Source organism: Balaenoptera musculus, chromosome 15, assembly GCF_009873245.2.
Source record: "Balaenoptera musculus isolate JJ_BM4_2016_0621 chromosome 15, mBalMus1.pri.v3, whole genome shotgun sequence".
In the NCBI taxonomy this organism is placed as follows: Eukaryota; Metazoa; Chordata; class Mammalia; order Artiodactyla; family Balaenopteridae; genus Balaenoptera; species Balaenoptera musculus.
The window spans coordinates 21,840,064-22,128,421 of NC_045799.1; the positions used below are offsets into that span (position 1 = coordinate 21,840,064).

General features: G+C 43.9%; 1 protein-coding gene across 1 annotated transcript; it reads right to left on the minus strand.

Annotated features, from left to right (window-relative positions):
- Positions 1 to 11,123: 11,123 nt before the first annotated feature.
- On the minus strand, positions 11,124 to 174,584 carry CTNNBL1 (catenin beta like 1). Its single transcript, XM_036825769.1, has 16 exons — positions 174,428 to 174,584; positions 144,532 to 144,720; positions 140,332 to 140,438; positions 131,213 to 131,352; positions 121,253 to 121,350; positions 113,353 to 113,446; positions 109,615 to 109,706; positions 101,558 to 101,630; positions 101,260 to 101,318; positions 99,647 to 99,795; positions 67,174 to 67,355; positions 38,086 to 38,183; positions 36,585 to 36,665; positions 22,658 to 22,795; positions 22,354 to 22,426; positions 11,124 to 11,320 (listed from the first exon to the last, which is right to left on the minus strand). Exons 1-16 carry the CDS (start codon positions 174,455 to 174,457, stop codon positions 11,232 to 11,234), a joined length of 1,692 nt encoding a protein of 563 aa, XP_036681664.1. The 5' UTR covers positions 174,458 to 174,584; the 3' UTR covers positions 11,124 to 11,231.
- Positions 174,585 to 288,358: the final 113,774 nt, after the last annotated feature.

The following is a 288,358-nucleotide window of genomic DNA, read 5'->3' on the forward strand; positions in this document are numbered from 1 at the left end:
CCCCTCTGGGCCTTTGCCACGCTCTTCCCTCGGCAACCTCTCCCCTCCTGCCCCGCTCCCTCCTCTCCACCCAATTCTCCACCCTTCACAGTTGAATTCGGATGCCACCTCCTCCACGATGCCCTCCATGATGCCCCAGGGAGAATGAGCTACTCTGTTTGCCCACGAGTGTTTTTGTGGGTCTTTGACAGTATCCTCCCCTACTCCCCACTTGCTTTCCAGGTAGAACCCCCATTTCCCACAAGAATGTGGGGATGTATTTTATTAACCTTTCTTGGGCTTTGATTTCAAGTCTCAGCTCTCACCCGCAATAGCCTATGACCGTCCAGCCTCTTCCTCTTTCCGACACTTGATTTTCCCATCTATAAAATGGGGACAGCAGCTTGCCCCTCACAGGGCTGTGGTGACAACTAACTGGATTTGGGTCTGTAAGGCCCCTGGCTCAGAGCTGGACTCTTTCCTGCCTCCCCACCTCTGCCTGCTCATTTCTGTTCCTGGAAGCCCCTCCTGTCTTCTTACCTGCAGAAATTCCACTCTCCCTTTTATTCCTGGGCCAGAGCAGCCTCCTCCAGGAAGTGGCGGGGACCTTCCCAGACATAATTCAGTTCAGATGTTCCCACTGCTTCCCACCCTGACTCAAGACGCTTTTGTGGCTGTCGCTCTGACCACTGTGAGCCCAGGCTGGGCGCCGGCCCCTCCAGACAGTGGACCAGAGGGACACAGAGGACAGGAGGGGAACAGATCCTGTCCCACACGGTGGCGCTTCCTCCATGCAGGCGGCCAGAGTCTCAGTCTCCACCCTGCACTCCATCATTCATCCTCTCATCCTCCCTCCCCTCACCCATTCCCTCCCTCCCTCTTTGGCTCAGTCATTGTATTCCACACATTTCTCTTCTCTGCGTAAAATCCTCCGATGGCTTCCCATTGCATGTGGGAGACAATCCAAACCGCTTACTGTGGCTGACAAGGCCCTGTACGGTCTGGTCCCAGCCCCGCTCTGCAAACTCATCTCCTCCCGCTCTCCTCCTCATTCTCATGGCACATCTGGCCGTTCCTCAATAGGTAAACCACACTCCTGCCCCAGGGCCTTTGCACTCGCTATTTCCTCTGTCTAGGATCTTATTCCCAATTTCCCCTGGCAGCTGCTCTGTTCAGCAGTCCTGTCTCAACTCCAACATTACCTCCTCAGAAAGGCTGACCATCCAGACCAGAGTAGCCACCCTTCCTTCCAGTCTCTCTTTTATTTCCTTTATAGCTCCTAAGCGCCATCTCAGGCTGCCTTGCTGGTTTATCTCTTGCTTGTTTACTTCTATCTCCCCTGCTTGGAAGGCAGCAGGGCAAGGAGCATGTCTGCCTTGTTTGTTCTCTATTCCCACGGGGTCCGGCACAGAGTAAGTGCTCAGAACGTATTTGCTGAAGAAATGTTGCAGGAGCACCACCTGGGTGGCAGGCCCTGTGCTGGGCACAGCAGAGCAGAAATGGATGAAACGCGGCTCCCACCCTCAGTCAGCTCATAGGGCAGGTGGGGAGAAGTGGGCTCAGGGAAAGCTCACTGGGGGTCTGGGGAGGGCAGAGAGGGGGTGGAAGAGGCGCTGGGGGGGGGGGCCTCAGGGCTGAGGGCAGAGTGTGTGGGGTTCTCGGCACCTCTGCTTATCACGCTCTGGCTGATGGGGGTTATATCTGCCTCTGTCTCTCCCGTGAGGCTGGGAGTCCCCCGAGGGCAGGACTTGTGCTCCTGCTTCCCAGACAGGGAGCCAGTCTCAAGGAATGAGTAGGGTCAACAGGGGTTTGGGGAAGTGGGAAGTGGGGCAGGTTACAGAGAAGGAAGGGCGTGGACAAGGGCCTGGGGTGGGGGACATCCGTGCGGGCTGTAAGCAGTGGCTGGACAGTAGTTCAGGCCCACCCATGGCACTTCGGTTCAATTCCCCAACCCCTTAAAGAGCACTTGGGACTTCCCTGGTGGCGCAGTGGTTAAGAATCCGCCTGCCAACCTAGAAAAATGGTACAGATGAACCAGCTGGCAGGGCAGAAATAGAGACACAGATGTAGAGGACAAACATATGGACACCAAGGGGGTAAGCGGCGGGGGTGGGGTGGTGGTGGTGGGATGAATTGGGAGATTGGGATTGACATGTATACACTGATGTGTATAAAACTGATGACTAATAAGAACCTGCTGTATAAAAAATAAATAAAATAAAATACAAAAATTCCAAAAATATAAAAAATAAAAAGAATCCGCCTGCCAATTCAGGGGACACGGGTTCGAACCCTGGTTCAGGAAGATCCCACATGTCGCGGAGCAACTAAGCCCGTGCGCCACAACTACTGAGCCTGCACTCTAGAGCCCACGAGCCACAACTACTGAAGCCTATGCACCTAGAGCCCATGCTCCGCAACAAGAGAAGCCACCGCAAGGAGAAGCTCACGTACGGCAGTGAAGAGTAGCCCCCGCTCACAGCAACTAGAGAAAGCCTGCAAGCAGCAATGAGGATCCCCACCCCCCCAAAAAAAAGCACTTGTATAAAATACATTTCTCACTCTTTGTTCCTAAAGGACCTTGGCTTGGGTGTTCGCTGATGGATGGATTGATGCCCTCATGGGTTTTCTCCTTCATTCCGGAAGGTATAAACAAAGATGAGTCAGCTCCCAGTCCAGTGGGGAAGGTGAACAAGAACACCCAATAAGATAAGGATATCAGGGAGGATGATATGACCACTGATCGGCACATTATAGGTGCTCAAGCACTTCCTGTGTATCACCTTGTTGCTGGTCTAGACAGTGAGTAGTATGGTATAGTATGATCGCCCCATTTTATAGATGAGGAAACTGAGATAGGCAGGTGAAGTGACTCACCCAGGGTCACACAGCTGGGGAGAAGCAGGATTAGATTTGAACCCAGGTAGCCTGTCTCCAGTATCCATGCCCTGTGTTCACTGCCCATGTGGGTCCATGAGGCCTGCCTGGTGAAACTTGTTTGTGCATCTTTTAATCTTTCCCAATTACAGAGAGACTTTTGCTTGCAGCTGCTAAAAGCAAGAACCTGTCCTCAGGCCTTGCTCCCAAGAGGGTCGGAGCAAGGTTGGGGGTAGTGGGGAAGGCAGCTGGTACAGGCCATGTCCTGCCATGGCCACTTAATGAGCTTAACTGATAACCACGGGCCCAGGCAGGCTGCCGGCTGGGTCTGTTCATTTGGCCAGGCTTCCTGGCCTTACACCCACTGGCTGGGGGAGGGTGGCACTGGGGCCAAAGGAGGGGCCTGAGGATCTCCAGTTGTCTGAGTGCTGGCAGCCATGGCCAGCATCAGTGACACGGTTGTGTGACCTTGGGCAAATTCCTTGATCTCTCTGTACTTCCTTTTCTTATTTGTAAAATGGAGGTGAGCGTGGCACCTGGAGGATGCTACAGGGATGCAGCAAGGTGCTGGGAACAGTGGCCTTCAGTTCAGAGACTACCCGGCCTGTAGTAGGCACTCAGCAAAATTTCCACCCCAGTCCTTCAAAGCCCTCAAGAAAACAATCTCAGCCCTACCACGCTTGAATAAAGCAGAAAAATCCTGTGGTGAGGGGCTGGAGAACTGGACTCTCATCTGGCTGTCTCTAACTGAAGGGGTGACCCGGACCCTAGCTCTCTCTGGGCCTCAGTCTTCTCATCTGCAAAATGGTATAACGATAGTCTCCACGTCACACGAATGTAGGGAGGATTCGAGGAGCCAGGCATTTAGTTGGTGCTATAATGTAGCTGACACTAGGGTAGTTTTCGACGGCTGGATCTGCAGATCCTGTGTGATTTTAGGACAGTCACCTACTTTCTTGGGGCCTCTGTTCTCTCATTTGTAAAACATCTGACCCCAAGTTCTGCTCCCCACCCAGCTCTGTCGTTTCAGGGGTGTTGATTACTTCTTCCTCTGAAACCCACCTAATCTGCTTTAGATGAGGAGAGAGTAAAGTCCTCCTGTCCAGGGGAGGGGGGAAAAGTGGGGGCCGGAATTTTTGTGCCCATTTCCCAGCTAAGGAGAGTGAAGCCCCTGGATTTTAAGGGCAAGACACATGTCCCTGCCCACTGCTCCCTCTTGCCTGTTCAAGCTGTGGGGTTGGCGCAGGGGAGGACCAGACTCCCCTGGGCCCCAGGAAGGCCTGGGGACAGGGGTCTGGGTCTGGATTCTCCAGGGCGTGGGGCTGCGTCAGCTCAGAGTGGAGGCAGGGCCTGAGGGTGGGTGGGCACGTTGATTGCAGCCATTCCGCTCCCCCTGCAGCGCCTGCTTCTGATGAAATTTTACGGCAGGTGGAAATGCTGTGGCTCCGTCAGCCCTGAAAGCACTTCTATTTATTCATTAAAGATATTTATTACTGAGCAGCCCTCTGCCGGGCCCGTGAACTTGCTCCCAGTCCTCAGTGTTGGGGGAAGCCTCCACAGGGCAGGGGGCCCCTCCCTATAGAGTGACCGGCTGGCTCTGCCTCAGCCACATCCCTAACCCCCTGTCTCTAACCCACTACCTCCTCCCTGTCCTAAGCGCCAGTATCTCCTCTTCTTGGGTCTCCTGCTTCCATGCTGGGCTCTGCAGTGTGAGCTCCATCAAGCCGTCAAAGGGACCTTTTCAAAACCAGATCACATCCCTTCCATGCTCAAAACCCCTCCGTGGCCCTCCAGGCCCGGCAAAACCTGGTCCCTGCCCACCTCTCTGGCCTTATCCCCCATCAGCCCTGCCTCACGCATGGGTCCACAGTGGCTTCTTTCGGCTATTTTCTGGAGAATGACGGTGCTCTCTCTCTGCCTCAGGACCTTTGCACCTGTGCTTTTGCTTAGAACCCTCTTCCCTCAGCTCTTGGGCTGCCCAGCTCCTTGACATCATTCAGAGCTTAGCTCAAAGGCACCTCATTGAAGAGGACTTCCCAGACCACCCATCCTCAGGGTCCCCCATTAACTAGTCTCTATCACTTTGCACTGAGTTTGCTCCTTGACAGTAATCACTCTACGTATTTGTTTACTTGTTTATTGTCCTTCAGTCTGTCCCACGAGGATGTGAGCTCCTGGAGAGCAGGGACAATGTCTGTTTTGTTTCCAGTTCTGGTGGGTGTTCAGTAAATGGTGCGGGGGAGGTGGGTGATGAACTCCCTGGTACCATGAGCTGGTCACAGGTGTGGAGTTCCCCGGGCTGCGCCCTCAGAGACCCTCTCAGTCCCCAGATGAAGGAGAGCCGAGATTCCGAGAGGGTGAGGCTCATGCCTCACAGAGGGTGGGCTGGGGGCTCCTGCCCCTGGTCCCCTGCCCTCCTGCATCTGGGTGTTTCCTGGATGGGCGGGCTTGCTGAGGCCTCAGGGGCTGGAGCCGGGCTGGAACCTTCCTCAGCGGTGGCCAGACCACAGCCTGGTTTCTGAAGACCCACCTCTGGTGGCTCTTCCCCAGCTGCTCTCTAGGACTTCAGAGCAGAGCCTCTTCCCAGGGGCTGTGGGAAGCCTCCTGCAGCCTTCCCGCTGCCTTAGGGGTGGTGGCCTTGCTCCTTGCTCAGCTAATATCAGTGTATCTGGGTCCTGGGCACTTTCTGCATGACCTGCGAGGCCAGATCTTGCTTGAGGGGTCAGAATGGAGGCTTCACCAGCATCCAATGGAATCTGTTTCTCCATCACTCAGGGACTGTGGAGATTTAACTGGAACAAGCTGTGACTCTGGACAAACGTGACCTCTGAACTCCCAGGAAATCACCACATATGTGGTTCTGTCAGGTTCTGCCACAGCCAGAAGCTCATTCAACCCCGGCCTCGCTGACCTCAGGGTAGCCAGGGCATCCAGTGAAGTAACTGTGAAAACCCCCTCATCTCCAAAGGCCCCCTGCATTGTCATGGCCCCGTTCCTTTGCCTGCGCAGTTCCCTCTGCCTCGAATGACTTTCTATTGATATCTCTTGGGTGTTGAGACTCGCGGCCATCCTAAGGCCCCCATGAAAGTCACTCAAGACACAGTTACGGTGCCGGGTCCCGTCTCTCCCAATCTCTCCTGCTAGGTTTGTGGGCCCCTCTCTGCCCCTCACCTCTGTTGAAGCCCATCATCGCTCTCTCGTGACACCCTGTTTGGCTACCGTGGGGGGTGGTCCACACTGCCTTTCAATCTGGGGTGCACAGTTCCAGAGCCCAGCATGGGGCCTGGCACAGAGTGGGTGCTCAGCAAATGTTTCCCGGGAGACGACTGGAAGGAGGCAACGTGGGACGAGGAGCAGGGAGGTGCTGGGTGAGGGGTGGGAGCTGGTGGACGGGCAGAGCGGGGGATGACGGGAAAGGCAGGCAAGGAGCCTCGCTCCAAGCGTGCTTGAAAGTGGCTTCTCCTCCTCACTGCTGCGGTGGGAAAGCCTAACCTTCTTCCAGGGAAGAGCAGCCAGGGAGCCTGGCCCCGGGGCCCTCACGCAGGTGAGTGCTGCAGCCACTGCTCAGATGTGGCGTGAGAGACACAGGGAGAAAGCAGGGACCCGGCAGGGCCGCTGGGGGCTTCAGTCATGAGGCTGAGCGGGCTGCTTCTCTGGGGCTTCTGCTTCCAGTGCGATAGGGCGGAGCCCCTTCTCTGCCACGTAGTTGGGGGACAGTGTGGCTCTGGGGTCAAGAGTGTGGGCTTTGAAACCGCTTTGCTGTTCCCCTCCCAGCTCCGTCACTTTGTAAGCCACTGACCCTCTCGATCTGCTTTCCTCATCTGTGAAATGGATTGATAATAAAAGTACCTACACCTCATGAACGAGGGTTAAATGTGCTAATTTGACGAGCTCATAGCACAAGCTTCAACGAGTATCAGCTAATATGGCACACACTCAGTAACTCCATTCTTCCGAAACACTGAATGACTTCACTCATAAGAGAAATGCAAATTAAGACAGTAAACTCCATTCCCCGATCAGAGAGGCAGAGATGAAGACGGCTAACACGGCCACGGAGGGTGTGTGGCAGCCCTCACATACACCACTGACGGAAGGAGGGCAACGTGACAAAATGCATCCCAGTGAAAACTGCACATCCCCTCTGACTTAGCAATTCTGCTTGCGAATTTGAACTCACACATGTGTGAAATGACGTTCTATACAAGGATGTTCACTGCAGCATTGTAATAGCCAAAGATTGAAGACAACCTAAATGTCCATTAACGGGATTAACCGAATTATGGTACCGCTCTGCAGTGGAGCTCGGCTATTAAAGGAGTAGGGGGAGGGACTCTGTGCGTTGGGTAGATGTAGAGTGAAAAGCAAGGTGCAGACCAGAGACCGGGAGATGCCACCGTTTGTGTTGACTATATTTATTCACTTGAAGACACTGAAGACTGCCTCCGAAAGGATACTGCAGCTCATTAGCACTGGCTGCTTCTGGGGAGGGGCCTGGGTGGACCGGAGACGCATCTGGCAGGGAGACTTATGCACTGAATCTCCTTATGTACCTTCTGAAGTTTATGCCAAGGGCGTGTGTTACCTATCAAGGGAAAGGTGACTGGAGGAGCGCTTGCCATTTTCTCGGCACAGATAACGAAGGCCCGCCGCTGTGATACCAACCACTTTCCATGTGTACCAGGGAGCAAGACAGATTGAAAAATGTGGCTCCGCTTTTCTCTCTACTGTGGAGTAAGAAAATCTAATCAAGAAGTTTTTGCCTTTAGGAAAGCGAGTCTGGTCTCCCTGTGGACACTAAATTGACGCTCTTGGTAATGGCAGGAGATGCCACCTGGGCACTGGTGCTGCTGTGAGGGTGACTGAAGGTTGCCTTCCAGCTTCCCTGACGATGCATTTCCCCCAGATAAAGAAGGAATGCAGCCTGCATGCAAATCTCTCTAAATTAGACACGGCCCATCTTGACGCCGCTGAATTCAGGCTGACCACCATGAGCAGAGCAGCAAGCTGCAAAGGAAGAGGAAAATGAAATCCTCACTTCCCTCATGAAGAAATTCTGGCTAATAGTGCTGAAAGGCTATTTTATTGCCGTGTTTAGATAGGAAAAGGAATACCGCCTGGCTGGGGTGCCATGTCCTGGACTCAGCTATGGACCCAAGGATGGACATGAAGGGGCTTTGTTTGAAGGGGAGAGCTTGGGAAGCCCACGAGTGGCGGACGCAGAGGTCGTGTTCAGAACCACAGGGCAAGTGGGGCCTTTATTCGAGCCCAAGAAGTCCTCCTGGAGGGGTGGGGCTGCTTGGTGAGGCAGAATCTCAGCCATGAGCAGATGCAAAAGGTAGGCCCACACCCCTCGAGCCTAAGGGTGAGCAAGGTTAATGATGAGGATCTTTCCCTTGTTCTTAAAGCTTTTCTTAGCCTTGAGTGGTGGGTTGTTAAAGTTAGCCGAGTTTAGAGATTTCTCCTTATCCCGTCTCCTTGGTCTCCGAACCCCTGGAACCGTACACTCTTTCTGAATCCTAAGGGATTGCACCTCACATTCCCCCCAAACCCTCCCATCACAAAACTGATGGAAAAGGGGACCTCATCCTCATTTGAAAGTGAAGGTGTGAGTTCAAACTTGCTTTTAGTACAGGGACTTACTGGAAAAACAAACTCTCAGGAGGCAGTCTAACATAGGAAGCAGGGCAAAGCAGGGGGACTGTAGTTGAGGGGGTCAGTGGCCTGGAGCCCTACCTACCTTCTCTTCTATGTTGGCTTCTGATGCACTTGTGGGAAGCCTGGGGCTCAGGTAGAATACAGCTGGAAAACTGCTGGACAGAACTTCTCTGGATGGATAATCAGGTGACAGCAGTTGCTTCCAGGGATAGGGAGGCCTGGGGGCGGGTGGGAGATGGGAAGGGAGACGCCTCTCTGCATACCTATTGTTAAAATTTGAACTTCTATACCATGTACAAGCACTACCTGGGTAAAAACAAAATTTAAAAAGAAAATAAAGCTGAAGGACTAATGATCTAAGTACAAACCTTAGTTCAAAAAATTTAAGATTCTGAACTTATTTATGAAACAGAAACAGACTTATAGACATAGAGAACAGACTTGTGGTTGCCAAGGGGGAAGAGCGGTGGGGGAGGGATGGATTGGGAGTTGGGGATTAGCAGATGCAAACTGTTATATATAGGATGGATAAACAAGGTCCGACTGCACAGCACAGGGAACAATCATTTTGCTGTACACCAAAAACTAACACAACATTGTAAATCAACTATATTTCAATAAAAAATAAATTAAAAAAAATTTAAGATTCTATAGGTTACATTCGTTGTGAATTCATTAAATCCCATATGGACAGGGGAACAGATCGAAGTGGACTGTATCAGTCAGGGACCTGTGATTGTCTCCTGAACAAGGCAGCTCAAGGGAGGGCAGAGCACGGGCTGTGGAGTCAGACCTCGCTTTGAATGCCGGCTCCGTGCATACTGGTCCCAGGGCCTTGCACAAGTTACTTACCCTCTGGGACCTCAGTCTCGGCTTCAGTAAACCGGGGATAATGATGCCAGCAGGGCTGTTGTGCAGGTTAGAAAGAAGGGACGTAAAGTGAGTAGCACATAGCAGGTGTTTGATACATGGTCGCTATTATAATTACAGAAAAGTGAAATTAAAAAATAACTAAATCCAGGGGCTTCCCTGGTGGCACAGTGGTTGAGAATCTGCCTGCCAATGCAGCGGACACGGGTTCGAGCCCTGGTCTGGGAAGATCCCACATGCCGTGGGGCAACTAGGCCCGTGAGCCACAACTATTGAGCCTGCGCATCTGGAGCCTGTGCTCCGCAACAAGAGAGGTCGCGATAGTGAGAGGCCCGCGCATCGCGATGAAGAGTGACCCCCGCTCGCCGCAACTAGAGAAAGCCCTTGCACAGAAACGAAGACCCAACACAGCTAAAAATAAAAATAATAAATAAATAATAAAAAAATAAAAATTAAAAAAAACCCCAAAAAACTAAATCCACAATGTGACTGTAGGGCAACTCTGATTCTGTAACGGGCCCTGGAGCAGGCTCAAGATGCCTCTCTGGGGAGCGCTTACCTCATGGTAGTAAGAGGCACACCGTCCATCTTCCCGCCAGGCTGGACATGAGCACCGGGAGGGTAGGGCCTGCCTCACCCACCGCTCCGTCACCAGCCCAATCCGGGGTGATACAGGTGCCATCTGATTCCGAGTCCCCCTGGCGGGCTGCCTGGGATGGCGAACAGTTTCTCCCGGCATGTCAACTCTGGCCAGATGGTAGTGGCTGCCTGGAGCCCTGCCCCTGGGGGCTCACTGAGCAGCCAGAGCTGCTCTGACTGAATGGTGGCCACGGGCACAGCGCAGAGCATGCGGTGTCCCTCGTAGCGGACCTGCTGACCCTGGGCTAAACACTTCATTCTAAGTCGGTTGTCCTCCCACTCCTCACTCACGAGGACTCTATTCTCTGTGACAGAATAAAAACACGCTCAAGGACCGCTGACTTCTGTAGAGGAGGAGACCAGCTTTCTCACAGTCCCTGTAAAAGGGGTGAGACTGCAATTCTGAAGCCACAGACGTGTGAGGGAAGGACAAAAGAAATCACCAAATGGGTATTATTACCCCCGCTCTGCAGATGAAGGAAGTGAGATTCAAGAAGGTGAAGTCACTTATCCAAACTGCCACAGCTGGTAAACACTGCTGCTGGATGTGGACCCCCTGTCTACTCTGAAGTGGTAGCTCTCACCCTAACGCTAGGAACCACCTGGGGGCTTAGGACAGTACCAGCACCTGGGCCTCACTGGACATTCCGATTTCATCATTCTGGGGTGGGGCCCAACACTGATATGTACTTTTAAGCCCCCTTCCAACCAGAGCGACTCTGACGTGTGGCCGGGGTTCAGACCGCTGCTCTGAGGACTGTGTGCTCTGCAGGCGGTCTCGCAGTGCCAGGAAGCCCTCCCCAGGGTGCTTCTGCACGAGCCCCGTGCCCCGTGTTACACGCCCAGACTCTTTGTGTCAGGGCTGGAAGTCCCAGAGAGGCCCCCGGTCCATGCCTTCCCCTTTCCAGCTGCAGACGGGCAGCCTCACCGCAAGCCCCAGGGCAGCCACAGTGGCCACTTTATCACTCGTCTGCTCTCAGAGCCTCAGGTTCCTCACTGGAAGCGGGAGGCCAACCACTAAGCCTCCTCAGACGCGTTCCGTGAGCACTGCTGGGAAAGGTGTTGGGTAAAGGTTAGAAGGTACAGAGAACACGAGCCCAGGAATACCAAAACTAGCTTTTATTTGTCCAAAAGTCACATCGAGCTCCGTAAAAACTGTTTCTGGGGGAGGCCCAGAGAGAGTCCCTGCTGCCCAGGGCCAGGGGCCGCTAGAAGTTCTCCAGCAAGCCCAGGATGCGCTTCTGCTCGCTCTCCCGGAACTCCGGGCTCCGGCCGTCCCCGATGTTCTCCGCATACTCTGGGGAGACAGAGGCAGGGTTAGGCATGAATCTGAGGCGTGGGGTCCTTCGTGGCCGGGTCACATCATACCTCTCTCTGAACCCCAGCTCCCGTGGGGTGTGTGCTGTTCTAATGCCTCTAGTGGCACCCATGGTGGCAGTTGTGTGCAAACTCCTTGGTCTTGCATTCAAGGCCCACGGTGGAAAGGGCCCAACTCCCCTGTCCCTGCCTGCATTCCCCTCCTAGCTGCAGCCTTTCTTCACTTAACACACACAGTGGACGCTATTATGGGCAGGTGCTGCCCCAGACCCAGTGGTTCTCAGAGCGGCGACCCCAACCAACAGCAGCAACATCACGCAGGAACCTGTTAGAAATGCAGATCTGGGGACTTCCCTGGCGGTCCAGTGGTGAGGACTCGGTACTTTCACTGCCAGGGCCGGGGTTCAATCCCTGGTCGGGGAACTGAGATCCCACAAGCCGCGTGGTGCAGCCAAAATAAAAGAAATGTAGATTTGGGGGTCCAATTCAGACCTACTTATTAGGAAGTTCTGAGGATGGGGCCCAGCGGTCTGTGAGAACAAGTCCTCCAGGCAGTGCGGATGCTGCTCCCATTTGAGAACCACTATTTGAGGCAATGGGGATAAAGTCCTGATCAAAACAGGTGACAACCTCTGCACTTGTGGAGCCTACTTTCTAGTGGGGGAGACAAACCGAAAGGTAAGTAAAATATATAGGGTGGCTGTCAGAAGGCCTCACAGAGATGGGGGATTTGATTAAAGACCTGAAGCAGGTGTGTGGGGGAATACCTAGGAGCGAGTGGCAGAGCGGCCAGCAGAGCAGGGGCTGAGAGGGGAGCAAGCCTGGACCCTCTGAGGTGAGCACGGAGCTCAGAGCCGGGGAGGGGCGGGGCACAGGTCGTGTTGGGCCACTGTCAGGACTTTGGACTTTCCCCTGAGATGAGAAGTTATAAGAGAGTTTTAAGCAGAAGAATGACATGATTTGACTTTAACCAGCTCACTCTAGCTGCAGTGTGGAAGATACCCTGAAGGTGGCAAGGGCAGAAGGAAGGAGATGTGATTTGATTGGTGGTTTGGTCCAAGGAGGTCATGGTAGAGGTGAGAAGTCTTCAGATTTTAGATGTATTCTGAAGGTGGATCCAGCAGGATTTACTGAGAGACTGGAAATGGGGCGTGAGAGAAAGAGATGTGGATAGTGAAGTTGCTAAGAAATACGACAGGGTAGTGGAGAGGGTGACAGGGAGCTTGGAATTCCTCCAAGGAATAAGGGGAACAGGTGTCTGCACCACCAAGGAGGGGGGCTGGGGTACAGTCCACTGACATGAGATGGAAACAAATGGGTGTTTTTTGGAAAGAGGGAGGGAGAAAGAATGGTCTAGAGACGCCCAGGAGGAGCGTGGAAGGCCCCCTTCCCTGTCTCCAGTGGTAAAAGGCACGTGGGAAAAAGTAGGTACCACTTGAGAGGACCCATCCCTGGTAGAGACAGTTTTAGTTAGAGCAGGGAGATAAAGGAAATACGCCTAAAGAGGATGGGAATACAGGACATGATGTTGATGACAGGACATAATCAAAGAGTTGTAAGGTGGGTAAACATATGGTCCCGTTTCCCCTGTTATCCCAACAGAGTACTTAACACACCTCCATTTTATTCTCAAAAGTGTCCTGGCCCCCCCAGATTATGTGGTCAGCTGGTTTTAGGAGGCGGGAAGGGGTGCGATATGGCACAGAAATGATGTGTGGAGCTTAGGGACGAGAGTGCAGGGCCCGAGTGGCGAGTGGGGCCCCGGGCTTCCTGCGGTGACTCCCAGGAGCAGGTGCACAGAGCACAGTGGACGGGGAGGGGAGACGGAGATCCAACTCCTCTGTGTGCTGAGTGTGCCCTGCCCCGCCCTCAGACAGGAGATGGTGCAACATTGTGGGCTGTGTTTGTATCCTGACTCTGACTCACAATCCTAGGTGGCCTTGAGCGGTCTCCCCCTCCACAAATGCATGTAAAGAACCTATAATAACAGATGTTCAAGATACGCTAGTTCCCTCCCTGAGCCTGCTTCGCTCAGGCCAGCAACATCTCTGGGGGAAACACCACACATCCTTCAAGGACACCTTCTCCACGAAGCCCCGCCCGCTCACCTCTGACTCCTGTTCCTGTCCTCAGGCCTCTGTCTCCACCGCAGGCCTGACTTCTAGATCATCCTCTACTTGTCCCCTCTCTCCCTCTAGACTGACAGATTCATGAAGGTAGGGGCTTTCGCCTTACTTTCAGCTAAATTCCCAGCAGAGCCGGGCTGAGAGCCAACTACCAGTCCGGTGCTGTGAATAAGCTCTCAGGGCAGTGGATCAGGATGAGTGCCTGCGGGTCTGCCCCCAGCTCCCTGCCTGGGGTGGCCTGAGATGGAACAATAGAAAACTCTCTTGCAAGAGGCTTCTGCATAATAAAACATCTGCTCATCCAAATCAGACAAAGAGTGGGGAAAGGGAAGAAAGCCTGCAAACCCTCCCCTACCTCCCATCCCCCACCATGATGGAGAAATAACCTTGCCCCTGCCACTTCTTCATTTTTCCTCCGTCCTCTTTATTACTTTGGACATGTGCCGGAAAACGGGACTTGGGATTCAGACATGTGCCAGCTGTGTGTCTCCCCCTGGAAATCATCCTCTTCTGTTAGGCCTATCCATCACCTCCAACAGCAAACGGCTGTGATCCCTTCTATTAAGGCTCCTTAAAGGGAGGGCTGGGGTGATGGGAGAACAGAAACTGGGCTGCGGGAGAAGGCTAGGGGCTGTATGTAAGTGGTATCTCTTACTCACATGTGAATGATCTAGTTCCTGCCCCAGGAGAGAGAGGAATGACCATTATAGCATTTAATACCCTCAGAGGCATGGTCTGAAAGCAAGTCTTAATGGATTGAACTAACACTTTGTTCTCCTAATGTATTCTCAGACCCAGGAGAGAGGGAAGTGGAGAAACAGTCTGATTCTTTGGGGCAGTGATTTTTTTCCAAGTAAAGCCAACTTCCCTGGAGGGACCTAATCTCTTTCCAGGGATGCGCAGAGTACAGGACCAAAGTCTGTATCAATCCCCTGCTGAATCATCCCTACCAAGGACTTAGAAAAACACATGCCACCGCTGTACACAGAGCACCCACCCAATGGACAAGTCTCCTCTGTTGCTCCGCATGCGGGGAAGGAGGAAACAGTCAGATTACCTGCTCTCTGGAGATGGGCTGTGAAGGAAGTTAGTAGGATCTGGAAGAGGGGCTATCCTGTACAGAGTGGAATGGGACCTCACATGTGGTGAACACTGTTTACGTGCCAGGCATTTATCTATATTGTCTCATATAATCTTTGCAGCAATCCTATAAGGCAAAGAGCACCATCTCTGTTTACAGAGATGAGGAAACTGAGGCGTATTAGAGAACTGAAGCAACCTGCCCAAGTCTAGGATGGTAGAGGAGCTGATATTCAAACCAAGAACATGTGTCAGAAGTGAAAAAGGCACGTCAAAAGCCATGGGGGTGGGGCTGGGGAGCTGGTCCCCAAAGTGGCATCCTCTTACCTAGGCAGTATCTTACCCTGCCTGTTCCCCATCCTTTGGGGAAAAAATCTCCAAAGCACCCCAGCTGTGGCAGGGCTACAACGTCCTCATAAAAGGTAAGGCTCTTCAGTGCTTTGTGACCACCTAGAGGGGTGGGATGGGGGTGGGTGGGATAGGGAGGGTGGGAGGGAGACGCAAGAGGGAGGAGATATGGGGATATATGTATATGTATAGCTGATTCACTTTGTTATAAAGCAGAAACTAACACACCATTGTAAAGCAATTATACTCCAATAAAGATGTTTAAAAAAAAAAAAAAAAAGGTAAGGCTCTGGAGGGAATGTCCTGGAGTAAAGGGGCCTCAGCAGCCAGAACAGATGTGGAGTGGGTTGCTGGGGCCATGCTCCCTCATGCCAGGTCACTGAGTGTCAGGGCTGGCAGGCCTCTCAGAAATGTACTGCAACTGGATGGACAGGTGACCGGCCAGGGTCCCGCAGCGAGCCAGCCACAGGGCCAGGCCCAGCGGGTCTGACAAGCCCCGAGCGCTCTCCCACTGGCCGTGGCAGCTGGTACCAGCTGTGCACCTCACCTCTCACCCTCCACCCCTTACCCCAACTCATTCTTTGTTTCCAGAGTAGAATCCTGTTTGGAGCAAGCCTTGGTGGCGCCAGCTACCTCTGGTTATTAAAGCTGCTGCAGCAGTTTATAAATATTGAACGGATTCCTCCCAGAGGTCTTGGGAAAGAGTCCTCTTTGCTCTGTGCGCGCGCGCGCGTGTGTGTGTGTGTGTGTGTGTGTGTGTGTGTGTGTGTAAGAAAGGGAGAGAATGCAGGAAAAAGAGAGACACTAGATGAAGGGAGAACTTCAGGGTGGGGGAGAGGGAGAGGGGAGACAGGAAGAGCGTGAGTCGGGCCGGAGAGTGAGAAACACGGTGTACACATAGACTCCCTTCTCGACTTCTCCAGCATTTTCAAATGCTCTTACAATAAAGGCTTTGATGGAGCTCAAAAACAGGCAGCAGTGCTGAACGCATAAATATTAAAGCAAACTTTAGACAGCAGGTTTACTATTCAGACATGGAACACAAGCTGTTCTGTGTTTGGTAAGAGGAAGAGGGAGGGACACCTGGGCTGGCGGATGGGGAAGGACTGTCTTCGATGACAGAGACTGGGACCAGCGCTCACAAGCCTGGTTCAGATCCCTGGACCTTAAGCCTTAAACACTCACCCTTGAAAAAGTGCAGGAGGAAGGGTGAGTGGGGAGAAGCGGAACGCCAATATTTTTACACTGAAAATGCTTGAAGACATAGAAATAATCACAAAATAGAAACTGGGAAAGTAAAATCCTTTGAGGTCTAACAGAGAGTCCTTAACGACAAGGATGAGTGTGGAGGGACTAATGTTACTTCTCTAGGAGGAGGAAGTTGTGCTGGGGCTGCAAGTGGGGATATAAGCTTCATCAGGGATCTGATTAAAATGAAACCTACTTAAAGGAGGAGGAGAAGGAAACTTACCCTTTGCTTACGGTGCTAACAGGGTCACATCCCCATAGACCATTTTCCCACAGACCTTTCGGCTGCTTGAAAAAGCACCACCTACCCCTTCCACCCCCACCAGGCCCTGAGGAGTATGGCCTGGGTGCTGGTCCATGGGCTTTCCTGCCAGCACCGGTGAAAGGATTAAGCCAGGGAAGGGAAGGAAGGAACCTGCATTTACTGAGCAAGTATTCTGTCCCAGGCCCCCAACTGCATCTCAACCTCAGCCTTCCTTGGGGCAGTATTCACTTTCGGTTTGTTTCTTACAGAGGAGTAAAGGAAGGCTCAAACAGGTTATCTACTAACTTACCCCAAGTTACAGAGAGCCAGAATTCTTGCTGGTCTGTGCCTCTCAGTTCTGCTTATCCTGCGTGAGCTGGGATGCGAATCACAATGGTGACGACGGTAGCTACCATTATCAGGCACTTATTACGTGCCAACATGTAGGCACTTTACCTGCAGCACCTTATCTAATTCCCACAGCAACCTTTTGAGGCAGATTACCCTCATCTTATAGACACTGTGGCTTAGGGAGAGGGCAAGTAGCTGCCTAAGGTTAAACAGCCCCTCCGGGGTCCTTTCCTGCCTCCCAACCCTAGAGGCCACAGCAGCCATGGCCTGGTGCAAGTCACGCACATCAACGTGTCACCAGAAGAGAAACCCTATCAGCTTCTGCAGCTTTCAAATCACAGAAGCAAAGCTCAGGTTACCAAGAGCTGAAATCAATATGGAAATACATGTTTATGAGCTTCTGAGAGAAGACTTCAAGCCATAAAGAACACAAGCAAATCAAAGGGCCGGGAGCCAATCTCTGAAAGCATTCTGAAGTCTTTGGCTCAGTCTTTTCGCCACCAGTGACAGTTTTGAGTCAGTAATCCTCTAAGCTTTCCTCTGCCAAACAGCCCAGCACCACCTGACCTTCCAACAACTTTCACCAGTGACTAAAACATTCAGGAGACTCACCAGAGGCTTCCATGGTAACCCTTGGCACAAGTATTTATACTAAGAAGTATTCCCAGGTCACAGCTCCTACTCCATGTCCAAGGAGAGGACCACTCAATGTACATCTGCATCTGCCTATGGAGGTCCTTCACAGGCTTCAGGAAGCCATCTCCTTACTTACAGTCATCAACCTCACAGGAACGGAACACACAAGGGTGGCTGCCAGGGGCTGGGGGAGGAGGGAATGGGGAGTAAGTGTTTCATGGGTACAGAGTTTCAGTTTTGCAAGATGAAAATAAGTTCTATGGACAGGTGGTGGTGATAGCTGCAATGGTTAAAATGGTAACTCCCATGCATATTTTACCACAATTAAAAAAAAAACCCCAAGCACCTCCTCCTCTGTGCAGCCTCTCTGGATCTTCAAGCTCCTTTTTAATCTCCAGCAGAATTAACTGTGCTTTCTTGAGTCTCACTCCATATCTTAGCACTGACTTCAATCTGCTTTGTGTTGTGCTTATTTATTTCACATGTGATGGCACTGAATTGCCTTGGGGACAGGGCCTCCTAAGTGTCTCACTCATCTAAGGAGCCCACCTAGTGCCCTGTGATGCCAGTGGGTACTCTGTAAAGGTGGATGCCCTAAATTTTCTTTCTTAAAATGCAGTAGGAGTGTATCAGCCAATTGGTACAGTTAGAGCTCTCCTTTCTGCCAGATGGAAGACCGACTGAGTCTGGATCCAGTTTCCAGCATTAATAATGACTTGGGTAACATCCCTTAACCTCCACAAGTCTTAGTTACCTTAACTGCAAAATGGAGACTGTAATCCTGCTTTTAGGACCGTCGTGAGAACCAGAGAACATACATTAAAAGCCTGGCACAGAGGACATGCTCGGGAGTGACCACTCTACCTACAGTGGTCCCGGATTTCTGGAACAGCACAAAGAAGCCTGAAGCACCACCTCAGCCAGCACCCTCAATAAGCATTAGCTGAGCCCCTTCTCTGCACCAGGCGTGCTCCAGGCACCGGAAGATAAAAGCCAGGACGACTGTCACTGCCCTTTCAGAGCACGTGGTCCTTCTCTGGCACAGAGACCACCGTCCCCTAGGCGGGCAGCAGAGGCCTCAGGCCAGAGCTGCTGCAAGTTCAGGGAAAGCTGGACTTTGGGAGCACTGAGTAAGCAGTCTGCAAACCAAGGGACTTTAATGAGCCATCAATTATTCCCAGCTCTCTTGGCACCCCCAACAGAAAAGGAGGGAGGAAGATCGTGAGAAAGGGGACTGAAATATAATGGGAAGAGTCCCCTGCTGGGCTTGCCTCATCAGCGTTTTCCTGAGACCTCAAGGGATACATCAGCTGTCATCCTGCCAGCAAAAGTTAGGAAATATATAGGCCATAAAATCAAAGAAAAAAGCTTGCATCTAATTAGCATGTTTAAAAAAAAAAAAAAAAGGAAGCAACCCAAACTGAAAAACAAAATTAAAATCAAAGAGGACAGACTGATGCGCTGGTTTTCCTTCTGAGGCTCTGTTTTTTCGCGCACTGTGATGGAGTGAAGGGTGGAGGCAGGAGGGGGAGGGCGGGAAGGCTTTTAGGAGGTGGGCCTGAGCAGAGCCCGGACGCCACCCCTACCCAGCCCTGCGGTGGCCTCGCCCCTTTCCAACCTCAGCACTGCCCCGAGGGTGCTCACTGCACCACTTTCAGGGCCTGCTGAGAGGCAGCCTGTGGCACAGCTCCACCACCCCACACCGCGGGCAGATGGGCTTCCTGGGGCCAGCGTGAGCCCTTTATTATAACCTTAACCTTCTCTCTGGAGAGAACTCTTTCTTTCGTTTGTTTTCAGTGGTCAGCGTCCCGTGAGGACTTCTTTGACCTGGGCAACGACATCTAATTTCCTGGCTTTAAATACCACCTCCATACTACTGACTTCAAATTGTCCAAACAAGCACCTCTCCCTCCCCAATGAGAATGTCTACTCTCTGCTGGCCAACAAAGGGATGTAGGCGCTACCCGTACCCCAAACTCACCGTGTACCCAACAGAACTCGAGAGACTTGCCCAGCAATACTCCCAACCCCACCCAATGCTCCAGCCTCCCTCACCCCTGCTTGGCCTCCACTGATGTGGCAGAGTCCGTATGAAGGCCGCTGATGTCCTGTGTTGGACCTCTGCTCCTTCTGCCTGGGACGTGCCTTTCCCTCTGGGACACCATTCCCAGTCCTGGGAGGAGCCTTTCCTCCCCTGGGATTCCTTGGTATGGCCTGTGCCTCCATTACTGCCCCCTTATCACTCCCTTAATGCTGTTCACAACTTTAACGCAGCACCTAGCACATCATGGTTAGTTTCGAGTATCGCTTCCAGCTAGACCATGAACCCTCAAGGATAGGGATCTTGCTTATTTATTATTCCTTGTATCTCTAGTACTGGATACAGAGCTTGGCACCCAGCAATGCCAGCTGAGTAGTTGTTGGAGTGTGTATTTCACTTAGCTTGATTATGGTTGGCCATTTCTACATCTATGTTCCCCAGAAGACTATAAGCTCCATGAGGGCAGGTGCTGTGTGACACCTTAGTAGCACAGTATTAGCACTGTGCCGAGCCCTGAGGAGAGTCTCAGTAAACATTTGCCAATTTAAATTCACACAAGGGTAGAGTTTAATTCAACAATGTTTAAAATATTCACCGGGTGTCCATTATGTGCCTGGCATTGCTCTAGGTGCTGAGGAGACACGGGGAACGAGCCAATGTCCCTACGTCACGGAGCTTACATTTTAATGTATGAGACACACAAACCAAGGAAACAAAGACATAAATAAAAATAATTACAGATTGTGATAAGGGCTAGGAAGGAAATAAACTGGGTGCTAAGATGGGAAATAACACATGGAGAGAAGTGGATTGATTCAGGTTGGAGACTGGAGGCAGACATGGCAGCTTTACTAATGGATTGGCTGTGAAGGGTGATGGCGAGAGAGCTGAAGGGCCGGACCTGGGTCTGGAAGGATGGATCTGAGAGTCTGGACAGAGCGGGAAAAGAAAGCAACAGGGGAGAGGAACAAGAGTGGTGGGAATGAACACAGCATCTGTGCAGGCTGCTCACCTGCCCAGACAATCAACAAATGTCTATTCAGCACCCAGTATGCGCCCAGTGCTTTAACAGGCACTTGGGGAATAAACTGGGATCTGAGGGAGACAGAGGCTGGCTCACAGCAAATGAAAATCCTGAATAACCTCAGGTATATGTGTTAGGATCTCTGAAAGAAAAGCATCCACCTACTACGTGTCAGCACCTGTTAAAAACACTTTTCCTTTCTCAGATCACTGTTTTGATCACAGGAATGGAGGTGCAGGGAGAAGCCTAAATGCAGGAGAGTAGAGCTGAGAGTAATAAAAAGTTCTAATTGAACATGTGGGCGTTGAAAGTAAATGCCATTTAAAGGCTGGGGTTGCAAATCACCACAGCTGCACCTTAGGGAGGAGGTGGCATGACACTCTGAGCAGTAACTCATGTGAATGTGACACTGAGAAAGAGGAGGGAGCACCCATGATGCCACTGTGGAAGATGCTAGGCTAGGCTCATGAACAAGTTCCCCCTTTCCTCCTTCTGAGGGAGAAGACAATACATTCCAATGCCTCGAAGGCTCCATCTGCAAAATGGGCACGACGGATTTACCATCCCCACCCTCCTGGGAGGGCTGTGCTGATCATGTGATTTCCAGTCCTATGTTTTCACTCACAGTGTTCCTTTGTTTTGGAATGTCTAAGACCCAGCTCAATGTTACTATTCCCACAAGGCTTCCCATGGGGTTTTAGCCATGCCTCACTTATAATGCTGCTGATGATAATCATCATCATAATAGTTCGTAATACTCATAATAGCTAACATTTGCCAAGAACTTATTAACTTGAGATATTTTCCATATATCATCTCATTTAATCCTCTTACCTAATCTATGAGGTCCCAGGGCAATTAGATACCTTGCCCAAGGTATCACAGTAAACAGCAGAGCCAGGATTCTGTTTCAGAAGCCAGATCCCAGAACCCATGGCTCTTAACTTCTCTTCACTTTATTATATGTATCATTTATCTCCACATTTCATCTCCCACGTGTAACGGGAGTTATAAGCCACTTACAGGCAAACTCTTTGAGTAAATCTGGCCTAATCTCTCATCTTAGAAGTGGGCAGGACAAGGGTCAGAGAGAGAGAGACGATGTGCCTGCAGTTACGTCCATCACGACTCTCTCTCTGAACTCTGGCATTATCAGTACTGTAAAGGCCAATACGGGCTTCTAGCCGCCACGTGTGTTAGTCTGTGCTAAGTGGCCCGAGGGTGGAACCGCACCACAGAGCTGACTGAGAGCGTGCTCAACGACTGGAGGCCTCTTGGGAGCCGCTCCAGCTGAGTCAGGTCCAGCCAAAGATACAACAGCATTTGACAGACCCGTTGGGGTAGGTGAAGGACATTCACCCAAGCACTTTCTGTGTGCCAGGCACTACACTGGATGCTATCATGTAAGTATCTTGTGAACTTTTGCAAAATTTCTTCTAGATCATGCTCACACAGCTGGGGGAAGGCAGAGCTAGCACTGGAAAGCAGGCATGCTTTTTCTACTACACCACACTGCCTCAGATTCACTTCCTTCTGCCTTAATTCCAGGTAGTTCTTGTTACTTCCTTGTTTTTTTTCCCTAAGAAAGCAATTTCCTTCCACTACATGCAGTTTGGAACTGGATTTTTTTATTTCTTGTTTGGTGTTTTTCTGTTTTGTTTTTAAATTTCCAACCCCTAGTGCTTCTTGTTATGTGTTTTTAAAATTCTGGAACTAGAGGGTCAGAGGCAGAGAATAACTAGGTTAGTCTTCGGTATTCTGACAAGATGACCTGGACACACACTGAACTGGACAACACACTTAAGCCTTCAGTGCAGAGAATGCTATGCACCAAATTCCAGGGATATTGACAGAGATAGAAAGAAAGCATCGTCTAATTCCCTGGAGCCCCAGACACAAGCAACGTGCAACTCACCCTTGATGATGTGCCTGACAATTTTGATAGAGCTTCCACGCATATTTAGGATTTGGTGAACCCTCTGGCGAATCTAATAAGGAAGGGGAAGAGTGGAAAGAGAAAGAAAAAGCATCATTTGCCCTGGTAGACATCAGAATACGTCGTATTGAAAGTATTCACCTCACCCCCATCCCTAAAAAAGAGGGCCCACATAGAGTGAAGGAATTCAAGGAGAGTGTGATCCACTCCATTCTACCTAAGCAGGTGGCAAGCAAGGAGGCAGGGAAGGAAGGACCCATCCAGGAGGGCAGCCCCCTCCTACCTGGGGCACATTGGCATTGCAGATCTCTGCCATGATGTAGCAGATGTGCTGGAGAACAAAAAGCCCTGCGTCCAAGCGCCGGAGGTAGAACTCATCCTCAATGTCATTGTCTATGATTTCTCCACGCCGGACCATGTCCTAGAAATGAATGAACGTTTGGGAATAAAATCCACACAGTGAGTGAAGGAGGAAAGAATAGGTTTCTAGTCCACCCATAATACACAGAAGAATAGTAATTACAACTACAACAACAAAAGAAAACCACTCTGCCTCGATTTGCCTCCTGCTTCTCTCATTATTCTGAAGTATCTTATGTTCTCTTGTTGGCCCAGGGAGTCAAGATTAAAGTCCATTTTTCCTATACAGTGACTCAGGGCCAAAATGATCTCATCAACATATTCAACCTGAAAAAATAAGCTGATGGGGACACAAATCTATTCATCTGCTTCTACTCATTCTTTACTCTTTGGTTCCAGCCTCCATAAATAACCTCTCTACAGATATACTTAACTCTCTTTCCCTTCCAAATCAAGTTAACCTAGGGAAGAGAGGTCTGCTTTCTCTACGATTCTGTCTTGGTACCCTGGTGATGGCACAGGTACCCAATCTATGCGTCCCTTTTGGCTTACATTTTGTTAGATGCAAAATGCTGCCCATCTTTTCATTTTGTTCCACAAGTTCAATCCTCCCTCAAGGTCAAAGTCCTAATTAGTGATGGGAGTCTCTTTCCTAAACTTTTGTAACCCCAGACCTATCAGACTTGCTGTCCCCATATCTATTCCTCTCTAGCAGATTCTTTAGAAAAAACAAAAACAAAAACAGCTTTATTGAGATACAATTGACATACCATACAATCAGTATAGTCAGAGTTGTGTAACCACCATCACAATCATTGTAGAATATTTTCATTCCCCTCCACCTCCAAAGTCCCTCATCCAGTGGATTATCACCACCTCTGCCAAGAGGGCTCTTCTTCCCAACTCAGGGACTTTAGGGCCTTCCTTCCTAGGGATTCTGGGGTATCTCTCAAGCCAACACTGTTTTTAAGCTACCTCTCCTACAGAGCCTTCCCTGATTATTTAAAGCTAAAAACTCCTCCTTTCCAAAATTCCTGACAGCACCCTTGCAGGTCACTCCATGACACGACCTCTTCTGGCACGTCGTATTCACACTGATTTCAGCTATCATCAGCTCCCTGTTTCTATAGCTCCCTTTATGTCATGAGGGTGAACTGTGAGCTCTGTGAAAGTAGGGACTGAATTCTGTCTTTACATCCCCAGCTCAGTAAACATCCATGCAGTGAATGAAAGGAAAAAGACATCTCTGTTTTAGGCTCTCAGCTCTCAGGAGTCAGAACTGGATGAGGGACTCATTCTACACGACTAGCGACTGGTCTAAGAAGACAGGTGCTTGAATCCATGCTTTTGATGACAACAATCCATTTCTTAATTCCGTCAGTGGTTTTATGGCCACGGTTCCCTCTGACAACTCAGGCTCCTGTCACTGACAGAAGCCCTTGGGACCCTGCTTTCCACTCTCCCAAACTCGAAGGACTTACCACTGTGGTCATCAATCTCCAACCAGCATCCTTCAGAGACTATTTAGATGCAGATAACATGCTTCTTTATTTGCCCAGGGGGCCAGCCTGCAGCTACACAAGGCTACTTTTCATCTCACTCCCAAAGGCCTCTGTCTGTGAGGCAAAAGAGGGCTCTAGATTTGCCAGGCCTTGCACTGCCCAGTAAATCACCACCACTAATTCATAGCTTCGTTTAGTAGCAAATTCCTTGGTAATCTGGTTATAGTGCTAATGTTCATGAGGTAGTCATGGAGCACTGGACTGATGTCCAAGGAGTTTAAAAGTAGAAGGGCCTCTTTAGTTTCTCATTTGCTCATAATCGTAACTTCCTGCTCCAGAACTCCTAAGTGTTCAGCAGCTGGGGGCCCAGGAAGGAAAATTACTCTTGACTTTCACTCATGCAAAAAGCATTTGCTGCTAATACTTCACATTTCTATAATGCTGCAGAGTTTAAAGTGTTATTATGTATATGGTCCTTATTACCAAATTTAAAGAGAGCAGGGAAGGGATTATTAATCCCACTGTACAAATTAGAATCCAAGGCACACAGAGGTTAAGTAAGTTGCTCATAATTACCAGTTACTAGAATATGGACTCCCCGGGGACAGGAATCCTGTCTGATTCACCTCTGAGGTGGAAATGAATAACATGAAGCACAGGGTTCAGATCTGGACCCTGCTAAGTGCCTAGTGGCAAGAACACCTTTCTAAGCATTGAGTTAAGGCAGAAAAGGAATGAAAATGGAGGTAAGGGGATGCCCTGGTCTTAGTCACCAAGAAGCTGACTGTCTATACGGGAAGGTCACAGTAACACAGAAAATGACCAAAAAGTAAAGGGATACAGTGCGCCCACAAATTTAAAGTAATTACAAGTGGTGGGTGCTAATCAGGGCTGGTTAAGATGTTAGGGCATTGGGAAGAAGTGACTTTTAGATAAGGTTTCAAGACTCCTGACTGGCAGACGCAGCAGAATGAATGCCTTAAGAATGAAGGCCTTCCTGTGGTCCGAAGCCTTATGCAAAATGCCTTATGCAGTTCCTCCTTTCTGCTCACTAGCCCCCAACCCATACACACAGCACAAACAGGCCTGCCCTCCCTTTTCTGGCCCCTTCACTTTTGCTTGTAATGTGGGTACTCTCCCCAACCCCCAATCTCTATCATAATGTATTTAAAGTCTAAAACATGATACTCCTTACAAAACTTCTCCTGAGATCTTTAAAAACTTCTCAATGTTTTCCAACTTGCTATGATTTTCCAATCCTCAAAACCCCCAAGTTTTGGATTTGTACCTCTTTTATGGCACCTCCATGCCCTGTCCTGCAATAGTTAATCAGATGTGTGCCTCTTTCCCGTGTAGGTTCCTTGAAAGCAAGAGTTGTAGAGTTTTAAATCATCTTTGTACCCTAGAAAGCACCTTGCATGGTACTTTTTTGCATAGCAGACTCTTGAAAAGCCATTTGTGAAACACGATTGGAAAAATGCAGGTAGAAGTTCAGCGGTATTAACGAGCTGTGTGTGCTAAGACTTCTGTGGATGGGGTAGGAGGGGAAACATTAGGAAATGGCGAGGGACAGTGCCTCGGAGGGCTAGCTGGTGGGAGGCTTGAATGCTGGCCAGAGAAGTGAGATATGATGAGCTGCAGACTACACTGTGCAGGAAAGTGAATGAGGATGTGCCAACACCTCTACGACGGACACATCGGCTTAAAGTGTTGAGAGGCAGGCAGAGTGTACAGCTCGGAGGCCACAGTATCAGCCTATGTGAGAAGTATATCAGATGGGGAAGAGAAGAGGAGAGGGGAGGGGAGGGGAGCAGAGGAGAGGAGAGAGACCAAACCCTTAGAGGTTTGCAAACATGGGAAATTGGAGAGAAACATATTCATTCATCTACCTGGTAAAGATTTCCTAAACACCTAACTATGGGCCAGGTATTACATGATGTACCAGGGGCAGCAAAGATAAATAAGACAGTCTACATAATCAAGGAGATTAAAGTCTAATGAGGTTAACAAATATGAACAAACTTCTTTTTTAAATGTAGTAATGGCTATTATGAAGGACCTCTCAAACTGTACTGAGTGCCATGGGACTCCAGAAGAAGGACCGACTTAGTTTGTTTTGAGGAGTCAGCAGAGTTCAAGGGAAATGTAACATTTGAGCTGGATTTTGAAGGCATTTGGCAAGTTGGAAAGAACATTCTAAACAGAGGGAACAATAGCATGGGTCAACTCAGCTAGGGTGGAAGAGAACAAGAGTGGAATATCACTGTCATTAACAGAGAGAAAGAAGAGAAAGGAGTGTTTCTTTGCTTATTAGATCCTAGCTACCAGCAGATCATAGTTTTTGATTGATTACTACATACCAGGCGTTGTGTGAGGCAGTCTGAATAACAGCCATTGCTACCACCATCTACCCACCTTGGAGGAGCAGCTAATGTCTACTGGGGGCTTATTATAGTGCCAAGGGATTTACCTATACTTCCTTTACTTCTCACAAATATTACGCGGTAGGGATTGTTACCCCCATTTCAGATGAGGAAACTGACTCAGGCAGAGCAACCTGCCTAAGGCTAGTGGGTAGGAGAACTGGGATGCAAATCCAAGAATGGGCTCTTTTCATACTACCATGGTTGTGTAGGTATACGTTTTAGAGCTGTTTGGAGAACAAAGGAAGATACTGAATAACAGAAAGGCTTAAGAAATAGAGTTTAGCAAAATTAAATTTCTCCAATTACGTCAGAAGTGCCCCTGGTGATTTTTTCTTTTTCACACTCTTCCCCACAATCTGATCTTCTTTTAACCAGACATAATGTACCTTCCAACTTCTCTAAATACTGTCATGTGGAAAGGATGGACCCAAGAGAGCATTGCCAAATCCTAATTTTTCCTCTTTCCTCAGAACTTCAAGATTCTAACAACGTTCAATTCGACATTCTACTTTTAGACACAAGGCCACATGATTTGAAAGTGAAATTTTCGAATGTAGATCTGCGATATGATTACAGTTCATCTCCAAGAGAGGCATCGCCATCACCGCACTGAACAGGCACAAAGATGAAGCACAGATTGGCTTCTAAGATGGAGTTTTTGCCCTGACAGATTTAGAAGCATCATAGAAACCAGCACACAGAGAAGGTGACTGCTGTCAGGATAGTCCCTAATCTAGCCTGCTACAACTCTGTGGCATGGGATATTTACTGCTGAGTGGATTCACGGAAGCTGAGCACAAATGTGTACTCCATGTTTAAAGGGAAATTTAAAAAAGCAGGGTGATTATGTATTATTCTGATGGAAAATAAGGAAGTTTGGGTACAGTTCTTTTAGGCTCTCAAGTTCTGGTCTGTTTTAGAAAGAAGAAGGATGGTATGTCACCTTTATTATCCACCCCTGTCTTACAATGTGTGAACAGAGTCAACTTCTTATAAATGGATTAATGCATTTTTGGCTCCTTTTCTCCGTTTCTAAGACACTAGATAAAAATTTGATCTTGAGATAAGGACTTGATATGGTTCTTTGGATTTCTGTTCGTAAGGAAGACCTAGACATCTGAAAGAACTAAGCAAATGGGATCAGATCCCAACTCTAATACTAACTTACTAGTGTCCGTAGGCGAGTCATTTAACTTTTCTTGGCCTTGGCTTCTTTGCTTGGAAATTAGAAGCCTAAGCTGGATCAGGGAAGGGAAATAGGGTTCCTGAGTGCAACTCTAATTCACTGTAATGGCTGTAGATTACCATATTGGAAAAGCATTGTGCTGCCAAGTTGGAGCTTAGTAGGGGAAGAACACTGAAATCAGTCAGCACTGTTTACACCATCACAGGTTGGGGAGTGTAGGGGGCTGACCTCTGTCTTCCCTGATCTGGCCTTCTTGAAGGTTCCTTTTAGCTTTGATAACCTGTGGCAAATCTAGGACTGAAGCACCTTCATAACCAGGTGCAGTGAGTTTCTGCCTGCATATGGGTAAATGGACAGACGGGAGCTGCTGACTGACAGTGCTCCTAGACAGTCAGAAGAGTCACTGGGAGACATGCCTCAAGTAGAAGACACAAACTGTCACCTCAACAGGACATGGTTAGCACTGACAATTAGCTTGTCCTCTCATCAATAAATTAAACTTCCCTGTAAGAAAGAGACAACCCCTGGATCTGCTATTATATTAGACAGGCTATTTTAAAACAATTTGGGCAGGCAAATCAAGTGCTCTTAAAATGGGAATATGATTAATAGAGATTAAAGAGAAATTCCAAAAAAATCAGTAACCTTAAGTATTGTAAAGATATCGTACTTTACAAAATTTCAAAGTGAAAATCTATATATACATTGAATTGTATTTGAAATACGACAGGAGAGTTATGATTTAAAGGATGTCTTCCACAAATTAATTCATTCAACTCTCACCTTTGAGAAGAGTGAAGGTGACCGTCTTCTCTGTGAAGCAATGACAACTCAACAGCCACATACAGCATTTTTTACTTTTCAAAGCAGCGGATCTGCATTAACCTCACTTGTTGTATATGCCCGGTGTTGGGTATGTACAGCAAACACCATTTTCAGATTTCACAGATGGAAAAATTGAGATAGATGTCAAATGACAGTCACTGAGTTTCGGTTAGAGACTTGACTGGAACATGATTTCCTAGTCCAAAACCTTTTTCCGTTAGTCCTTTCACTCTGACAAGGGATGGGCAGCAAAAATGGAATAATAACAGCAAAATTTCCTGAGTCCTTACTGTCTGCCAGGCACTGTGCTAATAAGCACTTTCATGGATTTCTCATTTTTCCTTAAACCCCAAGAGGTAAGAATCATTACTATTTCCACTTTCAAATGAGAAACTGAGGCTTAGAAGAGTTGGAGAACTCTCCAAAGGTCACAAAGCTCAGAGCTGAGTTAAGTGCTGGAGACAGGATAAAAACCCACACAAGTCTGGCTCCAAGCGTGTGAGCACTTCCATAGTTCAAAGAAGGAAAAAGTCTGTTTTATAGACCTTTTCTGGTATTAGCATATGAGTTCTTTATGCCATATCTGGGAACTACTGCAAACCAGCAGCATTAAATGCAAGGTCATCTGGCTCCTTTGCCTGTCTTTTCCTTATAAATTGAAGACACTTTTAAAAAAAAGAGGGGGGTGGGAATCTACAGCTAGACCAGCAAATTCCACATGCAACTTGGGAGAGTTAAACCCCCAAAAAAAAAGACACTCTGAAAGGTTTTATTTTGTTCATTCCATAAGAGAGGGCTAGAATAAAAAACTTAGATGGTAATTCAGTGAATAGCTCATTAAGTAGAACAGATTGCAATTCACAGCAGCATAAGCCTGTTTGGGGGCTGCTAAAATAAACAGCTTCGTCTCTAAAGACACACAAGGAGGTGGCACGTGCGGCATCAAGGTGCCATTTCTGCAGGGCTGTGTGTGTGTGTTCTAACCCTCCTCCAGCCACATCCTCACTTTAAATGTTAATCTGTCTTCGGGAGCACTACCAAATCACTACCTTTCCAGGTGCCTCCATCGCTCTCCGCAGGCAAGTCGCAAGCCTCCAAATCAGCGTGTGGATGCTACTCCTAATCTGCCCGACAGGCAGCGAGCTGCCCCTCGCTGGTGGAAGGAGACAGTCATAACAGAAGCTGCTATGAAGCCAACAGGAATCCCTCTTTTCTTAATAAGAGAGGACATGACTCAGAAACCCAGCGGGGGTCACAGTTACTGTCTGTAGTCATGGGCAGGAATTGCCCCACCATTGAGAAAAGGCCAATTTCCTTTCTTCTTCCAAAGCAAAGGGAGAGATAGGTATGTGGAGATGGGGGAGGCACAAGCAACAGCAAAACGGAATCTTCCTCCAAGAGCTTCTGAAATAGGGCAGACTGTTAAGAGAAGGATCCTAGGACCGCAGGTCACTTTCAGCACGGGAAACAGAGGCTGGAGAATTAGTAAAAGGGATTTTTTTTGTTGTTGTTGAGAATATACAGCTGATAGCAGCTCTAATAAGAATCCAAGGATATCAGGCCAGAGTTTGCCCACAAAGGGAAAACTATGTGTTAGGCCAGCCTTAACACATGAGCATGTGCCAGGTTTTTACAAACAATCTCATTAATCTTCAAAATGACCCTCTAATAAAACTATCATGAAAACTAATACACATACACACACAGGGCAAGGCATTTCTCCAAAGAACAGAATTTATGTGTGGCAGAGCTGGGATTTAACCTTTGGCTGTATGACCCCTGGGTTCATGTTCCTTCTATGGTACCATGATACCTCCATCACAGGTAGGCCATCCATTTCTAAATTTGCTAAAAATAAACAAACAAACAACTAGACTACTAGAATATTCATCTGAATTTTCACAACATATAAGCCAGCCTTGAGAGAACCAGGGCTTCTGTGAAGTTGGGAGAGACTGTGGACTCCACTGAGAGAGGAGGACAGAGAGGATGAGAAAAGCAAAACGGAGTGCCCAAGGCTACACTGCAAGGTAAGAGTCAGAGGTGGGGGGCCAGAACTCAGGCCCCCCAACTTCTCCTCCAATGGTAGGAAGGATGACTGTGATCGGGAAGGGCGCGGGTAGGGAGGCAGGAGAGAGCGGGTGAAGGGGCATATGGATAAATCTGCATCTAGGAAAGAGGGAAGCAGGACAGGGAAAAGCACCATAGCATCCCCTGCTCCACCACCTCTGGCTTCTACTGACTGTAAGCTGTGTTCTGCCAAGTTCATAGACTGAGAAGTTTGGGAACCACTGTTTCAAGAACAGCTGAGAGGAACTCTCAGCAGGACTCCCTTTTTTTAGGCTTGCCCAGGAGCTTCCAGCAGTTAGCAGAAGACTTGACGGCAGTCTCACACTTCCACTGTCTACACACCTACCAGTGCTTTACGATCACCAATCCCACTCATTCGTTCCTGCGCTTTACCCCCTTTGTACAAATCCTTAAATGAGCTTCAAATGCTAAGGAAATAGTCAAAGTCTGTTTCAGACATCAGGGCCTGTGGATACTGTTTCATTACAAGGAGTCCCTCTTTCTCTTTCCAGGATAAAGCCTGGGATGATTTAACTGTGGCAAAATTAGCATGCAATTTGTAAGTCATTATGGTGCAAAGTATGTGGCGAGAACACTTTATTGAATAAACCTGCTGAGAATAATTTTCCTAGGAACTAAAAGAAGGAAAACCTCTCTTCAAGGCTCTCCTCCTCCTTTTAAAATCCCTGCCAGTATCTATATAATTATGTCTTACTTCTGACACTCAGAAGCCTGGCATCTCTGTACATTTAACCAACAGAAGCCAGAAGGAACCCATGAGAAGTCAGGATATCTTCCTAACAACAGGGGCCTTGGCATTTTCTGGGCTTCTTGTTGCTTGGGGAGTCAGGTGAAATCTGCTGAGACAAGCACCCTGGGTATTTATAGATCACAGAGAACTGCTGCTCACTAGAAGAGTCTTAAGAATTACATGCCCTTTAAAAGGTTAACCAGGAAGCCCAAGGGTATGTTCAGATACACTGTGGCCCTGAAGTCGCATGGACACTGAATATAACGTGAAAGCATTGGGCAACTGCCCAAGACGTGAAAGTCTTTCCTAGTCACAGATTATTGTAGGTAATGTGATTTGAACTGAGTATGTATACAATTATCAGTTTGTCCTATAGACTCTTCTAAATAGGAGCATCTTTGTGTGTTTAATATAGCTACAGGTATGCCACAGAATTTACACAGTTGTAAAAAATATTTTTTTGATGACGGGGCTATTCAGAGAAAACAAAAATTAGGGTTAAAATGAGAGTTTAGATGTAATGTAGAAAACTCAGGACCCTCTATCTTCCTTAATACCCACGGACAAATATTAATTTTATCTCATGAGTAGTTGTCCTTCATTTACTGCATGTTAACCACTATGTAGGTCCTAAGAATATGATGAACAAGAGATTAGAGTCGCAGAGACAGAGAGTAAACAAACATATAAAATAATTACAGGTTACGAAGAAGCACTGGCGATGGGGACACTACTTTACGTATGGGTGCCACTGAAAAGCTCTCTGAGGGGGTGACATTTAGGCTGAGACCTGAAGGTAGAAGGAGGCACCAGCGTGAGAAGAGGCAGGACGGGGAGAAGCAAATGCAAAGGCTATACAGCTGGAAGCTAATGCACAGCAGCAGGAGAGGAAGTGGGAGTAGAGGGGACTCAGAGCACACAAAATCTTGCAGTATTAGGGAAGGAAGAAAATCGTGTGTGCAGAGAGGTGGTGGTAGAAACAGTGCTCACAGAGAAAAAAAAAATAAAGGTTCTCTGACCACCTCTACAGGCCAGGACCTGTGGAAGCAGCTTTCACGTGTGTTATAGCTATGTCACCAAATTCCTAAATATGTAATTCCTCACAGACCCACAGGTTGGGATGTATACCTTAAAAACAAAACACCAGAAAGGAAGAAAATAAAGCTGGGGAAGTTAGGCTATTTGTCCGCAGTTGAAGAACCAGAAGAAGCCTGGCTCTAAAGCCCATGCTCCCCCCTCACACCTTCTGCCCTGGAATATAACTTATCACTCGCCCCAAAACTTAACTTGGCTTCCCACTGCCCCTCCTTTGCTCCTGTTCCTCTCTAGTCTGGAAATGCCTTCTATGTCTCCTCCTTTTAAGGTTCAGCTTGGATTCTGCCTCATCTACAAAACTGTTAGGGGTGACTCGAGGTGCAGATGGCTTCCCCCCTGTTCCTTGGCTTCTTCCAGGCCTCAGCAGCGGCAGCAGTACTCCTGGGGCCCATTCTTCTTTTGACACTTGCACCTGTGCTCACCCCCAGCCAGTGCCTAGCTTAATGCCTTGCACAGAGCAGGTGCCTGAGAAACATCTGCCAAAGGACTGGATTCTTTTCAGTGAATCTTGGTCAACTGCAAACCATGGACACTTGCACCGTGCCCATGGGAATCTGAAGTTTGCAGGGAAGATGGTGGCTCCGAGACACTAAAAATGTCAATACTTGATCCCCCTTCTCTTGGTTAATACCTGACCCTGTTATGTAAGGTGTTTTTTGTTGCAGACTTGGCAGAGTATGTGAGATATTTATTCATTATGGATCTGACAGTCAATGTTATCAAATGCCTGAGAAAAAAGTATTCAATTCAGGTCAACAAATATGTGCTGAATTCCCAGTAGGTGTAGGACATTCAAGTTTAACCGGGGTGGGGTGGGGTGAGGCAACAAATCGTTTAAGAGAGACTTAAGAGAGTAGACTGCATGAAGGAGAGACGAAAAGAGGTGGTTTGTTCCAGGTCACTGCATACCTGTGAGGCAGCTTCATCTGGCAGGATGAGCCTGAGCGCTGGCAGAGAGCGCTGCTCACAAGCACGTCCCTCACCCCCCACCCCGCCACGACTCTCCGAGCAACACTGAGGCTGCTGAGCACTAATAGCCTTGGAATGCTTGCCAGTGCCCAGCAAAACAGCCTTGGCATCAAGGAGACAGGTGTTTGTCAGGGAATGGCAGGGCCCGGCGCCTGTGGCACACAGAAGCACCGTGAGTGCTGGCGAGAGTGGCTGCAGCCATTACTCTCCGTCAGTGCTAATCAATTTCACACCCTCTTCAATGCTGATAATAGATAATCTTGTGGGAAGCAACCCAAGTTTCTAACAGCTACATGCAAGCTGCTCCCTGACGCCCAACAGCTTACTCTGGTCTTTCTCAAAAAACAAAACAAAAGAAAACAACACCCTCCCCCCCCCAAAAAAACAAACAAAAACCAAAGTCTATTGCAGCTTCACCTCAGATGAAGCATCTGATGGTGCCCATGCTCTGGTCTGCTAGGACAACTCCTTCTGGGTTATCTGGTAAGGAGGATGCTCTTAGGAAAAGGACTGCCTGGCATACTTAAAAGTTACACGGGAATTCCAAAGGAAGCTAGGAAAATCTAACAGCAGCAGTAGCTTTTACTTGTTGAACAAAGTAAATTCATAGTTTAGGCTTAGTCTTCATGATAGCACTGAAAGGGAGGTGTGATGGCCATTTTACAGATGAGGAAATCACAGCTCGGAGAGTTCAACTCATTTGTCCAAGGTCTCAGAGCTAGGGAGCAGCAGAGCTCAAATTCAAATCCAGGCTTATCTGACCCCCAGCTCACGTGCAGCTTTCTACTAGGCTGCTGCTGGCACTCCATGAAGAACACAGCCGCTGATCAACCTCTCATTGTGCTTTTAATCCATTTCATTTTCAAAAAATGGCAATTACCAAAGTATGCCTACCTGAATCTGAGGGAAAATGTTAAGTTGGAGGGGATTTGAGAGACCGCCTTTGCTGATGCCACGTTATGGCTAACAATCTGGGGCTACACAAGGCGCAGTGACAAGGTGTGGCGAGGCAGTGATTTTGAGGTGGGTGCCCGCACTAAAATCCTAGTCCTCGGACTCCCAGGTGCTCCTTCAACCAGCCCTGAAAATCTCCTTCAGCAGATAACTTGGGGAATTCTGTCAGAGCAGGAGTTCTAATTGTCCCATGGCTGTTTCCCTACAAAAGTCTAGGGAAAGTTCAATTTGTTTCTAATTATCATTCAGTCAGAGCCGAAGAATATATACTTTGGCACTTTAACAATCACTAAGTGTCGACCATGTACAAGTTACTGTGAATGGAAGAAAAGAGGGAAGAGGAAAGTTTAATCAAAGAATAAAATAAAGGGGGTGAGGTGTGTGGAATGAAAGGACTGTGTGTGGAACATGCTGGTATCTGAAGTCCAGCCTCAGAATTCAGAGTCTCTGCCATTTACCCTGTAATAGTATCACATTAAAGAAGAAAGTCCCAGTCAATCAATTCAATCAATCAACAAACATCTGAGAACTTACTAGGTTTAGAAAGCACAGGGAAATCACAAGAATGATACATATGGTTACCTATCTACTGGTATTCATAAATGAAGGTATAGTTTATGAAAGGGAATGGGTGGCTTACAAGGGCACAGACAACAAGGTCACTGTTTTCCCCAAGCTCTAGTCTCTCACCCTGGCCTGAGGCACAACTTGCGGGAAGATGCTAGTGTAATTCCCAATGCACACAGCTCTGCCTCATGGCTGGCCTGCCCCAACACAGATGGGAGGGGTGCTGAAACAGGCTCTCCCACCAGTGAGGCTCAAAAGCCTCCAGTGTGTCTTTAAGGCAAGAAGAGTGAAAAGAAAATAGAGTGATATAGCAAATCCAGATCACAAAGAAAATGGGCTCTACTACAGACTTTGAAAAAAGCAAAAAAAGGATCATTGTGCAACATGACCATAGACTGAGGGTACTTCCCTGGTGGTGCAGTGGTTAAGAATCTGCCTGCCAATGCTGGGGACACGGGTTCGATCCCTGGTCCGGGAAGATCCCATATGCCGTGGAGCAACTAAGCCCATGCACCACAACTACTGAGCCTGTGCTCTAGAGCCCACGAGCCACAACTACTGAGCCTGCGTGCCACAACTACTGAAGCCCGAGTGCCCTAGAGCCCGCATGCTGCAACTACTGAGCCCACGTGCTGCAACTACTGAAGCTCGTGCTCCACCACAAGAGAAGCCACCGCAATGAGAAGCCTGCGCACCACAACGAAGAGTAGCCCCTGCTCGCCGCAACTAGAGAAAGCCCACACGCAGCAACAAAGACCCAACACAGCCAAAAACAAAAAAGAGAGAGAATACAAATCAGACATTAACCAATATGAAAACCTGCCCCAATTAAAGGGACAGATGAGAAAGCTACAGAGGCCAGAGACAGCAGAGAACAAAATCAAAGCAGATGAAAAATACAGGAGGTAGGATAACACCCTAGGTAAGTATGGCCTGTCAAGAAAAAACATCTAGCAGGTTTCATCTCCCTCAGCAACCACCGCATCAGACAATGCGGCTCAGTCACTCTGACTCGGTGTGCAGGCCGTGCTGCAGAGCTTTGAGCTCCCTTCTCTAGGTCGCCAGGTTTCATCTGCAAATGCGGGAACTGGATTCAATGACCTCACAGTTTCCTTCCAGTGCCTCCCTATGACTACAGAAGCCAGCAAGTGTGTGTGCCAAGACACCCTCTGCCACTGTGGTACCAAGTCACAGCACTGTGCTCTGGTCAGATTTTCGAAGAGAAGCTCTTGTCAAGGGTACTTGTGCTACCACCCAGACTCCCAGGTCAGACCGGGATCAATTAATTGTACACATCCATCCTCTTCAGGGACTTCACTCCTGTTAGAAGAGCAGTTATAACCGCTGGCGGACTGTCATCTGCTCAGCTCTTACGACATGTTAGGTGGCACACGAAGGTAGATGGCACCTTTGCCCTTGCCTGTCCTGTGGGGAGATACGAGGTGCACAAGGGACCCAATGGAGTGGAAGTCAATAGATGGCAAAAGGCAGGCAGGGATACGTACGTGTTTTTCCCCTTCAATCTTCTTGTCGGCCACCTGCATTGCATCCAGATATTTAAAATGCAATTCCATCAGCCTGTCAACCTGAAAGAGAGATACTTCACAGACATGAGTGAGAAAGAGAATACCAAGGCAAGAGAACAGTAGAACTCCTATTCGTCTTACTGTCACTCCCAACAAAGGGAGAGCCACTCTACCACTTCTCACTCTGGATGTGAGCTTTGCTGCGGAACACATCAGGAATGGATCAAACGGCTCGGGCAGAACAAAGCAAACACTTAGCATGGATGCAGTTTGAACACAGGCCCATTCCCGAAGGACACTATGCATTCCCAGCCCTTCTAGGACTCCCCTGAATTCACCTTGTTAAAAACAAACAAATAAATAAAAATTCAAGTCCCTTCTTGCAAAGAGAAGAAGCATGAAGTTACATACTTGATATTCACTTAGAACTTTACAGAAATTTCTTTTTTCAAACTGAAACCTTTCATGTTCAGATTCTGCCCCAGAGCTGATCTTTTTTTTAAAAAGGTCTAAGTAAAATCTCTTTAGTTCCCTTTCAGTCAGAAGAGAGTGCAAGAAAAACTCCTTCACAACTTAAAAAAAGCCCCTGACTTTTGCTTAGCAATAACCTAAAAATCAGTTTCAAACTTAGCAAAAGTCATGCTTCAAACATGGCCTGAGGAATACTGAGTGGGTTTGAAAGTTTCATTTTTTCCCTAAGACTTCCAAAAGATTGAAGGAACACTGTGAAGCCAGCCTAAACTTCTAACCTCTCTTTTTACTGGGTTGGCACCACTGTGGTTCTTGGCAGCCCTGGTATTTACCCAGGAGCTGGTACTGATTAATAGCAGATGCTGCTCCAACACAGCATCAGACAGTCAGGAAGACTGTGCCCAAACCTTCCCTGGTTAACAATGATGACCCTAAGATCTTATATATTTCAGTTTACAAAGTATTCTCATATCCACTGTTTCCTTAAACATTAGAAAAACCTGATAAGGCAGGCAGGGAAGATAGAGAGCAACCCTAATTTAAAAGATGAGGAAGCTGACGCACAGACATTAGATGATGCCACCAGGGTGACATGATTGCTAAGATGTTCTGTGTCCTAACCCAATGGCCTCTTTTTCTTTTTTTTTTCTTGCAAACAACAATTGCATTTATTTGTATTACTTACATGGGAACAAATGGTTTCATTGCATATTAAGAATTTTTAAAGCACTGACCTGATCTTTTCCTCCTCATCTTAATGATCCATAACGGTACACTGTTGCGTACAGAAATGGTTTCAAAATATTTGGGGTCAAGGGTAATGCATTAGGAGATGAGAGGCAGAATAACCAGAAAAACCTTTGAGATCCAAACCAATGGGGCCCAGATGCTGGAGAAGATATTTTAGGGCAGGAACACTTAACCCAGCACTCCTCAGATCGCATCAGGGAGATAGTGATTCTGTTCCCGCTGGTCCCGGTCCCATCTTTACAGTCCAACAAGCACCCACCTTCTCACTGTCATTTTCAGTGAATTTATTCAGAAGCCGGGTCCGCTGCTGCCCTCTCAGGTTCCGCAGGAGGGAAGCCAGGATCGAACAGACATGCTCTGGGTTGGGAAAGAAAAAAGAGAACATGCTGTGATCAGAGCAGTAATTATTACCTCTCTTCAAGCCTGGTCTGGTTCTATTGAAGGAGGAATAAATAGGTCTTCCCTGATTGCTGCTATTGATTAATAAGACAAGAACCTAAATTGTGTCAATGGAAAACTGAACTGATTTTCACATACGGTGCAAGAAACATATTCCAAAGGGATTATGTCCCCAAGGACAACTTGAGCAAGTGAATCAAAACTAAGTTAGAATTTCTGTTCTGCCTATAATTACTTGAGTTTTATTGTCTGCAACAGAACCTCAAACTAATACCCCCCATTTATAAAAATAACCTGTAAATAGAGTATGAATACTAACCATGAGGTGAGCACATAATGAACAAATAAGACATGTTCTACCATATTCTCAAATTACCTTATAACTTTCCCAGGTAAACATCTGAGAATTAAATAAATATGATAGGGTCCCAGTGCTATCACTTACATTCTGGTGCACCTAAAATCCCTACCTCAAGTTTAAAGACAGCAGGACAGTAAGGACTTCAAAAGGATAACAATGTTTTTTCAGTCCACATAACCTATAGGCTTCTATTATGAGATACTATTCTTCTAGCCAGGGAAGAAGAGGGTATATTATAGGCTTCAGCTGTAAAGAGGTTCTTTTCTTTAAAAAGAATTTTTAAAAACCAAGGATAATGACGTTGAAAAGGAGATGGCAGAGTAAAGTTTGTTTTGAAATAAAATGCTCACAGTGTGGGCAACAAATATTCTGTTTGAAAACTGACTGAACATCTTCATATGCCAAAGTTTGAGTTCTCAAAAAGTCACTTTCCTCACTTATATCAGAGAAGCATTCCTCACCACTTCATTTCCCCAATCTCTTAATGCTAGAGTTATTCAGTCTTTAGACTTCTATTTTTACCTCCTACACCTTCTTCTATCTACTTTCACCTCCCTGGGGATCTCATCTAGTCCCACAGCTTTAAAGACCATTTACGTGCTGACAACTCCCACACTTGTGTCTATAGGCCAGTCCTGTTTTCTGAACACAGGCTCATGAATTCACCTGTCTATCTGCTCTCTCCACTTGGTTGTCTAACAGGTCCTTTAAACTGAACATGGTTTTGGAACCAAGCTCCTGACCTCCCTCCTCAGGCCTGTCCCCAGTTTGTTCCACTGAGTTAATGGCAACCAGGTTCTCCAGTTTCTCAAGCCAAAAACAGTGGCGATATCCTTGATTCTCTTCTTTCTCACACGTCCCACAGAAACCTTGTCAGCTGTAGTTTCAAATTACACCCAGGACGCCATGTCTTCTTCCTGCTACCCCCACTGCCATTACACTGGGCCACAGCACCATCACCTCTTGCTTGGAATACTCAGCAGCCTGCTTGTGGGGCTCTCTGCTTCCACCCTTGCCCGCTTTGGCCTGATCTCCATAGAGCAGTCAGAATGATCCTTTAGGTTAAAACCTAAGTCAGATCCTATCATTCTTCTGTGTAAAACCCTCTAATGGCTCCCAACTCACTCAGACTAAATGCTGTTTCTAACATCAGACAGGCTTCTGCCCTGGGGCCTCTGTACTTACTGTTATCCTTGCCTGAGATGCTCCTCACCAGACTATCTGCATGGCTCAATCTTCAAGTCTAGTTCTACTCAACTGTCATCTTCTCAATGAGGCTTTTCCTTGACCACCCTATTTAAAAATGCACTGCTCCAACACCACCGATTTCCAAGTCTTAACTGCTTTATTTTTCTCTTCAGCATGCATTATCTTCTAAAATACTGTATCATTAATTATTTGTTTTGTTCACTGCCACCCTTCAATTAGAATATAAGCTCCTTGAAGGAAGGGATTTTAGTCTGCTTTGTTCATTGGTATATCCCTGGTCCCACAACAATGTCTAGCACATAGTAGGTGCTTTAGAAATACCTGCTGAATAAATGGGAAGAAAGCAGGCTCTCAATACAAGTTTTTGGTGGTGGTGGTGGTGGTGGAACCAGACAAACAAATCACTCTTGAACTCTGGGTATTTTACAAATGCCTTTGAATAGCTTTCACCTTTTGTATATAGTGCCTATCCCAAGTTCAGAGTAATAGCACGCTTGCGTTGGTAATATGCTCTCAAACCATCAGTTACAAAACGGTCCTTAAAGATATTTTGCATTTGGGAGTAAGTGGATGACTTTCTCTTAGGGAGCCATCAGTTTGAATAAAATATCTCTTATCAGTACATTCACTTTTTTAAGTATAAATTTTTTCTTAAAATATGCTGTGGAGAGAGGTATTATACCTTCTCAAGACCCCAAGTTCACCCCAATATCTTTCTTCTAACTTCTGTTCTTCCCTGTTGTGAAGCTGGGATTGAGGTGGTATAAGCTCCACCTTGAACAAAAGGAAGGGGCAGGGAACAGGAGTAGGGTGAGATGAGGGTAGAAAGTGGCAAGTGGACAGAGCAGGACCTGTCTTCACAGGAAGGCAAAAACCATCATGAACCTAGGGTAAGGAACCAAGACAGCTCAGCTCAGGGTGACAAAGTAGAATAAGAAGGGACGTCTTTGGAGGCTCACATCAGGCAAAAACAACAAAGAAACAAACTTCTGTGTATGTCAAGGAGAGAAGATCAGAGGAAAGAAGAGTGGGGGACGTAATCAGTTCTGCAATCTTGGGCTAAGCAACTGGATGTGGCTCTGATCTCTTCAGTTGGTGAACAGATGTGGGACAGGCCATAAAAAATGCAGTGAATTTTAACAAGCTTAGTTCTGAAACTTTGAAATTACTCAGCATGACAACTGGTAACAACCTCCATGTATATATATGACAATCTGACAACCATAGAGGAAGAAAAAAAAAAAAATCAGCCAGAGAGTTCTCATAGATTATCTAGGCCAAATCTCTTATTGTACCGATAGAAAAATCGAGGCCTAGAGAGAAGTGACTTGTCCACACAGCTAATTGGTGAAAGAGGTAGAACCCAAATTTCAGATTACTCACTCAGCCATTCACTGATCACTTACCTCTGTGCCTGGCAAGCACTTGGTTATCAGGGCCTCCAAACAACATAGTATCCCTAACCTTAAGGAGCTCTGTATTTAGTGGGGAGAACAAAACAATAATTACAGTGCAGTGTGACAAGTTCCATCACTGAGGTAGGCAGAGGGGATCTGGGAGCACAGACAAGGTACAGCTGACCTACAGGAATTCCCACTGGAGGTAACAAACAACTGAAAATCTTAAAACTAAACAAAACTGAAAAGCCATGGCTGACAACTAGATAGAGAAGATAGAGCACTCCAGACAGAAGGAACAATATATGCAAAGGCCGGTTTGGATGGCTTATCACATACACATGGGGGAGGAGAGGCCAGTCAGGTGGGAAAAGGCTAGAGACAAAAGTGACAAGGATCCACCAATGAATTTTAAGCTGTAGACAGATAAGACGAGATATGAGTTTAGACCAATCCTTGGCTGCTAGATTCCTTTTAGAGATCAAGATAATGTTTCTCTTTCCTGATAAATTTTTTGTGCTTTTTAACCTGAGTTACATCTCTGCCTTGGCTATTAAGAAGCTCAAAGGTGAGTCCATGCTCAACCACAGGAGTCAATTTCTTTTACTACTTTATTATTGACTCTCTCCATCCTCCACCAATGAATTTTAAAATAAAAGCAATGGATGCATATGGTAAAAACCAAACTATACAAAAAGGTATGAATGTCCTCAACAAATATTTATTGAGCACGTACTAATATTTTTCTTTTCCCATACTCCTCTCACTACCCTGTTCATCTCTCCCAAAGGACAAAAAACTACTAGTATCTTGTGTACATTTACAGGAGGGGAAAAAATATATATATACATACATACACACATGTATGTATATATACATACATGTGTGTAAATATATACACACATATATTCTCTACTATATTTTTCCATATCAGCACATACTTTTTTTTAATGGCTGTCAGGAATTCCACTGAACTTATTTATCATAATTTAACTAGTGCCCCAGTCATGGATATTAGGTGGGTTCCAGTTTTGGTTGTTTGTTGTTTTTGCTATTAGAAACAATGCTGCAATGAACGTCCATGTACACATATTCTGGCACGTATACCTTTATTTCTGGCATGGATACACTTTTGCACATATATTCTTATGGCAAATTCCTAGAAGTGGAAGTGGTGAGTCAAAAGCTATTGACATATAAAATGTTGAAAGACACTGACAAATTATCTTCCAAGAAGGTTGTACCAATTAACTTCCACTCTCAGTATGTGTATGTGTGTGCATCTATGTGTTTTGTACATACAAAAAGCTTTGATGATTACCTTTTATATGTGGTAGGAAAAGCTTACATTTTGGAGTCAGACAACATAGGTTCAAATCTAAGCTCCTACCACTTGCTTAAGGGCATGACCTTAAGTTAATTAACCAGAATGTGCTGGGAAATACCTACATGCACATACACATATATCATACATACACACTGAGAGTGGAAGTATAATTTTACATACATAGTGTAAAAGAATATCTGTTTTCCATATCCTCACTCAGATTGGATATTATCCAACTTAGAAATTATGACAACCTTGTAGGTGAAAAATGGGATCTTCTTTCAATTAGTATGTTTTTATTTTTATTATGAATAAGGTCAAACACCTTTTCTGATGTTTACTGACCATTTGTATTGCTCTGTGTGAATTGCCCGACGTTATCCTTTGCCCATTTTGATTTCTATGAGCTCTTTGTAAATTAAGAGTATTACCCTTTTGTCTTCTACACTGCAAATATTTCCCCCAGTTTGACATCTGTCTTTTGACAAATTCTTACTCAAAGCTAAGATTTAGTATCACCATATTGTTTTGCTGTAAGTTGCTTCAAATTCCGGTATGAAAGTAAGCAGGGTACAATAATAACTGTCACCAATTTATTGTGTATCAATAACAGTAGGCTTGAGTCTGTACACAATTTTCTCATTGAATCTTCACTACTAAGCTATGCAAAAGGTACTATTCTCATTTCTGATTTATTATGCAGAATCCAAGTGTCAGAGAGGTTAATCAATTTACTTAGTAGGTCATGTCCTTGAGAGAGTGGTGGGAACTTAGATTTGAACCCATGTTGTCTGGCTCCAAAATGGAAGCTTTTCCTACTAGGTTACATGCTCCCACATATAAAAGGTAACCATCAAAGCTTTTAAAGAAGAAACTTTTATGATAAAAGAGATCAGAAACTAAACCATGCAAAGCCTGAAAATGTGCTTCATGGGGCGGGGGGCTCACTGTGTCCAAAAGACAAGCACTATGTAAATGTGGATTAACAAAAAAGTCAATAGTTTTAACGAGAGGAAAGTGAAGCGAAAGGCCATATGGAGGTAAGACATAAATAACACCCCTCTTTTCTCTTTTACTGAATTACTCTTTCCAGAAGCAATTTCTAGCAGAGTCCAAACAAAGAAGTGACTTTGAGTTCTGGGCAGTTCCACAAATACTAAACCAAAACTTCTCAATAGTTCTCCCATTTAATCTTCCTGATTAAGATGGATGAGGAGTTGCAAGAGAATGTTGTTTTTTGGGGGGGGGGCGGGGGCCACGCTGCGCAGCTTGCGCAATCTTAGTTCCCCGACCAGGGATTGAACCCAGGCCCTGGCAGTGAGAGCGCAGAGTCCTAACCACTGGACCGCCAGGGAATTCCCAAGAGAATGTTCTTCATATACCTCAACAAGATGGGATGTGGGGTGCTGGTAGCACAGAGAGGGTGTCAGGAGCTGTAATTTTCAAAGAGGAAAATATAATATAGAGGAGAATCATTTTTTCTGGAACTAGATCATATTAGCATGTATTTCCACAGCTCATCCCAGCCTGGAACAGGAGATACCTTGATCAATTGCAGTGGTATACTAAGAACAAATGACATATACCTATTAGTTTGGGATTTTAAGTAAAGGACAGGTTGTCATAGGCAGACCTGAATCTGCCTATGTTCTTTGCATCTCTCTCTCTGGGTGCTGTGGCTGGTCGTAGGTCACTGGCGCCTGCCAGATAGGAAAACACTTCATTCACCCAAAGTTTTGCGCATACACGTGAGTGCAAACACACACACACACACGCTTTCATTAGCCACTAATAAATGTAGCTTCCCTAGGAACAGATTTCAGCCCAAGGTGGTGTCAATTTCTCACGCACCAAGGAGATGGGGAGAGCTGCTGGCACGGAGAGCAGGGGAGATAACAGGTTTACCTGCTGGCCAACACCGCTCAGCTGCTCTGTCATTTCGACAGGATAAAATGGAGGTGAAGGATGGCTATGGAGCTGTCAATATAGACAGGGTGGATGTGGTGGCCCCACTGCAGAGAACAACCTCTAAGGCAGGACCCAGGAAGAGCAGAACACACGCACGCACGCGCGCACACATTAAAGGAATCCACAAGGCTCCAGAGAGGGGAAGGTCACACAAATCTGCACTTTGAAGTCACTAGGTAAGGAGGCAGGGGTCTCGGTGGAGAATTAGAGAGCCAGTATTGAAACTGTGTGCCAGTGTGAGTCCCTGCCTGCTGGGTGCCTTGCTCAACAGTCAGACAACTGGCTGCCTCAGACACTAATTAGTGAAACTGCCTAGAGGAGTCGTTCTGGCCCATTCTTCCCCCAGCTCAAATCCCTTCAGGGCCTCTCAAGAGTGATCAGCAATTGGTTAGACCCCCCCTGGATATATGCAAGGGGGGCTAAAAGTTTGATTCTCTAGGGTCAATTAGAATTCTGTAATTTTCAGAGCTGAAAGGAGAATTAGAAATCTTTGGTTCAACTCCTCTGGGATTTCGAGTATAGAAACAAGAGCCCTGATAAAGGATGTGATTTGCTGCCTCCAGTCAAAAGTACCTTTCTAGGCCACTGAAATCTAGATCTGCAATTTGTCCCCCCCCCCTTATTTTTTCCTTCTTAAAATCATGACAAACACTTTTGAGAATCTGATGAACCCTTATGCATGCTATTCCCTCCCGTATATATAGATACAAATGGCACATTTCCATGAAGTTTCAGAGTGTTCCCATCTCTTAAGGATGGCTCTTGGGTTAAGAACCCAAGATCTAGTATACCCAGATCAGAGGTCTTTCCAGAATGGCACAACCAGACTGTGGCAATCACTCTAACCAGCCTCCTACAGTATGTGCCACTTTTGTAAAGAATGAGATGGAAGTGCATTTCCCATCCTCATTGTTAAAAAAGTATGGCCCAAATCCCAATAGGCTAACGTCACCTCTCTCTGTGAGGAGAGTTATTCATCCAGACAGGCCTATAAACAACTAGGCCTATCAGTGTCCTACTGCTGAGAGGTACACTGAGAGGACTAACTCCAGGGACCTCCTCCAGAAACGCCAAGTGAATTAATTAATTAACTATGTGGGGCTTCAGGATCAGACAGACTTGGATTCAAATCTTGCCTCTGACACTCACTAGCTGGTTAAACTAAACCACTGGCATACTGTTTAATCTCTGAGCCTCAGCAATTCTCTTATTTGTAAAATGGGGCTGTCCCTTCTATTAAATCCATTGTATCAAATGAGATATGTTCACAGTAGGCACTCAAGAGACATTAGTTTGAAATCTGCTGCATTGAAAAAGAGCATCACAAGAGATTCTCTCACCGAGGCACCTGCCAGAGATCGTCACCTCACTCCTTCCATACTGCATCCTGACCACATGTTGGCCACTGAACATGTTTCAGTCGGCCTGGGCTATTCTAACTAGCCCCTGCTGAGAAAAATAGGAACTTAGATGGCTTGACTTTCTCAGCTGGTAGGGCTATTTTCTACAACTCGAGATTTGTTCTAACTCTAAAATGGAACAAAGCCAACTTCACTCAGACTCTTTAATCCCACAATAAATTAAAATAAAGACCTTATGTGTGGTTGCCTATAAAGCCAAATAATACAAGATTCTGGGAGACCTGCAAACAGCCCTGAGGTGGGCAGTGGCTATTTATCAGTAAGCTGAAGGACACAGCACATCTAAGCAGAGATGGTCCTTGCCTTTTGATCTTGCTGCAAGAACTGAAAACACAACACATGATCTACAGAGGAAATGAAAAAGACGCTCTCCTTTATGAGTTTTATAACCACAGGACAAGTAATTACAGGGCACAAAGTGGTACATACACCGGCCATTCCTTTACTCAAACTTCTGAGTACCTACTGTGTGCCAGGCAATGTACTAAGTACTGGGACTATAGAGATGAAAGAAGATAGTCCACTCTAGAGAAGCTCATTCTCATCATCTTATGAGCAAGGCTGGAGGTGTTACACTGGGAAGTAAATGTCTGTGAGCTCACAATCCCAAGTTTTCTATGGCAAAGCTGGTAGACAGAAGCTAGAATTTTGGGTTCTAGGCGCACATTTAATTCTTGAAGCACAAATTTGGACCACATTTTCGAATCCTGGGACAAATGGACTACTATTTATATTAGCAAGTCTCCCAAGGTGAGGACTGGGGTGGAGGTGAGGAACAGAGGGACGAAGGTGACAAGGTGCACAGTAATAATCCCTAAATGTGACTTCCTCATCCTTCTGTGCCTCTGGATTTCAGAGGTGTCCCGCTTGCATCTCTGTTGGAGTTTTGGTCCCATGAGGCAGGGGAAGATTATATTTACCAGAAAGGAAAAGGAGGCATTAACCAGCTGAGCTGGGCCACGGGACTATCTTTGGGACAGGAACTGACACTGATTTATTCATTTATTCATAAGATAGAATCCTACAACATATAAGATACAGTGTTTGGGGACTGAGACAATCAGACAATCCTGCCCTCTAGGTGACTGAGGTATACTATGTCTAAAATTACTTGACAGAAAATAATAGTGAATGGGAAAGGGGCAGAAACTACCAATGAGGCAAATACTCTTCCAGTGAGGATATCTGGGGAGACTGGTAGGCAAGATGGCACTTGAGCTGAGCCTTGAAGAAGAGAAGCAGGCAAGAGAAGAGCCTCGGCAGGAGAAGGGGCAATGGGAACAACACTATTCCAAACAGATGGACAAGCATGAAGCAAAGGCATTAAGTTGAAATGTACAGGGTACAGGCAAAGAACTGGGAGGAGATCAGTGTGGTGGGAGGGAAGGGGGACAAAAGGTGATTAGGTTGGAAAGGTGGGGGAGGGGTGCAGCTAATGGATAAACGTACATGCTGGACTATGGAAAGTGGACCCTAACCAACACCCCAATGGCCTGGCATTTAAATACTGGCCCAGCATGGCTCATTGGGGAATGAATTCAGGGCTGATCTGCCTACCCAGCTTCAGAGCCTGCACCTCCTTCCAGCAGCCTAAATGGTTAAGAAAGATATGGGTCAGCCAGAGTCCTATTCTTAGGATGGAAATGGTCCCTGTACTTCAACCAGCAGGCCCATGTCATGGCAAGCTCTTGGAGGGCCACTTTAAAATTCAAGGCCATGCTGAAGAGCTGCCTTTGTTTAAGGCCATTAGCTCTTTTGTTTTAATGAAATCATACAGAAGTGATCTTCCCTCATTTCTAAAATTAAAACCACCTCGGTTTTATTGCTGAACCTTGCTGCCCACCTCCCCCTGAGCTCCCCCAGATGGAGAGACACCCTGCTTTCTGGTAAGACTCTCGATGCAAACAGGATGTTTAAAATACCCTAATTAGATCGATCTTGACTTCAGCACTGGTGTGTTGGAATACAGATTAATCTGTTCCATGCCTGGCACTGGCAGCTGAAGTAGCAGGAGGCCCTGTCAAATCAAGCCACAACATCACACTGCTCTGCCTTTATTATTATTTTTTCCCTTTTTACATTTCATTATAGTGGACATGTGCCAAGCAGGGGATGTGGTAACCCAAGAAGAGTCATGCGTGTGCACTCAGCCACTCCAGTTGAATACTGATGCAAGTCAAATCAAACACTCTTTTCAAGACAGATGGATCTGTGTTAAGCATCTATATATAGTCCCTTTTAACACATACACAAAATACATATATTCCTGTTCTTCACAAACATTTACTGAATCCTGGCAGGCACTGGGCTAGAGACTGGGGACTTAAAGAGGCAAAATTTACTGTGAACCTATCATGTGCCTATGTGTGCTCTGCATGTATTACTTTATTTAATTCTCACAACAATCCTTTGAACCATGTTTATTATCCTCCCCATTTTACAGAGAAGAGACTAGAGACTCAGCTAGGAAAAGAAATTTGCCTCCCAGGGTTTCACAGCTAATTAGGAAGTAACCTCATTAGTTCCACTATAATAAAACTTGATTATTTTCCTCAAGAGTTAAAAAATACCCAATAAGCATATTAAAAAAGCATTCAGCCTCAATAGTAGTACAAATAAAATCATGAGATAGTTTCATTTGATAAAGTTTTCAAAATACCTGATGCCTGGAAGGCTGTGGGGAGCTCCCGTAAGCTCTCCTACACTGCTGGCCCTATGAGTACTGATGACGCAGTACTGAAACCGCTCTTGCTATGTGAATCTCCCCAACAGATGGTAAGCTCCTGCAAGGCAGGGTCCATCTTACTCACTGACACACCTCAGTGTCTAGCCTTGTGCCAGAGATTCAACTAATACTGAATTTGATATCCTAACTAAACAGCATGGTAAGAGTTAGCTATAAGAGATACATTTGTATAAAAAGGAATAACTGACTCCCTGAGAGGGTCTGGATGAGCCAAACTCTGAAGAATGAGAAGGAATTTATCAGAGAGACAAAGGGGGAATGGCATTCCAGACAACACACAAGAGGTTTAAGGGCATAGAGATATAAAGGAGCACAACACAGGACAGGCTGCTGTGGGTGGGTGAGGGGATGGCAGATGAGGAAAGAGAGGTGAGCAAGAACCTTGCACACTCAGCTAGAGTCTGGATTTTATCCCACAGGACCTACAGAAGAGTTGACAGAAAATAGGCAACATGATCAGATTTCTGTCCCAGAAAGATCATCCTGGAAGATTTATAGGAATGTACACTGGAGGAGAAGCAGGACCAGATCCAGAATATTACAGAAACGTACGTGACAAATACACACAATATATTGCGTTTGGGTATATCTAACAGGTGATTCTCCCTAACCAAAACCTGAAATAGTTAATGATCTTTCAGAAAGAAGCCAATTTCCTTGCCCCCTTTCTGGGGGAAGAAGGGAAGTACAACATAAAGATCACCAGAGTAAAGAGACATGGGTTTCTGGTCCAAACTCCGAGAAAAATCTTCTATGTGACTCTAAATAGGTCTCTTCTCCACCTACTCTCTGGGCCTCAACATCCTTGATTGTAAAAGGAAAGAAGTGGCTTGGACGATACATCAGGTCCTCCCTTAATTCAATGACAAGATTCTAGGTATCAAAAAAATGTGAACAATTACCAAATGACTCAGCAATTCCACTCCTTGGTATTAAAGACTTATACAAGAATGTTCATAGCAGCTCTATTCATAATGGCCCCAAATGTGAAACAGTTTGTCAACAGGAAGAACGGAAAAATACATCCACTCAATGGAATACTACTTCATGGATAAATCTCAAAAACAGTATGCTGAGTGAAAGCTTTACCCCCGAAGAGTATACATTGCCTGAGGCCACTGATATGAGGTTCCAGATGAGGTTAATCTATGGTGAAAAACTGAGAACAGTAGATACATTTGTGAGGTGGGAGGAGGGATCTGACTGGGAAAGGGCATGAGGGAACTTTCTGGAATGGTGGTAATGTTCTGTATCTTGACAGAGTATGTATTTGTTCAAATCCATCAAATGTTGCATTCAAGGATCTGTGCATTTCACTCTATGCAATTTTATTTTTTTAAAAACCCTGAACTCTAGGTTAATGACATTCAGGCTGAAGTGCTTAAGGGTGAACTGTTCTGATGTCTGCAACTTACTTCATGCATCAAAAAATAAAATGGATGGATGAGAGAGAGATGGATAGATACATGACAAAGCAAATATAGTAAAATGTTAACTGTAGAATCTAGGTGGTGGGGACATAAGCATTTGCTGTACAGTGCTTTCAACTTTTCTGTAGGTTTGAAAATTTTCTTTAGGAAATGTTGGGACATTTCCTAAAGAAAAAAAGAGAGATGTGAACTTGGAATATAAATGATGAGACTCCTGAAGGCCATTTTTCCAAAAAGTAGTTTTTAATATGTTTGTTGTTTGAAATTTTGAATGCATTTTCCATTGAAACAGGCCCACTGAAACCCATTTAACCTGAAATACAGCCAAAATTAATTCAGTATTCTAATTTTTCAGTTGCGGTGAGATTCTACAAAGTATCTAAGCATCTACTGGGTACAAAGCAATATGACAGGTGTTGCTTTTTAAAAATTTAGTTCCACTTTCCCACAGGATTTCTTTCCTTCCTTTCAGAGTTCCAGTAGCACTATGGATTTAAGAAAGTGTTTAAGTACTAGCTTAACTAATTTACGGACTTGAATCTGTGGGAAAATGGGCCTTACAGCAAGAAAGGGATATGTATGCCCAAGAAATGCTTCTTTCTGCTACACAATTATTCTCCAAGGACTCAGAGTGAAAATAAAAAACAAAAACAGAGGGATGTGGCATCTAATTCTCCCAACTCAGGGCTTGAGCTGAAAGCATGAAGTTCCCTAAAAGTCTAATGTTCATATATCAGGGAAGGCCCATATCTTAGATGGGCTGAAGGAGAGGTCCATGAAACTCTAAGTGTCTGCCACATGCGTACGCAACTGTCTCCTTGGAAAATGATTCCAATCTGTAGTTTTCTATGGCTCCTACAGGGTGCTTTGTCAGTGAAACCAACCCTATCACTCCAGCAGCGGCAGTGTGGATTGGGGACTGATGCTGGTTCTGGGGAGCACCACTCTGAGACGGCCTAGACAAGCTCTGCCCAAGAGAGGTGTTCTATACCACGTGGCAGCATCCTGACTGGTTGAGGCTGCCAGCTACCTACCCAATTTCTCCTCTTATTTCTTACTAATAGAACCTATATTTACTTGGTAATATGCCCAGCTTAAAAAAACAAACAACAACAAACAAACCACCACTTCCCTTATAGCTAGGTATGACTGTGTGACTAACTTTGGGTCAAGACTTAAGATGAACTGGTATTTGGGACTTCCAGGAACGGCCATGACCCCTTCTGCCCTGCTCCCTTCCCCTTTTGCTCTTCTGTGCTTTGGAATGTAGACATAGTAACTAAAACTCTAGGAACCATCTAAGACCATGAGGCAATCCTGAAAACGGAAGCCAGGCACTTTATAGGTGCCTGGGGCGCCTTAACAAGCAAGCAAACATCCCTGGCCCTGTGATAAGGAAGAGAATGACAGAAGGAAGCTGGGCTCAGGCTGACACTGTGAAAGTGCCAGTCCAGTCCTGCTGACCTGTGGGCTGACTTTACATGAGAGAGAAATAAACCTCGATGTGTTCTATTTTGTTTAAACCACTGTGATTTCGAGTCTCTGTTACTAGCAACCAACTGCAATTCCTAACTGATATACTAATTCAGTAAGTTCTTTTCCAGGAAGTCCAAAGACAGACTGCATCCTGAGAGTCAGATATTTACCCCAAGAAAGCTGAGTGTGCAGTCTCACTCATTTTTGGAACCAGCCACACATCCCAGTGGGGAAAATCCTAGAACCAGGAGTAACTGCTGGTGAAAGGTACATTTCCCTCTTTTCATCTGTCTTGAAGGATCTCCTCAGGACACTTTTCCGTTATATTCTGGAGAACCTGGCTGGAAGGACTGATACAACTTTTTTTTTTTTTTTTTTAATTAAAAAAATTAACCCTCATCCTTGTAATGGCAGAAATGCATGCCTGGAGTTTCAGCACCTTTGTTTTCTCTCTGCATTCCCACCAATACTCACATAAGCAGCACTCACACCCAGCAGTATTTTGAAGAACTGGTAAGAGACGGCCCAGATGCGCGGCTTCTGACTCACCGGCCTGAGTCCCTTAGGGAGCCCCCTTGATGAAGCCATCTGAATGTCAGCTGTGGCTGGTTAGAGTTTACTTTCCTTTAGCACATCACTTAGGAGTATTTCATCTAAATTAAACTGACTCTGTGGGGCCTAAAAGCTCTTTCAGGTTTAAAAAGGTAAATTATACAGTTACTACTCCTCTCCCCACCCACGCCCTACAAAAAACATTAAAAAATCTTTAGATCCTAAAATGAGACAATCACTATGAGTATTTGTAATGTGATTTTTTTTTTTTTAAAGAGTCCTTTTCAATGGTTAGCTTACTGTATTCTCAAATAAGCCTAAAAGGTTAGGAAAGCACAGCAGAACCCTGTCATAACATGGATTCGGATATACTCGAGGTTAAACCTAAGTGCCAGAATTCTCCCACATTCTCCCCTTCCTCAGTGATTTCTTCGCTATTCCAATTTCCCACTTTCCAAGTATCAACCTGCCTTGGCTCAGGAGAGCTGATCATCACAGCCCCAAAGCAAGGGAGGTATTTTCACACTCCTCTGAAAGCCATCCCTGGATGCCTGCTTTAGATCAGAAATTCAGTTTAGGGGGAAAAAAAAAGAAAGAAAGAAATACCTGTTTCCAGGGCCTTCAGGGAATGATCTAAACCTACCTCTGCACGACTTTCATCTTATTCACCAGTCCTGCCTTTGCACTCTTCTAACAGCCACCGCTCCTCCTCCTATTCTTCCCACATTAGCAGTAAAGTCCTCTTTTAAGCTGCTGCAGCCTCACCAACTGTTGGGCTCCACACACTCTTCCTCCAGACTTCCACAGAAACCAGAAAAACCTGCTCGCAGACCCAAGGCGGCCTTATGTTCATTTCCTTGAAGTCTGACTTCTTAACCCTTTTTCCATCAGCCAGTAATACAGCAGTGAAAGTACAGAAGGAATTTCAGTGCTGCACTAACACAGTTCTTTCATTTCCATTGTGAGACTAACGAACTAAACCATTCTATAATCTTGCACACACAAAAACTACCGGGAAAACATGCAGTCATCTCTGCGAAGTTGCTTCAGGATCATATTCTAACAGGTATTAGACTCATAATAGGGAGGAGATAAAGGCACCTGGCTAATCCTAAAAAACACACGGCATTTGGGAAGACAGAGTCCATATTCTGTTTTACGAACAAGATATAATCAACAATTGGCAGATATATGGAGTACTTTGCCATCATCATTTTCTCACAAGCTAATTTTTCCATATACTCAGTGCAACCATTTTACAGTTGTACAAATAAAGAACTAAGGTTCTGAGAGATTTACGTGCCTTTCCCGACGGATCTTCCTCCCTTCTTCCCTCCCTTCCTTCCTTCCTTCCTTTCTTCCTTCCTTCCCTCCCTTCCTTCCTTTCTCTCTCTTTCTTCTTTTTTTTCTTTTTTGCCTGCTCAGCTTGTGGGATCTCAGTTCCCCAACCAGGGACTGAACCCGGGCCATGGCAGTGAAACCCGAAGTCCTAACCACTAGGCCACCAGGGAACTCCCCAATGGGTCTTTCTTAAGAGGAAAAAAAACATTTATTAGTGTTACATGCCAGGTTACTGTGCTAGGTGTTTCACATACTCTTTCTCACTTTATGTTCATGACCACACTTGGAGTGAATTATTCTCCCCATTTTACAGATGAGAAAAAGTAAGACCCAGAGAGGTTATATGTTTTATCCAAGTTCTCAGAGCTAGTTAAGACCCAGAGACTGATCTGACCAGTTTTCTCTCCACTGCCCCAAATCTGCCTTTTTAGTGGTAAACTAAATTTACTAGCACCCAAATTTCTGGGGTACTTCTTAGAAAACTGAGCTGTAAAAAATAAGCAGGGAGCCCATTTTGAACATAGTTATAAATTGAATGCCAATGTCCCTTTGCTTTATACAAAGCAGATGGTTTCTGGAAAAAACTGACTTCGAAGTAATTTCTGTGAAACAAATCCTACTTGTTTACCACTATGGAACCCAAGATGCATTTCCAAGGAAAGAATTCCCCAGCCTGCTTCATCATAAATATTTGGTAAAGGGGAATGATAAGCAGACTTGGCAGATGTTGCGCACGGCTGCAGATTAGCAGCAGTGTGTCCCTGCTGGCAGTGGTATCCCAGAACTCCCCTCAGCCTGGCTTCGTGCTTTTCCCTGCTCAGTGAGACAGCCCCATGGGGACTACAGGAAGTCTTCCTGCTCCTGGGAAGCCTCTGACCTCACCCTGGTAGCTCCTGGAGACTGTGTGTAAGATAGTAGGACACATGTTGGCACAGGGATTGGAAAACAGAGATTTTACTCTCCAGCATGACACGAATAAGCACAGTAATAATCAGAAAGGCACTCTTCCTTTCTGGCACCATTAGGTATTCAACAAATAATGGCTGAAGAAAACTTTAGAGTGAATGAACTCATGGAAGAGGTCAGTCGAGGATTCCTTTGAAAGGCCACCTTACAAAGGTTTTCACAGACTTCCTAAATGACTCCTAGTTCTGGGCGAACACCTCAAGATGACCTCCTAAGTCATCAAGCTATGCTCAGATGTGGGCACCTCTCATTTTAAAGCTTAATCCTAAATTTATTACTTGCAAAATGTCTTCTGTAGCCTGGAACTTTGACAGAGATAAGACATGCTGGGAATACACATTTCCAGAAGTACTTCTTAAATAAAGGCCATGTTGGAAGGAGAAGGGAAGAGGGCTAACATTTGTTAAGCACCTACTATATGCCACAATGAATCTGAGAGACAGATAACTTACTGAGCTCACTGGGCAGGATGTGGGTCTCATTCCACCATTGTTTTATTGTTTTGGGGCATGTCTCATGTTTCTGTCGCACGGTTTTGTTGCTAAGCAAGCCTGCTTGGTTTTGTGGGTAAGCAAACCTGCTTTCTTGAGTGATCAAGGGGTCTCCCATACTTTTTCTCTACTTACAGTCCCCTAGTGCGATTAACTATTTAATCACCTCCTTTGTCCCTTTACCCTGTCCCTGTCAGTTTTATAGATCCCTGCTACTCAAAGTGTGGTCAGAGGACCAGCAGCAGCGGCACCACCTGGGAGCTGGTTATCAACATACAATTTCAGGCCTCACCCTAGACCTACTGGAGCAGACTGTGTTTTTAAAAGATCCCCAGGTAATCTGTCTGCAATATAAACACTGAGAAGCACTGTTGTAGATGCAGTATATCTGAGATCAACGAAGTTAATTAATGTGCCTAAAGCTACTGTGATATTGTGATTTATAATAAGAACTATTATATTTGGTCTTTGTCCCCATTTCTGGCAAAGAGCTCCTAAAACCCCTGGAATTTTCTAAGTGATGAAAGCTATAACGGTGTCTCTTGTTATGTTAATGTTATGTTGCTCGGAGAACCAACCAAGAGATTAGAGTGATTGGAGGATTGCAACTTTCAGTCCCAACCCCAGACCTGGGAGGGGAGAGGGGCTATAGATCGAATCAACCACTAATGGCCAATGATTTAATCAAGCACGCTTACTATGTAATGAAGGCTCCATAAAAACCCCAAAAGGATGGGGTGTGGAGAGCTATCGAGGTGCTGGGAGCCCGGCGTGCCTAGAGGGGAGGCACGGAGGTTCCGCGCCCTATCCCCATGCCTTGCCCTATTCACATCTTACATTTGGCTGTTCCTGAGTTATATCTTTTTATAATATACTGGTAAGTAAAATGTTTCTCTGAGTTCTGTGAGCTGCACAGAACCCAAGGAGCAGGTCTTGGAAACTTCTGGTTTATAACCAATTAATTGATCAGAAGTACTGATAACAACCTGGGCTTGCGAATGGTGTCCAAAAGGAGTGGGAGTGGGGCAGTTGTGGGACTGAGCCCTCAACCTGTGGAAAATGCTCCTATCTCCAGGTCTATAATGTCAGAATTGTATTGAATTCTAAGACAGCCTGCTGGTGTTCGAGAACTGTTTGTTGGTATGCGGAAACCACCCTCACCTTCACGTTGGAAACTGAGTCTCAGAACACCTAATTTAGTTACACAACTGGTATAAGCTGGGATTTGAACTCCAGTCTGCATGTTCTATAAGCTTTTCCCCCTACACTGCTATTAAGAACTATGCCAAGCTTACAGCTTAGAAAAACACATCTAACTTAATATAAAACATATAGAAAACACTTTATAACAAGATTCATTATTTCAAAAATTTAGGTTGATGTTATAAAAAATGTTCACATCCCAAATTACAAATATGCACCACCCCCAAATTCACATCCTACATAATACAAAAAAACTTGGTAATAGAGCTTTACTGCCCTGCCTTTCCAGTATTATAAATTTTCCTGTTTTATTTCTAGAAATAACTAAAGGTTGCTTTGGTGATGATTAAAAGTCATTGAACTCTGGTTTTCAGTTGTCTCTTTAAGAGACTAAAGCATAGGATCAAGAACATAGGCTTTAGGTTCTAGCAGACATTAATTTAAACTGCACGATTTGAGAAAGTGCTTAACTTCTTGGGGTCTGTTTCCTCAGTAATAAACCAGGCTAATGATACTCCACAAAGGGCTGATGTTAGGGATAATGACATCATGGATATACTGGAACACAGCAAATACTCAATAAATGTGAGACACCACCACAGCCATCACTGTCAACAGTAACCTCAGACTGGCTGGCACATCATCAGGAAAATCAGCCTGCTAACGAGGCAAGCAAACACTGTTATTCCACGAGTTTGCCAGCCAGCAGGCATACTTAACAGAGACATGACTTATTAGTAATCAATACTTTTAAGAAAGTTGTAGGCATATATTTAGTGATTATCAAAATGATACGCTTAATTTATTTTATGGTAACCCTGCAGCAAATATGGAACAAATTAACCATCATTTTCTTTCTACTTTGGAGCCAGAGACAAGGAAGAGAAGTGTTACAAGGAAAAAAATGTAAGGAATGTAGAAGAGACAAGGGAAAAACACTGAATGTAATACATACCACAACCATATTGTACATGTGCATAATCTTATAGTATATAAAAGCACTTCCCCATACACCATCTTACCCAATTCTCACACACTGTGAAATATTAGTATCTCCCTCTTTAAGGGTGGGGAAACGAGGTTCAGAGAGTAAATGACTTACCGAAGTCACAGAGCCTGGGTAGAAACACAAATCCAAACCTTCTGAACCCAGCCCAGGGCTCCTTTCTAATAGGCTACTTAAGGGATTTAAAGCTACTACTCGCAAACAGAGGTGCTCAGCTGCAGAAAATCACCCCATGATGGTTACAGCATCCCCAGGGTGACCTCCCCAGCTCAACACATAGATCCTTTAATACACCTGAATCTTAAAGAGAAAAGAGCTGCTTCACTTTAACCTGTTACCTGAGAATAATTTGTTTGGGGATCCTTTGTTTGGTTACCGGAAAAGAATAGTCAACATCTTTTCAACCTCCTTCTTATGCTTATTATATTTCATCAGCATCTGGACACCCATAAGCAAAATCAATCTGACTATAAAAGCAAGCCAAAGACATTTTCTTACCATAAGAGAAACAAACAAGTAAGACTGCAACATGATTAAATACACAGAGCATTTCACCAGCAACCTGCAAGCTGCTGTGTATAAAAATCACATCCAGTATCACAAAAGTCCAGGAAGGTGGACATTAACAAATATCTCACATATGTAACTGTATTCTTTATGAGCAGTGAAATGTATACAGGTTTATTTTCAGTTTATCTCCTTCTACCTTATATCTACTGTTAGATGCCAACATGTCTAACACATTAAAATATTCACACATTTTAAAAAAAAATTTGAAAGGCATCTTCACTTCCCTTATACTATAACCAAGTGAACTCAGACGTATTAGCCTTCAGTCCGTACCTCCTTTCCTTACCATCCTGAAGTCCCAGCACATTAACAATACTTGGAAGAGCCAACATCACCATCCAAGCACAGCTTACCTTTCCAAACTACTATCACCCCTACAACCTAATCATTTAACCTGAAATCTATCCTGCCTTCTAAAAATATACAGTCCAGTTTCCTAATTGTATTAAAAGACTCACCCCTGTCAAATATGCCCAAGACACACTGAGTAAAAACAGCATATACACCATGGATCCATTTATACAAAATTATATGCACATATATCCAACCCCCACCCGTAACACAGATGTTTGAATGGATAGTGTCCACGATGTTTCTAGTCATTAACTCTGGGTGGTGAGATTGGGGGTGATTTTAACTTTCCCACCCTTCTTTTCCACAATGCTTGACTTTTCTACATTAGGTTAATTATTCATACTCAGAAAAAGCAATAAAGATATTTTTAACAAGCCTTCCCCTAAGACCCACCATGTCAACAATCTTCTCTTGGCCCAGAGAGAAAGTAAAAAGTATGCTTACCAAGGCTTATCCTCTGAGCATTCGGGCTAGTGCGTCTCAGCACTAGCTGAGCAATAGGCTCTGGAGCTTTTAAAAAATACAGATGTTTGGCGTTCTGATGCTCAGACTTCCTGGAGGTGGGGCCCAGGCATGTGTATTCTGTCAAAGCTCTTCAAGTGATACTCATCAGTGAGGGTCGAAAACTGTGGATTCATGTCTCATTCTCAAGGGGGCCAACAGAGGGAGAAAATAGGCCAGAGTGCTGAGTGAAGTGTTTAAAGGCAGGCAACTGCAAAGTAAGCAGATGGGAATGTTTAGGAACAGAAATTGAAGGCTGAAGCAGTGCTGAGCTTCAGGCCTGAGAGGCCACCGAGAAGAGAGGAGACTACCAGTGGACAGATACACCCTAGAGTCGGAAGCCAAGAAGAGGTGAACAAAGTGTGGCAGGGCAAAATGTTTGGAATTGAGAGAGTTTATGCAGTACTGGGTGCAGGACTACTGATGACTTAAAAGAAATCAAATAGGAAAAGACACCAACCAGTTTAAATTAGGCCCACTACTACTAAGCAACACTGATTTATGATTAAGAGAAGAAGAATTAGAAGAGTACTGCAAATGATTTAATTTTCAGAAACCATGGAAAAATCTTAGCTTAAAATCCTAGTAAGGCCATGCACTAGCTGTGTCTTCGGAAAATGATAACTTCTTTATGCCTCAGTGTTCTCACCTGTAAAATGTAGGTAATAATCCATGGCTCACAGGGTTCTTGTGAGGATTAGGTGAAATGATATAATGAATGCTTTCAACTGATAGGTTTTTGCCTATTAGAGTACTCAACGAAAAAAGCTCCCAGTGGTAACATTAGGAAGCATATCATAGTAAAGATTACGTGTTGAATTTTAATAAACCAGGTTATTATAAACCAGGTTTAATAAACCAGTTAATTACTGTCTAGCCCCTAAATTATTTCCTCATTTTGGCACCACCTAATGCTAAAGAAATAACCTAAAAAGGTTTGGCTATTTCTCGACTGCTGCTTCAACATTCCTGGTATTTGTTTTACTTCTATAAAGGAGATACACTGCACACTAAACTATTTCTATAAAACTTAATCAAGATTATAAATGAAAATTAACAGAGTTATATTGACAAAATAATAAATGTACCAGTGGAAAACTTTATATCCAAAATAAGAATTCAGCTAATGCTACCACTATAAAACTAAGTTTCTACCTGGCAAAATGAAAAACGCAAAAGAAAAACGGTGATAGATGTTTCTCCTACACCCTTTCCACCCAGGCCTTCAATATCAAAATTGAGTTTGTGCTAAATTAGCTGAAATAGTCAAAATAATTAAAATTAGTACTCTACCTATGACCTATAAAAATTTGGGGGAGTCCTTTTTTACTATAACACAATAAAATAACTGTAAGAACAGCAATAACTATTAACATTAATGAATGCTTACCATGTGCCAGGTACTGCCCTAAGCACTGTACATATATTAACTCAGTCAATCCTCACAACAGCTCCGCAGGGTCCTTCAAGGTCTGGCTTCTGCTTAACTAATCTAATCTTCTGCTCCATGCTCTTTTTACCAAGGGCCGGTGCCAGACTGGTCTCAGAGGGTACTCACGGCAAGCTTAATAAAACTACATATCCACCAGCATTATGCAGACTGGTGGAACCAGAAACTCTGAGAACATGTCCCAGAAGGCTACATTTTAAACGAATTTCCGGATGATTCTGAAGGGCAGCTAGTTTAAGGCTCACTGTAGTCTGTGCCTCCCACCTTTTATTTTATACACGCTGCTTTTTTCACTTGATATTCCTTCACGTGGCTAACTCAGACTTAAGGTTTGGCTCAAGAGCCACATTTCTAAGGTGGAGCTGTTTCTAACCTCCACCTGTTCTCTCACCACCTAGGTTAGATTAGGAGCCCCTGCTCCGTGCTCTCTTCTACCACTTTACCTTGTAATATAAATACAGGTTTCCATGTCTCCCTAGCTGCACTGTGAGCTTGTTCACCTTCCATCTACAGCACCAAGCCTGGCACAAAGAAGGGGCTAGTGGTTTGTTTAATGAAAGAATGAATGAAGCCTCACTGACCTACCTTTAGGGCTCTTATCCATAGAAACAGACCCTCGGCAAGAGCATCAGACCGAAATAGAAGGGTATAGGGCCTCATTCAAGACGTGATGAATTTTGACAGGACCAGCACAATCAGGATTGTAACTGAGGGTCCAGATTAGTAGGCCATCATGATAAACTGGCTGTCCCATCTCTTGGTAGCTCCTGTTATGACCCAGCCTCTCCACATATGCAGTCCTGGTGCACAACTGGGCTTCATACCCACGAAAGCCAAGGATTTTTGCTCCCTACATGTAAACATGAAAACTGAGAGTGGTAAGGATGACTATTTTTGAAAGGAGGCTGACATGCAGCAACTATTTTACCATTTATTAAATGTCCACTTGCTAGAGACTATGTAGGATGCTCATGATCATTATTCTTCACACAACAATTTGAGAAAGGTTTTATCTGTCTTGTTGATTGAAGAGGAATTCAAGGTCCAGAAAGAATAACTTGTCTAAGGCCACCAGCTATTTTGGGGGTAGAGCTGGGATTTGAAGCCAGGTTTGTCTCCTACAAAGACAATCCTCCTCCCCCTACACTGTGCTGCTTCTGGATACCAACCAGAAGACCACTGGAGCCACCTTGGTGTTAGAAGAAGCTTTAGAAGCAAACCTAGGCTCAAATTCTGCTTTTGTCACTCACTTGCTAGAAGGTATTTGGTAATTAACAAACTCTTTGAGACTCATCTATAAAAAGACGATAGAAATGCCTAATTCATAAAGTATATACACCTGTAAAGCCCTCAGTATACTCGTAGATGCTCAATAAAATGTGAGTTGGCCACTAACCTCCTCCCACAAAAGAGAAGAGCAGTTTTCCAGGATGGTAAATACATCCTTTGTTTCACCGTCTTCCTCAGTGGCAAACAATTACGCTGTGCTCTACTTGGGAAAGGCCCGTGGGTTAATCCTTATATGACTGGAACCAGTTAGCAAACCAGATGTGTAACACTCAAAATCATCCCGTCAAGCCTGATGAGAGGAACCCTAAGTCCAAACACATTGCTTATTTCAGCATCCTTATATTTTGTCATCTGAGGTCAGGAATGAGACAAACAGCTGGAGGGAGAGAAAAGAAATTGATCCAGGAACTATTCAGTTATACGGTTTTCAGATAGTGACAAAAAACAACAGCCAGACATTTCCATCCTTGTTTAACATAAAGTCCCTGGTAGCAGATGGCTTAATGCTACTCTTAAAATTAAATACCATTTACTCTTCACTTGTTCATTATTCTGAGCACTACAACCAACTCTTTGGGATTTTTAAGCTTGGGGAATACAAAAGGAGGGGGCGAAATCTTTGAATTTCTGTTTACATGATGTGGAGAAGTGGGGACCTGGGGCTCCCTAGTACGTCCTCTACGGGAGAGGTTTTTGTCTTACATTCCACATAAGACTGGCATGTTTACGGTCTACCCCTATGAATGGCAGATCCAGGGAGAAAAAGCATTTTTTTCTGTGGGTGCTTCTAAAACTACCAATAAAGTAGAAGGAAGAGGAACACAAATGGGAAACCTATCCGCATCCCAGCCACTAATATCAATGAAGCAGGCACTATGCTAATCATTCGATCGGTATTATTTCATTTAATCCTCGCATAGCAGCCTTATGAGATAGATTCCAATATTATCCCAAATTTACAATTGAGGAAATACAGGCTCAGGGAGGTTAAGCTACTTTTCCAAAGTCGTAGAGCTAGTAAATGGCAGGACCAAGACACCAACCCAAGTCTTGTCCCGTGCATGTGGGGAATATTAGAGTTAAGCATGGTGTGTTGATTTCTGCCTTGGGTGCCATTTACCAGGACAGGAAAAGCAGAAGAGACTTGGGTGATGAAGGAATGAGTAAGGTTTTGAATGAGCTGAATTTGAGTATCTGGTGCAGTTGTCTTCTGGTTAATTAGTTGTGCTGATTAGAGCTTGTGAGAGAGACAAGGCTGAAGAGTTGGGAATCAGTGGCAAAGAGATAGAGGTTAAAGCTACAGGTAGTAGATGAGATCAAGGAGAGTATGGGGAAAAAAAAAAAAAAAAAAAAAGAACTGAGGGAAGACACCGCCAATCCAGACAAAAATGAATGCTTGAGGGACAGGCTGAGGCAAAGGATCTGGAGATTCGGAACACTGGGAAAGAGCAGCTCCCCCCAGGACAGGCATTCAGTTTTATTCCTGTCACATGTTAGGTCTGTTAAATTTTGAACATAGTAGGAGCCCCAGTAAAAGTTGGCCCCAAACGATGCCCTGTCATTACCACAGCCCACCATGGACACATTAAAAATATTTATTTTTTGCCTATGTTGGCTAAACTCCCTTCTTTTCTGACTGCAGGAAAGGTTTTGCTATTTCCCTCTCCTAAGCCTGGTAGGTGGTGGGAGCTCTGGTCTGCAATTCCTCACTGCAGGAGTCCAAGAAGCACCAGGCAACTGTATGCCTCCTGACTTGAGGAGTCCACAAGAATCACCTACAATTCTCTGCAGATGACAGAAAAGTATTCTTTAAAGCAGTGACCTGTTATCAACTGCTGTCATTGTTGATGAGGTAAAATGTGTGCATATGCCTAGCATGCACACACACACCTACACACTGCTTGGTAGCACACCCCCTTAAAGCTCATAATAGCCTCTAGGGGAACCATGTTGAAACAGTGCAATTAACTAGAACTGCTATAAACTCAATAACTCACCTACCTAATGAAGCAATACAAGGAAAATTGGACCTATTTTAATAAGAATTTTTAAAAGAGACAAGAAGTAAAGGTCAAATGCCATTTCTGGATCCCAGCTCTTTTCCTCCTCCCTCATACTCTGACGCAGTTAATGCCAAGGAGACAATATATACTGTGCTATTCTTTATAAAACCAAGGAGGCAGCCAATCATGCTATTGCACCCAAGGGCAAATTTTTTCCTTCCAACCCACCCCCCAACCTAAGTGCCTCCCCTGATCTATTTCAGAAGGTTTTATTATGCAAAACTGAATGGATTTCAAGTACAGTAATTCTTTTCCTTCTCCACCCCAACTCACAAAAGAAGAACTACATTACCCACAATTCTAGGTTATAAGGGTGGTTTCTGCTTCTTCCCTCCTCTCTAGAGTCAGCTTAATCTAGAGACTGTCCTCTCTCAAAGCTCTTTTGTTGGCTTTAGGAACACGTTGTTTTTATGCCGCCCCACTATTTAGCATATCATGACTCCTGACATTCCCGTCAAGAATGAGTTTGCCCATTCTCATGCAGCAATCATACAGCAATTAGACTGCAGGCCAATAAAACCCACACTCTCCCAATCCTCCCACACCCAAGGTGTAGGCAGTCTCTTTGCCTGGCTTCCCAGTGACCTCTTAGAAGAATGGGTATGTGTGACTAAGGTCAGGGTGGGCAGAAATGGAGACAGATTTAGTAGAGGAGAGAACTTACACTTCTTGAAGTGCCTACTCTATTCTAGCGTCTGTGCTAAGTTAATATCTGTCACCTCACCTGACCCTCACAACCACCCTATGTGGTAGATCTAGCATTTTACGTAAGGCTCAAGTAAGGCTCAGAGAGTTTAAGAATTAACCCAAGATCACGTGGTTGACAAGCAGTGGATCCTTCTGTACCACACCAGGCTATATTGCTACAATAGGAGTTTGGGGAAGATTCTAAGAGATGACAGGGGCTGAGACTGGACCAGGATGAACTTAACCCTGATATGTGACAAGCCCCTGAATCTGACAAGAAAGGGAAGCTTACAGGGCAGCCCTCCAGAGGTTCTGGACAGGCAAGCTGATTCCCAGCCCATAGTGCTTTATTAGGAGTTGCTGGATTACCAAAAGAAGCTTGTCATAGGGTGGCCTCACCTATAAGGAAGTTCCATCCATAACATGTCTCTTAAAGGCATAGCTCTAAAGGAGGGGGGAGGAGTTCTGCCATAATTTCTAAGCCCATGAGACAAAGAAAAGCTTAAGGCTAGGAACCCACTTGTTTTTGCTTCCAAACAAGCTGGTCACCCCAGGTGTATGACCAACAACTGTCAACTGTATTGACTCAACCTTGCAAGGTTCTGGGGAGAGCCCCAAATCCATGTCTGTCTTTAATGAGCAGTCTTTTAGGGAAGCAGTTATCCATTCAATAAATATACACTGTGTATCCGCCACATGCCAAGCATGGGACTAGGTCCTGGGACGCAGAGGTGACAAGGCTATTGGTTCCATAATCTTAAGGGCTAGAAGTCAAAGTCCTGGGTCCACGAGTCCACTTACTAGGAGGTTCTATTCAAGCCTAGGAGCTCATGTTATGTTTCCCTGAGAAAGTGACATCAAAACTAAGGACTTGAAGGATGACTATAAGGCAGGCAAGCAGACAGGTCAGAGAAAATTGTTACAGATGGAGGCAAGAGCATGGTAGAAACCTGGGGCTGGGCATGTCTGCAAATACTCCTGATGGTCTGAGCTACCGTGCTCTAGCTTACCACACAAACCTGGTCCACTTCCTTCAGAAAGGTCAGCACATGGAGAGCAACCCAGAAGACAGGACAAAGAAACCTTGCACAAGGTGCCCCTGCTTTGCCCTGCCTCCATTCTCACCCTACCATTCATGGCCAGGAGCAGGAGCAGTAGCAGGGGTGGGAGAAGGGCCAGGGCTGTGTTTTCTCCTTGGGGGTCACTCTTTGGGTGCCAGTGTATTCAGGATGCAGAGCTCATCCTCACCAGCCATTACAGTCCAAACATGCCTTCCAGGAGCTGTCTTCCCAATCCACTGCCCTCACTAATACAATGTTATCAAATTCCTAATGTGGGTACTCTAAAGCAAATGTACTGTTACCAGCACGCCACCAGGCACATTTTTCAGAAGGAAAACAGCTGCTCACTGAATCTGTCATTTCTCTTCTCAGCGCCACGCACACAGAGCAAGAGCCTGCTAAGGGCTGTTTTCCTTCACTTTCTTCAAGCATGCTCAAAATGTAGCATCAAGCCTCTCAATACAACCCAGCAGGTCAGCCACCCACAGTCCTCGAGGAGTTTCCTGGATTATAGGACAAAGCCTTGACAACTAGGGCCTGTGCCTCAGGATCTTAAGGTACAGATATCAGAGCTTCTAATTCACTAGTCTAGTTTCTGCATCTTACAGAGCAGGAAGGAAAACGCAGTTGAGAAAAGTTAAGCAAAGGGTCTAAAGTCACACAGCTATTTAGCTGTAGAACCACAGCTTGGTTCCTTTCTTAGCTGATTTCCTTATCTTAAAAAACAAGGATACCACCATCTACTTCATGGGTAAGGCCCAACTAAGATAGCATATAATGCAGCAGCACTAGGAATGTGGCAGGTTTTCAATGAATAGTGACTGTCTCCAAAATTTTATCTCCTCGATCTCCAATACCACCCATTCCCTCTCCCATGGCCTCATTTTGCTGAATTTCCATTGAGGAAAGAAAAAAGATCAGCAGTAGGCTTCACAGCTGGTGTTTGGTCAGTATCTGGTTTGAGGTGAACTGAACTCTCTACATGTTCTCACATCTCTAGTCCATAGTTCTTCCCCTGCCAGACTTCCTGCTGTCTCTGGAGAGATGCTTTCATCAGAGAAGATATCACTGGAGGTGACCACTGAAGGCATCACCTTCACCTTTAGCCACTCCAAGTTGGTACAGACTAAGTCAAGTCAATTTGAGAAGTGATAGACAGGAACTCCCTAACTTTTACCTAGGAGGGTAAGGAATGCAAAAGATCCTGCAGATACCTATGCCGTTCTACTAATCATGATGAAAAAAAATCAAACCATGGGACAGATGTTAACTTGTGACAAGACAACCAAATTAGCCAGCCAATCAGCCCAGGTCCTCGTCCTTCACACACACCACCTCCTCGTCCCCCTCTTAGCACCCTCCCCATACTTTAAAATAACCACCCAACCATGTAAATTCCCTGGTGCAAGTATCTGTTAGCCTCCAACAGAACCGTCAATGCTCATAAATTCAGGGCCTTCCAGATTGCACTGCGGCTATTTACTGGGGAGAGGGATGCAGCAGGCCACTAGACAACAGCAGGAAGAGACTGGCCTAGCAGTAACTACTCTGCTTACAGCACCGCAATTCATGGCATTTTGCTGGGAGTATGCACCATCAGGGAGGAGAAACATAAAAAGGGGAACCTGGGCTGTAAATAGTTTATTTCGGCAATTCCTGATGGTGGCTGAATCACACTTTAATACAGAAATACATGAAAGCACTACTCTGGCGGTGACATGTGTTGCCACCTCATTACTCTTTTCAAAAGGGTCTTCCATGAGAGAAACTCCTCGCTACAAATTATAGTGAAGAAAACAAAACCTTCACCCACAGACTTATTCACAGGTCAGAAGGGAACGGAACCACTAGGATTCAAACAAGCAGAGAACCAGTGCAACAAAGGCCATCAGTGATCAGGGGTCTCTGGGTTGCTTTTCCATGCATAGAAAATAAGCAGATAGAAAAGAAAAAGGTAGCACACTTCCGCCTAAGAGTCAACTCCTCAGCTGCATGACAGAGTTTTTCAAAGTAGCTCTCATTGCCCCCCATTTCTCCTAATGCATCTTCATTAGGCTGACTTCTCCAGTGAACCCTACCTTCATGCTCCTTCTCAGTGGTTCCCACTTTCTTGATCTTCCTGGGAGATTTCATAAAAAGGGGAAAGATGGTTCGTAAGCCAAGAATATCAACAAACTTATGGCAATTGTCTGTGCCCTCGGGTCCAATCATGGCATGGTCCAGCACTTTCAGGGCACTGCTCCGGGAGATCTTCTTTTCTCTGGGAACAAAAGAGGTTTTCATGAGTGTGTTCTAGTCTTAAAAAAAAAAAAGTGTGTTTACTGCAATACTCATTACAATGGAAAAAAGAAAAATAAAAACAAAACAATTAAAATGTCCACCAGTAAAAAAATTATCACATTATAGTATATCTACATGGAATATTACACACTTGTTAACAATTAGAGTATGTGGTAGAATGAACAAGTTCTTATGGTCAGAATGATAAGCACAAAAGATAATATTCAAAATTCTGTATGAAGCATTATCTCAATTATGTAAAACATATGCATTAAAAGAGACTGGAAAGAAATAGATCAAGATACGAACATGTTCAAGGTGGTAGGATTATGGATCACCTATTCTTCCTTTTTCTTTCTTTTTAACAGCTTTATCAAGATATAATTCACATACCATACAACTTACCCATTTAAAATGTACAATTCAATGGATTTTAGAATATTCACAGATATGTGCCACCATCACCATAGTCAATTATAGAACATTTTCATCACCCTGACAAGAGATCCTCTACCCTTAAGCTCCCATCCCTCTACCCTCCCCATTCCATCCTAGCCCTAAACAATCACTGGTCTACTTTCTGTCTCTATGGATTTGCCTACTCTGGACTTTTCAATTTAAGTGGTATCATACAATACATAGTCTTTTGTGACTGACTTCTTTCACCTAGTATAATGTTTTCAAGGTTCATCTATGTTGTAGCATGTATCAGTAGTTCATTCTTTTCTATGCTTGAATAATAGTCCACTGTATGGAAATGTCACCATTTATCTATCCATTCATCCATCATGGACATTTGGGGTGTTTTTACCTTTTGGCTATTATGAATAATGCTGCTATAAACATTCATGCACATGTTTTTGTATGGATATATGTTTTCATTTCTCTTGGGTATATGTATACCTAGGAGTGAAACTGCTAGGGAATATGGTACTCTATGTTTAAACCTGTTGAGGAACCATCAGACTTTTCCAAAGTGGGGCTACATCATTTAAAATTCCCATTAGCAGCATATAAGTGTTCTGATTTCTCCACATCTTTATCAACACTTACCATCTGACTTTTTGGTTCTAGCCACCCTAGTGGGTGTGAAATGGTATCTCACTCTAGTTTTAATTTGCATTTCCCTGATAACTAATGATGTCAAGCATCTTTTCATGTACTTATTGGCCATTTGTATATCCTCTTTGGAAAAATGCCTATTCAGATACTTTGCCCATTTTTTTTATTTTTTATTTTTTATTTATTTATGGCTGTGTTGGGTCTTCGTTTCTGTGCGAGGTCCTTCCCCAGTTGCGGCAAGTGGGGGCCACTCTTCATCGCGGTGCGCGGGCCTCTCACCATCGCGGCCTCTCTTGTTTCGGAGCACAGGCTCCAGACGCGCAGGCTCAGCAATTGTGGCTCACGGGCCCAGTTGCTCCGCGGCATGTAGGATCTTCCCAGACCAGGGCTCGAACCCGTGTCCCCTGCATCGGCAGGCAGACTCTCAACCACTGCGCCACCAGGGAAGCCCCTTGCCCATTTTTAAATTAGCTTAACTATCTTTATTATTGAGTTGTAAGAGTTCTTTATTCTGGATACAAGTCCCTTAACAGATAAATGATTTGTAAATACTTTCTTCCATTCTAGGCGATATCTTTTCACTTTCTTGACAGTGCCCTTTGAAGCACAAAACTTATTTTTTCTTCTGCTGTTTGCGCTTTTGGTGTCATAGCTAAGAAACCATTGCCAGGGAATTCCCTGGTGGTCCAGTGGTTAGGACTTGGTGCTTTCACTGCGGTGGCCTGGGTTCAATCCCTGGTCCAGGAACTAAGATCCTAGAAGCCATGTTGTGTGGCCAAAAAAAAGGAAACCACTGCCAAACCCAGTGTCGTGAAGATTTACACCTATGTTTTCTTCTAAGAGTTTACTAGTTTTAGTTCTTACATTTGGATCTTTATTTTGAGTTAATTTTTGTATGTACTATTAAAGTGTTAATGATGACAAAGCATGCTATCCTGGATCAGAATAGCCAGCCAGGATTGGGTCCCAGTGAGTGGAGGAAAGGAGAGTAGATAAAAAGCTTGCTGACAGTGCCTTTGGTGCTAGACCATGCTGGTATACCTGAGACTGTTCCATTTTTAGCACTGAAAAGAAAGTAAAACATCCTGGGAAACCCCTCAGTCCTGGGCAAACCGAGATAGTTGGCCATCCTACTTGGTGCCAACCTCAAAAGATCAAGGATGTATTGTGAATATTCCTACCTTTATTCCCCTTGCTATGGGGAATAAACAAATCAATCAAAACAATCCAAGATACTCACAAATGACATTCAACCCAACTACTGAGTTTAACAGAAAAAAAAAAAAAAAAGGCTTCTACTAAGCACTTGCCTCCATACAGCAGGCACTAACACTAGCTGCTAGGAATTATAAGCTCCCTGTCTTTAGCCAATTTAAGAACAGGTAAATAAAAATAATTTCAAAAGCCCAAAGCAATAGAAATTTAAGTCCAAGCAGGTGAGAGGTAGAGATAATTAACTTTATCAAGGAGAAATCTGTGAAGGTGTCAAATGAAAGGTGACATCTGAACTGAGTCTGAAATATGAGTGTTTGTCAGGCAGAGAAGGGAGAGCCATGACATTGGTGGCAGTGGTGGGTAAGCGACCCGGGCAAAGGTACAGGAGGCCTGTAAGAACAAGCCACTTGGGGGAACTGGAAGTAGCTCTGAATGACCAGGGGTTAAGAAGATGACTAAGGGGAGGTGGGCAGGAACAGGTCATGACAGGCCCTAGATGTGCTGCCAGGGAACCTGGGCTCCATGCTGTTGACATTGAGAAGCCATGAAATGTTCAAGAAAAGGAGGACTCTACACAGATAGATTTTAGAAAGCTTAACCTGGCAGTAGTGTGATGAAGGGACTGGAGCGACAGAGCTTGGGGTCAGGAAGCATATTTAAGAGAATATGACAAGAGTGTAAGTGAAAACGACAGAGTTCTGATCACTGCAGTGGTATGAGAAAGGCATATTTGTGAGACATGAAATCTTAAATATCTGGAGCAGGGTAAATAAATTTCTAAATTCAATAGGAAGCATTTTTTTGCACCAAGATGAAATTCTAAAAGGAGAGTAGGCAAATAATATATTTGTTTTCACTGCAGCTGGACTTGAGCATCCTACTCTACAAACTTAAATTTACAAAGGTTATGGCTAGGGCAGATAACCATGTGAGCAGAAATTAGGAAACTGAAATACAATATCCTTACTGTTTAGTCACTCAGAAAAAGTCCTCTTGAAATGAATTACAGTCATGTAACAGGGCACCTTCCGTTACCATGCAGCATACATTCAAACCATTTCACATATAACAGTATTGTATGAAATGCTAAAGGTAAATGACGCTGGTTTCGCCAAGTGTCTTTTTTTCCCTGCCTAAGCAAATTCAGCAAACAAAAGATCTTAAAAGTAAAACCCTTCTTCAGGTAGGCAGTGTACGACACATTTAAAGGCGGCAGTAATTGCATATTGATCAGGCAAGCTGCATGGAGGTGAACGCTGGAATACTCACTGGGCTCAAGTTCAGGCTTTTAGCAATCAATAGCTGTTTGGCCTTTCTTGGGTTGACTTTATTTGAAATATTTATTCTACTCGAGGACAAGCAGTTTATCTTAGTCTTGGCTGGGTTCATCGGGCTGTCGATCATGCCAGGACCAATGTGAACGCTGGCCTCTATAACATGAGTGGTTGTGGGAAATGCCTGAGAGTCACCTACTGCTCCCTCTTCTGCCCAGGTGAGCCTTCTGATGAGAAGGAAAGGTGAGGAGTGGGAAGTTTCCGTTGTTGCTTTAATTAGCTTATTCTTCTTTATTATACAGAAATACTTTTGTAATGAACATGCATTCTGAGTATAATTTTTTTGTTCTTTCATCAAATATAATATTTATGAGGCATCTAATAGGTGCCAGTTATTAAGCTGAGGATGTAGAGAGAGGCACAGCTCATGCTTCTGAGGAGCTCAGTTCACAGGGGAGACAGATGTGCAGACAATGAAGAGCCAAGTACTACAATGGAGGTGTATACAAAGTAGAACATGAATGCAGGAAGGAGGGCTGACTATGAGTCAGGGAGGCTTCACAAAGCAGATGATGCCTGAACCAAGCTTCACTGGATGTCTTTCCCAGACAGGCAAAAAAGATAAGGGTATTTCAAGCAGAAGGGAACAACAGCACACGCAAAGGCACGAGTAAGCATGGAACATTCAGGGAAGTGGTGCATGGTACTGCTAGAATATAAAGAGCACGAGGGGCAGCAGCAAAAAATGAAGCCTGCTGATTTTGTGTACTAGAAAGATCACACTTGCCACAGTGGGTTGGACAGTATAGGGGGAGGAGAGGGGAAGAAGCAGAAGAAAGAGGGGAAATGCATTAGAGGTAGAGACACTGATAAGAAAGGCAAAGTAACAGACTATGAGTGAAAAGAGTTGAGTTAGATTGAACCTGAGGTGCCTGTGAGACGTGGCAGTGATGTCCAGCTTAGACTTATGGGTCTGAAGTCCAGGAATGAGATTAAAAATAGAAGGAAATGTATAAGAATAATTATATCTATGGTTAGTAATTGAACCTATGATGTGAAGATTACCCTGAGAGGGGGCAGAAAATATGCAGAAAAGAGGGATTAAACCTTGGGGAAAACTTATTTGAAGGACAAGTAAAAGAGGTAAAGTCTACTCCCTCCCCGGCCAAAAGAGACTGAGGAATTAAGGAGGGAAAAAAAGTGATAGGCATTCTTTAAAAGATACTGTGAACCATAAACTTATTCTGGTAAAAAATTTGGATAATGACATATGAGATCATTTTTGTTTGCTTTACAATGTACGTGATTAAGTTCCTTTTAGCTCCCAAAATATAATATCACTATCCGGTTTCCAGGATTTCTATGAATTTGGCAGTAAGATCAATATGATTAAGTTCATAGCTGCTCTCAAACTACAGTGCCGAAGAACACTGGTGCTATGGCAATGCTAAGAGATATTCCACCACTAAAATAGAATAATGGTGGTCTTCTATATCGCTTGATACATTTTTTCAATTGCTATTCCCATCCATTTTTTATAAACTACTGGTACCAACCATTACTTGACTGCCTATGCTAGAAAATGAAACAAATATGTAGAAAACAGAGGTAAGATTTTTGTTTCTAGCACTATGGTGAGCTAGATATGCAGAGAAACCTCACACAGAATGGCTGAGCAGACAGTGAAGTAAGATAAATAATCAGTGACCAAAAAACCAAGACTCTAGAGAGCACAGGCTGGCAGGTTGGCAAATTTTATGTAAAGGGTCAGACAGAAAATATTTTAGGTTTCACGGGCCACGTATGGTCTCTGTGGCATCTTTGTGTTTGTGTGTGTGTTAAAATATTTATAACGCTTTTAAGGTATAAAAACCATTCTTAGGTTCTTAGCTTACTGGCCATAAAAAAACAGGTCTCAGCCAGATTTGGTCTACAGGTCTTTAGTTGCCAAACTCTAATAAAGAGGATCAACAAAGTCCAATCTGGTTCTTTAGAAAGACCAATAAAATTGACAAACCTCTAGCAAGAATGATCAAGAAAAAAAGAAAAGGCACAAAAAAGTAATAATGGTAATCAATAGAAAGGGAGAAAACTACAGATATAGCAGACATTAAGAACAACGGAACAAAGGAATAATTCTATGCCATAAACTTGGAAAACAGGTGAGATGGACAAATTCCTAGGAAAATATATTTTCCCCAACTCAAGAAAAACAAAAAAATCTGAATGGAGAGCTAGTTAAAAATCTCCTCCCAAAGAAAACTCAAGGTCCAGAAGGTATCACTATCAAGTTATACTAAGCATTCAAGAGCAAAATAGTTCCAATTTTACTTAAACTCATATAGAAAACAGAAAAATAAGGAACATTATTCAACTCATTTAATAAGGCTAAAACAAACAATTAACAACCTCTGACAGCAAAACTTTTCTGAGAGAGTAAAATTACAGGCCAAGCTCATTCATACATATAGGTATAATATTTATAAATAATATACAGAATCCTAGAAAACATAAAAAAAAGATGGGCTCATTCCAGGAATGCAAGGTTAGTTCAATATCAGAATATTCATTAATGCAATTTTCACTATATTAATATTAAAAGATCATCTCAATAGATGTAGGAAAAGCATTTGATAAAATTGATTGATCAATTATGTGAAATCCGTGACAATTAGAGAAGTTTCCTTAATCTGATAAATGCTATCTCCAAAAAACTTAGAGCAAATATTATACTCAATGGCAAAATGCATTTCCTTTACCACCAGGAACAAGACAAGTTTGCCCCCTTTATCACTACTCATACTCAATGCTACACTAGAGGTCATAGCTAGTAAAATTTAAACACACACACACACACACACACACACACACACACACAAGTTAACAAATTACTAAAAAGAAATATGATAGAAAATAATCTTGTTTCCAACTATTAACCGCTACTCTCTAAAAGAGACATATACCCAGTGGTTTGAAACTAAAAGTTCAGTTAGCTCTCCAGAAAAAAAGTGCTGATTTGTTGTGTTTGCCAATTTACATGGTGTAAATACTCCCATCATAGTATATTTCAAGTCACCAACATGATCACTAAACGCAGTGTTGGAAAGAGGGGTGTACAAGCAGCTTTCATGAGCCTATATGAGCCAGCTCTAACACATCACTGCTTATACATCCTCCTCCCACCACAGACATCAGGTTTGGCCATGTGACTTTTTATGGCCAATTAGATGTGAGTGTAAGTAATATATGTGTCTTTAGAGAAGTTTTAAGATTTATTGCATTATCCAGTCTTTTCCCTCTGCCATGAGAAAGTCATGTCCCATTAAACACTGCTCCTTCAGCCTGAATCTCCAAATAAAGATGAGAAGCAGAGCTTCAGATGGCCAGTGATAGATGTACCAGGAGTAAAAAATAAACATTTGCCATTGAGAGTCCCTGAGATTTGGGGATTGTTATTGCAACAAAAGCTGACCAATACATGACACAGAAAAGTTGTAAATAAAAGATCAAAACACAAAAGTTAACTGCCTTACTATCTACCAGCAATAAATGGTAAGAAAATATAGTTTAGAATGTATTTTTTTTTCAGTATATAATATACTGTGAGACTTCCACTTTGGGTCAAGATGGAGTAACAGGGACTGGATTTACATCCCCTCCCATGCCTAACACAAACAAATGAAAGGATAAAATATGCAAAACAATGGTTTTCAGATACTTTACATCAGGTAGCACAGGAAGTAATCCCTGAGAGAGGGAAACACATGCAATGAGCCCAGTTGGCTGGTAGGAGAGTTTCTGTGTCTCAGGGCAGGGAGGAGGCACAGTGAGGAGTCTGGGGAGACCACTGTGGCTGGAGTTCACAGAGCAGGGTACCAGAAACAAGAGCTGCACAGAGATCTGCAGAGGGTACCCGTTGAGTCTTCAGCTGAGTATTGATCAGAATATGCATGAGGAAACTAACCAAAGCTGTAGAAAAGAAGCACCTTAAAGAAGAAGGGGGAAACAATCTCTAGAGCTCACCAAGGGCCAGGAATAGTTTGTGTACCCACCAGTTGCAGTGGAAAAGCTTGGTGAATTCCCAGTGCAGCAGGTAAAGTACTCAGAAGGGTACTGCTTTAGTAATGAGTTAAATTTGCCATAGACTAAATGCTAGTCTGGTCCCACCTAATAGCAAGCTTAGGTCCCACCTAATAGCAAGCTTAAAAGTAAGCCTCAAAAGGAACAACTATTTCCAATTAATTTAACTAGAACCTAGAACAAAGTTCAAGAATATTTACTAACAACATTGTAAATCAACTATACTCCAATAAAATTTAAAAATAAAATAAAAATAAAGAAGCACACACATACACACACACACACAAGAATATCTGTAAGTATACCAAAAAACAAAATCCAAGTTAAATTCAAAAAATCTAAATTTCAGTAAAAAAAAAAATTAAGTGTTCAGACATTCAAAGAGACAGGAAAACATTAACCATAAAGAGAAAAAAAATCATTAGTAAAAATAATAGAAATGACAGAATTAGAAGACAAGGACGTTAGAACAGTTATTATAACTAAATATGATATGTTCAAGAAGATAGAGAAAAGCTTAAGCATGTTAACTAGAAACAGGGAAGATATAAAAAAGACCCAAGCTGAACATCTAGAGAAGAAAAATACAATGTCTGATGAAAAACACACTGGATGAGATTAACTGCAGATTACACACTGTAGAAGAAGAGTAAACTCAAATACATAACATTAGAAACTATCTAAAATAAAACAGAAAGAAAAAAAGACTGAAAAAATGAACAGATCACCAGTGAGCTGTACTTGGACAATTTCAAATAGCCTAATATACAGTTGACCCTTGAACAACGTGGGGATTGGGACACCAACCCTGTGCACAGTCAAAAATCTACGTATCTTATACTTGGACCCCCATATCCGTGGTTCCTCCACATACACAGTTCCTCTGTATCCACAGATTCAACTGACAGCGGATCATGTAGTACCGTAGTATTTACTATTGAAAAAAAATCTGTGTATAAGTGGATCCATGTAGTTCAAACGTGTGTTGTTCAAGGGCCAACTGTACATGTAACTGGAGTTCCTGAAAGGAGGATGGGGGCAAAAAAAAATATTTGAAAACATGATGATTGAAGATTTTCCATATTTGATGAAAACTACAAACTCACAGATCCAAGAAGCTCAATGAACACCAAACACAAGAGACATGAAGAAAACAACACCAAGGGACATCATAAATTATTCAAAATCAATGATAAAGAGAAAATCCTAAAAACATCCAGAAAAAAAGACACATTACATACAGAAAAACATATAAGAATGAAAGCAGACCTCTCATTGCAAACTAAGCAATCCAGAAGACAGTGGAGCAACACTCAGAGTATTGAAAGAAAAAAAAAAGCCTATTAACCTAGAATGCTCTATCTGGTGAAAATATCATTCAAAGGTGAAGGCAAGTAATTTTTCAGACATACACAAGTTGACAGAAATCATCACCAATAGACCAGCACTACAAGAGATGTTGAAGGAAATCATTTGGGAAGAAAAAAACTGATACAAGATGGAAATCTGGATCTACACAATGGAATAAAGAGCACTGGCAATGGCAAATATGTGGGTAAATATAAAAGACTTTCTTTCTTACTTTACAAAAAATCTCTTTAAAAGATAATTGACCACTTACGGACTTCCCTGGTGGTCCAGTGGTTAAGAATCCGCCTTCCAATGCAGGGGACATGGGTTCGATCTCTGGTTGGGGAACTAAGATCCCCCATGTCGCAGGGCAACTAAGCCCACACGCCACAACTATGGAGCCCGTGCACTCTGGAGCCTGCGCACCACAGTTAGAGAGAAGCCTGTGAGCCACAACGAAGAGCCCATGAGCCACAACGAAAGATCCCGTGTGCTGCAATGAAGATCCCGCATGCCGCAACTAAGACCCAATGCAGCCTAATTAATTAATTAATTAATTAATTAACTAACTAATTAAAAAAAAAACCCAGGGAACTTCCCTGGTGGCGCAGTGGTTAAGAATCCCCCTGCCAATGCAGGGGACACGGGTTCAAGCCCTGGTCCGGGAAGATCCCACATGCCGTGGGGCAACTAAGCCCATGCGTCACAACTACCGAGCCCATGCTCTAGAGCCTGCGAGTCACAACTACTGAGCCCACATACCGCAACTACCAAAGCCCACGTGCCTAGAGCCCATGATCCACCACAAGAGAAGCCACCGCAATGAGAAGCCCGTGCACCGCAACAAACAGTAGCCCCCGCTCGCCGCAACTAGAGAAAGCCCGTGCGTAGCAACGAAGACCCAATGCAGCCAAGAATAAATAAATTAATTAATTAATTAAAAAAAAAAACACCCAAAAGATAATTGATCACTTAAAGAAAAAGAGCAACAGTATATAATGGGGTTTATAACATATGTAGAAGTAAAACGTGTGACAACAGGAGCACAAAAATCAGGAGGGAGAAATGGAAGCTTAGAGTTGTAAGGTTCTTACACTATAGCTGAAATGATATAACACTACTTGAAGACAGACTGTGAAGAGTTAAAGATGTACCCTATAAACCTTAAAACAACCACTAAAAAGGCAAAGAGGAAGAGCTAATAAGCCACCTAAGAAAATAGTATGGAATAATAAAAAAATACCGTGAATCTAAAAGAAGGCAGACAAAGCAAAAATTGGAACCAGAAAAAGAGATGGGAAAAATAAAAACAACCCACAAGAGGGTAGATTTAAACTTAACTATAAACCACCATGTTAACAATCACGTTAAAAGATATACTATACTAACACTAATCAAAAGAAAGCTGTGGTGGCTATATTAATATCAAACAAAGTAAATGTCCACCCAAAGATTTGTACATGAATATTAATAGTAGCTTTGTTCTTAAAAGCAAAAAAACTGAAAATCTAAATGCCCGTCAACAAGTGAATAAACAAACTGTGATATATTCATAAAATGGAATACTACCCAACAAAGAAATAGGGACAAACTATTGATACACGTGGCAGAATCTCAAAATAATTATAGTGAGTTAAACAGGCCCTACTAAATAAAGAGTAAATACTATAATTCCATTTCCATAAAATTCTAGAAAATGCAAACTAACCTATAATGGACAGAAAGCAAATCAATAGTTGCCTGAAAACACTGAAATAGGAGAGAGGGGTTATGGATTACTAAGGGGCACAAGGAAACATTTGGATATGATAAATATGTTTGTTATCATGCTTGTGGTGATGGCAGGATGAGTCTAAGCTGATGGAAGGGCTCAAAGATAGGTCCTACACCATTTCCTGCCAGGTAATCTTGCTTCAGTTTCATCTGCCTTCTCCGCCATGGCACTTTCCCATTTATGAAGAGGTAACACCAGCCTGCAGGGCTGCTGGAAGCATTACTTTGTACTTTTGAAGCATCTTTCTGATTCCTAGAGATCAGGTGCAGACTCCTATTACTCATCTAAGTGAGAATGGCAATATTCAGTGAGTAGGGAAAGGGATGTTTGCTGGACAAACAACAGCAAGATCTGTGTGTGCAACTTGGAGCACAAACTGGATACGGCCCCATTAGGAAGCACAGCTGAATTCTAAAAGATCTGCATTATCATTTTGCTCTTGCAGTTGAATCTGGAGACTGAAGGTCAGAAGAAAAGGTTCTAGAATTTAAAGGCACCACCACCACCACCACAGCAACAACAAAACCTTTTGTAAAGGATCACAAGAATAAAACTGCGATAGAGTTTGGATCTTCACATGTTCATTAGGAACAAAACCAATAAAGAACAAAACCAAGGGAATAAAATTTCAAGGTTAAAAACAATTCCCCAGGCTGGCCTACCTACCTATACGCTTTGGTACAAACTTACAGCCCAGAATTGGGCCTGCAAAGACTTACTTTGCAAATGGTATACCATCACCATTTTATTTGTTTTCTTTGTCAGAGACAATTTTCTTTAGATTAAGGAAAATCTTACTAAAAAAAAAAACTCATAGGAAAAAAGAATGGATGGCTTCTGAAATGGATTTATCTATGTACCCTTCTCTTTCCTTTTTTTTTTTTTTGCCTATACAGTTAATAACCAGAATGGGTTCACTGTTATTTCTGTTACACAACCCCAAGCTGCAATTGTACACATCCCTTGGGATCACGGTGGTCTCTTCTTTTTCTAAATGGAACAGGGTTTTACAACAGAAGTAATAAGCTTCATGTCAACATTTCCAAGGAAACTGACAATGTAATTCTTCTGTCTCTCACTGGCTTTGTTGTTTCTTAAAGAACATTGAACCATTTGATACAAGGACATACTGTTAAAAAGTGGTTTGTGGAGGCAAGAAGCAAACATTTGGAGTACAGTCTATAATTAAGCCCAGTATACTGAAATCTTCTATTTGTAGCAAAATCTTACCAAAGATAGGCATCTGTAACCAAGTACAAAGAAACGGCAAACCAGTCCCCATCCAGGGGCAATGAGGGCATTTTTATAGCTCCACCCTCATTTCCTGCCAAATTCTAAAATGGCTATACCCCCATAGGTATAATTTAGTCTTATTAATACCACTTGGTTCGTGTTCATATCTTAACTCTCCTGCTGCTAGCTAAAGACCATCCAAATATCCTCTCTGTACCATAACTCTTGACTACCAAACGAAAAGAATGAGGCCAAGATGCCTGACACACACACAGGGACTCTGGTTCTCTCTTCCTTTCAGTACACAGTTCTCCACTGCCTAAGAGGCCCTGCAGGTCCCACCCTCACCTCATCTTTTCTCTTTCCTTATCAAAACGCTACAGCCAAATGAGAAATCTTTTTTTTTTTTTTGAGTTCCTATACTCTAGGATGGCTACCTGCTGCTTTTTCCACAGCATGAGTTCCATTTTAAAATATCACCTCAGCAATCTTTTCTTCTTTTCCAAAATGTCTTCATCTATCCTTTGGCAGAGACAGAGAAAAAAACAAACAAAAAAAATAGCCCTTTTTTCCTTATTGATTCTGTCAGGCACTGTGAAATCCAGGCACTCTTAACACAGGAATGAAAAGAAGTCACCTGACAACAAAACTAACACTGGGGTGGAAGGGTAAACCAGAGGGGAAAAGCTTGTGAGGTAAGGGCTAAGAGGTACTAAACCTCCGAACAGTCCCCCAAAACAAAAGTTGAAACTCAACTACAAACCTACATGAAGGACTTCTTTGAAACTTGAGTAGAAAGGTTATAAGAAATGAATAACTAAACCATAACCCTGAAACACCTAGGAGTATAATGGAAGAAGAGTTGAGAGGGTGAAGTATTCCAAAGGGGAATAAACTGAAGTGCGGGCACTTGAGTTGGCTTCTGCTCTGAAGCCCAGCATGGGCACAGGCCAAACAGGGCAGTGAGTCCAGGACTAGAGCTGATGCCTGGCTTCCCTGGAACCGTGAAGATCAGGTTCACAACCATCCTGTAGACTGTTTTATGTTCTTCACACACTAAAAAATTTCACATGGGAAAATAGGACTAAATATCTCTTGGCAGGAAATTGTGTTCTCAGCTACATGGCTTTTAATAAGTCACTCCTCATTCTTTGGGTCTATCTATGGGGTCTGCCAGCAATTCTATGACCCAATGACTCTAAACAGCAAAAATATTTCTCAGATTTTTCTTATTCATTTAGAAAATATTTACTGGGAGCCTAATGTATACTGTTGCTAGATTCTGGGGATATAAAATGGAAAACCTGGTCTCTGCTCTCAACAGTCTTATAGTGGGCTTCCCTGGTGGCACAGTGGTTAAGAATCCACCTGCCAATGCAGGGGACATGGGTTCGAGCCCTGGTCCAGGAAGATCCCACATGCTGGGGAGCAGCTAAGCCCGTGAGCCACAACTACTGAGCCTGCGTGCTACAACTACTGAAGTCCGTGCACCTAGAGCCTGTGCTCAGCAGCAAGAGAAGCCACCGCAATGAGAAGCCTGTGCACTGCAATGAAGAGTAGCCCCTGCTTGCCGCAACTAGAGAAAGCCCACGTGCAGCAGCGAAGACCCAATGCAGCCAAAAATAAATGAATAAAATAAATAAATTTATTAAAAAAAAAAAAGTCTTATAGTACAGCCAGAGACAAACAGATGCTCACCACACAGGGTGGTAAGTGCTCCCACAGAGGTATGCAAGGGATATCACAACCTAATCTCCACAATCTAGGGGGTGGGTGGGGGTGTAAGGACAGGCCTAGGAGAAGTGATACAGGGGCAGAAGCTTCTTAAAGTAGTTTAACCTAAACATCAAGGGTGAATCACCCAGAGAAAATACAGCAATGTGTTAAGGAATCTAAAGTAGTTTGGTTTAGACAGTAGAATGTAAATGTGTGGAAAAGGGAGAATGAGAAGACATGGTCACAGGAGAATTAGGCAGAGACCAGATCCTGAAAGGACTTGGTAGCATTTCGAACGTTCATAAACAAATAAATAAAGCTTCATTTTTTAAAAAGTATATTTCACTAATAGAAAAGAAACAGAATAATTTCCATATTTTCACAGAAGAAGGAAAAGGATGAAAGAACTAAAAGACAAGACAAAATAAAATAAAACCATGAAGGAAATCATCAGAAAAAAATAAACAGAAGAGGGACTTCCCTGGTGGCACAGTGGTTAAGAATCTGCCTGCCAATGCAGGGACACGGGTTTGATCCCACATGCCGCGGAGCAACTAAGCCCGTGCGCCACAACTACTGAGCCTGTGCTCTAGAGCCTGTCACAACTACTGAGCCTGCGCACAACAACTACTGAAGCCCGCATGCCCTAGAGCCTGCGAGCCACAACTACTGAGCCTGTGTGCCACAACTACTGAAGCCCATGTGCCTAGAGCTTGTGCTCTGCAACAAGAGAAGCCACCGCAATGAGAAGCCTGCGCACCGCAACAAAAGAGTAGCCCCCACTCGCAGCAACTAGAGAAAGCCCACGCGCAGCAATGAAGACCCAACACAGCCAAAAAAACCCCACTATGTTTAAAAATAAATAAATAAATAAATAAACACACAAACAGAAGAAAAGGGCCAAACATAATAGTCATTGTAATAGAAACAAGTACATCAAATTCATCTACTTAAAAACAAACTCCCGCATTGGACTAAAAAAACCAAGAAACAGCTATATGCTCTTTACAAGAATCACGTATAATATAAAATGACATAAAAAGTTAAAAAGGACCTTCTCACGCCTGTGGCCAGGGCTAAGGAAAGCTCCCTCCAGGGCTGACCTTCTGGTGCCAGCTGCCAGGCGCTAAGGCTGGATCTATCACTCCCGTGGCCTCTGGCTTTCCCATGCACCTGTCGCCACCAGGGCCCCTGTGACCCAGGCAGTCATGCCACCTCCGCACCCTGTCCTCACCAGGGCAGACCCAAGTGCTCCAGGGCAGCCTCAGGAGCAGACTCCTGTGGGTGGCTCACATGCAGAGGTGAGGCTAAAACCACAGCTGAGCCCCAGGGCAGGGCGACTAAGGAAGAGGAACAAAAGTCTTCCCGTGAAGCTGCACAAGCCTCAGATTAAGTCCTTGCGATCACCTTGGTAAACCCTGCATCTACAGAATACCTGGATAGACAATGAGTGTTCCCACAAATGAAACTGGTCTAGCTCTAGCAGCTGACTTTGAAGACTAGTACGTGCAGGAGGTAGGCCAGGTCAGAGCCTGAGCTGCCCCCACAGTGCCCACAGTGGGACCAGAGACCTAACCAGAGGTTGTGGAGGGCCTCCTGGGGAGGCAAGTGCTGGCTGTGACTCATGGTGGGGGCAAGGATGCTGAAAGCTGAGACCCAGAAAAATATAATGATTACTATTTTTTTAAATGTTTTGTTCTGTTGTTGTTTTATTATTATTGTTTTAATTTTTATTTTCATTTGAGTTTTTAAAAACTTCTAAAATATATTTTAATTTTTTTATATTTCTCTTTCTACATTACTTTTTTGTTCTGTGTTTCTTTTTTTAATTAATTAATTCATTTATTTATTTATTTTTGGCTGTGTTGGGCCTTCGTTTCTGTGCGAGGGCTTTCTCCAGTTGCGGCGAGCGGGGGCTACTCTTCATCGTGGTGCACGGGCCTCTCACTGTCACGGCCTCTCCCGTTGCGGAGCACAGGCTCCAGACGCGCAGGCTCAGTAGTTGTGTCTCGTGGGCCCAGTTGCTCCACGGCATGTGGGATCTTCCCAGACCAGGGCTCAAACCCGTGTCCCCTGCATTGGCAGGCAGATTCCCAACCACTGCGCCACCAGGGAAGCCCCTTGTTCTGTGTCTTTTCCTTTTCTTTCTTTTTTCTTTTTCTTTCCTTTGTTCTGTTTTGTTTAAATGTTTTTTGCTTTGTTCTATTTGTTCTTATCTTTATCTTTTAAAAATTATCTTTGTTTGTTTTGTTTTATTTGCTTTCTCCTTCAGTTTGCATTCTGCTTTTGTTTCGTTTTTTATTTTTTATTTTATTTTTTTGTCAATTTCGTTTTTAATTGTTTGATTTCATTTTGGGGTTCTTTTGTTTGTCTGCTTGTTCTCTTGTTTTCTGTTTTCCCTGTTTTTGTTTCTTTTTTTGTACGTTTTGTGTTTCTTTGTTTCTTTGTTTTTGCTTGGTTCTGCTTTTACCATCTGTTTGGGGCTTTGTCTGTTTCTTCATTTGTTTGTTTGTTCTTAGTTGTTGTTGTTGTTTGCTTGTTTTTATCTTGACTATCTGCCTTCAGTTTTTCTGTCTGTTTTCTTCCTGCCCTTTTTTTTTTTTCCATCCTTTTATTGCCAAGCCGTGTGGCTTGCGGGGTCTTGGTTCCCAGGCCGGGTTTTGGGCCTGAGCCTCCAGTGTTGGAGCGCTGAGTCCAGAACACTGGAACGCCAGATAATTCCCAGTCCCAGGGAATATTAAACAGCAAGAGGTCTCTTGGAGGTCTACATCTCAACTCCAAGACCCGGCTGCACCCAAATGCCTGCAGGCTCCAGTGCTGAATGCCCCACACCAAACAACAAGCAAGACAGGAACACAAACCCACGCATCAGCAGACAGGCTGCCTAAAGTCGTACTAAGCCCACAGACACCCCAAGAACGCACCACGTGATGTGGCCCTGCCCATCTGAGTGATGAGATCCAGCTCCACCCACCAGAACGCAGGCACCAGTCCCTCCCACAAGGAAGCCTACACAAACCACTGGACCAACCTCACCCACTGGGGGCAGACACCAGAAGCAAGAGGAACTACGACCCTGCAGTCTGTGGAAAGGAGACCCCAAACACAGTAAGTTAGACAAAATAAGAAGACAGAGAAATATATTGCAGATGAAGGAGCAAGATAAAAACCCCCAAGACGAAATAAATGAAGAGGAAATAGGCAAGCTACCTGAAAAAGAATTCAGAGTAGTGACAGTAAAGATAATCCAAAATCTAGGAAAGAGAATGGACAAAATACAAGAAACATTTAATAAGGACCTAGAAGAACTAAAGAACAAACAAACAGTGATGAACAACACAATAACTGAAATTAGAAATACACTAGAAGGAATCAATAGCAGAATAACTGAGGCAGAAGAATGGATAAGTGAGCTGGAAGAAAGAATGGTGGAAACAACTGCCACAGAGCAGAATAAAAAAGAGAATGAAAAGAATTGAAGACAGTCTCAGAGACCTCTGGGACAACATTAAACGCTCCAACATTCAAATTATAGGGGACTCAGAAGAAGGAGACAAAGAGAACGGGTCTGAGAAAATATTTGAAGAGACTGTAGTCAAAAACTTCCCTAATAAGGGAAAGGAAATAGTCAATCAAGTCCAGGAAGCTCAGAGAAATAGGAAATATGAATAGACGAATCACAAGTAATGAAATTGAAACTATGATTTAAAATCTTCCAACAAACAAAAGTCCAGGACCAGATGGCTTCACAGGAGAATTCTATCAAACACTTAGAGAAGAGCTAACACCGATCCTTCCCAAACTCTTCCAAAAAATTAGAGGGAAGAACACTCCCAAACTCATCTACGAGGCCACCATCACCCTGATACCAAACCAGACAATTTATCACAAAAAAAGAAAATTACAGGTCAATATCGCTGATGAACATAGAGGCAAAAAACTAGCAAACCGAATCCAACAACACATTAAAAAAATCATACACCATGATCAAGTGGGATTTTTCCCAGGGATGCAAGGATTCTTCAATATACGCAAATGAATCAATGTGATACACCATATTAACAAATTGAAGAATAAAAACCATATGATCATCTCAATAGATGCAGAAAAGGCTTTCAACAAAATTCAACACCCATTTATGATAAAAACTCTCCAGAAAGTGGGCATAGAGGGACCCTACCTCAACATAATAAAGGCCATATATGACAAACCCACAGGAAACGTTATTCTCAATGGTGAAAACGTGAAAGCATTTCCTCTAAAATCAGGAACAAGACAAGGGTGCCCACTCTCGCCACTATTATTTAACATAGTTTTGGAGTCTTAGCCACAGCAATCAGAGAAAAAAAGAAATAAAAGGAATCCAAATTGGCAAAGAAGAAAAAAAACTGTCACTGTTTGCAGATGACACGATACTATACATAGAAAATACTAAAGATGCCACAAGAAAACTACTAGAGATAATCAATGAATTTAGTAGTGTCGTAGGATACAAAATTAAGGCACAGAAATCTCTTCATTCCTATACACTAACAACGAAAGATCTGAAAGAGAAATTAAGGAAACAATTCCATTTACCACTGCAACAAAAAGAATAAAATACCTAGGAATAAACCTACCTAAGGAGGCAAAAGACATGTACACAGAAAACTACATGACACTGACAAGCCTCTTAGATAGCCTCATCCACCAGATGGCAGACAGCAGAAGCAAGAAGAACTACAATTCTGCAGCCTTGGGAAGGAAAACCACATTCACAGAAAGATAGACAAAATGAAAAGGCAGAGGACTTTGTACCAGATGAAGGAACAAGATAAAACCCCAGAAAAACAACTAAATGAAGTGGAGATAGGCAACCTTCCAGAAAAAGAATTCAGAATAATGATAGTGAAGATGATCCAGGACCTTGGAAAAAGAATGGAGGCAAAGATCGACAAGATGCAAGAAATGTTTAACAAAGATCTAGAAGAATTAAAGAACAAAGAAACAGAGGTGAACAACACAATAACTGAAATGAAAAATACACTAGAAGGAATCAGTAGCAGAAAAACTGAGGCAGAAGAACGGATAAGTGACTTGAAAGACACAATGGTGGAATTCACTGCTGTGGCACAGAATAAAGAAACAAGAATGAAAAGAAATGAAGACAGCCTAAGAGACCTCTGGGACAACATTAAACGCAACAACATTCACATTATAGGGATCCCAGAAGGAGAAGAGACAGGAAGGACCCGAGAAAATATTTGAAGAGATTATAGTCGAAAACTTCCCTAACATGGGAAAGGAGATAGCCACCCAAGTCCAGGAAGTGCAGAGAGTCCCATACAGGATAAACCCAAGGAGAAACATGCGGAGACACACAGTAATCAAACTGGCAAAAATTAAAGACAAAGAAAAATTATTGAAAGCAGCAAGGGAAAAACAACAAATAACATACAAGGAAACTCCCATAAGGTTAACAGCTGATTTCTCAGCAGAAACTCTACAAGCCAGAAGGGAGTGGCATGATATACTTCAAGTGATGAAAGGGAAGAACCTACAACCAAGAGTACTCTACCCAGCAAGGATCTCATTCAGATTTGATGGAGAAATCAAAAGCTTTACAGACAAGCAAAAGCTAAGAGAATTCAGCACCAGCAAACCAGCTCTACAACAAATGCTAAAGGAACTTCACTAAGTGGGAAACACAACTGAAGGAAAGGATCTACAAAAACAAACCCATAACAATTAAGAAAATGGTACTAGGAACATACATATCGATAATTACCTTAAACGTGAATGGATTAAATGTTCCAACCAAAAGACACAGGCTCACTGAATGGATACAAAAACAAGACCCATATATATGCTGTCTACAAGAGACCCATTTCAGACCTACGGACACATACAGACTGAAAGTGAGGGGATGGAAAAAGATATTCCATGCAAATGGAAATCAAAAGAAAGCTGGAGTAGCAATACTCATATGAGATAAAATAGACTTTAAAGTAAAGAATGTTACAAGAGACAAGGAAGGACACTACATAATGATCAAGGGATCAATCCAAGAAGGAGATATAACAATTATAAATATATATGCACCCAACATAGGAGCACTTCAATACATAAGGCAACTGCTAACCACTATAAAAGAGGAAATAGACAGTGACACAATAATAGTGGGGGACTTTAACACCTCACTGACACCAATGGACAGATCATCCAAACAGAAAATTGATAAGGAAACACAAGCTTTAAATGACACAGTAGACCAGATAGATTTAATTGACATTTATAGGATATTCCATCCAAAAACAGCAGATTACACTTTATTCTCAAGTGCACACGGAACATTCTCCAGAACAGATCACATCTTGGGTCACAAATCAAGCCTCAGTAAATTTAAGAAAATTGAAATCATATCAAGCATCTTTTCTGACCACAACAATATGAGATTAGAAATCAATTACAGGGAAAAAAACATAAAAAACACAAACACGTGGAGGCTAAACAATTCGTTACTGTATAACCAAGAGATCACTGAAGATATCAAAGAGGAAATCAAAAAATACCTAGAGATAAATTACAATGAAAACACGATGATCCAAAACCTATGGGATGCAGCAAAAGCAGTTGTAAGAGGGCAGTTTATAGCAATACAAGCCTACCTCAAGAAACAAGAAAAATCTCAAATAAACAATCTAACGTTACACCTAAAGGAACTTGAGAAAGAAGAACAAACAAAACCCAAAGTTAGCAGAAGGAAAGAAATCGTAAAGATCAGAGCAGAAATAAATGAAATAGAAACAAAGAAAACAACAGCAAAGATCAATAAAACTAAAAGCTGGTTCTTTGAGAAGATAAACAAAATTGATAAACCATTAGCCAGACTCATCAAGAAAAAGAGGGAGAGGACTCAAATCAATAAAATTAGAAATGAAAAAGGAGAAGTTACAACAGACACCACAGAAATACAAAGCATCCTAAGACACTACTAAAAGCAACTCTATGCCAATAAAATGGACAACCTGGAAGAAAAGGACACAGTCTTAGAAAGGGATAACCTTCCAAGACTGAACCAGGAAGAAATAGAAAATATGAACAGACCAATCACAAGTAATGAAATTGAAACTCTGATTAAAAATCTTCCAACAAACAAAAGTCCAGGACCAGATGGCTTCACAGGTGAATTCTATCAAACATTTAGAGAAGAGCTAACACCCATCCTTCTCAAACTCTTCCAAAAAATGGCAGAGAAAGGAACACTCCCAAACTCATTCTATGAGGCCACCATCACCCTGACACCAAAATCAGACAAACATACTACAAAAAAGAAAATTAGAGACCAATATCACTGATGAATAGAGATGCAAAAATCCTCAACAAAATACTAGCAAATAGAATCCAACAGCACATTAAAAGGATCATACACCATGATCAAGTGGGATTTATCCCAGGGATGCAAGATTTCTGCAGTATACGCAAATCAATCAATGTGATACACCATACTAACAAACTGAAGAAAAAAAACCATATGATCATCCCAATAGATGCAGAAAAAGCTTTTGACAAAATTCAACACCCATTTATGATAAAAACTCTCCAGAAAGTGGGCATAGAGGGACCCTACCTCAACATAATAAAGGCCATATATGACAAACCCACAACAAATATCATTCTCAATGGTGAAAAACTGAGAGCATTTCCTCTAAGATCAGGAACAAGACAAGGATGTCCACTTTCGCCACTATTATTCAACAGAGTTTTGGAAGTCCTAGCCACAGCGATTGGAGAAGAAAAAGGAATACAAATTGGAAAAGAAGTAAAACTGTCACTGTTTGCAGATGACATGATACTATACATAGAGAATCCTAAAGATGCCACCAGAAAACTACTAGAGCTAATCAATGAATTTGGTAAAGTTGCAGGATACAAAATTAATGCACAAAAATCTCTTGCATTCCTTACACTAATGATGAAAAGTCTGAAAGAGAAATTAAAGAAACACTCCCATTTACCATGACAACAAAAAGAATAAAATACCTAGGAATAAACCTACCTAGGGAGACAAAAGAACTGCATGCAGAAAACTATAAGACACTGATGAAAGAAATTAAAGATGATACCAACAGATGGAGAGATATACCATGTTCTTGGATTGGAAGAATCAATATTGTGAAAATGACTATATTACCCAAAGCAACCTACAGATTCAATGCAATCCCTACCAAATTAACAGTGGCATTTTTTACAGAACTAGAAAAAAAATCTTAAAATTTGTATGGAGACACAAAAGACCCCGAATAGCCAAAGCAGTCATGAGGGGAAAAAACGGAGCTGAAGGAATCAGACTTCCTGACTTCAGACTATACTACAAAGCTACAGTAATCAAGACAGTATGGTACTGACACAAAAACAGAAATATAGATCAATGGAACAGGATAGAAAGTCCAGAGATAAACCCAGACACCTATGGTCAACTAATCTATGACAAAGGAGGCAAGGATACATAATGGAGAAAAGACAGTCTCTTCAATAAGTGGTACTGGGAAAACTGGACAGCTACATGTAAAAGAATGAAATTAGAACACTCCTTAATACCATACACAAATATAAACTCAAAATGGATTAGAGGCCTAAATGTAAGACCGGACACTATAAAACTCTTAGAGGAAAACATAGGAAGAACACTCTTTGACATAAATCACAGCAAGATCTTTTTTGATCCACCTCCTAGAGTAATGGAAATAAAAAAAAAAAAAAACAAATGGGACCTACTGAAACTTAAAAGCTTTTGCAAAGCAAAGGAAACTACAAACAAGACGAAAAGACAACCCTGAGAATGGGAGAAAATATTTGCAAATGAATCAACGGACAAAGGATTAATCTCCAAATATATAAACAGCTCATGCAGCTCAATATTAAAAAAACAAACAACCCAATCCAAAAATGGGCAGAAGAGCTAAATAGACATTTCTCCAAAGAAGACATACAGATGGCCAAGAAGCACATGAAAAGCTGCTCAACATCACTAATTATTAGAGAAATGCAAATCAAAACTACAGTGAGGTATCACCTCACACCAGTTAGAATGGGCATCTGGGGATGGTGGTGTGCTGAATTGGGTGATTGGGATTTACATGTATACACTGATGTGTATAAAATTGATGACTAATAAGAACCTGCTGTATAAAAAAATAAATAAAATAAAATTCAAAAATTTTTAAAAAAGAAAGAAAGAATGGGCATCATCAGAAAATCTACAAACAACAAATGCTGGAGAGGGTGTGGAGAAAAGGGAACCCTCTTGCACTGTTGGTGGGAATGTAAATTGATACAGCCACTATGGAGAACAGCATGGAGGTTCCTCAAAAAACTAAAAATAGAATTACCATATGACCCAGCAATCCCACTACTGGGCATATACCCAGAGAAAACCATAATTCAAAAAGACACATGCACCCCAATGTTCACTGCAGCACTATTTACAATAGCCAGGTCATGGAAGCAACCTAAATGCCCATCGACAGGCGAATGGATAAAGAAGATGTGGTACATATATACAATGGAATATTACTCAGCCATAAAAACGAATGAAATTGGGTCATTTGTAGAGATGTGGATGAATCTAGAGACTGTCATACAGAGTGAAGTAAGTCAGACAGAGAAAAACAAATACTGCATATTAACGCATATATGTGGAACTTCGAAAAATGGTACAGATGAACTGGTTTACAGGGCATAAATTGAGACACAGATGTAGAGAACAAACGTATGGACACCGAGGGGGGAAAGCAGTGGCGGGTGGGGGTGGTGGTGTGATGAATTGGGAGATTGGGGTTGACATGTATACACTGATGTGTGTAAAATGGATGACTAATAAGAACCTGCTGTATAAAAAAATAAATAAAATAAAATTCAAAAAAAAAAAAAAAGAAAACTATAAGATACTGATGAATGAAATCAAAGATGACATAAACAGATGGAGAGATACCATGTTCTTGGATTGGAAGAATCAATATTGTGAAAATGACTATACTACCCAAAGCAATCTACAGATTCAATGCAATCCCTATCAAATTATCAATGGCATTTTTCACTGAACTAGAACAAAAAATTTTACAATTTGTATGGAAACACAAAAGACCTCGAATAGCCAAAGCAATCTTGAGAAACAAAAATGGAGCTGGAGGAATCAGGCTCCCTGACTTCAGACTATACTACAAAGCTATAGTAATCAAGACAGTATAGTACTGGCACAAAAAAAGAACTATACATCAATGGAACAGGATAGAAAGTCCAGAGATAAACCCACACACCTATGGTCACCTAATCTATGACAAAGAAGGCCAGAATATACAATGGAGCAAAGATAGCCTCTTCAATAAGCGGTGCTGGGAAAATTGGACAGCTACATGTAAAAGAATGAAATTAGAACACTCCCTAACACCATACACAAAAGTAAACTCAAAATGGATTAAAGACCTAAATGTAAGGCCAAACACTATAAAACTCTTAGGGGAAAATACAGGCAGAACACTCCTTGACATAAATTGCAGCAAGATCTTTTTTGACCCACCTCCTAGAGTAATGAGAATAAAAACAGAAATAAACAAATGGGACCTAATTAAACTTAAAAGCTTTTGTACAATAAAGGAAACCATAAACAAGACAAAAAGACAACCCTCAGAATGGGAGAAAATATTTGCAAATGAATCAACTGACAAAGGATTAATGTCCAAAATACACAAACAGCTCATTCAACTCAATATCAAAAAAATAAATAACCCAGTTAAAAAATGGGCAGAAGACCTAAAGAGACATTTCTCCAAAGAAGACATACAGATGGACAACAAACACATGAAAAGATGCTCAACATCAGTAATTATTAAGGAAATGCAAATCAAAACTACAATGAGGTATCCCTCACACCAGTCAGAACGGCCACCATCAAAAAAGCTACAAACAATAAATGCTGGAGAGGGTGTGGAGAAAAGGGAACCCTCATGCATTGTTGGTGGGAATGCAAATTGATACAGCCACTATGGAGGACAGTATGGAGATTCCTTAAAAAACTAAAAATAGAACTGCCACATGACCCAGCATATACCCAGAGAAAACCATAATTCAAAAAGACACATGCACCCCAATGTTCATTGCAGCACTATTTACAATAGCCAGGACATGGAAGCAACCTAAATGTCCATCAACAGAGAAATGGATAAAGAAGATGTGGTACATATATACAATAGAATATTACTCAGCCATAAAAAGGAACGAAATTGGGTCATTTGTAGAGACGTGGATGGATCTAGAGACTGTCATACAGAGTGAGGTAAGTCAGAAAGAGAAAAACAAATACTGTATATTAATGCATGCATGTGAAGCCTAGAAAAATGGTACAGATGAACTGGTTTGCAGGGCAGAAATAGAGACACAGGTGTAGAGAACAAACGTATGGACACCAAGGGGGGAAAGTGGTGGTGGGGGGGTGGTGGTGGGATGAATTGGGAGATTGGGATTGACATATATACACTAATATGTATAAAATGGATAACTAATAAGAACCTGCTGTATAAAAAAATAAATAAAATTCAAAAATTCAAAAAAACCAGGATTATAAAAGAGACATAAAGAGGTGAAAATGAAAAAGATGAAATGAAATGGAAGATATAGAAAAGAATGATACAAATACAAGGACAACATATTAATAAACTTGAAAGTCTATGAAATTGAAAATTTCTAGGAAAATATAAAGTATCAAATTGTCTTTAAAAATCAGAACATTGATGAAAGAAATCAAAGACCTAAATAAATGAAGAAATATACCATGTTCATGGATTGGAAGACTCATTATTGCAAAGATGTCCATCCTCCCCAGAAGAACCTATAGATTCAAGATGATACCAATCAAAACCCCAGCAGAGTTTTTCTAGAAATTAACAGGCTGATTCTAAAATTTATACAGAAAGACAAAGAAACTAAAGAACTAGAATAGCTAAAACAATCTTTAAAAAGACATTAAGTCAGAGGATTCACACCATGTAATTTCAAGACTTAACCATAAAGTCAAAATAGGGTTGTGTTGGCAAAAAGATAGATACACAGATCAATGGAGCAGAATAGAAAGCACAGAAATAGACCCACACATATATAATTGATTTCTGACAAAGTTGTAAAGGCAATTAAACGGAACGTGGACAGTCTTTGCAATAAATGGTGCCAGAACTGGACATCTATATGCAAAAATAATAAATAAAACCAAGAACCTCAATTCATATCTAACACTACATATAAAAATTAACTTAAAATGGATCACAGACCCATAAATGCCTAAAACTGAAAGTTGTAAAAGAAAATATGAAAGGAACACTTTGAGACCTTGGGTTAGACAAACACAGTTTATATACCATAGCAAAAGCACAATTTAAAAAATATTTTTTACAAATTAGACTTTATCAAAGTAAAACATTTGCTCTTTAAAAAGACACTGCTAAAAAATGAAAAGGCAAGCCACAGACTAGGAAAACAATATCTCTAAAACATGTATCTGACAAAGACTTCTATCTAGAGTAAAGAACACTTAAAACTCAATAAGACAACCCAAATAAAATTTAGACAAAAGGTCTGAACAAAGGTTTGACTTTAACTAAAGATATAAGAAAGGTCAATATGAACATGAAAAGATGCTCAACAACATGAGTAATCAGTTATATGCAGATTAAAGCCACAATGCACACTCACTCAAAGGGCTAAAACTAAAATCTGACAATACCAGGTATTAAGGAGGATACAGAGCAACTGGAGTTCTCATGCCTTGCTGGTAGGGATATAAAATGATACAATCATTTTGGGAAACAACTTGGTAGTTTCTAATAGTAAATTTTTATTTAATATATGACTCACTCATTCCACTCCCAGGTATCTACCCAAGAGAAATGAAAATATATGTTTATCCAAAGACTTTTAAGCAGCTTTATTCACAACAGCAAAACAATGGAGACAACCCAAATGTCTAGAACAGGTGAATAAATAAACAAACTGATATGCTGGAATGCAGAAATATAATGGAATACTACCAAGCATAAAAAAAGAATCACACTACTGATACATGCAAAATAAATGAACCTCAAAAACAACCTGTTGAGTTAAATAAGCTAAACAAAACACATCCTGTATGATCCTATTTATATGAAATTCTAGAATGACAATGTTTAACTGAGGTCAAAGGTGGATTGGTGGGAAGTGATTGCAAAAGGGATCAAGGAAATTTTGGAGGGTGATAAAAATGATCTACACATGCATTGTCTGATATCATAGCCACTAGCCACATGTAGCCATTGAGCATCTGAAATATAGCTAAATTTCAGATATAAATTGAGGAGCTAAAATCTAAATTTAATTTAAATAAATTTAAGTTAAAAAATTGATACTGATTCAGTTATTGGGAAACAGTTAAGTACGTTTAGAGAAACCTAAGTATGGGAATCTACTTTTTCAACTGTAAATTTTATGAAATCTAAATACAAATTAAGTAATGTAATGAAAATTTAGCATTGAGTTCAGATGTTAATGTAAAATACACACTGGATTTTAAAGACTTAGTAGGAAAATATAATGCAAAATGGCTTAATAATATTTTTTATTGATTACATGTTGAATTGATTTATAATATACGGCATTAAATAAAACCCATTATTTTGTTTCTTTTAAACTTTTTACTGTGGCTACTACAAAATATAAAACTATGTATTGCCAACTGAAAGTTGTCACTTGCCATCTGCCTCTACAAGGATTAGGTCACTAACCACAGCAGTCGCTGACCTTCAACACACCCTGAAAGGAGTTCAGGGTGGAGATATCAGGAATGAGGCACACTGTGCTCTGGCAAGAACTGGCAGAACAGGCCTCCAGAGAGTTAGGTATTTTCAGAAGATTTTTTGTTGTTGTTGAAGTATAGTTGATTTACAATGTCGTGTTAGTTGCAGGTGTACAGCAAAGTGATTCAGCTCCATTATAGATTCTTTTCCATTACAGGTCATTACAAAATATCAAATATAGTTCCTTGTGCTATACATTAGGTCCTTGTTGTTTATCTATTTTATATATAGTAGTGCGTATGTGTTAATCCCAAACTCCTAATTTATCTCTCCTCCCAATCCTTTCCCCTTTGGTAACCATAAGTTTGTTTTCTATGTCTGTGAGTCTATTTATGTTTTGTAAATAAGTTCATTTGTACCATTTTTTTAGATTCTACATATAAGTGACATCATATGATATTTGTCTTTCTCTGTCTGACTGACTTCACTTAGTATGATAATCTCTAGGTCCATCCATGTTGCTGCAAATGGCAATATTTTATTCTCTTTTATAGCTGAATAACATTTCATTGTATATATATATATATATATATATATATATATATATACAGCATCTTCTTTATCCATTCATCTGTTGATGGACACTTAAGTTACTTGCATGTCTTGGCTATTGTAAATAGTGCTGCTATGAACACTGGAGTGCATGTATCTTTTCAGATTACAGTTTTCCTCTTTTCTGGATATATGCCCAGGAGTGGGACTACTGGGTCATATGGTAACTCTATTTTTAGTTTTTTAAGGAACTTCCATACTGTTCTCCATAGTGGCTCCACCAATTTACATTCCTACTCACAGTGTAGGAGGGTTCCCTTTTCTCCACACCCTCTCTGCATTTATTATTTGTAGACTTCTTGATGATGGCCATGCTGACTGGTGTGAGCTGATGCCTCATTTTAGTTTTGACTTGCATTTCTCTAATAATAGCAATGTTGAACATCTTTTCATGTGCCTGTTGGCTATCTGTATGTCTTCTTTGGAATAATGTCTATTTAGGTCTTCTGTCCAATTTCTGATTGGGTTTTTTTTTGATATTGAGCAGTATGAGCCGTTTGTATATTTTGCGAATTAAGCCCTTGTCTGTCACATCGTTTCCAAATATTTTCTCCCATTCCGGAGGTTGTCTTTTCATTTTATTTATGGTTTCCTTTGCTGTGCAAAAGCTTATATGTTTGATTAGGCCCCATTTGTTTATTTTTGCTTTTATTTCTTTTGCCTTGGGAGACTGACCTAAGAAAACATTGTTATGATTTATGTCAGAAATGTTTTGCCTACGTTCTCTTCCAGGAGTTTTACGGTGTTGTGTCTTATATTTAATTCTTTAAGCCATATTGAGTTTATTTTTGTGTATGGTGGAAGGGCAGGAGAAGATTTTATGAGCCTAATTTCTTGCAACCTCTCATATCTAGAAAAACAGTAAAATCATTAATCTGCTCCTCGTGACTAGCAGCAACCCTCTGCCGAAATGTGTGCTTGATTGCACGTATTCCCCTTCACCAAAATCATATATGTACTGACCTCCCCCTTTACCTCTTCAGAGCAGTTCCTCAGAGCTCTCAGAGAGGCTGTCTCCCAGGCTACAGTCCTCATTTTGCCCCAAATAAAACTTAACTCACAACTCATGTTGTGCATTCTTTTCAGTCGGCAGTATCTTGCATCTTCATTATGGTGAAAACAAAGGTATATACATTTGTCAAAATTAAAATTAGTGTTTGACTGCATATAAATTATGCCTCAATAAAGGTGATAAAACTATTAAATTGGGTTGTATTGGGTTGGCCAAAAAGTTCGTTCGGGTTTTCTGTAAGCTGTTACAGAAAACCCGAACGAACTTTTTGGCCAACCCAATATATATGTATGTGTGATAATTTGTGCATATAAATGTATAAATGACTATCTTGTTGGTGACCTTTCCTTATCAATAATCAGAAACATAAAAAAAAATTCTGTGGACATGCAAAATTAACTGTTCCTCTCAATAGTTAACACATTAAATTATATTACGGTTATTTAATGTTGGCCTCCATCACTAGCAACTGAGTTTCTTGAAGGCAGGAATCCTGTCTTGTTCATGTCCGTATAAGCCTAGCACTTAACACAGTAAGTTAACATAGCACTTTACCAATGTTTTAAGAACTGCTGAACTGTCCTAGTCAATTTATATATATGGTCTAATACCCACAAAGATCCCTGCAAATTTGGATTACTCCCATTTTTCATATGAAAAAAGTGAGGGTCAGAGGACAGAAAGCTTAGAGTAACTCACCAAATATCCAGAACTAGTAAGTGAAAGAACTATGTTCCAAACCTACATTTGCCTCAACTCCAAAGCCCATTCTTCCACACTACACCATACTGCCACCTCTCCAGGTGGCCATTTCATAACTGTTTGATGAACGCCTAAATCAAAATAAAGATTAGTATTTAGGGGCAATGGAAGCACAGAAATTTTCCTGAACTTCTAGTGTTACAGCTTTATGGTCTTTGAATGGGTTCCCCTGAGACAGAGAGCAACTTGGCAGCTCTTGCTAGAAGATCAGGAAGGACGAATCTAGTAGGAAAAAAAAATTCCCTCCCAATTAAACTTTCCATTTGGGAGTCTGAAGAAGAAAAATAACACAGAACAAAGAGCATAGGAAAGAGAAAAAAAGAAATGCTGAATCTGCTAATATAGTTAATTAATGTGAAAGAATTAATCTAACAATAACTTCAGCATTCAAAAATGAAAAGTTAGGAGATCCTACAAAGGTACAGTTTCTAAGTCTTTTGGAGCTCCTTTTTAATTAGGCTCCCAGAATCTCAGCATTCCTGCTTGAATAATCCATATTTCTGGTTATTTATTCAGCTCCCCACTGCTGCACATTTACAAGCCATATGCTACAGGAATACATCACCTCATATTTGCACTCAAATATCCAAAGACACTGGCAGTTCAGACCTTTAAGAAGCTTAGAGAAAAGTCCCTGCAGAGTATAGTTTTAAGGTTAGAAGGTCCAGGAAGCCAAATGCATCTTCTTTATATGCTATTTGCTTGAGAGAAGGTGGGTCATTTCAACAAAAGGACAGGCAATTAGAAGGGTAAAGGAGATAAACAAACAAAAGACTCAAGAGAGTAAAGCTAGCAAAAATCAGCTGAACACTAAAGGCCTCTGAATAATTCCAATGCCCCTCTCTGCACTTCAAAATAAATTTTTAAAAACAGTTCCACAAAGGAAGATTCTTCAATCAATCTAAGGTCTGGTACACACTGGACAAACCAAGAGGTCTACTGTGCCACTGGGCCTACACAAGCCTTTAAAGAGGAGAGGTTTTAGTAACATATACCTTGATAATCTTACATACAAAAATAGTTTAAACACAAAAATTTGTAGAATTTGTCATTGGAGAATTTTTTATAACAACAAAACATTGGAAATACCCTCAATATCAATAACAAAGGAAGACTAAGTTATATTCCCTTCGAGTCCATTATTCAGTTATTGAAAACTCTCATGAAGGTTATGTCAAAACATGGGAAACAGCATGTTAAGTTCAAACAAACAAACAAACAAACAAAAAAAAGTATGGAAAATTACATGTGTGGTAGGCCTAAAAAGCTGTTAGAAAGAAAAAAATTATGGGAAAAAAGACTACAAGGAATATGCATCCAAAGTTGGGCTGTGTTCAAGTGACAGAGCTGTTTTTTAGCTTCTTGGAGGCAGGAATCCTGTCCTCCAATTCTGTATAAGCCAAGCACTTAACATAGTACCTTATCAGTCCTACTACTAACGGTAGTTTTGCATGTCTATATTCTAAGCTATCAAATTTATTAAAAATTTTTTTCCATGAAATAAATTAACAGAATTTTCAGTGTATCTGAATATGTTTCCAGACAGCAGACTCTGGCTCAATTTCATAAAGAATAATCCCATGATTAGAGTCTCTAGCATCTCTCAATTGAAAAAACTGACCATTGATACTACAACCCCTTCTCTGGTTACCCCTTCACACCATTTCTCTATTTCCCTTCCAAGCCAGATTTCTCAAAAGAGTTATCCATAACAAGCTATCTCCCAGTTACTTCCAACTTTAGGATTCTGTGAATTATACTAACATGATATTTACTATAAATATTTTAAGAAATTAAAGCATAAATAATAAGATATACAAGGAAAGTACTATAAAGAAAAGTTCTAGAACTGTCTTGCACATTTTCATATCTCCTATGCTAGCCACACAGCACATGCACAATGCATTATTGAAAATAACACATAATGAAAAATATGTATAAGTGAAAAATATGAATTGTATTCTGCTGTCAATAATAAAAATATGGACAAACATATGGCACAGACAAGTCTATGTGGAATATAAAGAAAACTGGGCTAAGTTTAGAAATTAACATAGGATATGCTGAGAAGTTAACGACTAGATTTCCCAAAACCAACACACTATAAGGAGGAGCAAAAAAAACATTTCCCTTTGATGGAGTGGTCCTATTACCAAATGACACACAAATGACATAGGGCACAGACTGAAATATACTTTTTATTCATCCAATCTAACTTTAGAAAAGACCATACACACACTTGAAGACTTTACTGTTTTATATATCTAGGAAACTCAATGGAATAAAAGACCATAGCTACATGTTCTTGAATCCAGGCTAACAGTGAAGAGTTGGGCAAAAAAAGATGGAGAGCTAGGAGATAACAGGAGATAAGAAGCATACCTTAGCATGAGATTCATCAGTTGAAGACCCTCACCCTTCAGGAAGCGCTCACGATTGGAACTGAGCATTAGGCAGGAACAGAGTGAATCAAACAGATTCTCCATCATCTCCTGCTCCTCGGCTGTGCTAGGATTGTGTCTTTTAAACACCTGTCAAGTAAAGATATCAGAAAGCACAGAACCATAAGAGAAATGCCTTTTCATCAACCAGCACTCAACAGTTTCCAAAGCCTATCTACTCCAAAAACCCTATAACTGAGGAAACAGAAGCTTACCAAACAAAATTCTCATCAGTTTCCATTATAGAGAAACTGGGCTTTCTGATGCACAGGTTAAATAAATGGCTATCAGTTCATGCAAAAAACCAGAACACTCAACTGACCACTGAGTCCATGAATAACTGATAGTTCCAAGGAGGCAATTTAACAAAAACCAACAAAACCTTTTCACTGTGAAATAAATTAACATGTAGAAAACTCTATAAAAGACAAGTATAGCTAAATGAATAAAGTGAACACCCCTGAAACCAGCATCCAGATCAAGAAACAACTTTGCCAGCTACCCCCCAAAGCCCTCCACTTGCCCTACCCAACCACATTTCTTTCCCTTCTAAAAGAAACCACAGTCCTGAAGGGCAAATCTTGGCTCAACATAAGGAACAGGGCTAACCATCAGGGCTACTGAACTGCCTCATAGACTAGTTGTGGCTCTAAGTCATGGGAACAGCGAAAAGCAGTTTTATCTTTGCCAGAAATATATGGCATGTTAAGAGGAAAGCCTTTTAACAGTGTATGCATACCCATACAGTCTACTACAAAATGATCAATAATCTTGCGGGAACAGGACTAAGCACTTTCCCAGAATTGGGAACAGATTCACGTTTCAAAGCTCTATTTTTTGGGGTGGAGGCCAAGCCACTCAGGCTGCTGGCACCAAGACGAAAGCTGTATGCAAACTGACATCTCAGACACTCCCAACACTCTTAAGATTTTATCCAAATGATCTATTTTCAGTCCTGGTTTTGGAATAGCACAGATGAGATCTGTTACAAAAAAAATCTTAACAGTATTTTCAGAATGCCAGCAGAACAACATTTCAACAGGATTTACATTTCTTACAACGAGCAAAATGGCAATTTCTATTTTCCAGCCTCCAGTGCCACATCCTTCCCTATCCTCCTCTCTGACCTCTATCCCATTGTATTGGAACTTGTACTCCTGAAGCTTATCTGGATCCTAAATGAATAGACTCCAATTTAGTGGCAGACTGACAGGAAAGCAAGTGAATAATCTTGGGAGTGGGTCAACTAAAAATACTTTGGCATTCTTGGCTCAAGAATATACACTAAAGCAGGAAGCACACCTCTTTTGTATTGATAAATATCAGAAGACTGAGAAAGTCCACACCAGATACACAGTGATATCTGGTCATAAAGAGCAAATGACTAAGAAAAGGAGGCAAACCATGTACCTCCAATGTGACCTCAAACCTGCCAACACACTCCATATGGCTTGCATCACATGGCTTATTCCTTCCAACAATTTCCAGCTCCACCTCCCATTTAAAGCAAGCCATGTATCTTCACGGCACACAGGAAGCATAAGAATTACTCACGGATAACTGCTGAAGAAGCACATCGATTCCATCCAGTTCCCCAAGCAATTCCCTGTTCTCTAAAAGGGGAAAAAAATAGAAGGAGAAAAAAAAAAAATGAAGCTAACTGTCAGATTTTACAGCCGTCTAACACTGATACATCAGCAAGCAAAATCAATACAGCTTGACAGAGTACAAAAGCTGCAGAGAGCGAGAGGGAGAGCAAGGGGATGCCAAAGGCAAGAGAGCTTGCTGTCATGAGCTGAAACAAGCCTGGCTCCTATCCTAACAGAATATCAATACCGAGAGGGAGCCTTACCATCATTGTCCTGGAGCAATATGGCCAGCACTTCACTACAATACAGTTTGTTGGCATCAAAAGGCATCTTTGCCTGTTGGGAAATAGGAGAAATGAGAAAAACATTAAGGGGCCTTGCTTCCTTCCCCAGGACAAATTTTTTCACAAGTACTAGGATCCGAGTTAGAGAGAAGTAGAAGTTAGAAAGGGAAAGGGCAGGTTAAGGGTAAAAAAAAGTCTGCCTCTGTTCTCAAGAGACCAGACTCAAGCACTGCATAGTAAAACCATAAACAGTAGATGTACACAACAGCTCTCACACTCCTAAAGCCCAGGTGCAAATGTCACCTCCTCTGTGAAGCCTTCCCAAATTCCCCATTTTGAGTCTAGGGACTATTGTCTAGCACATAATACATACTCAAATGTGAAGTAGATAAATGATTGAAAGTTTTGAACATTTAAGACTAAAATCCATCATGAAGCTTCATTCACAAGTTACAATCATAAAATTAGGCTGTAAATTAGCTGATAGATGATCAGAGAAGCTGAAAAGAAAGCAAGCTCTTGTTTTGATTAGTTGAATGTCTTTATAACAAAGTAGTTCCTTTCGGATTTTTTTTTTAAATGCTTAAAATTTAATTTGAAATCATAAACCTATCTGCTCGTGGGCCATAATCTGCCTACTATTTAAAAAGGAAACCACATTAAATATGCAGAAATGTGTTAATATTTTAATACCCAAATTACTACCCACAATTCTTTCCCTGCTGCATGCTCTGCTACTTGGAGTTGCAGAGGGGACACATCTACTGCAGATCCTATTTTTCATGGTCATCCACATTGTTGCCCCAGTAGTGAGACTCAAGTGCCTCATCATTTACGATGCCCCTTGGATAAAGGTACACAGAGAGGAGCGCAAGCCTCATCGATGTGTTTTTATTTACCGCACCCTTGATCCTTAAAATGCAGCCACGAAGACCACGACTGTTAATCAGCAGCAGCCTTGCTACCCATCCAGGTTTTTGAACTAACAAATAATTACTGTGCCTGGAAAGGACAGGAGAAGTGTTTATACTGAAGCTAATACCTCCATCCCCTTAGCGCCATTCACAGCTCTGTTTGGACACTGATTCTGCACTTAAGAAGGAAGAGTGGACCCTAATGAAGCAACACCCAGCATCTTTTCAGTTCTCTCTGCATGTCTTCCCCATCAAGCCTAAGTGCACCCCATAGGGTTTCAGAAGGCTGAACAGGTATGACCCATCTTAGGTTAAAAGATCTGTAAATACAAGGTCTTATGTGTGCTGACTGCAAGTTATGCTCCCTGGGCAAGCTTAAGGCCTTGTTTCAAGAAATTCAGTACAACAGCCAGGGTTTAAATGCAATCTGTGGCGTTTTTCACTTTAAGAAAAACAGTTTTATACAAATCAAAATACAAAAGTGAAAAGCCAAGGGGTGAGCATGTCTATCAGAATGAAGGATTCGCTAATAAAATCACTTACTCAAATGATTTAAATTCAAGTATTGCTAGTTTAAATTATTTAAGCCACACCAACTTATATGCAGCTTTTTAAGGGTCAGGATTCTTGTTGCAAACAAGATACACTCAACTGAAAGAAGCCAAAAGACATCAGGCCACTAGAGCAATAGCCTTTCTGTGGTTCCAATGCCTCTGGTCTTTCATTTGATTTTATAAACTCCTGTCTCTAAGGTAAGAGAGAGGTTTCCCCTTTTTTTCCAACAAATATTTATTGGGCACCTGCTATATGCAAGACACAAAATTGAACGTGATAGCAAACAGGCAAATTTGAAATGAAACTGGTCCATTGTTACGTCATTTAAAAAATTACACTGAATTAAAGTTAATTTTATCAAGTAATACATTTACGTTAAAAAAAAAAAAAAGGACATGAACCTGGGATGAGACATACCTAGATTTAACTCATAAGCATGTACTACCTATGTGACACTAAGTCTGCAGTTCCCAAACTGTGTGCCAAGGTACCTGGGACATCATATTGAATTCACAGGGGATTGCAAGGATTTACAGGATTTCCAAGGAAAGCACAGTGACATCTCACATCTGCTGATTAGTGAGCATGTTAACCACTAGCTTCAGGTACATTTCTTTCTTTTTTTTTTTTCTTAACATCTTTATTAGAGTATAATCGCTTTACAATGGTGTGTCAGTTTCTGCTTTATAACAAAGTGAATCAGTTATACATATATGTAGGTCCCCATATCTCTTCCCTCTTGCATCTCCCTCCCTCCCACCCTCCCTATCCCACCCCTCTAGGTGGTCACAAAGCACCGAGCTAATCTCCCTGTGCTATGCAGCTGCTTCCCATTAGCTATCTATTTTACATTTGGTAGTGTATATATGTCCATGCCACTCTCTCATTTTGTCCCAGCTTACCCTTCCCCCTCCCCATATCCTCAAGTCCATTCTCTAGTAGGTCTGTGTCTTTATTCCCGTCTAGCCCCTAGGTTCTTCTGACCATTTTCTTTTTTTTTTTCAGATTCCATATATATGTGTTAGCATATGGTATTTGTTTTTCTCTTTCTGACTTACTTCACTCTGTATGACAGTCTCTAGGTCCATCCACCTCACTACAAATAACTCAGTTTCGTTCCTTTTTATGGCTGAGTAATATTCCATTGTATATATATCCACATCTTTATCCATTCATCTGTTGATGGACACTTAGGTTGCTTCCATGTCCTGGCTATTGTAAATAGAGCTGCAATGAACATTTTGGTACATGTCTCCTTTTGAATTATGTACATTTCTTTTGATGACATCTTTTCTTTGTGAAGCTGGGTTTAGGTGGTTGCTGTGATAAAAGAGCTATGTGAAAATCAATGTGGAACAGGAATGAAGACGGTTGTGTTCCATCTGATTCCAAGGCTTTAGAAGTTGTGTAGTACAACTACACAAGAGGCACACACATCTACTGGTAAGTAATTGTGGTATTTAAGAATGAAATAAAAAATATATTTTATTTTAATTCATGCATATTATTTTTTTGAACGGCTACTAAAGTCTTAGGACATAAATATGTATTAAATTTGTTTGGACCTAACTACTTTAAATGGGACTGGTAGGTCCTTTTTGGCATAGAACCCTGTAAAAACAAAATTACTGAGATACTGATGGCACCATAAATTAAGAATGTTCACCTATGACTGAAGTAACATTTCCTGGTCTCAAGTTTCTTTATCTGTAAAATGGAAACAATAAAATAACATCTTCTTTGGAGAGTTACTCTGAGAATTAAATAATATGGAAGTACCTAATACATAATAGTTGCTGTAAGTTTTTCTGATGATTGGGATCAGAAATATCCAGGTTAGAATCTCAGTTCTAACAGTTACCAGCTATGTGATCTTGGCCAAACTACTCTGCCCCTCTAACCTGATTGATATCTCTTATGTTGAGTGAAACTGGGCTAGATGGGAAAGCAGGAGACTAATCTTTCATGCCTAGCCAAAAACAAAAGTCACCAAGGAAGTTTTATTTCTGTTTAAATCTCAGCCAGAGATGACAGCCTCCAAGCCTGCAAAATACCAAACTGCCAAATTACAAGGACATTTAGTCAAAATCAGGAGGAAGGAGAATTCATTTAGCAGGTATAGTCTCTTGGATTTTGCAAAGTTAGTCAATGGGAGTTGGAGCTTTGGGGGCTCTCTTCTATCCAGGAGCCTGGTGATCCTAAATCTTTCAGCTGTCAGAGTAATTACAGAGTCAAGCATAGGTTTGTACTCAGCGTGTACTGGCCTTGAATAAAATTAAACTTCACCTTTTTGGGAGCTGCTGCTTTTTTGGAAAGTACAAGACATTTATGCTACCACCCACAGCGAGAAGCTGCAGATTATTTCTGCAGCTCACCTCTGGTACCTGGAACACATGGGGCAGGTTCAGACACAGCTACAGCCCTGGACAATAGTCAAAGCAGATTGTGCCCTACAAAAATCCCATCTCCTGGTCATAAGAGGCTACAGACTTAGCATCAACCAGTTGTACATGTAGTATAACATAGCCAATTCTCAATTCATTAGCTCAAACGCCAAACATTGCAACTGTTTTTGAAGCAATGATTTAATTGGGAAACAAAAAGGAATCTCAATTTTGTTTCTTTGGAAAAGAAAAAAGTTTTGGTGTTATTTTCAATAGTACACGATATCCTAGTAAGTTTGTATTCCCCATTAAAAAGTGAACTATGGTGCAGTGTCTCTCATACTACTGTTATCTGCTTACCTGTTAAACCATTTAATGTAATCCTCCGCAATGGGTTTTATCCTTATTAGCAGCACAAATGAGTGAGGTTTCATTTAGTGAATGAAGAAATCCACGAGTATCTCTGTATACTGCTAGGCTACCAGTACATAAAGGAGACTCACCAATGTGCCACTCACTTAGTTACTCAAGGACTACTGAATAAACAGGGGATGATCAGTTAAATAGCAGGGTTTTATCAAGCAATGTAAACATAAGTACTCTAGGATGGGGGTTCTCAGACTTCAGCATGCATCAGAATCACCTGGAGGGCTTGTTAAAACACAGATTGCTGGCTCCACCCCAAGCTGGGCAGATTTAATGAGTCTGGGGTGGGTTCAAGAATTTGCATTTCCAACAAGTTGCCAGGTAATTTTGACGCTCCCCATTGGGAACCACACCCTGAGAACAATCGGGAGGAGATGCACATATGATGGAGTCCCAGTCCTTGCTCTTAAGGAGTTTAAGGACATTGGGAGAAAGACAAGGAGCACACATGAAAAGAGGAAAGTCTGCCAGGTGATGAAGAAAAGATGTTCCATGAGCGTAAGGGTCACACAGTTATAGGCGTATGTTACAACCCAGATCTGCTAACTCCCAGAAGAGAACCAGTAGAAAAAAAATAAAATGATTGATATTCAGAAAAGAAAGAGGGCAATATGGGCTGGGGGCAAAGTAGTGCTGTGGAAAGGGTGCATGAAGAAAGTCTGGAGGCTTGGGTTTTAATTCTAGCTCTATCTCTAACTAGCTGCATGAATTTGGGCAAGGCACTTAATCTCTACAGGTCTTGATTTTTAATTTTTTATCTGCAACAGAACTTATAAAATTCCTTTCAGTTCAAAAAATGATGGAGGCAATGTGGAAGAGTAGGGATTTAAGTTGGTTAATGAAGGTGGTGTATAATTTAGAATTACATAGGCAGGAGTCATTCCTGGGGGAGGGGGGGAACATGAACAAAGACAGACACAGAGGTCAACACTGTTGACCCTTGTTGACCTTTGCAAAGGGGGTAGGTACAAGAGATGTCTGAATAAGGAATGTGTTTCAGGATGTCAGAGATGTCAGGAATAAGGTCAGTGTTTCAAAACTGAGAAATGAAAGGAAAAAGGAAAGAAAAGAAAGATCAGGCCACGTTAAAGGGCCTTGAAAAGTAGGCAGAGATGGTGGGATCTGATGCAGAGGGCAGTAGCACCACTCTAGGAAGGTTCTTGACTAGGGAATGGCATAATGAAAAGGGAGTTTTAAATTAGTTTGGGAGCAGTGCGGAACAAAAATGCTCACATTTCTAGAGACCAGTGGATCTTAGTGAGGGTTGTACATTTATAACCACAGGTGGAACTTCTCTAAAATACACCAAAGACAGAGGCTTGAGACAGTAAGTCTGGGAATCTGTATTTTTAAAAGTTCCACTGGTGAAAGTAAGGATCTGGGTCCAGCACTCATTCTGATTCACCATGATATTTATGATGGTGAAGATTAAAATAAGCACTTTCCTAGATTATGAGAAATAAGAGAAAGGCATTGGTTTTAAAGACATGCCTTCTTACTGGCCTCGCCCTTAAGCAGAACCTTCTTTCATTAATGTTCTGGGCAGCACAGGATTTTTCTAAGGGCACTTGCTTACTAGTAAAATAACCAAATAGCATTTTAATGTTTAGATACCCCAAAACCTTGAAAAACTGTTTCAGAGTCAGCAACAAGGCTATTTATGCCTTGAGGATTGCATAAACACTATGCCTAAAAGGCAAGAGTCAAAAGCTTGCAAGACTACCAAATGGACCTCTTTATTACTCTCATAAGGGTAATGGAATCCAAGCCAAACACCCAAAGGTCTTGATTTCCCTTCCTGTTACTAATTCAAAAAAAGACTGGCAAGTTTAAACACCTTTCAAAAGGCAGAAGAGGCTTTACATTCTGGTTTAATGAAGAATCCCTGATTCAGTATCAAGTCTCAAGTAACTGGGAAAAATCGGTCCTGATTTCAAAAAGACAAAAACTATTGGATTATTTTGTATATTTTAAGGTTAAGGCCCCAACCTATGGCCACCCCATCAACAACTCAGGTCTCTGCCATCTATCCTACCCCCTTAACTCCGTGTTTTACTTTCCTCTCCCCTACTCCTCACCCCCAAAATGTCTCAAGGCTTTGGAGAATAAAGATTTGTTGAATATTGAGGAAAGAAGAAACTGAGGGAGATGTGAAGGTAATTACATGGGGAAACCAAAGGACATCAAAACTCATGAGAGGAGGTCAAAAGGAAGCTGCAAAAATGACAATGAATGAATTAACCAGACCTGATTTTTCCTGAAAGGAAAGGCGAGGGCGAGGGTGTGTGTGTGGGTAGGAAGTTGCAGTCTACTGAACTATGCATTAAGTTTATACTCTGCCAGCAAATGTGCCCATACCCACTGATGATAATATACAGCAGGCTAGCTGAATATCCTCAAGTCATGTTATATAAGTCTATGTTACAGATTTAATGGGAACAAAGGATTAAATAAGAAGGATTGGGGAAGACCTAGACTGTCAGAGAGGGAGGGAACCGTGGGGGCATATGATATCTTAGGCAGAATCTTCTTCCTTAGCCTTACCAAGACAGTGGGGGACAAATCGGACCTGATGCACCTCAGACTTTCTGCATCTCTATGACACTCCGAAGCACAGCAAGGCCAGGACTACTTAAAGAATCATACCAGCTACAAACACGTCTTCCTCTTTCTCATTGAAAAGCTGGGAACCCTTGCTTGCCGAGATTATTTCAGTAGCACATAGGCAGTTCCAAACTGCCTTCCATCATATCTCTTGTTAACACTATCCTGAGAGAAGCTCTTACCTCTCCCTTTCCTCATTTACTCTCTGTGACAGCACTAAATGTTAAAAAGATGGTCAAAAGGACTATGCTAAGAAGGAAAGAGAATGAATAATCCAACAGAAATATGAACAAAGGATATAAATAGGAAGCTAAAAGAGATGAATACAAATGGCTAATAAACAACTGAAAGCCAATACACTGTCCTCGATTTTAAAATTCCAAATTAAAATGAAATACCCGTTTTCAATTACCAGATTAACAAAATTTTAAGTTTGGTAATACCCAATGTAAGTAAGGGAAACAGACCCTCTCAACTATTAGATTTTGCAATATCTACCAAAAATGTTAATGTACATACCCTTTGACCTATCAATTCTATTTCTAGGAACTTATCCTACAAATAAACTAACACTAGCGTTCAAGGAAAAGAAAATGTGCATGTGTACATGGGGATATTCACTGCAGCATTGTTTTAACAGTGAAAAACTATTATAAACAGGGGAATGGTTAAATTGACTTTGGTACAACCGTAAAATGGAATACTAGGCAGCCATTAGTTCAGCGAAAAGATCAACTTGCAAAAGAAAATAATGTATAATTCTATTTGTGAAACACACACAAACACACACACACTCACATACTCCTATTTACACAGAAAATTTCTGGAAGGATAGATAAAATATTGTTAACAGAGGCTGTCTCAGAGAAGTGGAACTAGAAGGAATCAGCAGAGGAGAACTTTTATTTTCAGTATAAACCTTCTGTACCACATGAATTTCTGTTGACACCATGTTTATATTATTTTCAGGGGCATTAAAGGGTACTTTTAAAACAAACAAAAGAAGAGAAGCAAAGAAAGAGGCAAGAGTTGCCAAGAGATTCCTAAACTAGATCACATAGCCTAGGAATAACAATCTGTGCCGATGACCCAGCATGAGCTGTGCCCAGAGCAAAGAGAGGTTTGAGCTACAGTCCCACAAAGCCAAACTTACCTTCAGCCTCTTCAGCAGCCACTGCAGAAGACCCTGCTGGGCAGCCTCTGTGCACATCTCAGGCCGGAACTCGGCCATGTTCTCCACAATAGCTGAAGGGAGACAGACAACAGTAATTTGGGAGGGCAACTTTGTTTCCATCTTCAACAAGCTTGCTTCCCATGACAGACATTTTATTCCTCTTCCCACTTCCCTGTATTCCTCCCAGCCAGATGCTGTGTTGTCATTTTCAGATTAACCAGGGAGATGCTATGGTTTTTTTTTTCCTTCAAGTTATGTTACAAGTAAAACTCATAACTGAATGTGATGGAATTCACTAAAGGAATAGTGAAAGATTTTCTGTGTTAACAGGGAACAACACTACAGCAGAACACACAAAGGTGTGAATATCTGCCTAAGAAGGCCCTCTTAATCTCACTGTACTAGAGTCCCTGAGACCTGTGACTAAAGAAACAGGGGGCAAGGCAGAAGCCTTAAGGAAAAACCAGGGGATGAATTCAGTGACTCTTCCTCTCCTGATTCATCCATTTTCAGATCTCTTTCTCTGGATACTGCAAGGGAAGCAAGCATGATCTTAACTGAACAAAATAATGTGCACAGAGGGGAAAGACCACGCTGGCAGAGGTAACCGTCAGGTGCTCAGAAGCAAGTATAATTGGTCCTACTATCTCCTACAACAACCAAATTGCTGTTTAATGGAAAAATTTTAAATGAGGAGGCAAAAAAAAAGTGATTGTATGATTATGATGCTAAAAAAAGGACATTAAAAAAAAAACCCCAAACCTATAGTCTCATTCTATTGCATCCAGTGCTTTCCTTCCTTCAGGGGCTCATCTGCTCCCCATCCCAGGATATGTTATTATCTATCATAAAGCAGATCGGAGTTCTGTGCTCTTTAAGCACAGCGCCCAGCGGGTCTGAGTCTTGAAGAGAAAGGGCTGAAGAAAGCACTACACCTCCTATCTGCTTCCTCACTCACGCCAGCCTCGCCAATGGCAAGTTAAAGAATGACCAGGCAGCCCTTCAGGGAGTGGATACAAAGCTGTGGGAGCAGAGTAGCAACGAGACCCCTGAGAGATGAAGATCATTTTAATAGCTTAATTACTTTCTCACATTTTCTAAGATATCAGCTCATTCATTTTAATCTCCAATGCTTTTATCTTATTCTGCTTACAGTTTAGATGGCTTTCTATTGTCCACTAGGATAAAATCCAAACATCCTGCAAGGGTTTAGAATGTCTTCCATAATCTGGACAAACTTACTCCTCCGGTCCCATCTCCCACCATACCTACCTCGCACTGCCACAGTACATTTCTAGTCTTCCCCCAAAGCCCTTGCCCATTCATGGCTTTACAAATGATACTGCCTTGCCCATCTCACATTTCTCCGTCAAAATGCCCCTGTCAGGACTTCCCTGGTGGCGCAGTGGTTAAGAATCTGCCTGCTGGGCTTCCCTGGTGGCACAGTCGTTAAGAATCTGCCTGCCAATGCAGGGAACACAGGTTCAAGCCCTGGCCTGGGAAGATCCCACATGCCACGGAGCAACTAAGCATGTGCGACACAACTACTGAGCCCGCATGCCACAACTATTGAAGCCCGTGTGCCACAACTACTGAAGCCCGTGCACCTAGAGCCCGTGCTCCTCAACAAGAGAAGCCACCGCAATGAGAAGCCCGCGCACCACAATGAAGAGTAGCCCCCGCTCGCTGCAACTAGAGAAAGCCCACGCGCAGCAACAAAGACCCAACGCAGCCAAAAATAAATAAACTAAATAAATAAATTAAAAAAAAAAAAAAGAATCCGCCTGCAATGCAAGGGACACGGGTTCGATCCCTGGTCCAGGAAGATCCCACATGTTGCGGAGCAACTAAGGTCGTGCGCCACAACTACTGAGCCTGCGCACCTAGAGCCCGTGCTCCACAACAAGAGAAGCCACTGCAGTGAGAAGCCTGCGCATCGCAACGAAGAGTATCCCCCGCTCGCCGCAACTAGAGAAAGCCCGCGCGCAGCAATGAAGACTCAACGCAGCCAAAAATAAATAAATAAATGAATTTTAAAAAATGCACCTGTCTTCATATTCAGCCCTAATCAGCTACCTGCTCCTACCCAGCAATTTGGAGACCCTTCCTCTTCACTTCCATAGCGCTCCCCACTATTATACCATTTGTCACCCTGTATTACCTGTCCTTTCTGTTCAAGACTTTCCCATCAGCCTGCCTCTTAAGAAGAACTGTGCCTAATTCATCTTTAATTTACCCAGTGCCTAGAACAGTGCCTGACAAACATCGGATGCTTAATAAGGGAAAGAGGGATTAATCTCCTGAGCTGTTGGTAAGGGACCAAGTTGAAACTAGACAGATCTTCATAGCCTGCCAGGCCGGTGCTTTTTCCATTACATCAGGCTCTTTTTATTAACTGTCAGTTAAGACTTCTGATACTCTTTCTACTCAGCAAAATTCAGCATTAGGCTAACAGATGGCAATGCCAAATTCTGGCTCTATACTAGAGCCAACCCCCAAATCACAGATTGTTGTGTTCTCTCTTCTCTTACTCCCTAGGTGCCATGTCTTCCTCCTTCTTTATGATAATCTTCACAGTAGAGAGTATAAAGCTATAAGAGAAATCTGTGGTAGACACAAAGGAGCTGGGAGAAAATCTAATCTCATCAAAATTTCTACTTCTGCTGGGCCTTGTTCATTTCTCAAGCTCTGCTTACAGATATGTCACCTTTGGTTTTATAAGACAGTGACCAGTGATAAAGAGGACTACCCAAAAGCACAATTTTAAATAGGCTATTGGTTCAGCAACTTTGCAGGGGGAAAGACTAGAGAGACTCAAGGAGAAGGAGGAGGAGGGGAAATATTGCAGAGGAATCCACTTAAATGAACATATGATAAAGGGGCAGCCAAGTTAACAGCAATATTTCAACTCACAGTTTACACAGCAAAGTACACATAAGAAGCAAAAGAAATACTAACTCTTTTTCAAATAAAATGTCCTATAAAGGTACAAGCATACCTTGGAGGTATTGTGGGTTTGATTCCAGACCACTGCAATAAAGCGAATATCACAATAAAGCGAATCACATGAATATTTTGGTTTCCTATTGCATATAAAAGTTATGTTTACACTATACTGTATGTAGTCTATTAGGTATGCAATAGCATTATGTCTAAAAAAATGTACATACCTTAATTTAAAAATACTGTATTAGTATATAATGCTAACTATCATCTGACAATGCAGGGTTGCCATAAACTTTCAATTTGTAAAAATGTAATATCTGCAAAGCACGATAAAGTGCAATAAAATGAGGTATGCCTGTATACAGTTGTTCAAAAGTTTGTAGTTCCACTGAAGGGAAATGTGAAGAAGAACCAACAGAAGGGGATTCAAAAATTGTAAAATATACACTTTCCAAAGCAAAAAAAAAAAAAAAAAGAATTCATCCTGCATAGACTTCATCCTAACTTTTGGAGGCAAAGGCAAAGGCCTGCTCAAAGAAGCCAGCAGTTTTTGTCCAGGAAGGATTTCTGCTTTTATTACCACAAGCCAAACCAAAGCAGCAGTTATATGAAATTTACACAAGGGTCTTCATTTCTGAAAAGGCAGTTTGGGAGCAGAAAAAAGGAAAACCCTCCTGCTGTTGACTCTATAATGAAGGAGGAAGGAAATGAGTACCAAACCCCAAAACAAACACAAAGAAACTCAGAAAATGCTGGCACCCTTCACCTTACCCAGAGTGTTGTGGACGCCATCTGCCTCTTCTTTCACAGACTCATCCAGACGCTCCAGATTCTGCACAAGCAGTGCTACCACTTGCCCGTCCACCTTCAGCAACAGGGGAGCAAAAGGAGAATGGGATACATGTCACAAACAGTCTCCAAAATGTTGTCATTCCCATACTCCTCTACTGAATGAACAAAGTAAACAACCTGCCACTTATGGTTTACGGTATGCTCTCCCATCCCAATACCTCTTTTGAGGCTTGAAGTGACCCTGAGGCAAAGAAGGGGCAGGCATAATTATCCCTAACTTTATTTATTTATTTATTTATTTTTTAAGATTGATTGATTGATTGATTGATTGATTGCTATGTTGGGTCTTCGTTTCTGTGCTAGGGCTTTCTGTAGTTGCGGCAAGCGGGGGCCACTCTTCATCGTGGTGCACGGGCCTCTCACTACTGTGGCCTCTCTTGTTGCGGAGCACAGGCTCCAGACGCGCAGGCTCAGTAGTTGTGGCTCACGGGCCTAGCTGCTCCACGGCATGTGGGATCTTCCCAGACCAGGGCGCGAACCCGTGTCCCCTGCATTAGCAGGCAGATTCTCAACCACTGCGCCACCAGGGAAGCCCTATCCCTAACTTTAGATTGAAGCTTAAGGGGACAAGGTAAAATTCAAGGTTACATATTTAACTGAGTGACATACTAGCACTTGAACCTAGGCCTTCTGAAATCAAGTCCTGTGCTCTTTCTACTTCTATGTGGTATTTAAACACCTTACAAAAATGCCATCTTAAGTCAAGTCACAAGTTCATTCAAGTCAAAAGCACATTTCTAGACCACAGCACCAAGAGATATTCAGTTGGAAAGTTTACTTGCCATATTTACACTGACATCAAAATTTAGGGTTAAACTCAAAACATTCCTAAGTTTCTACATCAAGCTTTTATGAAACTATTACTTTCGATGAACTTCTGACTCCTTCTCGAAAAGAATATTAACAGAATAAAATACCTTATGTTTGTATTACACATAATGCATAAGAAAGCAATTACATTTCTCTTATTTAATTTGATTCACATAACACTTATAGGAAAATTTTAGTAGCCGCATCATATAGATGATATTCAAGAGATTAATGACTTAGCCAAGACCACACAGCTACTAAGCAGTGGCAGCAGAAGCAAAAACCAAGCTTCCTTCTTAGGTGAAATAATGCTTACACCGCTTCACACTACCTTCTGGCCACAATGTGTGCCCTTACAGAGACTGCCTTGGGGAACCCTGAGGCACACCAAGGAAGATAACTAAGGAAACACCTAATAACCAAGAAGTGATTATCTGTCTGGTAATACATTTCTAAGTCATAGCCAATAAGTAAACCTATACTGGAAGATAAGATCTGCTGCATAACCATGGTGTATCCTCTCTCTCACCACCTCAGTTTCTTCACTTAGGAAATGGGAATAAGTTGTAAAGATTAAATGAAATTATATGGCATACTTTACCCTGGGTCTGGTTCAAAAATTAAGTAGAGAGTTTGAATCTAGCCCTTTACTTCTTCTGATACCTGATTATGCACTGTTCGTATCTCCCACGGGCTAAGAAAAACTCAAATTCTTTGAAGGCAGGCACTGCACCCTCATTTATCTTGGTACACTCCTCAAAGTCAAGTGCAATACTATACATAGCAGACATTCAGTAATTTTGCTAAATTTAAATAAACTGACAAAACACTTTACTTTGTGTACTGTAGTCATATTTTTATATACATTGTTCCATTTACTCTCATGTAATCCTCACAACTTTTACAGGTGAGAAAAACAGAGGTCCAGAGAGGTTAATTAGCCTGGTCAAAGTCACAAAGCTTGTGGCAGAAGTGACCAACTCCGAGACTATTTTTTCCCATCATATCCTGTCACTTCAATGAGGGGAAAAGAAAGGAGAGGAAAGAAAGGAGAGAGAAGGGAATGATCTCATTCAACTGATGGCCTCCTGAACACTTGTGTATAACGCACTCTGTGGACAATTCAAACTGAGCCTGAGGATGGAACAATGGCAAGAGAGACAGATCTTCAAAGAAGGCCTCTTTACTCTTTCTGGGTGAGACTTAAGGGAAGCATCTGGATGGGGGAAAAGCTGAAGTTGTTGACTAATTTGGGATACCTGAATCACGAATGAAGCAGATTTTTCTAGGCTCTCCTTTATGCCCTGGTGTGAGAAGCAATGAAAGACACTAGTTGCAGATTGGAGGGGATACTGATGCCAGAATTGAGAACTCCTGTAAATAGGAGAAAGAGCTGTTTCCCTCTCTTATATCAAGGAGATATACAATCTTGCTCTCAAATCTCACAGCCAGCAAAAGCTTCACCAAAGAAATCCACTGCAATATTTTCCTTAATTAATTGGACAATTTGGGTATGTGAGAGAAAACAGAAAAACATCCGGGGGAAAAACATGAACCATGTCAGTTTGTTTTTCCCTAAATCACCCTGATTGACTTATAATCTCCCTGAATCCTAAAGCAGCAGACACTGCAACTCACACTGCTTGTCGGTTCTGCAAACTGCCTCACCGGTTTCAACTTCTTATTGATGCTTTATGTGCATTATCCCCCTGTCCCCTTTCCTTGATTCTTAGTTATGTTACCCATGGTCTGCTGTCTGGAGAGTGGTGGGGACAGTGGCAGTAAGCAACACATTCAAATCCCAGAACTGAATGGTTATTGGTAATGGGTGTCTGGCTGGAGGAAATCTTTTTTTCTTGCTACAAAAATCTAACTTCTAACAGACAGCCTTTTTAAGCTTGCAAAGTGTGAAACTTTATGTTTAGCTGGGTTAAATGCAATTTTATCTGACTGCAGGAGGGTCAAAGCAGTCAAAATACATTTAGCTGAGAAAACCCTCAGGAAAACATTTGTATTATGCATAGCTCCAGATATCATCTAGTAAGAAGCACAAATTAGCATTCTGTCCCTCTAAACTCTTGGGTCTACCACCTTCCTGCCTGTTTTGGACCTGTGACTAACTCTGAAACTAAAACCAAATCCTGCTTAGGGATTAAAGCATCAGCTAGAGCAACCCTGGCCTTGGAAATCATGACCGTCTTAAGCCTGATGTTTTCTCATAAGTCATTGGCTTTTTCCGCTTGTTACCAGGTCTCCCAAACAATACTCCACCAGGTCCTACTGAGACAGGGTTCAAGGGCATGATCAGTCATATTTTTCCAGTTGACCAGAGAGGGTAGATACAAGAGAAGATGAGGAATTAAAAAAGGGATAGATGAGGGGAGATGAGAGGGTTTGAAGGATTCCTTTTCTATCTTGCACAATCTGCCAACAAGGTTTCTCAAGAGCTTGACTGGAGTTTTTCTACCTACTATGAGTTCTGGAAATTTCATATTTAAAAAACAATAATAAACCCTCCCCCTGCCCTATACACACACCCACTGAATCTTGACCAAGCAATAAGTTTTGAAAATACACATAGTAATATGGTCATAATGTAAAACTTAGGCCTGCTGCAACCTAATATATTCTAGCTTCCACTCTTGCCCCTCCAATCCATTATCGACACAGCTCCCAGAGTGGTCTTTTTAAAATGTTAGGTCAGACTATGTTACTACTCCCTTGCACACTGGCAATCCCACCCGAACTTACTACAAGGCCTACAAAGCCCAGTGTGGTCTGGCCCTGACGGTGCTCTCTCCCTTCACCCCAGCTGTGCTCTAACAGTACCGGCCTTTTTTCTGTTCCTTGAGTATGTCAAACTCATTCCTTGCCCTTGGGCATTCTGAATGGCTGGCTTCTTCTCATCACCCAGAACTCAGGCCTTTCCTGACTATCTCATTTGATGTGATTCTCCAGTTGCTCTACAGGACATCATTCTATGTTAATTCTCTTTGTAACAGGGAGTCATTACCTGTTTTCTCGTTTACTTATTTACTGTTTCTCCCATCACTAGAATATGAGCTCCACAAAAACAGACTTTGTCAGTCTTGCTCACTGCTACACACGCAATTCTTAGAATCCAGAACACACTAAGCATTCAATAAACAATTAGTGAAATGAATGGCCAAGTGAATTCTGCTTGAGAACGAATACATATGAAGGTGAGGACATTAATAGAAATGGGAAGGGATAAAAGTGGTAGCATCCAGAAATTTACATAAGTAGCCTTAGAACAACCGAAAACCTGCCAACTTCAGCCTCACCTGAGCAGCACAAATGCATTGCCCACCAGCTCAAGCTTCAAAATTTAAGTAGGGTTAATTGAGGGCAAGAATGGGTATAGGGCAATCTCCTGGCTCTCCACATCAAAGCCACATTGTGAAACTATAGTAAGTGGTGGCTCCCAGCCACATTTCCACCTCCTCTGGCTGTGACACCTCCAAGCACCCTCAAATCGAAGCCTCCCTACAGGGGCCATGGCCAGTACCTACAGCTCTGCCGTCCCTCCTAGTTCTTCCGCAGCAGAAGGGATGGATCTCTCCTCCTCATTTCCAAAGAAACTTGCATCTCTCACAGTCATTCTTAATGCTCTGCCTTGTATTATCATTACTTATTTCATCCTCTTGTTTTTTTTTAAACTAAACATCTATCCCCCCATGTCTCATTTAGGTCCACACCCTTCAGATGTTTTTGGGTATTTGTTCAAAATGTTTTTTGAACATTTGCCGAAATGAAAAAAAATGTTTGTTGAAGTCAACAAACATTCACAAACATTTCACTGTGTGGCATGTGATATATATCATTTTAACTTGACATTTACTAAGTACTTAATATGTCCCAGACATTTATACCTTTATTAAGACAATGGCCAACATTTATTGGGTGTTTACTCCGTGCCAGACACTGTTCTAAAGACCTACTAAGTATCTCATTTATTCCTCACTTCAGTTCTATGCAATAGGCACTACTGTTATCCCCATTTTACAGAAGAATGAACTGAGTACAGAGAAGATAGGTAACTTTCTCAAGGTCACACAGGTGGTAAGTGACAAAGCCACCACTTTGGCCACTCCCCTGATCGGGATCACATCTCAGGGAAGACAAACTTATAAACAGTGCCAGGATATACACAGTGGTAGAGGAACACAAATTCTGCTGAAGTGATGAGTCTGAAAAAAACTCAGGAGAGATAAGGTTTAAGTGAGGCTTTAAAGAATGAGTAGGAGTATTCCAGATAGCAAGGGGAAGCAAGCCTTGCCAAGCTGAAGGCAGATGTGAGCAAAGGCATGGGATTGCCAAGCGCATGGCAAATTTTGGGACTGGTAAGTAGGGAAATGACTGTTATCTAATCATGACTCTCAAGGAGTCCAATGTCTTCTTTAGAGAGGCATGCCAGAGAACTGCCATCAAAGCAAATACCCTGTGTTCCCGCTCTTCAGAAAAGAGTCTGTTTTCCAGGCTACTAAGTCAACTTGTTACAAAGCACAAATATTTGCCTTTTGCATAAGTAATAGAGGTGGATATAAACCAAACTTTAAACCCCAAAGATCCCTGAGAATACCAGGACAACACTCTCTCCCCACAAATGTGCTATTCTATTGCTTAGGACTTCCAACTGAGAAAACGACCAAGGAAATAACTGCAAACTGAACATCACAATAAATTCTACTACATGTCCTCTAGCCTCTGCTCATGCAATTCCAGGCCTCCAATATTGGCCCCAAATTAAAACTACGAAGACAACTCAACCCTTGTAATATGAGAACTTATCAAACTTCTTCCTGAATGCAGCACAAGGGCAGAAAAAAAAACAGATGAAGACCACCTACCAGTTCTGCTCTCTGATATTTACTGATGTCTCCTGACTGGCTGCAGATAAGCAAATAATATATGGGAGTCTAGAAATGTTCAATTGTTTGTGATTCACACCAGCCCCATCAGTATAAAGCTGTAAGAGTCAAAATCTTAAAATAATATAATGAAAAAGAAACTAAACAAAACAAACAGAAAACCCTGTATAGCAGCTACCTAATGGCTCCCCAGACTGAGGATGAACTGTCTCTTCCCAAACAAACAATAAAATCTGCAAGATCCAGCTTTTGTTGGTGGGCTTGGCAACAGAGAAAACACAAAGGGGGCTTTTGTGTGAATTGCTGTTTCTGGGTGGGTTTTACAGGCAGCAGACCAGCTAGCTGTTCCTCTCTTGTTTCCTCTATTCACACAGGCAAAGGATGATAATTAAAATCAGCCCAGAGTCCAGGCAGGAAGGCTCATTCAGGGCCACTGTAATTAACCTCTGAAAGGTAAGACTACACAAATGACACTGTGGGGACATGGAGAAGGAGCAAGTGCCACAGCCTTCCTTCAGATGCTCCTCCAAACAAAAGGACACCCCGACATCACCCTTTTCTGTCTGCACAGTGGTTCAAAGGAAAAATAAAGGTCCTGAATTCTACAAGAGTGGCAGTTCGCTCTAGGAAGGAGCTTGAAAGAAAAATGGCCATAAAAATTTTCATCATACTCAGTCACAAATGGCCCTGCTGGACTCCAGCCTCGCTCTCTGTAAGAGACAGTCCTTCATATCCAGTGGGTTCACAGCCCCTTCTTTCACACCAAATGGTAGCTGTGAGCATGGCACATGGGAAATTTCTTGTGTCAAGAACCTCGAGAGAGAAAGGGTGAGGAGGGGGTGCGCAGTGTAGCAGTGGGGTCTCAGAATCATTTGGGGCCCTAGTCCCAGCCATTCTGATTCAGCAGGTCTTGGATGGCACCAGAAAGCAGCCTAACAAGCACCCCAGGTGCTTCTAATACAAGTGGCTACATGGACCTTTGATAAACTCTGCAAACTGCATCAAAACCACTACTTATTAACATTCTTAACCAGAGAGAAAAGACCAGACAGCAGAAGACAACAGAAAGGATGGAAAATCAACAGAAACTTGAGGAGGGAGATAGCTTGGTGGGTGGACAGAGCTCCACAGGCAGTATCAGGGTAAGAGGCTGGAGTAGAGTCACTCCTGCCACTGGCCAGCTGTGGGGCCCTGGGGCCCTCTCCCATGCCTGGTAAGAGGGAAACCGGTGCTGTGGGACAGGACTGCAGTGGGGATCACAACATGCAGAAGCTCATCTTTGCTGTTACAAGGACTGGCTGAGAGGGATGCAGTGGAAGGCTTCACTTCTGCATCTGGGCTTCCTCAAGGATAGAGTGAGTTGATGAGATTCCATCAGTTCACCTCACATATAAATTCTTTGGATTGGCTGATTCCTAGAACAATACCTGAAGAAGATTCTGAGGCCTTGCCTAGGCGCCACAAAAAGGAACACAGAAATCAGCTGACCCTGTCTTCTGCAGTCAGTGGCTGCTACTCGGACCCGTATGAGCTAGAAGGTTTGTTCTTGTTTTTAAACATTCTCCGATTCCCTATCTGTATAACAAATAATAATGATACCTGTCTTTACTAGCGCTTGGGATTATAAAGCCCAGAGAAGAAAAGAAACTCTTTTCTGCAAAAACTCTTTGTAAAAAGGTCAGAAGCAACACAGTGAGGGTGGGCGAGCAGGAACGTGGAGTCAAAGAGAACACAGGTTCAAATTCCAGCCATGTGACCACGGGCAGGTTGTTTTGCCTCTCTAAGCCTCAGCTTCATGGCTATAAATGGGAATAACAGCAGTAATACCCTTCTGAGAGGATACAGTGAGGATTAAATAAAGTGTAAAAAACAAGAAAACGCCTGCCTACAGCACATATTTAATAAATACTAGGACTCTACAACCCCTGCCCTAACACAGTTCCAAAGAATAAAGTACCCCACATGTTGCACTTTACTTTCTTACTCTCCTCATTCAATCCAGCCTTGCCACAGAGCTCTTCCTGACACCCAGCCCGTGCCACTCACAGAGACAATGGTGGGGAGGATGCCAACAGCGTACACACACCTGCAAAACCCCAGAGGGACGTGGAACTTACCAGAGCGTCAATGAGTACTTCTGCTCCTTCTTCACTCTCATGGAGGGTGTCTATATCTGTTAATTCCTGAAGCAAATCAACCACAGCTATGGACACATGTGAAAAATGTTAAGGGTAACGCATACATATGAAAACCCAACTGACATTTTATTAAAATATTTGGTTCCCTTCCATTTCCTGGTCAATCGCTTCATCACCATTTACCTTTAATACACTCTCGTTTTATTAACATCTCTTCAACAAGGTTCTACTCACAGTGGGTGTTCAATAAATGTTGGTAACTGCTTCACTTAGTTCCTTTCCTTATGCTGCCTTCCTGGCAACTTATTCCACAAGTTCAGTGCATTTTCATAAATTTCAAAACTTCAAATAGATCACTTGGGAGGTCACTTTTCCAGTGAGAAACAGGCCAACACCCTTAACCTTACCTCATAATTTAAATTCTTGGAACTCAGTATAATCTTAACTACCTTCTACACTTCATCTTCAAGGACAGTAATGATTTCTTCTGAGATAAGATGGCTGTTGTTCACCAAGGAGTCTTCAGAAATCAGGGCGTGACAAAATGGTTTAAAATGTAGAGGGAAGGATTTACGTTGGACTGTGCTAGACCCCACCAACCTCCCTTCCTCTTAAATACCATGTTGCTTTGGACATAAAAGGAAGGTGAAAAATGATGATTAAACACAAGGCAAAAAGAGAGAGACAGGGACATATAGGAGAAAGAAAACATGAAGGAGAGAAAAAAGGAGTTATGTTTGGAAACTGGAAGCCCAAACTAAACTAAGTTTCCCTTCCCTCACCTTGGACACATACATATATACACACACACACACACACACACACCACTTGCTCTGTCAACCAGCATTTACTGAATGCTTATGATGAGTAAAGCACTGTGATAGTGACAAAGGCAAATCTACTCACGCTGGGCCTCAGTTTCCTCATTGATAAAATGAGGAAGTTAAGGTAACTAAAGACATTTAAAAAAATTATATACCACAGGCAATTACCAACATGTAACAAATGAGGAATACAGACAACTTGAACTGCACACATCCTGAAAAAGGAGCAAACTGAACTGGGAAATAAGGAAAGATTTGCTAGAAGATGACTGGTCAGAAAACAGGCCACTAAATAGATGAGGGCAGGTAGGCTAGAAAGCAAAACATCAGGAATATAGACAGAGAGATTAGAATGTACAAAGGTATATGAAGAGAAGAAAGAGGATGAGGGAAGGGGGAGGGGAGAAAATTATAACTAGACTCATATGAAGAAAATAATATCTTGAAAGAATAATATAATACCTGTGTGCAGGATGCACTAAAGCACTGTGAGTGTTGGGTTTGGGGGTGGGTAGATGGGGGGTATGGGGAAAAGCCAGGCCTGAAGGAGGAAGACCTGTTCCAAAGCTACCACACACAAAAGAGTCCAGAAGTGAGACGACAAGGGTCAGAATCAGGGCAGTTTCAATGCAAACTGGAAAGAAAAAATAAAAAGAAAGATACAGGACATATTAACAAGAATGATAGGACTTGCTAACTGCCAACTGATGTTACAGGTATTTTATGAACATCTTTTGCTAAAAGAAAAATTATTCAAAGGTTTGTTTTATTTATCTATACCTGACCAGCTGACCATCATGAATAAGTAATTAAGCTTTCCGTGTCTTATTCTTTCACACTTTAAAGTAATATATACGCAAAACTTGGGTGTGCTATGAAACTCTATGTGTACAATGAGATTAAAGGTCTCTGGATAAAACTCCTTCATGCGTATAGTTCACAGTCTTTATTAACAAAGTAACCAGAAAGCTCTTGACACAAAAGACCATGTATCAAACATGATGTATAGTAAACTAAAATACTTAAATTGTTTGAATTAAAAAAAAACAGCCTAACCAAACTAACATCTAGAAATTCTGAGTAGTAGGAATTAGGAGTTCTCCCTCTCTAAACACTGCTGTAGATGCCATCATAATAACTACCATATTTAAAAAGTCATCATTATGCCAAGCACTCTGCTACTGAATTCTCACAGCAGCATTATAAGTGTGATCCCCATTTTACAGATAAGAAAGCGAAAGCTCAGAGTGGTTAAGTAACTTATCTAAAGGTCACTGCAATAGTAAGGGAGAATGTTAGGTCCACCTGATTCCAAAAACAATACCTTTGCCACTACTCTCCATATTAATGCACAGGGGAGTATAAACCAGGTTTAAAAACAGCTAGATTCATGTATATTCTAGCTATTGACCTTACTATAATAACAGAGAAAAGGACTGTCACTTACTTCCATCATAAATTATTAAAATCCCAGGAAAAAGAACAAAATGCTAACAACTCCTCATTCTCCTCATCTGAGAAGCTCCCATATTTATTCTCTTGAAAAGTTCTTACATATGACATGTAAAAATCTTATTATTTATCCACCTGCTTATTTAATATGCATGGTGACATTTCATCCATCTATCTATTTATCCATCCATCCACCATAGAGTCAGATGTCTATAGGACAAGGATGTGAATCGGGCATGCAATAAGTACTATCATTACATCCCCTGAATAACATCATGCCCCACTAAGTACTTACTAACTATGATTATTAATTAAACATTAGTCTCAAGAGACAGGTGGGGCATATATGAAAGAACAATAGATGAAGAGTCAGGGCAAACTTGAGGACAGGGGTCATATCATATTTATCTTTGCTTCCTATCTTTAGTGAACCAAACTGTCCCCAAATTGTAAATACTATGGAATCTTGCTCAAGCTCCTTTATTTCCTTACAGCTTAGTTTCCTCATCTGTAAAATGGTGGTAATGATCTCTGCCCAGCCTATCTCACCCAGTAGCTATAAGGAATAAATGACATCATGTATGTCAAAGGGCAAGTAAATCCAAGTACTGAGAAAATAAGAAAGCACTATAATAAAGATTGCTGTTAGTCAATTCTTCCCACAGAATGGCCAAACCCTCACTATTGCCTTCATTTTTTCTAAAACCTCTAAAATCTAAAATTTAAGCTAACAACAGCATGATCCTCCCTTTCTGGGTCACAATGGGTTGGAAGATCTAATTTTGTATTTCAGCTATGCCACAGAAATTCAGATTGATCAAGTCCTTTTTCAGCCTCTAAGGTCTTATGGGACAGATATCATATTTTTCTTTGATTATTCTTATACCATGCTCACAAATGGGTCACATTAAACCTGGGGGAAAAAAGGAAAAGAAAATTTGACAATGGTGATCGTTTTATATAGGAACAGAATAAATGTCTAACTTTTACCAAGAAAAGCCATTTCTTATAATGGTCCAGTGGATATCTCCTTGTCTACTACACTCCTGCCTCAGTTGAGAAGTCAAACAAGAAATCACTTACCAGCTACCAGGTCTGGTAAACAACTCATCAGTCCTACCACTAACTGATTTTACAAAAATTCTCAACTTTCACCAAATAGCATTTCAGCAAGGCAGTAATGAGTCCATAATTGTAATCATCAACTCCCGAGTAATATAATATGATCCAGAAGATAGAGGTCATTTGAAGACCAGAAAGAGGAATAAGAAGTGAAACTAAAGATAAACAGATGAACTCTCAGTCTTAATGAGAAAATTCAGCATGGTCTGCCACCCATCCAGCATTTCTTCACAAGCAGACTCTGGGCATGGGTGATAGGTTTTTCCACTGTAGTTACAATTTCATTTCACAAGGTAAAATGCTCTCCCATCCAAGTGCAATAGGAAAACAGAGAGCCTGTCTCTTTGCGAATTACTAAAAACACAGTTTCTGATAGCCTATTTTGTCATGTCAGGTAGAAAGGCCACCCCACTCACTCCCTCTGCACCTGTCCACTACTGGGGCAATAAGCCAGTATAATAAGAGGTGAAGTAGAAAAGACCAGCTGGGTACAAAATGGCCCACAACACAATGGCTTTTAGAAAAAGAGGGGTGTTTGCTTTTATTTTGGCTTTAGATATTTGTTTTTTTGGCCTGATCTCAGGTAGAGTCTTGGGACAGAAAGGGAGCATCAATTTCATTAATCTCCAGTGAGATGTGACCATAAGGAACAAAATTATTAAAAGAAAAACAAGATAAAGAGGAACAAAATATATTAAGCAGATGGCTTTTTTAAAAAGTCCTTTCAAAAATGCTTCTTTAAGAAAAATGACCAGTCTAGATTCACAGTATGTAACTGATTTAATGGAACAAATGTGGGGTTTTTTAGAAGTCTGTTTTTCTTTTATTCCTAGATTAGAAAAGTGATTAGATATAGCTCAATTAATGCAGATGAATTTCTAAACAGACAAAATGGTCTTTTTCTCCTTTTAAAATAATGGCACAGAACTACCTAGAATGAATCTAGATTCTTAATTTTACCCCAATCCTTAATCAAAGTAATGAAGGAAAAAAATATCCTCATTCAACATTTATTAAGTACCTACTAAATGTTAGTGGGCACTATTAGGCCACAGGGGAAATGTCCAAAGCAGGCTACAACCACCCTAGCCTTCCAAGGACATGGAATTCACCTAAAACTCATAAGCAAGATCAAAAGTTACATTAAGAGGTCCTTTTCCTAGATTGCCATTTTGGCACTTTTCTCCTAATCTGACTTACTTCAGAGCATACTTAAATGGCTCCAAAAAATGGGTGGTTTATCAGTACAGATTATCAGGGAAGTTAGACTACCAATGAGAAAAAGAATAAATTCTTTTCAGTGTAATTTTGATTCTAGAAATATCAAGACAAGAATAGCTCTTAGCAAAACAACAGCTTGACATATAAAGTCTTGTTAGACAGTGCTTGCAGGAAAGCACTGGAGCAATAGCCAACTCCCTCCCAGTCCAATTAGAAGAAAGCCCTTAGGAGGCGCAAACCCTTCCCAGCCCTATTCCTGCTCATTAGCACTGGGGCTCGAACACAAGGCACCCCCGACTGTTGTACACACCCTCTGGGATAATATGGTGTGTCGTATAGACTCAAACTGCTCAAGTGCAATTGATCCCTGCTGGTCTAAAAAAAACCTGTCTGCCCTTTATTTTCCAATTCCCACAATAATTCTTCACAAAATCCAACGGGACAACTTTGCAAGTTCTCCTGGCTTTCTAGAGTTTGAGAAAACTAAGCAGTAATTTAGAAAATAGCGCTAATGACTACTCCCTATTTCAGACAAAATAGAGCTGTCCCATCAGGACCAATGATCCACTCTGTAACTAACAAAACAAATCTCTCCCTTCCTGCATATTAGCATGCAACCAACTGTACTGATGCCCTAAGTTAACAGTACAATGAGACCTCATTTTTCTGAATCACAAATGGGTGGAGAGAAAGCAGATTTGAAAAAATTTGGTTTATATTATTCAATAGTTCTTATTAAATAGGGCACTTAGCTGGGAAGCAGTGGTCAGGATTTTAAAAATAAATAAAGCCATGGACCTGATATCCCTATAAGTTTGTAGTGACTACGTGAGCACATCAGCTTCCAGCACGTGAGGAATGGCAATTTCCATTGCCATGGTAGAAATCGTGAAAATAAACTTGAAATGCACACTAATCTCCACATCTATCAAAAGCTTACCCATCTCCAATGCCCAATTCCCTAAACACTGCCAAACCAGAGATGACCTACGTTTTCTCAGAACACCAATGGTACTTCCTGAGCATAACACTCCAAGGGCACTTACCACACAGAGTAATGTGAGTGTTTTTGCTATCAACTGGAGTTATTTATTTTTTAATTAATTAATTTATTTATTTTTGGCTGCATTGGGTCTTCGTTGCTACACCCAGGCTTTTCTCTAGTTGCGGCGAGCGGGGGCTACTCTTCGTTGCGGTGCGCGGGCTTATCATTGCGGTGGCTTCTCGTTGCAGAGCACGGGCTCTAGGCGCGTGGGCTTCAGTAGTTGTGGTGCACGGGCTTAGTTGCTCCACAGCATGTGGTATCTTCCCGGACCAGGGCTCGAACCCGTGTCCCCTGCATTGGCAGGCAGATTCTTAACCACTGCGCCACCAGGGAAGTCCTCAACTGGAGTTATTATTTGTTTCCCTGATAGCACCCAACAGGGCTTATCATACAAAAGAGGAACCCAGTAAATGCCATGATCTGCCATAAGGACTTTAGAAAGGATTCCACTGACTCTTCCCTCAAATTGAGAACACAGCAAATGACATATAAAAATAAGATATTTATGGATTTGCTGCCCTAATTTTTTATTTTTCTTTTGGTGATAGCAGAAGAGGTGATTAGCCACCAACTGGGGTTCTGTCTTCCTCTTGTTTTATTCCTCCTTGGTCCTTTAGGCAAACTGAGTAAATCTGGTTTAAACTGGGCCACAGAACTGATTGTTTAGCAATACCTTAAGAAAATATCTTTAGGGACTTCCCTGGTGGCGCAGTGGTTAAGAATCCGCCTGCCAATGCAGGGGACACGGGTTCGAGCCCTGGTCCGGGAAGATACCACGTGCCACGGAGCAACTAAGCCTGTGCGCCACAACTACTGAGCCTGCGCTCTAGAGTCCGCGAGCCACAGCTACTGAGTCCACGTGCCACAACTATTGAAGCCCGTGTGCCTAGAGCCCGTGCTCCACAACAAGAAAAGCCACTGCAATGAGGAGCCCGCACACTGCAACAAAGAGCAGCCCCCGCTCACTGCAACTAGAGAAAGCCCGCAAGCAGCAACGAAGACACAACACAGACAAAAATAAAAATAAATTAATTTATAAAAAATAAAAATAAATAAAATAATGAAATACCTTTAAATGTACCTTTGATTTTATTTTTCTGTAGAAACACTCCAAAAGGGTCACAAAAAAGAGCTCTAAACATGTTTAAATGATTTATTTTAAAGGAAAGATTGTTTTAAAAAGCAATATTTCTAAAGGCAGCAGCTGTTGAATCCCACCTTGTGTTCCCTCCTAATGCATTCAGAGTGACTCTTCAATCCATGTGCGGGGTGTGCCCCTCCCTCTCTGCCCCTCACCCCCAGAGGTGCTCTTCACGGACCAGAATTCCTCTCCACAGCCAACTGATGGCTGAGTTCCAGCCTCTCAAGGGGGGAGATGAGGCACAAACGCTGACAAGCCCTCACCAGCAGCAGTGATGCAGAGCGCCAGAATAAACTCTGAAGCTGCTTCTCACGGTTGAAAGGACGAGGCACAAGCTGTTTTCTCACATCCTCTGCCTCTTAAGGTTACAACAAACCAGCCTCTGATCCAATTAAAGTCCCTATAGTTTATGTTTTCTCAGAGAAGGACAAAGCAAAGATGACCTGTGCTTGCTGGGACCATAACCAGCCATGTATGGTCTTGGTTGATAAATGAAGAGTTAAAAAAGATTTAAAAATTTAAGTCCTGACTGCCACGAAATTGTTTATTCATGGTAAGGTGTTTCGGGCAGTTACAGCTGTACAACAGTAAATTGTTAACAACCGTTTCCCGAAGAAAAATTTCCATTATAGATCACAGATAAGACAAGAAGCAGAGTGCAATGCTACTGGGAGATCAACATTCCAACTGATAGAGGATATGTAAGATGCAAGTCAAGAGGGCCTACCCTTTCTTGAAACCACTTTCAAGAAAAACGGTACTTTGAGGAGGATGACATTTACCCTAATTGCTGCATCTAATTAAAATGAGGTAATTTTAAAAATTTCAAATGCACTTTAAACTTGATGTAGTGCATAATTAAAAAATTAGATTTAAAAAAATATCATTAGGGCAGCAGGGTGAAGGTTAGCAGACAAGAAGGGGAAAAAACAGTTTAGCTCTCAGAAAACAGGAGGGAAATGGCAGTCTGTCAAAGTTATTATAGGGGGACTTGTTTTTTTCCCTTCTTAAAGACCAGAACATAATAACTTGGAACATCTGTGCCGTTGTCTTTCCCAAACATCCCGATGTCGAGCACACTTCTTGTGTCAGTCTTCTCCCCAGCAGGAACCAGGCTGGTGAATCAGCAAAGTGTCAGCATCTTCAGAAAGCTGCCACTATTATTTTGAGTTAGCAAGAATAAAAAAAGAATAAGAGTTGTGTTTCCAGAAACAAAATAGGTGATTGCTGTATAAATACACAAGGTAATGAATGGGTGACTATACAACTCTGTCAGGGATGTAGTAAATCCTACAGGGAAAAGACTCAAGGTGCATTAGAAATGACACTGGACTGGAAATCAGGGGCCTGGAGCGCCAGCCTCAACCTCAACAGCTAGTGGTCCAACATCTAGACCTTAGACTTGTTACTAACTAAACAAATAAGGCCCTGGACTAAGTCATCTCTAAGGTCTGTTTGGATTCTGAAAATCTACCATTCTTAGGTGAATTGAAATGTGAAGTCACAATCAGAACTCTTGGTTACTAACTCTGTGAGGACCAGTTAGTACCCTGATTAGGGCTATTTGTATGCTAGATACTCAGTAAGTTTACTGACGGACGCTGCTTGAGCATCAGTGCAGCCTATGGTTCCTGGGGGTCTAGCACAGTGCCTGATAAGCACTCAAAGCCACGTCTACCAAATGAATTCATGAGACCCATACCAAACTCACCCAGAGACAAGCTAATTGACTAGGGTCCTCGTACAACCCAGAACCTCCCAGTGATGAGTATGGGGAATATACTCATCAATCTAGGGACTGACAGCAATTCTCAAAACTGTCTAACATTCCATGAAGTATCAGAAATGGCTTAAAAGATCACCCTTCAAGAAGCCTGCATTAAGATTATTCACTGATTTATTTCTATGAGAATTATCAGGCAGGAAAGAACCTAGTCAGACATGCTCTCAGGAGAGAGATTACCAGAAAGATGAAAATAACATGAAGCAGCAGCAGATTTCCCATGAATATCACTCAAGCAGACTAACTACATTTGTCTCTTACCTTCAGAAATCTGGATTCAAACAGAACAACTATTGGAAGAGAATTTGCTTTAATGACCGTAACCCCAACCACAGGTACATCAAAAACCTTTTCCACTAAAGCTGTTTCACATCTGATAGCAAAGACAAAGTATAAAAAGGTTTAAGTCATGATTCAGCTTCAGTTAAAAGTAACATTTACTAAATACCTACTATGTATCAGAAACTGCTTAGCACTTATATGAACTCCTTTGATCCTCTCAATAACACTGAAAGGCAAAAGTTTATATATATATACATATGAATGTTTATATTTTTTTCCAGTAAATGCCATCCACAAATATACACAGTATCATTCCCACAGAAGAGTCTATAGCATTTAAGTCTTGAAAACAAGGTGACAAATGAATTCACAATTTTTAGACCCTTCGGTAATTTAATGTTCTATGCCCTTAAGGCTGTTAGACCTTAAGGTATCCAGGTCTGGTTACGTCCCAGTGACATAACTCATCTACTTTTGCAGATGAGAATACTAAGGGCTGGAGGGGCACCAAATTTCATACAGGGAATCAAACTTAGACCGTCTGCTTAGGTCTAATGCTGTCAACAAATACTAAATGTTATTGCGCACCCAGCCTCTTTTAAGGAATTGGGAATATAGCAGTAGACAAAGTAGATAAAAATCCCTGTCTTCCTGGACATTCCAATGCGAGACTAGAGGAGGGTTCAACTCCACTGGACCATCTGTTAGCAAAATGATGTCTAGATCAACAGATAAAAATCCTGTCTGGTTTTGCCTATATAATGGGCCCCCAAATCAAGATCCTGAAAAATTAATGCTGTTAATGTATGAATAGGATACATCACGATGAATTCTAACACTAGTAAGAGCAAGTAGGACAATTAAGGGTTGCCCAAGATTTATTAATAGATAAAAACCAGACTTTCCAATGAGTAAAGAGCAGCGTGTGATTCAAGATGGGAGAAAATTAAAATGGAAATAGAAAACCAAACGTGACAGCAGACATCAGCAGAGACAGACAGGAGAAGAGAGTAAACAGCATTCCCCCACCACGTCTGCATTCCTACTGAGGACAGATCTGAAAGGATATCTGTATTATCATGTCCAAGCAACCCGAGGAGAGACTGAACAGCATTCAGCTCTACCAGAAGGTGGTACAGGTCTGGCATGGTGGCCACCACGTGCATCTCCTGAATGATGTCATTTAGGTCCAGCTCGGATTCCATAAACCTAGGAAGGGAAAACAAGATAGCATTATTGAAAGGGAAGGGGTACAATCAGTACTGAGGAGCAAACAGCAACATAATCCAGACAGAGAGACAATCTGTCAAAGTGTCTACAACCGACCAACCAAGAAGTATGCTCATCCAAAAATCATACTGTCACACAGTTTCCTTGGGAAATCGATTTCCTCATTACAAAAATCAATCTCAGATTCAGATCTCACTACAGGGTTCCCCTTACTCTTGCAGTCACAAGTTGCCTTTTAGAGGCTTCGAAAGCATTTTGCAGCACTGGATGATCTAGCTGCCCACCAGTCCTGTGGATTAGCTACCATTACCCCTTGGAATGGCAATTTACTCTGCTGCCCTGAACATAGTTATCCTACTGATCCAAAAAGGGCTTCTCTTACCTACCACTTCAGATCAAGAGCCAATTATTCCCCTTACCCAAAGGAAACTACAGAGATTCTGCTGCCATCCAGAAATACCTTCCCCTCCCCCACACCCCTTCCAATGAGCTGATTAAGAGACAGATCCCAAAGTAAAGTCTGGCATCCTGTAATCACCACCATACCTTAAGTAGCATGATACTTCACTCACATTTCCACACCTGAACCTTTCCGCAAACCTATGCCCGGGCACAAAGAACAGAACTGCTTTGCGTTCACCTCTGCATGCCCTCCCCCAGTGTTTGACACAGAAGAAATGCCCACTAAGCCTTTGATGAACAAGACAGGAAGGTTTGTTCTGAGAAGGAAATGAGCTAATCCAGGTAAAGCAACTGAAAAAATAACTGGCTGAGAGGAATCAGTGGTTAAACACACTCTGGAGCCAGACTGCCTGGCTCTGAACCTCACTTCGCCACTTAGCCTCTCTTTGCCTCAGTTTCTTCATCTGTATAATAAATGGGATAATAAAGTTACCTATCTCGTAGGCTACTGTAAAAAGTAAATGAACAAATACACATAAAGCACTTTAAAAATGTCTGACATGCAAAAAGCACTATATATTTGTTCTCATTTCTATTACTACTACTAACACATACAATATGTCTATCTTCCCTTCCAGAATGTAAGCTTCTTAAAGACAGGAATTATATCTTTTGTCTCTATGTATCCACAGATGCCTGCTTAACTGAACTGAGGCCACAAAGAAAAGGAACATAAGCAGGGACTCCTGAAGTCATAAAGGACTCATCAACTTCCAGATGCTGAGGAGCTGGGCAAATACCACCTCTTCAGAACTCTGGAGATTCTGTAAGAACAAAATCCGGAGACTGTAATTTTTTTAAAACATGTCCATAATTTAGACAATATCTTACTACTGTTTTTCTCCATTACTATTTTTAATCATAACATTTATGCATTTTTTTTCTGATTATAAAACACCACTTTTTGTAGAAAACTGGGAAAAGGAAAGATAAGCCCTCAAAAAGTAAACCGAAATCATCTATAATCTTATTAACCAGAAATAACCATTGATAATACTCTGGTATGTTTAAGTCATTTTTTCTCAACTCATAGCCTTCCCCCTGCCCAAAAGTAGCCTACACAGTACACAGTTCTATATATAATTTTTGCTGTTGTTGTTAACATAGTCCGAACAATTCCTCTTATCATTAAACATTCTTCTCCAGCAGGAAAAGCCAGTATCCAACAGGGCTGTCAGTCCTTCTGCTCCCTTGGCAAAATCCCTCACTGAGCACAGCATCTCCCCTGCTGAGCCCAGACATGGCTTCAGAATCCTTCTCAACATAGTGTTCCAAGAAAAGACTACCAATCAATCACGGAGAGGGAACAGATTAGGCCTATCTGAAAGTCCTATTCTAAATAATACATTTTAAAAAGCTACATGGTGTTCCCTTGTATAGATGTTCCATAATTTATTTTACCAATTCCCCTTTGTCAGACATTCAGATGGTTTCCAATTTTTTCCCTTATAACAAATGACACTAAGATGCATGTATTCATAACTATCGTGTTAGGATAATTCCCAGGAAGGAAAAGTACCAAGTCAAAGAGTATGCATAACTTAACAGGTTTTGATATATTCTGCCAGGAAGGCACCCATAGTGTATGAACTCCTTGTTTCCCCTCACCCCCTTCAAAAAAATGTATTATCTATTTAAAATCTCCTAATTGAGACAGGAAATGTAACTTTTTTAAATTTTGCATTTCTGATACCACCATGGTAAAAATTTTGTTAATGTTTACTAGCTATTTGTATTTCGTCTTTGCCCATTTTTATATCAGGGTGTTCATCTTATTATTGATTTATAAGCACTCTATATATTAATGAAATTAATCTCTGTCATATATTGCAAAAAAAAAAAACCCAGAGAAAAATATTTGTCCTTTAATTTGTACATTGTGCTTTTTGACATAAAGGTTTTTAATTACCTTTGCCTTATGAACTCTATTTTACCTGTATTCTGAGCAAGGTTTTTTCTATGCTAAGATCAGATATACGGTGTACTTTTATGTTTATACATTTTTAAATGTTTAGGAGTAATAAAGCTAAAATCTATTTCAGTGTATAATATAGGGCAAAGATCTAACATTATATTCTGCAAATGTCTGGCCAATTGCCCCAATACTATAATCTATCTCTTTTCCACAAATTTGAAGAAATGCCACCTCTATCATACACTAAATTTTAATGTGTACTCTAATCTGTTTATGGGCTTTTCACTCCATTTCATTGATTTGTCTGCAAATTCCTGAGCCAGGACCATACTTTCATAGTGTTACAATATATTTTATATCTGTTATTGCAAAACACTCCTATGTTAGCTTTTTTTTTGAATGCTTCCTTGTCTATTCTCACCTGCTTATTATTCCAAGTAAACTTCAAAATTATTTTTGTCAGACCCCCCCCATACCACTTTTTTTTTTTTAAGTCTCCTTCCACAGTGCTTACAAATAGATTACCTTTTAAATCACTAGTTCCCCATCACCTAAAGTGTGGAAACCAAATCAGAATCATGACGTGGAAGGGCTGGTGCAGACTTCAGATATTCCACGGGGCAGTACACCTATATAATCTTTGAATCTAATGGGCTCAGCAAACCTCTAAGGCTTATTTGCCTTACATGGGTAGTTTAAAACAAAACAAAAAATCTGATTTCTTGAGAGTAACTTGACAAAAGATTTTTGCAGCTCACTGGGAAGAATTAGCAAGGGAGACTGGGCACTAACTAGTAATAAACAAAATCATCTTGCACACAAGGAAGAGATTTGGGGAGTTGAGTGATAATTAGTGAATGAATGTCAGTCTGGAGAGAAGCTTCTGGTGGTATCCTGCAAGGCTCCATCCTTAGGTCTGTTTAGATCAACTATATTATTTTATTGTTATGTTTTGATTAACAACTTGGGTGAAGATATATAAAAGGCAAACTTAACAAACGTCATATAACACAAAGCGTATAGTGAACATAGCAGCTGACAGAATCAATTCAAAAAGTTTCTGACAGGCAATGATGATGGCCCAAATCTAACAGGAGAAAAATTACCTAGGGTCTACGTGGAGAACGCATTGAACCAAAAAGTCAAGTACAAATACATGGGGCAGGAAAGACACAGTGTAGTAAGAGGACATGTGTAGAAAGGACCTGATGGTTTTAGTCAACTGTAACCACAATACAAATCAGACCACGAAACAGTTCTGCCAGGACAGAGACTACTTCTCAGTCATCTCTGGACACCTAGCACTGGGCACACTCCCTGGTCCACTGCAGAAACTCAGCAGATGCCTTCCAAATGAAGGAGCAGAGGAGAGTAGCTGCCACAAATGCTGCTGTGATTTTAGGCTGCTTAAAAGAAGACAAGATAGTTATGCTGATTAGATGACCATAAAAGTCTGTGACATCTGTTATGGGAACCATACTTTAGGAGGGATATGGAAACTAATTTGGGGAAGCAACTGAGGTTATAAGGAGTCTAGATATCCTCTCACAGGAGGATTTGTTGAAATTCTTTTTCGTTCGGAGTTGAAATCTTAAGAGTCAGAGCTGCCAAATGATGAAATAGGTTTCTCTGGAAAGTTAGATCTTTGTCACTGGGGGTAATTAATAAAAGGTGATATAAAAAAATCAATGATGAGAAGGGAGAAACGGCCTGTACCTTTCAGTCCCTTCCAACTTTGAAATCCTTCTTCCAAATATGCAATCTTAACCAAATATCTTTAAGTTTAGAAAGTCAGAAAATTATCAAAACAAAACGAGCAGAAAGTCAACTGTGAGCAGGGAAACAGCATAAAAATACCACTGGGGTCCCATGTGACATGAGTAACAAGATATAGTGGGAAATGCCTGGAGGTAGGAATGATATTGACCTGGGTCACAGCCCAGCAACATTATTTACTGGCTGTGTAAACATTAGCAGTGTGTCAGTAAGTATTTATGGGCACATACTAGGTGCCAGTCACTGTGCTAGGTACTGAGGATATAACAGATAGCAAAGTAACCCCAGTTGCTGTCCTCACCGAGCTCCCAGCCTAGCACAAATACAAATAATCTATTACATACAATTCATTGTAAGGATATCCAGCGTTGCCCAAGCAAATTGCCATTGGAACACAGAGCACTTGGCTCCAACCTTGTCAAGGGAGACAGAATATTAACTAACCTATCTCTAAAACTCAACTTCCTTAATCTTCCTATCTGAATTATAGTGAGGATTAAAAGAGACAATAAAATGCCTAACAAGTGTTGGCACGTAGTAGGTAGTCAATGAATCTAGATACCCTCAAGTTTGCTACACTATAACAAGGAAAATTCTCTTTTTGCTGACAAAAGTACAAGCCTACTCATTTAAAAGCACACACTACAGTATTTGCAGACGGCTGCCTAGGGATTAGGTATACCTTCAGCAACAGATGACTCACAGCTGGGGGGAGAGGATCAAGCTAGAGGTCAATGGGAAAGCAATAGAGCAACATATTAAAACAGTAACCCAGGCTGAGATGGGGTCACTGATTCCATCTGGTAGGACGGAGAATATTCTGCTAGCTTGCCCATGTACATTTCCTTAAGACCAGCAGGATGTTCTCCCTCAACCACAAAAGTGAATTTTAGCAAATGATCAGCAATGTTCAAAAACACTATAAGAACAACAGAAACCAATAAGTCCTCCTGCAATCACAAAACCAGCTCTAAGTGCACAGAGAACACGATGCTTCCTTCACCTTGCTAAATCAGCAGTTCTCAAAGTGTGGTCCTGGGACTGCAGGTGGTGGCTGGAGATCCTTTCAGGGGTTTATAAGATCAAAACTATTTTTACAACAACTCCAAAACATTATTTGCCTTTTTCACTCTCATTCTCTCAGGAGTGTACGGTGGAGTTTCTCAGACAACTATACAATAATGTGATGATACCATTACCCTAATGGCTAATAAAATGTGTACTTGAATATTCTAGAATTTTCTTAGATAAGTACTTTGGGGTACTCAATAATTTAAGGGTGCAAAGGGATCCTGAGACGAAAAAATCTGAGGACCACTAAACTAAATAATTCTGCCCCTGCAAAAATGAAGAGAAAAACTACTAAAGGACTTACTAGGGAAACAGCACACTCTACTAGATGTGATGTCTGGGAGAAAGATCACACCGTGCAAAGTAGAGGTTGCATAAGAGAATTGTCAATTGAATCTGAAATGCAACCAAATGAAGAGAGGCATTTTTTGGTATGCAATCAAAATGACGATTGCATATATGGGAAAATAAATTTGAATGTTTCTGATCTCAACCGGAAAGTTTCATTCAAATATGCTCTAGCAATTTTCATCTTAATTGCACATTGCGGGTCCAGAGAATTATAAAAGACACTGCACCAGTAAGAATTCAAGAACTCAAGGTTAAAACACAATGTAGTTTCCTAACTGCTTTTGGACATAAAAAAAAAAAAAAAGTTCTTTATGCATAATTTCAATTTTCAAATGTTTAGATTTTAAAACTAAAATAGTATATAAATTTTGTGTGAATGGAAAACACTGTTGATATTTTTAAATAAAATAACATTTTCTTAAAACCAGTTCATGAATTGTAACAATATAGCATCTGTGGTACCTAAGATGTAGATGGTGAACATAAGCTGCAGAAACTCGTCGCTCTAAAATGACAAGTATAGGGCTTCCCTGGTGGCGCAGTGGTTGAGAATCTGCCTGCCAATGCAGGGGACACGGGTTCGAGCCCTGGTCTGGGAAGATCCCACATGCTGCAGAGCAACTGGGCCTGTGAGCCACAATTACTGAGCCTGCGCGTCTGGAGCCTGTGCTCCGCAACAAGAGAGGCCGTGATAGTGAGAGGCCCGCGCATCGCGATGAAGAGTGGCCCCCACTTGCCACAACTAGAGAAAGCCCTCGCACAGAAACGAAGACCCAACACAGCCATAAATAAAAACAAATAAATAAATTTAAAAAAACAAAACAAAAAAACAAATGACAAGTATACCTACCAAGTGGGCAAAGGTAATACTGCCATTCCAAGAAGTAAATTGGATTTCTTAAATTTCCAGTGTCATCAACCTGTGGCATAGCTGCCTCATAATGTATCCTTGGGTTCCAAGCAATAGGGATGTAGTAAATATGACATCAACTATATAAGATCTCTCTTGTTTACTGAGTGCCTACAGTATGGCAGGTACCGTGCTAGGTACTACAGAGACAAACAATACACACCAACTAAAAGGAACACAGAGTCTAATGCAGGAAGACCGCTGAGTAAAGAAATAACAATAAAACAAATGGCAAAGATGTTAAGAGAGATCAAATTCATTGTGGGCAAGAACGTAGGGAAAGAGACCTGCTGGTGACAGAACTAAAGGATATGGTGGGGAATTTGGCAGTAGCTATCAAAGTTTAAAATGCACATGCCCTTCAATCTGGGAATTCAACATTTAGATGTGTATCCTATAGAAATACATGTACACTAAGACACATGTACACAGAGGTTCACTACAGCATTGTTCATAAAAGCCAATATTTAAAATAACCAAATGTCCATCTATAGAAACATACTAAATAAATCATGGTAAATTAATAAATAAATCATGGTATCTCCAAACCATGAAATGCTATGCACCTGGCACAAAATATAAGGTAAATATGCATGCACCAACACTGAAAGATCTTCCGTTATGTGACCAAAAAAATCAAGGTGCAGAATATGTACAGTATGATTTAGGTAGGAGAAAAATATCTGCATATTTATATATATGTAAATAAGTGTACAGAAAACAATCAAAAAGGATACGCACAGAAGTGTTCACAGGTGCTATCTCTAAGTAGAGGAATGGAAAGGGGATCAGTGCAGTGAAGGACAGCTTTCATTTTTCATTCTACTATGCACTATTGGTATTTTTTACGATGACAATCTATTCGTGTATTACTTATATAATCAAACACACACACACACACACACACACACACACAAAGAGAGCAGTATGACAAGTGCAATTACTGTTGTACGGTAGAGGTCAGCACAAAAACTGATACGGCTCTGGTGCGGGGAAAGCTGAGCTCTGATCTAGCTACTCCTACTGTCAAAGGGGGCTGTGGCCCTAGGTCCAGTAACCAGGTTCTCCCCTCTCCACCTCCTTATCCACAGTACAGAGAGAACGTAGTGGACCACATTAGCCTTACCAAGTTGCCATGAGAACAGGATGCCCTCTGATACCTCTGTGCCTTTGTTCCTGCTAGTCACATTGCCTGGCATGCCTTTCCATGTTTTCTGCCTAACTAAAATCAAAATCATTCTTCAAGGCCCAGCTCGAATACCACCTCTTCTGTGAAGCCTTCACTAGCCCCCGACTTGGTATTCACTGCTTCTTCCTCTTTGCTCCCACAGTACTTTGCTTGTATTTCTTTTAAAGTATACTTCCTTCTACCATGCATTTATAGTCAGTCTCCCTAGTAACCTTTAAACTTGAGTGCAAAGACTATACTATTCAACTCCTAATTGCCTAGGGGCCTTAGGCATATGAAGACTCATTAAAAGTGTATGTCCTAGGAAGGAGGAAGGGAGGGAAAGAGAGATTTAGGACATTAAAATCTGTATAAATATGAAAATCCATTTACTTAGGATTCAAAACTGATGCAAAGTTATCAGATTCCTCATTATAGCACTTCACAGTGCACTGAGGAGCTGGTGTAGTAACAACCATATTAACTATCATTTCATGAGCACTTACTATGTGCCAGATACTGAGCTAAACACATGCCATTATTCTCATTTATTCTTCACAACCACCCTGTGAGGAAGGTACTATTTCTTTATACAGATGAGACACCTGAGGCTAAGAAAGGAGAAATGACTTACTCAAGGTCATTTGGGAGTCACACCCATATTTGTCTAACCCCAAAGCCTTAGACATTTCTCAACAGTAAAGCTATCACTAATGGCAGCCATGGTCAGTCTTCCTGGGGCCTTGAGAAGAGTAATGCAAAAAAGAGTTAACGTAACAGGTCTGATCCTTAGAAGGGCCTGGTCCTAGGCTGGCAGCTGGGAACCTGGCTTTTGAAACAATTCCTAAGTGATAAGGTTGATTTGACCATCTGGGGCACTGAACATCTGCTTTCCTTCTGTGAGTCTGGAATTTTGGTAGCTGTTGCTGGCAGAGAATGCTATGATCTGTCTTCAATAAATACCCTGGTCTCAGAGTCTCAAACGGGCTTTCCTAACAGAAACACTGCACATGTGATGATGTATTTCACTGCTGGAAAAAGGAGCATGTTGACCCCTCCCAGTGGAAGGGAGAAAACACAGGAAGCTGCACATGAATTTCTCCAAACTGCCTGATGTGTCTTTTCCCCTTGCTGATCCTATTGTGTATCCTTGAGTACCACTGACTCCGAGTCCTGTGAGTACTTCCAGTGATTTCCCAAACATGTGGGTCATCCTGGGAAGACAAAACACACAAAGAGCAAAACAAAATAGCAAACAAAACATCTCAGAGGAGAAAGGGCAAAAACAGCAAAACAGAGCCTTACTTCTCTGGATTGTCTGGAAACTTGATCCGCAACTCTTGGTTTTTGTATGATCTTTTTTCAAATGTAAGGATCATTTTCTTCACTGAGCTTTCATCCAATGGTTCTTCCTGGGGTAAAGAGACAAATGCAACAATTTCAGTCCAAAGGGATTTCTTATTCACTAATCACTACTTCTTTCCCGTGGCTCTTACATGCCATTCTGCCCCTCATCTTTCTGGATTAACTGTACAGTACATACTTTATCTCCCTCATTAGAATGAGAGTTAAGGGTGTACATCACATGCTACTTTGTATCATCACTCTGTGTGTCTCACATCCAGCACAGGAAGCTCAACTTAAGGCATTAAAGACTCACTCATTCAACAAATATTTCTTGAGCATACTGTATGGCATGGAGTAAGCAACGATATTAAATGAATATTGTTTAATATTTATTTCGTCCTTCTCTTCTGTTGTACAGGTAAGATAACATTTAGAGGTTTAAAGAACTTGCTCAAGGTCAAACCCTGAGTCAGTGACAGTGCCCCTCTATCTTTTCCCTACACCAGGGGTCAGCAAACTATGGTCCATACGTCAAATTCAACTTATAGCCTATTTTTGTACACCCATAAGAATGGTTGTTAATTAGCAATAGTCACTGCTTTGTGTTTCTTATATTATACATTACTGTATCTTGTCTTTACTAGCTACTGAGAAGGGTATCAGACAGGTACCTGGAATCCCGATACAGCAACAAGAATTTAGTAACCTCGCTCAGAGGAAGCATAAAAAAACTAGCAGACCATACAGAATATTCTTACTTCATACAGTGGAATAATACCTACAAAGGTAAATAAAGTGAATTTTTGAAAACAGAATCATTCGCCCCCCCCCCAAAAAATCTACACTAAAGTTTCAGAAATGTTTTTTCCTCAGTTTATTTCCCAGTTTAAAGTAATGTGCTGCAGTACACTCTGCCTCTCTAACACTCTCCGAACTCCTAGCTTCGTAACTTTGTAGTCATTGACCAAAACTCACACCTAAAAGCAATAAAGAAACTGCTATTAAGAGAACCAGAAATAGATCCTTCTGGAAAGCACTGAATCATCTCATAATTTTTTAAGTACCCCAAAATGTTAGCTATTATGTTATTAAATTTAGATTTTGGCATATTGAGTTTTTTTTTTTAATTTACTTATTTTATTTTTGGCTGTGTTGGGTCTTCATTGCTGCGTGTGGGTTTTCTCTAGCTGCGGTGAGCGGGGGCCACTCTTTGTTGCGGAGCACAGGCTGTAGGTGCACAGGCCCCAGTAGTTGTGGCTCATGGGTTCTAAAGCGCAGGCTCAGCAGTTGTGGAGCACAGGCCCAGTTGCTCCGCGGCATGTGGGATCTTCTCGGACCAGGGCTCGAACCCGTGTCCCCTGCATTGGCAGGTGGATTCTTAACCACTGCACCACCAGGGAAGCCCCAACATATTGAGTTTTAAGTGGGAGATACCTATACATTCATTTTGGGCATGACACCTTTCTTAGATTTTATCAATGACTCCTGGACCCTGAGGTACTCTGTTGGAACCCCACCCGCTCCCCAGTGTCTACAGCTTTAAGAAGAGGTACCCTGACTTGGTAAAAAAAACTGAAGTCATTGCCCTGGCTCAGTCAGGACTCAGAGCTTAGCTTCACTACTTACTACCCACGTGGCAACGTTACTTTGCTGAATATAATCTTCAAACCCTCACCAAGTCTAATTGATTCTACCTCATAAGTGAATTCATCCACTTGGCATTTAGAATAAAGTCCCAAATCCTTCACATGACCTATATAAGGAAGGCCTGGCAGGATTTGGCCCAGTAATCTCTCCAACCCCAAACCTCTATTAGTGGCCCATGTCTGCTTATTCACTGTTGACTCTCCAGTGCCCATGATAGGGCCTGGCACACAGGAGACATCCAATGAAGATCTGTTCAAGGAAGGAAGGAAGGCAGGCAGAAAGGGGAAAACTATTACCTGTATCTTTCAAGGTCATAGAGATGACCTAAAGACATGAGGTACATAAAACTGTTTTATAAACTATATGACACTCTATTAATATAAGCTGTTATTGTAACTATTAGCATGATTGTTAATGTACCCAACTTATCACTGGGATTTAACTAAAATAATTTAAGTTGCTAGGAAAGGGTTAAATCACTTTCAAGCAATCTCAGTACCTACGGCTTTTCTTTCCCTTAGCTAACATCCTGCCAACCCTGTAGGAAAAAAACTTTATTAGTGTTAATAACACAGCTCTCATAGGATTCCCAAAGTCTTAGCCTCTCCAGGGTTCGGCCTTCCCTCCTTTAATTTCTCTCCAACACTGAGGGAAAACCGAATTATCAGTCTTAGTCATCGGCCACAGCAGTGTCTCCAATAGCTCAACGTCAGAAACCAGAGGGAGATTTCAGAAAGATGAATGCTGGTGATGTAGCACAAAAAGGACAATAATATTTTACAAGTTCACGTGACTTTACAGGGGCAAACATCACTTGTTTTTCATCAAATGGGACTTTGGTGGCAGTGAGAAAATAACTCCTGGACTTGTAGCCTTCCATACGTCATTTTTACAAAGCGACCTCTTTTTTTCCCTGTCCCTTAACAGAAGGGCTGGTCCCACATCCCATTTCTGTCTCCCAGGCTAGAAACCATTTACCCATGACAGCTACAATCCTAATCCTCCAGTACCAGCCTTGCCCGACATGGGAATTATACCTGCCAATTAACTGCCGCTGCAGGGCTAACAGATTGATCAGAAGGTAGTAAGGAGGGAGGGAGAGAGGGAGGATGTGCTACACACACTGTTTGTCTAAGGCTGGAAGGGCTGCTGCCCTCAGAGAGGAAATCCAGGACTGTCTCCCACCACAGATTTCCAAAGTGTCACCATCTCTTAGGGGCAGACCCCCGAATTACCACTGGTAGAAATCCTAATGAGGAGAGAGTTACTGTCATAACACAATAAAGACCTTTTTGGAATATGAATCAATTTTTTTTCTTCTCAGATTCACACTCCAGCTTCATTTTTTAAATCCAAACTTAGCATCAAGTCTTTGAGGGAACCAAAAAACAGCTGGCTCTTAAGAATCTATTTCTATAATTCATACTGAACAAAATGCCAGAGTGAAATAACATACAAGTTAACACTTAAGGATTTAAAGAGACACAAAAGGTAAGGTCACATTATTTTTAATCACTGATATTTTACCTCTATTCTTTTCAGCTTCATTCATTTATTCATTCAATAAATATTTGTTAAGGGCCTACACCAAGTTCTAGGCATTGCTCTGAATGCTAGAGATACAGCTGTGAACAAAACAGAGCCAGTCCCTGTTTTCAACAGAGGTTGGGGAGAGGATAACAAATGAGTAAAATAACAAACAGGAATTTCAGATCATGATAAGCGCTGTGAAGACAGTATACAGAATAAAGTGATAAGAGAATAAGAGAACGACTTGCAGGGCTACCTCAGAGACAGGAACGACTTCCCTGAGGAGGAAACATCTGAACTGAGACCTGAATGAGAAGAAACCAGTCACGAGAAAGCATCAGGGGAAGAGGAGCATGCCAGCAGAGGACACAGAAGGAAAAAGGTTCAGAGGCAGGAGTCAGTGCAAAGGCCCTAAGGCACCTTGAGGAACAGCAAATAGCAAGGGCCTTGGGTATCTCTTTCCCTAAACCATATTTTTTCAGTCACATCTAAATACCTAATCCCCTGGCTGCGCCTTTAATTTCTTCAACTTTGTTGCTTTGCGAAGGCCATTTCAACTGCCTGAAAAGCCCTTCTTCCACTTATTTGACAGAATTCTACTCCTCTTTCAAAGACTATTGACTGTACTTAAAAATGAGTGCCCTCTATGTGTCCTCAGTACTGGCTAGGAAGCCTCTCTGACCCTCCTCAGTCCATACTAATTGCCCCACAGTTCAGTGCTTGGGCCTCGATTATAATATATAATCCAGAATAATTTAAAAACTCTATCTGTAATGTTCTTTACAGCTTGTAAAATGCTTTCCCAACTCCATTATTCCACTTAACCTTCATGTCAACACTGTGAAATAAGTATTCTTAGCCCCATTTTACAGATTAAGCTGGGAAGTTCAGGGAAATTAAGCATTTAGCACTGAATTACACTCTACAGATGCTGTGTCAGGGCCGAGCATCTGAGCTCCAAGCCCAACTCTGCCACCTTACCTCTTCCTCTTCTCCTCCACCCTCTCTGTCAATAATTTGAAGCAGCCGTTTTTTGTCATCATCTGCTTCTTCGACCACAGTCATTTCCTCCTCCCGAAAGCGGCCACGCTCTCGAGTACCAGCTTGTCTCCGACGCATCTTCAGCTCTTCCTCTTCATCATCCCGGGGACGTTTTGTGCCCCTGTTGGGCTAAGAAAGAGAAAAAAGAAACACAGGATTTTAGAGCTGGAAAATATGTAGAAGGGCATACATACCAAGCATTCTAAAAGTTTTTGAGAATTCCCTGACTGAAAAACACCACAGCATACAATTTCTCCCACAGAATGAAGTAAAGCTCTAAGTGGTTATTTTTCAGACCCGCAACGATTCTATAAATACATGATTACAGTCACCTACAAGGTAGCTGGCTTTTGTTACAGGTATTTTTCAATATGCAAAGTTTAGCACTTCACAAAAGTTCCTGTATATACAGAAATCACGGGGAACAAGGCTACTTTGAGAAGGGAACGCTGGGTTAAGCTCAATTTACTAGTTAGGATTCAGTCCCCAACACCAATCCCTTAGTACCTGGTTTTAATTCAGATTTTAAAAAGATTATATTCACTCACAAGTAATTCAAGCAGAGACTATTACATACTTAACTTCCAAGGGTCTACAACGTTCTAAATTCCTACTTTACAGCAGAGTAGAGTAAGGCCCAGAGGTCAAGTATTACCCAAGGTCACAAAACCAGGAGCAGCGCTGAAAATAGAATGGTACTTCCTGACTCCTAGTCCAGGGCTTTTCCCACCACACTGGTAGGGTCTCATTCTGCCTCTGACAGTGCAGTCCATGGAGGAGTTTTTACAATTGCTTGCCATTCAGCTGGAATAAAACAGGGCACTACTGAAATGGGCCTCAGAGCTGAGGAAAAAGAGCACCGCACTAGATATCAAACAGCCCAATATCTCCATTCAGCTCTAGTTACTACTGTGCAACTCTGGGCACATCATTTAACCTCTCTAAGCCTTACTTTCCTCATCTGCAAGTGGAGATTATCACCCTTTTCTCCCTGTGAACTTCAGAAAAGATGTTTTTGTGTGTATTTTTAAAATTTTTTTCAGCTTTATTGAGATATAACTGACATATAACATTGTGCAAGTTTAAGGTGTACAACATGATGATCTGATTCACATATATATTGTGAAATGATACCACAATAAGGTTAGTTAATACCTCTATCACCTCACATAATTACCTTTCCCCACCACCACCGATGGTGAGAACATTTAAGATCTCAGCAACTGTCAAGTATATGATACAGTATTATTAACTACAGTCACTCTGCTATACATTAGATCCCCAGAACTTATTTACCTTATAACTGGAAGTTTGAACCAAACGGTGGCAAACTGTAGTGAAAGAACACTAAACAAATACATAAAATTATTACTATGAGTTACTTAATCCAAATGATTCTGTCTTCCCCAACACAAAACATTTGTGTTAGGCGGCTCTTCAACGAGCTTTTCTTTATCGGTTACAATAACTGCACACACCAACAGTGTGCTAGGTGCAATGTGGTATGTTACTACCAAAGTGAAGAAAATGCTACATTCACTGCCAGCCTGCTAAGTTGCTTTTGGTGATAACAGACAAATTTCTATTATACGTGATACACATCTCACCCTGTGACTTATAACCCACACTGTTACTGAACTCTGCTACCCCAGTGGTACAAAGGCATTCCCCTCTATATTCATGTACCCTGCTGGTTCCACATACCAGGTACTTCAGTAAGTCTAAGCATATGACATTGCTTAGAAAACTCACATTAGACAATTTGGTTTGTGGGGTACCACCTGCTATTTTTTACTCTGTTCCTGAGTCTCCCTGGGATGGATTATAATTTCATAAGATCACACTCTATTTCCATAAATATAAAAATTACAAAAATCTGTTGTCATCGTTACTAGTCTACACGTTAAAAAAAGAAGAAAAAGAAAAAGAAAAAGGAAATCAACATGCCAGTAACCAAAGAGTACAAAAAAAGGAGGTGGTGGTTTTCATGTGAGAAGGAGAAGGAGGTAGCTTGCTCCTAAAGGAGGGCAGGCTTCAAACTAGGTAGCTCCACAGCAGGTAAGGAACTTCAGCCCCCTGGGAGCACTAATTCTTTCAGGCTCGTAAAACAAGCCCTGCTACAGTTCTGATTAGCGTGAGCCTATTGCAGCAGCCAAATCAAAGCATGAGCTCCATAGTCCTCCACGGAGAGGAGATTTCTGGATTGTTTATCTCAGCGCAGAGAGAAAAGGCAGTGGACCACAATTAAAAGGAGAAAGCTAAATACTGCCACAGTTAAGAAATGCAAAAAAAAAAAGAACACTGGCAATGTCTCTTTTGAACACATCTTCCAATCCACTTCTGTAAAACAAACATTTCAGAGGTCAGGGAGGAGTTTCATTTTTACCACTAATAATTTCCACTGAAATAGCACTTTCCTTCTGCAGAACTTAAAACACTCCTTTTAATCTTTATCCCATCTCTGGGGATGAGAAGTAGGTAACAGTTCTATCTTATAAGCAGAGAGACAGGATGCCTGAGATCCTTTAATAAACTCTTGCAAAGACAAGCTGGTGCCTTCTAAAAGTTGAAACTGATCTCTGGGAAGTTTGCCAATTTCCATGATTCCAGGACCCTAGCTGAGACAGGTCTGAGGGACTTTCAGGCAAGAACATATACCTATAAACATAAGTCATACAAGACGTTAGCCAAGTTAAAATAATATTTGTTAAACCATTCATTCAACAAATAATTTATTAAAGAATTCCAAGGCTTGAAGGATCCTCAAGTAATCAGCCTGGCCTAGTACCAGTCCCAGGCTTCCATTAGGGTAATGTCTAAATGGGGACACAGGGACAGACAGGGCTAGAACGGATTCTTGAGACAAGAATAGCTTTGCTAATCTTTATGAATAGTCTAAGCACATTCCTAAGAGGGCAACCTTTAGGTTTACCCACTGTATCTCCAATTTCCTTCCCCCTCATACAGGGTATTCGGCTTTAGCTCCCCTCATGGAGGACAACTCTGCAGCAGAGCACAGCAGAACCCATCCCACTGGGAGGCTTTGACATGGTTCCTTGACAAACATAACAGCTCCCACCTCCCTCTCCAACAGATGGATAAGCCTCCCAAAGGCCCTGATATATTTTATTTCAGCATTTTTCTCTCCCAAGGCAAAATTTTAAAAACTTCTGTTCTTTACTTCTCTTCTCAACTCTCAATTCTTTTTCAGATACTAACCCTCCAAATAGAGAAGTTCCTACTCATTTCTGAAATTTGACCATTCTGGGTAATAAAGGTTAAAATTCATTTCTGTAACAAATATATAATAAGTGCCAACTATATATAAGGCACTGTGCTGGGAACTGGAGACACATGGCATAAAGACAAACATTGCTTTGCTATCAAGGGGCTTAACAATCTAGGACATAGCAGTCCAATCAAAATATAATGCAAGCCACAGATATAATTTAAAATTGTTTTAGCAGCCAAATAAAAAAAGAAACAAATGAAATTAATTTCAATAATATATTTTATTTAATCCAATATATCTAAAATATTACCATTTCAACATGTAATCAATATAAAAAATTACTAATGAGGTATTTTATTTTTTGTTTTAAATACTAAGTCTTTGGAATACACTCGTGGTGTATCTCAGCACAGAACCAGCCATATTTCATGTGCCCAACAGCCATGTGCAGCTAGTGGCTACCATACTAGACATCCCAGGTTTAGGGAATTTTCATCTGAGGGGTTCCTGTTCCCTGATAATGTCAAAATGAAATTGGATTTCTGGCAACACTGAATGAAATTGGGACTCATATAAAGCTGAAGTCCTATTTGTAAAAGATCCCCATTAAAATCTGTGAAGCTAACAACACCCTGCCCCAGAAATAAACTTCTAGATTATATTTACCAGTATTCACCACTGAGAGAGTGGTCAGTTATACAAAACAAAGCAAGAACATGTAAGTGGGGAAGAACCTAGGAACTGCCAAACTGCTTTCACTACAGAAGAGACAAAGGACTCTGGATCCAGAAAGGGAGCACTCACAGCCTGTCAGAGAGGTCATCAGCTCAGGCCTGAGCTCTCCTTGTGTTTTTTTTTTTTTTTTTTTTATTCACACACACACACACTGTATTTTATTTTTACAAGACATAAATAGACTGACACCAAGCATTGTACATGGATGACCACAACAAAAGCAACAATGATTGCAATTACCAAACATGAAACACACTCATATCTCCTTGTGTTTTACAAAACCAATCCCAAGAGGATTAAGCCAGTCTTACCAGTCACCTTTGGAGATTAATTTGTTTTGGTATCTGAAAGGTGTTTGCAATCCCTCAAGATGAAGGAATGACAAAAGAAATTGTTCTTAATAAAGTCATTTCTCTGCTTCTGCTGCCCACAGCAGAAAAATGATTAACTCTTAACTTCTGATGTACTAGAACATCAGCCTTTAAGGATTTTTACAATCTTCTACATTCCCTGCCTTATTCCCAATAGGTGGTGAGCGGAATAAATGCTCACTAAGCATTTCCCACCATCCAACCGCACAGCTGGTACCCTTTCTAGGATACACAAAGGATTCCCACTTGCTCAAAGCTTATAGGAAGCTCCAAGAATATATATATATAATATGTCTTTACTTTCCAAAACTCTTGATGCCTTGTGTGTGTTTGTGTGTGTATGATGAATGATATATATACCCATCCCCCTAGAAATAGAAATCAAGACATCTCCATGAAAGCTTTGAAAGAATTAAAAAATTAAATAAGCAATCTGCCTAGACTAGTCCCTGCATACCCAGACAATATCCAACCTAAGCTTTAGGTTTCATTTCTCTCCCCCTCTCTCTCTCTTTTTAATTAAAAAGCAGTGAGAAGCTGTAGCTATAATGAGGGGCTGTGGGAAAATGCAGTTATATTGGGCTCAAAGTAATGTACCATAGGAAGAGGCTACATCACCAGAACGAATCCTAAATTAAAACTCCACTATGAAACCAACCCCATTTCCTCTGAGCATGCAATCTATATTATCGCATTTATGGTCTGTCTCGACCTCAATTAGACTTGGGGGTGGGGGAGAAGAAAGGGGACTTCTATAATAAGCAATAATGGTATCATTATGATAAATTATGAAAACACACAGTGCAATTATTAATGTGAAGAGCACATTTGTACCAGGCTATAACAATGTAGATGTATACTGCGGGGGAACATCTAAATATAGCTCAATATTCCAAGTTACCTGGCTAAGAAATGGAGTAATTTTCATAAAATGTACTTTCATGTTAATGGAAGAAAAATTTGTTCACTTTTATTAAGGAAATGGAAAAAATTCAAAGGAAATCTTCTATTAACTTTATAATAAACCAGGAATTCTTCACCTAGCATCAAGAAGGTCACATATCTTCAGAAAAGGGCCTTCCAAGTGGGGGCATAAAGTGCTGTTTCCTAAATATCAAACAATGGGAAAGACTCAAATGTGAACTGAAAGAGATAATCTAGTTTATCCCTCTTTTTACAGAAATAGGGAAACCTGAGCTCGGTGGGTTTAAGCACCTTGTCTGTGGTAGGCAATAATATAAGGCTTCTAATTCCCAATATAGTTCGTCTCCTCCTTCGCTATACTAACTAGTCATTCCTAACCTGTGTGCAATGGTGATATCCTGTCTGGAGAATGAATTTTGGAGTCAGATTTTCCTAAATTCAAATCCTGGTCCCTCTACTTAGCAGCCCTGGAAAGTAACTTACCCATTCCAGGCTTGAGTTTTCTCAATCTATAAACTAGGAACAACCCGCACTTTCACACAGACATATATATATACATACATACATACATAGACACATATACATACATAGACACATATACATACATAAAGGCCAATGTTTCTAAAGTGCTAATCACAGTTTAGCCCACAGAAGACAATACATGTATCTCTCCTGGACACACCTGACTCAGAATCAAAGAACCTCAAGGTTGGAGAGGGTGTTGACCATTAATAGGTGTTAAAACAAGGATCCCATTTTTAACATCAAAATATTTGACAGACCCCACCCCAGCTGCACTTTTTTAGTATCCAATGATTGACAAAATACACAATGACAACAAACAAATACATTTCTATGTATTTGGTAATACTTTTCATTGAATTTGTGTTTTTAACTCCCACATTTAAGAGAGAGAGAAGAGAAGAGCAGACAAAGAGAAACAGAAAAAGAGAGACTGATTAATTTTGAGAGAGATTTTGAGAGAGTGAGATTCATTCTACAGAAAATGCTTGTGTATATCTGGATTCAAAACCTCTTGCAATAATTCTGAGTCACTAGAGACAATCCAGACTTTAGGAATCCTTGATCTAACTCAATTATCTTTCTGAGGTTTGAAAACACTTTAAAACATTTCTGCTAGGCATAGGCTGGGGTTTCCTAATACTTCCGGTGACCAGAAACTTAACCTCCTCCTCAACTGCACCCCCTCCATCTCTGGATCACTCAGAGAATTCATTCAATTAAGGGGCAACCTTTCAACTTAATAATTTTCTTCCCTAGTCCATAATCTTTCTCCTTAAAGCAATATAAAATAGGTTTAGTCTCACTCTCACATTAAAAAAAAAAGCCACTTTATATTATTATTATTTTTTTTTTTAATTAATAGCCACTCTATTTATTTATTTATTTATTTATTTTCTTCGTTTCGTGTGAGGGCTTTCTCTAGTTGCGGCAAGCGGGGGCCACTCTTCATCGCGGTGCATGGGCCTCCCACCATCACGGCCCCTCCTGCTGCAGGGCACAGGCTCCAGACGCGCAGGCTCAGCAGTTGTGGCTCACGGGCCCAGTTGCTCCACGGCATGTGGGATCTTCCCAGACCAGGGCTCGAACCCGTGTCCCCTGCATTAGCAGGCAGATTCTCAACCACTGCGCCACCAGGGAAGCCCCACTTTATATTATTTTAAGAGAGTAATCCTATTTCATTCTTCCTCTCTCATTGCTTTTTCTTTTTCAGAATAAACACTTTCAATATGAGATGGGAAGAATGTATGCAACACAGTTAAGGGAGGTGTACACATAATTAAATTCTTTCCTACCTTTATTTGGGGATTTCATAATTTCAAAGCTTTCTGATACCTCTTCAGGTGATTAGACATATAGAATGTCACAAACCCAAGCTTGTGGACGGATTGCTCTAACCAATTCGAAGTGCTCAGAAATCATCTGCTGTTAACCTCACCTGATTACATTTTGTCAGAATAAAAAGGAGTTTTCAAACATTCATTTTTACCAGATGGTAGTGAGTGGCCTGACCCAGAAGTTACAGATGAGCTGCAGTAATGAGTTTTCCCTTGCCTTTGCTGGCTGCACATTCACTGGTGACATTTTACAACTAGGGCTTCTGGCTCAATCAATATTTGCAGGCATGAAACCTGCCAAAGTTAACATCAGGGCTCCCTTGAAAATTTGCTTAAGGCATCAGAACTGAAAAAGCTCACAATCTCTAATGCTGCGACTATCATCAGCCAAAGTTCATAATTAGGGATCAAAGTCATCAGAGACAGAAAATTCTACCCACTGAAAGGGTTGTTGTGATGGTTAAAACATCTTACAAAGGGGCTTTGTGTAAGCTATAAAGTGCTATGGCAATGTAAGGGAATATCATTATCATGCTTTTAAGAAATATCTGAGTGACTAGAACAAAAAATCTCACAATTTTTATGGAAACACAAAAGACCCCGAATAGCCAAAGCAATCTTGAGAAAGAAAAATGGAGCTGGAGGAATCAGGCTCCCTGACTTCAGACCATACTACAAAGCTACAGTAATCAGGACAGTATGGTACTGGCACAAAAACAGAAATATAGATCAATGGAACAGGACAGTAAGCCCAGAGATAAACCCACGCACATATGGTCACCTTATCTTTGATAAAGGAAGCAAGAATATACAGTGGAGAAAAGACAGCCTCTTCAATAAGTGGTGCTGGGAAAACTGGACAGCTACATGTAAAAGAATGAAATTAGAACACTCCCTAACACCATACACAAAAATAAACTCAAAATGGATTAAAGACCTAAATGTAAGGCCAGACACTATAAAACTTAGATGAAAACATAGGCAGAACACTCTATGACATAAATCACAGCAAGATCCTTTTTGACCCACCTCCTAGAGGAATGGAAATAAAAACAAAAATAAACAAATGGGACCTAATGAAACTTAAAAGCTTTTGCACAGCAAAGGAAACCATAAACAAGACAAAAAGACAACCCTCAGAATGGGAGAAAATATTTGCAAATGAAGCAACTGACAAAGGATTAATCTCCAAAATTTACAAGTAGCTCATGCAGCTCACTATCAAAAAAACAAACGACCCAATCCAAAACTGGGCAGAAGACCTAAATAGACATTTCTCCAAAGAAGATATACAGATTGCAACAAACACATGAAAGAATGCTCAACATCATTAATCATTAGAGAAATGCAAATCAAAACTACAATGAGATATCATCTCACACCGGTCAGAATGGCCATCATCAAAAAATCTACAAACAATAAATGCTGCAGAGGGTGTGGAGAAAAGGGAACCCTCTTGCACTGTTGGTGGGAATGTAAATTGATACAGCCACTGTGGAGAACAGTATGGAGGTTCCTTAAAAAACTAAAAATAGAACTACCATACGACCCAGCAATCCCACTACTGGGCATATACCTTGAGAAAACCATAATTCAAAAAGAGTCATGGGCTTCCCTGGTGGCGCAGTGGTGGAGAATCTGCCTGCCAATGCAGGGGACACGGGTTCGAGCCCTGGTCTGGGAGGATCCCACATGCCGCGGAGCAACTAGGCCCGTGAGCCACAACTACTGAGCCTGCGCGTCTGGAGCCTGTGCTCTGCAACAAGAGGCCGCGACAGTGAGAAGCGCGTGCACCGCGATGAAGAGTGGCCCCCGCTCGCCGCAAGCAGGGAAAGCCCTCGCACAGAAACAAAGACCCAACACAGCCATAAATAAATAAATAGATAGATAGATAGATAGATAGTCATGTACCACAGTGTTCATTGCAGTTCTATTGACAATAGCCAGGACATGGAAGCAACCTAAGTGTCCATCGACAGATGAATGGATAAAGATATGGCACATATATACAATGGAATATTACTCAGCCATAAAAAAACCGAAATTGAGTTATTTGTAGTGAGGTGGATGGACCCAGAGTCTGTCATACAGAGTGAAGTAAGTCAGAAAGAGAAAAACAAATACCGTATGCTAACACATATATATGGAATCTAAAAAAAAGAAAAGAAAAAAATGGTCATGAAGAACCTAGGGGCAAGACGGGAATAAAGACGCAGACCTACTAGAGAATGGACTTGAGGATATGGGGAGGGGGAAGGGTAAGCTGGGACAAAGTGAGAGAGTGGCATGGACATATATACACTACCAAGTGTAAAATAGATAGCTAGTGGGAAGCAGCCGCATAGCACAGGGAGATCAGCTTGGTGCTTTGTGACCACCTAGAGGGGTGGGATAGGGAGGGAGGGAGGGAGACGCAAGAGGGAAGAGATATGGGGATATATGTATATGTATAACTGATTCACTTTGTTATAAAGCAGAAACTAACACACCATTGTAAAGCAATTATACTCCAATAAAGATGTTAAAAAAAATAGATGCTAATATGTATAAAAAAAAAGAAATATCTGAGTGGCAATTCCAGATATTCATATATAATTATATATTATGCCTTTGCAAGAATCATGGCAATATGCCACCTTTTTTTTCTGGAAGAAAAACCAGGTACCAAAAACTCCTCAAAATCTCCAAGCAAAGTCATTGCAAATATTAAACAGAACCCTCATGTACTTATTAATTCCCAATTTAAAAAATTACAGGGACTAAGAGTACAGTAATTACTGGAGAATGTGGGTTTCACCAATGTCCACGGTGGCGGGGGGGTGGGGGGGGGAGGGGGGGTGGGGGAGGGGGAATCAATGTATCAAAAATTAACATTACCAAAGGTCTCACTTATGATCTGTAATCTGATTGGCTGACAAGTAACATGAATATGATTTATAATTTAAATCACTAGTCATGAAGACTCTACTTAATCAATTTTTCCTACCAAAAAAATTCTTACTCCTTGTTAAAGCCTGAATATATATCCATCTCGTTTCCAAAGGGTGTGTAGATTTCTTTTTTGGAAGTACAAACTATTCTTTAGCATTCATGATTTACTTTGACATTTTCTCTGATTAATTCTACAGCTGCATCAGTAAGCTGAATGTTGATTCTGTTTCTTTATCAAGCCTAACAAAGGCAGATACTTGTAAAATCATTGTAAGGTAAACTACCTCCATTTTAACAGACATTATGAATGTTTTGTCAGCTACATCAGAACCATGATCATTCACTCATTCACTCAGGAAGTGTTTACTGAGCTAACAGAACCTGAACATCACTCTACTAGGTGTTGGAGGGAATATTAGACATCAAACCAAGAACAACAACAACAGAACTGCACTGACCTAAAAAAAGCAACATAGTATACAATGCAAAGAGCAGTGGACCAATAATCATAAAAATCTGGGTGCTCGTGAATCACTTAAAAGTCACATGACCTTAGATAAGTCATTTGACTTACCAGCACTGCATTTAAAAAATGCTCTGCCCTTGCTCTGCTACCTCACAGGACTGTCTTTAGGAAGATAAGGGAGAATAAGATTAAATAAAATAAAGATACAGCACTTTAAAGAAAAAAGAGCCTAGGATTCAATTTCTTTTAATGACAGCTAACTGCAAAGTCCTATATATACAACAGACTTTTAGAATTACTTAAAATCAGCTTTTGACAAGGAATATAATCACAATTATGATTTCAAAAGAAAAAATACTGAGTAGCCCATAAGCATGTAAAAAGGGACCCAATCTCATTAGAAATCAGGGAATTGCATAAAAAAACCATGAAATATCATCCGGTTGGCAAAAATAAATTAAAATCTGGCAATATCATGTGTCGGTGAGGATACAGAGAAACAAATTAAAACTTGCTGATAGAAGAGTAAATGAGTACAGAGCTAATTGGTGATACCTAGTAACACTGAAGAAGCATATATTCTATGGCTATCCCAGCAATTCTACTCCTAGGTATACACATTAGAGAAATTCTCAGACGTATGCACAAGGACATATTTAAAGAATATTCACTGGAGCATATTTGTAATAAGAAAAAAGAAAATTTCAATGATCACCGGATGCATACATAAGCAGTAATCATTAAAAAAAAAAAATGACTGGGAATAATAATCACCAAATTCAGGATAGTGATCGCTTCTAAGAAGGGTAATAAAGAAACTGGAATAAGGACGGCTACACAATGAAATGGGACTAGGGAAGGGTACACAGGACACTTCAACTGTATTTATAATAGTTTATTTCTTAAAAAAAGATCTGAAATAAACTTGGCAAAATGGTATGGTTATGCACATACTTAGGGGGGGAAAAAAGGAGACCACTAGAAGCTAGCAGGGAATCATGCAGAACAAGTCACGCCCAACTGGTTGTAGTCCCTTGATATTGTTACTGCTGATTAAGGTTAAGGGTTTACAATACCTACAGAGCACCTTTATCTCAACAAGATCTTTCACAACGTCACTCAAGTGGGCAGATGGAGAAATGTGGGTGAATGGTAGTATAGAGAGGTAGATTCATAATAGGTTAAACCAAAAGAGTATGAGCAGTACAAAGTCCCTTGTTTAAATTCAAAATAGCAAATATATAAAGTCCCTGCCAGAGGAAATATGACTTAAAAATAATTCATTCAGGAAACAGCTGATGGTTTTAGTTAATGTCATTTTCAACAGGATGGCCAACTTTAATTTTTTAAAAATCTAATGCATATTAAGGGTGCACTATTAGAAGCATAACATCTAATTTGACTACAGTCCTGTAGCACTGAGTTAGCTACCACACTTGAAAAGAGGCATTACAATCTCAATATTGCATGAGCAGGATAGTACAGGGTCTGGAAACCTTGCCATAGAAAAAAACCAACAAGGGAATGAGAGAAGAATTAGGGAGGGACCCAAGAGTCACCTTCAGTTACTCAAATGATGCCTTGGAATGGAGTAAGCACGTATAGTGCTACCATGAAGAGCAGACCACCTTCCTTTCCCCTTTTGTTCCAGCTAGAAAAATCCAACTCAGCCTTAAACTCCAGCTCAAAGGCCACCTTCTCTAGGAGTCATCCAAATGCTCCAGTAAGACCTCTGAGCTTCCTCAGCAGTGTATCATATCAGCACACAACACATTATCAGCACACAACACGTGCATTAATAAATCTCCATCTCCTCTACTCCATATCCTCTACTAAATCATATGCTAGGTCCTCAAGGGTAGGTGCCCTGAGATCTGACCCTTACTGCTAACACCTCAGCACCCCACAGTGCCCAGCTCATAGCAGGTACTTAACCCACACTGCTAAATCAATGAGAGACAAGGGAAGAGGGCAGCTAACCAATGAACTACCCAAGAACCATAATTCACTATTAGCAAATGTATACAATGTATGCATATTCTCAGAATTTCTTGGATCATTAGATTACTGCAACCAGGAAGAATTCATCTGTTCTATGTGTTCTATCTACATATTTAATCATTTTATGCCACCCTGGGCTATATAGCTTAGTAAATTTTCTAATGATGGCACCAAATGATATTCAGAGGGTAAGAAGAGTAAAACTCAGATTCAGACAAAGTGTATCCATACAATCTCATAATTTACAGATGAATAAACTAAGACTCAAGGATGTGACAAGACTTGAGCCTGAAGCCATAGAGCTGGGTCTGGAATCTAACTCTCACTTTTACAGCAGCAGTATACACAACCCCCCAGTCAGCTTTCCTTAGTCACAACTTCAGAAACTATCATCTAAAGGCATAATTTGCATCATCTCTCCCTGCTGCCATCATCGTTCAACCAACACCAAAATCCCTCCTGCCACTTTTCTGCCCATGCCGTTAGCCAGGAAAGCTCTTTTCTGTAGTTGCTTCTTGCCTGTTTGGAAGTTCACTGACCAGAAGCGCTTACTGTTATCTGTCTATATGGAGATTATGGTAAAGCTCCCTCCGTCAGATCATCTGGGGAACCCACACTGAGCCCAGGGGTTACCCACCTTGAACACCAGTCCACTTTGAATCTTTAAACATTAAATAACAAATTAATATGGCAAAGCTATTTTAAATTATTTAAACTATTTCCAAAGGCTCAGACACAAGAAATTCACTTTATTATTTAAATATCTAACACAAAGGTTAGATATTTTATAAGTGTATGTCACAGAGGCTGGGGGAGGTGGAGTACGCATTCAGCAACCAGGAGACCCACACAATGGCTTTGCAAGTTACATGGCACACCTGTTACACGTAATCGTGATGACAGAGACGTCTCCAGCCAGTGGACTACTGCCTCTAGCAATGCACAATTCCATTAAGACTAAAGTGGGGAAGGAAATCTTTAACTACTCTTTTTATAAGTTGCCTCTAAGGTCATTGCCAAGACTCAAAACTGCATTCCTCTTTCAAACAGCAGGAGTGACTGTGGCGGGGAGGCGGGGTGGCGTATACTAGCAAGAAGACAGACAGGAAAGAAAAAAGTGGAGATGTTTTGAGAAAATGGGAAGGGGGGTAATATTCAGAGCGCTGAGACTAGATGAGTGAGAACCAGATCATAAGTGAGAAACGAGTCATGTTAGTTATTTACAAAATCTACGTCTTTCACAGTTGCTTATTAATTCCTTAAGGGTTCCAACATGGTTTTGATCTCTGGAGCCTAGGACATCAGCTATTACCATTACTTCTTTTAAAGCTTAAAACTTATCCACATAAGTCTGTTACACAATAGCTGCCACATTTATTTCAAGGAAGACAGAACTCACATGAAACTGTACCCTGAGTATCTTGTTAAAAAGAGTATTTTTCAACATTATGGGTAATACTTTAAAGTCTGAAAATGTAGCATGATTTTACAACACACTTTCCAGCCCTGGAGTGCCGATTTACCTATCTCTCTCAGCTTGAATGAAGTATCTAGTGTTATGGCATCTGTATATGCCTGTTGATGAGTCCATCAAAAACAATGAAAAGAGATGGCTTCATGTGTGTTTTCTTCTAAGATGCATTTTATTTTCCTCAACCCAAAGGTTTTACTATTTCTAGAAGCTTTACAAACCACTAGAGTTAGCAAAATACCTCTGTTCCCAATAAAGACAAGGATGGTAAATGAATTATTCTTAGAGTCAGAAATATCTCCTCCACCCAGAAAACAGAGGGCACCCTGACCACCTGGCCATGTGGAATATGATCAAAAGGAATTCTTTGGTAGCCTGGGTAGCCTCTTGCCCAGCTACAAATTCCCTCTACAAGCTCTATCTCCACCACAACTCTCTCAGGAAGGCTATAAAAATCACTTCAAAGTGAATTCAAACTAATAACTGCTCACTCCAAGAACATTTTAGGGTACTCAATTTCCTAGCAATAGCATCTAATAGATCAGATAAGCCAAAACACACACCTCGCTGGGCGGGAAGAAACTCTACCAAGGGTTAAGATAATTAAATAAGTGTCTTATACAGAAACAAATTAAATAAATAGTAGAATAAAATAATTGTTTTGAACCATCTCTTTCCTTTTTAAAGTTTTCTTTGAAGCCTGGTAGGCTTTTGGCATCAAAAAAACTTAAGAATTGACTGCCTTTAAAAAAAATTACCTTAGAACAGTGCAAAGACAACTGTTTGTTTGGTTTTTTTTTGGCATCATGCAAAGACATCATTACATTTTATAATACCTTTACTTTTTTATAAAGGAAAGCAAAGTGAATTTTCATAAGCATGTTTCCTCTGTGGGTGAATCTCTAGTTGGTTACAACCAACTCGAGAGAGCCATCAAGGCAAACTACCCATTAGCTGTCAATTTAGAATGACTCTAGAAAGCTAGCCCCAGAGCTCCACCAGTATCTTTTCAACAACCTCTTAATCTTGTTTATAACACCTGTGTTAAAGCAGCCTGACATCAGTCCTACTCACTTGTCTCAGACTGAAATTACTTAGAAACTTGAGAATTCAGGTAAACATATTAAATACCAGAGAGTCACTGGCTAAAAACCCTGTACACAAGGGAATTCGGCCACCTCTTTTAAACAAAGCTGCATAAGTAAGCCAGGATGGGTCTCAACAGGCAAAGTCAGATATAAATCTTACAAAGAGCTTCTTAGGAGGCACTGAGGTCAGAGAATCGCAGGATTTAAAGAAACCATGAAGAATTCTTCCTACAGCTTCCTCACCAAGCGATTATCCAAGCTTTATAACAATGACCATTAACTGTGTGCTTATTATATACCTGGAACTTGACATCTCATTATCTTTTCAATCCTCACACAACTCTGCCAGGTAGGTAATACCATTCCCTGTTTCTTCAAGTGAGGAAACCAAGGCTCAGGTAGTGGCTTGCTTAGCGAACTGCCTAAGGTCAAAGAGCTAGAAAATAGTGGAGACAGGACTCAAACGGTCAATCTAAGCCCAAAGCTCTTGCTCTTACCAGGACACCATACTACCTACGACCACGTGATTGGGAAATCACCCCACCTTAACTGGTTTCTGGGCTTACTACTAATCTGTTTCCCAAGGCTACTTAAACTTAAGTGTACTTTTAGCAGCTCTACCACTTTCTGTTTTAGAAACCCATGTGTGTCCCAGGCCTGTACAAAACATAATGTACATAGGAAATGATGGTAAAGTAGTCCCATTTATAGGGGAGCAAGGTGCAGGGAGAAGAAAATGGATTTTAGTGGTCAGACACTTAACTTTGTTGTTACCAGTGTGTGACCTTGGTCAAATCACCACACACTGAGATCATCCTTGGAAAAAGCTCTCACAGCGAGGAAGTGCCTAACCCAGAAAAAGTACTTACTAAATGTTTAAGAAAAAAAATCAAACAGAAATGCATGTGCCAGATATAACCAACATGAAATAAAAACTCACCTTGTTAGTTTTATCTTTTGCCTATAAGGTTGGGTAAAGAGAAAACAGCAATTATGGCCCACATTAGAGTTGGTATAAATCTGGCTAATAAATGATTAATCTCTTGTTTTGGAGTCAGAGACAGCTCTGGTCTTTAAAACAACTCCAGTCAACTCTCGGGTTATTAAAGTACTGGAATCGGACTTTTATCAAGATCATCAACTGCTATTTAAGACAAGTTTCACCCAACCCACTGTCTCCTATGACTAGGGCCACTGTCATTCACAAACACAGCTTAATCTCCTCTCCATCAAGATGTAAGAGACAAGAAAGAGAAGACAACTGTGGAGGTGCTAAGAGTTAACATAAAAAGATACCTGGAAGAAACCCAAATTCAGCCACCTAATCACTGATTCACTGCTTAAATCATTCATCCCTCGTTCTTTCCTTTCTTCAGTCAAGAGACATTCATTGAGTATTTACAGCAGGTACTGAGCTGGTCACTGCCCTAGAGGAACTCAAAGGCCAATGGGAAGAAAGATATGTAATCAAGTAATTCCAATACAGAATTGTTGGGAAAGGCAGTCTCATGCATGCAGTATTTCAAACCCCACTCAGTCACATAAAAATGGGCCTTGGGCCTGGAATACTTCCGTACAGGAGATAAGGAGCCCATACAGCCTGTGCCTGGCTTATCACTTTGTATAGGAATATCTTTCCCTGTTTCAGGCTCAGCAAGTGTTCCTTTGTTCTGCTTAAGCATGTATGTCAATGGCCCTTAGTCATGCCACTAGCTTTCAGGTCTGGGTCCTTCTGCTGCTGCAAGAAAGAGGGGTGCACATAGGCCAACTGTCCAGCATTGGAAGGGGGAGGGCCCTGCTAGCCACAAGGGACTGACGTACACTACTGGAGCTGATCTTGCTCTGTCTCTTCTCTATGTGAGTAAAGCATTGTTCCATCCAGTGCTTGACTGTGTTGTGTTTTCCTTGGCAACTCCAATACCAAGATGCAATGGACAGTGTTTGAAGTGCTCCCCTGGGATTGGTAACTGATGCATGGTGTTCTGCTTCCCTGGATTTGATAACCAAGGCATGGTGTTCTACTGGACAAGAATGATATATATGGTAGACTGGAGGCAAGTACAAGGTAGGGTGATGGTAGCATTCTGCTGCATTCTACTCTCTAGTGTGTTTCTTTTTTTAAGCTACCTTCATCCACTGGAGCCCTCTATTAGGAAAAAGATTTTACCACCTACTTCTTGGGTGTCTTTGGGCAAGTCACTAAACCTCTGTGAACTAACTTTCCTCACCTATACAATGGGAATAAGAATACTGACTTCCCAGGGTTGCCTTTAGGGTGAGACAGAATAACATATCAAATCAAATAGCACAATGTCTGGCTCTCAGTAGGCCTCAATACCTGGTAGTTCCCAGCCTTCTATTTTGTTCTTTTGGCTTGGTGACATAGGGAGGAGAAAACACATATTCTTTTATCTCATTAAAAGTATGACAATTCCTACAAGCTCCTCTATGAGGTGTTTTTCATTCACTGCAAATCAGGAACATACTAAACCTATAAGTAACCCCTTCTCCCGCAAACACAAAGATAATCTGTCAATTGAAGGCATATCTGCCATTAATGCAGAGGCAATACTTCAAGCCCAGCTGCACACCTACCTCCTGATATTATCCTGTTAGGCTTGGTGTCATGCTCCTGAAAAAAGCTATACTCACTGCACTCAGCAATCAAAGTGCCTCTGCCTCACACAAGATGAACCATGGCTAAAAACTGCTTTTTTTAATTAAAATAAGACTTCCTCAACCTCTTGCCAACAGCACAACTAGAATGTGGAGCCCAATATCAGACTGTCAACCAGTCTCCATCTTGCTCTAATGGTGGTCTGAAGCACACAGAAAAGGTAGAGGGAAAATTACTAATTTAAACAAAATGTTTAATCCTCTAATTATGGGACAGGCTCCAGGAATATGGAAAGTGATTTGCAATCTTCATTATGGAATCCCCACCAACCACTAGCACAAGTCATGTCAGCCAGAAGGCAAATGCCATCTCTTTTTCCCCCACTGGGCCTTCTGTGTCCTTATAAGTTCTGTGGGGATGGAAGAAGAAATCTTTGGAAAAAGGAAAAAATGAGGTACAAGAATCAGAATTTCTGTCTCCCCAAGTTCACTATGCTGAATGAGGTGTAAGGATCCCCCAGTGAGAAGCCAGGGAGATAATATTCAGTGACTACATTGGCAGGCTAAGCAGACTGAGGGCCTCTGAAACTCTCAAGTCTTGTAAAAACTGCCCAACTCAAGTGGTGCTTAAGTAATTCTTTTTATTTGCTGAGAAGTCCTGTCATCCTCCTGTCATCAGTGGTAAGAGATGCACAGAAAATTAGGTGGTGCCCACCAATGGCACCTCTGGTCAGAAGGAAATCTGTTCCTCTGCTTGTACCATTGCTAATTTGTGTTAATCTCTGCCCGTTCGGATCTCTATGTGCTAACTCAGGAAAAAAAGTCCCTACCAACTAACTCTGACAAGTCTGATGGCAGAACTCCCACTGGAGAATCAGCAGACAGAAAAGGCAGGCAATTATTCCCCTTCATTAGAGAGAGTTCTTTTTAATTTTTTTTTTTTTTTAATTTTGAAAACAAAAAGTAGCCATTCACAGGCACTGCTCACTGCAGTCACTTATACAACTGGCAGAAACTGAAATTTCCCCCAAGCCAACTGAAAAAGATGTCCTGGAAGTAACCAGAAATGACTGTGCCCCTTTAATTACCCACTGTAATGTAAAACCAGACATAGAGAGGATGGCCACAGCAGATCTGGGCAAAACAGTGGTGATATTTAATCATCAGTCCAGACCATCTGCAACTGTTTTGCAGAAGCACATAAAGTTTATGGATTCCAAAGCTTCCTACAAGTTACCAGGTGCTGAGGGTCAGCTGCATTGTCCTCAGGTCCACCAGAGGCTGCTTTCTTCATTCTCTCCAGGCCAGGGTGCTCAACAAAAGGCACCAAGCCCACATTCTCTGTGCCAAGCCTGGCACTAGGAGAGTGTTGCTTCTTGATTAAGCCAGAACCCAGATTAAATGTTTAGAACTGGGAGATTCTGAAAACAACCTAGGCGGGAAAGCAATTATTCTAGGGAGAGCACAGCTTCAGCTGCGGCCCTCCGCAGCACAAAGGTGAATTCTATCCCCTTTGAACGACTAAGCGGGCCAGATTGCTCCCCTACAATCTATTCTCCATTCCGCAGAGGCAGTGATCTTTTAAAACTTAACCAAGCTGTGTCAGTCCACAGCTTAAAACCCCTCACGGTTTCCCAATGTACCAACAATAACATCTAAACATTTTAGGGCTTCCCATCCTCCCCACAGCAGACCTCTCCGTCCTTATCTCTGTCCCTGCCTCACTCATCATGCTCTAGGCCATACTGCCTCAAACATGACAAGCTTCCTCCCACCTTCGGACTTTTGCAGTGGTTTTCCCCTTGGCTTACGTTGCTATTCCCACAGCTCTTCATGGCTGGATCCTTCTCATTATTCATTCTCAGCTTAAATGTTACCTCCTCAGAGAGGCCTTCTGGAACCTTCTGATGATCCCCAATCATTCAATTACATCAGCCCATTTTTCCCTTCATATCTCTATTTAAAATATCTTGTTTTTGTTTCTCTAGTACTATTTGTTTGCATGTTTAGGTGTTCTTATTTATTTGTATTTGTTTTTCTTGTATATTTTCTGTCTTGCCTCCCTGGGTATAAGTTCTATAAAGACAAGGGACAGCAACTGTCTTGTGTATCACTCTATTCCTGATGCCTAGTATAACACCCTGCATTTAGTGGGCGTTGAATAATTTAAAAATGAAAGGCTCGATATGGATTACTAATCTGAATGAAGTTTACTAGCCCTTGGAAATCTGGATTGGCTCACAGCCTGACGGTGAGCATGTGTCATAATGCCCTAGAAACATACAAAACACCAGCAGAGAACTGATGTACTATTAATGGTTAAGTCTATTAAAGATTCCAAAAGTAATTTTAAACTTAGTTGCTCTTAACTGGAGGGGGGGGTCAAATAAAAATGTAATTAATCCTCAATTTTATGTACTAACAGAATAAGCACATGAATAATGCCAAAGTGTTCAATAATTGATCATACCTGCCTTTGGAATATAGTCAGACACAGTCAGAGAGAAGCATCATAATACTCTGTGCTTGACTTCAAATCCTTCTCAGTTCAGTCACTGACTTCGGACACTGCTGGGTAGTTGAAGGGAAGTCTAAGGAGCCAAAGTAGACAATCTGCTTACAGGAAACTGATAATCTAAAATGAGTTAAGAGATGAAAATGCACTGTGGTAGTCTCACTAGATCTTTCACTGAACTCAGGATGAAGGTAATCTAGTTTCTGTTTACCAACCCACAATGGAGTTGGGGTTCCAAAGTTTAGGCCAACACACTTTCAGATCACTCACTCCTGGAACTCTGTGGAAAAGAAAATGTTCTTGAACTATTCAGCTGAAATACTAGAATCAAATGGCTGGCCTTGGAGAAGGTAAGAGTACTCCTGCTATACTTTCTCCTAATTCCATTTTCCCTACAGCTATACAAGACTCAGACCAAAACCAGTCACTTCCCTCAGGAACATTAAGGGAAAAAAAGAAAAAGAAAGGAGTAATTTGTAAATGAGATTCCTGGCACTAGAAAAGAGGAAAACTGAGCTATCTTAGTAATATTAAAGCGACCTGGGGAAAAGAATTACTGTGTTGATGACATAATCCTTGATATCAATGACTGCTAACTGTGGTAGAATAGGGTTACACTTTAATCTATTGAGAACAGTTCTATACTGTGGAATGTGTGCGTGACAAACTGTTCTCATTTCCTTTTATAGCATTCTAAACCTTAATCTCCAAGACACCAGTGACCTCGGGAATACTAAGGCAGCTTTGCGAAATTTGAGAAAAACATTTTCTTTTGCTATACCATATGTGTTGTTTATAATTATATCAATAATAAAAATTAACAGCTAGCATGTACTGGGCACTTACCATGTGTCAGGCACTATACTACTTAGCGCTACCCACACTGTCTCATTTAATCCTGTTATCTTTAAAAAAAGGATGGTAAAGTGGAGATTTTTTAAAAGATGGTGGGGCAGAGACAGACCCTATTATATAATCTGCATTTTAAAGATGAAGACCTGAGGCTTACAGAGGTTAATTAAGTGACCCAAGGTCACATAGCTACCAAGTAGCAGAGGTGGGATTCAAACACAGGCAGCAGTCTGCCTGACCCAGTTATTGTACATCCACTACACTAAACATTAAAAGACGTCTAAAATGGGCACACTCAGAAGGGCATGTATTTTGAATTATTTTCTCCAACAGTGCTGACAAGCTATCTTGAACCATCCACATTCTCCAATGTAGTCATTTATACATGTGAAAACTTCTCTATTGGGGTCTTATAAATGCACCACCCCCAATTTAAACAGTGACACCTAGTGAGAGACTGCAGAAAGGTATGGCTGTCTTCCTCAAATTCACCTCCAAAATTAGGCATCTCAATAAGACCTATCTCCAAGGAAGCTGAAATAGGTAGGACTGGAGTCTATGACCAGAGAAGGGTGTTCTGTTGGCACACAGAGGAAATAAACCCACATTCATCGTGCCAATATGAGATCCACAAAGAAAAAAATGAAGACAAACCAGAAGGCTAATTATTTGACAAAGTCCCAGGAGTCTAAACTAAGATGGTGGCAACTGAAATAGAAAAGAAGGGATAGGGAAAAGGCTCCTGAAGAAGCAACAACTCCCCTGCAAAGCCCTTCCAAGTTCCCAACGGCAGGGCTGCTCCTGCCTCTGTGCCACCACATCTTATTCATGCAATGGCACTGTGTACTGCATTATCAGTTCTCAAATCTGTGGGATGCTCCCCCTTAGACTGTAAGCTCCATGAGAGCAAGAACTGTGACTTATGCATTTTCAGATCCTAACACCCTCTTGACTCCTGAGAAAAGAGCTAGCCCTCTGCTCAAGAGTTTGTATTTTCCATGAGGAAAAGAACCTTGCCTTTCATCTTTAAGCCCCTTCATCTTTGAGAACTAGCTCCAGGGCTTTTTTCAAGTCTGCTGGACAGCTACACCCTTGACTAAAAGGCAGAACTGGGGGTAGGTGATAAGGGGGCGGGAGGAGAGATGCAGAGAATTATGTGATACCAGAGCATATGGTCAGAATGTTCAGTAGTCACATGAAACCTAAATCAGGACTAGTGAGCTAAGAGTTTACATAAAGATGCTGAAAGACAAAAGAATGTATGATTCCTCTAAGATGAGGAACCAGGTTATAGAATAAAATTCTAGTGAAGAGGCTCTAAACAAACACATGAAAGGATGCTCAACATCACTAATCATTAGAGAAATGCAAATCAAAACTACAATGAGGTATCACCTCACACCAGTCAGAACGGCCATCATCAAAAAATCTACAAACAATAAATGCTGGAGAGGGTGTGGAGAAAAGGGAACCCTCTTGCACTGTTGGTGGGAATGTAAGTTGATACAGCCACTATGGAGAACAGTATGGAGGTTCCTTAAAAAACTAAAAATAGAACTACCATATGACCCAGCAATCCCACTACTGAGCATATACCCTGAGAAAACCATAATTCAAAAAGAGTCATGTACCACAATGTTCATTGCAGCTCTATTTACAATAGCCAGGACATGGAAGCAACGTAAGTGTCCATCGACAGATGAATGGATAAAGAAAATGTGGCGCATATATACAATGGAATATTACTCAGCCATTAAAAGAAATGAAACTGAGTTATTTGTAGTGAGGTGGATGGACCTAGAGTCTGTCATATACACTGAAGTAAGTCAGAAAGAGAAAAACAAATACCATATGCTAACACATATATATGGAATCTTAAAAAAAAAATGGTTCTGAAGAACCTAGGGGCAGGACAGGAATAAAGACGCAGTCATAGAGAATGGATTTGAGGACACAGGGAGGGGGAAGGGTAAGCTGGGACGAAGTGAGAGAGTGGCATGGACATATATACACTACCAAATGTAAAACAGATAGATAGTGGAAAGCAGCTGCATAGCACAGGGAGATCAGCTCAGTGCTTTGTGACCACCTAGAGGGGTGGGATAGGGAGGATGGGAGGGAGACTCAAGAGGAGGAGATATGGGGATATATGTATTTGTATAGCTGATTCACTTTGTTATAAAGCAGAAACTAACACACCATTATAAAGCAATTATATTCCAAGAAAGATGTTAAAAAAAAATGAGGCTCTAGAGGTTATCATACTAAGTGAAGTAAATCAAAGACAATACCATATGATATCACTTATATGTAGAATATAAAATATGATACAAATGGACTTATCTACAAAACAGAAACAGACTCACAGACATAGAAAACAAATTTATGGTTACCAAAGGGGAAAGGGGGTGGGGAAGGGGTAAATTAGAAGTTTGGGATTAGCAGATACAAACTACTATATATAAAATAGATACACAACAACGTCCTCTGTACAGCACAGAGAAGGACAATTCAGTAACTGATGGATTTGAATCAAACTTTCTTGAAGTCTAACATGAAAGCAAAGAGATACAAGCCAGCAAGCAGACAAGATATTAGAACAAAAGCTTTCCAAAAGAGCATATTTGAAGGCACATACTGGTTCATTCACTCAGTCATTAAACAATCATTTATTAGGCATCAACTAGCAGAGAGACACTCTCTAGGTGCTGGTCCCTGCCTCTCAGTTCACTGCCTAGGGTGCAAGGGGGCACATAAATACAATGTATTTTGCGAGTATGAAAAGAACTCATCATGGGAAAAAGAGAAGATAAGGTTACAAAGGGAGGAAGTGAACTTAAGAAAAAACATCACTCAGAAGATGAAACAGAAAACACCCTGAAGTGGGAATATCAATAAGAATAGCAATTTATTTGTTACTTATAGTCCCACTAACAATAAGTAACTTCAAAAAGCACTAGTCTAAACTGTCATGCAAAAAGAGCCTATTTCATAATGCTGTAAAGTGACATGATTATGACAATATTTTCAGAGTTAGAGGTAAAATGGGGCTACCAAAGAATGAAAGATATATTTGAGCACAAGTGTCCAGGCTTCCAATAATGTTTCTTATACACACACCATCAACAAAAAAACAGAACAGAAAAGCTCGGTTATAAGCTACAACACAACCCTAAGAAATAAAAGCAGATAATAAGAAGTACAAACAATAAACACATGCAAGGCAAAAATGCTTATTAAAGCAAATGAACTAACACTTTATATACCTACTATATTAATGAGAAAAAAATAAATTATGACAACTAGTAGTATCGAGATTGCAGTAAAATTGGAACACACACTACCGTTAGCACTGTAAACTGCTAAAGGATTACTTCCACATGAGCACTGTGTATTGCTTGACATACCTGCAGCTGAGGCAACCTCATCATCTCCTGCCACTCCCCTCCATTCACTCAATGCTCTGAACATTTCACTCCCATGCTTTTGCTGTCACTAATCCTAGTCAAGAATGACTCTCCTCAGCCTCCTTCAGTACCCACAGAATTTCTATTCATTCATCAGGGCTGAGATTCCAATGTCATCTCCTTTTCCTCAATGACCAAACCAAATCCATTCCCAGCAATACATCCCCTCTCCAGGCACATCCAATTGTTCCTTCCATTGTGCTCCCATAATACTTTATTCATATAGTTAGTTGTTGAAAGGTCTGTCTCGCTCCTTAACTATGAATTCTTTAAGGTCCAAGACCATATCTTAATAATTTTAGCCCTTGCAATACTTCGCACAGGAGATGATGGCACATGATAATTACTAACGACAGATGTGAGGGGAAAAATGCCACATGAATAAAGAAGTTCACTGCAATATTATCTCCAAGAACAAAACCCGGAAACCACCTAAGTACTTGATTATAGAGGAGCAATTTAGGGAAAAATGGTTGGTCTATCACTTGAGCAAAAAGTATGTAAACATTAAAAACAACATGAAGACTATGTAGAAACACAAAATATTTCTGGCAATGTTAAATTAAAGCACAGAACACAAAACCGTATATATACAATGGTTATAGCCGTGCAAAATACATAAGGACTGTGGGAATATAAAAATATTTTATTGGATTAGGGTAGTAGTTTCCCTTTTCTTGAATACTTTAATACTATTCCTGTCAGATTATTGTCAGTAAAATTTTTTACTTCAAAAGAAAGAAATAAGAAGGGAAAAGGAGAAAGATTATAGATTCCAATAAACCCCTGCAATCCAAGGAAATGCTATATTACTGACTGATAGGTGACAAGAGGAGTGGGTGTCTGCAATATTGCCAAAACCAAGGGTCCCTGACCCCAATCTGCCTCAAAGAGAATACTTCTCATGTCACAAAATAAGTCATTCCCAATGAGCCAAACTGCACTAAATGTGAATTCTTTATTGCAAAACTTCAAAGGCAAGAACTTTTTCCAGACATCTGTGGAATCAGTATTAATGAGAATGCCCTGGAGTTCATATACGTGCCTATGCAGCAGAAACTTCTCAGCCAAGGAACTGCTGGGCACACTTCTTGATGAGATGTCTAAGCCTGAAGGCATCAAAAAAGTACATTTCCATATTGGGAACATAACTGGTTTCCTCTTTAAGACTTTTTCCACCACCACCTGTCCACATTGTAATTCTCCTGTCTTTTCAAATGAATAGTTAACATATGTCAAGGATATAAGGCATATACTGAGGCACTTGCTGCCTAACTCTATTAATAGAAGAACCAATCTCAGCAGAAAATTGGAATCTTCCCACCAAGTTGCCCCCAAAAGTGAAATTTAGTAGGCATCCAAAAAAACGTCAAATACTTTTAATAAACATTTTTGGCATTACATATTTTCTTTATTTACCTTAGTCTCTGAATTTTAGGAAAAGAAAGAACCAGAAGTCATACAGCTCAATCTCCTCATTTTACGGTGATTAAAAAAATGATGTACAGAGAAGGGAAGTGACTTATCCTGAATCACCCAGATAAGTAATGATAAAGGTAGGATTAAAACTCAAATCTCCCAGATTTTCAGCCCCAATTCATTCTTCTACATCAAGCTTTTCTTATCCCTTGAAATCTCTGGAGCTCTTCGCCTAAATAATCAGTATCACAGAATTTTAAAGCTAGAAGGACCTCAGAGAAACTTACCCAATCCCCTCATTAGGCATATAAGGAAACTGAGGCCCAGAAAGATTAAGTGATTTGCTCTCAATATCTGAGATGGCAGGGGTAAAGTATAACTTAAGCTCAAAATACTGCGAACTACTGGCCATGAGAAGGGAGGTGAATGTCTCAGAGAAGATTTTAAGAGGAATGTAGACCAGGGGTGGGTCTCAAAGTGTGGCCCCTGGACCAGCAGCTTAAGCATCACCTGGAATCTTGTAAGAAAGGCAAATTCTAAGGTCCCATGGGAGACTTACTGAATCAAACTCTGGGGGTGGGGATGTTCAAATCAGACCACTTTGTCCCTGAGAAATGAACTTTAGTGGTCATATTGAGTCTAATTTGTAAATGACAAGTATAATCAAAAGCACTTAAGATTTATGCATTCTTCTATACATGTACCATACTTCAACTTTAAAAGTTTTTAAAATTGGAAAACTAGATTTGGGTATTCGGTTGGTTCCAGTTCTGGCTCTGCTCCTTACTGGCTGTTTGATCTTGGGCCGGTAACTGACCTCTCTAGCTTGAGTTTCCTTTTATAAAATAGGCATGCCACCTACCTCAAAGGGCATGCTGAGAATTAATGTAAGAACATATCTGAAAGAACTTTAGTTCAGCACAGCACAGTGGTTAGGAACTCCAACTCTGAGGCAGGCACTTTTTTGTACCTCAGTTCCCCCATCTGTACAACAGGGATTTAAAACAGTACCTTCTTCATAGGGTTGTTATAAGGATTTAGAGAAATGATGCAGGCATGCAATACATCTTTCATGTCTATAAGAAGTTAGTTTTCAAAGAGCTTTTGCATCCATTAACTCAGGTAATCCTCATGACTTTCCACAAGAGGATGGGAGCATTTATTATGGACTAGATTCTAGACTGTACCATCTTTTAGGAACAGGAAAAGTGGACACTGATCTTACAGAAAGAAAAGTGCATGAGTAGTGCACGTGGGGAATGAACAGAGCTGGAAATAAGATCAGGATTCCGGTTTCAACTCTTGTCACTACCTTGGCCCACAACCTCAGGGAAGTCCCTTACCAAAATGGAGTTCACTTTTCATTTATAAATATGTGGGCTGAATGAGGTTATCTATAAGATTTCTCAAAATAAAATTCAAATTCCGTATCATGGCCCACAGGAAGGCCTACATAGACTGTCATCTGCCTACATCTCCAACCTTATCACTTATCATTCCCCTGCTCATTCACCAAGTTCCAGCTACATCAGTCCTCTTCCTGATCCTCTGACAGGCTGCACCAGCTTCTATTTTAATACCTCACAGCCTATGTACTTGCTATTCATTCCCTCTGCCTTGATTATTCTGCGTTTTTCATGATTGGTTCCTTCTCAACCATCGGTCCTTTAATGTCCATTCCTCAAAGTCCTTCCTAGACCATATTATCTAAAATAATAGGTCCTGTCTCTTGCTCCCAGCGGTTATTTTCTTTAGCAGCTCTGTCCAATAAAAATATATTGAGAGCCACAAACAAGCCACATATGTAACTTTAAATTTTCTAGTAGCCACATTTTAAAAGTTTTTAAGAAGATGCTATGAATTTTAATAATTTTCTTTAAGCCAACATATCCTAAGTATTATCATTTCAGCATGGAATCAATATAAAAGTTAATATATTTTACAGTCACTTTTTTCATACTAAATCTTGAAAATCCAGTGTGTATTTTACAGGTGTAGCGGATCTCAATTCTAACTAGCCACATTTCAAGCGTTCAAGAGTAACATGTGACCAGTGGCTACCACACCAAACAGCACAGCTCTGTAGTATACCCTGTGTATCCTTCAAAGCACTTATCACGATCTGAATTTCTCATTTGTTTACTTTCTTATCTTGTTACTTCCCCACCAGATTATAAGCTCCACAAAAGCAAGAACCTTGTCTGTTTTGTTCAATGTTGTATGCTCAGTAGATGCAGTACATATTCAATAGATATTTGTTGAGCAAATGAATGAATCTCTTCTAGCTTTAATATTCTATGAGTCAATGGGCTCATATGTAGGCCAAACAGGCATATAACCACTCATTGAACAACGCTCCTACTTCCTTTCTTCTTTCACATCCTATTACTGTCTTAAAAAGGAAATCACCTGGCTATATACCTCCCATTGCTTACAAGTTCTTTCCCATGATGTCTAGTTTCCAAGGTCAGTTCTATGTATACCGGCTGAGGGAACCGCATGAATATAATTGCTAACGTTTTTCAAACATTTACTCTTTGACAAGCATTGGGCTAAACACTTTACATTTCACAGCAGCTTCGAAACAGACTTATATGATAGCTACTTTCATTGCCCCCATTTACAAGATGAGGAAACTGAGGCATAGAGAGGGTAAGTATTCTGCTCAAGGTTACAGCAGCCAGTTGGCAGCAAAACAGAGATTCCAAGCCATAGGGCTTCAGACTCATGGCCCTTAATCCCCTATTCTCTACTGCAGAGCTGTCCAATGGAAATGTAAGGCCTGCTATACATGTAATTTTAGTAGTGACATAAAAAGGCCACTAGCTACATTAAAAAGTCAACAGAAATAGGTAAAACTTATTTTGAATATATTTTATTTCACCCATTACCCATATATGATTAATATATGGGTAATGGGTGAAATATATGATTAATCAGTATGATCAATAATCAAAGTAATCGACATGATCATGTAATCAATATACAAATTTTACTTTTTTAATACTGATTCTTCAAATTCCAGTGTGATTTGACACTTAGAGTACTTCTCAATTCAGATTAGTCCCATTTCAAGTGTTCGATAGCCATATGTGGCTAGTGGCTACCATACTGGACATTTAGGAAGTCAAAAGTGGGGGAAAAACGTTGAGCTGGGAGCCAAAAGATCTCATCTCTAATCCCAGCTCTTACTTGTTGAGTGACTTTGGACAAGTCCTTTCTACCCTCTGGGCCACTGTTTCCCCACAAGTACTCCGAGCAAGTGGGACAAGAAGAAGATTCCGAGGTACCCATCCCATGCTGGAATGTCAAACATCTGTCAACAACTGCAATTAACAGGGGTCCAGCTTTCTACACTTTAAAATCAGCTTTCACATCCATTGGTTGATACAGTCCTGAAACAAACCTAATAGGTAGTTATTACTGTCTCCACTTTATACATACAAAAGCTAGGCTCGAAGAGGGCGACAGGACTTGTCCCAAAGCCACAGAGCCGGTCCGTAGAGAAGCTGGGGCTCAAATGCAAGAAGGGCCAGTGCTCTCCCACCACGACCACCAACTCAATGACTGGAGAAGAGAGTTTAAGGGGAATGGTTGTGAAGATAGTCTGGGGCCTTCAGAATAGTTGAAGGGAGCCAGGCCCCAGGGCAGGGTGAGAAGGAGCCCAGCCTGAAGTTGAGAAGAAGGGGCCCGGGCCTTGGGAAGGAATAAACTGAAAGAGCCCAGGAGAAATTCGAGGGAGTTACGTGAAATGAGATGCTAGGACCCGGGTGACAGGAGACGTGAGGGGACCCGGGGCTGAGGTGGGAGAAAGTGAGAAGGGACTCTGGTCCTGCGACTCCTGCCCGGGTGAGAGGACGGTCCCCCCAGCCCTCCTCGTCCCTCATACCTGGTAGCTCAGAAGTTCGCCAACGTCCATGGTTCCAGGTTCAGTCAACACCGGCTACTCTGATTCACTCCACTCACGACCAAACAGCGGTCCCCACATAGGCGGCTCCAGCCACACTGCTGTAAAGCGCCTTGAGCAGGGGCCGCAGAGCCAATGAGGGTAAAAGTGCGCGCGTCGCGCGAGCCGGCCACACTGCGGTAAAAGTGTGGCTTTACGGCCGCACTACCGTAAAGCGCGCTGCATTTGACAGTACTACTTCCTCCCGGAGCCTGAAGGGGGCGGGGAAAGGGGGCGGAGACTTGAGGGAGGGCGGTACGGCGAGAGAAAAGACGAAAGGAACCAAGGTTTATCACGCGCCTCTGGCGTGCAGGGTGTTTCCCTTGAGCTCTCACAATCCATTCAGTGACCTAGGCAATTTTATCCCTCATTTTATCCTCAATTCGCAGATAAGGAAACTGAGGCATTGAACTGCACTCTACAGTACTATACCCTCTAACCACATGTGGCTACTGAGGGCTTGAAATATGGCTAGTCTGAATTAAAATGTGCTATAATTGTAAATAAAATACCCATCGGATTTCTAAGACTTCTGTTGATTACATGTTGAAATAATATTTGGCGTATATTGGGTCAAATAAAATATAAAATTAATTTCACCCATTTCTTTTTACTTTTTTAAATGTGGGTAGTAGAAAATGTAAATTACACGTGTAGCTCCCTTTGTAGCTTCCATTGTATTTCTGTTGGACGGTGCTGGCTCAGAAAGTGTATTGTCCAAGTCTATAACTATTACTGCCTTCAAAACTGTTGGTGATCACCCTTCCCTGTCTGGACTTCTATTTATTCATCTGTGCAAAGGCCAGAAACTGGATGATCTTGTTCCTACCCAAGAGATGTAAAAAGGTTTTCTGTAGGAGAAAGTTGCCCATCATCGAAGAGAACCATTCAAAGAGTGCATCTGAGCTGCTGGGATTTAAATAAGACTCTGTCTTCAACGGGGGCTAAGCCTCTGCCTTAGTCCCCTTGGCCATTAGCCCCCTGTTTTACACGTTCATGGTATTTGTCTTAGTCCGTTCAGGCTGCTATGAAAAAAATACACTGGCTGGCTTATAAAAAACAGAAATTTATTTCTCACAGCTCTAGAGGCTGAGAAGTCCTAGATCAAGGCGCTGGCATGTTCCTTGTCTGGTGAGGGCCTGCTTTACTGTTCACAGACAATGCCTTCTCACTGTGTCCTCATATGGCAGAAGGGGGTGAGGGAGTTTTCTCCCACCTCTTATATAAAACCATTCATGAAGACTCTACCCTTAGGACCTAATCACCTCCCCAAAGCCTCACTTCCTAATACCATCACCTTGGGAGTTAGGATTTCAGTTTATGAATTTGGGGGGGACACAAGCATTCAGACCATCGCAATATTTATAATCATCCTCCCCATCCCACCTCCACAGTCTCCAATGATAACAGAAATTATTTTTATTCCTCAAACTGCCAAATCCTCTCCTCTTCTGCCTAGCCACTAACCCCACACCTCGACCAACTCTTTCTCATCCTTCAGGTCTCAAATATCACTTTCTTAGAGTAATCTTCCTCTACTCACCTTCGGTCCAAATAAGGAAACTCTCCTCATTATTCTCTTTCCTAGCACCTCCTCTACTGAACATGTATCTCAATCTGTGCTTAATGGTGAATTACTTGTTTATTGACAGCCTCATTTACTGGACACAGGCTCCATGAGAGCAGGAACTGTGTATGTCATGTTCACCATTATATCCTACAACAAAAACCCTAATACAGTGCCTGGTACAGGCGGAGGTTCCACAAATGGGCCTCATGGGTCATGGTAAGGAGATTGGATTTTCTGCTAAGAGGAAGATATTGAAAGGTTTTAAGCTGGGGAGTTTTGTGATTGGGTTTATGGTTTTTAAGAATCACCCATGCAATCTGCTTTGAACCCAGTTATTTGAGTGTCTTTTCCCCTCCTACTGAGCTGTGAGTGTAGACTGTGCCTCATTCAGGGAGGCAGGCTAGAGTACCAATGATGGGAGTGTACCCTTTGGAACTGCGTACCCTTTAGAACTATGTCCTAGTTCTTGGTATCTGGAGCCAGCCTGTAAGACAGGCGTGCAACATCCTATGGTTAAACTTTCAGGAAATTTGCGAGCCAATTGACATCAGGTTGGTTGCTTGAAATCCGCTATGGAGGGGGTATTTACATCATGGAAATCAACATATGCTACAAATCAGGGTTATTGGTTTTTCAGAGAGCTGGTTGTTAAACATTTACCAACACACCACTGATTCTGGTTCTAGCCAAAGTTCCACCACAACTACCTGTGTGCCCTTGGGCAAGTTACTTTCTCTCTCTCCAAGTTGCAGTCTCCTCATATGTAAGGTGACTTATTCATTCATGCAACAAGTATTTACTGAGTGCCTACTCAATGCCAGACACAATTCTAGGCTCTGAGGATATCGAAGTTTATAAAAAGAAAAGTTCCTGCCCTCTTGGAAACCACACTCTAGTTGGGGAGAAAACCTTAATGAGGAAGATATTGTTATCATCTTCATTTTACAGATGTGGAAACAGAGGCAAGTGACCATGTGCCTGATTGCCTCCCCTGCAAAATGGAGATTCAACTGAATTTACATCATAAGATTATGGGGAATTTATATGAGATGCTGCATGCAAAGCGACTAGCTTGGTGCCTGGCACAGAAAAGTACTCAATCAATATTTGACCTTAATAATATGAGGAGTTGAGTGGGAATTGGGGGAGAGGGAGAGTGGAGAGGGGAAAAATGAGCTCATCCCTTATACCCTTTCCTTAGCAGGCATTCAATCATGTCTGTGTGTTTGTAGATGCCAGGCCTTAAAATATACAATCATAAGACAAAACCCTATGAGAACCAGGTTTGGGGAGCATCCTGCAATGAGGATAATGTACCTGCCAGGGAAGGTTTCCCAGAGGAGGTGTCATTTGGACTGGGGTTTAAAGGATGAGAAAAGTTTGCCAATAGGACATGGGGAAAGACGGGGCATCTGGGCAGAAGAAACAGCATGAGCAAAGACAAGGAGCTGGGCAGGGCATAGGGTGCGTGGAGGAAATGGTGGGAAGTAAGGCAGGAGAGGGTGGCTGGGGAAGATCATAGACTTGCCACACTTAGCACATAAAAATATGACACCCAGTTATGTCTGAATTTCAGTTAACGAAAATTTTTAGTATAAATATGTTCCATGCAATATTTAGTAACATACTGAAAGCTTTTGGTTGCTTATCTGAAATCCAAATTTAGCTGGGCATCCTGTATTTTATCTAGCAATCCTCATCATGGAGGATCTTGAATACCACATTAAGATATTTCGATTTTATCTTGATGGGAAAGGTCTATTAATAATTCCTTGGGGACCTCCTTGGGGATGAAGCTTGGGGCCCTCACCCTTCAGGTCTCAGCTTAATGTCACCACATCACAGGCATCTTCTCATCTTCTGTGAGATCTATGACGGTCCCTCCCTCCCCACAAGGTTCTCCATCAGCATTCCTGACCATTATCTTCAGAACACTTGTGACTTGTGTTTCTCTATTTATTTTCTTTTCACTCAGTGAGGGTCTGTTTTCCCTTTCATATTCCAAGCTCCAGAAAGCCAATATTGCTGCATTGCTCACCATGGTAACCTGAGAACCTAACACAACACCTAGCGCTCAACTGGCACTCCCTAAAGTTGTTGATTTAATAGATGAGCCAGGGAATCCCTGGCAGTCCAGTGGTTAGGACTCCGCGCTTCCACTGACGGGTGCCCGGTTTCGATCCTTGGTCAGGGAACTAAGATCCCGCAAGCTGCATGGTGCAGCCAAAACAAACAAACAAACAAACAAACAAAAAATCAGAGGCTGAGAAGGAAAACTGTTCCCTTCCGATGACTAAACAGCTAATCTACATAATGGGCATTAATTTTAAAATTAGATAAGCCAATCAATCTACTAACTGATTGATACATTCCTGGCAATAATATTATCAAATACCTTTAAATTCTCACCCCAAATCCTAACAAAATGCTATTCCAATTTTAAAGATGAGGAAATGAAATTTCAGAAGAGTTTTGTTTATGCTAAGTGAGCTAAGTCAGACAGAAAAAAAATAAATACCATGGGATTTCACTTATATGTGGAATCTAAAACAAAACAAAACAATGGAAATAGAGAACAGATTGATGGTTGCCTGAGGCAGAGGGTGGGGAGTGGGCAAAATGGGTGAAAGGGATCAAAAGGTATACATTTCCAGTTATAAAATGAATTAGTCATGGGATAGTAATGTATAGCATGATGGCTATAATTAATAATACTGTATGCATATTTGAAAGTATAAGAGTGGATCTTGAAAGCTGTCATCACAAGAATAAATAATTTTTGTAACAAAGTATGATGATGGATGTTACCTGGACTCATTGTGGTGATCATTTTGCAACATATACAGATAACGAATCATTACATTGAACACTAACATAATGTGATGTAAATTATGCCTGAAAAAAACTAAGGGAAAAAAAAAAAAGAAGAGCTATGTGCTATGCACCACGCAGTCCAAAAACATGTGATAATGATGATGATTTGAGAGTGGCATCCACGAGAGAGATGGGAGAAGGGCACCACCCTAGAGACCAACTGCTGGGCTGTAACCTTTAAAAAGAAATCTTACGTGGAAGAATTATCCCTTCTAGAAAATTTTAAATAGCTGTGGGCTGCCTAGTTTCCTTAAACTTCAAGCTTTAGATGCTCCAAGATGTAATCAGAGTCTCTTCCTCCATCTTTCATTGCCCCAGTAAATTATTTGTGGGAACAGCCTTTAAGAAAATATCCTCAGAAAAACACTCATAAAGTATATTTATCACCAATATTGAGCTCCTACGTTGCCACCATGGAACTGATTGGAAACATATGACAGTGCCAAAGAAATCCAGACTCCTCCATTTAGGCACTGATTGAGGCGGGGGGAAAGTTGCAGGGTAGGCAGTGGAAAGGGAGATATATTTTTCTGGAGAGCAGAATGCAATTATGCAATTTCTGGGGTTCAAGAGGAGTCCCTGTTCCCTCTGCCTCTCACTCCCCAAATCCAGGTCTCCAGATCCTCTCTAATATTTTTAAATAGTGAAAACTGAAATGTAGAGTGTTTAGTTACTTGCCCACAGTCGTAGTATAAGTAATTGGCAATATTCCAATCCAAGCCTGTCTGACTATGTACTGCACAGTAGGGATTTGGGCTCAGTTAACCTTTCAAACAGTACTGACACTTGTGATCCAGGCACAGCTGATTATTGAATGCTGAAGAGTAATTATCTCTCCCAGCAGGCACTGGTCTCAATTAGACACAAGGAGAATTTACGTTCTTAGATACACTGTGAGTCAAGTAAGAACTCAATAGTCCGGGATATGCAATGAAAAGGAATTATTTGGGTTTTTTTATTTTTGATGTATGATAATAGAATTGAACTACACTGTCCTAATCTTTTAAAGATACATACTGAAATCCATGTATGAAATAATATTATGACTGGAATTTGCTTCAAAATTATCCAAGGTGGGGTAGGTGTGGGTGTGGGTAGAAGCATGGATGAGAGGGTTATTGGTGAGTTGAAAATTGTTGAAGCTGGATGATGGATGTATGGGAGCTCATTTTATTACTCTCCTGGCAACAGAATGTTTGCAGCATTTCCAGGCACAATAACATCAAAAAGAATAAAAAGGATGATCTTTTCCTGAGGCTTTCTCTTAGGAGGGAAGGAGAAGGAAGAAAGGATGCCAGTAGGGACCAACTTCGTCTATTGCACAAAAAAGGAATCTCCAGTCAAGTATGTAGGGCTGGAAAAGCATGAATGCCAGTAGTCACAATGGTTCGTAAGAATGTAATGAGTCTCATAAACACTTAATTCTGAGGGGATCCCCTCATCAATGCCCCACACCAATGAGCCTCATGAGTCACACCTACCATAGAGGCTTTCATAACAAAGGCTGGAGGGAATTCTTTCTGCGGTCACTATTTGGGGTCAGTGAAAGGACATTGGTCAAGACCACTTCTAGCTTAGGAAGTAAGCAAACTCTTTGCCAGCGAGCTGAAGCAGCTGTTTATTACCCAGCCTTAGCACTAAGGACGTGGATTAGTTATCTATTGCTGTGTAACACGTTACCTAAAAATGTCATGGCTTAAAACAACAACGAACATTTATTATCTCACACAGTTTGTGCGGATCAGGAATTTTGGAAGCAGCTTAGCAGGATAGTCAAGGTCTCTCTTGAGATTAAAGTCAAGATGTCAGTCACTTCCGAGATGGGTCAGTCACATGCCCAGCAGGTTGATGCTCCCTGATGGCCAGAGACCTCCATTCCTTACCACGTGTACCACGTGGATCTATTTGGCCACCCAAGTGTTCTCATAACATGATGGCTGGTGTACCCCAGAGCAAGTGATCCAAGAGAGATCAAGGTGGAAGCCACAATGTTTTTTGTGACCTAGTCTCAGAAGTCATAGTCCAACATTTCTGCAATATCCTGTGGGTTGCACGAGTCAGAACTATTCTTCGTGGGAGGGGACTACACAGGGCATGGATGCCAGGAAGCGAGACTCATTGGGTCCATTTTGGAAGTGGAGCCTCCAATGCCAGTCAAGCTTTCAGATGATGCATCTCACATCTTCACTGCAACCTCATGAGACGTGGAGCGCCAGAACTGTCCACCTAATCTGGTCGTAACTTCCTCACCAACAGAAACAGTGAGATAATAAATGCTTTGGTATTTTAACCTCCTGAGTTTTCCAGTAATTTGCTATGCAGAAATAGATACACAAAACTGAAGCAGGTTAGGTGCCAAAGAGTGACATTCCCATCATTGACTGCCACTGTGACCTATTGATAAACTGAGCATCTGATTAATACCCATTAGATTCCCCAAACCATTCCTGGCAGATATCAATGAAGGCAGAGAATGGCCCCACACCCCAGGTCGACTGGAGGGGCAGCTGCTAAGTTTACATCTTCTCTTAGAGGATCACAATGCACGTTAGTATATTAAAAGCTCCAAGCAAGTCTTGTAGGGGAAAACCTGTTTAACTGTTTTACTCAATGTTTTCCAAGCCTATTTGACTACAGAAGCCATTTTTCATGGAACATCTGTGGAAACACACCTTAAGAAAAACTGTTCTATGTCAACCTCCTCAGAAGTTTCAGAAAATCCTCTACTCAGAGTGAAATCTCACATTTTTACTTTGAAAAATATCTAAGCATATCCATATATATATTTAGTCCCTCAGACTCTAAGCCCTATTAGATCTGCTGGGACACCCCCCTTCCTTGAATCTTACATGAAAAAGATGCAAAGGCTTTGTGATGTTAGGAATGATGCTCTCTGAGTAGTAGGCTATGAGTGGCTTTAATTTTCTTCTTTTGGTTTATTTGTATTTTCTCAATTTCTATCCCGAACAAGTATTACAGGAGTAAATAATAAAGTAAATATATAAAATATATAAGTATCTATAAAGGTAATAAAATAAAACCATTTTTAATCTCCATGCTATTTATTAAAGTTATTTGTAATGCCACACCTTGGGCTTTGTAAAATTACATAGATCTGTTCCTTTTGGATGCACACTGTTCCCCTCCCCCAACACACCTCTAATCATCCTGTTTCTCTCCATGATAAATAACCACTGTTGGTATTTTAGGAATAGGTTTTTAGAGAGCTTGTTACATTTTCTATTTACATTTAAGTTATATGTTTTTGTTTACACCACCACCTTATTCCAGAAAGGATTTAAGGTGGCTTAAGAAGATACATAAAACACAGCAAGGTAACATAACTTAAAAGAAGGTGTAAGAAAAAAGGAAAACATGGAGAAGAGCATACCATGGACATAGAAAGGAAGCTAATACAAAACCACACAGAGTCCTGTTGGCTTGCTCCAGGGAGGTCACTAGCTGGTTTTAAGTAGCTAACTAGTAAATATGGAAACAGAAACTTGTTCATTAATTAACTGGTCACTCCTACTCCAACCAGCTCATCTAGCAGTTTGAAAATTATGCTCCTGCGGAATACTTCCGTGAACTGGACCCAGCTGTTCTAAAATCCAGTTGTGGAGAACTGCTGGTTGTAGGTTGATTCATGGAGGGAAGGGTTAATAGGTAGAATTGCCTTCACTGGTAATTTTCCTCCAGTGCATGTCCTCCGACTTTAGCACCTGCTTCTACTTTTTATGGCAGAGCCCAGTACAAGATGGTATTTGATTTTAACACAAAATTATTGGACTTCCCTGGTGGTCCAGTGGTTAAGAATCCACCTGCCAATGCAGGGGACACGGGTTCAATCCCTGGTCTGGGAAGATCCCACATGCCGCGGAGCAACTAAGCCTGTGAGTCACAACTACTGAGCCCACGTGCCACAACTACTGAAGCCTGCACGCGTAGAACCCGTGCTGCGCGACAAGAGAAGCCACCGCAATGAGAAGCCCGTGCGCCGCAACTAGAGAAAGGCCGCACGCAGCAGTGAAGACCCAGGGCAGCCAATAAATAAATAAATAAAGTAACATCCAAGCTGTCCTTTAAAAAAAAAAAAAAAACACAAAATTATATATTTACTCATTTAAAACATTAATTTGTCACTATTTCATGATATTTTGCAAGAAGGACAATGATTTCAAGGTATTTCTCCACCATCTGAAAAAGTTGGGGAAGGCCAGGTTTGGGGAAGGTGCTATCTACAAGAATTCAATTGAGTGGCCTTGCTCTGACCACTGGAACAAGCTTCACACCTCTGTGGAGCAGGTGCCAGAGGTGCCAGAGAATTAACAGCCCACCCCATCCTCCCACTCCAGAAGAGCCCTCAGCCTGCTAGGACTTAGTAGATAAATGCCCAGCTCCCTCACTCCTCAGCTGGGATAACTCTGAGGTACGTGTTTTTCACTGGCTCCCAGAGGTCCTGCCAGCGGTTCCTGGGGTCACTCCCCTAATAAACTCTGTATATCTGAATTCTTATCTCAGGCTTTTGGGAGATCCCCAATAAGATAGTGTATCATAAAGACATTGAGCACAGCAGGGCAGGATGGGTACACCAGTTGTACAGGCAGGAGATGCTTGGGGCTTGGACTGAATGACACTGGGCATGGAGAAAAGTGAAGGGAAAATCAGCAGGACCAAGATATACACTGGATGTGCAAGAAAAGGAAGAGGGCGATAGGGAGGCTGCCTCCTGGGCTTTGTCCTCCCTCGAAGGGAGGGCAAGGGGAAAGGTCGAGAATACATATGTTAATAATTTTGTGCGTGTCACAGAACAGCTTGAAACCATCAGATTTTCTGGAACTCTCTGCTGTCTTCTTGCCCTGCCTTGACTCATCAGACTCTAGAACAACCTAGCTGCCATCGTCGGGGGAAGCCTGTGTTTTCTCCTCCAGGGCAGGATCCACTAACAGTGCTCTCATCCAATAAAGGAGGCTGGCGCACAGGGACAAAATATTGAATTAAAAACAATACCAGAGCCGCTGAACTCGCGCCACCCCTGAACTGCCTGTGCGTGCCTTTGCTCTGCAAATTGGTAACGGGAGCCCCAGGGAAATACTGTCCAAGAGAGCAAGGAGGAGGGAACGTGGGGGAAGTAGAGTCAACTCTTAGCGAGAGTTGGCTGAGCCAGCACCCAGGAGCAAGGAGTCAGCTGCCAGAAACCCAGCCCTGAGCTGCAGGCTCTGGCCTTGGGCCTGTCTCCATGAAGCTACCTTCAGGGAGGAACTCAGATCCTCTGAGATCAGGCATGCCTGCCTCCACCATACTGCTTGACTCTGTGACCTTGGGTAAGTCCTTAGATACTCTGAACTTCAATTTGTTGGTGGTGTTGTTTCAAGGCCCAGCACATGCCAGCACTGTGCTTAGCACTTATTTAATCCTAACAACGACTCTATTCCCATTTTACAGTTGATAGAACCAAGGCACAGAGGAGTTAAGTAACTTGCCCAGGGTCACACAGCCAGGTGTAGCCAGAATTCAGATAAAGCAATGTGAACCTTGCACATGCCCTGTTAACCATTACATGTTACTCTCCTTCAGATAAGAAATCTCCTATTTTCAAGGTGTTGGGGGGTCCCCATGCCACTGGAGGGAGGGGGCTCTCTCTGTCCTTGATATAGCATCTAGTTTCACACATTGTTATGTTCTCTCTCTCTCCCTCCCCACCCCCAAACTCTTCATTTCTTTCCTCCAACCTTTCACTAGCCCAAATTACAAATTCCTCCCCTTGGCCCTTAGCCAGCAGTTTCCCATAACCATATCATCACCTTCTAGCCACCTCACTTGACATCTTAGTGCTTGCTCACATCCATGCCCTAAGGGGGCTCACCTGTCTCCAAGGAAGCTTATCAAGGTATCTCCCCAACCCAAATAGTTGTTTTCAGGAAGAATTCTGATGCCCACTGTTTCAGTGAACAATGTGTCTCCACCATGTTTCAAACCCTGAAGCTCAGATGGAGCTAGGGGTTTGGACATTATAAGTGTACTGGGGCTGTCGAGGCTGTGCTGTAGAAGTGAATGGGGCCTCCCAGGGAGAGTGAGCGGCGTAAGAGGACAGAAGCCCTGCCAGGGCCTCAGGGACAAGGTTGGAAATGAAAAGAGGGAGGTGGTTGCACAAATCCATCGTCAGGGCAGAGACCCTGAAATGTGAAGGGCAAGCCAGGCCTTGGGCAGCACAGGGGCTTGGGAAGGTGTCAGGCAGCAGTCTTGTCATTGGGACAGAAATTCAACTTGAACTAATCAAGGCAGAAAGGAGAATGTGCTGGTTCCTGGTATCTAAGAAAGATTGGCTACTCTAGGTTGAGGCCAGGCAGTGGTGCCCTTGGGCCTCAGCAAATCAGGCACATGGGCTCAGAGGCTGCCAGGACCGTCTCTCCGTCATTCATTTCCGCTTTCCTTGTTCTCTCACATTGCATCCTGACTCCTTCCATATAATGGGAAGCATGGCTACCTGTAGCCTCCAGATCTAAATCCCACAACTTGTACCTTGGAAAGAGATTGGCTCTGCCTCTAGGTTTAAAAATCCAATGGAAGTTTTCTGATTGGTTTAGCTCTAGTCCAGTGTCCACCTATGATCCAATCAACTATGGCCAGAGGGGTGGAGCCAAGTTAAAATATGCCAACTCCTTTGGGAACCACATGGATAGAGGAAGGAGGGAAGTGGGGCTGGGAGGTGGGGAAGGGGAGCAGGTATGGCAGGATGAAAGTAGGCCCAATATAGCAATGGATATCCTTGACGTCAGGAACTAGCGACTTCAGCATTAAGTCCAAGGGGTGCCACTCAGCAGTGAAAACCACAACGGTGGGGAGCCAGAGAGTCAAACAGATCAAGGAGGCAAAGCAAAGGCTCAAGCCAAGCCAAAGAGAACCAAACACTGTGGGGCAGGCCAAGGGCTTAGCTTTATTGTCTGCTGGCTATGTGCTGGGTAAGACTCAGGCTGGGATGGAGATGCTGTCCATCTGGGGCTGACCTATGGCCGCAGAACCTCAATCCCACCCATGATAACTCCTGCCAGAGAGTGTCTTGATCCAGCAAGTGCTATGACCTGACCCCAGTACCTACCTTCTCCTCCTCCAGATTCAGGAATGCAATTCTAAGACCTCAAAACCTACATAACCACCAGTGTTATGGGAACTGGATTTGGGCGAATAGAGATCAGATGAGTCTAGTCTTAGGATGAGTATGGGGAGAGTGCAGAGGCTTCAATAGTGGCAAAAAATTCAGTAATGACCATAGCAATAGCCAGGGCCAGTATGAAATATCGAATAGTTATTACATACCCTGCACTTGTGCTATGCAGCCCTTTTCGTGCATTACTTTATTTTACCATCAAAGTCCTAAGATGTGAGTTTTCTCCTCCCCAGGAACTGAATCTCACGGACATTAACTGATTGGTCCAAGGTCACACAGCTAGGTAGCAGCCAAGCTGGGACTCGAATTGTCTCCATCTGACTGCAAAGCCTGTACCTTAAGCTCCCCCAAGCCTGAGCAGTGAAAACAACCACTTGGCTTGGCATCCTTTTTACTCCTCGTGTCAGTCAGAATGCTTTGGGCTGCAAAAATGAAACCACCAACTTAGCTGATTAACAATGAGAAAAATGCATCAACTCAAAGATTAAGTCCAAAATTTTGATGGCTGTAGGAGTCATTAATTCAGCAGCTCAGTGATGTCCCTTCCATCTTCCCATGGTGTCATCATTAGTGTGTTGGTTCATCCACCTGGTCACAAGATGGCTGCTACACCTCCAGGCATCACGTACAGACATGACCACATCCTGCAAAAGAAGAAGTACTTTCTCTTTCTGAGCAAGAAAACCTTTCCCAGAAGCCCTTGAGAAAACATTCCTTATACCTTATTGGCCAGAATTGTTCCCACTCCTGTTTCCAAACCAATCATTCACAGGGGAAATGGAAACTTCATGAATAGTTTGATAGAGCCCATGGCTATTTGTAGGAGGATGGATTACCCCAAAAAATCAAGGCTCTGTTAGAAAGGAGAATGAGGGCAGTGACCAGTTTGGGGTAAACAAACAAAAATGTATGCTACTCCTCTCTTTTTTCTTCCCAATCTCCAAAATTCTCTTTCTCTACCGGTTAACATTTTATTCACCCCTCAAGAATCAACTCAAATATTTCTTCTAGGCAGTCTTCCCTGACTCCTCCCCATCAGATTAATCGCTCTCTTTACTGTGCTTTCAAGGAACTTGGCACATGCTACTTACGTGGTCTTTACTACATCCTTATGCAGAGAGGTCAGGCTTTGGAGCAACTGGACCCAAGTTCATATCCCAGGTCTGCCACTTCCTTCACAGGGAACTTTGGGTACATTGCTTCCTCTCTTCAAGCCTCAGCTTCCTTGTCTGTAAAGTACACATTCCTTTTTAGGCAGTTTTGAGGATTAAGGCAGGTAATGTGTCTGGGATTATTCAGTAATCTCCTTGGAAGGAAGAAAGGGAGGAAGAAAAGAAACTATCAGGCCGGACTAGGCAAAACTCAACTCTCAGCAAGAAAAGCAAAAATCATTCCAAGTTGCCAACCACACGGCCCCTTTCCCCTGAAGTTCCCCTCCCCCTCGTCCTCCCAAGAAAGTCATTTTTCATCCCCAAAGTCATTTGGTTTAGAGAGAAGGGGGAGATGCAGTGGCAGGGTCTGTATTGTGCCTGCCCTGTCACCATCCATCACCTGGCCGACAGGAACTCACCTCCCACAAATAAAATTATGACAAGCGTCCCCGACCCATCTTTCAGCCGTCGCCTCCCTGTTTCCATCATCTCTGACATTATAAGCCATCAGCCAAGCTGTTTGTCACGCCTCTGACAGGGCCTTGGCATCGCAGGCAGGAGGGCTGTGCTAAGGTACGGCTGGACTCAAGGGTGGGTGTCCCACCCGCACCTGCCATTGGTGATCTCGAGCTATTTCACACGTGCTCTCAGAAAGCGTTTCTCCCCTGAGGGAGAGAGGCAGGGGTCCAGAGGTGGAGCAGAACTGGAGGGGAACATTCATTCATTTATCCAAATTATTTAGCAAACATTAATGAATATCTCTACTGTCCTGACCCTGTGTTAGGCACAGCTGCAGCCACAGAGAGAAATTATGCACAGGCCTTGCTCTTGAGCAGTGCCCAGTGCAGTGGGGGAGTGGAGAACAAGCCGTTTCAACAGACAGTGCCCGCACAACTGTGGCAAAGGCAGTCTAAGGATTATGGGAGCACAGAGAAGGGTAGGAACATAGGGAAGGCTTCCTGGAGGAGGTGGCATTTGAGCTGAGACCAGCAGGATAAGAAAAGACATGTGAGGGTACAGTGTGAGCAACTCCTTAAAAGGTTCCCTTTCTTTCTCCTCTGCAGGTTTGTCTACTTATACCCCAAAGGGCAGAGTGGAGTGGAGATCTGGGGAAGAGAATCATATTCCAGGCAAATGGAATGGTATGTACAAAGTTCTGTAGTAGTTTCTTAGGGCTGTCGTAATAAATTACCACACACTTGGTGACCCAAAATGACCAAAGTTTATTCTTTCACAGTTCCAGAGGCCAGAAGTCTAAAATGAAGGGATGGGCAGGGCGGGGACTTTCTGGAGGCTCTGAGAGAATATTTGTTTTATGTCTCTTTCTTAGCTGATGGCTGTTTCAGGCAAGCCTTGCTGTTCCTTGGCTTACAGATGTATCATTCCAATCTCTGTCTTCACATGGCTTCCCCTCTGTGTCTCTGTCTCAAATCTCCTTCTCCTTTCTCTTATAAGAACATGTCACTGGATTTAGAGCCCACTCCAAATCCAGGATGATCTCATCTTGAGATTCTTAAGTTAATTATATCTACAAAGACTCTATTTCCAAATAAGTTCACATTTGCAGGTACCTGGGGTTAGGACTTGAACATATCTATTTTAGGGGGACACCATTCAACCCGGTACAGCCCCAGAGGCCAGAGAGTATTCAGGAGACAGAGAGTGGCTAAATGTGGCTGGAACATTTGAGACTGGGCCAAGTTCAGATCCCATCTCTTCCACTAATGAGCCAGATGACCTAGACCAAAGTCCCTTAACCTCTTTGAGCCTCGGTTTGCTCACCTGCAATGTGAATTGCCCCCCAGACCTCTCAGGATGCTGGTGAGGGTGAAATGTAGTCATTCCATTAAAGGGCCAGCTCCTCAATGGGAGTATATCAATAAGGGACCTTCTGGTTGTAAAAGACAGAAGCCAACCCACAGTGGCCTAAGCAAAAGAGAGCTTATTCGCTTATGTAGCTAAAGAGCCCAGGAATGTGCCTGCTTCAGGCTCTGCTGGATTCAGGGGCCCGGAAGACATATGCAGGATCCAGTTTCTTTCCACCTAACCTCGCTGTCTTGTGCTGTCCTGTTTCATTTTCAGGTTTCCAAAGGCCAGTCCTTCGTGCTGGCTATCTTCCTTGGGCCCTGCAGATCTGCCCTCTACCCTGGTCCACTCTGCTGTGTGGCGTGGAGGCCGACTACATCAGCAAGGTCCCTTGCCCTCTGGCTTCCGGTAGGGTTCGGCCAATGGGAAGCAATGGTAGGCAATCAGAGGAAGGGAGAAGAAAAAGGCAGACTGTTTCTCTTTCCTGGGTTCCTCCCTGTCAGCTCCCTCTACCAAAGGCCCCAGCTCCTGCCAGGCAGAAGCCTCTTGGAGCCACAGCTACTCTCCCTGCATTCCCGTAACCACACACTGTTCTTGCCCTTCAGACCTAGGGGTGCCAAAGGCTCCCCACTGTCTAGCCCAGAGAAACTGCCACCACCATTTGTTGGATTCCCTAAACACTGCTGTGATTCCCTAAATACCTTTGTAAATAGCCCCTTTATTACACTCTCCTGAAATTACAGCTTGAGTGCCTCTGTTTCCTTCAAGGACCCTGCCTGATACACCCCGGCAGCTCACGATTCTGCGTGATCCTCCTCTCCTGGCGGTAAGTAAGCCCCATGTGGTAGACTGTAACATGGGTGGCCCTTGGTGAACCGTGCCTCCCAGTATTTGTGCCCTTCTGAGTCCCCTCCTACAGTGAACACTGGACTTGGCCACGTGACTGGCTTTGACCAATGGAATGTTAGCGTAGGTGAGGCAAGAAGAGGCTTCAGAAGCACTTGTGCATTTGTGCTTGACGTCTTGGAATGCTCCCTTTTGGAATCCTGATGCCATGCTGTAAGGAATACTACGGTATCTTGCTGAAGGGGAGACACCATGCAGAAAGATCCAGGAAGATGACCTGTCACATGGGGAAAAAGGCGACACAGGGGAGAACTGAGGTACCACAACTAATAGTCGCCACAAAGTTTCCAGATCCTAAGAGAGATGCCTTTGTAATAAGGGGGGAACGGTGATTTGCCCTAGAGGTGTGAGCTATTTAACTCTAACATCATTTAGAATTGCCAACATCCGGTGATAAAAAGCAGACTGACTTTTAGTTAGTGTTATTATCATTTTTAAGCTTTCTGAAAAAAATGCTTCTCCTTATTGCCAGCACCTGGAGTGGACCACGCCCCTCCCCACCCCCCACGCCCCCACACTCAACTCTATTGCTCCCTGGCCCTTGCAGTCCAGCCACAGCTGAATGCAGCCACTTGACTGACCCCAGCCAACATCATGCGGAGCAGAAGCACCGCTGTCAACCTACAGAATCTTGGGAAATAATAAATCATTGTTGCTTTAAGCCACTAAGTTTCGGGGTGGTTTGTTACACACCAATGAATAACTGAAACATACCAGCAGCTCCAGATCTACATTGTTGCAGGTTCAAGGGCAACTAGAAAGAGCCCTTTCTGGCAGCCCCTGCATAAGTCCTGGAATCACTCTGATTGGTTTCCCCTGGGTCATGTGCCAGCTATGAAATAATTGCCTGGCCAGGGGAACATAATACACTGACTGGCTCAGTCTGGGTCACATGCTTTATCCCGGAGCAGGAGGTGAAGCCACACTTGGACCACTGGACTGAGAGTGGGGGATGGAGGGGTTCCTAAAGGAAGATGAGGGAACAGGAGGCTGGCTGCTAAGGACATTTTCTGGGGGTAAAACTCGGGGAAGATTATCCTTGGTGCTCCCCATCCAGCTACCATTTGTGCCTATAAGAAACGGATAGGGGAATTCCCTGGCAGTCCAGTAGTTAGGACTCTGCGCTTTTACTGCTGTGGGCCCAGGTTCGATCCCTGGTTGGAGAACTGAGGTCTCGCAAGCTGCGCTGCACAACCAAAAAAAAAAAAGGATAAAAATGGATCCCCAGTGTAAAAGTGTAAAAGATCCCCTATGATGCGATGCGATAAGAAGACCATAAAACTTTGGCCATGGACAGACCTGGCTTCTCTCACTTTCTTTTTGGAAGCTGCTTTGGGCAAGCTGCTCAAACTCTGTGAACTCATCTGAAAAATAGGTTAGTTAATTCCTGCACAGATGCGTGGTGGGGGTAAGGGCGGGGTTCAATTAGATCATGGCTGGTGTGGTGGACAAAGAGAGGGGCTGCCCATACACCCCTTCAAGAAAGGGCTTGCTGCCCAGCGGGGGACGGGGGGTGGGGGGCGGCAGCAAACAGCTGTCAGCCCTTCCAGGTCTGCCTCAGCCGCAGACAGCCACCTGGCCTGAGGTCACACCCTTCCCAGGACAGCCTGTGTTTGATCAGTGGGGGAGCCAGGGTTTAAAGGCTCGATGCAGAACCGCTCTGCCAAAGGAAACCATAAACTAGATGAAAAGACAACCCTCAGAATGGGAGAAAATATTTGCAAATGAAGCAACGGACAAAGGATTAATCTCCAAAATTTACAAGCAGCTTATGCAGCTCACTATCAAAAAAGCAAACAACCCAATCCAAAAATGGGCAGAAGACCTAAATAGACATTTCTCCAAAGAAGATATACAGATTGCCAACAAACACATGAAAGGATGCTCAACATCACTCATCATTAGAGAAATGCAAATCAAAACTACAATGAGGTATCACCTCACACCAGCCAGAATGGCCATCATCAAAAAATCTACAAACAATAAATGCTGGAAAGGGTGTGGAGAAAAGGGAACCCTCTTGCACTGTTGGTGGGAATGTAAATTGATACAGCCACTATGGAGAACAGTATGGAGGTTCCTTAAAAAACTAAAGATAGAACTACCATATGACCCAGGAATCCCACTACTGGGCATATACCCTGAGAAAACCATAATTCAAAAAGAGTCATGTACCACAATGTTTACTGCAGCATTATTTACAATAGCCAGGACATGGAAGCAACCTAAGTGTCCATCGACAGATGAATGGATAAAGAAGATGTGGCACATATATACAATGGAATATTATTCAGCCATAAAAAGAAATGTAATTGAGTTATTTGTAGTGAGGTGGACGGACCTAGAGACTGTCATGCAGAGTGAAGTAAGTCAGAAAGAGAAAAATAAATACCGTATGCTAACACATAAATATGGAACCTAAAAAAAAAATGTTTCTGAAGAACCTAGGGGCAGGACAGGAATAAAGACGCAGACGTAGAGAATGGACTTGAGGACACGGGGAAGGGGAAGGGGAAGCTGGGACGAAGGGAGAGAGTGCCATGGACATATATACACTACCAAATGTAAAATAGATAGCTAGTGGGAAGCAGCCGCATAGCACAGGGAGATCAGCTCAGTGCTTTGTGACCACCTAGAGGGGTGGGATAGGGAGGATGGGAGGGAGATGCAAGAGGGAGGAGATATGGGGATATATGTATGTGTATAGCTGATTCACTTTGTTATACAACAGAAACTAACACAACATTGTAAAGCAATTATACTCCAATAAAATGTTAAAAAAAAAAAAAAAAAAAGAACCACTCTGCCAGGCAGTGTTCATTCCAGAGCCACCTGCTGGGCTGGCTGAGGCTTTGTAGAACCTGCATCAGTTGATTTCCCCCCTTCCCCGCACCATCCAATCCTGCTTTCTCCCCTTCCTTTCACAGGTGTTGATCCCTAATAAATACCTTGCATCCCAAACTCTGCTTATGGAAATCCCAATCTGTGATCGATGTTTCAAATGCTTAAACCCAGCACTCGGCGCTTAGTAGTCTGTTGATAACAGGTCTACGGAGTGAAAACTGGCTCCTTGCTCAGGAGAGTGAGAAACGGGAAACAGTTGGGGCAGGCGACAGAGGCTGGTGTGGGGACTGCCAAGCGTTAAGCAGCTGTTGTGGAGGAAGGGGCCTGCGGCTGGCAGAGGCAGCTGCTTCCTCGGAGAGGAGAGGAGGGTCTCTCCAGGGGCACCTGCTCCACCCCCATGCACCTGCAGCCCCCTGCTCGCCAAGCAACTGGATCAATTATGAATGAGGCCTAACACGTGCTGGCAGGCCTGAAGACAGGCAAGTCAGGGCTCTCCTCCAGGCTGGGCCCAGCCCCAGCCTGTGGCCTGTCTGGGGTCCTGAGCCCTGGTGGCCCTTGGAGAGGTGGCAGAGACCGCTCAAGTCCTAAAGTAGAAGCCCCCTCCTCTTTTTGTAGAATCTTAAGAGTTCTGGAATCTTGGAAGGGGTGATTCAGCATTCTAGGACCATCACAGAACTGGAAACAATGCTATAGAGTCTTGAAAACAAGAAAATTAAAGGATCCTGGTATTTTGAGGCCAAAGGGGCCAGGAAGGCTCTTCATTCAAGCGTTTCTCTCTCTGAGAACTCTGAGTGCAGACCCTAATCGTGTGGCCTGGAGGCACTTACCACCTTCCTCTAGGTGCACAGGAGAAAAAAACAGACACTACAGGAAGCGGGGAACTTAGACAAGAGGGAGGGTATCGTAGCTGGAAAGAATGGTGTGTAGGGGTGGCATGAGGAGCACCAGTTGTGTGGGAGGACTGTCTTTATGAAAGTGAGGGCTTCAGATGCAACAACACAAGTAAATCATCTGACCAGCACATTGTAGGTAATAAATGTTACCTCACTTTCCTTTCACTTTTGCTCACAATTCTCTGTTTTCTACATTTCCAAATTATCCACATTCACACTGAGGAGTTTTGGGAAAATACAAGGTTATCTAGAAGGGAGACTCTGAACTGATTCTACCCTCCCCACCCCCGCCCCGAAAGAAACACCTATCACAATGTATGGGGACCTATGCTCAGCACAGGCCAGGACACGCTTCTGTGGGAGCAGGAGGATGGATGACTGATCACAGAAAGAAACCCAGGAGGGGGATATCTGAACAGGGTTTTGAGAGTAAAAGAGGAGTTCAACAGGCAGAGGGGGTGGTGGTGGGAGGAGGGGAATTCCACACACTTTCTGTGCCTGTTAAATGAATTGGTAAGGTCTCCCCTTTCTAATCCATACCTTAGGTTTGAATTCAAGCAGCTACCCACTCTGACTTTACAAATGGAAAAACTGATGGACATGGGCATATCCAAGCAATCTTCACATCTATTTCCTGTTTCTAAAATCCCCAAGCCAAGAATACAGAGGGAATAACAATGTGTCCTGAGCCCAAGTTAGACCTTGAAATGGAGAGATGTTTTCAAGGGTCGGGGCCAAAATGAGGGCATTTTTGATAAAGCTAAATTTATTTCACTTAAAGGTCTGTCTTTATTCCAAGATCATGTCCTTCCTACTTTGGGGGTGTTGAAAATGGCCTTTCATTTATGAAATTAGGTGACAGTAAATGATCATCGCAGGTTGGATTTTTTTAGTGTTTTCACTTGGCAAAATAAAAAGTTAATAACCCTACACTGGTTCTCAAAACAAAATTTTCTTACATCATACCACTCCCCAAAACCTCAGACTTTCAGAACTGCCGAGTCAGAAGCCATTGGTGGTAGAAGGTTCCATCTCATCATTTGGGCTCTTCCTTCTGTCACCTCCCCAGAGTGACCCTTCCCGGCAATCCTGCCTAAAATGGCTCCTCTCCCTCTCCCCATGTTTTCTCTCTGCTCCATCTCCTTGTTTCTTCCATTCAGAACACTTAACTCTTTGCAAGCATCTTGTTAATGTGCACACACACTTACTTATAGTGTTTTCTCTATTTGAATGTAAGCAGCACATTCTGTCAGGTCAGGGGCCAGGTCTGTCTTTTCCACACACTCTCCCCAGCACCTAGCACAGTTTTTAGTGTATAGTGGGTGCTGGGGAAGTGTTTGTGGAAGGAAAGAAGAGAGGAAGGAGGAAGGGAGAAAGGAAAGGCCAGGGAGCTTGGGCACTCAGGCTGGAGAACATCAGGGGCAGTGGAGGGTGGGAGATGCTGTGGGTACCCTGTGCCAGAGCCTTTCACCCTACCTTCCAGCCTCAGCCATGGTGCACAGCACCCAGGCACACTGGCAGCATCCTCCCTCAAGTGCCCGCTTAGTCTCTTAGCTTTTCCACCTCAAGGCTTTCTTGGGAGCCCTGATCCCTTGCTCAGCCCACCCATAGGCACAGCCCAGAAGTACAGGGGAGTTCATGCCCCCTGTGGCGATGCTTAACACCTAGAGGAAATGGGAGTTGGTGTATAAGTGCCCCAGCCTCCCATCCTTGGGGTGAATGATTCTACATAATACTCAGAGGGTCTTCCCAGGACTGAGCCCCAGTTGTCCACAGGAGCGACCACATCCTTCCCTGTCTCCCCACTCCCTCACTCCTTGCTGTGCTCACCTCCCAAGTAAATTACATGTACCAAGTCCTTGTCTCAGGCTCTGCTTTGGGGGAATCCAGTCTAAGACAGGCTGGGTCACTCCCTTGCATCTCAAAACTTCCCTTTTGCTCATTCTCCTCTCTGAACCCCAAATTCCACCTGCCCTGCTGTTCCCAGGTGACTTCTAGAGAATCACCGCCCCCCCTTCCCCCATCCAGCAGACAAGCTGGCAGGTCTTGACCATCTTCCAACCTGGCCCTCATTCTGAGAAGTTTCAATGAAGGGGCTTGGCACGGCACTTGGGGTTCCACATGCTTTGGAGACAGGCAGGGAGGAAAAGGCCTCTCTAAACAAGTCTGTAATGACTAAATCATCTGCTGTCCCTGTGCTCCTCCCCTCCTTTTGTGCTTTGGCTGAGATGTTACCTCCAATCCATTATCTTCCCTTTCTTCTGTCAGCCTCCCCAGCCCTCAGCCACCTCAGCAGGAAGACTGAGCTGGGCTGAAACAGGACAGCCCAGTGTGACTACAGAACTTTATAGTTTACCAAGAACTTTACAGGCTTAGAGCTCTTTATAAAGCCTTTTCTATTTACAAGATAATTCATTAGTACTATTATTGATGTTGTTTTAATACAAACATTTATTAACCTCAGGGAGAAATTCCCTTCATCTTGCCAAGGAAGAGTAGAGCCTGGCTAGAAAAGTCATGTAATCGAAATTCATTTCTTTCATTGATTCATTCTCCTTTTTCTAAAAAATAATTAATTAATTTATTTATTTATTCATGGCTGTGTTGGGTCTTCGTTGCTGTGCGAGGGCTCTCTCTAGTTGTGGCAAGCGGGGGCCACTCCTCATCGCGGTGCACAGGCCTCTCACTATCGCGGCCTCTCTTGTTGCGGAGCACAGGCTCCAGACGCGCAGGCTCAGTAGTTGTGGCTCACGGGCCTAGTTGCTCCGCGGCATGTGGGATCTTCCAAGACCAGGGCTCGAACCTGTGTCCCCTGCACTGGCAGGCAGACTCTCAACCACTGCGCCACCAGGGAAGCCCCTCATCCTCCTTTTGATTGCTTCTTTGTGTCCAGGCCCTGGGGATACAAGATGGAGACCTTCCCACCAGGAGCTTGCAGCCTGGTAGGGAAGTATTTGAGTCTGAGTCTAACCAGGAAACACTTGAGTATTTACAAAAGAAGAACTTTAGGAAATGGAAGGCGATGGAAGAGCTGAGAAGCCAACTGGACATAGTGAAGGAGCCCAAAGACAAGTAACAGCCAGTGGCTGCCACCACCCCCAGACCTGAGGGACGGAAGGCAGATGTAGTGCCAACAAGTATTGGTGGAGCATATCCTCTGCGCTGGCCATTGCTAGATGCTGGGGATAAAAGGATCACGAGGACAGCCATGGCACTTGCCCCCATGGAGCTGGCAGTCTACTGGGAGAAACAGACCCTAAAACACTTATTAGAAATGATTGTGTGAACACCCGTAATGGGCAAGGTGCTGTGACCAAGCCCATACTGGTTGTAAAAGGAGGTATGTAATAAGAGAACCTAACCTAGTCTGGGGGGCAGGGAAGGCTTCCTGGAGGAGGTGATGGTTAAGCTGAGGGTGAATGATGAACAGGCATTATTTAGAGTCCATATCACAAACTCTCACCTCTACGGGGGCCTGTGATCAAGTGCTTGGCCATGTTGCATGTCCAGCTTGGGCCAACCTCCCAGCATCCCCCGGAGACCCCACCTCTGGCCATCCCCGCATGGACACACTCTTGGCTGAAATGATGGCCTGGCCCACCACTGGGCCTGACGATACCTCCTAGGCCACCGTTGATAAGAGATTCCTGCCTGGGCTAGAGCACCTGGAATGCATTCAAGCCCAGCACAAGCCAGTCCCTTCAGGAACAGCCTGACCAGCACTGAAGCTTGTTCTCCAGGCCCTGCCGGCCGCCTGGAGCCTTGGCAGACAGTCAGGAGGCGGCGGCTGGGAGGAAAAGACAAAAAGAATTTGATTTCCATTTTGCTCCTGGTTCCCTGTTTTCAGTCCAGATGCCTCCAGATCTAATTCCAAATAAATAATTGTACCGAGTAACCCAGGTCCCTTGGTGATTAAGTAAACACTCCAAGGCGGTAGAAATTGAATTAGTGCAGTGTGCTCAGCCATTATTACCCGCCCCTTCTCATGAATATTAATGAGGGTTTATTAAGAAATGTAAATGCTGCCTCAGGGGGTGGGAAGATGGGGGGTGGTCAGGGCAAGAGGACAGACCGTTCAGAAGGCAGCGTGATTGAAGGCATTTTAAAAATTATGTCAGATCTTTCTCTTCCGCACTGTGGCCATGTTTCCGGATGCTTCATTTTTATTAAAACGAGGATAAAGGAACAAATTTTAATTCGAAGATAAAATTAGCATTTTCCAAGCAGTGTTGGCAGCAGCAAGAATATATTTTGCCAGGAAATGGACATTCGGGCGGGGTGGTGCGGGGTTGGAGGAGCTGTGGCTGATGGACGATTAGTTCTCTCAGTTCATCTCCAGGCAAGGGAGTAAACAAATTAATCTCTGAATGGGGAGCCGCCTGGAAGATGATGGAAGCCTGGAGGATCCAGCAGTGTCTTTGCTGGGAAACCAGAAGGTGTCATCCAGGCCTAGGATCTCCTTTACTGCTGGTTCAGAGAGGTTAGGCACTTGTGTGAGGTCACACAGCGAGGTAGGGCGCTCCGCCTGGGTTCTATGGGCACGTTGGGAACGGGGCTGTGTTTCTGAGACAAGCTTTGAGCAGAGAGGCAGACTCTCCTCCCACCCTTATCGCTTGACCTCCAGGACCCTCTGGTTGTCTCACCTCTGTGGCTCCAGCTTCTGCCCTCACCATTCCTTCCCAGTCTGTGCTGTCAGGTTCATCTCCCCACTTTCACTACATTCTGTTTCTGCTCTGCAGTCTTCAGTGGCTCACTATTGCCCTTTGGCTGAAGATTAAACTCCTTCTTCTGACATTTAAGTCCCTCCAGGATCTGACTACAAATCCACTCTTCCAATTTAAGTACCACTACCCCTCACAGCTGCAATCAGATGCATCTAGGAAGGTGAGAAGGTGAAAAGGAAGGAGAAGAAAGGAAGGTGGGAAGACAGGAAAGAGGGGAGAAAGGAAGAGAGGGAAAGAGGAAGGAAGAGAAAACTAGTGTTAAGTACCAAAATGTTCTGGATTTGCTAAATATTTTACCTATAATAATGGTGATGATGACGATGATTGTAGTAATTGCTATCATCTACTGAGTGCTCCCTCTATGCCAGCCCCCGGCTTAACACCACTAATCCTCCCACTGTCACTGTGAGGTAGGTATTGTTATCTACATTTTACAGAGGAGGAAATAGACATCACACACACTGTAAATGACAGAACCAGCCTATTGGACATTGAAATCTGAATTCTTAACTATTGCACCTCCCACCTCACCTGGCAGTCAATATTATCCCCATTTTACAGTTGAAGACAAGGAGGCTCAGTGAAGTGATTTGTCCTACAAATACCCGAAAGAAGCAAACAAGCAGAAACGAGAGGAATCGAAATTCTTCAAGCCAGCCTTGCTCCATTGTCATGAGCACCATTCCTGGAGAATCCAGGTAAAATGCACTGAACAGCCTGGTCCCTGCTTCCCACAGCCAGTGGCATCAGGCACTCCAGAGGAAACTCAAAAGCTCTCAGAGACACAGCCGAGCTGTGCCCTCAACAATGTCCACCAGATGAAGCCTGCAGGTTGGTCCTCTTGGTTCCCAAAGGTGTCCTCACCCAGGGCCATGAACCCCAGGCCTGTGGAACGAAGCCCAGATGTGGGGTCCAAACACTCAGCTCCCAATGCTCTGCTCTGCACAGGAAAGAGTGAATCTGATCAAACTCATGCATTTTAACGACTTCAGCATGCCTCGCTCCATGCGATCGCAGGAATAAAGGCTGACAGGTGCAGCTGAGTTAATCAGAGTGGATAATAGAGGAAAAGACAGGAATCACTGGCCAAATTGCAGCAGAGAAAAATGGGGCAAAATCATGAGACGTAAGTCAAAGGTATCCAATTAAAGTGTGATAATGTCTAAAGGGCAAGAACCGCATTCTCACTCTCTTGGAAGTTCTAGTGCAACACTTACCATGAGGATGTGTGGAACAGTGGTACATGAGATAATTTCTGGCAGTACACAGATGAACAATTTTTTAATTTGAATTAGGGATGTTTCATGTGTGTTAGAAAAGATATAACTAGCACATAAAACCTATAACTAGCACATAAAATTTGGTGTCTAGAATGAGTCTGAACCTCACCCAAAGAAGCCATTTAATTGCCAGTCAATTAAAAGAAAAAATATTTTAAAAAATAGTATAGATGGAAGAAGAATATGCAAAAAAAATATGAAGTTGGCACTTATGTGACTGAAGTTTGGGAAACAATATTCTAGTTCTTTATTCCTCCAAGTGGGGTCCATGTATTAGCAACAGCGGCATCACCTAAGAGTTTGTGAGAAATACAGAATCTCAAGACCCTCCCTAGACCTACAGAAGCAGCATCTGCATTTTAACAAGATTCTCTGGTGATGTATATACCTGTTCATGTATACTTTGTTTTAAAAGCACTGATCTATCCTATTTATCACTAGGAGCAATGAAAACCTTTTAAGACTTGGTCCCAGGGAAAGAGCACTGGACTGGGATTCCATTCCAGACATGAGACTCTTTGTCTCTGAAGAGTTTAAAATCTTATAATTACAGAAGAGGAGATTGAGGTCCAGAAAAGGCAATTTCAAGATTGCAATGTGTGATTTTTCTCAACTTTGGGACCAGTCCAGGTCTCCAAACATATTGGCTGGTTCAGGAGGAGATTGTTGACAACAAAACTGCTGTCAACAATGTGATGTGACTTTTTAAAAATTGTTTGTTACAGACATCACAAGGAAAGAAAACTGTAGAACAATATATTTTATAAATACAGATGTAAAAATTCTCAATAAAATACTAGCAAAGCAAATCTAGCAATAGATAAAAAAGATTATACACTATGACCAAGTGGGATTTATCCCAGGAGTACAAGATTGGGTTAATACATGAAAATCAATTAATATAATACACCATAGCAATAGAATAAAGGAAAAAAACCACGTGATCATCTCAATAGATGCAGGAAAAGCATTTGACAAAATCCAACACCCTTTCATTATAAAAAAAAACACTCAACAAATTAGGAATAGAAGAGAACTTCCTCAATCTGATAAAGGCCATCGACAAAAAAAATACACCTAATGTATTCAATGTGGCCAAGTGCATTTTCTTCCTAAGATCAGGAGCAAGCAAGGATGCCTGCTCTCACCACTTCTATTCAAGATTATACTGGAGGTTCTAGCCATGGCAATTAGGCAAGAAAAAGAAACAAAAGCATCCAGACTGGAAAGGAAAAGTGAAACCATTTCTAATTGTAGAATACATAATCTTATATATAGAAAATCCTAGGAAATCCATATTTTTAAAAAACTTTTAGAACTAATAAGTGAATTCAGCAAGGTCACAGGATACAAGATCGATTTTCAAAACTTTCAAAACTTAATTGTATTTCTATACACTGGCAATGAACAATCCAAAAATGAAATTAATAAAACAATTCCATTTACAATAGCAGCAAAAAGAATAAAATGCTTAGGAATAACTTTAACAAAAGAAGTGCAAAGCTTGTAGTCTGAAAATTACAAAATATTGTTGAAATAAATTAAAGAAGATCTAAATAAATGGAAACACATCGCATGTTCATGGATCAGAAGACAATATTTTTAAGATGGCAGTACTCCCCAAACTGAAATATAGATTCAATGCAATTTCTACCAGAATTCCAGCTTTCTTTCTTTCTTTTGCAGAAAATGGAAAGGTGATTCTAAAAATCATATGGTATTTCAGGGAGCTTCAAATAGCCAAAACAATCTTAAAAAAGAGCAACAAAATTAGAGGAGTCACACTTTCTGATTTCAAAACTTATTATAAAGCTAAAGTAATCAAGACAGCATGGTAGTGGATAGACATAGATCAATGGAACAGAACTGAGAGTCCAGAAAGAAACCCTTACATTTATGTAAATTGATTTTCAACAACGGTGCCAATGGAAAGGAATTGTCTTTCCAACAAATGGTGCTGGTACAACTGGATATCCACAACCCAAAGAGTGTAGTTGGACCCCTACCTCACACCATATGCAAAAATTAACTCAAAATGGATTATAGCCCTAAGTATAAGAGCAAAAACTATAAAACTTTAAGAATAAGTCAACCATAGGAGCAAATCTTCATTACTTTGTCTTGATCTCTTAGAGCACCAAAAGCACAAGTGACAAAAGAAAAACTAGATAAATTTCATCAAAACCAAAAACATTTGTGCTGTAAATGATACCATCAAGAAAGTGAAAAGACAGCCCATAGAATGGGAGAAAATATTTGCAAATCATATGTCTGATAAGGGACTTGGATCCAGAACATATAAAGAACTCTTACAACTCAATAATAAAATGATAACTAACTCAATTTTTTAAATGGGCAAAGAATCTGAATAAGCATTTCTCCAAAGAAGATATATAAATGGTTAAAAGCACATGAAAAGATGCCCAACATCACTAGCCACTACAGAAATGCAAATGAAAACCGAGAGATACAACTTTATACCTACTAGATAGTTACAAAAAAAAAAAAAAGAAGAAAGAAAAAAAAGACTGATAATAACAAGTGTTGGTGAGGATGTGGAGAAATTAGAACTCTCATTCACTGCTAGCGGGAACGTAAAATGGTGCAGCTGCTTTGGAAAACAGTCTGGAGGTTCCTCAAATGTTAAATACAGAGTTACCATATGACCCATTAATTCCAACTCTATGTATACATCTAAGAGAAATGTAAACATACGTTCACACAAAAAAGTGTTCACGAATGTTTATAGCAGCATTATCCATAACAGTCAAAAAGTGGAAACAACCCATATGTCCATCAAGTGATGAATGGATAAATAAAATGTGATATATGCATACAATGGACTATCATTTGGCAATAAAAAGGAATAAAATACTGATATACGTACAATATTATGCTAAGTGAAAGAAACCAAAGTACTGCATATTGTATGATTCCATTTATGTGAAATGTTTCGAATTGGCAAATCTATCGAGGCAGAAAGTAGACTAATGGTTGTCTCTGGCAGGGTCAGGGGAGGGTTTGTGTGGAATTGGGAGGAAATGAGGGTGACTGCTAATAGGTACAGTATTTCTTTTGGGGGTGATGAAAGTGTTCTAAAATTGAAGTGGTGACGGTTTCCAATCACTCTGCGACTATACTAAAAACCAGTAAGTTGTACTCCTTAAATGGTGAACTGCATGGTGTGGTAACCCCTCAAAGATGTCTGTGTCCTAATCCCTGGAACCTGTGAAAGTTAGGTTACATGGCAAACAAGAATTAAGAATGCAGGTGGGATTAAGGTTGTTGATCAGCTGACTTTAAAATAGAATAGAATAAAATACAAATAAACCAGGGAGATTATCCTGGATTATTCAGTGGGCCCAATGTAATCTCAAGGGACCTTAAACATTGGAAGAGGGAATCTGAGGAGAGAACCAGAGAGATGGCATTGTGAGAAGGACTCATCCCAAAGTTGCTGACTTTGAAGATGGAAGAAGGGAACCACGATTCATCGTGGAATGCAGGCAAGCTCCAGAAGCTGGAAAATGTAAGGAAACAGATTCTCCTAGAGCCTTCAGAAACACAGCCCTGCTGACACCTTAATCTTAGCCCAGTGAGATTTGTATCAGACTTCTGATCTACAGAAGCGTAAGAAAGATAATACATTTTTGTTAAGTCACTGAATTTGTGGTAATGTGTTGCAGCAACAGTAGAAAACTAATACATATGGTATGTCAGTTATATCTCAGTAAAACTGTTTTTAGAATGATTATTATCTTAGGCTACATAAATAGAAGCATGGTGTCTAGAAGGAGGAAGGTGATGGTCTGCTTGCAATCTAAGTGAGGCAGACTCCATCTGGAGCTCAGCTCTCAATGCCACACTAGAAGAGGAACGTGGGAAAACCAGGGTGGGTCCAGAGAAAGGTCACTGCGATGGTGAAAAGACTCAACATGATGTTGGGATGTTGGGTGAGCTATCATCCCCTGAAGTGGGATGAATTTAGTGGGGATGAGAAGACAGATCCTGGGACAATGGGGTGTGTTACCTACAGGCAGGGTTCAGCTTGAGATGAAGATGAAGTTTCTTCTTCTTTGTTTTAAAAAAATATTTTGTTTCACCCAAATACATGTTTACTTAGAAAAATTAGAAAACACAGTTAAGCAAGAAGAAGGAAAAAACCCACATAACACAAACTCAGAAGGAAAATATTCACATAACATATTGTTGCAAGTTATTAAGGCTTCTAGATGACCTGCCTGGGAAGGTAAACCGTGTCTGTCTTTTATCGTCATGTTCCCAGAGTAGGTAGATGATCATGGAATGCTTATTGAGTGAATCCATAATTCACACACACAAACACACACACACGTTTTTAACTTACAGAAATGGGACCCGACTGTACATATTGGTTTATAATCTTCTCTTCCCCCATTACCAATATATTATGAGCTTCCTTCCAGTTCAATAAATATACATTTACATTAGGGATGTAATAGATACTGCCAGACTGCAAATACAATTCAGGAGGTCTCTGAATTTGAATGGGAAAAAAATTATATCCTTATTTCCACTAACCTCTAACTGAAGTTTCTCATTTCTTTCAACTTGAATGTAGGCAACAAGACACAGTAGCATTAGCAGTGTCCTTGCCATCGGTAGTGATCATAGATGTTTTCATAGCAAATTACCATTGTTGCTTGAAATACTGTTTATTCTCATCACTCTTTGGAAATGCCAATGGTTATTACACCTGCCACTAGATCTTGCTAGTGAATGTAATAAAGAAACATGAATACTACTATATCAGAAATTTAAAAATATTTAAATAACTGTATTTAAATATAATTGGTCTTCTTAGAAAGCTTAAACATCTTATTTTGCATGTTTAAAGCCATTATTCTTGAGAAAGGGTCCATCGGCCTCACCTAAAAGGTCCATGGCACAGCAAAGGTTAAGAAACTTTGATCTACACTGTCACATTTTTTCTTTTTTTTTTTTTTTTTTTTCTCACACACACACACTGTATTTTATTTTTACAAGAGATAAATAGACTGTCACATTTTTTCTTAATTTTTATTCTGAAATAATTTTAACTTTACAGAAAAGTTGCAAAAATAGTACATGTACTCCCCACCCAGCTTCTCCTAATGTCAACATGTTACATAATCATAAAATAATTATTGAAAGCAGGAAATTAACATTGGTATAATGTTATTAAGAAATCTTTAAATTGAATTCGAATTTCACCTGTTTTTCCACTAATGTCCTTTTTCTGTTCCAGGACCTAATCCAAGATCCTACATTGTATATAGTTGTCGCGTCTCCTTGGTCTCCTCTAATCTGTCATAATTTCTCAGTCTTTCCTTGTCTCTCATGATCTTGACACTTTTTAAAAAGTGTTGGCCAGTTAATTTGTAGACTGTCCACCAATTTGGATTTGTCTGATATCTTCTCACAATTAGATGCAGAGTTTGCATTTTTGGTAAGAATAGCACAAGAGTAACACTGCGACCTTCTCCAGGCATCACATCAGGGGTACATGATGTAGACATGTCTTACTCCTGTACATAATGGCTGCAGCGTATCCATTATATATTTAATTGGATGTAACATATAACTTACTTAATTGGTCCCCTTCCAATGGACTTTTTAGCTTATTTTCAATTTAGGGCAGTTACAAATAGCACTACAATGAAAAAAGAAGTACAGGGCAGGGCAGCCTGAAGGAGCAACCAGCAGTCAGGGGTGGTGATGAGTATTCTGTCCCTGGAGGCATGCAACAGCAGAGTGGCACCAGATGCCATTTCCATTTCCCCAGCAAAGAGCATCTGGTGTCCCAGAAGACTGACAAAATGCACAGGGGCAATAACAAAGGATGCTCCCCTCCCTTGCATCTCCACTCCGGCGCCCCATCAGCAAGGCGAGGCCTCAGCCCAGGTGGAGGGTAAAAAATGCTCCTCAGAATAGCCCAGGTCTAGTTAGTATTCTGAGCTCTCTGCTCTACTGAAGGCTAATTGCCCCGAAGAGCTGAGATCAGTGGAGGGGGAAATGGAAGGCAGCCTAACCTTTGCTGGGCTCAGGGAGCCAGCCAGCCTCCCAGCAGAAAGGTCTGCACTGCCACTCAGCTCGACCCTCCTTTCTCTGCTGTGATTGCTAATGGAGCAGGGTGGCTCAGAGGCCCAGCATCCAGCAGAGGAGTAGCTTTGTGACACCCAATCTCAGGAAGTTTGGGGGCTGCAGGGGAGACAGTGCTGAACCTTCTAGTTGCTGGGTTCCTAAAATGTACAAGGTACAACCATTTTGGAAAACTGACAGTATCTGGGAAAGCTAACTGCATACCTAGTCTGCTCCTAGGTACATACCCAACAGAGTAAGTGCTCACGTCTACCAAAGGATGTTCATATAAGATTTATTCACAATCACTAAAACCTGGAAACAACTCAAATGCCTGCCAGCAGAATGGATAAACAAATCATGATATATTCATACAATGGAATCCTACACAGCAATAAAATAAAATAACAAGCTACTGCTACAAGCAGCAGCATGGATGAATTCCCAGATGTTGTGTTGACTGAGACACAAGAGGTCATACTGAATGAGTCCGTTTACGTGAAGTTCAAAAACAGGCAAACTATGGTGATAGAAATGAGAATAATGGTTCCCCTTGGAAGGGGGTGGTATTGACTGGGAAGGGGTCCATTGTGAGGGGGCTTCTAAGATGCTGTTCTACATCTCAGTCTGGGCGGGGGTTCTGTGAGTATATACCTAAGTAAAAACTCATCAAATGTATGCTTAAGCTTTTATGGCACATAAGTTATGTTTTAACAACAACATCAACAAAAAGATGGGTGAGGGCCAGGGGCAGGCTCTGCTGGCCCAGGGAGGTGGGAGAGGGAGTGACAGGTCCCAGCTTTGTCAGGACTTGCTATGTGAACTGGGCCACCAGATCAAGTGCTTCAGGTTCTTCCACTGGGGAGGGGCTGATGCCGCCCGCTGCCCTTGCCACGTAATTGGGAGGAGAATTTGGGGAGATGTGTCAGAAACCAACTTCTAAATCAAAAACTGATGCGTGTATTGACTCCTCCAATACGTATTAATCACCTCGGACATGCAGGCAGATTAGACCCAGTCCTGGCCCTGGCAGGAAGTCTTAGACTAAGCAGGGATAAAGGCAACCAACCCCCAAACAAACAATTACAACCCACGATGAGGGTTATAGAGAGGCCATCGGGCCTCGAGATGGTAAATAATCAAGAGGTGGGATGGGGATGGCGGGTCAGAAGAGATGACTTAGCAGCAGGGAATTAAAGGACAGAAAGGAGCCAGGCCTGCAGGAGAACATTTCAGGCAGAGGAATCCTTGATAGCAGAGACCTCGCAGCTGGAAACAGCCGCGTGGGCTCACAGGGAGGCCTGTGTGGCCAGAGAGGGCAAGCCAGGGAGTGGGGTTCATGGCAGGGGCAGACCGTGCACGGGGTGGGCAGGGTGAGGGTTTGGGGTTTTACTGGAAGCTTACCGGAAAGACACTGGAGGACTTTTAATCAAGAAATGACATGATCTGATTTGTGATTTTAAAAGATGACTTCAGTAACTAGCTAGGAGCCAAACACAAAAGATTACATACATGATAATTCTATTTATGTGAAATCCAGAGATCTCCCCAAACTAACCAGTAGTGATGGAAATCAAAATACTGGTCAACTTTGAGGGTTGTGGTCTTGGAGCTGAAGGGTTGGAAACGTCCCATATCTTGATGTAGATGGGAAGTACGAAAATACAAAAAGTTGTCACAATATATACGTAAGATTGGTGCACTACATGGAGTACAATATTACCTGTATGCTATACCTCAATAAAAAATCAAAATAAAATTTAAAATTGCTAACATTTTTATTGGCTAACATTATATTTTAAAGTAAGGTTTATTGAGATATAATTTCCATGCAATAAAATCCCCTCTTTTAAAGTATGCAGTTGTATGAGTTTTGACAGATGTGTACACCAGCACAACCACCACCACAATCAAGATATAGAACATTTCCATCCCCCCCCCAAAGCTGCCTTGTGCCCCTTTGCAGTTGCTTCCCACCCTCCTCACCCCCACCCCCAGCCCTAGCTCCTGGCAACCACTGGTTTCATTTCTGTGCTTATAGGTTGGCCTTCTCCAGATTGTCATTAAATGGAATCATTCAGCATTTAACCTTTTGAGACTGCTTCTTTCACGTAGCAGAATACTTTTGAGATTCATCCATGTTGCTGTGGATATCAGTAGTTTGTTTCTTTTTATTGCCAAGCCATCTGCCATGTATGGATGTACCACAATTTATTTATCCATTCACCAATTGATGAGCCTTTGAATTGTTTCCAGTTTGGGTCAGTTATGAATAGAGCTGTTATAAACACTTGCAGGTAGGTCTTTGGTGGACCTAGGTTTTCATTTCTCTCGAAGAAATATGTTAGGATTGGGATTGTTGGGATAGATGATAAGCGCACGTTTAATGTTGTAAGACACTGCCACAGTGTTTTTTGAAGTGATTTCCAGGTACTAAATACATTATCTCATTTTCTCCTCAGAATAGGTGAGGAATGTGAGGCCCAGAGAGGCTAAGCAATTTGCCCAAGGCCCCACAGTAAGTAGGTGATAGTGCTGGGCCCCCAGATCCCGCACAGGTAAACCCTGCTCTCAAGCTCCTCCAGAGGGGCTGCTCTCATGAGCAGGGCCAGTGGGTGAGGGCTGGTTTGCCCAGAGCAAAACTCAGACAAGTTCCAGACTAAAAATTAGGACCGTGACAGAGGAGATGGCAGTGGACCATGTAACCCCTCCAAGTAAGAAAATAGTGAAAGAAGAAGAAGAAAGTAGAGCCAGGCGACATGAAAGCGGAGAAAATTGCCAGCTACAAGCCAAGTATCAATTCATTTGAAGTCAGCCTTTTCCCTCTGCTCCCAATGTCCCTTGGTCCCCTGGCAAGTTTTCAAATTAAAGTGCTGAACACTCCCCTGTCTCCCCTGACCCCGAGATGATGAGGACTGGCAGGGCTGGGGGTTATGGCCAGAATATTGTCTGGAACCAGCAAACCAGAACGCCCACCATACTCCCAACCTCAGACAAAACCTGGACCCTGGCTTGCTGGGAGGTGGCTTCCCCCAGCCCAAGACAGGTCTGACCCCCACAGGGGCACAGGGGGAATGGAGGTTAATGAGGTTTTGATGAACCTGCAGTTTTCATTTTGCGAGGGAAAAGGCTCAGACCCTCGCTAATTAAAGGGAACTGACCTGTAAAATGAGTCTGGGGATGAATGGCAGGGCAGGAGGGCCAGCAAGGGAGGAAGGGAGGAGAAGTGGGACCCCAACAGCCTGGTCAACACAATCTAGTCTGATGGGGGAGCAGGCCCAGAGACTGGAAGGGATTTGCCCAAGGACACACAGCAAATCAGACTAGACTTGGGTCCTGAAAAGAGGTGGGGAGAATGGGGGGAAAAACTGAGAAATAGGAAGATGAACAAAGGGATAGATTGAAAGAAACAAAGAGAGAATTCCATTGACTGCATATTCAATAATAACATCTAACTTTCACTGCAGGCTATGCTAAGTACCTGTCATCCCATTATCTCATTTAATCCCCACAACTCTAGGAGGTAGGTATTATTACGTCCATATGTGGAAACTGAGGTTCAGAGAAGTTAAGTGACTTGCCCAAGGGCACTCAGCTAGCTAGTTCTACCCAACCCCATGCTTTTAGTCACCTTCCCCTACACCTGGGGAGACCCTGGATTCCAATTTACACATGCTGTCCCAGTTTAAGTATTAAAATGCCTCCTCTCATTGTCCAAAGTGACTCAGTTTAAGCCAAATATTATATAACTACCCTACCTAGGCTGCATCTTATAAATTGCTTCCTGTGTGACATGTGTAGCCCAGGATCCAACACACAAATAGTCAAACCTAGACACAGATTCTATTTTGTCATGTCTCAGAAATGAGGCAGAGAGCACAGTGGTAAGAAACTTTAGCTCTGGAGTTAGCCAAACTGAGGCTCAAACCCAGCGATATGACTTTAGTCACTTGACCTCTCGGGGCCTCAGTTTGCTCATCTGGAAAGTGGGGATAACCATGGCTACTGCACTAAGTTATGGAGATGATATAAAGAAAGGGGTATAAAGTGCCAGTGCATGTTTGCTATAATTACATGGCTGATGTAATTACAGGATTTTAATGTAAATTACATAGGATTTTAGCCTACGCCCTTTCTGCTGCACCCTGTGGATTTCCATACTGTGTACTTGGTTTGTGTTTGCTGAGCTTGTTTATAGACCTTCCTCCCATGACTCACTTTGCAGTTCCCTGCCCCAGAGCCTTTGCACAAAATGGGGCTTTTTGTTTGCTTGTTTAGCTAAAACTCGTGTGCCAGGCATCATTCTAAGCATATTACATATGCTAACTTATTTAATCCTCACCATAAGCCTATGTTTACAAATGAGGAAACTGAGGCGAGGAGAGGTTGGTCAACTTGTCCAAGATCATACAGCTGGTTAGTGGCAGAGCTGGGATTTGAACCCAATCAGCCTGGCTTGGGGGTCAACCCTATATAGTACTTCCTTCTGTCCTGAAGGTGCTACCCCACTCCTACTACTGACCCCTCCTCTGCCTTTGCTGAAATATCACCTCCTGCAGGAGACCCTCTGTGACTGCTCAGCCTAAATTACATTTCCCACCCCTGCCAGAGGAATAATCACTCACCCTACTCTTTACTGTCTTTCAGAGCTGAATCCAGTTTGTTATTCTCTATTTATTTGCTCATTTGTCTTCCCCACTGGACAGTGCATTCCAGGAGGGCAAGGACCATTTTTCTATCCCAAGCATCTAGCAACAGACACATGGTAGGTCTTCAATAAATATTTGTTGAAGGACAGAATAAAGGAAAGGAGGAAAGGGGGGGGGGATTAGAAGCCCCCTAAGGACAGGAGCTGCCCCTGACAGTGTTTTATTGTCCCAAGAGCCTGGCCCAGGGTCTCCAGGCATACAAGAGGGCTCTCAGTAATTGTTGACTGACTACATCAGCAGCGTGGCCAACCTACACCAGTGGGCCCAGGGCTGTGGACAGCCAGATGGAGCAGGGCTGGGACCCAGCTTTCTACAGCCACCAGCCTTTCCTCTCCCCCCACACCTGACCCCTCCCTTCTCCCTTCTTCTTCTCCTTTCTGAGATGTAGCAGTGAAATGATTTTTCTACTTGAGCAGTTTTCAATTTAGATTAAGAAAAATGTGGTTTGCAGTCACTCGGCAAAAGGCCCTGGCAGCCCCATCCCTTCAGGGACTGGGGGTTTCTCAGCCATTGACAGCAGAGCTGGTTCTGGAGTGGGGGAAATGTGGAGGGGACTTCCCAGTCCCTCTGTGTCTCCCACTGACATTCATCCTCACAACTTGGCCTCCTCCTGCCTTCTTGGGTAAGGGACCAGGATCTGGAATCAGACAGAACTGAGTGGGTTCAGGCTCTAACCCATGTATACTGTGTGACCTTAGGCAGGTTCTGTACCTCTCTGAGTCTTCTTGTTTCATCCATAAAGTGGGTCAACGGTAAGCCCTCTAATTTGGTCCCTGCCTCCCACCCAGATCAAAAGGCTCCCTCTTAACCTTCCAGACTGTAAAGAATAAATAGAAGGACAACACAAGGACATTTAGCTGGGATATGCCAAGGTGGGCAGATCCTCAGAAACCCCAGGGCCAGAGCAGAAAGCAGGAGAGACAGGCTGATGGTAAGGGAGGCTTGACCAGCCCAAGAATAGATGGAAGTTTCCAAAGAGACCCTCAAGGAGCCAGAGGTTAACTAGGGCCAAAGACAAGGGCATCCATGTGGGGCAGGGGGCAGAGGAGGAAGGAGGCAGAACTTTGGGACCACTTAACTCCTTCCTAATTCTGAAATTTTTATACCTGGGATAGATTTCGTCCTGTTTGTTAATGTTGCCTTTCAAGATGGAAGTGCTTTTGTTCATGTGGGTAAATAAAGGGCGTGTATTAACCCTAGTTAATGGTACCATTTCTGGAGTCAGGCATACCTGGGTCTCATTTCCTGCTCCTCTCCTCGGTAGCTGTGTGATTTTAGGCAAGTTACTGAACTTCTCTGAACCCCTCCAAAATATTCAATACATAATTTTCACACTGCTCTGTTTCTTAGGTTTTGGGTTTTTTTTGTAAATCAACTTTACTGAGGTGTAACTTACAAATGATAAAATGTACCCATTTTAAGTGTACATTTCCATGAGTTTTGACAAATGTATACAGCCGTGTAACCACACTATGATCAAGAAACTGAACATCTTTATTACCCTAAAAAGTCCTTTTGTGTCCCTTCTCAGTCCTTCTATTGTTTTTTTTTTAATTAATTTATTTTATTTATATTTTTGGCTTTGTTGGCTCTTCGTTTCTGTGCGAGGGCTTTCTCTAGTTGCGGCAAGCGGGGGCCACTCTTCATCGCGGTGCACGGGCCTCTCACCATCGCGGCCTCTCCCGTTGCGGAGCACAGGCTCCAGACGTGCAGGCTCAGCAGTTGTGGCTCACGGGCCCAGCTGCTCCGCAGCATGTGGGATCTTCCCAGACCGGGGCTCAAACCCGTGTCCCCTGCATTGGCAGGCAGATTCTCAACCACTGCACCACCAGGGAAGCCCCTTCTGTTGTTTTTAATGTAAAAATAATAGGTTCTCCAGGCCCCATGATGACAAATCTTGGCATCAAAATAAACACCCCAGGATGGTGTGCGGTGTTTGCACTGTGACTCTGCCTACCTGCTCCTCACCGCCACCCTAATACACACACTGTCAGGTAGACCCAGGGCGGCGTGATTCAAGCCCAGCACCACAGGATTCTAGGTGGATTCCCCCCACCGACTGTCAGTGATGAGCCACGAGACAGCCCATCCTCCCTCCACAGACAACCAGCTGGCAGCTGGCCTCCCCGGGGCCACTCGCATGTGTCTTTCCAGCTGACACCTCCAGGAGTCGTGAGCTGCTCCAGGGAGGGCACGTGGCTGCCACCTGTCACCCACCACTGCGTCTTCAGTGCCCTGGAAGGGACTGGCGCACAGTAGGTGCTCAATAACTAGGTGTAGAATGAATGAATGAGAAGGGGGGCTGCCAGCCGGAGGACCCCCTGACAAGTGAGGGTCACCGTTCACCTAACCAAGCACTGCCCAAACATCTTCAAGTCCGACTTTCGCAAATACCAGGCACTATTATTTAATATTCGTTAAATTGGCTCAATTAGTTTTTATTCCCTCTGTGTTTGCTTTGCCTTAAGCTACCATGAAATCATGGTTTGATTTGATATGTATATATAACTTTTAATTTTTTTTTTTTTTTAATTAATTTATTTATTTATTTTTGGCTGTGTTGGGTCTTCGTTTCTGTGCGAGGGCTTTCTCTATTTGCGGCAAGTGGGGGCCACTCTTCATCACGGTGCGCAGGCCTCTCACTATCGCGGCCTCTCTTGTTGCGGAGCACAAGCTCCAGACGCGCAGGCTCAGTTATTGTGGCTCACGGGCCTAGTTGCTCCGCGGCATGTGGGATCCTCCCAGACCAGGGCTCGAACCCGTGTTCCCTGCATTAGCAGGCAGACTCTCAACCACTGCGCCACCAGGGAAGCCCCTAACTTTTAATTTTAATACAATTTTTTTATTTTTTGGCTGTGCCGTGCGGCTTGTGGGATCTTATTTCCCTGACCGGGGATTGAACCCAGGCCCTCAGAAGTGACAGTGCAGAGTCCTAAGCACTGGGCCGCCCGGGAATTCCCTAATATGATTTTAAACTTTACGGAAAAGTTGCAAAGAACATCCATACAGATTTTTTTCACCCAGATTCACCAGTAATATACATTTTGCCCCATTTAATTTATCATTCTCTCTCTCTTTCTCATATAGAGCTATGCATACATAAGTATATATACATATATATGCATAGTTCTGTATTTTTCTAATACACCTTAATGTAAACACTATACTACATTGTATCAAAAGAAAGATACTTGTTGCCCTCGTTACCACGTGCCTCCCTGCAAAGGGTTGTTCCTCCTATCTCATTGCCATCAGGTTTGGCCACATGGCTTGCTTTGCCTAATGAAATGTAAGCAGAGCTGTGTGAGTCTTCTCTGAATGGAAGCTTTAAAGCTCTCATGTGGTTCTGCCATTGTTCTTTTCCTGCTGCCATGTAACCAGCAGCATTGTAGGCAGGGGTTGCCCCTTTAGCCCGGTCCTCAGAATGATGATACAGAGTAGAATCAAATCAGACCCATGGCCGACACGCAGTGTGAACAAAAAATAAAACCTTATTGTTGAAAGCCATTGAGATTTGGGGGAGGGTCATTTGTCACCACAGCACGACATTATTTAAGCTGACTGATATAAATGCATCACTATTAAAATGAAAAATGTTTCTGTACCACCTACAAATACACAGCAAATTCAAAAAATGTGGCGTTGGCCATGGTGACCCCAAATAGCCCATGTAATAAAGAAGGAAACTGAGGCTCATGATGGCTAAGTCGTTTGCCTAAAGTCTCTCAGCTAGGGAAGGTGGAAGAGAAGATTCTGGGTACTGCTGTCTGGGGCTCAGTTAAGGGAGAGGCAATGGAATTGTCCTTTGGCCAAACAGCTCTGTCAGGGATATCTCTCCTGGACAATCTTCTCTCCTTTCAGAACCCCTTTCTTCTGCTCCTTGTGCCCCAAGACCACCAGGAGCCCCTCCTGGCCCCATTCCTGGCCCCATTCTTCTCACAGCTGAATGCCAGGTGATTCCCTTTAAGGAGTTAGCTGCTAACTAAAGGTGTTAACTGCTAATGAAAGTGCCAGCACTAACTAAGGTATTAGCTAGTAAGCATTAACACCTCTCGAGGTGTTGGCATATTAATAAGGAACTTCAGGAAGACCCAAATGATTTCAAGAATCAGAGGAACAGAGCTCAAAAGGTGGCAGAATAATTTGGTTCTACAGTTCTTCCTGCCCCTGTTACAAGCTGGGTCCTGAGCTAAGAGCTGCAGCTAACACGTTGCATATACACAAGGCTTTACACTATACACAACACTCGACAGTCTGCAAAGCACTTAACAGTTTACAAAGCACTTCCTTATCCATCATCTCCCTTGCTCTTCACGTCAGCCCAGTGAGGTAAGCTTTGCTATCCCCAATTTGCCAATGAGGGAGCTGAGGTTCAGAGAGGGGGAGTGACTTATTCAAGGTCACAGGCTGGTGAGTAAGGGGACTGGGCTTGCCTCCAGGACTGTCAGGCTCCCAGCATGGTGATCCTCCCATGGACCCCAAACCCCTAACACAGGTGAAGCAGTAACAAATGGGAGCCAAAGCATTTCAGTTCACATCTGCCTTCCTCCTGGGCCTATGGTTGACTGTGACCCTAAGGAGTCAGGGCCAAGGCCAGGCTAGTTCTTGGAATACTCATGCTTATAGGGGCCCTCTTTTCTGCTAACTTCTATTCACCTTTCAACTCCTTTCTCAAGCATCACCTCCTCCTGGAAGCCTTCCCAGATGGTCATGGGCAGTCTCTCTTCAAACTCCCAATATATAAGGCATATCTTGATCCTACACATTGCATTAGAATGATCTCTTTACAGATTGGAGAAATCTCTGTATCCCTGTGCCAGGCATGCAGTACAGAATGGAGGAAGATGACATAAATGGATGTTTTTTTGGTTTGGTTTGGTTTTTTAGTATGTATGTACGTATTTTGGCTGTGCCGGGTCTTAGTTATGACGTGCAGACTCTTAGTGGCGGCATGCGGGATATAGTTCCCCAACCAGGGATCGAACCAGGGCCCCCTGAATTAGGAAGCGCAGAGTCTTACCCACTGAACCACCAGGAAAGTCCCCATAAATGGTTGTTGAATGAATGAATGACTCCCATGGTTGGTAGAGAGAACTGACAAAAGTGAACACCATTGCCCACCCTCCTAGGAACAGATTTACACAAAATGTGGTCATTTTAAAGTAAAACAAGAGATGAGCTATTCTCAATTCCTTAAAGCCTGATTAATATTTTACTATCCAGCAGTAGTAGTTATTTGTATCTTTGTGTGTCTCTGTGTGTGTGAGCATGTGTACAGGCTATAGGGGAAAAAAGGGAGGGAGGTTTCAAGGCCAAATAAATTTGGAAAGCCCTGGGTTTAAGAGGGGTCTACTGCCAGACTTTTCAGAGCCTTTAAGGGTAACATTTACTGAGCATTTACTATATGCCAGGCACTATGCTAAGTGCTTTACATACATTACCCTATTCCTTTATAGTCCAATCAGTCTGTTAGCTTATATTCTACTAGACTGTAAGCTCCTTGAGGACAGAAGTTCGTTTGTTGATTAATTAATTAATTAATTAATTAATTAATTACTATGCCCATTTGATAGATGAAGGAACTGTCTGACTACAGCTCCTGGGCTCTTAACCACTGACTTGTTACTAGTCTTCAGTGTGGTAACTAACGAGCCTGGCAGATCTGCAGGACAGAGTGCTTGCACTTAGCATTTCTATTCTTGATTTGACTCTGAACATTTTTCAAGAAGCGTCTGGAAGGACAGTATCTTGAGGAACATACTCTATGAAGTAATACTCTAGGCTCTGTAGGCTTTAAGGGCAGGGGCTATCTTCTTTGACTTGTCGCCCCAGACCATAGCACATAGAGATTGGAGGGCAGGAGGGAGGGAGAAGTCAGGGTATTCTTTCTGCTCTTTGTATTTTTTTCAGGAAGGAAGGAAGGAGGGTGCTGAGAGAGAGAGAGAGAAAGGAAGAAAGGAAGGAAGGAAGGAAGGAGGGAAGGAAGGAAGGGAGAAAATAAATGGATGGGAGGGAGCAGGGATGGGCATATGGATGGATGGATGGATGGATGGATGATGAGAGTATGGATGAACCCGTGGATCAGAAGATGGATAGATAGAAGGATGGAAGCATGGGAGGATGGGTGGGTAAATGAATGAGGGGCTGGATGAATGGATGGGTGGATAGATGGAGTATACAGGGACCACAAGGTGCTGTGCAGTGGATGCCCAATAATTTTATGTGGGTGCAACAAACTGGTTGGAAGAGGGGCTTGACGCTATATTTAAAGAACACATTACATAAGATTGAGAAACTATCAGCTGTCCATGTGAAAGAAAGGAGAAAGGGCTAATGGAAATTAGAGAGTTAAAGCCCCACTAAGCCACCCCTTAGCACTCTCACTGCAGGTGTGACTGTAATAGTCTATAATAGCGAGGTTCTGAAAATCCATGTCCCTAAGAAGATTCAAAGGTTTTAAGGTTCTGTGTCTCTAAGACCGAGAATTTAAGACACTGTGTCTTTAAGAGCTCTTTATCTCTGCTAACATAGTGAGAGATGTACTATGTGCCAGGCAATGTTCTAAGCACTTTACAAAGAGTAGCTCCTTTAATCTGCCACCCGTGGTGTAGACATTATTATCATCCTCATAATGAGGCACAGAGATAGGAAGTAATTTGCCTTAGATCACACAGCTAGTAAGTGGCAGGACTGGGATTTGAACCCAAGAAGGCTAGGCAGCATCCAGAGTCCATGCTTTCAACCACCACATGATCTTGCCTCTAGGAACTGAGGATTCTATGCATCTAATTTTCAAAGATTCAGTGCTCAAGGCTTGAAGAGTCTGCAGTTCTGTGGCTCTGAGTGTCTCTACAACCAGGAGGCTGAGCCTTCCTCCTGGGGAAGGCAGGAAGGAGTCTTCAAAGGCTGAGGGAGAAAGGCGGGGCCTGGCTAGCTCCTGCAAGAATCAGCCCTGCTGATGTCAGGTGTCTTGCTGTCACTCTTCCTGTTAACTTTGGGGGAAAAACACATTTGTGGCAGATACCAGGCACGAGGGTGTACCGGCCCTCCGCCCGCTCCTGGGCCTGATGGATGGGCTACATGGGGTTCCCCTGACCTGTGTGTGTACTGTTATCTGTTCGGCCAAGGGAGGCTGTTCATCATGCCGACAGTTTGGCAAGGCACACCTGCTGGGCCTGCATCAGCCAGAGCTGCCAGCATCCCAGGAGGAGAGAGGAAGGGTTATGGGAGGGGTGGGGCAGGACAGACACAGAGAGGAGGACCCCATGACAGCAACATCCCTAGGCCCAGGATTGGCCCAGAGGGTGGCACTGACTGTCGGGTGTGATGCTGTTTCTGGTGGTACCATGGATATGCTGTGTGACTGTGGGCTAGTCACTTAACCTCTCTGGGATGCAAAATGAGATTAAGATTTGCCAGAACCCTGAGGCTCCTCTTTTTTTCTCCTTCTCCTCATGCTCCATATCCAATCACTAGGTTCTGTTGGTTTTACCTCTGAGTCTGTCATGATCCTGTCCATTTTTCATCATCATCTCCACTGGGACCACCCTGGTTCAGGTCACCACCATCTCTTGCCTGGGCTCCCTTCTTCCTTTCCTGCCCCTATACTCCACTGTCCACACAGGAGCCAGAAGGATCTTTATTACAGAATCAGATCATATCATCACTCCCCTACTTCAAACCCACCAATGACTTCATTCACACTTAGAAATAAATCGAAACTCCTTGCCAGGGCTCTGCAAATTCTGGTCTCCCCTCCTGTCCATCATCACATCGTACCTTCTTGCCCACTTGCTCACCAAGTTCCAGCTACACTGCCAAGTCCTTTCCCATCTCTTGCTCTTTGCATGTGCTGTTCCCCCTGATGGGGAAGCTCTCTCCCCAGTTCCTTGCATGCCCAGCCAGCTGCTTCTCAACCACGGATCTCAGCTCAGTTAACACCTCCTTAAAGAGGTCTTCCTAGCCTGAAATAATGTCCCAGCCTCTAAGTTCACTCTATCACAGCACCAATGTATGCCCTTCCCAGCACTTATTACAACCGTAAATTATGTTGTTTATTTATTTATTGTCTGTGTTCCGCACTAGACGGTAAGCTCCAAAAGGCCATGGATTTTTGTCTCATTCACCACTGTGATCCTGAATGTTTCCTCAGTGCCAGGACAGATAGTGTCCTCCACCCCAGGGTCTTTGTACTAACTATCCCTCTTCTTAGAAACTCTTCTCTCTCTTCTTCCCCTATTTAACTCCTACTCATCCTTTAAATCTATCGAAGAGTGTATTTTCCAAAGATGGTCACATCCTACATGTTGTTCATAAAATATAACCTTGACACACTCTCCCCCTTCATTTGGGGTGGGCTTACGACTTGATTATAACCAATAGTATGCAGCGGAAGTGACACTAGAACACTTCTGAATAGAGGTTGAGGACACCGACTCTGGAGCCCTGAGCTACCAAGTAAGCAGCATGACTGTCTGGAGGACACCATGCTATGAGGAAGCTCAAGCTAGCCTATGCAGAGAGACCACATGGAGAAGCCCTGAGATTACATGCAGAGAGAGAAAGGGATACCCAGCAGCCCCCAGGTGCTCCAGCCCCAGCACCATCTGACTGAAACTCCTTGAGAGGCCCTGAGCCAGAACTGCTCAGTAGAGCCCTTTCCAAATCCCTGAGCCACAGAAACCAGGAGCAACAACAAAATCATTGCTGTTGTTTTAGCCACTAGGTTCAGTTGTCATGCAGCATCAATAACCAGGACAAGATCTCAGCTCAGGCGTCACCTCCTCAGGGAAGCCCTCCCTAACTAAAGGCACTAGGTCAGATCCTCCTAGTTCCATTTTATTTTTCCTCATGACACATATCACAGTTGGTAATTATGCAGTTATTTATGTGATGGTTGATTTTTGTCTCTCTTTCTTCCACTAAAATATGAGCTTTGCGAAGGGGGAAGGGATCACTGTCTTGATCACTGCTGTGTCCCCAGCACCTTGAATAGCACCTGACACATAATAAGTGCTCAGTAAATACCACTGAATTGATGATTTCGCTAAAATATCACATTGGCCCTGAAAAGTGGGCTTTATTCTCTCCATTTCACAGCTAAAGGAACTGAGACTCAGAGATGATAAGTCCCTGCCCAAGGCCACACAGCAGAGCAGGATCCTAGCCTGATTCTCTCTGACCCCGAAGCCAGAGCCCATCTCCAGATAGGAAGAGGAATGAGGTACTGGTTTGGGACCCTGGAAGTGGGAGTCAACAAGGGCCACAAATGTCCTTTTGTTTTACACTTGGAGGAAGAGAAGCCCAGAGAGGGGAAGGGACTTTCCCAAAGTCACACAGCTCATGGATGTTCAAGTTCGGACAAGACCCAGAGCCCACATTCCTAGCCTAGAGCTCTTCTAGCTACATCCTCAATGCTGCCCTGAAGACCTACCATGCAAGGCCAAGTCTAGACTCCAGGAGGTGACAGAGACAGGAAAATAAGTTGTCCCTTTAAGGAAAAGAGAACCCAAATTCCTATGTACAAAACAAAGGGGACAAGAAGAGCAATTATATATGAAAATCTACTGTGTGTCAGACAAGCCTAAAAGATATTTCTCTCAACACGCCTATAAGGTACTCTTATTACTGCCTTTCATAAGAGGAAACTGAGGCTCAGAGAGGTTAGAGGATTTACCCAAGTCACCAAGCTTGCCAAGTGGCAGGGTCAGGATTTGAATCCAGATCTGTCTGTCACCAGGACTCCTTCCAGGATGCCATCCTTCCTTGGCAAGAGCTAAGGGAGCCTTGAGGTCCCATAAGAACAGGGAATCAAGGAAGGCTGCATGGGGGAGGGAGTTGGGTCTTGAAGGAAGCAGTGTGATTTCTTTTTTAAAAAATATTTATTTTATTTATTTATTTATTTTGGCTGCGCCGGGTCTTAGTTGCAGCATGCGGACTCTTAGTTGCAGCATGTGGGATCTAGTTCCCTGACCAGGGATGGAACCTGGGCCCCCTGCATTGGGAGCACAGAGTCTTACCCACTGGACCACCAGGGAAGTCCTGCAGTGTGATTTCTAAAGACTGAGCTGGGGAGAGCATTCCAGGTGGAGAAGGGGAGTATGGGAAAGGGTAGGGGTGGGACAGGCAGGCAGGTGTGCTGGCTGAGGTTGGAGGATCCTGCTGTCCCTGCCCCTCATCGCCTCTGCAGCCCCCAGTCACCTTCCCCAGCACCCGCCCCCCAGCCCCCAACCTCAGCAAGAGTGAGGGCTGGAAAATAAATGAATCTGTTTATGAAGCCCATAATGTTGCCAGCAAAACAAGGCGCTCAGCAGAGCAGCTCAGCGCCTCTAATGGGATATTATTTATGTCATTTTCCCCCTGGCGCTGGAACCATTACCGCACGGGATGGTGTTCTGTCACCCTCCACTCCCCCAGCGATGTTCCAGTGTCACACTGAAGGATGTGCGCTGCAGTCGTCACAGCTGGACCTGGGGGAGGGGGCGCTGAGTGGGCGATGGGGCAGCCCCCGACTCCCCGCCAATGGGATCTAGCTTGTCCTGAGCTGCTCTTGGTGCCAGCCATCCAGCCAGGCATTCAGGATGCTCCCATGTCTCCCCACTGCCCTGCAGATCAAGTTCCATTTCTCCAGTCAACCCATAAGGCTTCTGGGCTTTGGGCCCTGCCCACCTCTGCAAACTCAGCTCTGGCCACTTGTGCATAAATTCCAGAATCAGGCAGACCTGGTGCCCCAGACCCAGTTTATGCCTCTTCTCTGACTGACTCATTCCCACCTGAGCCCTCTTGTTCAACGGCGAGCCCTGCCTCTGCCTTCGCCTCATCGTCTAACCCAGCCGCCTGAGTCTCCTCTGGGTGAGGACCAGCCTTCCCTTCAGCATGGGCTCCATCAGGCTTGCCAGGCTGCAGCAGCTGACACTTGGGTCCAACCCAGTCTGAGGGAAGCTCGGCCTCTTTCACATTCAGATAAAGAACCAGAACCACGTGCAGGGCATGGGATCTGGCTTCCCCAGTGGCTTCCCAGAGATGCCAAATAACAGCACCCCATGGAGTAAACTGGGAATACTAACAGTCGGGAGAGAGGATGGAGCCACAGATGAATGGACTCTTCCAAAGAATGGAGGCTCACATGGCTTGTGGATGTGCCACCCCACATGACCTAGCGTCCAGCTGCATTGACTCCAATCTGGGGCCAGCTTGGAAACATATCAGTGTGTGTTTCCCTCCTTCTCTACCTCACTTCCCCTTCACCCTCATTCTTGCTGCCCCAGAATCACACCCTCATGAAGTATGTAAGCTTTGCCTCAGCCTTTGTGTTCAACCCCTACTTCATCACTTCTTGCTGAAGTATCTGAGGAAAGTTAAGGAACCTCTCTGAGCCTCAATCCCCTCAACTACAAATGGAGATAATAATAGTCCCTACCTCACAGGGTTGTTGTAAGTACTCAGTGAATGTCAGGAATGCTTGTTTTTCCTTCTGGGGCATAACTTGTCCTGCATCAGACACTGCTACTTGCTGTTTTCACTGCCAGAAACACTCTTATGACAACCCCATTTATCCTTTGTTCTTACCTTAGATATCAGCTCCGGGGAGAACACTTCCTGCTCCCTCTGGACTCCTCCAGCCCCCTTTGCTTCCTCTCTGATTTCACTAGACATCGTACGTGTACTGCTTTTGCCTCTCTCATTAGACTGAAAACTCCCTGAGGGCAGGGCTGTGTGCTTTGCTTCCCTTTGTCCCCCTAGTACTTAACACAGTGCCTGGAATACAGGATGTGCTGGACAAAACAGTGTGTGCCACGCACTTTTCTTGAGTGAATGAATGATCCTATTTCATTCACGCCACAGCTCTACTTTGTAAGGGTTATCATCTCCATCTCATTTTCTGATTTGTCCATTTCTTCTTTGATCTTTTAAAATTCCTTCCTTCCATTTTTTATGGATTTATTTTCTACTACCTTGAATGGAAGATTTAATTAATTTAATTTTTCAATCTTGCTTTCTAACAAATGCATTAAAAGCTATGAATCTCCCTCTGAATATTTTCTTGTCTGCATGCCACCAGTGGGGATATGACACACTCTCATTGCCTTTCAGTTCTAAATGGCTTGTATTTTATTTCCATTTTAGATAAGGAAACTGAGAGTCAAAGGGGTAAAAAGACTTACCTGAGGCCACAAAATGAGAAAGGGGCAGAGCTGGGATTTGGACCTAAGACACTCTAGACCCCATTCTGTGTGTGTGTGTCTGTCTGTCTGTCTGTCTGTCTGTCTGTCTGTCTTTGTCCCTCAGTTTTCAATTAAACCTTTATTTTGAGATAATTGTACATTCAAATGAAGTTGGAAGACACAGTACAGAGAGATAACATGCACCCTTTACCAGTTTTCCCCAATGATAACATCTTGCAAAACTATCATACAATAGCCCAACCGGGATATGAACATACAATCCACTGACCTTATTCAGATTTCCCCAGTTTTACTTGTATTCGCGTGTGTGTGTGTGTGTGTGTGTGTGTGTGTTTCATACAATTTGATCACATGTACCAATGCTCTTTGTATTGCAAGATGGCACCTCCTAATACATCAGGTTCCTGAGCGTCATTTCTGCCAAGCTAAGGCTTTCACACTCTGTTCCCGGGAACAAAGCCACATTCTGTAAACTGTGTCCTTTCCTTTTCCCCTGGGTCTGAGCCTCAGCTGAGCTTCCCTTCAGGGGCCCAAGCCCTCTACAGTTGACTGTACTTGGAGCCCAGCCCTACGCTTGGAGCTCTGATGGCTGACAGTCAATGTCTCTAAAATCCTCTCCTCACTCACCTGTCCGCCTCTCATCCTCCCCTCCTGCAGACCACCCCTAAGCCAACCCCTCCCTTTGCAGGTCACTTGTTTGTGGAAGGATGAAACTGGGAGCCTGCCCAGGGTGGTCTGGGGACACCTGAACAGCCCTGCCCACGTCAACAGTTCTCATGGGAGCTGAGGGTTGGACTTGACCCTCCAGTGAGAGATCTTCTGGTGCAACCTTCTTGTTTTACAGATGGAGGAACAGTAGCTGGAGCTACCCTGCAGCTCATCTACTATATACCTGGCACTTTCACACTCATTACCATTTATTCTCATTGTTTTGCAATGATGCACAATTTATGGGTGAGGAACTAAGGTTCAGAGAGGGAAGGTGACTTGCCCCGGACCACAAAACGAATATATTGTGAAGCTGAGATGAAAGCACAAGGTTAGTGTAATTCCGCAGGCAATGAGGTTTCTACTACACTTAATTTTAAGATAGAAGTCAAGAGCATCTCAGACCCTGGAACCAGACTGCCTGTTTCCATCACTTCACGTCTCTTCTCTGAGCCTCAGTGTCCCAATCTGCAAAATGGGAATAAGATTCCCTCAGCAAGGATTAGACCCATATAAAGCTAAATAGAAAATGAGGCCTCCAAGAGGTAAAGTGGCTTCTCCAAAGGTTCTCAGGAAGGGGGTGGCAAGGGTGGGACTTGAACTTCAATCTGCCTGAATCGGGGGCTGAGTAATTTGACCTCCCTGACCCCTTGGCCCTTTGAGGAGTCATTGGGGCCAAGTCTGTAGCCCAGGGAGGTTTAAGTCGGGACTGAGGGAAGCCCTGGCTGGACCTGTGGCTGCTGGACAGGGCCTGGCTCCTGATGAGACTTTGCCCCCAAGCCATACTCCAGGTTCCTGGGAAGGTCTTCAAAGTGTACAGCAGGTACCTGTTGGCTGCCCAGAGGGTCCTCCTGTGCTTGAAGAAGCCAAAGGAAGGCCAGCAAGGAAGTTCGTTGGAGAGGGGGCTCCAGGGACAGAGAGGAGAAGCCAGCTGGGCTGTGACCCAAGGACACTTGGCTGGGCCCAGCCCTGTGGCATCCCTGTTACCTGGACCACCAGCCTCCTGCCCATGGAGGGACACTTTGGCGCAAGGATTCATGCAGCTGTGGGGCTTGAATCTCACCTCTTCCTCCCCACCCCTGACCCCGGAGCTGGCACATCTCTGAGCCTTGGTCTCTGCATCTGTAATTGGAGAGAACAAGTCCCAGCTCACAGAATCCATCATAAAGATGAGAGAGAAGGAATGTAAGGAACGTGGCCCGTAGCAGGTTTCAAGGAATCCAGGAGCATCCCGTGACACCTTCTGCCTGTTTACACACACGCTTAGAGGGAGATACTTTGGAGGATGGAGCCACAGCAGATGGGCCCTGCCTTCAGGAAATCCACATGCTGGGGAGGAGGCAAGGTTTAAGGGAAAACACTTTGGGTTTGGACCAAACAGTCCTGGGTTTGAATCCTGTGCGACCTTAGGAGAGTTGCTTAACTTCTCTGGACCTGTTTCCTCATCCATACAATGGAGCTCAAAATTCCTCTGATATGGGGTATCCGGTGAGCTAACGGAGCTGAAGATGCTGTGTAAACTATGCTCTCATGGGCCAGATATTCCAGACCAGAGAACTGAAAACAGAAGACCTCTTTGGAGTGCTAAGGAAATAAGAAAAGGGGGTGGGGGAGGAAGGGAGGATGCTGACTGAGCCCCCACTGAGTACCAGGCTCCTTCTGGAGGCTTCACGTGGAATTCTTATAACTACCCAAGAGAAGAGGCATTTCCCCTGAGAATGGTGGGCCTGATATAGAGTAGGGACTCATGGGTTATTCCCTTCTCAGCCTTCCTCCCTGTTTCAGGTAAAGGAGCAGACCCAGAAGGGAGAAGTGACTTGCCCAAGGTCATGCCGCTGGTAGGTGGAGGAGCTGGGATTTCTACCCACCAAACTGGGTGGATGACTTGGGTATCTGAGGGTTATAGATATTTCAGGAGGGGAAAGGGGACGTAAACATTAGGTTTTTCTCCTCTTTCCTTCCCTGGTACCCTCTTGGGGATTGGGGTGGGCATCAGGGTGGGCATCCCAGATGGCAATGCCCATCAGCAGGGAGCCTGGGTCTGGGTACCCCTGCCAGCCCCCAGCTGCTCCCCTGACATTCTGTTTAAGCTTTAGCATCTCCCACCCAGAATACCAGCCCTCTTGTGGAAGCCCTCTCTGCCTCCTGTCCCCCTAACCCCATCCAGGCCACTTCAGACAGATGTTTTAAATCCCAGTGGCCACACCTCACCCTGCTCAACCCCCTTCAGTTACTCTCACATCCCTGGGACAGGATCCAAACTCCCCACCTCAGCATTCGAGGATTCCCTTGATCTCACCCCCTCCACCTCGCTCCCTCCTCATCTCCCACCCCCCACACACACACACACACACACACACACACACACACACACTCACACACACACACACTCACCAGGAGCCTGCAGCTCCTCCCACACCTCTGTGCCTTTGCTCCTTCTGTGTCCTCCACCAGGAATGCTGGGCTCCTGGATGCCCTGATCACATGCTGCTTCCTTGGAGACTGTACCCTTGACCTTCCATGTCAGGATCACTTGCTCCTTCCCAGCAGACCTTCAGCACGTGGTTTCTTCCTCTATTAGAGCTCACATAGTAGGAATCATAGATCAATGGCCATTGTTCTCTGAGCACTCCTAGTACCTGACGCTACGCTAAAGCACATTTCAATGCATGCCCTCACTGACTTCTTACAACGCCTTTGACCATCCCCATTTTACAGATAAGGAAACTGAGGCTCAGAGGTATAGGAAATTCTCCCGAGGTCACACAGGCCAGGCATTCTGACTCCAGAGTCAGTAGTCATAACTCCTCTGTTGTGCCACCTTGCTGTGAGTCCCCCCAATTCAAGGGCACAGATGGGGGCTGTGTGGTTCATTTAGATGCCACCAGCGCTTCACCTGGTACCTGGAACTGATAGGTTCATTTATTAGCATCAATATGCTTTGAATGAAGTATGAGATAACAAAGAGTGGCCGAGTGCATACGTATGTTCCGCACTTTATTGAGCACCGACTAAGTGCTGGGCGCTGTTCTAGGTGCTAGGAATAGAGCAGTAAGCAAAACACAAAACCTCTGCCCTCAGGGAGTCTGGTGAGAGGACACAGTCTGCTGGGGAGAAACAGGCAACAAAAAAATAAGTAAATAGAGGATCACTATGTCACATGGTGAAAAGGGCTATAGAGACAAATAAAGTCGTGGGGGGTGGGGTGACAGCATGAACATGTGTGCGTCTGTAGTGGAGGACAAGGGTCCCTCTTCTGAGGTCCACTGGGAGAAGTTGATGTAAGAGGAGACAGATCTCCATTTGGGGGGTGAAGGGCAGCATGGAGGGGTAGGGTGGGAGAGCCCCTGCAGCCTCACTGTGATGGTGGCGGCACTAAAAGTAGCAGCGTGACGGGAAATGGCCACCCAGTTACTGCCTCCTCGTTGGCCTTATTTATGGCCCTCACTGTCTTCACTCCTGCCCTCTAGTGTGGGGCTGGAGGGAGGGAGGGGGCGCTGGTCTCTGCCTGCCTGGTACTAGATGACCTTGGGGACAGTGTCCCTCAGGGTCCCTAGAGGAGGGGTGGGTTTTGGAACCTGGGTCACTGCCTTTCATGTGGCAGCCCCAATGCTAGGGTCACATCCTCTCGGAAGCCTCAGACATCTCAGCTTTACTCAAGACGGGGCATGAGAGGAGTCTGACCTTTACTGAGACCTCTGTGCCAGGCATTTCATGCACACAATTTCCCTCAACCCTCACGATCATCCTATTCCTCCATCTTAGGAGAGGAAATTGAGGCTCAGGGAGGTTAATTAATGGGCCCAAGGTCACACAGCAAGTACAAGGCAGATCAGGATTTGAACTCAGGTTGGTCTGATTCAAAGACCTTCATTTAGAACTCTGGTCCTCAAGGTCACTTTTTATTTCTCTTGCAACTCCTGGCAAAGTCCACCGCAAAGCATTAGCAGCCTGCAGACAGAGTAGAGCAGGGTCTCACAGCAGCGTGGACTATGAGACCAGAGAAGATTTGATTTCTAGTCCTGACTGCGCCACATCGTAACTCTGAGACTTCAGGCAAGTCTTTTTCCTTCTCTGGGCCTCAGTTTCCCCATCTATAAAGTGGACATAATAATAACCTTCCTCTTGACCTGTTGTTTAAGGGTGGATGAGATGTCAGGCAAGATAGTCTTTGGAGAAGGCACTGTTTAGAGATAGTTCAGTTATGGTGCGATCAAAATCCAGGAGAGGGTTAAGGAGAAAGGAGCTTTTATTGTTCCAGCAGTGGTGGCAGCATCTTTGCAGCAAACTTCACCTGTTTACAGTCCATTAGAAGGCATTATTGCTGTGTCTGGGGCAAATGCACACCCCTGACCTAGATGCGTGTCTGATAGCCGCAGGCAGCAATCTGGGGAGCAGGAGTCATTTCGCAGCACTTAAAGGGCCACAAGAGGCCGAAGGCCTCTTCCAGTGCCCTCCTCCCTCCCAACTCCTGGGCCACAACCTCTGAGAGCCAGAAGGCTGAGAAAGGGGCCCAGCCTGGGTTCCAGGTGCTCAGGCATCTCCCCCAGCCCTCTAGGCAGTCCCCAGATCACCACCTTGAGTTTGCAATCTTAGTAGGGCAATAGTGAGTGAGGAAGAAATAAACAGACAGCTAGGGCTGCAGAGACCTCAGAGAAATTGAGTCCAGGCCTTCCCTTGTGTGTAAGAAAGGAAAGGACATGCCCAATGTCAGAAGAAGAGAGCCAGAATGAGAACCAAGCTCCTGGCACTAGCCTAGGCTTTGAGATGCGAATGGTGGGAATTTCAGGCAGTGACCAGTGGCAAGTTGGCAGCAAGATTGGGCAGAGAGGAGGATTTTATATCATGTTGCATAGACGGCTGCCACCTCTGGCTTCAAGCAAAGCAGACCCTGGGCATGGGTGGCTCCAGGCCAAGCTTCTTCCCCCCAGCTTCTAAAACTTGCATGAGAGAGGGAGAGAAGCTATAAGAGAAGGTGGGGCAGCTGCACGATGCAAAATCAAGCTTTTCTCAAAGCTCTTGCTTTCCTTTTCTGCCCAACTCCCCTTTTCTGTTTTTTTTAAAATAACTTTTCTCCAAAGTATTTATTGCCCCCAGACTTTCTCTTCATTCCTCTTCAGGAAACTCTTTTCTCAGAAAAGAATTAAAATCTCATCCATACTCAAGTGTAAATGATTGACAACAGCTTTAAGGCAGTGGCGATCTCTCCAATTTTAGTAGGACTGTAAGAAAGAAGTAGGAAGAGAGCCACACATCCCCCCTTCCCCACCTAATTACAACCCCATCCTTCACTGGTAAACTCATCCTTCGGACCTGTACTCAAAAGTCTCTCCTCCAGGAAGCCTTCCTTCACCTCCAGGTTGACCTGGGTCCCTCTGTTATACATCCTCACAAAACTGAGTTCCTTCTCTTCAGAGACCTTTGTCTTTTGGTGTGATTATTTGATGACCATCTGTCACATGCCCTTGACTATGAGGTCCCTATGGGCACCTTTTGCTCTCCAGGGTTTTCTCCAGAGCCTAGTAACATCTCTGGAACATAGAAGATGCTCAATAAATACCTTCAGAGTGAATACATGAATTATTGAGTGAACGAAACTTGAGGCAGCTATAAAGTCTGGACTTCGCCTTCATTCCGTGAACAACCTCTCAGTCCCCTGAAAGCAGTGACTCTCTCCTAAGACGCTGTAGTGGGTCTTTTTGGTACCCCATCCAGACCCCCTTTCCCAGGCAGGCATACCCATCCCCCTGCTGCTCTAGGGTTGGATGCCCCTTCAACAGCTGCTCCCTTCTCTGCAAAATTGCCCTCACTGACCAGGCCACCTCTTCTGGGAGGTTATACCCTCCATCTCCCTCCCAGAGGCAGCTCACAGCTGATGATGGGTGACAATGGGGTGTATGCTCCAGAGCCCCCCGTGGATAACCTGAGATGACATCTGTGCTTGTCCTCTTTCCTTTCCCTCTCCTGCTTCCTTCCCTCCTTTACTGGTTTTTCTTAAGAGCACTTCCTCAGTAAATCCTGTGTACTGAATCTTTCTCACGCTCTGTTTCTAGGACTCTGACCTGAGACAGGCACTTGCCATCTTCCCTGGGCTCTAGCTTAACAACATCTCCCTACCGGGCAATTAATATTTATTAAACATCTACTGTGTGCCAAAGTCCATGCTAGATAAATTACATCTAGCATCTAATCCTCAAAACCACCTGATGAGATGGGTCCTATTATTATCCCCATGTTATAGAGGAAAAAACTGAGGGTCAGAGAGAGTACACAACTTGCTCAGGATCATACAGTTGATAAATGGTGGAACAGAGATTTGAACCTAGTTCTAGCAAGTGAGGTGATGACGGCTACCTATCACTGTACTACGGGGTGACTATAGTTATAATGGCACGGAAAAAAGAGAAATCAACATTGTCAGGAGTTGTGGAGGATCGTAAAGAAAGCTTTCTCTAAGTAGAAAACATTATAGAGTCTTGAAGAAGATGAAGAGGAGGGAGGGCCCGCAAGGCAAAGGGAACAGTACATGCAGAGGCAAGGAGGCAGAGATCCACATGTGTTTCATGTATTGATAGTTCCAGCAAAGAGTGTGAGGTACATTGAGGGGTGTGCTGCAGATACAGGCTGGGACCAGATCTTAAAAGGCTTGGGTGCTAAGATAAGGAAACTGGACTTTGTCCTAGAGGAAGTTAGATGCCACCGTTGGGTTTTAAGCAGAGGAGGAACATGTATGTTTCTGTTTAGGAAAATTACTCATGTTCAAGATGGAAGATGGATTGGAGAGAAAAACTGGATCCCCAGAGGCTATTTAGGGGAAAGAGGGCGAGACTGTATTTCAAGGCCATGGGGATACAGAAAAGTAGGTGAATTCAAGAGAGAGTGATTCGGGAGAAAAAAATAGCAAGATTGGGGTCTGGACATGGGAGATGAGGAAGAAGGAGGAGTCCGGGATAATGCCCAGGTGTCTGTCGTGGGTAGCACCACTTGCTGAAGTGAGAAAAAAAAGGGCAGATTTGGGTAGAAGGATGATGAGCTCTGTTTTGGACATGCCGAATCTGAGGCTTCTCCAGGGGCACTGTTCAGGAGGTAGCAGATAAATGGCCCATCTCTCCTGTAGCTCAGGGGAGAGGTGGGAGGTAAAGTTCTGTATCAGAAACTCTGATTGGCTCTTTGTGACATCATAGAAATGGGGAGTGAGTAGCAAAAGAAGCCCTTGACCATGAAAATATTGAGAGTAACTGGTCTAACCCAGTCTTCCGTGTTAAAATTACTGTCCCAGGTGAGCTTGCCAGAATTGAATTCTTTCAACTTAAGATCTTTGGACTTTTTCAAATTCTTTAGGATCATGAGCTTCCTGCTGTCAAGCATCCCCCCACTTTACCCACTCCTCCCCCACATTGCCTTTCCAAAGAACGAAAAAAAAAACAAACGGTGGAATGGATGATTTGGGAGCTGAAAACCTCCAAATGGGGAGGTTATATCCTCTAGACAGCAGCATCAATCACCACATTTTCATTATTAAGTAACATCGAGGTATGCAGGACTGATTCTGCACCTTATCTGAACCTAGCAGCTGTGCCCTAAATTCCAGCCGTGGCGCCTGTCTGCAGGAATTCAGTTGCCTGTGTTTAAAATGAGTGTTAGCATCTATCATTTCCCCACACCAAATGGTTTTGTGTCGGTGGTTGGCAGCACTAATCCGTCACCGGGATACACTGCCCGGCTCAATACCCTCTTCGTCACTGTTGGGAGGAGAGGAACGGGAGGCCCCCAGGATGGGGGAAATGTCACTGTGAGGACAATTGCAACATTTGGGACTCTTTCACAAAAACAGGAGGGAGAGGAAAAACCATTTGTATCTATTACAAGCTCTGACTTCTTATCTCACCGATTCTGGGTAGTCAGGGGTCTTCCATTATCCATTCTTTGGGTCAGTATGAAAGTTGGTGGGACCTTGCCACAGAAGACAGCGGCCTGTGGCTCTGTCCGTGGTGCTGAATAGCTTTGGGGCTATGATCTTTCAGCTCTCAAGGGTGCAGAATTGCAGCACATGTGAGCTGAAGAGGACCTTAGACCATCCAGTCTGGTATGTCTCAACCTCTTTGGGGATTCAAAAACCTTTTAGGACCCTCTACCCAGAAATATATACAAGTCCAAAATTTTGCTCATATATACCAAACTTAGCCTATTATTTCATGGGGTTTGTGGACTCCTGGTTAAGAATCGCAGATTAGCTTAAACCCCTCATTTTGTAGATGGAGAGGCTGAGCCCCATGGAGAGGAGGCCATCTGTCAAAGGCTTCAAAGTGAACAGGTAGAATTTTGGGTGGGGTGAATGAATCTCAAGCCAGTGAGATGTAGTTGAAAAAGGAAGGGGTTAAGAGCCAAAAAGACCTGGGTTTGAATTAGCTCCACCACTAATAGTTACTAGTTGTGTGGCTTGGGAAAAACCTAGTAGATACATTCTCCAAAACTCAGTTTTCTCATCTGTGAAACTAGGTAATAATATCTATTTTGTAGGATTGCAATAAGGATTAGTGTTAATGGAAGTAAGTAGCAAGCTACATTGGATGCTGTGAGGCACACCCAGGTCCCCCTTCAGAAATGAAGGATTTTTCCCACCAATGGGGGTGCCATCATCAGAAAGTCACCAGCTGTCAGTACCCTACACGATTGCCTCAGCTGAAGAGAGCTGCTTCACTCAACATAACACATTTTCCTGGGGCAGGCTACATCAGTAACTGATTTATATGGCAGTGTAAAGGCCCGTCCCAACTCTGGACAACTGAAATGTCATCCTAGCTTCAGAATCATCCATAGGGTTGGCTGAGACCTCTGTGGAGGCTGTATTACAGCTCTACTTTCCCTCTGCTCAATCCCAATCCTTTCCCTTCTCATGACAGGTGTTAACCCTAAGAGCACTCCCTAATAAGCACCCTGCATACTGAGCTCCATCTCTGAGTCTGCCTCCTAGGAAACCCAGTCTGTGATATAGGACTATATCAGATCCTATTTGGTAGCAGGCTCTTGGGTGTTTTCCTGATGTTCTTGTTGAGATTTGAGTTTAGAAGCCAGGACTCCTGACTCCCAGTCGAGTGCTTTACTGGGTCAAAAAGCTATCAGTTCCAGTGTTTCCATTGTCGCATCCCTCTTCTCTCAGTCTACTGGTTTGGTGCCCCTTGGAAGGAGATGATACTTGGGCTACTGTCATTCTTTCAATCCAGCCCTCTGCCTCCCATTATCAAAATGTCTCAAGTTGACCAGGTAGAGATGCCTGGGTTACTCAGGTGCCCCCACTTCCTGCTCCACCCTGGAGATGTCCCCCTTCCCCTCTCATATGCACTTGGTCCTCAAGAGATACCTGGGCAGTAGCAGCAAATCTGCAACCAGAAAACTCACATATTCAATATTCAGCCAATGGTTGACGAGCACATGCTGTGCTCTGGGGAAAATCGTGTCTAGTCTTTATCTTAGGGGGCTCCAGGAATAGATATACTCATTCATTAGGTTGGTTGTTCAACAAATATTTATGAAGTCAAGCCCTCTGCCGTGCCCTGGGGAGATACAGTGAACAAGAAAGATGTGATCCTTTCCCTAAAGAGATCACAGCCTAGTGCCTCCCATTCCAATAGGGTTTTCCCAGGGTTTTGTTCTCCCTTAGTTGTCAAGGACATTTCCTTCTGCTAATCACAATCCTCTGACTTTAATTTAAATTTGTCATGTGGTTATTTTCCCATTCACTGTGTCTTTTATCTCACCTTTGAGGAATCTCCTCCTCACTAGGCCTTGCCTTTCTCTCAGCTTCTCCTTTTTTAAAAACCAGAATCATCTTAGGATAATTCTAGGCTGAATCAGACTGACAGTAAAAAGGCCAAGGTCAGAAGACCATTCACCACAGTGGTTCACTGGCATCACTTGGTGACCAGATGGTGCTTGCTCCTAATCTTTGCCCACCTTCCAGGCCCAAACCCAGAGGGTGGGTGAAACTGCCCATCACTGATTGGAAGCATCGTTTTCCTTTACGAAGGGCTGTCTTGCTATGCTTAGTGTCCCTCTGCAAGGAATAATTATACTTCCTTTTATGAAGATTGGAAAGCTGAAGCACAAAGCTGAAAAATGACTTCACCAAGGTCATACTACTCTCCTGAGGTTGAAATTCTGCACTGAATTAAAAGTGAGAAACTGACACATGCAAACACACAGTCAGGAAGAGCAAGCGACTGGTAAGAGGAGAGGCGAAGACAGGGACTAAAAAGAAATGTAGACGGGCAACAGAATGAAGGGGAGGCAGAGGAAATGAGAGAAAGAGAGAGAATTCAGCCCAAATGATGACTTCTTTGCTTTCCAGAGGCATTTATCTTTCATTTGACCTTATAAGAGTCTATTTGTGCTGAGATTTTAAATTGAGGATTTTTTTCTGTTTAAAAAGCATCGCTGCACAGTTAGCACGATTCTACATTAATTTTTATTCGTGCCAGTGGCTTCGGTATTTATTCTCCTCCAAAATCACTGAGTTGGAAGGGACAAAGTGAAAGTCATTTGGCTTCATGTTTGTTTGGATTCAGAGCCTGAGGCCCAAGGGGTAGGGATGAGGTGGGGCGGGAGCTCGGTGTCGGTACATCAGGCTGGAAACTAGAGGGGGGGGTGCCTGGCAGTGTTATCAGGTACCCTACTTCAGTCCAAACCACACTGTATCCTGCATTGTCAGCTGTGAAGCCCCTGGGTGAGGGGGCTGATGGAGAGGCCAAAGCCATGAAGCCCCTGGGATTCCACTATTCAACATTCTGGAGATGGTGTCTGAGCTGGATCTTGAAGCTTATGGCAAATTGAGAGTCAGTGTGTCCAAGAGGTCAACTTTGGGCCTGGGCATCTGACTGTCTGGGTATGTGTCCCAACTTCACCACTTACTGGCTGCATGACCTTCACTTCACCTTTCTGGACCTCAGTTGTCCTCATCTGCAAAATGGGATCAGTAAAAATGGTGACTGCCTAGGGCAAGTGTGAGGATTAAGGAAGTGACTGCTCCTGAAGAGCTTGGCTTAGTGCTTGGCACCAAGCAGGTGCTCAAAAAATGTTTGTAGGTTGAAAGAATATAGTTCATGCACTTGCATAGGAATTCTGCAGGCAGAGGAGGCATGGAAAAGTGACTAAATACATACGTCCTGGAAACAGAGAGACCTGGGTTCAAATCTGTTGTCTATTTTCCTGTTGACTAGGAGTCAGACTGCCTGGATTTGTGTCCTGGCTTCACCACTTTATAGCTGTATAACCTTGAACCAGTCAAGTTACTTCTCTGAGCCTCTGTTTATTCATAATTAAAATGGAGTTGATAATAATACCTACTTCATCAGGCTGCTGGGAAGACTAAATTGGAACACACATATAAAGGATTTAGCATGGTACCTGGCGTATAGTAAGAGCTTGACGAATGTTAGTTAAAAACAAAACACACTCTATAGATGGGAATTCACAAAGCAGAGAAATGCAGTGGCGGACTTTGAAAACAGATGGAACCGCAGGTGCAAAGACCCAGAGGCATGAACAAGCACAGGGTGATAAGGAAGCTGACTGAGAACCATAAGTCATGCCTGGAGCAAAGAGTGAGTAGGTGGAGGCAAGCTGTAGATGGGGGCAGGGGTAGTAGCGCAGGGTCTTGAATGCCAGTTTAGGGAGCTTTGACTTCTCTAAGGTCACAGGGAGCCACTGAGGGTTTTAAGTAGGGGAGGGACATGGCTATATCTGGACAGACTAAGCTCTTATTCCTTGTGGCTATAATCTATGAGGGGCTTCACTATCAGGGGGAGATGTCTCACTCTATGGATGGGAAAACCAAGACCCCACATGGGGAAGGGTTTGCCCAGTGCCCAGGATGAGGGTTTGGCAGATTCAAGGCCAGAATCCTGGGCTTCAGCCCAATCATCTTTCTTCCCACCCTCCTGGGCTTGGGTGAAGGCAGGAAAGGCCCAGCATCCAGGGACAGCACTGCAGCAAGGATCTGGGTGTTGCATAATAAACAGCGGGGGGGCAAAATCTCAGTGGTAAACAACAACAAGCATTTAATTAGCTTGCAAATCTATGGCTCAGCTGGGGTGGCTCTCCTCTGCCCCCACCTCCTCCCAGGACCAGCAGGCCAAGCTGGGCATGTTCTTGTGGCAATGGCAGGAGAACAACCGCACAAGTGCTTTTCAAGCCTCTGCTCGTTGCACCTCTGCTGACATCCCACTGGCCAAAGCAAGTCACACAGCTGAGCAATGTCAAGTCAGAAGTGGGAAGTCATTGCAAAGTAATATGGCAAAGAGCAGGGACCTATAACTGGGGAAGTACTGAGGGATGTAAAGATTTGGAACCATAATCCAGGCTACTGCAGGTGCTTTTGGAGGCTGTCCGGGGATCAGGCTCCCTTCCTGCCCTCAGATGTCCATTTGTCCCTCCAGCCATCTCCCCAAAAAGAGATGGGGGGAAAGCCACAGCATTTCCTGAGCACACATGCCAAGTGTCCTGCCACGTGCTCTGCAAGCCCATGGTTCATCATGTACCCCTTCCTCCCCAGCCTCTCGTGTCATGCCCCACTCCCCCACCTGACCCTCCCCAACTTCACTGTTACTCAAATACACCAAGCACTCTAGGTGCTTCTCCACCTCAGGACCTTAGCCCATGCTGTTCCCTCTCCCACATTCCTCTCTCTCCCCACCGCCATGCCTTCAGATGTCTGAGATACCATCCCCAACCACTGGACCTGAGTCTCTGGTGATTCTCCATCACCAAAGCTTGTTTATTTTCTTTCTAACCCATCATTGTTTGCAACTGTGTTATAGTTTATTGGTCTGAGGCATGTCTGTCTCTCTCAAGACTGTAAGCACCTTGAGGGACCTTATCACCAGTACCTGTACAGGACCTTCTACACAGTAAACATTCAATAAATATCCGTTGAAAGAAAGGAAGGAAGGAAGGAGGGAGGGAGGGGGGAGGAAAGAGAGAGACCATGAGGTAAGAGTTCATTATGCCCATTTTACAGCTCTCAAGAGGCTCAAATAAGTGAAGTCCCTTGCCCATAGGCCCATAGCCACACCTCTAGGAAGCTGTGATATAAACCCAGCCCCAGCAGACTCCCAAGTCTGCTCCTCCCTCTAGACCACTGATGACCAAAGATTATCTTGACCTACAAAATAGTCAATTATGTAGCAAATGCCCCCTGTGCCCAGCAAGTAGCTTAAACAATAGAACACCATGGAGACCTTTGAGGTTCCCTAAGTTTTCCACCGGAACTCCATCCCTCCCTCCCTGCCTCTCCAGAGGTAACCATCATGCAAAATTGACTGTTTAGCATTTGTATCCATGTTTTTAATACTTTTACTCTGGTGCGTATGTTTAAACAGTACCGTTTTATACACTTTTAGATTTTATATAAAGGGCATCATCCTCTGTGTATCTTTCTGCAATCTACTTTTTTTTCACTTGATATTATGTTGTGAGCTTCATCCTAACAGCTCTATTTCATTCATTTTTGCTGCTGCGTATCAGTCCCCTGTATGAATAATCCATGGTTTATTTATCTATTCTCCATATTGATGGACATTTAGGTTGTTCCCAGCTTTCCGCAATGTGTAAACCTTTCTTCAAAAGAAATATTTTGTGGAAGCTCAGCATAAAAAGCAGATAAAAGCAGAACTGCTTCGTTTGAGTTGAGGAAGGGGCTGTGCTGAGGGCCTAGGATGGGGTTCTGCTGCCAGGAGGTCTGCAAATATTCCTGGGGCGTCCCCCCCGCAGGCAGTAGGCAGGCGAGGAGGCAAAAGAAGGCAGGACAGTGAGAAAGAGGTTGACTTTGCCTCTGATTTACGTCTGCAGATTCAGAGGCGGGCCAGACATCCTTGCTGAGTCTTTTCTGGGTCAATTCAACCTTCTCCCCAGATGAACACACATGCGCACACACAGCTTTCCACAATCCTACGCGTGCACCATGTTTGTTCCCACCTCTGTGTCTTGCTCACACCTCCTGCTGTGCCCTCCCTCCCCTCCTCAAATCCTATCATTCAGGTCCCGGCTCCAGTCTCACCTCCTCTATAAAACCTTCCCTGATCGTCCCAGCCTAGGTCATCTCTCCTGGACAGCTCATTACCATCTGTGAGTTGAAACAAGTAAAATTTAGGCCTGTTTGGATATTTGTTCCGGATAAGTTGAGGCAGATGAATTCCAAGCTGTACACCCAACAGCTTACTACACTGCTCCAAGTTCAAAACCAAATACCCCAACGTCCCTCCAAAACTGCTGCTCTTCCCCGCCTTCTGAGATCTCAGGGCCCAGCCCACTACCTGCCCCGTTCCCAAGCCCCACACCTGTCCCCTCCCTATGCCCCATAGGCAAGGCACCCCGCCTCCTGGAAGCTTTGCCTCCTATTTCCCGTTGCTCCCCCCCCACCATGTCCAAAACCCTAGTCCAGCCACTGCCCTCTCTCTCAGGCTACTATAAACACCTCCTTTTTGGTCACTTTGCTTCCATGCTTGCAGCCCCATAATCCACTTTCCAGACCTCAACCAAAGAGATCTTTGCAGAGTACAAATCAGTGCTGTTGCTTCTCTGTTAAACCCCTACAATGGCTCCCCGTTGCTCCTGGGACGGAACCAAACTCCTCCTCGTCACCTGCAAGTCCTGCGTGCTCTGGGCTCTGCTCATCTCTCCAGCTTCACCGTGCTCCCCACTCCTCCTCTCTATCCTGCAACCGCACAAGCCTTCTCGCCCTGCCTCACCTGTGCCTGGTCCCTCCACCCCCATCCCCAGCAGACCTTGGCCATGCTGTGTCCTCAGCCTGGACCACTCCTCTCTGGCTCTCTGCCCAGTTAACTCCTACATCCATCAAGACTCCACTCAAAGTTACCTTCTTGGGTCAAAGTGAGACAGGACGGAAGGAGGCAGGGCACACCCTTAAAGAATGACAGAGTCGTTGTGGATACAACATAAACTGGTTAGAACCAACTAGGTCCAAGATGGCAGAAGATTCGACTTCCAGTAGACCTTGAGTCTCATTATACACTCATTGTATCACATTAGCATATGCTAAATGACACGCCCACAGGTGCCAGGACAGTTACGAGGCTAACCATAAAAGACCAAAGAGTGGGCAGTGGTCCAATTCCTGGAAATTCCCACCCCTTCTCCAAAATAGTTGGAATAATCCTCCCACTCATTAGCCTACGAAATTACCCAGCCCATAAAAACTAACCACCCCATATTTTGGGGCCTCTTGCCTTCTGAGATGGCCCGCACTCTGTCTGTGGAGGGTGTTTCTCCCTGGGCCACGTGCCTTTCAAGATGGACCGCATTCTGTCTCCGGAATGTGTATCTCTCTAAATAAATCCACTTCTTACCTATCACCTTGCCTCTTGCTGAATTCCTTCCACGTTGAGACATAAAGAAGCTGAGCTTCATTAAGTCCTGAGACCAGGTGTGTGATCTCAATTAAAAGAGAGTGGGTTCAAGGGATTTCCCTGGTGGTGCAGTGGTTGGGAGTCCGCCTGCCAATGCAGGGGACACGGGTTCGAGCCCTGGTCCAGGAAGATCCCACATGCTGTGGAGCAACTAGGCCCATGTGCCACAGCTACTGAAGCCCGTGCGCCTAGAGCCTGTGCTCCGCAACAAGAGAAGCCACCGCAACGAGAGGCCCGCGCACCGCAACGAAGAGTAGCCCCCACTTGTTGCAACTAGAGAAAGCCGGCACACAGCAACGAAGACCCAACGTAGCCAAAAATTAATTAATTAATTAATTAAAAAAAAAAAAAGTGGGTTCGAGTCCCATCCCATGGGTTCAAGTCTCAATCTGGGTTTTGGATGGGTTCGAGTCCCATCCGAGTTGTGCGGTTCCAAAAGCAAGTCCAACTCCTATGACTGTGTGCTAAGCACCCGTGGACCTCTCCTGCATGGCACCTGTCATCATTGTAATTGAACATTTCTTTGTGTGATTCTTGGAATAATGCCTGTCTTCCCCTCTAGGATGTGAGCTCCACGAGGGCAGAGGTTACACCTTGTTCACAGATTTCTCCTTAGAGTTCAGTTCAGCATCAGGCTCAAAAATACCTGTTGAACAAATGAGTGATGAGAGCTGTAGTAACTATTTGTGCAGAGGCATGCCTCACAAAGCTCACAGAGATTGTGGAGGAAGAATTGGCAGGACTGGGATACTGGTTGGATGGGGAGGGAGGAGGGAAGGAGCAAGGCAGAGGAAGGCAAAGGCATGAACTCGAGCATCATGGAAAACCTTATGCTTTCAGTAGGACCAGAGTTTGAATCCCAGCCTTGCTACTTGCTGGGCCATCCTGGGGCAGTAACTCTATTTTTCCGAGCTTTAAAACAAAACTCTTAGTTGTCTGTGCCAGTGCTTCCCAAACTATCTGCGGTGAAGAATCAGATTGTCTTTTTCCAGACTGTCGTGGACATTCTTTTGGTCTGTGCTCTGATCACACAGTTGGATGTTGCAACAGCACCGAATTGCTGTCAGTATTTCTAGACACCTACTCTCGCTGTCTGTCTGCTCATCTCATATCGGATCAAGAACAAATGGTTCTCAGATCAGCACTGGTCTACAGACCACAGTTTGAGTAGCACTGGTCTATACTTGCCGTCTCCAATTGCCCTCACCCCCAATTCCCTCGCTCACTTTTTAAAATAATTTATTTAGAAATCATTTCAAAATTACGAGAAGAGTACAAAGAATTGCATATCCCCTTGATCAAAATTCCCCAATTGTCAACAGTTTACCACATTGCTCCACTTCTACACACACACATACACATACCATTTTTTTTTTCCGAATTGTTTGAGAGCAGGTTGAAGAAATCACCTCTAAATATCCTAGTGTATGTATCCCCAAACACAAGAACACTTTCTTATGGGACCTCATAACAACCATCTAAATGTGGATGTCAAAGTTAATTCAGTATCATCGTCCAATCCACAGACCACTTTCTGATTTTGTCAGTGGTCCCAACAATATCTCATTTTCTTTTCTGGTCTAAGACCCCACATAGAATCATCCATTCCATTTAGTTGTTGTGATGGTGAATTTTATGTGTCAGCTTGACTGGGCTAAGGGATGCACAGATAGCTGGTAAAACTTTACCTCCCAGTGTGTCTGTGAGGGTGTTTCTGGAAGAGATTAGCATTTGAATCAGTAGAGGAAGTAAGCAAGATCACCCTCCCTGGGCCTCATCCAATCCACTGAGGGCCCAAACAGAACAAAAAGGTGGAGGAAGGGTGAATTTGCTCCCTCTGCCTCGGCTAGGACATCCATCTTCTCCTTTTGGACATCAGCGCTCCTGGTTCTCAGGCCTTCAGACTCAAATTGGGACTTACACCACTGACTCCCCTGATTCTCAGTTGTTGGGCTTGGACCAGAACTACACCACCAGCTTTCCTGGGCCTCCAGTTTGCTTGCAAATGACAGATTCAGGACTTCTCAGTCTCCATAATCATGTAAGCCAATCCTTCATAATAAATCTCTGTCTATCTATCTATCTATTTATTCTGTTGGTCTGCTTCTCTGGAGACCCCTGACTAATGCGGTCGTCATGTCTCTTTAGTCTCCTTCAATCTGGAGCAGTCCCTCCGTCCTTTCCTAACTCCCATGACCTCTGGAAGAGGAACAGGCTTTTAGCTTCCACTGTGACATCCACCTGACCAGCCACCACCATGAAGGTTGCCAAATGGAGATCTTCTATTTCCATCATTTCTTCTACACTGATGAGTTATCATTCTACCATAAGGGAGAGCTTTCCCTTCTAATCCTATTTGTTTATTTGTTTTGTTTGCTGGGTTTGGGTTTGTTTGTTTTACTATTTACTTATTTGTTTGTAACAGTATGGACTCATGGATTCCTATTTTATTGGATGGATTGTCATTTGTTACCATTTGTTATTCATTTTGAGGCTCAAGTTGCCCCAGTTGTCAATGGGAGGCCCTTCAAGTTGGATCCTGTGTTTCTTTAGTGTAAGATGGTATTTAAAAAACAAAATGAGGGACTTCCCTGGTGGTGCAGTGGTTGGGAATCCGCCTGCCAATACAGGGGACACGGGGTCGAGCCCTGGTCCGGGAAGATCCCATATGCTGCGGAGCAACTAAGCCCGTGCGCCACAACTACTGAGCCTGAGCTCTAGAGCCTGACAGCCACAACTAGAGAAAGCCCACGCACAGCAACAAAGACCCAACGCAGCCAAAAATAAATTAATTAAATAAATAATTTTTTTTTTTAAATGGGGAATTCCCTGGCAGTCCAGTGGTTAGGTCTCTGCGCTTTCACTGCCGAGGGCCCAGGTTCCATCCCTGGTCAAGGAACTAAGATCCCGCAAGCCGTGGGGTGCAGCCAAACAAACAAACAAACAAATAAACAAAAAACCCAAAATGACTGCGTGTCATTGCTTACAGGCCCTCTCAACAGAGCTAGGAAATACTATGCCACATACACACACACACCACATGTAACTATACATGAATACCTATATCCACATCTATAACTATCTGTAACCATCAGTTCTTGTCAACACCTCCAATTCCAGTCTAATGTCTCAAGTTTCTTTCTAGCTTGGGACACCTCGTTCCCATCATCCTCAATATATTTACTTGTTTGCTCAGTCCCCCTGTACGTAAACCATGCCCCACCATGCCAACCCTGTCCTTGGCCCTGCTGCCTCTTTGGTCCCGCTGTCATCTTATAGCCCCTGGCAATGCTGTCCCCTCCAAGAGAAGGGAAGGAAAGAGAAGGGGGGAAAGGAGAGGGAGGGAGAGGAGAGAAAGAAGAGGAAGAATCTTCCATTCTCTCTTGAGCTGCTCCAAACAAGCTAAATCTCCCATTATTCCTCCAAAACTGTTTTGGTCAAAGTCACCAATGACCCCCAGACTGCTAAATCCAATGGTTAAGTCTCAGTTCTCATCTTCCTTGCTCCAAAAATCACGATAGATACAACTGATTATGATCTCCTTCTGGAAACACTTTCTTCACTTGGCTTTGCCTGGTTTTCCTTCCACATCACCGGCTGCTACTTCTTTGTACCTTTTGCCAGCCCCTCCTCAAATCCCCATCTATTCAGTTTGGGAACCCCAGGGCTCAGGCTTTGGTCCTCTTCTTTCTTCATCTACCTTCACTGCCTTGGTGATCTCATCCAGTCTCATGACTTTAAATATCATCTATGCCCTGATGTCTCCCAAGTCATATCTCTATGCAGAACCTCTCTTCCAGACCTTTATAGCTATATTCATTTCCTGGGGCTGTCATAACAAATTACCACCAACTTGTTATTCTCCTACAATTCTGGAGGCTAGAAGTCCAGGATCAAAGTGTTAGTAGGGTCGGTTTCTTCTGGGGGCTCTGAAGGAGAATATGTTTCCTACCTCACTCCTAGCTTCTGGTGGTGGCCAGCACCTTGGCATGCCTTGGCTTCTGATGTATCACTCTGATCTCTGCCTCCATCTTTACATGGTTTCTCCCTATATGTCTTCACATCATCTTCACTCTATGTGTTTCTCTGTATCCAAATTTCTCTCTTCTTATAACATACCAGTCATCGAATTAAGGGCCTGCTCCAATCTAGTATGACCTCATCTTAACTTGATTACACTTGCAAAGACCCTATTTCCAAATAAGGTCACATTCACAGGTTCCAGGTAAACATGAATTTGTGGGAGGGGGACACTATTCAACCCTGTACAATACACCACTCAACATCTTGCTAGGGGATGCCTCAATACATTTCAAACTTAAGATGTCCAACCTGAAACCCAATCTTCCCTTTCTGCCCCCAAACCTGCTTCTTCCTCAGCCTCCTCCATCTCAGTAAGTGGCTACTTCGTCCTTTCAGTCATGCTGGCCAAAACGCACTGAGTCACCTTTGATTCCTCTTTCTTTCATCCCCCACATTTAATCCAACAGGAAACCCTCCTTGCTCTACCTGTAACATGTGCCTAGAACCTGACCCCTTCTTCACCACCTGCCCCGCTACCACCCTGGTCCAAGCCTCCATCATCTCGCACCTGGATCATCTGTAACAACCTCTTTATCAGGCTCCCAGCTTTCACCATTACTCCCTTTGGTCCACGTTCCCCACACTAGCCAGAGCGATCCACGTGAAACACAAGTCAGACCATGTCACCCTTCTGTATGACACTCTCCCATGTTAGGTTGCCAGATAAAATATGGGCTGCCCAGTTAAATCTGAACTCCAGGTAAATGGCAAGTAACTTTTATTGTAAGTATGTCCCATGCACTATATGGGACAAACTTACACTAAAAAAATAGCTGTTCATTACCTGAAGTTCACGTTTAACCGGGCATCCTGTATTTTTATTTGGTAAATTAAACGGTCATATTCCCACGGCTCCCATCTCATTCAGAGAAATACTCAGAGTCCTTACACTGGCCTGAAGGGCCCTGCATATTCTGTTCCCGCCCCTCACTTCCCATCTTTCTACTTTCTTGCTTTCTCACCCTGCTGCAGCCACACTGGCCTCTTTACCAAACCTGAGAGACACCAACCTTACCCCCACCTCAGGATCTTTGCCTGGTACGCACTTCCTCTGAATATTCACACGGCTTGCTCTTCGCTTCCCTCAAATCTTTGCTCAAATGCCGCTCAGTAGGGCCTTTTCTGACTACTCAGTTTATTCAGCCTTTCCTGCTTTATTTTCCCCCATAGCCCTTGTCATCAGCTGATATATTTCACTTATTTCTCTTGTTTATTATCTATCCCCTTGATTAGAATGGCAGCACCATGAGGGCAGAGGCGTTTGTCTGTCTTGCTCATGGCTCTATATACAGAGCCTGGAACAGGACCTGGCCCACGGGGGAGCTCAATAAATATTTGTTTAATGAATGGCTCTCAGTTTCTTCCTCTGTAAAATGGAAGTACCTCCCTAAGTCATGGAGTTATTATGACAATCAGATGAGTTAATAAAAGTAAAGTGGTGCTTAATAAATGCTTCCCCTGCCCCCCACCGCCATCTAGGTTCCCTGCCAACTCAGAGATTCTATAAAAGGTCGCTAAAGAGTTCTGTCTACTGTGAGTTGGCTATCCTTAAAGTCCCTGCTGTCCTCCTAGTGGCAACTGCTGGAATTACAGGCATCATGCCCTGGAAGGACTAACCTGTTATTAGGGACCAAGCTCAGCAAATCCCCTTTTTAGGTTAGCAGATATGCTCAGAACTCCTGATCAAGGCTCCCAGGAACAGAGCAGCCACAAAGTGTCTCAGAGACAGTTGCATCTGTTCCCCAGGCCCACATCTACCTGCTGCAGGCTCCCACTTTCCCCAGCACCTGCCTCTGCTCTTTCCTGGGTCTGGTTTTTAACTCCGTCTCGCCGTCTGCCTTTACCTTCATTATCCTCTGCCTGCCATGGAAGGGGTTAGTTAAGTGTTGGAGCGATGTCATTTACAGCCTACTGTTGCTAAGCAACGGACCCAGGTGAGCCCTTGAACTTCTTTCTTAGCCACTGAAATGTATCTGGTGGAGTGATGGGGGCCCCGGCTGAAGTATTTCAATACCTGGGACAAGCTGATGGCCTGATGGCCCTGTCCCTCTTGGGCCCTGGACAGGACTGATCCAGGCCTCTGGGCCCCACTGCCATCAGCCTCCCCTAATTAACCAGCACTGCTCAGGGACTCCTGGATGTCCAGCCCCAGGGTACATGTTCCCGGCAGAAATGAACCAGATCTGGCCCAGCCTTTGAGAGTCTCTCTGTCTCAGTGCACAGAAATTCCCAAGGAGGTCACTACAATCTGGGGTGAGTCATATTCACTCTGCCTGCCAAGAATGCTCCAGAGAAGATGGCTCTTTGAGTCTCAAAAGAACAGGAGTTGGCCTGGGACAGCTGGGCGAAAAGGGCTTTCCAGGGGAGGGCACAAGCTATGCAAATGCCTAGAAGCAGGAAAAGCCCTGGCTCCTTTGGGCACCAGCTCATGCCTCAGAGTGGTGGCAACAGAGGGAGGGTCTGCACTCAGCCTCAGCACTTGCTCTGTGTGACTTCAGCTGCATCCCTGCTCCTCTCTGAACCTCGATTTACATCCCTCAGGATGCAGGGGTTGGGGATTAGATGAAATCAGTGTTTTGCAAAGTACTATGTGCATGCTGCTCGGGGCATACACTAGGTTTAGGGGTGTTTCAGAATAACACCTTTTTATTTGAATAGTTTTGAACTTACTTTAAAGAGTGTTAGAAAGATATACAACTAGTACATCAAACAACTGATGTGACATAGTGCCTTTAAATACTTTTAAGTTTTTTAAAGCAAGTTATTTTAAAGAAAAATATTAACTAATAATACAGGTGGTACCTAAAGGGTGATCCGGGAATGTCCAAGATTTCGGAAACACTAAAGCAGTCTTTCTAGGCTCTTTCTACCCTGCCGTCCATGCAAGGACTAATACCGAGTGCTCTCGGGCACTCTTAAACCACAGCCCCTGGGGCACGCCAGGTGAGATTATCACCTTCATTTCACAGATGGGTCACTTAGGCCCAGGGAGGCTACTAAGCAAGTCTGTAGCTAGGACAGCTGGGCTCTGACATCACTCATGGGTCTCTCCCACCTCCCATCCCCAGCATATGTGTAAACTGTGAATTTTCCCTGAAAGCATCCAGGAGCCCATCTGCAAAGTCAGACATGCTGGAGAAAGCCCACCAGGAGACTTTGGGCCAGTTGTTTCCCCCCTCCAGACCTTGGTTTTGCCATCTGTACTATGAGAGTGTGCCCAGTGAGATTGGGTGAGGGTCAAAGTCTTTTCCAGCTACGAGTTCTTGGAGTCAGAGTTTCTGAGGAACCCTGAATGTTCAGGAAACTAGGGAAGGGTGTTGAGGGAAGGAGGCAGCTGCCGCATCTCAGGCCTCCTTACTGTGCAAATGGCTCTGAACTGCAGAGGGCCCAGAAACGCTTCCCAGCATTGCCTTGGGCAAGACTCCTCCATTGCTCTGAGGGCTCTGGCTTGCTTGATCCTGATCTCTGGGGTCCTCTGAGGACACTGTTCCCTCCCTGCTGCCAGATGTGGGTGCCTGCCTGATAGGGTGACCAACCATTCAGTTTGCCTGGGATGGAGGAGTTCCTGGATCGTGAGACTTTAAGTTTTAAAATCAGGACGGTCCCAGACAAAGGGGGATGAGTTATCTCCCTGCTGCCTCCGCCAGGCCTTGTGCTGACAGCTTTACTCTCATCTCCTCCTGGCGTCCTTGATATAACCCAGAAGGTAGGGCTCATTGTTGCTGTTATTGTCTCATTTTCCAGATGAAAAGAACAGAGGCTCAGAGGGGAAATGACTTGCCAGGGTCAGAGCTGCCAGTGGTAGAGCTGATTTTCAAATCCAAGTCTGGAGTATCAGAGGTACAGGTACTTGACATAAATCCTTTCAGTGGTCCAAGAGTCTCAGCATTGGTCATGCCAGGGTGAGTCAGAGAGGAGGTGGGTCACACGGAGCCAATATCAAGGCATTGTTCTCTGGTGTCTAAAATGACATTGTCTTCTTTTCCATGAAGGTCAGAGACTTGGACTATGGTGCTAACCCCACACCTAACCTGGGTAACCTTGAACAAATCACTTGCCTCTCTGGGCCTCAGTTTTTCCTATCTAGAAAATGGGAAAGTTATCTTGGATTCCCTTTAAGACTATAAAGCTATGAAGGGGGCTTAGAGATCATCAGATGGAATTGCCTCTTCATTTTACAGATGAGAGAAATTGAGGCCCAAAGAGAGAAGAGACTAAGTCTTGTGAATGCACTTGCCTATGGTAGTAGAGAATGTGGTCAAAACTCAAAGAGAAACAGAGTCAACATGAAGAGAAATATACAGAGAGGGAGGGAAGAAGAAAGGGAGAGGAAAAGGGGAAGAGGGGGAGAAGGAGAGAAAGAGACAGAGAAAGACACAGAGAGAGAAGCAAAGAGAAGAAATGAGCGAGCATTTACAGCTGACTTTATTCTGTTTCTGGATCTAGCCATGCCTGAATTCCACTTGGGCATCCTAGTGATGAAGCCAATAAATTCCCTCTTTTACTTAAGCCAGCTTGAGATGTGCTTCTCTGATTTACGACCCAAAGAGCCCTAAGTAATTTATACCGGTTCCTTTATCCTTCCATTCAGGGATCTGGGGATATGTGTATTAAGTAATTAATTCATTCATCTATTCAACAAACATTTATTAGCACCCACTATGTAATAAGTACTGTGCAAGGGGCACAGTGTGGATAAAGTGATAAACAAGATACATGGGAGGCCTCAAAGGACTCACAATCCAGTTGGGAAGGCAGATAGGAAAATAAATTAGTGCAGTGAAGTGTGATGGAAGTCACAGAGAGAGACTGCATGCCAGAGAGAGAGAGGTGAGGCACTGTAGGGGAGGTGGGGTGCCCAAAGAAGTAGGCTAAGAGACAGAAACAATGGCTGGCCCCTGGGACATGATGTAAAATGGTTGGGAGGGGGGGTGGGGAGGTGGAAAGGAGTGAGAGAGGCAGAGGGAAGAAGAGGAATCTGAGTGTACAGCCGCAGCCGATCTGAACATGGATTAGTGCCTCCTCTGTTACTTAGTCCCCGGTGGACCTGGGGGTTTCCAAGATGAGTAAGACAGGATCCTTCCCAGAGTGGCAGGGGAGCCAGAAGCCCACAAACAAGAGCACGGGGATAGTATAGAGGCTGGGACTAGAGGTCTGTCCACTGAGATACTGAGGGGGTGGCCAATTCTAACTGGGGGAGGGGATGTCAGACAAATTTTCTTATAAAAATCTATCTAAGTTGGGTCTTTGAAATGAAGGTGAGGTGATCAGGGATGGAGAGTGTATTCCAGGTAGGGTTTTAGGGGTAAGGGTGGGCTAGGGCATGCGGCTGTGAAACAGAGTAGCCCCAGGCAGACAGACTGAGTGCAAATCCCAGTCTGAGGCTGCTTCGTGTGGGTTTTCCTCAAAGCAGATCCTGAGACAAGAATTTACGTGCAAGCGATGTATCTGGGAGGTGACCCCAGCACAGTGAGGGGCGTGAGACCGGGAACGGAAGGGAAGGAAGCCAGTGCAGGGAGTGTTCATAAGTGGGCGGCTGCTGTGGGCAACTGGGCCCCAGTCCTGCTGGGGACCCTCGAGAGCGTGTGCAGAACAGGCTGCAGAGCTGTCTCTGGTGGGTGGAGCGAGGAAGCTGGAATCCTGCCCTCCCTGAAGTAGGGCTGTCCCAGAGGTTCTAACTCCCTGCATGTCCTGCCTGCCCCTGCGTCCACCGCTCACCAACTGTGTGAACTTAGCCTCTCTGTGCCTTGGTTTTCTGATCTGTAAAATGGGGCTGATAATGGTACCTCCTGCACAGGAATCATGTGGATGTAAAATGCATAGCACAGGGCCTTGGAAGTGGCTCAGACAATAGTCACCATTTAGGGAATGGTCATCTTTAGGGAACTGTGAATGGTTCGCAGGGCTGGAATAGAAGGTGGAGGGCAGGAAGAAATGAGTCAGGAGGAGGAAGCAGGGATGGAACGAGACTTGTCAAGGGCCTTGATTATCAGCACAGGTGTCGAAGTCTGAACCAGAGCTAATGAAGGGAAGGGGCAGGACTTGGAGGCAGACAGGGCAGAAGGAGTTCAGGAAGGCTCACCGAGCATGACCTGGGCCGGGCGTTCATTCACGTTCATTCACAAAGAATGGCTCCATGACTTCTCTGTACAAAGCACTCTCCTGGAAGGTGAGTCCTGGCCTGCAACGATCTCTGAGTTTCTCTTGAGCAGAAATAATAAGTTGGGTAAAAGCCATCAGAACAGCCATCAGAACGGGACAAATGAGCTGAGGGACCTTGGGGGAGGGAAGCGTCACTTCTGGGAGGAGAGGTCAGGAGATGCTTCTTGCAGGGAGAGGGGGTGGTAAATAGGACAGGGGCCTTATGGGAAGGACAGAGCTATGGACGGGTGAAGTAAGCAAAGGCCTAGCCTAAGTAAGGGCAGAGAGGTGGGAATTTACAGGCAGCGCGGCAGGAGGGGCACGTGGGTCAGTGTGACTGTACCTCTGACATGCAGACCTCACTGGGTAATCCTCTTTGGAATCAGAGTTCTTTTGTCATGTCCAATTCGAGACTATATTTGACTTTAAGAGTGTGATAGCACATGGTGTTGGTGAGGCTGTGAGGGAAACGGCCCCTGTCCCCTCCAAATGCCAGCAGTGGACACTGTACAAACCCTATAGGGGTGGGTGGGTTGGTTTCCCAGAAGCAGACTAGGATTCCTGTGCACATAACTTATTAAGGGAGTGCTCCCTGGGAAGACTGGGAAGGATGGGGGGGAAGCAAGACAGGGAAGGGAGGAAGCCAAGCAAGATGCATGTATCAGTTACCTATTGCTGCATAACAAATTTCCCTAAATTAGAATCTGAAACCATCAATGTTTATTATCTCATAGTTTCTGTTAGTCAGGAATCTAGGAGTGGCTTAGCTGGATGGTCTAGCTCAGGGTCTCTCAAGAGGATGCCATCAAGGTGTTGACAAGGGCTGCAGGCATCTCAAGGCTTGACTGAGGGAGGATCCACTTCTAAACTCATTCCTCTAAGTGTTGACAGGCCTCAGGTCCTCACTGGATGCTGGCCAGAGACATCAGCTCCCTGGCACGTGGACCACTCTGTAGGGCTGCTCAGAACATGGCAGAGTGAGAGATCTGAAAGAGAGCAGGGGCAAGAGAGAGCTCCCAAAACAGAAGCCACGGTCTTCTTATAACCTACTCTTGGAAGTGATGTCACATCACAGTCTAGACTCAAAAAGTGGGGCTCACACAAGGGTATAACTACCAGGAGGTGAGCATTTTAGAGGCTGCCTGCCACAGTGAGATTTTAGGCAAAATTCCAGCCTCAGCCTAGTCCCATGGGGAGCTCTGGAGTATAAATTACATGTCAGGGTGTGTCCAGCCTCAAGACACAAGAACTGGGCTTTCATACTCCTGGGCCAGTCATTGACTAGTCCCTCCAGGTGGGACTTACATCCAGGCATTTCAGTTGTGTTATGGGCAAAGCAGCTCCAGTAGCCTATGGACAGGCCACTGAAGAAATTCACAGGTGTGAACTATTAGAAGCAAAGCACACAAAAGTTGGGACACTTACACCAAACCAGTAAAAGAGATCCAAGGAGATCATGGTAGAGCGCCAACAGTGTCCCCTACAAGGGGATCCTTCAGAAACATTTATCAACATAAAGAATGTCTGTCCCCTTTAACTATCAATCTCACGTCTAGGAATTTCTCCTACAAACACACTGAAGAAAGAGCCAACATATTTATTAGTAGGGTCTGGTTAAGTAAATTATGGTCCATTTACACACTGGATTATTATATAGCTGTTAAAAGAACTAATATGAAAAGATCTCCCAGACACATCATTAAGTGAAAAAAGCAAGGTGTAAAATATTGACTGTGTTGGAGAGAAAGGAATTATTTGTACATATCTGTGCTTGCAAAGGGATGGAAGTTTTCAGGTAAAATAAACAATAAATTATTATCAGTGAGAGGGAAGGCTGGGAGCCTGGGGTGAGAGAGAGACTTTTTCATTCTGTGTCATTGGTAATAACTGAATATTTAACTGTGCCTATGTTTCTTTTGTAATAATTTTTAAACTAGCTTTCAAATGAAAGAGAGTGAATCTGGAAACTCAAGTCCCTGGAAGCCACATGTATGTTTATGACTCTTCTAGTCGCCTGACCCTGATTCTCTGAGGACCCAGAAGAAGTGGTTTCCACACCACCCAGCGCTGTCACTGGGAAATGTCTGGTTTGGTTCAATGAGATTGTATCATCTATCTAATTTGTTTCTGCTTCGTGTTTTATAATTTACTCCGAAGACTAGATTGTATTTTATATTTCACTCTAAAATTTTTATAATATCCGTTGGCCAAAAGCATGAAAGATCTGATTTTGACAGCTTTGTAAATTACCAGCCTGTTCCTGTCTTGCTCTGTCCAGGTCATCCTCCCCACAGCCACCTCCAGAGCTCTAAGGAGCAAATCCAATCCCACGACTCCCACAGCCGCTGAAAGCTCCCCAGGACCCCCTGCTGCCCTCAGCATAAGTAATAAGAACAAGGGCATCCACTGCCTGAGCACTGACCATGGCCCAAGACCTGCTTTACATGGATTGTCTCTCTGAGTTTTCACAAAGACCCGGGGAGGCAGAGATCATCTAAACCATCTGAAAGATGAGGAAATGGAGCCACAAAGAGGTGACGTCATTTTTTGAGTTCACACAGCCAGCATCTGGCTGAGCCCAAATCCAAAATCCTATTTGGCTTAAAGGGCTGGATCTAGGTTGAGAAAGCACAATCAGGGCTGGAGAGGTCAGTAGGACCAGATCATGAAGTGCCTTCAGTACCAAGGCTGGGGATGATGGGAACCAAGGAAGGGTCTATCCCGAATCCTCTAGTCTTTGTTTAGAATGAGCTTAGGTGCCCCCTTAAGGCCTTCATGGTCACTTCCCTCCAAAAAGTGTTTCCTGGTTTTCTAGACTGTAGGTATTCATTCATTCACTTATTCATTCATTTATTCATTCATTCAACAAATTAATGCGCCAGAAACTGTCAAGTCTAGGGACACAGACCCACATCAGATATGGTCCTCCCTCTAGAAACTCAGTGTCAATCAGAAGCGACAACTCAGGGATGCATGTTTTGGGCTGAAGGAGGCCCAGGGGGTTGTAGGAGCACAAAGGAAATACCTATACAGTCTAGGGGATGGAGTCAGGGTCTAGGAAGACTTCCGGAGGAGGCGTTGCCGCACTGAGCTCTGAAAGCAGCAGATAATGAGGTAAAATGAGGGAGCATGGTGGGAACCTGGGAAGAAAGAGCAAAAGGCACGGCGTCTGCAAAGGCCTGGAGGAGAGATGAAGGGAGAGACTTTGAATTGTTTACTATCCATCCCCCCACTGTGCCTAGAACAGCATTAGGCACATAGTAGATGCTTAATAAAGATCTGTTGAGTAAATAGAGCATGGCACGTTCAGAGAACTGCAAGTGATTCAGGGCAGCTAGATTATAACTTGCAAGGCAAGGAGAAGTCAGGCACAGGCTGGAGGGGTCAGATTAGGAAAGGTCTTGAATGTCAAGTTTAAAATTGTGAGCATCAGAGAGCCATTAAGGGGTTTTAATTAAGGGGAATGAGATTGCTTGGTTGGATTAGTTTTTGAAAGACCATCATGTGCAAAATAAACTGGAAGGGACAAGGCTGGAGGCAGGCAGACCAGGGTGGAGGCTGGTGCTGTCATTCAGATACGAAAAGATGACTTAGAATCTTACCTTCTAACCAGCTGCTACACCGTCCACCAGCCTACTCAGGTTTATTGAGAACCCCAGAACCTTGTCCAGATCAGTTCCATCTCCAGGTTGGACTTTTAAACAGCACAGAAGGGATCTAGACATCACCTTCCTAGATCCAGGCACTATACTCCTAGTAGTGCAGCCAAGGATGGCACTCATGTCCACGTAAGCATGAGGTCTTTTTCACGCGTTTCTAGTTAACCGAGGTGTAAACAGAAACTGCTCTAGGTATTTCAAGCAAAGAGGAAATTGAAGGCATGAAATTTATAACAAAGGTGCTGGGATGGGGGAGCAGAGGAAAAAAAGCTCACCCGAAGCTGCTACCACTTGGACTTGAGTAGCCACAGGTGCTGCCACTGTCACCAGGCAGAAGCCACCACCATGGTCACTACTGAAACTACTGACACTGCTGGAGCCCATGTTTGTCAGTGGTCGACTGAAGTTGTCTGTTGCCGCCACTGCTACATTTAATCTCCTGCTAGGACCTCCCATTAACAGAACCTACTAGCCCCAGCTGATGAGATCATCTGAGAAATGTAGTTTGCAGGCTTCTAGCCCTGGCAATAACAAGAGAGTAGAGAGGGGTGAGGTGGGATTGAGAGCCAACAGCAAATAATTGGCCCACAAGACCTCTTCAGCCATCAAAGCTAATAACATAAGGACCCCTCTGATAACATCAAACAGAAGTGGATGGATTTATGTCAGTTATAGCACCAAGGTGGGAGCCAGACAAATCTTTGATATGGGGGAGTCCTTAGGACCAGCATTTTCTGAAGTTTAAGGAGCAGCAAAACTCTTTTCCCAGCTGTGGCAGCTGCATGTATCCCAGAGAGCGGCTCTAGTTGAGGTCGAGAGGGGACGTGTCACCCACACATCCAGTCCCCTCTCTGCAGCCGGCCCCCTCCTCACCATAGTCCTCCTGCGAAGCCCCTCAAGGGGCTTCACATAACCACCTGACTCTGAGGAACTGACTTGTGTCCAGGTCTTAACTTATAAAGATGACTGAGTGACGGCATGCCATTGAAAGAAGAATTTATTACTTACAATTCCCAGGAGCAGGGAGCACACCACACCAGGGGTCCCCAACCCCTGGGCCACAGAGGGTACCGGTCCGTGGCCTGTTAGGAAGCCGGCCGCACAGCAGGAGGTGAGTGGCGGGTGAGCAAGTGAAGCTCCCCATTGCTCCCCATCTCTCGCATGAACCATCTCCCCCCACCGCATCCCCTGCCCCCGTCCATGGAAAAATTGTCTTCCACAAAACTGATCCCTGGTGCCAAAAAGGCTGGGGACCGCTGTACCACACCACACGGGGCTACACGAGGAAGGGCCAGGTTTGGTCAGGAGGCGGGAGCAAGGGGAAGACAGAGGCCACAGCCTTTACTGGGACTTCTACAGGAAGGGCAGGTGGCCAGAGTAGACAGCTTATGACTGGTTACTTTGAATAATTCCAGTGGGCTTTGGGGCATAGGGGCTGTCCCTAGTTGTCTGGTACTGGGCCCTGGGTGGATTTAGGGCAGGGGAAATACTGGCTTGCTGTGTGAGGGCTAGCTAAAGGAGGTAGTTCAGAGTATGGGCTCTGGATCCCAGAGGAGCTGTAAACAACTTTGGCCATAGTTTGGCCCTGTGACTAATGGATGCCAAAAAGACAAATTCAGAATCTCAGAAAACAGATTTAGAAGAAAAACCCAGTAGAAAACCTCTGATCTTGTCTTGTTTTCACACATACACCCATTTTACAGATGGGAAAGGGTAAAGGACCTCCCCAAAGTTTCACACTGAGTTTGATTTGAGACGAGGACTTGGGCCACCCATTGTCTCTCAGTCCATACCCTCTCCCTGACTCCTTCAGGCTGGTAAGTGTTGGGGCGTATCTGCAAGGCTAGATAAATATTTCCCCGTACATGGCTTGCCCTTCCTTCCCCATGCCAGCTGTCTGCACTGAGTCTCCAGCCCTGTCAGCTTTCTTGCCCCTCCCCAAACTAGCTGAGTCCCGCTGGGTAGCAGATGAGAAATCACCTCTGCAATGGTGGGTTCTGTATCAACATGGCTCCATCTCTGGGACATCTGAGTCCAAACAAGCAAGTTGCAGGGACATGCACAATACTGGACCACTGTTCATCAGGCCTCCCCCGCCCACGTCTCCTGGAGAGGTGGTCTTCCCTTGACCCCTTCACACACATGCACAATTGCACACACACACACCCACACACACACCCCACTCCCACTGTGTTCTCATCCCTCAGACCTCAGTTGTAACGTCCCTTCCACAGAGAGGCCCCCCTTGACCACCCCATTAGGAATGTTGTCCTGCAGAATATGTCTCTCCCAGCACCTCTGTTTGTAGTAGTAAATACTGGTTGGTTGGTTTGTCCCCCCACTGGCGTTTAGCTTCCAGAGGATGGGACCGTGTCTGTCTGATTTCAGCTTCATCTCCTGTGCCTGAAACACATCAGGCACTCAATAAATGTGTTGAGTGAATGAGGGAATGAATGAATGAGTTGAGTAGATGAATGAGATTGGGGCTCGAAGAGGAGAAAGTATTCGGCACTGGCCGCCAGCTGCTAGAAGAGGCAAGGATAGATTCTGGGCTATTTCCCCCGCCCCCTCGCTCCCCAGGAGCTCAGGCACCAGGGAAGGGATTCAACCTGGGTTGGGGGGGCTCCCCTGTCCCCCGCTACCCCCCACCCCGCCTGGAGTGTCCCATTCCGTTGGAATCGGAGGGCCCCCTCAGCGTCCCCCCTCCACCAGGAAAGGAGGAGCGGGGTCGCTTGTCCCCCACTCCGCCCCGGCTCCACACCCGGCGCTGCAGGGGGAGGGAGAGCGCGTAGCCCCCGCGACCACCGATGCAGCAATTTGCAGCCCGACCTCAATTAGCCCGGCGCCTACGCTTGCCAATTACCGCGTCAATCACTGCGCCGGAGGCAGCGGAGGGAAGAAACGGAGGGGGAAGAGCGAGGGGAGAGGGCAAGGCTGGAGGAGCCCGCTTGCCCTGGACTGGCTGAAACCGGTCCGGACTCCCAGGGAAGAAGCTGCAGAGTCCCCTTCCCCTCCGAGCCCACCTCAGAGCTCGGGTGACCTCTCTCATCACTATTTTGGACTCCCCCAGATGGAGACTGGAGGGCCTCCTCCTCCCAATCCCACCCACCTCCCCATGCCCCACTCCGCTCGGCCTCTGCCAGCCTCGGTTTCCCCATCCACTAGATTGCAAGCTTCGTGAAAGGGAGCCAGTATCTTGCCTGTCTTGCACACCCTAGACACTCGATAGCAAATAAATAGTGACAGAAATAAAAGAGCAAATCTGTTATATGGAAATCAAAATACTACCACAGAAGACAGTTGTGAGCATAAAGCAAGATGTCTAGAAAATTATGGAGAATTGGCACACGGTGAATGCTTGAGAAATGCTGTTATCGTCCATTTAGTCAACAACATCTGAAGGCACCACCTTTGTGCCAGGCTCTATGATTCCATTCCAACAAAGTTCAAGAACAAGCAAACTGTGTCTTTGGTACTAGAAGTCAGAAATGTGGTTACCTGGTTAGCCGACCACAAGGGAGGCTTCTGGAGTAATGGAAACATTATCTCAATCTAGGTAGTGGTATACATATGTAAAAGTCATTGAGCTGTACACTTCACGACCTGTATATTTTACTGGGTGTATGTTAGACCTCAATAAAAATTTTTAAATAGAAAAGTAACATATTGGACTTCCCTGGCGGTCCAGTGGTTAAGACTGCACTTCCACTGCAGGGGGAACGGGTTCAATCCCTGGTCTGGGAACTAAGATCCCACACGCGGCGCAGCCAAAAGAGAAAGAAAGAAAGAAAGAAAAGTAACATATTCATATCTCTGGGCACCTTACAGCTCTACAAGTACCCTTCATTTAGCCCACTATCCCACACGAATTTTATATGAAAAATAAGAAGTCTTTTCTTCATCGAGATTCTGAAACACAACTTAAAACAATATAAGTTAAACATTAAAATAATTAAAGACAAGATCATGGGGACCCCAACCATCTCCTTTCACTGCCTCTGGAAAGCCTTTCTTCCCTACTGAGCCCTCCAGGTATTCTCACCACCCCCGGGGTACTTTCTCAGATTATGATGTGAATCAGAGTCTGGTAGATTCAACAGAACTGCATCCTCTTAGAACAAAGAACAGTCTGGCATTTGGAATAGAAAAGCCTTGCTTTCCCAGCAACTTTGCAAAAGTGATTTCTAGTATTAATGGGTGGAACCTTCTCCTAGATTGACCCCCTTTTCACAGGACTAATTGCAGATTTATTAATATTTATGCACCTCTTGTCACAGCCAATAGCTCTTGTTTGAGGACATTAAGCCTTATCTCACTACCTCCAGGAAGGGGCATTTGAAGCCAGCTCTAATTGGGTGACCCGCAATCAAGATAGAAGGGAAAAAATGACAATAGCTCACCTGTTGCCATATATTAAAATACCATCTGCCCAGCTTAATGATTATCTTTAGAATTAATAATATTGCTAGCCCAGGTTTGGGCCCTAATAGCAGGAAATCGTATTAAATACTTTGCTAAGAGCAATCAGCTTTTTGATAAGGCTAATGGCCGTGCCCCTGGCTGTTTCTCATCTCTGAGCTCTCTGTTTTCCTTCCCCAGCAGAAGGCCACTTTGTCCATATCACTTGTCATCTAATGTCAGCATCACCTGGTGCTGTCTCCTGATGGGGCTCCCACTGCCTCTCTCACCCTCATCCAATCCATCTTAGGTGCTGCAGTGAGATTTATCTTTGGAAGACGCAGCTCTGGCCCTGTCATACCCCCGCTCTACAATCTTTAGTGGCTCCCCATTGCCTGCTGTATGAACTGTATGAACGGGCATCTAGCCTTCCACCATCCAGCCCCAACTGCTCCATGCTTTGTTCCCTTTAAGGACCCAAATCTTTAGACACACTAGACAATCACTTCTCTGTTCCCAGGGCACACGCCTGATTTCTGTGTTATTCAGAGAAGTAACATGCGTTTGGGATTTGGACGACCTAGACTCAGATCCCAGTGCTACCACTTTCTAGTCTGATCTTGTGCAAAATGCTCAACTACTTCGAGCCTCAATTGCCACATCAGCAAAATAGAGATAAAATGTTGTCTACCTCATACGGCTTGTTACAAGGATTGCATGTGACCAAGTAGGCCAAGTGCTTAGCCCAGGGTCTGGCATACCTCCAGAACAGGTGTGCAATGAATGCTTGCACCCAGCCTTTTTCTAATTCTGCAACTTTACATCCCTCTACCTGGAGTGCAGAGGAGTGTGGGGCTTCAGAGCTCAAGTAACTGAGAATTCAGATTCAGGCTTGAGTGATCTTGGCAGGTGTCTTAATGTCTCTAAGCCTCAGTTTCTTCATCCATGAAATGGGTACAATAGTCCTAACTAATTACTACTATTATGAGCTTTAAATAACATAAAGCAGGTAAAACACAATACTATTGGCACATAGTAACTGCTTGATAAACATTAATTGCATTGTTGTTGCATTTCCAGTCATCAAAGCACCAGTCCAGTCAAAGTCCTTCTCCTCCAGGAAGCCCTCCCACGCCTCACCTTTTTCTGACTCTCTCTTGTAATGTTTTATATTTTCCACGGGTCATTTGGATGCCTCTATCTTCCCCTTCTGCCATCTCCCAAGTGGACTGAGTGATCAGGGACTAAATCATGTCCAGCTCTGCACTCTCTCCCAAGACCCTTGGTAACTGGCATGAAGTTTGGCACAGAGCAGGCACTCGAATGTTGACTCAGTAATGACAATAATTATAGCTAATAAGTACTGAGCGCTCACTACCTGTCAGGCACTGTTACGGGTACTTTAGAGCAATGAATTCTTTTTTTTTTTTTTTTTTAGTTTTTTTTGTTGTTGTTGTTTTGTTTATTTATTTATGGCTGTGTTGGGTCTTCGTTTCTGTGCGAGGGCTTTCTCTAGTTGTGGCAAGTGGGGGCCACTCTTCATCGCAGTGCGTGGGCCTCTCACTGTCGCGGCCTCTCTTGTTGCGGAGCACAGGCTCCAGGTGCGCAGGCTCAGTAATTGTGGCTCACGGGCCTAGTTGCTCCGCAGCATGTGGGATCTTCCCAGACCAGGGCTCGAACCCGTGTCCCCTGCATTAGCAGGCAGATTCTCAACCACTGCGCCACCAGGGAAGCCCAAGCAATGAATTCTTACAGCCATTAATTTTTAACATTCATAGCAATTAACAAGTAGTTCATTCCTATGGCAACTAATAGCGATTCATTCTTACAACCAACCTCCATTTGTTTGTCTTCTATGAGTATCTCCAGTTTATTGGGCAGGAAACTGAGGTGTAGAGAGGTCATACATACAGTTAGGAAGTGAAGGACTGAGGGGTCAAGTGCAGCCTGAGGGCTGCCTGGAGCCCTTGCCCACCAACAATAGGGAGCTAGAGTTGGCACTATCTCCCTAACTTTTCTCGGGCAACCCTCGTAGGCAGAGCTGTGGTTTTCTTTCCCCAAGGTAGACACCAGTGCTTGCTATGTGCCCATCTCTATGTGGGGCCCTCCCCAACATCATCTCCTTATACTGAGCACTGTTATCTTCATGTTATAATGGTGGCAACCGAGGCTCAGAGAGGTGAAGCCACTTACCTCAGGTCACACAGCTGATAAACGGAGGAGATGGGATTTGAACCCAGGCCCAGGGGGCTCCAGTCTACTTCATGATTGGTGGGCTCAATTAGAAGCAGGAGGTTTTCCCTCCAGTTTTTGCTGGACTACAGCCCTGTCCTGACCTCTATGCCTCTTTCCTGGGACCCTGACACCGTGCTGTGTGGTCTGCAGCCCCTACTCTTGAGAGGCAGGAGGGCTCTGGGCCCTTCTCTATGCCCTCTACACCTTCTCCTCCCCACCAGCTGGTGGTCTCATTTTAACATCAACAGAGTTGCCTTCCTGGGGTTCAGACGCTGCCTTGCCTCTGGCCCTTGTCCTTTTAGACTAAGGACACCTGAGCCCACCTGGTCTCCCTCCTCGAGCCTCAAACATTGGGACTGGGAGTCAGAGGCAGGTGTCCACCTTGTCCTTCCTGGCAACTAATATGTATAATGGCAGAGAAATGAGCAAAGAGCTGGAGGGGTCTGGGGAGGAAGCATCGGCCTGGGTGAAGCAGGACAGGCTGTCTGAAAAAGAAGATTGTGAGCTGGCCCTGGAAAGGGTGCATTCACCAGGCAGAAGAGGGAAGCCAAAGCCTTGGAGGCAGATGGAGAGGGAAACACAGGGAGGCATAACATTAACGCTGTCTTCCAAAAGGAGCAGGAGTGGAGACCGTGGATGGCGGGGGCCAGAGTCAAAGCTGGTGAGCTCAGCCCTTTGGTGGTGGAGTGGGAGGGGGTCTGTGATTCCAGAAGACGTACAGGAACTGAAAGTCACCCTTCCATGTGGAGGGGTCAAGGAACAGTGAAGAGCACCCAGACCCCAAGAATAGCTGCCCCACATCACCTCTCCGCTCCCTCCCGGCAGCCGTCACCAGGACAGTGATTAGGTGCTGCCGACAGGTGCCAGGCAGGCTGCTGGCTATCGCCAGTGAGGCCCCTGACAGCCGCTCCAGCTGTCTCCCATCAGAGAGAACACACATCTGAGACTAGCCTGATGAGGCTGTCTCTAGACCGGCGGCTGCAGAGGGAGAGAGAGGTGGGAGACAGTCTGCTGTTACAGTGCACACCCTGGCCAGCTCCCCAGTGCCACCCGACAAGAGGCTCTTAATCACCAGAGAGCCTCTGGGGGCCTTTCTCAGGCTCCTTCGACCTTGCCGGCACACGCCTGTGCACAAACATGCCCTTAAACAGGTCTGAGAGTCCATCTACGCGCCATACGACAAATATCTACACGTGCGTGGACACTGATGCAGAGTCGGCAGTGGCTGCATCTGCACTGGAGTGTAAGCGTGCACAAACATGAGGACGTACGTGTACACGTTCACACCTGCTCTCGAACAGAAAAGCTGCCATAGGTGCACACACACACACATTCATGCCTGGATTCCTGCACACTCAATGAACACGAACACGTGTGCACCACATTCACACATGTACACTCAGAGTCTAAATCTGGGTTCTCTCCAAAAAAAGACTCTAAGACAGAGATTTGGATGCAAGTAGTTGATTTGATATTCAGTTGATGGATATTTGTGTTGTTTCCACCTTTGGCTGTTATGGATAATGTCTCTATAAACATGCATGAACAAGTTTTTGTGTGAAAATACATTTTTATTTGTCTTGGATATCCACCTAAGAGTGGAATTGCTGGGCCATATGGTAACTCCATGTTTAACCTTTTAAGAAACTGCCAAACTGTTTCCAAAGAGGCTGCTCCCTTTTACATTCCCAACGACAGTGTATGAACATTCCAATTTCTCCAAATCCTTGCCAACATGTTATTGGCCTTTTGTTGTTGTTGTTGTTGTTGTTATTCCCATCCTAATGTGTATAAAGTTATATCTCACTTATTTCCTCTCTAGTTTTTATTATTTACTTCCTTCTGCTTGCTTTGGGTTTAGTTTTTTCTTCTTTTTCTAGTTTCTTATGGTGGAAGTTTAGGTTATTGATTTGAGAGCTATCTTCCTTTCCAATATCAGTGTTTACAGCTATAAATTTCCCTCTTGGCACTGCATTAGATGCATTCCATAAGTCTATAAGTTTTGTTGTGTTTTCATTTTCATTTATCTCAGAATATTTTCTAACTTTCTTTGTGATTTCTTCTTTGACCCATTCATTATTTAGTGGTGTTGTTCAATTTCTATGTTTGTGATTTCTTAAATTTCTTCCACCGTTAATTTTTAACTTCAATCTACGTGTTCAGAAAACACACTTTGCATGATTTAAATCCTTTTAAATGTATTGAGACTTATTTTGTGACCTAACATATTGTCTGTCCTGTAGAATGTTCCATGTGCACTTGAGAAGAATGCTGTTGTTGAGGGGGAGTATTCTACAGATGTCTGTTAGGTCAAGTTAGTTTACAGTATTTTTCCAGTCTTTTATTTCCTTGTTGATCTTCTGCATAGTTTTTCTATCCATTATTGAAAGTAGAGTACTGATGTCTCCATCTATTACTGTTGAACTATTTCTGCCTTCAGTTCTATCAGTTTTTGCTTCATATATTAAGGGGCTCTACTGTTATGTGCATGTGTGTTTATAATTATGTGTTCCTGATGGATTGACCCTTTAATCATTTTTAAATGTCCTTCTTTGTCTCTAGTAACAATATTTGTCTTAAAGTCTATTTCTTCTAATATTAGAGTAGCCTCTCAGCTCTCATTTGGTTCCCCTTTACATGTTATATATTTTTTCATCTTTTTACTGATAGTCTGTGTCTGCCATTTTGCTTTGTTTTCTGTATGTCTTATGTCTCTTTGTTCCTCTATTCCTCCAATACTCCCTTCTTCTGTGTTAAATAATTTCTAGTATATCATTTTGATTCTCTTGTCGTTTCTTTTATTTATTTTTGAGTTATTTTCTTAGTGGTTTCCCTGGTGATTATAATTAACATCTTAACTTAAAATAATCTAGTTTGGATCAATACCAACTTAGTTTCCATAGTATACAAAAACTTTGTTCCAATATAGCTCCATTCCCTGCCTCCTTCTTTGTACTACTGTTGCCATACAAATTATATCTTTATATATTATAAGCTCATCTACATAGTTTTATAATTATTGCTTTATGCAGTTGTCTTTTAAATCAGGTAGGAGAAGAAAAAAAGTTACAAACAAAATTACATTTACACTGTCATATATTTGCCTATATACTTACCTTTGCTCTTTATTTCTAGACTCTTTGTTTCTTCATGCAGACTTGAATTACTATCTAGTGTCCTTTCATTTCAGCCTAAAGGACTCCCTTTAATAATTCTTATAAAACAGGTCAGCTAGTGACACATTCTTTAATTTAAAAAAAAATCTGGAAATATTCCCCCTTCCTTTTTGAAGGATAGTTCTTCTGGATAGAGAATTCTGAAAGTCAGTTCCCCTCTCCAGGGTTTGTTGTTGTTGCTGTTTGCTGTAGTCACTGCTGCTGTTTGTTTGCTTAGTGACATTCCTGGACTACTTCTGTAAAGCCTGTATTCTTTGTCATGTGTGGTCATTGACGTCTCTGCTCAGTTAATTTAGTGGTCAGCTAATGATTGGACATTTAAGGCTTTCTTAAATGCTGTGAACCAAGAAGTCTCACAGTCTTTGCCACAGGGCTGCGTGTATGTGTTGGGGAATTTAAAACTCTGTCTTCACTTCCTGCTTACACAGAGCCTCAGGTCAGCCACAGGTAAAAGACTATGGCCTTCTCACATCTTTCCTAGGCCTGCACATGCACATGGACTTCTAGATTCCCAGGACTATGTTAGAAATTTTCAAAGTCCCTCACTCATTCCCTCAATTTTCTTTTAAGATTTTTGGTTAGTCTTTTCTTAGCTCTAACTGAAGTAATGCTGCCTCAGACAGCTGTGATGTTAAACAATTGCCTCTGATTGTTGTCACAAAAGCCCTTGGAGGTAGAACTTTTGCACAGAGAGGGCTCTAATTCAGGACAAATAAAGAAATGAAGCTTTTGAACAAGCTGCCAGACAGGTCAAATAATGACAGTTCTCTGGGAATGGAGCTTTTGGGGACCTCCAAACCTGCTCTGTCCTCTCTAGTGGCTGCTAGGCTGCTGGATTACACAGTTACTATGGTTGCAAGGCTGTTGGTTTTCAAGGCTACTATGGAGCTGGGGAGAGGGGATGGGATTAAAGCAAATTAAAACATCATAAAACTCACTGTTCTTACCAAGATTCAGCCATTTTTCTTGTTGTATGTCTTTAGTTAATTTCCAACATTCAAAACAAGGGTATTTGAGAGTTTTTCCAGCGTTCTCATTGCTTTTATGGAGGATTAGATTTTTGAAGTCTTTCCTCCATCATTCCAGAAGTCAGCCACTAGGACACTGACTTTTCCTATGTATCTTTTGCACTGTATGAGGTTTTTACCACGTTCAGGTATTAGCCAATCAAAAAATTAATATATATAAAAGCAAAAAATGGTATTTACACAAATGTACATGTGCACACACATTAATGCAGGCACCCATATGTGTAAGCATATTAATCTGTCTGTGACACATATTTGTTCATCCACATGGGGGAGTGAGAGGGTCAGTTTTGTGCTTCAGAAGGATCTCCCCCACTCTTGGTTCAATGTGGAGCATGAAGAGGATGAGATGGGAGGCAGAGAAGCCAGTAAGAGGCTGGGAGTCATCCGGCAACAGTGATGATGTGGCCTGGACTTGGTCCAGGGGGAGCTACACATGTCCACAGCTAATTACCCCTGGGCACCCCATGTGTACACAGGCCCAGGCATATACATATGTAGGTACATGGTCCATGTGTTCAGGCACACATGCATCCTGGAACATGCTGCTGAAGTTAAAGAGGAGCTGGAGGACTGGACTGTAAGCCATAAGGGGACTTGGTGAGAAGAAGAGGGTTCTAGAGGGGAGGGTATGAGGGAGGTATGGTATTCCAGGCCTGATACCCAGGGCCCACCAGCCTCCCCTCTGTCAGGCTGGACCTGTACAGCACATTCTGCTCTGGAACATCCCTTTCCAGCTATGCAGACCCCATCCTGGTTTTCCCAGCAACCCATCTCTAGGACACAGCTTTAACAGTCGCTGAGGGCCCCTCCTTGGTCCCCCTGATGTGTTATCAACTCCTCCCATATCACCCTAGGTCACCTCTCTTCCCTGTGAGCAATTTCTACAGATGAGGGTTATGTTTGTTTCTTGACCTCATCCACCCCCAGAGTTCATTTCATCTTCAGTTCCAGGCTACTCCACTGCAGGGAGCACATAGACAGAGGCTGGATGCTAGCTGGGTGAGACCCCGGGTGTTACAGACACACTAGATCATCTCGAATCCCTGCTGACACCAAAGATTACAGGTCTCCTAAGCCCAGGATACTGCAATTCCGGATTTTTTAAAGTAAAATTTCTTCAGACTTCCTAAGCCCAGGATACTGCAATTCCGGATTTTTTAAAATAAAATTTCTTCAGACTTCCCTGGTGGCGCAGTGGTTAAGAATCCGCCTGCCAATGCAGGAGACACAGGTTCGATCCCTGGTCCAGGAAGATCCCACATGCCGTGGAGCAACTAAGCCCATAGGCCACAACTACTGAGCCTGCACGCCACAACTACTGAAGCCCGCGCGTTCTAGGGCCCACATGCTGCAACTACCTAGCCCGTGTGTTGCAACTACAGAAGCCTGCGCACCTAGAGCCCATGCTCCGCAACAAGAGAAGCCACTGCAATAAGAAGCCCGCGCACCACAACAAAGAGTAGCCCCCGCTCGCCGCAACTAGAGAAAGCCCATGCACAGCAACGAAGACCCAACGCAGCCAAAAAAAAAAAAAAAAATTTTCTTTTTATTATGAATTATTTCAAATATCTAAAGAATAATATAATGAAGATCAATGTACTCACTACCCAGTTTTTTTTTTTAATATCTTTGTTGGAGTATAATTGTTTTACAACGTTGTGTTAGTTTCTGCTGTATAACAAAGTGAATCAGCTATACGTATACATATATCCCCATAGCCCCTCCCTCTTGGGTCTCCCTCCCACCCTCCCTATCCCACCCCTCTAGGTGGTCACAAAGCACAGAGCTGATCTCCCTGTGCTATGCAGCTGCTTCCCACTAGCTATCTATTTTACATTTGGTAGTGTATATATGTCCATGGAACTCTCTCACTTCGTCCCAGCTTCCCCTTCCCCCTCCCCGTGTCCTCAAGTCCATTCTCTACGTCTCCGTCTTTATTGCCGTCCTGCCTCTAGGTTCTTCAGAACCTTCCTTTTCTTTTTTTTTAGATTCCATATATATTTGTTAGCATACGCTATTTGTTTTTCTCTTTCTGACTTACTTCACTCTGTATGACAGACTTTAGGTCCATCCACCTCACTACAAATAACTCAATTTCGTTTCTTTTTATGGCTGCGTAATATTCCATTGTATATATGTGCCACATCTTCTTTATCCATTCATCTGTCGATGGTCACTTAGGTTGCTTCCATGTCCTGGCTATTGTAAATAGAGCTGCAATGAACATTGTGGTATATGACTCTTTTTGAATTATGGTTTTCTCAGGGTATATGTCCAGTGGGATTGCTGGGCTGTATGGTAGTTCTATTTTTAGTTTTTTAAGGAACCGCCATACTGTTCTCCATAGTGGCTGTATCAGTTTACATTCCCACCAACAGTACAAGAGGGTTCCCTTTTCTCCACACCCTCTCCAGCATTTATTGTTTGTAGATTTTTTGATGATGGCCATTCTGACCAGCGTGAGGTGATACCTCATTGTAGTTTTGATTTGCATTTCTCTAATGATTAGTGATGTTGAGCATCCCTTCATGTGTTTGTTGGCAATCTGTGTATCTTCTTTGGAGAAATGTCTATTTAGGTCTTCTGCCCATTTTTGGATTGGGTTGTTTGGTTTTTTGATATCGATCTGCATGAGCTGCTTGTATATTTTGGAGATTAATCCTTTGTCAGTTGCTTCATTTGCAAATATTTTCTCCCATTCTGAGGGTTGTCTTTTTGTCTTGTTTATGGTTTCCTTTGCTGTGCAAAAGCTTTTAAGTTTCATTAGGTTCCATTTGTTTATTTTTATTTTTATTTCCATTTCTCTAGGAGGTGGGTCAAAAAGGATCTTGCTGTGATTTATGTCATAGAGTGTTCTGCCCCACTACCCAGTTTTAACTTATATCAGAATGACTTGCTTCAGTTCTTACCTCTTATTTTTTCAAACTAATTTTGTCAGCAAATGAATGTCTTCTCCCACTCTCAGGTTGATGAGTATTTGGATTTGTTTCCAGGTTTTTTGCTATTGTGGGCAGTATGATTATGAGCATTCTTGTCATGTTTCCTGTTATGTACGTGCAAGAGTTTCTCTTGGGTATATACCTAGAAGTGGAATTGCTGAAAATTCAGTTTCATGAGATACCGCCAAACTGTTTTTCCAAAGTAGTTGTATCAATTTGCACTCCACCCGCAGTGTCTGAGAAGTCTTGGGGGTACACATCCTCTGGTATCCTCACACATGGAATGCTATCCAGCAGTCAAAATGAATGAACAATAGCAAAAAGCTACAATAAATATGAATCTTAGCAATACAGTAGTAAGTGAAAGAAGGATGCATAGAGCATGCCACTCTAAAAAAGTCTTTATAAACAACTTACACAAGCATGTACATTTCTATATATATATAAATACACAATTTATTAGTTATGATCTTTTAAAGGAAATAAAATGTTACAGCTACAATTGAAGACCCCTGTATATACCCCTCCCCAATTCAATCCCTTTCTCTTTTTCCCCAGCCCAAGGAAACACTCTCAGGGAATCCACCTGCGTTGTGTTTTAACTGCTTATGAATGTATCCATACTGTTGATGAGGTCTTGATACTTACATAAATGGTATTAAATCATACATAGTCTTCTGCGACTTGCTTTTTATTTTTTTCCATTCACCATTATAGCTTTGAGATTTATCCATGCCAATACATGTGGCTGAAGTTCATTACCTATAACTGGTAAATTCAATTTATACTAATTTGCCACACTTTATTTATCCATCCTCCTGTGGATGGGAATTAAGTAATCCTGGTTCTTGTGATTTTGAGATTCCAAGATCCCCAAATTGTATCATTCTAATATTTCTATGTAGTCGAATGATGCTTTTGAAATATGAATCCATTTTCTTATTTCAGTTGGTGTCCTCCTGGTCTTGAGTTTGCAAAGCCGCAGCTATGAGGGGAAGAGGAGTGCTTGGGGGCAGAGACAGCAGAGGGGGAAGAGGGGCTGATGGCCTGGGGAGTGACCAGGCTCTCAGTCACCCCTGAGACCCCAACACCGTCCCCTTGGCTGGGCTTTGGGAGAGGAATCAGAAGAAGCCTTGCAAGCTGCAGGCCCCCGAGAAAGGAGTCCCATCCCGGTTCCAGGGCTGAGGGTGATTACAGACCCGCAGCCAGGTCTGGAGGACCTGAGAGCAGGGGTGACCTGTGCCCTATTCCAGGCTGAACCCCAGAGAAGTCTGGGTACACAGGCCTGAGATGGCCTCACAGAGGGCCCCGGGCCTGGCATGGTGCAGGAGTATCAGGGAGACTCCCCAGACCCAGAGGGGCCTCTGGACCGCAGGAACCCAGGGTGGCCAGCAATAGAGAGAGGAGGGCAGCACGTCTTGATGGCGGACAACAACTGAGGGTCAATTGTCCTCCCCAACAATGCATGTCGTCCCCAAAATGTCTTCCAGACCCATGAAAAAGGGACCCCCCCCCATCATCCTGAGTTTCTCCCGCCATGGCAGAACAGGGCCCCCAAATGGAAATGACCTTGCACTATAGAAAAGCAAAGGAAGCAACATTCCTTGTACACTTGCTGGGAGTGGAGAATTACACCCACTGCACTTGGCATTGAGGAATCTGGATTTCTAGGAGAATGTGTCCCAAGTTCTAAGATTCCAAGCTTCCCAAACCTCACGGTTCAAGGACAATTTGGAAGTAGGGAAAGTCTAGCATTGGGGCTCCTGAGACCTCTGCAAGGATTGTGTCCATTTTCCTGACTCTCTAGCGCCCGTCCGGGCAGCTAATGAATAAAGAGGTTTGGTGGGGAAGCCCCTGATCTTCTTGGCCCTAGATTCTGCCAGGCCTTGACGAGGCAGGGTACAGAGACTCCCACCAGTCAAAGCTGTATGGCCTTCCCTTGTAGAGTCCTTGGTCCATTCACTGGGCCAGAGGGGAAACTGAGGCCCAGACAGGAACTGATTTGCCCTGGTCACGCAGCCAGCAGCGCAGACCCAGGCCACCTCACACACACCCTCCTGCCCCTCCCCTGTCATGACTCCTTCCCCACTCCGGGCTGCCTCCAACCCTTAGAGAAGGAGAGCAGCCTGCAGTGGGAGTCGGAGATCGCCTGGGAACGTGCTCCCCTCTGCTTGGGCAGTCACGGCCGGCTCCCCCGGCCCCAGGCCTCTCACTGCCAAAGGTTGCCATCCATTTTCTGTCCAACTCATTTGTCTGCAAACCATGAAGAAAAATCACTCCCGGTCTCCCTGTCTTAGCTGCCGCTGTGATGTATGGCCTCCATCAGAGCCCCCTACCCCAGTGGCACCCTCCTTCTCCCCCAAACTCCGCAAGGCTGGGGTTCGGAAGGTTGGAGTGCTACTGAACCAGCTGACAGCATGCATTTTAAGAGATCATTCAGGACACGATATCCCTGCGTTGTCTTTGCGGAGGGAAGACATTACTGATCACTGCTGGGCGGCCTCGGGCAATTCATGTCACCTCTCTGTATAATAACCCCCTCCCACTTCTTCCCCCAGAAGCCACACAAGGTCTATTTACAGCTCTTATTACATCTGTTCTTTCCATCATCTCTGCAGAGTACCTGGTGAGAATAATCCTAATTTCTATTTACCCTTTGTGCCAAGCCCCACGCTGAACACGGGGGACCACGCCACTGCCCTTGGTAAGCCTTGGCCTCTCGTGAGAGAGACAAACAGGCAAAAAAATAAGAGCAAACACCCCAGTGTAGAAGCGCAATAATCAAAAACTTCCCTGATACATAGGTGTCAGAGACAAGGAAGGGGGTCCCTCTGCTGGGAAGGGGATGGGTGTGTATAGTTGAAGGTGTGCTCTGAGGAGGTGGTCTCTCATCTGGGTTCTGAGCCTCTGAGGTTGGGAGCATGGGCTCTGGAGTTGGGCTGCCTGCACTGGTATCCTGCTGTGTGACCTTAGGCAATTTGCTTGGCTTCTCTGAGCCTCTCCATTGAATTCTGGAGATCTTGTAGTGGGAATCCTTCTTGGGGGGGCTGTGAGGGCCAGTGAGTAAGGCATGAAAAGTGCTAAGTATAATGCTTGGTACGGAAGGCTAGCTGATGTTCTCACAATTTGTGGAGCGCTAAGAGTTTGCCTAGAGGACAAGGTGGAGGCAAATGGTCTGGACAGTGGGAACAGCCCATGCACAGGTGTGGACATTGGGAAATATGAGCTGCTGGGAGATGCTGGAGCTTAGGGTGTGTGGCAGGAAGTGCTGAGAGAGGAGGCTGATGTGGACAGGGCTTGAAAAGCCAGGAACTTGTAACCAAGCCTGAGGGCAAGGGGGAGCCATGGGAGGGTGTTGAGCAGGAGAGTGGCATAGTCAGACTGTTAGAAAGATACCACTGACGGTGACTGAGGAAGAGAGGTTGGAGGGGTCCAATTGGGGCTCAAGTCTGGTCTCCCTTCTCAAGTGCCCCTGCATATCTCCAGTAGGGTTTCAAATTCTTTGTGAAAACCAGAGCCTAATTTTCCTAAAGGGCCCAGGTGCTGGTGAGGGTCCCATCTCAGATATGCCTATTGGGGTGCGGGGAGTGGAGGGGTCCAGCTCCCAAGCAGGAGGCACACCAGCCAGATTCTGGCTGGGGGTGGGGAAGGTGTGGGGAGCAGGGCAGCCTCCAGCTCACCTTCCACTGCGGGGTCGGTCAAGCGTTCCTCCCTCTGAGGAGCGGTGGCTGTCAGGCGTGTCCAAACTGCGCTCCTGGCTGCCTCAATTTCACATCCCCCAGGTAGGGCAGACACCGTGAATGGCCCGGAAATTGAATGCAAAATCAAAATGCAGCAAATAAATGGATGCAAACGTCATTTGGAGCCAATAATAAGAACCAACTCCGGGCTCTGAGGCCGCGAAAGTCCCGCGGAGGCTGAGCTGCCTAGAAACACCCTCCCCCAACCTCTGCTGACCCCAGCCCTCTTTCCACTGACCTGCGTTACTGGATGATCTCCAAGGTCACCCCGTTCACCTCCTCAGCGTACAGGTAGGGAAACTAAGGCTGGGAAAGAGACGACAGGTCGAACCCAATGTCTCCAGAGAATTAGGACCCTCGAGTCAGACAGATCTGAATCTTGATCCGGGTCCTCCGCTTTCTAGCACACATGACTCGGGGCGGTGGCCTGATGCTCAGTTTCTTCATCCGGCAAATGGGGAGGAGAAGGCCCTCCTCACAGTTCGAAGGGGCAGATTGAAAGTAATGTTGAGTGTGGAAGGGCGCCCATCCCCGAGCACAGACAGAACGGTAGGAGAGGGGAGTGGCCATGCCAGGCTTTTTCACAGCTTCTCCCAGCGCCTGCGCAATGCCCAGCACACAGTAGGTGCTCAGTGCGCATCAGCTGAATGCATGGAAGGTGGAATGACTGCATGGGAAACGGGGAGCAGGGTTCTGCTTTGTTTGCTCACAGAGCCTGAGTCTTAACCAGTGCCTGGCACACAGTAGGTGCTCAATAATTCACACATGAAAGAACTGTTTTACACTTCGACTTCTTTCTCCCCCCAGTCCCTTCACCCAAGAGCCCCAGCACCCCAAGTCTCGCAGTCTGGGTTCCTGGAGGCGGAGGGGTGCAAATTGGCTTTTCATCCCCTCAGTGCTCAGATAGCAGAAGAAAACGTGCTAACATCCGATGGTCACAGACACCAACAGGCACTTTATGGTTTACAGCACATGCTCTCATCAAATGTCTTTGTCGCCCCTGCCCCCAGCCCGGCCCCGGCAACTTCACAGATGGAGAAAAAAACTCAGAATTGTCATGACTTGCCCAGGGTCACATGGTGCTGAGCGGGGATGGCAGGAATTGGAATGCCAAATCCCTTTCTCTTTGTGTCACTCATTCCTTCAACAAAAGTACAATGAGCACCTGTTGGCTGGGTCAGGCTTAGCATTTTGGGGCCTCATATGGTCCCTGGTCTCCACTCTGGGCTGCAAGGATCCTGGGTCAGCAGGCTGAGAGCCAAGGCCCACCCTGCATCACCGGGAGCTGTGGGGACCAGGGGGCGGGAGGATAAATGAAAGACAAGAAGAGGGGCCTCAGGCTGGGGCAAGCGGGCAGCCAGGATACAGCAGAGAGGAGGAGGAGGGGCAGAAAGAAAGGCAATACACAAAAAACCTCTATTAAGCACCTCCTGTATACCAGGCACTGCGGATACAGCAGTGAGCAAGGCAAAAGCAGCCATGAAACCTACACTCTGGTGGGGAGGTGGAGACAGACATTAAATAATCACCCTGATTTGTAATCATTCATTAGAAATAGAGGTAAGGGCTCTGAAAGGAAGGAACATGGTTCTAGAAGTGTGTGATGCAGGGACATAAGCTGGGCCTGGGGACTTCCCTGGCAGTCCAGTGGTTAAGACTCTGCATTTCCAGTGCAGGGGGCACGGGTTCAATCCCTGGTCAGGGAACTAAGATCCCCCGTGCCGTGGAGCGAGGCCAAATAAAAAAAATTTTTTAAATGGGGAGGTGGGTCAGGGAGGGCTTTCCGAAGGAGGTGATGCTGGGGCTGAAATCTGGAGGATGAGGAGGGAGGGAGGGAGGGAGGCAGAGAGAGAAGCAGAGACAAAAGGAGAGGGAGAAAGGGGTAGAGACAGAGACAGAGAGACGGAGAGGGGAAAAGACAGAGTTAGAGAGTTTGAGAGAAGATGATGATCAAAGAGAAGGAGACAGAAATGAGAGAGACAGTTGGAGGGTGAGGTAGAGAGTAGCGAGCTAGACTCAGCCAGCTGGAAAGACTGAGCGCTGGGGAGAGAGGGGGCGAACAGAGAGACAAAGAGCCAGGGAGGAAGGGAGGGTTGAGAGGAAAGAGAGAGACTGCAAATTACTCCCAGCTCCTCACCCTCCATCGCCTGGACTTTCATCTCTGACACAAGAAGAACCCGAGCTCCCCTTGAGGGAAGCTAGGGGCGTGTAGGCTGGAGCTGAATAATGCATTTCACGTTCCACGGCTATTTTATCTTTCCCTTTGTAAACCTGGGTTCTGGAGTGGAGCCTGGCTGCAGGCCGTCGGGGTGTGGAGTGGGCAGGTGAGGCGCTGCTGCAGGAATGCAGGGCTGAGTTCCTGCCAAAGAATCAGCTGTTAGTTAAGGTGCTTGTTGTTGAGTGTTAACTGTTAATGATGGTGGTTGACGGTTAACCAGGATGTGTTCACTGCAGACTAGCGTGTTCATTGTCAACCAAGGTTTTTGTTAAATAACATGTTTGCAGTTTACTAGGGTGTTAACTGTTAATAAAGATGTTTGCTGTTAACTAGGGTGTTCACTGTTAACTAGGATGTCCAACAACAAGAAAGGTTTCTGTTAAGCAGAGTGTTTGCAGTTAACTAGGATGTTAATAGTTAATGAAGGTATTGGCTATTAACTAGGGTGTGAAATATTAATTAAGATGTTTGTTAATAGGATGTTTGCTGTGGCCCCAGCCTTGGCGCCTCAGTTTACATTCTCCTCCCTCCTCCTTCTCATTACCTGATTCACTGGAGTGCCTCCTTTCTCCCAGCCTGGGGCTCCTCAGGACCAGTACAAGGAACTGGTTTGGCCTTAGAGCACACCCCTGCCACACCTTGAACTGGCTCCACAGATATTCTCACCCAACCCCCTGACCCCAGTCTTACCTGACAACCAAGATGGAAAGTAGAACACTTCCTGAAAAGACCTACATTTATTAAAAGGAACACCTGAAATATACACACAGCCAAATGACTGACTCGATAATGGTGGAAAGACGGGTGGGCAGGTAGAAAAACTGTTTCTTGGCCCTGAAATCCTAAAGAATGGACAGGGTGCTAGTGATGGTGGTGGGATTCCTATGTCATTTCAGGCTTTGAAGGCAGCCTGTGGATCTGCCAGGATACGAGGGGCATTGTCTATCAGTCCTGTCGCTTCAGGCTGAAGCATTCTGTTGCGTGACGTCTGGAGAATGGGAGCCCCGGTGCTGGTGTTCCAGGATTCCTGAGAGGACCCTGGCCCAGGAGGCCAAAGGAGGCCTGGGGTCTGACCTCCAAGCAGTCACTGACTTGCTGGGCAACACTTATCAAGTCATTGCCCTCTCTGGGCCGTGGGTGTAAAGTGGGGTTTGAACCAGCAGATGTGGGAGGGTCCAGTCACCTTCACCTCTCGGGGCTGCTCATCAAGGCCCGTTTCACAGACACAGAGGCCCAGGGAGGCGGCTCTGTCCTAGGTGTGTAACCAGCCTCCTCCAGGCCCATCCGGCTCCACTCACCATCCTTGTTCCCTCCAGCTCGGCCCCTCCCCAGATCCTGCGAGCCTCCTCCAGCCCCGGGTGATGGCACTGTCAGGATGGGGTCTGCAGTCACCATCCCTCCTGCTCAGTCAGGAAAGTAACTACTGCGAATGGGTGCTCGAGAGGATGCCAAGGCTGCCCCGTCAGGCCTCTGTTCCGGGCCTCCAGCCCCTCTGCCACCCCAGCCTGCTGGGTTTGGGCCAGACACACACTCACACAAATTTGCAAACACACATTTGCTCTTAAGGGCAAAGACCAAACCCTGACAGGCCCACTGCCCTCCTCAGCTCACCCCCACTCTCCAGCCTCACCGGCCTCCTCACCGAGCCTCCGGAGGCCCACACTGCTCCAGGCCTGGGGCTTTGGCACACACTGCTCCCGTGCTGGAATACACGCCCCTCAACCCCTCCTCTTTGCCTAACGACCGACTCTTACTCAGCTCAAACACCAGTTCTCTGGGAAGCCCTCCCTGAGCCGCGGTCCAGCTCAGATCTCCCTGTTTTATGCTCTCCTTGGAAGCACTGGGCAGAGTTGCAATGACGAGATATGTGAGTGTGTGATGTTTTTCTCTCTCGTCTCCATTAGGCTGGGCGTTCCCTGAGACCGTGTCAGTTTTGGCCTCCTTCACATACATCCCCAGTGCCTGTCATAGGGCATGGCACTGGAGACATTTCATATGCATTTATGCAATGAAGGAATAAGTAGATAAAGAAATGAATGAATAATGGTCAAGTCTTTATATATACACACCCGGAGAGAGAGAGAAATATGCAAACACGCAGGACTTGGAATTAGGAGACCCAAAATCAAATCCCACTTGCTCCTTTCTGACTAGGTGACACAGAGAAGTGACTTGACCACTCTAAGGCTCAGTTTCCCCATTTGCAAGATCGGGATAAATAACTAATCCCTGGAGTGAAATGGGTAATGAAATGCACTGGTGAGTGGAAAGTGCCCCAAGCTGGTCCCACCACAGGGCTGCTGCCCAGTCCTCGCACACATACACTCAGCCCTGGCACCCCCGGGCCAGAGGCAGAGCTCTCATCTGGCGCCCAGGCTGGTGCCCCTTAGCCAGGCAGAGAGCACAGCTGTGGTTGTCAGTCCACACAGTGGGTCACCCTGACCGAACACTTGATGTGCACTTTCTTATTTAATTCTCTCAACAGCACCATGAGAGAACAGGTACCTCTACTCACCCCATTTTACAGAGAAAAAGACTGAGGCTCTGAGAACTGGTTTAGGATGTTTGTGGGAAGGAGAAGGAGGCCCTGTGTGAGCCCCGTCTCTGCAACCCCACCTCCGTACTTCCTTTGTAGCTCTCTCTCTCTCTCTCTTGCTCTCTCTCTCCCCTGCTGCTGGCATCTTTCCCCACCTCTGGCCACCCTTCTCATCCCTCACCAGCCGCCATCTTCCTCTCCTCCCAGAAGAGGATAAAGGGAGCTGGGGACAGGCTTTGGCTTGGCCTGGGCTCTGCCCAGCTCTGCCACTCCCTAGCTGTGTGATGCTGGCCAAGTTGTGCCTCATTTTCCCTATCTGCAAAGTGGGGGGAATAATAATACCACCTAGGGTTGTTGTAAGAAATAAATGAGCTGATACAAGTGGAATGGACACTGGATGCCCCAAACCCCTTTAACCTGTTCTGTGTGTCCATACCTCACCTGCTATGGGTTTGCAAACCTTATTCAGAGGCCTGACCTTGCACTGAAGTGCCTGAGTTTATGTACCCCTGGAGGGGTCCATAGCCAATGACTGACAGATACAGGAGTATGAAAGCCCAGTTCATTTGCTTCCAGGTAGGACACACTCTGAGGCATTCCTCACACTCCAGATCTCCCCATGGGATCACGCTGCTCACTTACCCATCACCTTATCTGGAAACAATTTCTTAATAAATTTCTTGCAAAGAAATCTTGATCTCCAGGTCTGCTTCTGGGGACCCTGGCCTAAGCAACAAGTCAAGCTGTTCAACCTGGGCCTGGCTCAGAGTAAAGGCTCAATCCATTTTAGCTACTATCATTTTAATTTTTGGCAACTGGAAACAAATACCTTTGTCTCTCGAGGTCTTAATTTCCTCATCTGTAAAATGGGCACATTGATACCTGCTCTGCATAAACCTGCAGTGAATAACTGAGTGAACAAATAAACACATGCCCCACCTTAGCTGAGGGGTAGTCCTGGGTGAAAGGACAGTTTCTGCCCTTCTTTGTCACCCCCCACCTCCCAGCTGCCCTCTTAAGTCCCAGCAGCTAGGAATCCCCGCCTCTGTCCCCGCCAGGCTTCCCTGACCCAGAGGAAGAAGCCTCTGATTCCCTCCCTTATAAGCAGGAAGGCTTCCCATCAGACTCCAGATATGCTGAAATCAGCTCAGCCCTCATCCTATTTGAACAACTGCCTTCATAGCCACAACCTCCCCCCAGCCCTTCCAGATGCAACTACAGCGGCCTGGACAGCCACCCCATCCCAAGATGTGCTACAGCCAGCTTTTGCTAGGTCATAAGAGACAACTGGTAAATTGTTGGGAATTTTGAGAACTGGTGGTTAAACTGTTGGCAACTTGAATTGGCCACAGTGGGAATATTTCCATCATGGAAATTGGCAAATGCTACAAACCAGACTTTTTTTGAAGAGCTGGTTTACCAGCACACAATGAACTCTATACATTTAGCAGACCCCCACCTGAGCCCCAGTGCTGTCTGGACATATAAAATATTTTGTATATTTCTCAGTTTAAAAAGCTAAATTACTTTGCTTTCTGCATGTGGTCTTTTCACAGATTTCTTTTCTGTGGGTAGATGGTTCACCTTGGGAACCAAAAAAATATTTCATGTCTCCCTCTCGGCACCTCCACCTTTCCATATATGTTCCTCATAAAAAAAGGCCCATCTTGACCTCCTCTTTAAAGATTTCTTGACTCAAAGGGTCTTAAGAATGTTGACTCCCAGAAACTCCAAGTTATAGTAACTTTAGATTCTGGAATCCTGAAATCTTTGACTCCTGATCTTAGACTTGGAGTATCCCATTTAGGGGAGTCACATCTTATTTGAGGATTTGGTTCCAGAGTTAGCAGGTGAGCAAATATTCCAACCCAGGACAGTCAAACTAACCCCCTCCCCCTGTAAATTCTTCAGGAGACCCCATGCTGGAGCCGTCCACTGCTCAGAGAGCCCAGGGATGGAACAAATCCCTGCCTTTTCAATTGAGCTGAAGATCAAGTATTTGGTGTGAGTTTAGGAGCTATGGTGTAGTAAAGTACATATCTTGAAACCCTGGAATGTCACTCAAGGTGGCAAGATGCCGCAACCACCATGAGAGGTACCTAGGAGGCAAAGCTACATTCCTGCCATTTTACATTCTCGTGACATATACGGAAACCCCAAACTGCTCTCTCCCTCTCTCTCCCTCCCCAGTCATAGTTGAAGCTCTATATAGCCTTCAATCAGAGAAAATTAAAATCACAGACATTTGGGGGTGGAAGGGACCTCACAGCCAGGCCCTTCAAACGCTGAAGTCTCCTGTGCAGCGTCCCCCCAGAGAGTTCATTCGGCATTTGAATTCCTTCAGTGGTAGGGAGTTCACCACCTCGCAAGATAAGCCTTATCACTTTGGCTCACCTTTAATTATATTGTTGGGACAAGATGTATCTATAGCTCTGATCATTACTGAACATCTCAAAGCTCCTCCCCTGCAGCAGCTGGGACGCGGAGAAAATTAAGCCCCGCCAGGATGGGGAGCCCTAAAGTGCCAGTGTTGAGATAGAAATGATGCTCTGGGCACTCGGAGAAGGACCAGTCACTCTAATGAGCCTGATGAGCCCCTTGAAACCACTCCCCCCAATTTTGCATGTAATTTCTGAATATTCATGGACCCCTAAAGTCCCATGAGCCAGTCCAAATCTCTTATAATATAGATGAAAAACTTGCAGCCCAAGATCAAGGTCGCACAGCACCTAAGGGGCAGAGTCAGCATCCAAACTTGCATCTTCTGCCTCAAATCCTGCCGACTCCCCCCCACCCCACTCCCGCATCAGGCCCCTTTTCCCAGCCCAGCCTAGACAAGCCCAGAATCTGAGATCTAAAGCAGAGCCTCCCCGCCACTGCTCTCCCAGCACCGCCCCCATCACTGGGGTTGGGGGTGGGGGAGCAGGTTAGATCTGCATGGCAACCCTCAACCACAGGAGCCACAGGAGACCTTGGTGTGTACCCAGGCCACCGAAGGGGCGGACAGCTGGGCCGGGTGATGGGTGGTTTTAATATTTAAACACAGCTTGCTGCTGCACAGCCAAAGGCAAAAGCAGCTGCCTCCTTTTTCTTCTCCTTCCTCTCCTTCCTTCCTTCCCTTTTTTTAAATCTTTAATGTCTCCCACCAGCCCACCAGTGGGGGAGGTGTTGTTGGAGTGTCATATTTCAAAGGGCTGCTACAGCTGGAGGGATATTTAGAGCATTTTCAGCCAATCCATTGTGTATAAATATATATATATATATATATTTCATTATCCCCTTCGGGGCTGCCGTAGAATATATTCTTTTAATATGTGTAATATATTTGAGCTGCTACATGACTCGTAGAGGGGAGGGAGGGAGGTTGGCCCACAACTGACATTTTAGAGGCATTTCCAGGGAAGAGAAACAGCTGACTCTGGGAAAGGGGAAGGCTCCATTCAGCTGAGGTTGGCCTCTGGGGTCCTGTCGCGGGGAAGGCATGGAGCCTAAAGTCAGATCCCTACCTTGTGTCTGAGCCCCGCGTGGATATTTATTTGGTCCTTTGAGATGGTTCATGTGATCCTTTTGGGTATCCATAGCTTTCCACTGTTCAGTAGTATTCAGCTATAACAAAGGATTTGGGGGCAACATTTCCCAGATCTGCTGCAGCCGCAGATGTTCAGGGCTATATGCTAGCTGTGTGACCTTGGGCAAGCTGCTTAAACTCTCTGAACCTTAGTGCCTTCGTCTGTAAAAGGAGATTGCAGGCCTGCCTTGCAGGGTGAAATCAGATGGTGTATGTGAACATGGAAAGAGATTGCCAAGAGAGTGCTCACAACTGGGGATGTGACCCAGTTTTGGGGGGGGGGCGATGAGAGAGGGCTTCCCTGGAGAAGTGCCAGAGACCTAAGGGATGACTCCAGATGAAGAGGGTCAGGGAGAGAGAATATTCCATTCTCTCCCAAGCCAATATTCCATACCTCCCAGGCCAGCAAGGCAAGGGATCTTTAGACCATTTGAGACCCACTAGCGGGATGAGTACAGAATGAACTGCGCTGCCCTCAGCTGGCAGGCTTAGCTTGGAATGAGCCTGGGGCCTGAGTGGCCCTCAGGGCCTCAGCCTCCCCTGCCTTAACCTCTGCAAGTGCATCGTGCAAGGACTTGAACCTCCATATCCTGTTTTGCTTGCCAGTTCCTCTTGGTGATTCCCCCAGTCGCTTCCCAGGAAGCAAAGTAATATCTTCCTTGGTAGCTGGCATCATTTAGAAACGAGGTCAAAATTAAAAGGTGGCTTGTTTTTCCCTGGCATTTCTCAGCATCTCAGAATCTCCAGAAGCCTCTGCCCATTTGTCTCTCTCAGGGCTCCCTCCTCATTCTCTTGCCACTGCCTCTTCCCTCACCTGGGTAGAGTCACCTGGCAGAGGAAGACAGGGGTCACCAGGGTCCCAGTGGGAACAGAAACCCTGAGCTCTGGGGCAGGGCCTCCCACATGTAGACCCAGACCAGCTGAATCAGCACCACCTGGAAGCTTCTGAGTCAGTAGATTTGGGGCCCAGGGATATTTCCCAACACTCCAGAGTGATGCTGAGGCCAGGCCAAGTTTAGGAGCCTTAATTCCTTGAGTTCAGAACCACAACCCACCCCCGAAGGCAGGGGAATACAGAGGCAGGGCTGGACTCCGTTCTGGGATCCCTAAGTTTCTGCCAGCAGTTCTTAAATTCTGTGAGTCTCTCCACCTGCTTTCCTCACAGCCTCCCCCATCTCAGCAAAGGGCACTTCCAACCACCTAATTTTTTAAGGCATCATCTTGGATTCTTCCCTGTCCCATACCTCTCATCTAACAGAAGAACCATCACCCCTGCTTTAAAATATATCCAGAATCCACAACCTCCCTGGCTACCACCCTGAGGCACCAGCATTTCTCCCCTGAATTATTGCAACAGCTTCCTCTCTGGTCTTCCAGCTCCCATTCATGCCCTGCCCCAGCCTATTCTCCATCCAGCAGCCAGAAGGATCTTTTAAAAATGTGAATCTGATCATTTTCCTTGCCCTATTTCACCCTTTCCACTTGCCTCACCTTTTCATGACTGGCTCCATCTCATCTTTCAGCTCCTGGTTTAAATGCTGCCTCAGTAGAGTCCCTCCCCTGACAGCAGCCTCCCCCTCCTCAGTTATTCTTCTTTTTTTTTTTTAAATTTATTTATTTAATTTGTTTATTTTTGGCTGTGTTGGGTCTTTGTTGCTGCGCGTGGGCTTTCTCTAGTTGCAGCGAGCGGGGGCTACTCTTCATTGCGGTGCGCGGGCTTCTCACTGCGGTGGCTTCTCTTGTTGAGGAGCACGGGCTCTAGGTGCGCGGGCTTCAGTAGTTGTGGCGCGCGGGCTCTAGAGCACAGGCTCAGTAGTTGTGGCGCACGGACTTAGTTGCTCCGTGGCATGTAGGATCTTCCCGGACCAGGGATTGAACCCGTGTCCCCTGTATTGGCAGGCGGATTCTTAACCACTGTGCCACCAGGGAAGCCCCTCAGTTATTCTTTACTTCTGCCCTTTCTTGGTTTCCTTCACAGCACTGATCCCAATTTGTAATTATTTGTTTGTTGTTTACTTGTTCGACAATCTGTCTCCCCGCTCAGGATGGCGAGGTCCCTGGGGCAGGGCCTTATTTTCCTGTTTACTGCTGTCTCCCCTGGACCCACACAAAGCCTGCTGCCCTGTGGGGGCCCCATATACATTTCTGGAAGAGCAGATACTTGATTGGCCCAATTCATCATTTTGAGTCAGGCTGCTTAGGTAATAAAAACACACACTCTTGGGTCATATGACCATCCCATTTTCCAAGTGAGCAGGGTCCAGGAAGGAGCAGGGTGGTCTGGCCTAGAAGTGGTTGTCTGGACAGGGCAAGGATGGAGTCCCCAGGACACTGGTCCAGCCACCTTTTAAGCCTCTAGCCTGAGCAAGGATGAAGCAGAAAGGACAGGAGAGAACTGGAGGTGCTGGTTCCCTACATACCCATTTTACAGATGAGTAAACATCTCATCTTCAACCCCTTCAGCCCCTACCTTATATTGGGCAACCTCCAGAGGGGCGCCTCCCCAGCCTTGCCCTCCAGACCTCACCCCTGGGCTCACAGACTCCCCAGTAGCTAATGAAGGACTTAGAGGGGATTAAGAGTTCGAGTCCATCCCTCTGCCTCAGAGCAAGTCTGAGTGGCCCAGTTAGACGGCAGTACTCGCCCCCTATCTCCGAGAGACCCCGTCCTTTCCCACGCTAAGTCTGGAGATTTGGGACTGGGATTTAGGAGATCTGAGTAGCCTCCCTCCCCTTTTCTGGGCCTCAGTTTCCCTTTCCGGACTAGGGGAGGTATTCTGAGGCTGCGGGAGTCTCTCACCAGGCCGTGCGCGGTCTCTCGAGGTCCCAGTCCGCCCTCCGCCCGCGGCAGCCGAGCGTGGGTGGGGCGCCGCTTCTCCGCGGAGCGCTGGCGCCCCCTGCTGGAGAGAGGCGGGAGGGCAGCCCTGGCCCCGGCCGCCGCGGGTGCTGTCCGCAGGCGGAGGGCCGCGTGGCCTCCCGGGTGGACAGCGCCCCCGGGCCTGGAACCACGGCTGGCTGCCGAGAGATTCGGACACATGGAGACACAGATACATTCTAGGCCCACCCTAAAACATGGGCCCAATACCACCCGGGCCCTTCCCATGGTCCCAGGAGCCCAGAAAAGCACCTAGTCACCCAGTGGTGGGAAAAATGCCACATGCAGGGGACAGGCTGAGTCCTAAGGGAGAGGAGAGTCCCCTGCCGCAGCTCAGCGTTGCAGGAGACCCTCAGGAAATTCTGGGTGTGGGGCTTGAGACCCCTGGAGCCACCATGTCATGATTTCTCCTCTCCTGTGTACACTGTTCCCCTGCGGGGTTCAGAAAGTGTCAGGCTCCCCCAGGAACCACAGCAGGAACCTGCCTCTTGGGAGGAGGACCCCAAAATCCAGCAGATCCCTGGCTCAGAGCCCTTACATTTGGAAATCAGCCCTGCCTGCTTCTTATTCATTCACTGTGGACATGCCACGTGTTTGCTGGGCACTATTCACATCAGGTGGTGAGCAAAGTCCTGCCCTGATGACACTTAGTGGGGAAGATGGACCATATACAAAAAGCAAGCAAGTAGGTAACATAATCCCAGATGATTATCCAGCAGTTCTACTGCTCGGTATACCCAAGAGAAATGAAAATATATGTTCATATGTCCACACACACACTTGCATGTGAATGTTCATAGCAGCTTTAATTCTGATCATTGAGAACTGGACACAGCCCAGGTGTCCTTCAACAAGAAAGTGAACAAACCACCTGAGGTACAACCATACGATGGAATAAAACTAAGCCATAGAACTGCATGAACTACCCATAGGCACAACAAAGTGCGTGAATCTCAAAAACATTACACTGAGCAAAAGAAAACAAACGCAAAAGAGCACGTGCCGAATTATTCCATGTACGTGAAATTCTAGAAAAGGAAAAGCTGAGATACAGTGACAGAAAGTAGGCCAGTGGGTCGCAGGGAGAAAGCTATCTAACTGAACTCTGAGGGGGTGATAGAAACGTTGATTCCAGTGCTGGTTACGGACATACATATTTGTCAAAACTCATCACACTGCACACTTTAAATGAGTGTCTTGTATGTAAGTTATACCTCAATAAAGTTGATTTTTTAAAAGATGCAGTGCCAACAGCTATAAAGACAATAGGATGAATGGAGAAAGGGTATATTTAGGATAATGTGGTCAGAGATGCCTCTCTGAAGAGCTGACATTCAAACTGAGAACTGAAATAGGCAAGCTGGACTTGGCTGTATCTTAGGGGAAACATCTCAGGAGCAAGACCAGCAAGGGCAAAGGCGCTGAGGCAGGAAGGACCCTCCCTTCATGCCCCAAATAACTGAAACAAAGCTTATACCATCATATACCCAAGGGCTGCCAATTTCTGGCCTAAATAAAACAATAAAAAGGGGGCTTGCTCCCCCTTCATACTGGTCTTGGTTTTCTGGTTGTGCCCACAGACTGCTGTTAAGTGGTGTGCTAATAGGGCCCACTCCAGCTCTGGGTTTCATCTGGGTGAATGAAACCTGCAGCTCCAGGGCAGGAGGGGGAAGTAGGGGTGTCCCTGGCACTTCTTGCTTCTCTGTCTCCCTTTGGGTTCCCATGAAAGCAGACTCTGAGACGAAGATCAGGATGCAGGTGATTTCTGTGGGAGGTGGTCCCAGGAAGCACAATTTGAGAGCAGAAAGCGAGCCTGGGAAGGGAAGAAAGCCAGTACAGGGTTGTTAATGAAGAGGTACCTGCTGTGTGCAACTGGGGCTGATCTGGCTGGAGGCCTCCGGGACACCGCCTGGAGCACATGGTCGAGGGCCAGTCCTGGGGCATGAACTCCTTGGCGAGTCCAGCTGCCTGGTGTGTGTGCGCTGACCTGCTTCTGGCCAGAGAATGCCCTCAGGCAGAGAGACACAGAAAGATGTCAGTGAGGGCAGTACTGTCTGCGGGCCAGCTCCAGGATGGGGCGAGGGAGGGGTATGGGCAGGGCACCAACCACATCTGCTACAGCATCTGACTGGGGACGTGGGGCAGGAGCTATAGAGAGTTCTTCAATTTTTATTTCATTGCAGGTTATAAGGATCTGAATCTTATAAGGTGCAGCCGCTCTAACACGGCTGACTCTGGCACCTCCTGCTAGAAGCAGCCTGGTCCCTTCAAGCCAAAACCCAGGGCTTCCCCTGACTCCTCACCTTCTTTACTCCCATATCCAGTCAGGCCCCCAGGCCTGTGGATTCTGCCCTCCTCCCTGTCCTCTAGGCCCTGGCCTCATGTCCTCCTTATCACTCCCCAGTCAATCCAGGCCAATGAGGTGTCAGAGTAAACCTCAAGGTTCCAGCCTTGCCATGCTCCTCCCTCGCTCCTTCCTTGCTGTGGCTCCCACCAGCCTCAGCAGTATTTATCAATCATCTATCCCTGACCCACCTGCATTTGTTACTTACTTAATATTTTCTTCAAGTTGAGTTGCCTGTTTGATTTATGTACATTTATCTTCAAAACGAAACTCTTAAGATCATATACTATTTTTAAATTCTTGCGAAATCATTAACTTGATGTCCTATCTCAAATCATCCAGGCTCTTTCCTCTTTCCTTCCCTGGTATCCTCTTGAGGATCAGGAGTGGGTGTCAGGGTGGGCATCCCAGGTGGCCTATGCCCGTCAGCAGGGCGACTGGGTCTGGGTACCACTGCCAGCCCCCCAGCTGCTCCCTCGACATTCTGCCTAAGTTTTAGCATCTCCCACCTGGAATACCAGCCCTCTTCTGGTAGCCCTCTCTGCCTCCTGTCCCCCTAACCCCATCCAGGCCACCTCAGACAAACGTTTTAAATCCCAGAATTGGCCACATTCCACCCCTGCTCAACCCCCTTCAGTGGCTCCCATACCCCTGGGACAGGGTCCAAACTCATCTCCTCAGCATTGGAGGATTCCTTGATCTCACCCCCTCCACGTCCTCTCCCTCCTCATCTCCCACCCTACATACACACACACACACACACACACACACACACACACACACAGCTAGAGCAGCACTTACCTGCTTCCAGACTTTTACCTATGCTGTTCCTTCTGCCTGACATTTTCTTCCCACATCCTTATATACCTGACGCTCTCTTATTCATCCTTCAAAATCCATTTCAAATAACATTTGCTTTCTACATTTTCTTCCCTCTCTGAGTTCCCAGAATAATCAATTTCTCCCTCAGCTGGCTTCCCATACCCCTCTGCTCACCTACCTGTTATAGTATGAACCATCTGGTGCCATAGACGCAAGTCCAGATGCTTCCTTTCCTACGTGGCTGGGAGTGTTTGTTTTGAGGAGAAGGGTCTGGGGTGTGTCTTATTCACATAATGTTCACAAGCATTTCTTTAGTAACTTCTGTATGCCAGGCACAGTGAAGGATATGGTGGATACAGCCATGAGCAAGACAGACTCAGTCTCTCTCCCCTGAATCTTGCAGCCTTAGGGGACTAAATACACAGACAAACAAATGAGTATATAATTTCCAAATTGTGGTAAGTGCTATTAAGAAATCACTCTGGGTGTTTGAAGAGAGAATAATGGGGAACCCATTTGGATAGGGCAGGAAGAGAAGGCCTCTGTGAGATGACATTTGAGCTGAATCCTAAAGGAGCCAGCAAGAAGAAAGGCTGAGGGCAGTGTTCCAAGCAAAGAAAACAGTCGTGCAATGGCCCTGAGGTGGGAAAGTGATGTGTTCCCTGATGAGAATGGAGGCCAAGGTGGCTGGAGCAGTGTGGTAAGAAGGAGAACAAGATGAGGTTACAAGGGGGGGGTGGCTATATGGCACAGGGTGTAGGAGACATTGGCAGTGCTGCAGCTAACAGCACCCTCACACCCTGGTGGCTTCCAGTGTCTTTCTGCCTGAGGGAGTCACTTACCCACAGCCCTGAGCTTGGCTGGGTGCAGAGGAAAAGTCTGAAGAGTTAAACCCCAAGGGTGGCCCTTGATCAATGAGGATCAGGGTTTAGAAGATAAATACCCCATCTTCCCTCGGGGCCAGGATGAGGCCAGGATGTGCCCCAGGATGGGAGACATCTGGGGCACGACATGTGAGATACTCTCGGGGTTGTGCAAGCGTTGAGTCAGCACCCAAGAGCAAGCACCTTCTTAAGTGTTTTTATAACAGCTTTATTGAGATGTAATTCACTTACCATAAAGTTCACCCTCTTAAAGTGTACAATTCAGTGGTTTTAGTATATTCGCAAAATCGGGCAACCATCACCGCTCTCTAATTCCAGAACATTTTCCTGATCCTGAAAGGAACCCTGTACCCATTAGTCACTTCCTAGCTCACCTCCATCCCACCCCGCCCCCCAGCCCCAGGCTGCCGCTCATCTGCTTTCTGTCTCTGCGGATTTGCCTACTGTGAACATTTCACAGAAATGGAATCATACAGTATGTGACCTTTTGTGACTGGCTTCTTTCACTTAGTATAATGTTTTCAAGGTTCATCCACGCTGTAGTGTGTGTCAGTACTTCATTCCTTTTTATGGCTGAATAACATTCCATTGTCTGGAGAAATCACATTTTGTTTATCCATTCCTCAGTTCATGGACGTTTGGATTGTTTCTACTTTTTGGCTATTATGACAAATGTTGCTATGAACATTCATGTATAGTTTTGTGAGGATGTGCGTTTTCATTTCTCTTGGGTGAATTACCGGGTCATAAGGTCACTCTGTGTTTAACCGTGTGAGGAAATGCCAGGCTGTTTTCTACGGCAGAGGTACCATTTTACAAGCCTACCAGCAGCGTATGAGGGCCCCAATTTCTCCACATCCTCGCCAACACTTGTTCTTGTCCGTCTTTTGGATTGGAGCCATCCACGGGGTGTGACGTGGTACCTCGTGGTTTCTCTTTAGCTCTGGCACCCTAGGTACCTCGCTTGCCTCACCTTAGTCCCGGCTCCTGATTCCTCGGCCTTCTGATTCAGATACCTTGATCTCCACATAGTCCCTCTGAGAGTCCCCTGCGGGGTTGAGCCCGTGGCCTACAGTAGGTACACATCCATCCCAGCGCCCCCTGTTGGCCCTCCCTCTCATCTCGCTTCCCATCTCCCACGTGTACTTGCTGTGATCACCTCCCATAGAAAGTTCTTGCACCCAAATCCTTGTCTCAAGCTCTGTTTGAGGGGAACCTGGGCTAAAACATATTGCCAGGAGGGTCACAGTGAGGAATTAAAATCGAAACTCTCCAAGAGTGATGGGCGGATCCTGAAGAGTTTTAAGCAGATGGGTGACGGATCCTGATCTCTCTTTTAAAAGATCACACTGACTTCCCTGAGGGGAACAGAGTGTGGGGCGTCCCGAGTGGGCGGGAAAGACCAGGGAGGCCCAGTTGCCGTCATCCGAGATGGATTTAACAGGACCACGAGGAGCAAGTGGTCCAGCGCAGTGCCTGATGAGAACTTGGTGCTCGGTAGCTGCTTGTGGAATTAAATGGAACTGGGAAGGGACAAGAAAACCTCTAGGTCACAGTGGTGTCTGGGATGGGATTTGGGGGAATTGTGAGATTTCAAGAGATGGGGCTGTGTGTGTGGCATCCCGGTGGAGGGCAAAGTGTGAACAAAGGCCAAGAGGCAGGATTCTAAAAGAACAGAAAGGAAGTGGGTTTGCCCAGAGCCCAGAGTGCCTGGGAGGAGCAGGGAGAGACTACGTGAAATGGCTGTGAGAGGGTGTCCCTGCTTTTTGGAAGCTTCTTAGAAGCTGCAAAATGCCAGACAGACCTTAAATAATGGAAAATGAGACTGTGGCAAGAGTGCGCATTTGAGGGCTCAGAGCAAGGGAAGGTCAGGGTCAGGGTAGGGTTGGAGGTGGGAAGGGCTTGTCTTTTTATCCTTTTCACCTGGTCTTTCATGGAGCAAAATTCATAATGAGACCAAATTGATGAGGTCAGTTTTTCCTTTTATGGATCATATTTTTGCGGTCATGTATAAGAGCTCTTTGCCTGGCTCTAGATCCTGAAGATGTTCTGCTATGTTTTTTTCTAAAAGTGTTTTCTGTTCAGCATCAGTGATATCCACTACTCTGTCTTCCAGCTCGCTGATCCGTTCCTCTGTATCATTTAGTTTATTGTTGATTCCTTCCAGTGCATTTTTCACCTCAGTTATTGTATTCTTTATCTCTGTTTAGTTGTTCTTTATATCTTCTTTTTTTTTAATGTTTTTTATTTTTATTATTATTATTTTTTAAATCTATTTATTTAATTTATTATTTTTGGCTCCTTTGGGTCTTCGTTGCTGGGCGCGGGCTTTCTCTAGTTGCGGCGAGCAGGGGCTACTCTTCTCTGCAGTGCATTGTGGTGGCTTCTCTTGTTGCGGAGCACGGGCTCCAGGTACGCAGGCTTCAGTAGTTGTGGCTTGTGGACTCTAGAGCGCAAGCTCAGTAGTTGTGGCGCAGGGGCTTCATTGCTCCGCAGCATGTGGGATCTTCCCAGACCAGGGCTCGAACTCGTGTCCCCTGCATTGGCAGGTGGATTCTTTTATTTTTCTTATAAGTTTATTTATTTATTTATTTTTGGCTGTGTTGGGTCTTCGTTTCTGTGTGAGGGCTTTCTCTAGTTGCGGCGAGCGGGGGCCACTCTTCATTGCGGTGCACGCGGGCCTCTCACTGTCGCGGCCTCTCTTGTTGCGGAGCACAGGCTCCAGACACGCAGGCTCAGTAGTTGTGGCTCATGGACCTAGTTGCTCCGCGGCATGTGGGATCTTCCCAGACCAGGGCTCGAACCTGTGTCCCCTGCATTGGCAGGCAGACTCTCAACCACTGCGCCACCAGGGAAGCCCCTGGCAGGTGGATTCTTAACCACTGCG

What these genes read in the sequence shown, in the direction of transcription:
- CTNNBL1 (XM_036825769.1), bottom strand. Translation starts at nt 174,457, where the DNA reads ATGGACGTTGGCGAACTTCTGAGCTACCAG. An exon ending in TTTCCAGACAATCCAGAGAA is followed by an intron (nt 131,353 to 140,331) that starts GTAAGGCTCTGT and finishes TTCCCTTCCTAG; the next exon opens with GTTTATGGAATCCGAGCTGG. An exon ending in CTGAAAATGACAGTGAGAAG is followed by an intron (nt 36,666 to 38,085) that starts GTGGGTGCTTGT and finishes TCTCTCTTTCAG; the next exon opens with GTTGACAGGCTGATGGAATT.